The sequence below is a fragment of the Mauremys mutica genome, chromosome 1, assembly GCF_020497125.1.
Source record: "Mauremys mutica isolate MM-2020 ecotype Southern chromosome 1, ASM2049712v1, whole genome shotgun sequence".
NCBI lineage: Eukaryota > Metazoa > Chordata > Testudines > Geoemydidae > Mauremys > Mauremys mutica.
In genome coordinates this window covers 373,402,191-373,672,147 of record NC_059072.1, presented here as the reverse complement: position 1 = coordinate 373,672,147, position 269,957 = coordinate 373,402,191, and the positions used below count along the sequence as shown (strand labels likewise).

The following is a 269,957-nucleotide window of genomic DNA, read 5'->3' as shown; positions in this document are numbered from 1 at the left end:
CACCGGGCTGGAGCTCAAACCCCTCCTGCCCCCCGCCCCCCAACTTCCTGCCCTAAGCCCTCTGCCTGTACCTCGCACCCCTCCTGCACCCAGCTCCCTGCCCTGAGCCCCTTTCTGCACTCCTGTGCATTCCAACCACCTGCCCTGAGCTCCCTGCTGCACCCTGCACCCCTCCTGTACCCCAACCCCCTTCCCTGAGCCCCATCCTGCACTCCGCACCCCTCCTGTACCCCAACCCCCTTCCCTGAGCCCCCTCTTACACTCTGCACCCCTTCTCTGCCCCAATCCCTTGTCCTGAGCCCCTTCCTCCACATCCCGCACTCCACCCCCCGTGCCCCGGCCCTGCATACAATTTCCTCACCCAGATGTGGCCCTCGCCCCAAAAAGTTTGCCCACCCCTGCCCTAGACACTCCAGTTTCCCAGGATCGTCACCAGTGCCATTCATTATGGGGACAAATGGTTATGAAAACCAATACCCCAGTAAAAGAAAAAAGGTTCTCTCGATCCCAAAGGACCAAGCCCCAGACCCGGGTCAATATACACATCAGATCTTACCCACAAATCAGGCTAGGCAGAGCTAACACCAACCTGTCTGGGGTGTCACCCAGAAGAATAGCACAAGTTTGAAATACAGACAGTATAGAGCCAATACTTATATCTTTAAATACAAAAATGATACATGCATACAGATAGTATCATCATAACCAGCAAACTATAACTTTGTATAAAGGGGGTCAAATAAGGTGTCTAAGACAAGATTTGGTGCCACTACAGGGCCTTGGTTGCAACAACGTTCTATACGGTCCCAGTTCAAATCAATAACATCACACAATCCCAAAGGTTTGAACACATTACACCCCAGGTTAACGAATGTTTCAGATCTTACCCAAATACACGCTACTGCCAATTCTTATTAACTAAAATCTAAAAGGTTTATTTATAAAAAGAAAGGAAGGTGAGAGTTCACTGGGTCTTTCTAATGCAAAGTCAGTGGATTTATACGCCTTAGAAAGACTCTGGCAGTTAGGAACTGGAACAAGTCTCCCAAACAAACTGTTGCTTTCTCTATACAGTGATTCACCCTGAATTAACTCAATCAAATCACTTCCGCATCCATCAGTTGCAGCAAACTGCTTGCAAAAAAAACCCATTTTCCTCTTCAAGAATCTTTCTAAGCAGCAACCCATTTTTCACAGAAATTTTGCCCTTACCTTTTTCACCTAGGGCTTTCCCTAAAGGAACATTTTCCTGAGCAACAACAAACTCTTTCTGGGTTTTGCTTAAATCCAGAATCACTTCTGACCCATCAGGAGGATTTTCACAAAACCCCCTTTCAGGTAAACAGCTAGACTTCATAGTCACAAGATTAGAAGTATTCTCTTCCTTGTCACAAGTTTCCACACGGTCAGTGGGTATCCTAGTCAAATCACCTTCATGCTTTCTTTGTGCCCTGGCTGTGATATCACCCTGATCAGACAAGGTTGTCATATCTTTACCCAGCAACACAGAAGCAACAGGAAAAATAGAAGCACCAGAATCACTTGGTCTCTGGAAGCTATTTATGACATTAACTGGATGCAACCTAGTTACAATGTCATCATCCCTAGCAGACGCAAATTCAGGACCATTTCCTTCCTGGGCTTTAGTTGTATCCAGAATCAACTGATAAATTTTCAACCATCATAAGCTGACAGGCTTCTTCTGTCTAATCTACAAACAGAAAAAAGCTGGAGAAACATTCCCCTTTAACAGACAAAAACTTGGTATATCCTTTCCTTTGTCCCAGCGCACATGGCTATTCACAGACAATTGCTTGGAGCCTGGGGTACCTCCCTTCATGGGCAAGTCATTACCCCTAACAGTCACAGGACCATTTCCTTCACTGTCACAATTCTCCACCCTGGTAACAGGTAAGGTAGAGGGATACTCATGTTCCACTAATCTTGCCTTTGTAAGCGGGGGAATGGTCCCGCTATTGTGGGGAACTTTCCTGGCTTCTGCACTACCCCGGTGAAGTGGGCTAGCGAAAGGATCTGAGTCCTCGCTCCCACTTCCTTTACCCAGAGGCCTCCCTGCCCTTGAGGACTCCCCTTCCACTCTCCTGTCTGGCAGAGTCCTCGTAACCCCAACAAGGCTGGGCCCAGGATTCCTGGGGGGCTCGACCCCCAGCCTTGCTGTGCTCACCAGGGACAGGGGCTAGGGTGTCCCCACTCTCTTTGCACTCCGCACCTCTTTGACCCACTGATCACATCATACAATTTAAAGCAAATACAAGTTATTTAATTAACACTTAATTTTAAAAAAGAATAAGGAAAATGGGAAAGGTTACAGGAAAACACATTACGCTGCTCTGTGGCAGGGAACATCACAAACAGTGTCTCTGGAACGTCAGGGCAGTTCACCGTCTGTTCCTTGTAGGTCCCAGGCCTCCTTCTCAGGCCCTGGCTGTGCTGCAGGGACGCTGCGGGTTGGACACTTGCTCTGGCGGTGGCCACACACTCTCAGGCTCTGGGTGGCAGGACCCTTCTCCCCAGCGTCACCCCCGCCCTGTCAGGGTTATGATCCCCCTCCCAGTCTGACCTGCAGGGCCTCTTGGCTGAGGTGTCTCCCTGCGCTGGGCCCACTGCCCGGGGTCCCCCTCGCTCTCCCCAGCTGCTCACCGCACCCAGCTCCGGACTGCTCCAGCTCCAGCTCCAGCTCCACTCTGCCTCAGCACGGCTGCTGCTGCTCTGCCTCCAGCGCTGCCTCTCTGGCTCCTCTGGCTCCAGTTGCTACCGCTCTGCTCCCAGGGCAGGGCTGCTCTGCAGGCTGCTTCTGTGACTCTGCTCCCAGGGCAGGGCTGCTCTGCAGGCTGCTTCTGTGACTCAGCTCTCAACTGCTTCCTGGGCTGCTTGTCTGGCTCCTCTGGCTCTGGTTGCTGCAGCTCTGCTCCCAGGGCAGGGCTGCTCTTTCTGGGCTGTGCTCTGGCTTTTTGGGCTGCAGCTTTGCTCCCATCAGCTTAGCTTGGGCCCCTGCTCTCTCCTTAGCTCGGCCCCACTCCATCTGACTCAGACAAATCCAGCTCACACGGAGGACGGGACCCCCCTGGGCTCCTGACTCCTTGATTAGCCTGCCCGCCCTGTCAATCAGGCTGACCTGAAGCACTGGCCTCTCCACATTGTTCCTGGGGACTATCAGTCTCAGGCTCCTGATTTCCCATCAACCGCTCCCTTTTTAGTGCTGGGAGCTAGCAACCAAACACCCCCACTGAATGTTAGTAAGGGGGCAACAGTCCCCTTACATTTACAGTAAACTCCTAGAGGATTACAACATTCACACTCTGATCTGGTAAATAATCTTCCTCTTTCACAAGATCTGCTTTGACAAGAGTGAAGTTAGAAGCTGTAATTTGCCCTAAACAGTTTTCACCATTGACTTTTACATTCTTTGCACAAGTTATGGGGTTGCCTTCACCCAAACTCACAGTAAAAGCATTTACATAAAAGGTGGCAGCATTAGAAATAAATTTGGTTACACACAGTTAACTGCTTAAAGTCAAACAACAAACCAACATGGTTACAAACTGGATAGATTCTATCCCCATCTTTGCTGCTGAGAGGAGCTGGCTTTTCAAGATGATACAGTTCCTGTTGTTCCTTTATTCGCTTGAGTTGGAGCTTAAGTCTGTCCACTTTTGCCTGAGTTTCTAGTTCGAATATATGCCATTCTTTGTTCATGTTCAAACTGCTGCTGGTTTCTCACTCTAAGCTTTTTCGCTGGGTCTGCTTCCTTATCACTGGTAATTAACAGATTATTCAGTTCCTGCTCTGAGGCCTTTTTCTTAAAAGACAAACCTCTCTGTCAGCACAATTCTTCAAGGCTTTTTCTGCCAGGATCCTGATTATGGGTCACTCACTGTAACTGACTTTTAACCCTTAAACTCTCCAATATCAAAATTTAATGTTGACAAGCATGTGGTTCTGATCCAAAAACCCAATTAACCTGTGGTAATGTGCATCCAAGCATAACTATGCCACTGTGACCGGGGTCTTAGTGGGGCCAGCTATGGTCACTCAGTCAGGGTGAACTGCAAAGAACGGGACAGACAATCCCCATAAAGCTGGTGGATATTCCAATATTCCAAGCCAACATAAAACAGCTTCTTTATTTCCTCACTGGTTACTCAGAAGTCCAAACAACACAGTTCCCTTAAAGTGATCCAGCCTCAGGCCTCCATCCAGGTACCCACGTCAAATATGATGAAAATTTCTGTAAATCTTATTTCATCATATAAAGAAAACGGTTCTACCAATCCCAAACGATTGGACACATCACCTCCCAGGTTAACGAATGTTTCAGATCTTACCCAAATACACACTACAGCCAATTCTTTTTAACTAAAATCTAAAGGTTTATTTATAAAAAGAAAGAAAGGTGAGAGTTCAAACTGGTTAAATGGAATCAATTACATGCAGTAATGGCAAAGTTCTTGGCTCAGGCTTGTAGCAGCGATGGCATAAACTGCAGGTTCAAATCAAGTCTCTGGAACATCCCCCGCTGGGCTGGGTCAGTCAGTCCTTTGGGCAGAGCTTCAGCTTGTAGCACAGCCCCTCCAGAGGTAAGAAGCAGGATTGAGGACAAACTGGAGGAGCTGCAGCTGCCTTTTATATCCTCTTGCCATGCAGCCTGTGCTTCCTTTGTTTCAAACACAAGCTGCCCAGCACATGGCTTGGAAGCCGTAGAGTTCTCTCCATAGGCATGTCCCTGCCTGCCTTGCTGAGCCACAAGGTGTATCTGCCTTCTCTCAATGGGTCAATTGTATAGCCAGGGGCGGCTCTAGGCATTTTGCCGCCCCAAGCACGGCAGGCAGGCTGCCTTCCCGAAGCCGCAGGAGACAGTGGACCCTCCGCAGGCAAGCCGCCGAAGGCAGCCTGCCTGCCGCCCTCGCGGCACCGGCAGAGCGCCCCCCGCGGCATGCCGCCCCAAGCACGCGCTTGGCGTGCTGGGACCTGGAGCCGCCCCTGTGTATAGCTCAGGGGTAGGCAACCTATGGCACACGTGCCGAAGGCGGCACGTGAGCTGATTTTCAGTGGCACTCACACTGCCCGGGGGTCCTGGCCAGCAGTCTGGGGGGCTCTGCATTTTAATTTAATTTTAAATGAAGCTCCTTAAACATTTAAAAAACCTTATTTACTTTCCATACAACAATAGTTTTGTTATATATTATAGACTTATATAAAGAGACCTTCTAAAAACGTTCAAATGTATTACTGGCACGCGAAACCTTAAATTAGAGTGAATAAATGAAGACTCAGCACACCACTTCTGAAAGGTTGCCAACCCCTGGTATAGCTGATGGTCCTTAATGGGCCATCAAGCAGGCTTGTCAGGGCTGATGCCAAACTGTCTGGGGTGTCACCCAGAAGCAGGGCACAAGTTTGAAATACAGACATATCTATAACTCATAATACAAAGGTGATACAAACATATAAACAGGATTATCATATCTGGTAAATTATGACATCTTTGCAGATATCTTACTTGGCATATCTGGCTGATTACTTCATGGGCATTACCCCGGGAGCAAACATTTGAAATCCAGGTATAGAGCCAATACTCATAACTTTAAATACAAAAATGACACATGCATACAGACAGCATAATCACAACCAGCAAATCATAACCTTGCCATAGACACCTCACACAACAACCTTTGTACAATATTTGCTGCAAATCTATAACAGTAGTTGCAACAATGATCTACATGGTCCTATTTTAATCAGATAATGTCACCGCTACTTTCTTTGCTTTCCTGTCTTTACTGGGGTAGATGGCAATGGAGTCCCCGGCTTCCTGCTAAGCTAGGGAGGAAAAGAGGGTGGATAGTTTTCAATGGCTTAAGAAACGCACGCAGATGCTGGGGAGGAGGGATAAAGAAAAGGAGAGAGGGACCGATAGGGGACAGAGCCAGAGGCCCATGAAGCTGGACTCCAGTGTCTAAGCAGGGTAGTTTGTCGGTAGGACTCCAAAAGGGTCAGCGCTTCCCAGCTGGGTTTGGGAACTCACGTAACATTGGAGATTCAATCTGTTTTCCCTATAGCATTTCAGCTCAAACACGTTCTGCACACGCACAGCAAGGTACATACAATGGAATCCTGACTCGTGCCCATCTCTCCGCACAGAGCGGAGCAAGTCTCATGTGACCCGATGAGGTCGTCCCTACTATCTAATTCGTTATGCCGGGAGCACTGTGGTGGGTTTGCTTGTGAAGGGGCCCCTCCAGCATGGGTCTCGTGACAGGAGGAGGGATATGGGGAGGTGGCGAGTTGTAGATCAGACACCCCCCACTCCACCATCAGGGCATCTGAGCAATTTGATCATTTGTTCAAGCTGATGCTGCTGTAAATCCCCGTTCAGGCCTTTGCTGCCCGCTTAGATCCCAGAGTCCCCGCCGGCAGCGTCTCTTCTGTCTCACTGACGCAGCCCCCAGCTCATGCACCAGCAAAGTGAGGCCCAGAGACAGAGGCAATTGAACAGGGAGGGCGAGGCACGACTGGCTAGGTATAGTGAGGAGACGCCACCAGTTCCACTGGAGCATCTAGGGTGCGAATGAGCTGGTACCTCAGGTACCGCTAGGGGCACTGGAACAATTTGTATTGTGGGGTGCTGAGAGCCATTGAACCAAACGGTAAACCCAGTATGAGATGGAAACCACGTCAAGCCAGGGGGTGCGGCAGCCCCAGCACCCCTAATTCCAGCACCTCTGAGTACCTCTCCATAGAAAGAGAAGTAGCAAGCCAGAAGTGCTCCCTAATCCCCTTCATGGTACCCTTTGGTTTGCTTCCGACAGGATTTGGGGCACAAGGATATCAGGGAACCTGCTGCCACCCTTATGGAAGGGTCTGGCAGAATTTAACAGAGATGAAAGCTGCAAGACACCATAGAGAGTCTCTTAAAATGTATAGCGTTTAAGAGTGAATGCAACCCTTCCTGTAGGTTTTTGAGCCATCCTATAGAAAGAGATACTTCTCTACGAGGTTCTATAGGGTGATCCAAAAACCTATGGAAAAGCTACCATTTTCTAGTCATTTTTAATAGGGTTTTTCCAGAAGAACAGGCAGTCCCCACCCACCGAAACCTTGGGCTATTACATGCCTCTACGGGCAAGAAGGAACAGCAAGGTCTCAAAAAGCGTACGGAGAGTGCGTGGGATGGGAGAGAGCGCAGCAAAGGGGCCCCCGCCCCATTCTGCAGCTGCATTGGAAAGGTGCCCGATGCCCACTTCAGGCCATCTCCTAAGGCAAGCGGCACCAGCCAATGGTCTTGCTGGAACCTTATAAAAAGTTGCGACCTCTGCGGTGTCCCAGCGGCTCTCCCGTGGTCAGCTCACAGGGCCCAGGGCCGTAGTGCTTCGCCCTTCGCTAAGGCACATTGAGCACCACCCTGCTGGGGTGTTAAAATCCAAAATTAAAAGAACGCCCCAAACTCAAAGCAGAGTCACCTGCTGAGCCTTCAGCAAGACCCCACCTTGCTACTCAGGGCCTTGCGTCACGCAGCCTGGCCTTTAGCCCGGGGGGTCCCAAACATTTTTCCCTGAGACCCACCTGTGCTGCTGCAACAGGCACTGTGACCCACTGCTTTCTTGAGGAAAATTATTAATTTTAATGATTACGTACCTAGAAACTCTATGTACCTGCAGGAGGCCAGTACCCACAGAGTGCATCTTTACACTCCCCTCCCAACCCCGGCCCTGCCGTGCTGCGGCCTGAGGGCACCTGCCACCCCTCCTCCCCATGGATGCCCAGCACCCCTTCCCTTCCAGAGCCGGGGACAAAAGCCTTGACCCCACCCCCACATCGAGCCAAACCTCCATGCCCCCCCCACCACAAGGAAGGTGCCCCTGGCTCTGTCCCCCAGGGGCGCTGGTGGGAGGTGGCTGAGGTCCCTCAGTGTTGCCAATCACAGCGGCAGGCGCGGCACATTCCCCTCAGCCTGGGACTGCCACAGCGCCAGCTCAGCCCGCAGGGCCCGGTTCTCCTGCAGCAGGCAGGGGAGCGCCCCCCTCCTGCTGGGGAGAGACCGGGGGCGGGGGCCAGAGAAAGAAGACAGAACCTGATACCCCAGTCAGAACAGGGGTCCCGCCCCCGAGAACCACAGCCTGGCCCTGGGGCAGAGGGGGGGGGGTGGTTTCAGGTCCAAGGCCCAGATCTTCAAAAGTGTCTGAATGCACAACACCCACCCTGACCCGGGTGACTGACACAGCGACACTGCCTGAGTCTGCAGAGATCCTGGACCGATGGAGTAAGGCAACCTACACACCTTTGGGGATCCGGGCCTAAGAGACCGAGTCGTGAGAGAGACTATGGGCATCATGGGGCCATGCCCTCTGCAGCTGCACCCCCTTTCCAGTGCCCCACTGCTGTCGCCTCCTGTGCACGCCCCAGACGATAAATCAAGCAGGTTGTGGATGACGTCACATCAAGTAATGAGATAAAGTTAGCGGTAAGAATTTGTTTTCCTGTTTGAAGTAGTAAACGCTATTTAGTTCATTCAAAAAAACAAAACTAAGTTAAACCTTTTATTTTTACATATTACATTGGAGAACGATTTCATGTAGCACCTGGCGTCTGAACCATACAATAAGGCTACAAACAATACGGCTCCCAGACAACAGCACCAGCTAAGGCCGTGACACAACACACCGAGTTCCCTGAGGCCTCTAGTTCCTGGAGAGCTACAGAACCAAGACAGAAGTTACAGAACCAAGACACTCGTCTCTAGACAGTGAGCAGCTCTATATGGAAGTTTTACTGTGGTTGGAATGTGATTAGAGCTGGTCAATTAGTGCAAATCATTGTTCATAAACAATTAGCTGGTTTTCGAACCGCTGTAGGATTCATCCATGCTAGAGCCCCGGTGTTAATGACTGGGGATGAAACTCCCCTCCTCCACCCGTGTGCACAGAGACTGCCCCAGGCAGGGGCATCATTTCTGGTTTGTTTACGGGAGCAGCCCCAGTGCATTCGGTACTTCCCAGTTATTCAAAGGGATGGTCCCTGCCCTAACGTGATCACAAGCTCAGGGCGGACAGGGGGACAGAGATTATAGAAACTAAAACAACAAATAGGAAATTGTAACACCAGGTAACGGGATTCGCTGAAGACAGTGCAGCAGAGGAGGGTCTTTAGGGGTCTGTCCATACTGCACATTATGTCTGGGTCTGTGGGAGCTGGGCTTGTGGGCTCGGTGTCTCCAGGCCCACACTTGAGCACCCACCCGGCATCGTAAGTGGGCCTGCCCTCTCTCTCTACCTGTTTGTGCTGGATCTTCACTGACTCAGGCCTCCGGCCAAGTCATACACAGTCTGTCTGTGAGATAAAAGCAAAGCAAACCCCTTTGGGGTACAAGTTCACCTGGGGCCTCTCTTAGTGCCCTCTGCACCGTCTCTCTGTTTGTCTCTGCTGCGCAATAGGGTGGTGTCTCAAGGCTCTTTCCCTGGAGGCAACGTCTTCATCCTCTCAGGGCCTTTCTGGCGCCAGCTCTGGGGTGCCTCGAAGTCCAGGCCACTTTCCCAGTGGCTGGTGGGGGGGACCTGGGCCCACCCTCTACTCTGGGTCCCAACCCAGGGACCCTATAGATAGCAGCCATCTGCAATGTCCCTTTAAATACACTGCATTGCTGCTACAATTCCCTGGGCCACTTCCCTGTGGCTCCCACACATTCTTCTCCCTTAACTCAGAGCCTTGTCCTGGTGGCGTCCCAGCATCCTTCACTCTCCTCCAGCTCTAGCAAGGAACTGGTCTCATTCTGGCCCTGCAGCTCTTTTTATACTAGCCTTCTGGGCCCTGATTGGCTGCTTCCCACGCAGTCGCTCTAGGCAGCTCGGAGGACCTCTCTACTGCCCTTTTCTGGGGTGGGCTGTGGCAGGGCCACAAGGACTCCAGCAGGGGGCCTCAGGGCCTAATCCACCCCATCACAGAGAGATACTTGGATGGGATCAGCATTATTTAGGTGCCAACCTACTGAGGTGGACACTGGACCTATGTTTTTACAAATTGTACTTTTTCTAAGGCTGTAGAAAATTCTCAGAGTTTGACCTTATATACAGACACGCTTCCCAGCTGCCAGCAATTTCACTATTTTTAATACTGTTTACGACGCCCTCCAACACTGTCACAGGGGTGTGATGCTGGCAGACCCAAGTGCCTGCTCATGCCAAGGTCCCCATGTCTCAGCTGAACTCTGACACATACATGGCTGGGACCAATCTGACTCACCCGTGCGTTAGTGTTGTTAAAACAGGTATTAGAACTATAAGGATGTGTTGAGGGTTTACGCTTTATTAAATGCTTGTGAGCTGCTGTCAGCATTAATCTCACTTATGACATCTGTATCCTGTATTGTAAGGTAATATTTGAGCAGCTAACCCCGCCCGGGGAGACCCCCCCGCGGCAGCTAACCCTGCCCGGGGAGTCCGCCCCAGCTCACCTTGACTCCGCCTCCTCCACTGAGCCCGCCGGCGCTGCTCTAATTCTCCTCCCCGCCCAGGCTTGCGGCGCCCATTGGAGGAGACTTAGAGGGGGGCTGTGTGCTCGGCGGAGCAGGCAGAGTGGGAGTGAATGATGGGGGCAGGGAGCGATTCCCCTGCCCCCCCCCCCCGAGCTCGCCTCCACTCCACCTCCTGGCCTGAGCGGGCTTTTAGGCGCCTCCAACCACTAGGCAGCTGCCTAGTTTCCCTAAATGGTTGCACCGGCCCTGAATGGGGGCGAGGGGGACACCCTGACATCAGCACTCCTCTTCTTCCCCCCCCCCAGCAAGCAGGAGGAGTTAATAACCTGCTGGGCGGCTGCCGCACAGTGAACTTAGGGGAGCAGGGAGCTGATGGGGGGCTGCCAATCCACCCTGCTTCCAAGCCCCCACCAGCTAGCTCCAATGGGCTGCTCTTTGCAGGGGGTGGGACTAGATGACCTCCTGAGGTCCCTTCCAACCCTGAGATTCTATGATTCCATTGTAACCCCTCTGCCAGGCTGAAACGATAGCAGCAAGGGCCAGGTTCAATACCTAGGGGTCCCTTCCCCACAACGTAATGCAAAACCAGCTCGAGCCCCCACCCAGTGACCTGGGAAAATCTTACACACACCCCTGGGCGCCTCAAGGAGGCAATACTTCCCCTCTCGCAAGCACAGACTCTTGGTGTAGCAGAAAAGGTTTAATTACATAAGATAAACAACAACAAGCATGAAATTTGGAAAATACCTCAGCTAGAGTTCATAGATCAAACCGTGAGCAAAGACCCACCCCAGCAACTTGGGCCATGTCCTTCTCTCTGGGCCCTTGAGTCCAGCAACCCCCAAATCACCCACAGTCCCAAAAGTCCCACAATTCAAAAGTCTTTGTCCCGGGTCAGGCAGCCCAGAGTTCAAGAGTCTCTTTGCAGAGGTCCCCCTCCCCAGCCTAGGTAGAAAGGGGCACCTTACGTGGTTCGGGGCCAACTGCCCTGCCTCTTCGTGGGGTTCTGCTTCCACTAGTCGTCCCCGCAAACAGCTCAGCTCCACTTACTCTGTGGGCTGCTCCACTCTGCCAGCTGCTCTGGTCCACCAGCTGTCCTGGGAGCCACTCCAGCCATCCTCACGAGCTGCTCAGCTCCACTCACCCAGTGGCTGCACAAACTGCTCCACTCCGCTCTGCCAGTATTGCTTCAGGCTCCCCCACTCATCAGCACAGTGCTCTCAGCTCAGCAAGTCCAGCTCTTCAGTGATTTCAGCTCCACTCATTAGCACAGTGCTCTCAGCTCAGCAAGTCCAGCTCTTCAGTGATTTCAGCTCATAGTAGGGGAGCCCCAGTACCAGTGAATTCAGCTCAGTAACCTGCATCTAGATTTTTAAGGGAATCAAAAATTAACTGACATTCCACAGTGGAGAGAAGCATAGGTAGAACTGGTGCTTCTGGCTCACACAAGGAGCCTGCACCACCAAGTACAGATACCTGTCCTCAGTCTCTCTCCCCAATGGGTTTTGGAACCCATGTCCCCCGTCTAGCAAGCGCTATCCTGCTGACAATGAAACCCCCCATCACAAGACAATTTTGTAGTTCCCCATTTACCCAATCAGGGTGACAACATTTCATTGCTCCTGCCCCAATAACAACGAAATTGGGGGTCCCACAGCTGTGAAAATAATCATCCCATGCTGCTTTGCGGTATGCTAAGTGGGGTGGGCGTGCCCATGCAAATAACCAAAACTTCTTTCCGCACTCCCCATAATTTACCACCAGATGTCAGGGTGGGGCTCATCCTGACTCTGCTTACACTATGATTCTGCAAGCAGTGGACAAAGCAGGCGGCTGCCAAACAACGTCATAATGGAGCATTGGGCAACTTTAAACGAGCTCTTCTCTAATTGATCAGCGACATAACAACGAAACAACGTTAACCGGGATGACGTTAAGTGAGGAGTTACTGTACTTGACATCTGTTCCAGCCTGTCTCCTGAACGTAGGCCATACTGGTTCATCGTCCTGTCACGCTATTTCCTCCTATTTCTATGTCTGACTGACTGCTAGCAGTTGGGCAATGTTCTTTTTTAGTGTTATTATGTTTTCTTTCATTTGGTCACTTAAATTTTCTTCATCCTCGAGTTCATTCTGTAAATTCTGGAGAATATAAAGGACAAGCTTGGTGTCATATCTTTGCAATTCACCAGATAAACGCTGCAGTCTGTCGGCCACATAGCTGACCAGCCTTTCATCGTCTGTAATCTTCATCACAACCTTTAAGTCCTCTCGATGCTTCAAGAAGTTCGTAATGTTTTGGGTTTCCGCTTCGCCAATATAATTGTGACACAAACTGAAAAGGCAAACGAAACAATTATCAGGTCTCTGCTTATAACGTCATTCAGCCGCACAAAGAGCCATGTCATTGACCCTTTGGGTGATGATGGGGCATAAATCCACAAAAATGGCCATTTTTCCAGCCAGGTTCCTCCTTCAGGTTTGGGTTTACTTGTCCTGCGATCCCACAAGCAGGAAGTGCAGTGGGTTTCCTGCACCTGCTCCTGTGTTTCTGGCAAGCGCTCAGAAGTATTAATTGACTAACCTTCTACTTTAAAATGAACCTTAAGAAAGAACAAAAAATTAAAACAAGCATTTATATAGAAACCAAAACTGAGGGAATATACAAACCAAAGAATTAAAATCTATGTTTGCCACCTTTTGGGAAGCGAAATATTACAGTTTTTTATTTTTAGCACAACCTTTATTGATGAGGAGGAACGGGCTATGTAACAGGGTGCTGGCTTAAGAGGCACTGAACCAGCCCCTGTTAGCTCAGAACCTGCTAGCAGAGCTCCCATCAAGGGGAACTGGCTGGAGCTGGCAGGGTGTGGCTCATTAAAGGAGCCTGTGAGCAATCACCTGCGAGCCTGCTGCAAGGAAGGCCTATGAAGCTAGCAGGAAGGAAGTAGGAGGAGGGAACAGGAAAGTGAGGAGTGAGGGCTTGTTATGCCCAGCTGCTGTCAGAGCAAGCTGTTCCTTAAGGGGCTACCTGACTGATACTGAACTGTATATACGTGGTGGTGGGAAAATACTGGGAAATAAAAGGGCACTGGTGTGTGACAGAGTGGTCTCCAGCAAATTTGTACTGTGAGCAACCAAGAGCTCGTCTACATGTGGGGGCTTGTCCGGGATCCACTGAAACCAACGAGCATGGTTGGTGGCCCGGCAATGGAGGAGACCCTGAAATGGCTTGTAGAGCAACAGAAGCAGATCTAGCAAGCCCTGCAGACTTCCCAGCAGGCACACCAAGCAGAAAGACAGGCTGCTTTGGCCTGGCAGGCCGAGCAACAGAAAAGCCTGCAGGACTTCATCCGGGAGCAAAGCAATGTCCACGGGCAGCTCCTGCAGTGGCTGGTGAGTCCTGGGGCAGGGGAGGGCGCCTGGCCGCCAGGCTGGGGACTCTGCAAAATGAGCCCGGCGGATGACCTAGATGCCTTCCTGGGACCTTTCAAGAGGGTAGCCGCAGGGGCCGGATGGGACAGGACAACCTGGGCCCTCCAACTAACCCCTTATGTAGCGCCCCTCTCCACCTGATTACCTCCTTTAATGGCAATCCGCTTACATGTTCTGATGGACGGGTCTGGATTCTTTTGGATCCCGCCACCCACTCAGCAGGGTGAATCTTTTTTCTTTTTTTTGGTTATGAAATTAGTTGGCGGTGCCTCCACCCCCCTCGCTCCTTCCTGGCAGGGTCACCAGGGCAGCTTGGGCGGAAAATCCTAACTACAGAGGAATCCCCACTTATTTGACAGATAGTTGGAGACTTCCAAGAGATAACACAACACATAAAAATATATTCAACACAACAATTATATTAAACAGGCAACAAATACAACATAACAGGGGAAACACTATTTTTAGGGTCACCGGTACCCACATTTAAAATACCCGTGTCTGGATGTAACAAATGTAAAACTAGTGTCCTGTTGGTACGCGTACCTTGCTGGGGCCCTTGATGACCTATACAATTCTCTGCAGAGGTGTAGCAGTGTGGCTGACTGGGTTCAGTGTAGCCCAAAAGACCCACAAGTGGGAGGAGGTGGTGAATCCCTCCACAGGTGTAATAAGCGGTAGATTATAAAATCCTCAAACCCTCACTCCCTGACTTGAGGACACAGTTCAGGGAGTAGAGGGTCCCCAAAACAAATTCCCTGACTAACTAACTAAAGACAAGGCACTCACGAACTCCATAAATGATCTTCAGGGTTGAGGATGACGCTGGACGATTCCAGGGGCTGCTGTCTGCTGGCAGGGATCCTCCTCAGGCAGGAATCAGCCTTGGACTAGCAGCGCTGACCATGTGGGGACTGGTCTCACCAGGGGAGCTGGAGGCGAACCCAGCCTGGCTGGGGAAATTTCTCAGCAAATGTAACAATTGGGAATCATCCGTGGGGAAGGAAAACCCAGCTGGGGGATCTGGTGTCAGGTCCCTAGAGGCCAGTTCTCAGGGGGAACCCTGCTTGCAGGCCTGGGACTCACCAGCCTCTCCTCAAAATGGCTTCTCCCCTCACCTCAATTCCCTGGGAGGGGCATCTCCACTCCCTATTAGTTGCCGGGCAGACTCTGAGTTTGCCTTGGCTCCTCCTCTGAGCTGCCAGCAGACAGAGCTCCAGGACTCTAGGTAATCTGCTTGGGGGTTACACTTATTTGACTGGCGAGGCGCAAGCGGCCTATATGGCTTTGGGGGAGGAAGCTGCCCAGAACTATGAGGCTGTGAGAGCAGCCATTTTGGACCGAGTAGGCTTATCAGCAGAAAGGTACAGACAGAAGCTCCGGTCGGCCCGGTGGACGTCTGCTGTGCGACCACGGGCCTTCACCCAGAGGTTAAGGGACTGGGCCACACGCTGGTTGAGGCCTGACACGCGTACAGTGGAGGAGATAATGGACTCCCTGCTATTGGAGCAGTTCTTGCCAAGCCTCCCGGAGACGGTGCGCACCTGGGTGAGGAGACACCAGCCAGGCACCGTCGAAGAGGCGGTTCGGGTAACCGAGGAGTATATAGAGGCTGAGAGACCCCGGTGGGAGGACCGGCAATGGAAAGACAGGGAACTGGGGCGGAAGCCCATGGACTCCTTCCCGGGAGAGGCAAGGAGAAAAAGGGGGAGCCCCAAGGAGCACCGGAGAGGCCTGCCCGCCTAGCGTGCTGGCGGTGTGGGAAGCCGGGGCACGTTAAACAAGCCTGCCCGGACATGGAATGTGGCTGGGCGGACTTCTGTCCTTGGACTGAACGGGCGGGATGGAAGTGGGGGCTGGGGGTGTCCACTGTGCCTGTGAAAGTGGGGCGGAGACCCCAAACAGCTGCGGTCGACAGCGCCTTGAGTTGCACGCTGGTGCAAAAGGCGCTGGTTAAGCCACATTGGCTCATTCCGGGGGAAAGAATGGCCCTCGGGCGTGTACATTGGGACAGGAAGTCCTGCCCGGTAGCCCAGGTACCCCTGGAAGTGAAGGGTGGCTTCCGGTGGAAGCGGGTAGGGTCCTGGAGAAACTACTGTGTCCGGTACTGTTAGGCTGCGAATGGGCCTCACTACCAGGCGTGAAACAACGGGGTACCCCGAGAGGGGGGGTGGATCCCCAGAGAATGAGGACCCCAGGGCGGAAGGATGGACCCCGTCCTGGGAACCAAGACAAAACTCCTAGACAGCAAAGCCCAGAGCAGGGAGACCCGCGGGAAGCATATATGGGGGAGCTGGTGAGTCCGGACTCCCCCAGAGAAGGAAGGTGTATGTGGGAACACCCCCTGATCCCACTCTCTGCGGAAGAAGCCCCAGATGTACTGGGACAAATGGGGGAAACTGAGGCGTGGAGAGTCCCGCCCAGTGGTGGGATGAATGCCAACCCCCTCTCGGAGGGGCAGGAAAGCCCCGAGCCGCAAGGAGAGCCGGGGAAAACTGAGGTGCAGGAGATCCCACTAGAAGTGAAAACCACCCCTGAACCCTGGCTAGACACACAGGGGGAGCTGGGGAGAGGGGGCCTGCCCCACTGCGATTGGTGTGACGACCTGTGGGTGGAAGCAGAGATGGGGGGGGCCACCACTCCCGGAGAAATGCTCCTTCTGTGGGAGAGGGATGGAGAAACCATCCGGGGTGCTGGCTGAGCAGGGCCGAGCTGGGAGCGGGGAGGGCTCCCTGAAAGAGCCTCCTTCAGGGGAATGGCGGAAGGGCCAAGGGGGGCCTGGGGCTGCTGTTCTTAAGGGGGAGGGTGTGTAACAGGGTGCTGGCCTAAGAGGCACTGAACCAGCCCCCGTTAGCTCAGAACCTGCCAGCAGAGCTCCCATCAAGGGGAGCTGGCTGGAGCTGGCCGGGTGTGGCTCATTAAAGGAGCCTGAGAGCAATACCTGTGAGCCTGCTGCGAGGAAGGCCTATGAAGCTAGCAGGAAGGAGGTCGGGGGGAACAGGAAAGGGAGGAGTGAGGGCCTGTTGCTCCCAGAGGCTGTCAGAGCGAGCTGTTCCCTAAGGGGCTACCTGACTGGTAGTGAGCTGTATATAGGGGGTGGTGGGAAAATACTGGGAAATAAAAGGGCGCTGGTGTGTGACAGAGCGGTCTACAGTGAATTTGTACCGCAAGCAACCAAGAGCTCGTCTACAGGCTAATTTTACTTTTGGTTTTGATGTGCAAAGGGTATTTATCTTTTCTGTTTTTTAACAGACACACAAGCTATAGTGGAGGTGGGGGAAATACAGGTTTTGTTGAGGTCTTTGGAACACTGGATGCCTGGTTAGTCTCATATGGATGCTTTGGCTGGCAAGTTGGCCACAGCAACTGTTGCTTGGACTTTGCTTTCTATTTTGGTTAGGGACGTTATTTGGTGTTTGGACTGTGGTTATTTTAGGTTGCTGTGCTGATGTAATGTCGTTGATTTCAGGATTTCATGACAAGCCGAGAGAGAGCGAGATACAGGGCAGAAAGTATCACAACAGGGAAGGGCAGCAGAGCAGCAGCTCACGTGCCTTCACGCAAATTGCCTTTGTTGGCAATTAGGTATCTTTACTGATGGGCTGGGGACCGGATGTTGCGATGCTTTTTAGGACGTGCAGGTGAAAAACAAAGCTCTTAAACAGCAAGGGCGACTACCTTCCTCTTGGGAAGACAGTTTTTCAGTCTGTTTTTCCTTTTTTTTATTATTTTGGGGTGAGGGAAGATTTGCTGAGCTGACCTGGGATACAAGATGGGATGAGAGATTAAAGTAACCCCAAAAGGGGAAAAGTGAGGGGCATAGTTTTTCCTTATTATTCAGTTTAGTAATTAGGCCCAATATTTGCCACACCAATTTTGTTTATTAATTTTTGGCTTCACATTTTTCATTCTTCCAAAGCATGATTCCAACAGTCCTTGAATGATATTAGTGCAACCTTTTTGTTTGGACGACTTTGTTTTTTTTGTCTGAGGCTTTGTTTGTTTGTACTTGTTTATAACATTTATTATGGAAAGAAAATTAACTTACTTTTTATTAATATTTATTATACGCCATTGTCATATTTTATGGACTTATATATATATTTTTTATAATTTATAGTAATTTTGTTGGCCCAATTATTATACCATAATCCTTTTAAAAAAAAGAATGGCAGAATTGGTTCAATCTTCTGAAACGTGCACCTTTTGAAACAAAATTCTTCATGCTTTGCCCCGTGCCTAAAGAAGATAAACCTACCTACCAACCAACCATCTATCCTGAACAATCATTTTTTAGTTGAGTACTAGGCAAAAAAATGTGGCCCACTTTGAAAAGATATTTCTCGCTCATCTTGTTTTCCATGCAGATAAGTCAAAAACAGTTCAACTCTGAAACTTCAAAGTTGGTAGTTAAGGAGTCATTATAAGGAGTGCAGTTTTGCTATGTTTAAAGAAATCAGTTGCATTCTAAGTGACTGAAAAAACACTTCAAGCATTCTCAGTGGCATCTTAAACATCTTTAGAAGCAAAACACGGCACGGACTGTTTAAAGAAAAAAGCTGAGGTCACTCGTAAGGCTCTCACAATGCTAACTCAGCTATAATTCACAGGTTTGTCTGCTTAACTGTGCGACTAATCACAGAATCATAGAAATGTAGGACTGGAAGGGACCTTGATATATCATCTAGTCTAGACCCCCACACTGAGACAGGACTTGTGGTTCTCAACCAGGCGTACACCTACTCCTGGGGGTACTGAGAGTAGTTACTCAACTCCTCTAGATCAAGTGTTTCTCAACCTGGAGGCTGCAACCCCCAGAGGGGGCAATCAGGGGGTCCCATGCCACAAGGAGCCCCACAAAGCTAAGTTACATGCTTCAGCTCTGTGTGACGGGGCTCAGGCTTCAGACAAGGCTCACAGTCCAAAAACAGGCTCAAGTACAATATTTATATTCCGGTCAATGTATGTTATAATTATATGGTAACAATGAAAAAGTCAGCACTTTTTCAGTAAGTGTGCTGGGACACTTTTGTATTTTTGTGTCTGATTTTGTAAGCAAGTCGTTTTTGAGTGAGGTGAAACTTGTGGTGCACAAGACAAATCCGATTCCTGAAAGGGGGACATTAGCCTAGAAAGGTTGAAAACCTGATCTAGACCATCCCTGACAATTGTTTGTCTAACCGGCTCTTAACAACCTCCAATGACTGAGATTCCACAACCTCCCCAAGTAATTTATTCCAGTGTTTAACTACATAAGAACGGCCATATTGGGTCAGACCAATGGTCCATCTAGCCCAGTATCCCATCATCTGACAGTGGCCAATGCCAGGTGCCCCAGAGGGAACGAACAGAACAGGCAATCATCGAGTGATCCATCTACTGTCGACCATTCTGGCAATCAGAGGCTAGAGACACTCAGAGCATGGGGTTGCATCCCTGACTATCTTGGCTAATAGCCATTGATGGACCTATCCTCCAGGAACTTCTTAATTTCATTGGGTGATCCTTGATTTTTGTGTTACAAGAAGGAGTAAATAACACTTCCTTAGGCACTTCCTCCATACCAGTTGTGATTTTATAGACCTCTATCATATCCCCTCTTAGTCGTCTCTTTTCCAAGCTGAAAAGTCCCAGTCTTTCTAATCTGTCCTCATATAAAAACTGTTCCATACGCCTAATCATTTTTATTTCCCTTCTCTGTACCTTTTCCAATTCAATATATCTTTTTGAGATGAGGTCACCTGAACTGCACACAGGTCTAAACTTTCAGTTAGGAAATTTTTCCTAATATCTAAACTAAATCTCCCCTGCTGAAATTTAAGCCCATTTCTTCTTGTCCTGGCCTCGCTGGTTAAGGAAAACAATGTATCACCTCCTCCTTTATAACAATATTTTACAATCTTGAGGACTATTATCAGATCCCCCCCCCTCAGTCTTCTCTTCTCCAGACTAAACAAGCCCAATTTTTTCAATCTTCCCTCAGAGGTTGTGTTCTTCAGACCTTTAATGATTTCTGTTGCTCTTCTCTGGACTTTCTCCAATTTGTCCACATCTTTCCCAAAGTGTGGAGCCCAGAACTGGACACTGTTCTCCAGTTGAGGCCTTATCCATGCTGAGTAGCACAGAAGAATTACTTCTTGTGTCTTGCTTACAACACTCCCACTAGTACATCCCAGAATGTTTGTTTTTGCAACAATATTACCTCATTGGCCTGTATTTAATTTGTGATCCACTATCACCCTCAGATCTGTTTCTGCAGTGCTGCTTCCTACATCATGTTCTAGTAACATTTATTGTCTTTCTTCGCTTTCCCTTCCAATGCATCCTTGCTCCACTGCTACCCTAACAGTACCAGAGAACTCAGCGCAACATTCATTATGCAATCTCTGTTGCGCTCCATAGTGTAAATGACTGACTGCTGCAGAGTTCCAGGTGTGAAAACAAGAGAATCCAAGAGTGACCAGTGAGAGGGGCTGGATGGGAGAAGGAGCCAGCACGGGGAGGTGCAGTATATGAGGAACCCGGGGGCAAGGAGGGAGAGGGGAAGGGGAGCTGGGACAATAATGACTCCCAAGGAGGGTGAGAGATGGTGGGGTTTTGGGGAGAGGAGGCAGCTGCAGATGAGTGGCTGGGGAGATGCAGCTTGTGGCTAGCTAAGGGAAAAAGTTGGTGGCCAAAGAGGAGCTGTTGCTGGGACTCTAAACTCGCGCAGCAACACTGCGGCCAAGCTATAAAGCAGGATAGCAATGCTTCTGCTCGGCGGGTCCCTGAGCTGGGCAGAGCTCACAAGGGAGGGAGTCTCCCTGTCACTGTGTCTCTATTGTTATTGGCCAGACTCTGCCAGCTTAAACCACATCAGGCTCCCCATTAGCTGTCACTAACAGACTTTCCTTCCTCTGCGGCCCATCTGACACTAGAGGGACCTCCTATCACACACACATGTCCGGTTCCTTCCAACAGAAGGCAGCAGGATGTGTATACAGATGTGTGCGCACACACACACCCGTAAGCACGTTAAAGGTGAAAACCTACAGGGCCAGGGCCCTTATAATCCTATTAGCAAGCCCCTAACGAGTATTCAGAATGTGCAGCATTTAGGTACATTACCACCTCTGCTTCTTTTTGCCAGTAAGGAGATGGGTAAATCAACCTCTTTTGTCACATCTTGAGAATCTCCGTGTTACCTTGAGAGGATGTGCCCCTGTGGACATATTGTCTGATATACGTATCCTTACATACATGTAGTGTCCTGAAAGTAATTTTCAGGAACTGATCTTGGAACACAACTGGGGACTTTACAGTATTGGTAGTTAGTGTGTGCAGCTATCAGTATCTGAGAGGGTCTAGAAACCTCAAGAGCTTTGGGGAGGTCTCCCCCAATCAGGTGCTGAAGGCAGGAGCCTGGAAGTAAGAACCCAGTGAGATCGTCCCTTCTGGGAAGAATTAGAGATACATTTCCTGGCTGGATTTGGAGCTTCTGATGCATAGCGAGATATACTTTCTACTATTGAGTCCCTTGTCCTCCCTCAAAGAATATTTGTAGCAGCTGCTGTTGGGACGGCATTTGTAATACACTAAGTTCACACACAGGAAAACCTGTATTACCTGGGACCTTGGGATAGCAACCTAACACCGTTCTACAGATAGCAGACACGCAACAGAAAGGTGCTGCATGGGACACCCCTTGTCCGGTACATGTGACAATGCAGGTCCCAGCCTACCCAAATACATGCTATCTTCATTTCAGAAACTGTTTACACTCCTTATTGCACATACCTTGGGATTTACTGCTCCTGCGCCGCTTTATAGATTCATAGAGACACCATATCACTAACAGGAGCAATGGGAAACCAGTAAGACTGTAGTGATTTCGTCCACGTTTTAGCTGAACTCCTTCCTCTGCAAAAGGGTAAACATCTTCAGAGCAATGGAATAGCTTTCATTAGTTCAAGTATAACCCAATATTCTCCTGATGTTACATATAGCCAGAAACTTTGGTGTGGGATTAAACTTTTCAGAAGTGTAGAACAGACCATTGTCTGTCTTGGTTCTTTCCACCCGGACTCAAACACATTGCAAGGGATACGTAGGAAATCAGGAGGAAAACCACAGCGAGGTGATCAAGACCAAAGAAGGGCCATTGTTCTGGTGGGGGGAGAATCTTGGCATGGAGAACAGTAATTGAGAGAGGCTGGGGATTCAAGGGAGAAGCAGACTGCTGTGGGGGCAGGAATCTTCCCCCGGGGTAGGTACAGGCAGTTATTGTGTAGGATAAAGCAACTTTACTGTGGTGACTTGATCTCAAAGTACAGACATACCCCTCAGGCCAAGTCTATGCAACAAGGCTTTGTTGGTAAAGCTGTGTCGGTCGAGGGGGGTGGGCAAAGCCCCCGCATAGACACAGTGGTGCTGATAGAATAGTGCTTCTGTCCGCTTAACTCACGTTGTTTGGGGAGGGGGTGTAACTATGCCAACAGAAAAACATCCTCTGTCAGCCTATGCTGTGTCTACTCTACACGGAGGGGCTCCGTCGGTACAGCTAGACCGGCAAAGCATTGTAGCGTTGACACATCCTGAACTGGTGTCTGGGGGGATTGGGTGACCCAGGGCAATGCCACTGGAGGAAAAGAGAAAGGATTCACTTCAGTGGTGGGCAGCAGGAGCTGGACAGGTTGGAGAAAGATCCGATGGGCTGGTGTCAAACCTTTAGCAAAGGGCGAAAGTAGAAGAACTGAAGAAGACATAAAGGACCCTACATTTTAGCCTTCGATTCCCATGCTCAAATTAAGTCCTGTACCTGCGAGGTCTGGGGATGGGGCGGGAGCCGGGATACACTGGTTAATCAATCACACTTTTAAAAGGTCTGAATGTAGGATCTTCAAGCCTCATTATAAAGTGGCTAATAACGACCAGCCCAACTCTTACGCTTAGTATTCAGAGCTGAAACGACACCTCTTCACACAGCCAATGTCACTGGGAAAGCGACACTGAGGCTTGTTAGCTCTTTCACTCAGGATAACTGTAAGGGCAGGTTTCACAAGGGCGGATTCCAGTACGGCGTACCTGACACAGAAAGCTGCACCACGTGTTCACGAGGCAGCATCTCCTCATATAAGAATGCATGGCAGGAGTAGTTTCCTGTATCGTTCAGGGTCAGTCTTTTCAACAACAGAGATGCGTTGCCTTTGGAAAATTCCTGAGGGAAGAGCTGGGTTCTCCCCCAAAATCTTTCTCCTTGATGCTCCAGATGGTCTTTGCCGTCATAGAAGCTGTGGACGATTTCCTGAGTTTCTGAGTCCTGCCAGTTCACAGTCACTTCTGCAAGAAGCATGACACCTTCCTCTCCAACAATGCAGGGCAGGAGCACGTCTTTGTTTACAACCTCTTTAATAACAAAATTCAGAAAGCCTGGCAAAAGATGAGAAGAACATGGGATTGGTTACTCCAATTCGTCTTTTCATTTTCTTAAACTGTTTTTTGTTAACCTATGGAAGCGACTCACAACCTGCTGGTACGGGGCTGGGTTCTGCACCATTAAACTCAATGGGAAAATCACAGTGGAGGCAGGTTTAGTCCCATAATGACCTGTCAACATGATCCTGAATTCACTTGAATCTAGATTGTTCCCAGAATCAAGTCTAGGAGTGTCACGTTCAGTGAAACAAATGTCCAGATATATCTCCTGTTACGTTTGCTCTGACCAAAGAGTTTGCTGCTAAAGCCACTCTCCTTTCCCCTACTTCACAGCCAGTCATCTCCTTGTGCCTCAAACCTCATGGAACGCTGACAGACCCTGGTCGTCAGCAGCTGGGATCAAACCCGGGACTTCTGGAGTTTAAGGCATAAGCCGCTACTGCACAACCTGAAAGGCACCTCTCGCTCAGCTGTGACTGCAGCAGGCTCATCACTGGCTATCTGGCCTAGCTGCCACTAGATGGGGACGGAGCACCGCAGCGCACCACACAGGCAGGGAATACACTCAGAACACTATTAAAACACAATGTGGAAGACACTCCTATGTCTTCTAAAGTCTGAGGCCATTTCCCCAATGGGAACCGTCCCATTCGGATACACGCCAGCCCAAGAATCATTCCCTTTAAAAAGCTACGTGACTGAGCTGTGGCACATTGTGGACTCCTCTCACAAGCCTCCATCTGCACGCAGTTAGCCCCAGGAGGCAGCTGGTGGTTCCCCAGAAGTTTTGCCACAAGTTACTGTACCTGGCCCATGACATCCCTCCACAGGGCACCAGGGAATCTGGCGCACCAGGCAGAGGCTGCTACAGAACTTTTACTGGCCTGGGGTCTTTACCCATGTCCGACAGTACTGCCAATCCTGTGACCCCTGCCAGCGGGTGGGGAAGGCCTGGGACAAGGGGAAAGCGGCTTTGAGGCCTTTACCCATCATAGAAGAATCTTTCCAGAAGGTGGCCATGGACATAGTGGGACCTCTCAGCAAGACAACCCGGTCGGGGAAGAAATACATTCTGGTGGTGGTAGATTTCGCCACTCACTACCCCGAGGCAGTGGCCTTGTCCTCTATCGAAGCAGACACTGTGGCAGATGCGCTGCTGACCATTTTCAGCCGGGTGGGGTTCCCCAAGGAAGTCTTAATGGACCAGGGGTCCAACTTCATGTCGGCCCTGCTCCAGTGCTTGTGGGAGAAATGTGGGGTCCGGCACAACTGGGCCTCAGCGTATCACCCCCAGTCCAACGGGCTGGTGGAAAGGTTCAACGGGATGCTAAAGATGATGCTAAAAACATTTATGAACCAGCACCCACAGGACTGGGACAAGTACTTACCTCACCTGCTGTTCACGTACAGGGAGGTACCCCAGGAATCTACCGGGTTCTCGCCTTTCGAATTGTTGTATGGAAGGCGGGTAAGGGGACCCCTAGACCTGATGAGAGACGAATGGGAGGGGAAGGCCACTCCCAATGGAGAGTCAGTGGTGGAGTATGTCCTGACCTTCCGGGAAAGACTTGCCGAGCTCATGGGCCTGGCCAGGGAGAATCTGGCCCGAGCCCAGAGGAAGCAGAAGGTCTGGTATGACCACACGGCACGGGCCCGCGCCTTCGCCACCGGGGATCAGGTGATGGTTCTCATCCCCATGAGGAAAAACAAACTCCAGGCCACCTGGGAAGGGCCCTTCAAGGTTGTCAAGCAACTAAATGAGGTAAACTATGTGGTGGAGCTGTCGAACCGGGCGCGTCACCGCCGGGTATACCATGTGAATATGATGAAGCCGTACTATGACAGGGGAAATGTGGTGTTGGCCGTGTGTGGACATTGGGAGGAGCAGGGAGATGACCCTTTAGTGGATCTATTCCCTGGGACAAAAGCTGGTCCCCCCGCCCCCGGAAGCAATTCCCCTCTCTGATCAGCTGACCCCGGCCCAGCCCGCTGAGATCAGAGGGGTGCTGCATCTGTACCGACAGGTGTTTTCCAACCAGCCTGGATGCACTAATTTGACTGTCCACCAGGTGGAGACCGGGTCACACCTCCTATAAGATGCTCCCCTTTCCGAGTCACTGGGAAAACTGCCCAGGACCTAGAAAGAGAGGTCAGGGACATGCTAGCCTTGGGGGTGATCCAGCCGTCCGCCAGCCCTTGGGCCTCGCCGGTGGTGCTGGTCCCCGAGAAGGACGGGTCGATCCGGCTCTGTGTGGACTATCGAAAGCTCAATGCCATCACTGTATCTGATGCCTACCCCATGCCCAGGCCTGACGAGCTCCTGGACAAGCTGGGAGGCGCTCGGTACTTCACCACCATGGATCTTACCAAGGGCTACTGGCAAGTGCCGCTGGACACAGATGCCAGGCTGAAATCGGCCTTTATCACCCCTCTGAGGCTCTATGAGTTTCTGACCCTGCCCTTCGGCCTCAAGGGGGCGCCGGCCACCTTCCAGCGCCTGGTGGATCAGCTACTGAGGGGGATGGAGAGTTTTGCCGTGGCGTATATTGACGACATCTGTGTCTTTAGCCAGACCTGGGAGAACCACGTGTCCCAGGTTAAACAAGTGCTGGACTGACTCCAAGAGGCTGGGTTAACCGTAAAGGCTGAGAAGTGCAAGGTGGGGATGGCGGAAGTATCTTACCTGGGCCACCGGGTGGGGAGCGGCTGCCTAAAGCCGGAACCAGCCAAGGTGGAGGTGATCAGAGACTGGCCCGCTCCCCAAACCAAGAAGCAGGTCCAGGCCTTTATCGGGACGGCGGGGTACTATCGAAGGTTCGTGCCCCACTTTAGCGCCATAGCCGCCCCCATCACTGAGCTGTGCAAGAAAGGGAAGCCAGACAAGGTGGTCTGGACCGAGCAGTGCCAGGAGGCTCTCCGGGCGCTGAAGGAGGCTCTGGTTAGTGGCCCAGTTCTGGCAAACCCAGACTTTGACAAGCCCTTTATGGTGTTCACCGACACCTCAGACATGGGACTGGGGGCGGTGTTGATGCAGGAGGATAAAAAGGGAGAGAGACACCCCATCGTGTACCTGAGCAAGAAGTTGCTACCCCGGGAGCAGAACTACATCGAGAAGGAATGCCTGGCCATGGTGTGGGCCCTTAAGAAACTGGAGCCATATCTCTTTGGGCACCACTTCACCGTGTACACCGACCACCCCCGCCCCCCCCCCCCGACCTGGCTGCACCAGGTGAAAGGAGCCAACGCCAAGCTGCTGAGGTGGAGCCTGCTCCTGCAGGACTATGACATGGACGTGGTCCACGTGAAGGGAAGTGCCAACCTGATAGCGGACGTGTTGTCCCGGAGAGGGGGCCCTGAACTTCCCCGGGTCACTGGGCAGAGTGACCCCGCTCAGTTCAGTCTCGGAGGGGGGAGAGGTGTGGTGGAGCAGGGGCTGTCTGTGTGGGGGAGGGGAGAGCAGGGGGTGACTTTAGGTGAGAGACAGGACCTGAGCCTGTAACCTGAGCCAGGCAGGTTCAGGGGGAGAGGGAGTCAACACCTTTGCCCGGGAAGCTGGACAAAGGAGGGAGCCTGCTGGAGAGGGTTTGGGAGCTGGGTGGTGGAATTCAGGGAATCCCAAGCTGGGATCCAAGCACCCTGAACCCCCAGAAGGACCAGATTGAGGAGTCCTGGCTCTGCCCACAAGCTTGGCTGTAGCCTGCGTTCCTGTTGTCCAATCAACCTTCTGTCTTCCTGGCCGGCTGAGAGTCACTGTGAGTCCCAGGAGGAGGGGTGCAGGGCCTGACTCCCCCACACTCCGTGACACAAGCACACGCGCCGCAGTCCCGGCCCCGCAGCAGAGCTCTGCGGGGCTCGAACGCTCGTCTCTCACCAGTGCAAGTTGGTCCAATAAAAGCTATTCCCTCCCCCGCCTTGTCCCGCTAATATCCCGGGGCCAACACGGCTACCACACGCCGCAGACGCCCATCGACTGAGTTTGGATTCTCCCTCTGATCTGTACAATGGAAGAAACAAACTTACTGAGCTAATGTAAATATTCAGCTGCCCCGATGCAATGTTCAGTCCCTCTCGGCACGTCACCGGCTCCGTCTAACGTTCAGCCCGCTGGGCCCTGGCGGTTTTAGCCCATCTGACCTGGTTTGGGCACCAACGTTCCAGGAGCAGCTGCCAAAATAGTTTTGGTCTCCCTGTGTGATTACTTCCACTCCCTTTTTATCCGTGGGGAAGGGCAGGCCGGGGTTATGTCATGCACAGACATGTGCTACTTACATGGGGCGGGGGAATAGGCTGATCTGGGATATACCCAGAGCAAGACTCGTACCCCTAAAGCAACAAGCCAGCTGAGAGCAGGTTGTCCCTAGGGCCTTTGTAAGATGGTTTATAAGCAATGTTATTAATTGACACGGGTTTTAATAGTGTGATCACCAGTGTAGTCTGAGCACCTTGCGTCATGCTACACGTCTGTCACACTCTGGTTCCCTCATCCCCTCCCCAGGCCCAGAGGGAGACACATGTGGTGGGAGTGTCTTGTTTTGGTAGGGTTTCCTTTGTTTTGTTAACAGACCTATTGCCCTGTGTTTATGGTACAGAAGGGAAGGTGGTGAGGTCTGTGATGGTCCTTAGTGGACTTTGTTCTGTGGTCTGGGACTTCTGCCAGGGACGGTTCTGTCTGCCCCACAGACGTGCAGCACTCGTGTTGTTGAGAGCTCCACTGGGCCATGGTTTTCCTCCACGCCCTCCCAAAGCCTCTGTGCAGCGCTGATCCCTAGAGATCAATGGGTTGCTGTAGCTTATCCACTTCACCACAGGAGTCATGTGCCAACAGCTTCAGGCCAAGGCACAATCAAGGTAACACAAAGGGGTGAAGATTTCACTGGTGGCCAGAGAGCCCACAGCCTCCCCAGCAGGGCAGGGGCAGTTTTACACCTGGGGAGATGAAGTGGCAGAAGCTGGATTAGAACCCAGGTCCCCTGGTTCTTAGCCCTGCGCCTATGCCACTACACCACAGTGCAGGACTTGCACAGACCCCTCTGGCACCGCCTTAGTGCACCGTGCACTGCAGGGCGGTACCATGCCAAGGGCAGCCATAGGGGACGTGGGTTCTAGTCCTGACTCTGACGCGTGGCCAAGTCTCTTCCTGGGCCCTGGCTGGGGAGAATGGGGCTGCCCCTGGGCAAAGGCACTGAGCGGGGGGTGTGGGGATGCCAGGCGGGAGCTGTCTGCCAGCAGCACATGGGCTGATAACTTGACAGAGCCATGCTGGGGTCTGTGCTCTGGCCAGGAACAGGGCGGAGTTGTGGCCCACAAGCTGGGAATGCTGGGGGGTGTGGGGAGATTTTGGGGCTGGCAGGAGAACGCAGAGTGACCCCCCAAACGCCTCCTCAAGCCCCAGTGGCAGCGCCCCCCGGAGGGCGGTCCTAAAACTAGCCCCCGGCCTGAGACCTGCTGAGTGCTGTGGGGCTCGGTACAGCTGCTCCGCGGGGGATGGGGAGCAGCCCCTGCAGTGGGCACCCAAAGAGCTGGGCAGGGGAGCGCACACCGGGTGCTGCTCTCACTGCCTGCGAGCCAGGGACCAGCCCCTGGAAATGCACCTTCCTCCTCCGGGCCAGCGTGGCCTTTTACCAGCCCTCAGATTTGGCCTAAAGAACGAACGCAAAGGCAGAGAGGAGACAATAGTGACATTTCCCTTCACACAGACGTCCCCCCACTCCACAGCGACCTGCTCTGGAACTGGCCCGGCCTCGAGCCTAGATTTTAGAGGATGGAGACCTTTCCCCAGTAGCTGCAGTGGCTCAAAGCCGCAGTGTTGCCAGTTTTGTGAAGGGGCTAAACTGTAAACGGGCAAATCACACCTACAATGGAGTTTTCCATCCCGGCAGCTTCAATGGGGTGAAAATCCCAGTGTAGCGAAGGCCATAAATAGTTCTCTCAAGTGTGTCTAGGAGCCAGGGGAAAAAGTCTAGGAACATCCTGCTGCCAGATGTGTGTGGAAAGTAATATGATCCCTGAGTGCCAACCCAGCCAATGGCTCATCTCTAAAAATATCTGGAAGAAGAATTTTGCTCAACTGGCTCGTTGGTCTAGGGGTATGATTCTCGCTTAGGGTGCGAGAGGTCCCGGGTTCAAATCCCGGACGAGCCCATTTTTTTTTCAGCACATAGCAGCAGTGGGACAGAAGAAGATTTTGCAGAACAAACTGACTTTCCCCACATAAATAATGTACGGAAAGTAAGTGAGACTTTTTATCTACAATTCCCCAAGGACAGAAAAGTGGTGAAGCTGGACTAAAACACTCACCATTTTCCATTGCAACCGCACCCTGCAGCGCCGCCTGCTAGCTGCCCACGAGACTGGGTTTTCCACGCCATGCCCTGGGCGGGGGCCGAGCACCATTGGCTGGAGGGGAAGGGGCAGCAGTAAAAAAGTCAGGTCCATGACCAAACACTTGCCGATCAGCTGTAAAACTTTCCTCCCGGAGAGCAGCACGTGGCCAGGGAGAGCTCGGTTGTTTCTGATCTAGCCAGGTGGCTCCGTCTATTCGGCACAAGCAACAGAGACGCTTTGGGCCCAATGTTCCAGGATCTGAACACAAGATAGCGTTGGCCCCCAGCGGGATCTCGTTCAGAGGGGCGAGGGGCAGAGCATCACGCCTACCCAAAGGGAGCGACGCGTTGTTTAAACCGGGGAAGGAACAAAAGCTGTGGGCTCGGGTGGCACCGCCCAAACCCAGACACATATTTCTATCCAGGAAGACAGGGCGCTGGTGGCTTTTCTGAATGTCCCGCAAGCCGCGCAGAGACCGACGCTACGTATTAATGTGCTCAGTAGCGGCACAGGAGGGTTCCCCTGCATTGGCCCGACACCTGGAACCCAGTCAATATCCTCGCACCAAAGGCGTCATTTACATCAAAACCTGCAGCCGCGTGGGGAGAGGGAGACTAACTGGATGCTGAAAGCAACATTTCTCAGTAGACTTAATGGGCCTCTAACCCTGCCCCACTCCCTCCCCCTGCTCCCTCCCTGTGGGGAGCAGGGGCTTTAACTCAGCCTGTGAACTCCCAGGAAAGCTACAACTGCCTTTGCTGGAGCCGGAACGTGAGTTGCGTGAAGAACCCCGCGGTTTTCAGTCGTGAAGAGAAGGCCACCATGGAGGGTCCCCAGGAGAGATTCCAAGTCTAGGTTCAGCTTCCAGCCACTGGGTCGTGCCAGACCTTTCTCTGCTAGACTGAAGAGCTCGTTGTCAGGTATTTGTTCCCCATGTAGGTTCTTGTAACTGTAACCAAGTCACTCCTTGACCTGCTCCTTGTTAACGCTTTGAATCAATCACTATAAGGCGTCCAATCAAGACCAGACTGGTTTTTGAAAGAGACGCTCCATTTCCGACAGGAGGTGTAGCCACCCGTGGAAGAGGTGCCCCTGGAGATGGCCAGGGGACACATGCACCACTTGAGAATCCTGTTTCCAGCGGTGCAAAGACAAGGGCAGGCGAGGAGCACTCTCTGACGGGCCTTCACCCCCTCGCCCAATCATTTGCCTGACGCCTATGGGGGCCTCAAGTCTGCTTGAATCAGCCCCCCCCTTGGTAGATGGTAAAGGCTAAAGAGTAGATCTGAAGTGTCCCCGGCTCTGTACGTCGTAGCCCAGAGCTGGAGAAAGGAGACTCTTGTGCTGCTGGCAGACCAGGTTCCAGCTCCTGCCGACGTTCTCACGTGAACACGGACACATACATGGCTAGGATCAGTCTGGCTCAATGAGTGTTAGACTCATAGACTTTAAGGTCAGAAGGGATCATCACAGTCATAGTCAGAGCTCCTGCACCTCGCAGACCACAGAACCTCCCCAACGCACTCCTGTAACAGACCCCTCACCTCTGGCTGAGCTACTGACACCCTCAAATCATGGTTTCAAGGCTTCATGTTACAGGGAATCCACCGTTTACACTAGTTTAACCCTGCAGTGACCCGAGCCCCATGCTGCAGCGGTATTAGAGTTATGAGAATGTGCTGAGACGTTAGGGCAGGCCTGTGAGTTGCTGCCGGCATTAATCTCACCTGTAACATCTGTCTCCCGTATTGTCAGGTCATATCTGAGCGTTTGCATTGTGAGCCTGCGTGAGAGTGTAACTGACCAGACAGGAGAGAGGGGTTAACTCGTGTGAAATGCTGGTCTCCAGCAGAAGGTGTTCTGCCCTGCCCCACGAGGCGGCCCCGCGACGCCAGACAGATGATCGTGGAACGTTAAAGAGGATGAAAGGTTGTGTTGTTTCCTCTGCTCCCTCCCCCATGAAGATGAGCTGTAGAAGTGAATCCCTCCCCTCAGCGGAGTTTGCAACTGGAAGCAGAATGGGGGAAGGGAATAAAAACCCCTAACAAGGAGGAACCGGATCTCATGCTGCTTGGACTCCTCTGGGGCTAAGGTTTCTAGGCATAAGCAAGGGATCCCCAGCTGCTTAGCCTGGGTTTGCCCTAAAGGACGGACAGCGCTCGCTTATTACAGAAGCTTCTAGTACTTTGTGAAACTTCAGACTGGAACCCATGTGTGTATCTGCCTGCGTTAACCTTGTAAATCACTTTCCCATTTCCTTTCCCCAATGAATAAATCTCGAGATCATTTACTGTAGGATTGGCTACAAGCATTGCCTGTGGTGTGAGATCTAAGGTGCAGCTGGCCTGGGGCGAGTGACTGGGGAGTAACCCGAATATTGCTGTGATCTTTGACATAAGGGACCATCTGTCACCATGAGAAGCTCACTGGGGTGGCCAGACAGATCGGCGCACCCCCGGGGACTGTCTGTGACCCCACGTGAGGGAGTTTACACTTGATAATTGGTGAAACCGAAGTATAGAACTCAGCACCAGATTGGGGTTTGCAGTGACCGGGTTCCCCCTTCCCTACGGTGACCCAGCCCCCCTGCAGCCCCCTCACCCCTCTTCCCTGCAGCCCGTTCCCTTGCTCTCTGCACTGGCCTCCTCCGGACCCACACGCTGCAGGCTGAGGCAGGGGAAGGAAAGGAGGTGCTGGGGGTGCAGGGGATTCTGATGATGGGGCAGTCACAGGTCTCTAGGATCGGGCTCCACCCCCAGCCTTGGCACAGTCTCTTGGAGGAGTGGGCCAGCCCCCCAAGGGGTCTCACTCTTCCTCCAGGGTCAGCCACGCGGCCTCACCGCCTCCTAGACGGATCCTCTGGGGCTGCAGCCCGCCTGCCTCCCCCCGTGAGCTCTGCCCCGTGAGGCCGCCTGAGACAGAGACTTGGACACTGCCTGGACCGATGCATCTCGGCCAGCATTTGCAGTGACACTCACATGGTGACGCGTTGTCACAGCCGTCGGGTTTACTAGTCACCTGGCGCACCGCGCAGGGCGCCCTGAGGTTAGCCCAGAGATCTGGAGGTGAAAGCATCGTCCAAGCCCATTCTGGTCACAGTCTGAGCTTAGGTGAGTCCCACAGGACGTGCGTAGCGGTGCCTGGCATGGGAGCCCGTCTGTCTCCACCCCTGTGCCCGCGAGGAGCTGCCCGGGTGACAGCTTCCCTCCCAAAGTTCAGCCACATCGTTCGCTCCCGGAGCTCCGGGTTGCCTTGGCTGAGCAGCGGGTGAGTGAGCCACTCTGTGCTGGGCCACCCCTATTTCCTACAGCCTGGGGCACCACTGTCCCGGGCCCCAGGATCTGGACCGTGCGAAGCCGTGTGCAGGGTGTGAACACAGGGTGCATTCTGCTACAGCTCCCCCCTCGCAGCGCGGCCCATCGCAAACGCAGCATCGCTCCTAAAGAGAGACGCAAGCAGCGGGCCCCTTACACAGGCAGGGACTGGGTTTGTGGGGGCTCTGGTTTGCTTGAAGTGGCTTGATTCAGGGTCTAGTGGATGTTGTGTCTGAGCCACCCAAGGTGGAAAGTGCCGAGGCGCCGGGGGAAGAACTGTGCAGCTGCTTGAACCTCAGAGGCCACATGGTCTTGTGGTTTCCAGCACTGCCAAGGTCTCCTCTAAGACAACATCTGACAGAGACATTCCCCAGCTGGCTTGTTGGTCTAGGGGTATGATTCTCGCTTAGGGTGCGAGAGGTCCCGGGTTCAAATCCCGGACAAGCCCATTTTTAATGGTTGGGGGGATCTGCCAGAACAAAGCCACTTCCCCAAGAAGAGAAGCTCAGTGAAAAGGAGGAGGAATTTTATTGCCTCAAATCCACAGCAGTGCCCAGCCTGGCTGCCAAGGCCACATCCCAGCTGGATGGGGACGATTAACGTCCCCCACCGCAAATGTTTTCACAGTGAAACCCGGGGGTGCAGCTGCACCTGCCGCACCCCTAGTTCCTGCGCCTGTGCATTCGTGCGCATCCCAGCATCTCCTTTGCTTTTCCAGCCACGGCTGCCCACTGCTCAGTCTGCAACGACGCCACGGTCCCGTCCTTAATGGATACCGTTAATTTAGAGCCCTGTAAGGTGTACGAGTAATTCAATCTTTCCCCTCCAACGGGCAATGCTTTGTGGTTTTCAACACTGAATTTCATCTGCCATCGTGTTGCCCATTTCCTGGCTTGGTTAGGTCTCTCTGAAGTTCCTCACAGGGCTCTCTGGCCCTGGCTAATCTAACTCATTGTTTGACAATGTCGGTTACGCATCAAATTGAAGAATTAAAGTTAGCTTGGTTTGGTTTAGGAAATGTGTGTGTGTTGTAAAGAAAGCCCCTGACTAGCAAGCAGCAGGAAGGCCTTGAAAATGAAGAGTTACAAGGCCAGAAGGAACGAAGAGGGAGGACGTCTGGTTCCAAGAATAACTAACTAAATGAAGGGAGGTTTCTAAAAAGGCCTCTGACCGATAACGGTGACGGCAGATGGTTTTCAACAAGACAAAAAGAATCTCTCTTAAAAGGAGCCAACATGGACTTTCCCGCCCACCCACCAGAGTTCTCTCCTACGTGAGCCCAGGTGCAATGAAAAAAGCCGCCGGTCAGCCAGGAGAGGAGGAAAGGAGGTTGTGAATGGTCTCCAGTCGGTTTTTAGCGGATGTCAGTCATTGGCAATGACCTCACTTGTTTGTTAAAGGGTATAACAAGGAAAGTCTAAAGGGTTCATTGCCAATCCCTGCCTGCTCGTGCTGGAGCCGACCAATACGGCTGATCAAATGCTTGGCTTTTTAGTCTTGTTTAGAGCAATTCTGTAAGTCCCATTTGGCCGTTGGATTTAATAAAGGAATTTCTGGTTAGATCAGGGTTTGGGGGGTTCCCATATTAATCATTTCAAATATTATTAATAATTCCAACAGTCAGCTGGAAATTTGGCTACCTCACTCCTCACCCCCGTTTCCAGCTTGTTCATAAATACATTAAACCCCATGGGACCGAGTGCGGGATCTTACGCTGCCCCCGTTAACCTTCTGCCCGGACTGAAACCCACCGTTTAATGCTACTGCTCCCCTCCCCCACCCAGCCCCCAGAACCCCATTGTAGGTACGTGCAGAGCTGCCATGGGACGCCCACTCCAGGCGCCACCCAACACTACTCCTCGGATCTGGCCTCAAGGTGAGATGGCTGATTTGGGAGACCAGGCCCGCGTTCTGTGTTCAACCAGTCAGGCTGCTCATCCCCCTCCAGGGAGGTGAATCCTGCCGGAGAGCAGAGCCCTGTGACCCGAGCCAAACTCAGCAGGACCCGGCCACAAGTGCTGGGTTCAGGTCAGGTCTAAAAACCACCCGAAACTGTCGGGCGTGGGAGGGGTCAGCTCTGATCGCCCACCCCGGGCGGTGGAGTCAGGGTGGCGGTGACGGCTGCGTGCCCCGCTCCTGCCAGCTCAGCCTTGTGACGAGCGCCACCAGACTGCGCGAACGCCCAGAGAGATCGTGCAGCAGGGCGGGGGGTGGGTGCCAGTACAGAGGTGGAGTTCTGGGAGGGGGCACCAAGAACACACTGGTGTAAGGATCTAGGACCTGGGTCTCTGACGCTCCCTCGTCACCACCAAGGGAGCCAGGGGAAGCAGCATCTCGCTAGTCCCTGGGGGATCAGACCCAACGGAAAGTCCTATCAGAGCACCCAAGGCCTGTGGCCACCTGGCCCCTGCTCAGCTGGGGCCGGGACTGGCCCCAGCTGGGCCCAGAGACACATGCTCCCCGGTCCTGTGGCCCCAGCCTCCCAGGAGACAGCGGGATTGGCTGCCCTGGCCCAGGGAGGTGGGGCTGGGACTTCCTCCCAGGGAGACACGTGGGGCAGTCCCGGGTCCTCCCCTTGTGCCAGTATCAGGAGGCACGAGTCGTCTGTAAGGACAATCAAGTACTAGAATTGGGGGACCCACGGTGGTTGTGGAATCCCCGTCATTGGAGGTTTCTAAGAACAGGCTGGACAAACACCTGTCAGGTCGAGGTTTACTTGGTCCTGCCTCAGCGCAGGGGGCTGGACTTGGTTACCTCTTGAAGTCCCTTCCAGCCCGACATTCTAGAACAGGAAGTTGAACATGAGCCTGGGAAAATACCATGGCACCATATCGAACCAGCCCCATTGCAAGTATAGATCAGTTTCACATGTTACACAGAAAAATACACGTGACGCTCAGAGTTAGACCACACTGCAAATGCAATTCCTGGTCATTTTCATAAGGGCTGCGTCTGCCAGATATGACCAAGCAAACATTTCAGTTCCAATCCAGATGAAATGCAGTTTCACAGTGAACAATTTTTTGTTCTGCTTGCTTTACACCGCACCGATTTATTGTTTTTTTGAATTGCAGATAGGTGCATTCTGCTGCCAGAGGAACTAGACTGTTTCATTTACACTTCTTGATCTTTATATTAAAATAGAAACTGTTGAAAAGCAGATCTCTACCCTGTGGGCCAGTTACCAGTTTTGATTTTGGTTAGTTCCTTTGGTCCACCCACAAAGCTTGAATCGAGCAGTTGGAAACATGAGTCTGACAAGGCAGCTGGTGTGGAGAGACCACTGCCTATCACGTTGACTAGCATTGTCTCATTCTTCCCTTGTGCTCCACCATCTGTCTGTCTCCAGCTCCTGCCTATTGTCTTATACTTAGATCATAAGCTCTGTGCGGCAGGAACGGACTTTTTGTTCAGTTTTTGTACAGTACCTAGCACAACAAGTGGGGCTCTGAGCCACTCCAGTAATACAAATAAATAATAATAAAATGATATCCCACGTGTTTACATGCTTTAAAATCCTTAACTCAGTGGCAAAAATGTTGCCTCGATGCCTCCAGACCTTTCTACATGGAATGAGGTAGAAGTTTTTTCCCCTATCAAATTTAGTCCTAATTGGTATGAATCAACAGTCGAGCTTCAGAGAAATGTGGCGCCACTGACTGTCCACACGTGCTGCAAACTGAGCAGAAACCTGCTTCAGCTCCCTCATGAATAAGGCTGTGAGTTTGTCATGGAGATCACAGAAGTCACAGTCTCGCATATTACACAGAAAAATACACATGAAGCTCAGAGATAGACCACGCTGCAAATCCAATTCCTGGTCATTTTCATAAGGGCTGCGTCTGCCAGATATGGCCAAACAAACATTCCAGTTCCAATCCAGATGAAATGCAGTTTCACAGTTAACAATATTTTGTTCTACTTACTTTACACCGCACCAATTTGTTGGGTTTTTTTTGTTTCGTTTTGTTTTGAATTGCAGATAGGTGCATTCTGCTGCCAGAGGAACTAGACTGTTTCATTTACACTTCTTGATCTTTATATTAAAATAGAAACTGTTGAAAAGCAGATCTCTACCCTTGGGTTTAGGAGGGGGTGAGGGCTCTGGGCAGCACTTACCTTGTGGGGGGAGTCCCCGGAAGCGGACGGCATGTCCAGCTCCTAGCCAGAGGCATGGCCAGGTGGCTCCATGTGCTGCCTCCCCCTGCACGTGCCACCCCCGCAGCTCCCATTGGCCGTGGTTCCCAACCAATGGGAGCTATGGAGCAGGCACTCAGGGTCAGTGCCTCCGCCTAGGGGCCACAGAGATATTCTGGCTGATTCTGGGACCTGCACGGAGCCAGGTAGGGAGCCCGCCAGTCCCGCCAGCACACACACACACCAGCACTAGACAGGTTCCTGGGCCACGTGCCACCACTTGCCCCCCCAGCACCAATGGGGGTCTCAGGCCACCCCCTCCGAGCACCCTTGGTGCCCCTGGACCACCCCTTCTCCCAGAGCACCCAAGTTTTAGTCATGGATAGGTCACAGGCCGTGAAGTTTTGTTTACTGCCTGAGACCTTTCCAGACTTTTATTAAAAATACCCATGACTAAAACGTAGCTTTAGTCATGAATCTTTCAAGTTCTGTAGGGCTGGGGAGAGTATTCTGCCTGGCCTAGGGCCCGGGGAACACAAGGGTTAGAAGACAGAACACACAGCAAGAGAAGAATGGAGGAGGAGAGCATATGCTGGTGACGAGGTGTCTGGTTTTTTGGAAGTTATTATTTGTTATCTAGACCGTCATCTCAGACCAGACAAAACAGTTCCACCTGCTCATTTCCTACTCTACGCATCTCCTGCCCTCTTCTCCCTGCAATGTCATTTCCAAAAAACATTCTTATTTCTCTTAGGAACAGCATCAGCATATTCTGGGTTTGGGTTTCGGGTTTTCGCAGCTATTTTCGATTGGTTGCTGCTCCCTCCATTTCCACTAGGTGGCAAGACATACACAATTATGCAAAGTTTGATCTTCTCACCCTGAGCTAACTGTTCCTCTCCACTACGCAGCCCTGTCCCCTGAATTCTTCTGTCTCGGGGAATTGCTCTCTCCAATTAACAGTCAAGAGACTGCACCGGGCAGGTGTCACGACTCACTTTTTCCTCCAGCTTGTTTGCATCAGGCCTGATTTTGTTGGGGGCAGGAGGAGAAATGTGCAGGATCTCAGCCTGTTTCAAGAGGGTTTCAAGCAGTTTGCGAGGAGCGACCCATGGGCGTGGCTGCTCTTGGCTTGGAGAAGAGCTCAAGGACTGGTTACAGTTTCGGATGAGACATGGCGTGGTTGCCATTTTCTCTCTACCTCCTGGGGACCGGGCTGTGTAGAGGTAAGAACAGAAGGCTGAGGGGTGACTTTATCACAGTCTATAAGTATCTACATGGGGAACAGATATTTAATAACAGGTCCTTCAGCCTAGCAGAGAAAGATCTAACACGATCCCAGGGCTGGAAGGTGCAGCTAGACAAATTCAGACTGGATTAAGGTGTACATTTTGAGCGTAATTAACCAATGGAACAATTTACCAGGAGTCGTGGTGGATTCTCCACCACTGACAATTTTTAAATCAAGACTGGATTTTTTTTTAAAGCTCTGCTCTAGGAATTATTGTGGGCAGTTCCCTGGCTTGGGTTATACAAGAGGTTGGGCTAGATGATCCCAATGGTCCCTTCTGGGCTTGGAATCGCTGAATCTTAGTGTTTTCTCTTCCAGCGCAGCGTATCTGCGAGCGTACTCTTACCCTAGGAGAAGTTTTTGCATTTTTTTGCCAGCCCATGATCATTTGTTGGTCTTGTGCTTGGGCTGAAGCTGAAATCAAGCTGCGAATCAACTGCAAGCAATGTATCTTTGTGCAGAATTTCACTCTTTTATCTCTGAGCTGGAAAATCTGTCCTGTGTATGTAGAATTTGATGTAGCCCCGTGTTCTAAGTACCATACTATAAGCAGAAACAATCTTCAAACAGAGGCGCGTATTATAGCAAATGACAAGGTGTGACTACAACATTGCAAATGTTTTATCTTTTTCAGGTTGATTGTAACACACAGTTTATAGTACAGGCATTCACTTTTCACATGATGGGCATGGTATGTATGCACCCTGGTTCCAATCCTACACAGACTTTCCTATGGGCTTGACTTTACACACCATGAGAATTCAGTCCAGAGATTATTCGCAGTACATAAAGGCAAGCCTGCACCTAAATCTTTGCAGGAGCAGGGTCCTAGTTAGTTGCTTGCGTAGTTGTTCTCTGGAAGGTGTGTCTGTGTGTTACCGTTCGCAAGCAGTGGACAATCTATGAGGGGTTGAGAAGAGCTTTCTGTTCAAAGTCTCTCTTTTGATTAGCTCCTAACTCTCTGGAGGAAAAAATCCTTTTGGGATTAAATGTCATATGTTTGGTTTCCACTAGCACTGGCTTAAAACTGGGGGGGGGGGGGGGAAATCCTGAGGAATACGTGGAATTTCTTTTTGTCAGAATTTCCAAATGTGAGAGATTTTCTCAGCAGTATGAGGTGGATGGAACGCTTGAGCAAAATCCATTCAGCCGCCTGAGTCAGCTAAGTGAAGGGGGATAAAATAAACACAGACACACGTCTGAGTATTCTCTGTGTGTCTAATACCATTTCTTATATATTCCGTCTATATATTGCTCTATACTGTATGTGACAGTAAAGGGTGGCGTAGATTTTAATTTTGGATTGGAAGCTCCTTGAGGTACGGACCTGGGCTACTTGCATTTGACGGCAGAGCATCGTGCACATCTGTGGTGCATCAGAAATAAAAACATTGCACGGTGTCTGGTAGATGTATGGGCCAAATTCTGCTCGTATTGAAATCAGCAGGCTGCAGAAGCAGAATTTGGCCTGTGTTTTTATTCTAAGGAGATTTGTGAGAGTTGTTATGGAGTAACTTGTTAGACAAATGATGGATTTCATTCTGCTTTGGGTATTTATATGGGCCTCGTTACCCTAGTTTCTGGGCAGCTGATAATTAAGGCTATGATTATTCATGGGTATTTTAGTAAAAGTAATGGACAGGTCACGGGCAATAGACAAAAATTCACGGCCTGTAACCTGTCTGTGACTTATACTATAATACCCCTGACTAAATCTGGGTGGGGGGTCACTTCTGGGGGCACCCTGGGGGACTGCAGCTGGGGTGGTACCGGGGTGCTGCTCAGGGAACACCTTGGGGGGCTGGGCCAGGGCCAGCGGCACCAGCTGCCAAGGGTCGCCAAGCAGCAGCTACTCCAGCCGCCTCGGGACCACTGTTCAGGTAGTCCCCAGGGCCAGCCACACGGGCAACCCTGCTGTTTGGTCTGCCTCTTAGATCAGCCTTGAAAAGAACCCAGTTAATCTCTGCAACATATTACCTGTGAGTTTTCTTAAACACCACTTTTCCTTGAGTTAGCTTTATCTGGGGGGAGGGATAGCTCAGCCTACTAAGCCCAGGGTTGTGAGTTCAATCCTTGAGGGGGACACTTAGGGATCAGGGGCAAAAATCTGTCTGGGTATTGGTCCTGCTTTGAGCAGGGGGTTGGACTAGATACCTCCTGAAGTCCCTTCCAACCCTGATTGGCTATGACCTAGGATCTTCTTCTGCAACTTCCAAGCTACAAAGTAGCAACATATTTATCAACACAGGCAGCAGAGAAATTATTTTTTTTTAATGGTCACTTTTTAGAGCCTACTGCTTTGTGCCGTGGAAAAGCACCTTGGGTGGTGGGAAGATTCCCAGAGAACCAGCCCAGTGTGTGACGCTGAAAATCTGCCAAGGAGCCATGTTAATATCGGCAGGGCCAGCTCCAGGCACCAGCTTATCAAGCAGGTGCTTGGGGCGGCAACTCAGGAGCGGGGCAGCACTTTCGGCAGCAATTCGGCGGAGAGCCCCTCACTCCCGCTCGGAGCGAAGGACCTCCCGCTGAATTGCTGCAGATCGCGATCGCGGCTTTTTTTTTTTTTTTTTGGCTGCTTGGGGCGGCAAAACCTCTGGAGCCGGCCCTGAATATCAGGCAGCTCTGTCATGGAAGTGACACGGGGTTTACTAGGCAAGGAAATCTGCGTGAAGTTCTGCATGTGGTCAGCGTCACACCTACGCGGCAACTTGCAGCAATGCTTGCAACTGGATGGCGTGGGGTGGGGGCAGCTGTCGCGTAACCAGGTTCCCTGACATGGCTGCCTTTGCTGTGTAGACAGAGCCTCCTGGAGTTACTCCGGACCGAACGCTTGCGTCAGGACTTACTCCCCACTCTCCTTTTCCTTAGCTGCGTCCACTCAAGACCTGGGTCTGGATCAGCCTCCAGTTGTCAGAGCCCTCAGAGGGGAGTCTGTGACGCTGCCCTGCTCCTGCGACGTCTGTAACTACCCTGACTTCCACTCCGAATGGCATTTCGCCAGTGGGGACAGGGGCCCGGGCACCATCCTGACCGTGAAGACGGCCATCAGTTCCAAACACCTGGACCCACAGTGCAAGTTTTCTGTGACGCACCAGAGAAACTCAAGATCTTTGCTGCTCATTAAAAACCTGCAGATCAACGACCAGGGAACCTACGTGTGTACAATGATTAAAAACGTGCCGCCTCCTACGGTGATCTTGAAAGGGCCCGGGACTCAGCTTGAAGTCTATGGTAAGGATCATTTACACAAATAGCAGGGGCCAGACCCTCAGCAGTCATGGAACTAAGGCAATTGACGCCAGCTGAGGACCTGGCCTCCAGGACCTAAATCCAGTTTATGTGACACCTCTCCATTGAGGGGGAGAATTTGTCTTGCAGCTCAGATGAGGGACGAGAGAGAGCTGGTGTGTGTGTCGTATTCTGTATGGGTGAAATTCACCCCTGCACGTTGTACCGGCATAAAGTCACCGCTTAAATCCCACGTAAGAGCTCAGAGCACAGGCCCCGACTTTCTGCTTTCCCCAGGGGTGCTCTGCCCCGCCCCAAGGCCCCGCCCCCACTCTGCCCGACCCCAAGGCCCTGCCCCCACTCCGCCCCTTCCCCGAAGGCCCCGCCCGCACTCCGCCTCTCCCCAGCCCCTCCCCCGAGGCTCCACCCCCACCCTGCCTCTTTCTGCCCCCGCTCTCTCCTCTGCCCGAATGCACCCTGCCCTGGCTCCTCCTCTTCCCATCCCCGCTGCTCCCCCTTCCCTCCTCAGTGCCTCCCAAACAGCTGATCGGCAGTGGGCGGGAGGCACTGGGGGGGAAGGGGAGGAGCTGATTGGCAGCGTGCACTGAACAGCTGATCGGCGGGTGGCTGGTGAGTGCTCAGCACCCTTTTTTTTTTTTCTGTGGGTGCTCCAGCCCCGCAGCACCCACGGGGTCGGCGCCTCTGGCTCAGAATAGGGGTCTGCGAATCTCTGACACTCCAATGTACCTGAACAAATAAATAGCCACACAGATGCCTGTCGTCACAACGAGGCCCTCTAGATCTCCATTTCCCCCCCGATCTGTAATCTGATTTATCTGGTTCTCTTCTCTGCAGCTTTGCCCAAAGTCTGGCTCTTTGCTTCTCCCTCGGAAGCAGCTCTTCCCATGGCCCTAGTGACCTGTGCAGTGAGGGACTTTTATCCACAATCTCTGTACGCCACACTGAACGCAACGTGCGGGGGGTACGCGGCGCTGGCAGACAATGCTTCAACCGTCATGACTGGTGATGGGACCTTCAACACGACCCTACAGGCCTGGGTGAATGTGACCGACTGCCAGAATGGGACGGAAGTGACCTGTTTGGTTAGACAGCTCACAGCTGAGACACGCAGGATTCTCTGGATACCCAGGGCAAAAAATAAAGGTAGGAGGTCTGGCTATCTGAGAGGGTAATGGCCTTATGCATCAATTCAGAGAAGGCTTTCCAGGTGTAGGAGCACAGTGGGGGAATGTGCGACGACGGCTGGGATAGAAGCAGTCCTGGCTAGGAGGGTGGAAGGTGCAGGGGGACATAAAAGCAGCGAACAGAGGAAAAAGCTGTGTAGGGCAGGATGAGAAGCTTGAGCTTGATGCATCGAGGGAGGGGGGAGACAATGGAAGATTCCAAAGACTTTTAGAAAATGGTTTGACCATGTGCCCAGAGTGCGGGATGGAGGCATTCACGAAATCAAAAATAATAATAACCAAACTTGCCCCCATTGCATGTGCAAATTATGCACCTGTGCAGGCACTAGTGTCATCCAGGCTTTAATGGGATGTTGTGAACTTAAATATAGCGCTTCAGTCTGGAAACTTCCGACCTGCTGTCGTTGCAAGGAACAGCGGAGCATCCTGTAGCTGGAAACGGATTGCTGACTGGGCATTCAACAGCCCTTTATGTATGGCCAGTTTCACTGCTTCCTCTGTGGCGTTAATTAGACTGAGTTTAATTAGTCCATTTCCCTGTTCACAAAAGATTTAAGCACATGTTTAAATTCCGTTGAATTCACGTGCTTAAAACTAAGGATGTCCTGGAACACCACGGACTAACGGTGTTTAAGTATGTAGTTAAAATTAAGCACCGTCTTAAGTGAATGGGGCTGGATGCTGAAATGCTTTGCTTAACGGGGGATGTAGGCCCTGATCCTGCACACATAAGTAACTCATTTGCATGAGCATTTGTAGGTTTGACTCTTAGGGTTTGTCTACATGGGGAGTTATTCCTGATTCATTATTCCTGATTAACTCCATATGTGGATACTCTTATGCCAGAATTAGAGGGTTTTATTCTGAATTAGCTTAATCCAGTGAATTAAACTAATTTGGAATAAGGCACTGTTATTCTGGAATAAGAGTAACTCCATGAGTGGATAATCAGGAATAATCATCTTTAAATTCACTTCCAACTTTATTCTGGATTCATTTTCATGTGTAGACAAACCCTTCGTTTTCGGTGTCATTTTAGTGAGTCTTTCACTCAGCAACAGGGAAGAGAGAAGTATATTAATAAGGAGAACAATGGGACTCTCAAACTACACCTGAAACTGTAATTTACCCCTGACACTGCTCTTTCACTTGCTTTTTGTGAAACTGACTAGGTTTCAAATGGCCTTGTAAGCAAGTGGTTGTGCCAATGACAGCCGGCTGTGACTCCGTGTTTGGTCAAGAACGAACAACACCCCCGCCTTTGCCCAGTTCCACCGCTGGCCTCCAGCAGGGCCGCCCAGAGGATTCAGGGGGCCTGGGGCAAAGCAATTAATTGGCCCCTTCCATAAAAAAAAGTTGCAATCCTACTGAATACTGTATTCTCGTGGGGACCCCTGCAGGGCCTGGGGCATATTGCCCCACTTACCCCCCCGGGCGGCCCTGGCCTCCATTCTACTTTGCAGTCCCACTGACGTCCAGAGGAGGCTTTCCATTGATTTCAACTGGCTTTAAATAAGGCCTGACATTATTTTTAAAGCATATTTTGGCAACTGAGTTTTTTAGGGTTGTGGTTTGTTCACAAGTCTGGCACATTTCAAAACCCACGTTTCCATTTTCCTGTCTGCCCGGAAGCTGAACTGCAGCTTCAGTGTGGTCACTATTAATTCTGTTTTACCAGGGTGATGAGCCACAGCCCGAAGGGTCTGAAATGTACTTGCAGGCTCATCGATCGCTGTGTCAGAGCAGACCTCTGCCCAGTCAAATGTCCTGCTGTTCCCATTCATTTTAGGCTTCTGGTGAGAGCAGGAGCTGTCTGTACCTAGAGCTATTTTCTAACAAAACCAAATACATAAGTAACTTAACTGTACTCAAAAAGATTGGACATCAGAACCAGAGACCACGGCCCAGCATGCTGACCAATACTGGCAAATTGGGGTTTTTTGGGCTGCCTTGTCTGTCGTCTCTTGTCCTAGATCGTGAGCTCTTTGAGTCTGGCCCATCTTTTTCGGCTGTGTTTTGTACAGCCCCTAGCACAATGGGATCCAGGGCTGGACTTCTAGCCACTACCACTATGCTGATAATTGATGATGATTATTATTAAGAGTATGGCTTACATAAGTCCCTTACAAAGCTAATGGTTTACTCTTTATCTTCTCCTCCCAATCCCACGTCTCTCTTTTGTCCTGGTGGTGTTGTCTCGTGGGATGGATAGACTGCAAACGCATTGGGGCAGGGTCTCTCTTTAACAGCTGTAAACACTGCAGACTAGTGAGCATTCTCACCAGTCAGGGAAAGGAAATCACACCATCACTGGTTCATTCACCTGCACGTCCACCAATGTAATATATGCCATCATATGCCAGCAATGCCCCTCTGCTATGTACATCGGCCAAACTGGACAGTCTCTAAGGAAAAGGATAAATGGACACAAATCAGATATTAGGAATGGCAATATACAAAAACCTGTAGGAGAACACTTCAACCTCCCTGGTCACACAATAGCAGATCTTAAGGTGGCCATCCTGCAGCAAAAAAACTTTAGGACCAGACTTCAAAGAGAAACTGCTGAGCTCCAGTTCATTTGCAAATTTGACACCATCAGCTCAGGATTAAACAAAGACTGTGAATGGCTTGCCAATTACAGAACCAGTTTCTCCTCCCTTGGTTTTCACACCTCAACTGCTAGAACAGGGCCTCCTCCACCCTGATTGATCTAACCTCGTTATCTCTAGCTTGCTTCTTGCTTGCTTATATTTACCTGCCCCTGGAAATTTCCACTCTTGCATCCGAAGTGGGCATTCACCCACGAAAGCTCATGCTACAAAACGTCTGTTAGTCTATAAGGTGCCACAGGATTCTTTGCTGCTTTTACAGAACCAGACTAACACGGCTACCTCTCTGATACAAGCTCCACATGTAACCCACACACCTCCTGGGTGTGGTGTTTTGTCCCATCTAGTGGCACTGACACCACTTAGAGAGATTAATGAGTCTGCTCTACAGCCTGAGCTAACAGCCACGTGGCTTTTAGCTCATGCAGTAGAGGCTCATGCCCTGAGGTCCCAGGTTCGATCCATCCCACCGATGACTGGGGTCGGCCTGTGTTACATGTGCACTACTCCTCTCCTTGGGGCTTGTTTATTGACCACAATACAGCTACCAAATCAACTCAGCTGAAAACCCTGGCAGTCATCCCCAGCTGCTTTCTTGGAATTGGGAGTTTTGTTTCAAAAACGTCGCTAGATTTATCTTTCTAAAGGGTAAAAACACCTAAACATTAAACGAAAAGAACAAAACTAATTGTTTGGGATAAACTAAACATTTTGTTCCACCCGAAATGAAACATTTTTCATGTTTCGTTTCGGCTCCTGAACCGAAAAGCCAATGATCGCTCTGCTCTAACTGTGCGTACTCAGCCTGCTGGCTTGCCTTGTGCACAGTGTGCAGCCAGCCAGCCAGCGTGTGTTGCAGTGGGTTGATTTTGCTTCAGACACACACAGCCGTGCAGTGTACTGGGATTTCTACAGTGCTGTGAGACCACTCCCTGGCCTCCCCCCCCCCCCAGCCCATCTTTGTCATTTTCAAGATAACCTGCTCAGACACTGCAGCAGCTGAACACGGTCTGAGCAATGCCCCGGGCGTTATCTTCACACCTACTGCGTGACCAGAGAGCAGAAAAGAGTAAGGAGGAAGCAGTTTACGGCATGTGGTTAGGGGCCCAGGTTTGTACCAAACGGCTCATTCTCTGTTCCGCTGCAGAAGCAAACACTGAGTATTGGGTGGATATTCACCCTGCTCTGAATTCGTCTCCGTACATGTCTGTGTTCACTCTGAATGGTTTCTACTAAGGGAAGCAATCAAACAAGCTAGAAAGTAAGTGAAGTGTCTATGGCAGAGGGAAAGCGCAGCGTGTGTGTGTGTTTCTGTAATAAGCCGCACGCCCTCTGCCTTCCAAAATGGCAGCTGCCTATGCAGGCAGGCAGACGCCTTAGTAGTTTAAAGGCACAGTGAAGAGACAAGAGTCATAACAGCTATATGTCTACGTACGACACAAACCCTCTTGATGCATGCAGCATAATTCTCATGGAAGTTAAGATGTACACCCGGGATTTCCCATTGTGATGTATTAGGGATGAGCATGAGATGAAATTACTAAGTTTGAAAGTACCAGAAATGTGGAAATATCCATCTTTTACCTAGTGCAGTTTCTTAAGTGCTAGTTTATCTGCTCCACCCTGAATTGTAGCTCTGCCTCAGGGTTTATAACTTAATCCCCCACCTGCCCACTTCTTATCTTGCTTGTATTTTAGCATTGACTTAGGAAATATTTAGTACCGGTCTTTGCACTAGCCAGCGATGACTGACCCCACTCTGATCCTCAAGAGGCCTGATCCTGTATCAGCAGGTTTGGCGTATCTAGGCCAGTGGTCTGACCCTGCACCTATACCAGCGAATGTTCTTCCACGTGTGACGAGGTGTGCAAACCCCGCACTGGAAAGGAAGAGGTTAACGCAGCCCCACCCTGCTGTCCCAGAACAGAGCGGAGGGGAACTGACCTATGCCTCAGCTCCTCCTGCGAGAGGTTCAGCTGCCTGGGCCACTGGCTTTTGGGACCCTACCCGACCTGCTGTGGAAAAGGCCGCTCCACACTCAGAAGGGCTCTGACCTCTGATTTATTTTATTTCATGTCTTCAGTTTGTCCTTTTGGAGCAGGGGACTGGCAGGAGGCAATCCAGGGAAGGAGAAGCACAGCACCTTTGGGTGCAAACCTTGGCTGATTACCCCAGGGCCCTGGATTGGAACGCAGCGGAGAGGGTGGCCTTGAGTTCCCCTACTAGCCCCTAGGGGGTGCCGAGGGTCACAAGACTACCCTGGTATGAGAGAACCTGGATGGAATCAAAGCCCCAAAACCAAGAGAGCAGAGACCTCAAAACATAGACTCAGGGGAGGCCTATTGACCCTCTTGGCTGATCCTAGGATTATCAGCTGCTGGACTCTTTGCATATCCCAAGAGGAGCAAGGCACTAGCTAACTGTGGTCGAGCCTCAATAACTAGCATCCCATAAGCAGGGACTGAAGCCAGTGGAGGGCGAACAACTAGAGGCAGACTCGCCATGATGCCATGCCCAGACACAAGAGGGCATCCTGGTGGTGAACTGCCTACTACACCACACGACAGGTAATGAAGCTGTGGAACTCCTTGCCACAGGATGCTGTCAAGACTGAAAACATAGGAAGGTTCAAAAAGGGATTGGACATTTGTATGGCTAGCAAGACTGTCTGGAGTTGTTACAGTTAATGCTAACGTACATTTTGGGAGATTAAACCTCATGCTTCAGGGTTTAAGACCAACTCTAACTAAAGAGATTAGGAGAAGACCTAATATGGGGGGGCATATTGCCCCACATCTGCCCAATATGGGGTTCCATGGACCGTCCTCTGAAACATCTGGTGCTGGCCTCAGTCAGAGACAGGCTACTGGATGGGTCCCAGTCTGGCTGTTCCTCGGCTTTGCTGTGGTGTTGCCCTGACATGTGCTGATGTTGGCTCGTGGTGAGGGAACACCGCAATGCCAGCAGGGCCATAGGGAGTTGTTGCGCTGTGTTTACCGCATGACTCTTGGGGTTACCTTTCATTGAGAAGGTCTTTGCTCAGCAATGGGATTCCAGATGCTATTGTTTCTTACCTGCACCTGTTAAGGCTCTGGCATGTTAACTCCTTGCTTCCCGTCCAGTATAAGATGTTGATGATGATTACTCAGCAGGGATCAACAGTGATAAACAAATGCATTTCTCTTCTCTCCCCTGTCTCCAGCAGCGCTGTTACCTGTGCCAATCATCCTCATCAGATTTATTTTTGGAGGAGCTGTGGTTCTTTGGCTTATTTTCCTGCTAGGCTGCTTCATGAAAAGTAAGTATCCAGAAAATGGAGGCATTCGATGCTGATCAATGTAGCGTTCAACAAAGCATCTGAGGCTTGGCAAATGCCCTGACATTTCTCATGGTGGCATCCAGGCTGCCAGAGCTGGGTATAGGCGGACTCCTCTGTGCAGGGATCACTGGGTGGAACGTTCTGCGCGATGCAAAGCAGACTAGGGCCGGCTCAATGCTGCACAGTTTGATTGACATTGGGTGTACAGCTGCAGATTTTTGTATATTGCTTGGGCGCATGCACGCTTGGGTGCTTGCATCACCGCTGTGCTTACTCACCACATGTGGTTGCATCAATGGAAAATGCTGTGCACACCCGGTAGGTGTCCTGGTATATCCCACACTGCTGTCCGGCGCAGTGCCTTGTGGGACATTAGTGTACTTGTATATAGAGTTAGGTTAGTGGGTTGGAAGGGGATTTTCCCCTCCTCCCCGCCCGCCGCTTGGGCTCATGCCCAAGGCTCTGGGCTTTAAGCCTTGTTCGGCCTCCTCTAAGCCTATGCCAACGGGCGACCCCCACGACTCCTGCTTGAAGTGCCTGGGGCGTCTCAGCAGGCCGAAAAGTGGAAGACTTGTAAAGCTTTCCAACTCCGGACCAAGAAAGAGCGGGACTTTCCATTAAAGCAGCTCTCAATGGAGGTGGCTCTTAGCCCCGACCCTCCGGCGGCGCGCCGAGACCCGGCACCGGGCGCTTCGGTGCGCAGCACTACGGCGTCAGCAGCAAGTACTGCGCCATGGACAGACTCTATCAGAGACACGTGGCACCGGGCTTCCCTGGCACAATCAGTCCGGTGCCGATCTCTCTCGCCTGGCCAGAAGCGGCACCGCAGGCCAGAGACGACGGATCCACCTCAGCAGTTGGCGGCACCCCGGAGGCCAACCTTGGAGTTGTGTCCAGCTACGGAGCGACTGAGAGTACAAGCGCTGACACCAGCACCGTCGACTCCGGCACTGAGGGAAGAGCCGTTGAGTCTGGTGCGCACAGGCTCCCTGACACGTACTGTGGTTGAGCCCCAGCTTCCATCGATGCCGGAAACTTTTGCAGCAGCGTGAGACCTCATTGCCCTGATGAATCCGGCATCGCCGCAGACCGTGGTACCACCTCCAATTCATGTGGTACCATCTAGGGGGAAGCCGGCCCTGGTACGTCCAGTAACTCCTCCGGCAGAAGCATGGCACCAGTCCCGATTCCAGATTCTAGCGTGCTCCCGGCACTGTTCACAGTCCCAACGCCGGTTTCCCTCACGTCAGTCGAACTTGTATCCTCGGTTGTACATACAGCACCGCTCCAGCTGGAATGGATATGAGCAACACCTCTTGAAGAACAACAGTCACCAAATGAAATTAATAGGCAGCAGGTTTAAAACAAATAAAAGGAAGTTCTTCTTCACGCAGCGCACGGTCAACTTGTGGAACTCCTTACCTGTGAAGGCTGGACTATAACAATGTTTAAAAGGGGACTGGATAAATTCATGGTGGCTAAGTCCATGAATGGCTATTAGCCAGGATGGGTAAGGAATGGTGTCCCTAGCCTCTGTTTGTCAGAGGGTGGAGATGGATGGCAGGGGAGAGATCACTTGATCGTTGCCTGTTAGGTTCACTCCCTCTGCGGCACCTGGCATCGGCCACTGTCGGTAGACAGATACTGGGCTAGATGGACCTTTGGTCTGACCCGGTACGGCCGTTCTGATGTTCTTAGTTACAAAGGTGAGTAACTGTCTTTTTTTTCTGCATACAAAAGCCAGGGCCGGCGTTAAGGGGTAGCAAGCAGGGCAATTGCCCAGGTCCCCACACCACAGGGGGCCCTGCAAAGCTAAGTTGCTCAGGCTTCGGCTTCAGCCCCGGGTGGCGGGGTTTGGAGCCCTGTGCCCCAGTGAGTCTAAGGCCAGCCCTGCTTGGTGGACCCCCTAAAACCTGCTTCTGGCCCCCCAGAGCGCCCGGACCCCTGGTTGAGAACTGCTGATTTAAGCTAACCTCAGCCATACCTGGAAGAGCGTTAAAGGATTTTCTGATGAACACATCTGAGGTATATACAAGACATGGTGTCAGGAGTAAACTGAGAACAGAGACAAGAAGGAACAATGCACCAAAGGTTGCAGTATCTCATCAACACGCCTCTCTTCCATGCACCAGAGCACTTCAGCTTTGACAAACCTTTAGAACAGACAGACTGGAAGCAGTATTTTGCAAGGTTTTGCATTGCTATCAAGCTGCACGAAGAAACTGGAGCGATCTAGGTATTGTCTTTAAGTTATGCTATGGGAAAGCAAGTAAAGCATATCTTTAAATCTTTTGACTTTACTGAAGACAGTTGCAAAGATGGCTATGAAAGGGTTCTGGCTATGTTTGCTGCATACTTTACACCTCAGAGAAATGTGGTGTATGAAAGAGCATGTTTTCTCCAGAAAATTCAAGAACTGGGGTGGGAGTGGGGGGAATGTTGAATGTTTTATAAGAGTTCTGCATGTATTGGCTGAAAACTATGATTTTGGGGAATCCAAAAATGAAAATATCAGAGACAGGCTGGTTATTGGGTTAACAGATGAAACCCTTTCACAGCAGCTACAACTGTAGAGAGATTTAACTCTAGCCTCGGCTCTACAGAGAGCAGTCTGAGATGATGAGACTGCAAAACCTAGAGCAAACTTGACAAACATTGAAAAACCTGAAATTAGCTTAGAAACGGCAAACAGCCACTTGAGTGTTAAAAGTAATTATTATGAACTCCCTGAGGCAAGGAGGGAGCACTCCCGGGCTAAGAGGGACCAATTCCAGCCTGTGTGCACAAGGTGTGGAAAAAGCCATATCCCAAGAGATGACGCAGGTCCAGCCAGAGACGCAAGGCGTGATACATGCATGAAATATGGACATTTTGTAGCTGTTCGCTGCACCAAAGCAGTCAGGGAGTTGACTCATATTACGGACAACTAAGGGCCATTGTTTCTGGGATCTATCAGAGTCTGCCTAGAGAGTGAAACTGAATATTGCTGGCAAGACAATTGACTCAAGGGTTGATGTGACAGTCATCTCAGAAAGGACTGACAGTCACCTTCAACCCCCTCCCCGAGCTGAAGTCACCTGACACAGCTCTGACCAGCCCTGGAGGTAAACTGAACTGCCTGGGCCCATGCATCACAGAAATAACTTAGAAAGACAAAAGCTTTGCATTGTATGCGGGGTTGTTGTAGCCATGTCGGTCCCAGGATATTAGAGAGACAAGGTGGGTGGGGTAATAGCTTTTATCGGACCAACTTTTGCAGGTGAGCAAGACAAGGTTTCGAGCTTACACAGAGCTCCTCTTCAGGCCTGGGAAACATACTCAGGGCGTCTCAGCTAAATACAAGGTGGAACAGATTGTTTAGCATAAGTAGTTAACATATTTCAAGGGACCAGACAAGGTGAGGTGGCCTGTTAACACCCCTCCAGTCATGGGGGAAAGGAAGGGAGGGGGAGAACGGTAGCTGCCGGAGGTTGTTAGTGGGTTACAAATTGTTGTAATAAGCCATAAATTCAGTCCATGATTTTTAGTATCTGGCAAACTTATGAATTTAAGCTCCCGGGCTCGTCTTTTGAAAGTGTTGTGCAGGTTTCCTTCGAGGATGAGGACTGAGAGGTCAGATCTAGAGTGATGGCTTATAGGGTGATCAGATAAAGGGGTTTTTGACTTTTATCATTTTCCTGTGTGAGTTCATGCGAGAGCACAGTGATTGTCTGGCTTCACCCACATATCAGAGGGGTAGCCGTGTTAGTCTGGTTCTGTAGAAGCAGCAAAGAATCCTGTGGCACCTTATAGACTAACAGACGTTTTGCAGCATGAGCTTTCGTGGGTGAATACCCACTTCTTCAGATGCAAGTGAAGAATCCCTTGCATCTGAAGAAGTGGGTATTCACCCACGAAAGCTCATGCTGCAAAACGTCTGTTAGTCTATAAGGTGCCACAGGATTCTTTGCTGCTTCACCCACATAGTTGTCTTTATAGCAGGCCTGCCCGGACCAGCTGCGGCACTGAGTTCATTGCACACCGCTTCACACCTCGTCGACCCCCAGGCCGGAGGAGGCAGAGCAGATGTCCCAGAACTGGAGTAGGCAGCTGCACAGCTGAGCAGGAGCTCATGGAGCGGTTCTCTGAACTGGTAAAGCACAGCCACCACTGGGCTACCACTGCAACTCATTGGACCTGTGAGATGGGTAGTGCTCAGACTATGAGATCTGAGCCTCAAGAAGCCGGCCAGTTATTACTTGGAACTATGGGGTTGAGGACGGGACAGATTTTAAAGGTATTTAGGCACCTGACTGCCATTGAAATCAAATTCCTAATGCAGTGATCTGGCTCACTTGATTTCTTGTATGTAAAATATTTATTTGTGGGGATTCATGTTTCTTTTGACTTCCCTTTTCGCTAAAGCAAAAGATCCATCCAGTTCCATATTCCCAAGGCCCCTGAGTGCTGACGAGTGGAGAAGACCCACCTGCAACGGTGCCCTGCCAGGGTTTATTTTAATTTCCCCGAGCTAGAAATAGGAGCCGGGCATGAGCTGTCGTTCGGTGTATTTTAGAGAAGGGCCCTCGGACAGGCTGAACCCAGCCCTTGTTGTGGCCCTTGGTACCTGGCAGGTAGGTTGCACACAGGGCTGGCTCCAGGCACCAGCCAACCAAGCACATGCTTGGGGCGGCACCTTGTAATGGGCGACCAATCTTGGGGTGGCAGGGGGCACTCAGGAGTGGTTTTGCTGGGGGGGAGGGGTAGCTCAGTGGTTTGAGCACTGGCCTGCTAAACCCAGGGTTGTGAGTTCAATCCTTGAGGGGACTTAGGAATTTGGGGCAAAAATCAGTACTTGGTGCTGCTGTGAAAGCAGGGGGCTGGACTCAATGACCTTTCAAAGTCCCTTCTAGTTCTAGGAGATAGGTATATCTCCTATTATTATTTATTATTTTGGGGGGGCGTTGGTTTGGCAGAGCAGCGCTAAAGGGTTTTTTTTGTTGCTTTTGTTTTGGCGGCATGGCGCGGCACATGGGGGGTGTTTCAGTGGCGCAGCACTCAGGGGGGGTGTTTCGGCAGGGCAGCGCAGCACTCGGGGGGGTGTTTTAGCAGGGTGGCACAGCGCTCGGTGGGGTTGGTGGGACAGGGCGGGGCGGGGCGGCGCTCAGGGGGGTTGGCGGGGCAGCACGCTGCTCGGGGGGGTTTTTCGGTGGGGCGGCACGGCGCTCGGGGGGGTGTTTCGGCAGGGTGGCACGGCGCTCGGGGGGCTGTTTTGGCGGGGCAGCGCAGCACTCAGGGGGTGTTTTAGCGGGGTGGCACAGCGCTCGGGGGGGTTTGGCGGGGCAGGGCGGGGCGGGGTGGTGCTCGGGGGGGTTGGTGGGGCAGCGCGGCGCTCGGTGGGGTGTTTCGGCAGGGTGTCGTGGTGCTTCGGGGGGTGTTTCGGCAGGGCGATGCAGTGCTCATAGGGGGGTGTTTCGGCAGGGCGGCGCGGCGATTGGGGGGTGTTTCGGTGGGGCGGTGCAGCGCTCATAGGGGGGTGTTGCGGCGGGGTGGCGTGGCGCTCGGGGGGGTGTTTTAGCAGGGTGGCACAGCGCTCGGGGGGGTTGGTGGGACAGGGCGGGGCGGGGCGGCGGTGAGGGGGGTTGGCGGGGCAGCACGCGGCGCGGGGGGGGGTGTGGGTGGGGCAGCACGGCGCTCGGGGGGGTGTTTCGGCAGGGTGGCACGGCGCTCGGGGGGGTGTTTTGGCGGGGCAGCGCAGCACTCAGGGGGGTGTTTTAGCGGGGTGGCACAGCGCTCGGGGGGGTTTGGCGGGGCAGGGCGGGGCGGGGTGGTGCTCGGGGGGGTTGGTGGGGCAGCGCGGCGCTCGGTGGGGTGTTTCGGCAGGGTGTCGTGGTGCTTCGGGGGGTGTTTCGGCAGGGCGATGCAGTGCTCAAAGTGGGGTGTATCGGCAGGGCGGCGCGGCGATTGGGGGGTGTTTCGGTGGGGCGGTGCAGCGCTCATAGGGGGGTGTTGCGGCGGGGTGGCGTGGCGCTCGGGGGGGTGTTTTAGCAGGGTGGCACAGCGCTCGGTGGGGTTGGTGGGACAGGGCGGGGCGGGGCGGGGCGGCGCTCAGGGGGGTTGGCGGGGCAGCACGCTGCTCGGGGGGGTTTTTCGGTGGGGCGGCACGGCGCTCGGGGGGGTGTTTCGGCAGGGTGGCACGGCGCTCGGGGGGGTGTTTTGGCGGGGCAGCGCAGCACTCAGGGGGGTGTTTTAGCGGGGTGGCACAGCGCTCGGGGGGGTTTGGCGGGGCAGGGCAGGGCGGGGTGGTGCTCGGGGGGGTTGGTGGGGCAGCGCGGCGCTCGGTGGGGTGTTTCGGCAGGGTGTCGTGGTGCTTCGGGGGGTGTTTCGGCAGGGCGATGCAGTGCTCATAGGGGGGTGTTTCGGCAGGGCGGCGCGGCGATTGGGGGGTGTTTCGGTGGGGCGGTGCAGCGCTCATAGGGGGGTGTTGCGGCGGGGTGGCGTGGCGCTCGGGGGGGTGTTTCGGCAGGATGGCGCGGCGCTCGGGGGGGTGTTTCCGCGGGGTGGCACGGCGCTTGGGGGGGGTGTTTCCGCGGGGCGGTGCAGCGCTCATAGGGGGGTGTTGCGGCGGGGCGGCGGGGCAGGGTGGCGCTCGGAGGGGGGGTGTTACGGCGGGGCGGTGCTCTTTTTTTTTTGCTTGGGGTGGCAAAAAAGTTAGAGCCAGCCCTGGTTGCACCCAGGTTGGTTCTCCTGCCAGGTGTTAACGGCAAAGCATTTCATGCCGTGGTCCCTGTGCTTTGGTGGGTAGCTGGGAAAACTGCCTGATGGGGATTTCCCAGCTTATTTCTGAGATGCAAAGTGTGCCACACTAAAGGCCAAATGCAGGTCGGGGGTGAGAGGCCCAGGCAGCTCCCATGGGATTGCAACTATTGCTCCCTGAACATTGGCCTGCAAGCTTGGTTATTTAATCAGCTTTTGCATCTGGCTGTATTTGGAGCTGGTAAATGTCTGCGTTCTCTTTGCTTCTGTTGGCAGCATTTGTTTTGAGCTAATAAGCCCTTGCCTGGCTCTTCCTTCCGAGGATCTCACAGCACTTTACAAACGCAAATTTGATTTCCCTACGTGCCGGTGAGCTACAGATGGGGAAACTGAGGCCGTGCTCTTCGGTGTTGGCTAGTTTGTGGAACACCTGAACTTGATGAGCAGGGACGTCATCACTAACACAAAGGACTATTGCCATCTTCCGGCAGAAGGTAGCCCAGCCAAGCGCAAGCCGGTGTGTGGCAGTGCGAGCGTCTGAGCGTGATGCGAAAATGGGGGAGTCTTTCTAAGTAGACTCAAAGAGCTGCAGTGAACCAGAGGGCTGTTAACGCAGTCATCCAGTGAGACGGAGAATGAGCAGAGAACTCCGACCGGCAAGGTCTATGGGACGACTGGAACAGCCAGGAGAATCCAGCCTGGTTCCTGATGATACCCAAAGAGGAGACCTTGAGGGCGTCGGGGTCACCAGGCCTATTGAAGGTGGATTGAACCAACAAGGGAAAAGAGCATGCAGGGCCCGAGCCCCCAGGTGACCTGCCTCTAACTTCTCAAGAGAAAAATCTCATGAGAGCAAATCTTAGGACAAACTAAGTCCTTGCACCGTAGTGGTGCAGAGATCCACCCGGCGCAGCTGGGCAAGGCACCAGAGAGCTGGTTCCAGAGTCCTCAGGCTGGAGCCCAATCTGTGCAGGCCCTGGCATGTGTTGGAGTTGCCATGGGGTTCCTCAAACTTCTGAAGTCACGGGAGACCTGCGGATTTACACCGAGCTGAAATTCTGGCCTCCTGTTGTCCCTCCTTTGCCTAAACTGGGGCTGAATTCATCCGGCGGTTGAAATGGCTGTTCTGCCGCTAGCCAGACTCACTCCAGGATCCATAAGCACCCGTCCCAGGCTAATTAAGGATCATGTTTCGAACCGGCTCAGTCAGCTTTTGTGCACTAAAAACGTGTGTGTTTCTGAGGCTGTGGCTACACTATGCGGCTTTTAGCAGCATGGCGCTGCAAGGGTAACACTTCCACTAGGGCCACGGACGGGATGGAGGGAACATCGAGCCCCCAGGTGTGACCGTTCTTCCTCTTCCAGCGATAGCCACGGTCATGGGCAATCGTGTCACCGAACGACACGGAGAACAGCCATTTGTGGCTGCAGCATTTAATATCGCTTGGCAATTTGGCTGAAATACGGTCTCGCCATGATACATACGCAGCCAAGCCTCCAAATCGTCCACAGGTAGCCAAATGTAGTAGACGCTTGCCCCCGCTGGCCTGTCCATTACATTGTGTCCTTCATACTATTCCAGGGTCAGTAATTGCCAGCATGAAAATTCAAACATATCGACATTCAGCGCAGTACAGTATTTGCACTATGACAAGCATGCAGAAATCAGTTGTAAATTGGAACCTGCAGTACAGGATAGAGTTGATCCAATAAAAGATATGACCTCAGATTACCATGTGGGTTAGGGGAAACCAGAATTATACCTTGGATTAGTCCAACCAGGCGGCAGGTTTTCTTTTGTGATGATGACAAATCTGGACCAGGGACGGGAGATCAATTTTCACTGGAGATCATATTGCGTGATTGGATCATGGCGACCGGAGCGACTGGAATGTATGGTCCAAATCAATGACACCTGACCAAGGATGGACAAAGCAGAGCAGAAACCGGAGACGGATGGCAAGAACCAGGAAGAATGAAACCCTGTGGAACCTGAACCAAAGTGCTACGTGGAAACCGATGCCAGGCTCATAACAGGAGCGGGGAAGACGAATCCCCGTTGTTATGGAGTCATCACAGACGAATTACCTCAGCCATTTGGTTCTGCTTGTGTGAACTCCAGCACACGCTACTCGGAGTTATTTATAGATGGGGCTGGATTGGGGGATTTCTCCCTTCCCCCTCTGCACTGATTCTAAAGGAGACAGTGATGAAATGAGACCTGAGGCCAGGTCTACACTACAGACTTACCTCAGTATAACTACTTCCCTACCCCCGAGCGACAAAGTAATAGCAGCCTAAGCCAGGGTGTGGACAGTGCTGTCAATGGGAGAGCTTCTCCCCTCGACACAGCTACCGCCTCTCGGGGACAGCCCTCTCCCATCGGCGTAGGAGCCACTATCTGACCAACCAACCCCCGCGTGAGGCCCATCAGACCCCTACATATACACCTATTGCATGACGCTGGGCCGGGGGTGGAGGGAACTGAACAGGCCCGTTGTTAAAATCTGATACATTTAAAACACCAGAACAGGTGCACAAAATGTTAGAAACCACCACAGGGGCTGAAGGGCCGGCTGCGGTCAGGACTCAACACCGCTAATGGCGTGAGTGGGTCACTTTGCCAAAGTTTGTTTTGCTCCCTGTAAAGGTGCTTTCGCCACCAGAGCGGCACAGAACAGCTGTACCAGGGCTGAGCATGCGGCCCATCATCTCTGCTGTTAGCACTAGATGGGGATTTTGCATGTGTCCAGCTTCTGTTGATGGTCGCTCACCATTTCAACCATCAACAGCAGCCATCCTCCTGAACGACACGGCAACTCCTTCAGGGCCTGATCCAAGCCCAGTGAAGTCAATAGGAGTCTTTCCATTTCTAGAAAGCCATAAAGCAAATGGCATTAGCTGCCCCCCCGGGGATCAGTTCCTGGGCCTGTGTTATTTAACATCTTTATCAGTGACCTGGAAGAAAACATAAAATCATCACTGAAGTTGATCCAATAAAAGATGTTACCTCACTCACCATGTGTCCCTAATATCCTGGGCCCGACCCAGCTACGACTACTCTGCATACTGATCCATTGGCAGATGCCACAGACGCCGGGGGAGTGGGAAATAACGAAGAGGACAGGTCACCGATACAGAGCGATGTGGATGGCTAGGTAAACTGGGCCCAAGCAAACAAATGTCTAGCCTATGAAATTAGGTCTATTTAATAGAAGTCGATTTTTTAGAAATCGATTTGATACAGTCGATTGTGTGTGTCCCCACTAAGCGCAGTAAGTCGGCGGAGTGTGTCCACAATACCGAGGCTAGAGTGGACTTCCGGAGCGGTGCACTGTGGGTAGCTGTCCCACAGTTCCCGCAGTCTCCGCCGCCCATTGGAATTCTGGGTTGAGCTCCCACTGCCTGATGGGGCAAAAACAGTGTCATGGGTGGTTCTGGGTACATGTCATCAGGCCTCCCTCCCTCCCTCCGTGAAAGCAACAGCAACAAATCTTTTCTCGCCTTTTTTCCTGGGTTACCCCTGCGGATGACTTGATTACAGTCTAAAAGTGCCTACCTGAGGAACAAATATTTAATAATGGGCTGTGCACGCTAGCAGAGAAAGGTCAAACGTGAACCAATGGCTGGAAGTTGAAGCTGGACACTCAAACAGGAAATAAGGTGTAAATTTTTAATAGTGAGAGTAATTAACCACTGGAACAATTTACCAAGGGTCGTGGTGGATTCTCCATCACTGACCATTTTAAAATCCCGACTGGACATTTCTCTAGAAGATCTGCTCTAGGAATTATTTTGGGGAAGTTCTATGGCCCGTATCATGCAGGAGGTCAGAAGAGGATCACAATTATCTCTTCTGCCTTAGAATAGATGAATCTCTGAAATATGACAGACATAGGCTGTGATCCTGGGTCTGACTGTACACGGGTTTGGGACAGTAGTCTGGAAATCTCAGCCCGAATAAGGAAAGTTATGTTTTAAATGTGGCATAGAAAGAACTTTCTCCCAGCAGGCAGCTGACTCACCAGGCAATGTCTGTACCTACTGTGGGTGGATCTGTGGTTCCAGGATCAGAATCCTGAGTCATCTCAGGGCCCATATGTAAATCCGTGGTAGAGATCACCCTTGAATCAAGGCATTGCCGATGATGATGATGATGATTTTTCTAAGAGACAGTCAGTAAATGTAGTTATGGTTGATGCCTCATCCTCTGTAAGTTTCTAGCCTGTGATACAGTTACTATCGAGTTAGTAGAAAGCAACCTTGGGAGTGTAGCTATGTAACTGCTCCTTTAAATTTCAAATATCTGCCATTTTGTGTTCTGTTCCCATGCAGCCTGTTGTCCAGAGGATAATAAACACACTGTGCTCTCTCTCACAGAGGCTGTGCATTTGGTCTTTCTTCTTTTGTTGTTTCCCCCTTTAATCTAAAGTAAAGCATGCAGGCCTGTTCTCCCATTTCCAGCCTGGATTTTCCACTGCCTTACGCCGTGTGTCGTCAACCCCACCATTGTAAACTATGGGCCCAGTGACTATGAAGTGCTGTAAAATCCGCACTCGCCATTCGTGCACAGGTATAAATGACAACACAAGATGCAGGACAATGAAGACTCAGGCCCCCTAGCACTAAGTGGCTGACCTGACCCAAGCCATGAGTCCAATGTTGTGTGTTTCTCTGGAAATAATTGTTGCTGTCACTATAACATAACTCAATGTAAGGAATTTAGCTCTGGCCCTGCTCTGTGTGTCAGTTGTGTTGTCATTAGTGAATGTATGGGAAACCCAGAATCCTGAAATCGGGCCTCGGTTAGCAGGAAGCTTTCAGTTCTTATAGCCCTTTGATCTTTTGGAGCAGGGGGTAATTCTGGGGTGGACAGTCTAGCCTGATGGAGACGAGCTGGTTCTCTCCCACTGGAATCTGTAAGGATTTGCTGGGTTAACAGTCCCAAGTGACAGCGGACAAGAGGCTGAAATATGGATGATCTGCAGCCTTTAGTCATGGATTTATGGCCCAAAATGTGAAACAAAAGATCAAACCAGGAGTTATCGTTTTGCACCAGAGCAAAGCCATAAACCATCCTCGGAGACTTTCTTTTGCTGACTCAGGTTTGTTCAACTTCATGCATCATCCTTCCCTCCCCAAGAAACTGTCGAATCAACGGCGCCCGGATTCACTTGGCCGTGTGCGAAAATGCACCAGCCTGGTGTCGTGCTGACAGCAATGGAGAAATTCTTAGCTCTAAGCACTTAGAAAGGTAATTAAAGCAAACCATTCATGCAGCTCTGTGCAAGGTTTAATTTTACTCCAGGTACAGTAATGGGAATGACTCAGCCATGTATAGCCTGGCACAGCGTTTTCAGGTGGTGAGGTAACCAGTCTGTGTCATCAGGAGAAGTTGGAGTGAGAGCCTGTTTGATACGCACTGAGCCAGAGTTCCTAGATTTAATCCCCAACTGACCTTACCCCAACCCTCCACCCATCTTTTTAAAGCGATCCTCACAAGGTAAAAATTATAGCCTAAAACCTCCACATTCCTTGTCGGTTACTAATAACACCCCAGATTGTTCAAACTGAGTGGTTTTTAAAACCTAATTTACTTTGCAGCAGGCCTCTGCGGTATTGCTAACTCCAAATCATCTGTCAGACCCCGGACAGCTTCAGATGGGCTCAAAAATCCTGAGATTTCGAAAAATAATAAATGTGGGGTTCTTCTTATTTTGTCTTCTGATGTCGGAGACTTCAGGGTTCACCCCCTCTGTGGTTTTTCTCTGCAGCCAGGAGGGCTGGAAATTTACTTTTTTTGTTTAATGAAAGCTGAGATTTTCAGATAGCAACATGATTCCAGCAATCGAAGGCTTTAAGAAACACACACACACACCCCTGAGCTCCCACCCTAATTGCAAGACTCTTGATAACACTGCAAGAGTTGGCAATGCTGCATCTGCAGTTTCTTTACTCTTTTGCTTTTTCTCAGCTGGGATACTGAGTCCGGAATGGTACATTTCATGTTCTTTCTCAGACCAGTTTCACATCCTGATTCTCAGGCACTGACATAATACTGATCCATTTCAGTGCCCAGCCCCGCCGGGGACGATTGACGTATAAATGTACTTTACATTCAAAGGAAAATAAAAACATCTCTCTTCACAATGAGCTTTGTGCCAGTTGGACAACATCTCTGCTTAGGCTACTTCTCCTTTATTAAAGAAAAGGCTAAACAGGATTTCAGATTACAACAAAGCAGAAGTCATCCCAGCCAAATGCAGCCCTGATACAGCAAAACTCCCTGTCATAAAAATGCCTCCCAAAAATCTCTGCAGCAGGGACTTTTGGTAAAAAATTCTCACTGGCGCAGCTGACCTGGTGATAACATCATCGGGTCTATTTTGCTAAAATCCCCATGACTGTACAGTGTCCCCAAAAGGAGACTCTCCTTTAGCTCAGGCCAAGGGCACCTGAACAGAGGGACCAGGGGGCCATGCTGGCCATGAGTGTGAGTGATGGGGAGTGAGGGGGCAGAGAGGAGCCAATGGAGGTGAGGCCTCAGACGGTGGGGCCACAGTTTGGGTGCCTGTGCGTCCCCCCTATACCTTTAGGGCACTTCTGCCACTCCTGGCTCGGGTGCCAGGGCCCTGAGATTTTGGAGCAGGACAGTCTGTGGCCAGCATTGGGGCATCTGTGAAGCCCCAGACAGCAATGGACGTGTCTGAGCCCAACTACATTCATTATAAAGAATGACGGGAGAGAAATACAGAGAGATGGAATTACATTTATTTTAAAAGTTTCCTAACTCTTAAAAAATCCCCTTGGGCTGCTTTGTCTTAGGCTCTCAGTGGCTCGAGCCCCAGAATTTCTGAAGTCAGCAGCCTCCTAGCCCTGTAGTGATTCTCTCATTAACACAGTTCAATTCCAAAATAAAGTTCTACGTCTCCGATCGCTTTCCAGGCCCGGCGTGAAGCGATGGCCTTTGCAGCGAAATGAAGATCTGAAACTTATTTGTACTCGTTTTGTATGAAATATCCTTCTGCTACATCCTAAATGCGGCTGTGTCTTAGACACGGGAATGTACACATCACAACGTGCAGCATGTCGCATCAGGTTTTCTTAAGATTCTTTACTGATTTTCTAACCCGTTTCAAGGTGCGGTGTCCAGCGTCTGTCTTTATCCTGTTGCAGAAACTCTTCCCCTGTTTTTGGAAAGTTCAGAGGTACAGTTTGCCAAGAAATGCTCACATGTCCCACTCCCTTATCCCAGTTTTACACCCGTGTAACCCCATTGAGTTCCTCTGCTGTAGACTGGTCTATACTGAGAGGAGACTCAGGCTCTGTTTGTGGGTTTTCTCCAGGGCTAAATGCAGAAGTGACGGGCAGGGACATGTAGGTTAGAGGAGTTGTAATAATCTGTGGCCACAACAGACCTCATGGCTGTCAGGTTTCGTGCACACCACCACCATGTGGACTTTGCAGTTGTCGGCAGGCATGAAACTCAAGTTATTCTGCTCCATTAACAAGGGAGGCTAATCGTTAGCAGCCATATGCACAGCAAACATGCCTAAATTGGAGCAGAATCATCACCTGCGATGTAGTGATGCAGGTGGCAGAGACAGCAGGGTGAGAACACCAGACTGGGACCTGTATTCTTTGCACACTGTTACTCCACATTTAAGATGATGGTAGCTTTGGTCCCCATGTAAAACTTCCAGGAGAGGAAATTGGCTCACGGGTCTCCCAGTGGCCAATCTCTTGTGTAGAAGAGCACTCAAATTATCCTGGGGATGGCCGGTGGCGCTCTGGCGGCTGAAATGAATGGGGAATCTGTGGAAGCACGTGAGGATCAAAAGGGGGTAATCTCTTACTCCGGGCATCCCAGGGCACTGCCAGGAGTTGCCATTTTTTGCCAGTCATGGTGACGTTTGATGTTCTTAAAGCTCTAGCTCCTAGAGGCCTGTGATTAAGTGAGAATCGCATCTGTTCTTCTTCTTTCTTTTAAGTACATTTCTCACCTTGGTCATGGTTGGAGAGCAAAACTTGCAGACATGATCCCCAGAAGCTCAGAAATCAGAAGAATAAAGACTCAAACCTGTATTATTTTTAATGATTTTTAAGCCAACCTCGTGACTTTTTGGAGCCTGAGGGATGATTTTTTGAACATTTAGGATTGGGGATACCAAGGCAATTCCATAGCCCCCTCACTGTATCGGGGTGACCACTGCTTCTGTTAGACTGTAAGTGTCGCAGCCCAGGGATGGTCTCTGCCTGTGTCCTGTACACCCAGGGCCGGTGCAACCATTTAGGCGACCGCGCGCTAGGACTTGGGGGGCGCCATTTGCTTCGGCAGCGACTGCAGCGGCTGGATCTTTGGCCTCCCCGCTCGCTGCCGGCATTTAGGCAGGAAGCACGTGAGGCAGGAGAGCGCGGGGAGGGCCGCCTGCAGCAAGTAAGCGGGGGGGCGGCACGCAGGGGAACTCCCCACCCCAGCTCACCCCTGCCCCGCCTCCTCCCTGAGCACGCCGTGGCTGCTTCACTTCTCCCACCTCCCAGGCTTGCAACGCCAATCAGCTTAGGCGCTGCAAGCCTGGGAGGCGGGAGAAGTGAAGCAGCCGTGGTGTGCTCAGGGTGCTCATGCTCGTGCACGGAGCAGGGCTGAGCTGGGGTGGGGGGGGTGCCTCAGGGCAGAGGGTGAGGGGTGGGGAGCTGCCGCAAGGGGGGCGCCTCAGGGCGGGGGGGGGGGCTGCCGCGAGGGGTGGGTGCCGGGGGGGGGGAGGGCGCAGGTGGAAGTTTTGCCTCGGGCGCGAAACATCCTTGCACCAGCCCTGTGTACAGCCATGGTTCTCAACCAGGGGTACACGTAGTGACTGGCAGGGACACGTAGGGCAGAAGAGGAGAAGCAAAAAGAGGGGAGAAGGAGGGGGAGAGATCTTCCAGTGGGTACATCAGCTCATCCAGATATTTGCCTAGTTTTACAACGGGCTACATAAAATGCACTAGCGAAGTCAGTGCAGACTAACATTTCATACAGACAGTGACTCATTTCTCCTGCTCTATCTACCATGCACTGAAATATAAGTACAGTATTTATATTCAAATCCATTTATTTTACAACAGGGTGGATTTGATTTAAATCACTAGTCAGGAAGACTAGATTTAATCATGGTTTTCTACACAGAAGTGCATTCTTGTTGGTTGTTATAACCTTAATACATATTCTTCACAACTCAGAGGTAGATGTAGGTTTCATTTTTAGAAGGTACACACAATATATTTTTAAACAGTGATTTATTTTGAAAACTTTTCAGATTAGTTTTACAGCTATATCAGAAAATGAACGATTGTTTGGTTATTTCATTTACCAAAGAAGCAAAGTGTCCTGTGGCATCTTATAGACTAACAGAGGTTTTGGAGCATGAGCTTTCGTGGGTCAATACCCACTCCGACAAAGTGGGTATTCACCCACGAAAGCTCATGCACCAAAATGTCTGTTAGTCTATAAGGTGCCACAGGACTCTTTGCTGCTTTTACAGATCCAGACTAACACGGTAGTTAGGCTAGTTAACACGGTAGTTAGGCTACCCCTCTGACCATTTACCAAAGGTATTTGAAGCAGATATTTATGAAGTCATTGGAAGGTGAACTATCTCCAATTCAACGGGTTAATTATCAATATTTGGAGGATTTTCCTGCCATGCTGCATTAGGAGGAGAACATCACCAGACAGACATTTAAATTGTTTTATTTAACTAAAACAACAACGTTAAGTATTCTGGATTTTTTCTACAACAGCAAACATATGCTTGTTTTGTTAAAATATTATATGTCCCTCGCTTCTCATATTTATCTCCAGACTTCTCCTTGTCCAGATCTATTCCGCCCCCAACAATCTTCTATTCATTGAACTTTTTGAAACTTTGCACTTTTAAGGGATTGACTCTGTGTACACAGATTTTCTGAGGGACAATAGGGTTGAGGTCTGTTATTTCTCACCTCTGTATATTATTTATTTTAAAAGATTTTTGCTGTTAACAAGCATGTTACCTCTGGAGACACAAATGCACAGTCTGAGAACTGCAAAACTAAGCATCTCTGATGGTCTCTTCTAGACTGAGCACTGAGTCCCATTGGGTAGATAGAAAGATTAACCTAAATAATCTATACAGAAGCCCCTGGAACCCCATAAAATTGGGTCCCTAATCCATGAAGTATTGAAACTCATTTACAAAACTTTTCTTAAACATGACATGAATATATTGTCTCATACTACAGAATTAGAATTTATAATCCCTATTCCATGATGAGAGATCTTTGAGCTATAACGTATCTTAATTAAAACTATCTTTAGCTAGGTTTTTTCCTTAAAAAGCATTTTATCAAAAAAATCCGATTTAAATAAAAAAATCCGCGACACCTTTGTATTTTGTGTCTGATTTTGAAAGCAAGTCATTTTTAAGTGAGGTGAAACTTGGGGTACACAGAACTCCTGAAAGGTTGAGAACCACTGCTGTCCAGCTGCCCCGGGATCCCAGTGCACATAGGCCGTCGGAGTTCTGGGCAAAGGGGATTCACAGACTCCAGTGGGGTTCCCCTTTTCCAGCTGAGCTGGTCTGGCACAGGGAACCCCGTCTCCTGGGCCTGCAGAGCCGGGACACGTTGCTTCTTTAAGAACTTCTCCTTCTCCACCCTTCTGGGTCCATGCCCGTCCCCTGCCCTCCCCCACCCGGGAAGCAGACGCTGCCCCTTTAAGACCTGCCCCTCCCCGGGGCTCGCCTCGCAGGTGTTGCCAGACGTGATTGATACAGAGCGTTCTGAGCGGGAGTGGAGTGACGGGGGAGAGCGACCAATAGAGAGGCAGGCGGCGGGGTCGCCGGGCCAATGGGCGGGCGAGGTGGGCGGGGCAAGGCTGGGGTCTGCCAGCTGGAGCTGGCGCTCGCGGACGAGCGGTGGCTGCGGCTGGCCAGGGCGGCCCCGGCTCCCATGGGCCGGCGGTGAGCGAGCGGGCCCGGGGCCATGCCCAGGCGGCTGGCGGGGCCCCCCGCGGGCCCCTACGGGGAGGATTTCTCCTTCGTGAGCCCGCTGGTGAAGTACCTGCTCTTCTTCTTCAACCTGCTCTTCTGGGTGCGTGGGGGCGAGAGCCGGGGGGGCAGGGGGCGAGAGCCGGGGGGGCGGGGGGCACCTGGGGGGGGGCGAGAGCCGGGGGGGCAGCCGGGGCGGGGGGCGGGCACCTGAGGGGGCAGCCGGGGGGCACCTTGAGGCAGAGGGCGGGCAGCCGGGGGGCACAGGGACAGCCAGTCCCATCCCTTGGCAGAGTAGGGGGGGGGATGGGGGGCGATTCCCCTGTCTGGTGCATGGGGGGCCGGCAGGGCATGGGGCTCCCAGCAGGGTATTGCCTGGGGAGCCTGGCAGGGATGAACCTTCAGGGCAGAGGTGTGGGGGGATCTGGAGGGGAGACGGTCCATGGGTGGAGAAAAATTCCTAACAAAACCAGGAGCTGAGATGCTGTCCAGACCAAAATTGTACATGTAAAAAACCCTTCCCTGGGCTTCTGAAAGGAAAACCGAAAGAAGGGGAAAACTCTCATTTACTTCACCTGCACCTGAAAGGGGACTGGCTTCACTTTTGTGGTTGTGTTCAAATGTTAAAATCCAGGAAACCAGAAACAAAATGCATTGCTAGTCTCAGTAGGTTTTGTAAAGCTGTCCGGCTCCCCCACTCCCTCCAACCCAGGTGCAGTATGGTAAAGGTTGTGAGATGTATCTCTTTAAGAAGGGAGTGGTGCTTAGAATATCCGAAAGGTCACTGGATCGTGATCACAGTTCATTCAGCCCGGATAGAGTTATAAAGACAGCAACTCTGACCTGGTATGAACTTGGCTGAGAATTGGGGAACAGCAGATAATGCTACACTTAAAGGGGCCTATTTGTATTTTTGGTGGTTGTTTAGACTTTGATTATTGTGTGAAATCACTCAAAAGTGGTGGTGGGGGGGGAGACATGCAAAGGAAATGTCTCACTGGCTCTGAGTAGTTGGGAAGAACCGTGCTTCATGGACCCTCGGCCACTATCAGCAGCGGTGTCATGTCAGGATATGCCGTCCCTTTGCATAACCAGCTGAACGTAAATTCGGACACGTTTTGTCTCTGTTGGTGTTTGTTGCTCTATTCATTTCTATTACACAGGGACCTGTGCGGTGCTGCATTGCTTGAGACTGTGGAATGGGGTTGCCAGTCAGCTATTGGGTGACTTCTTCCCATATCTCATATACTTGTCTGGTTTCTTTTTTTTCCTTCAAAAAAGATCTTTTAATTAAGGGCGGTAAGAGGGGAAAAAAAGTAAGTATCCCTGTTCTCCTTGCCCTTCAAAGCCTGTAGAATTTACTGGAATATTGTCTTTAAAAATCACACATCCCTTTGGCTTTTTTTAAACCCACTATGGAGCTTTGTTCCTGTCTTACACCGTCAGTTTCCACTTCTGCTTTGTGTGGGTTTTCTTGAGACTGGCAGGCCAGAGACAGAGAGAGAGTCTTTATTTTTAAAAGAAAATGCGATTGCTGCGTGGCAACATTGGGGACACTCCTTTGCATATTTTTAAATCGACTGTATTTCCAGCTGATGTTGCCTATTTGATAGTAGTAGTAACTTCACTTCACTGTACTAACTGGAGTAATGTCTTGGGGTAAAAAGAAGGTGCTTTTAGAGCTTAGAATGGCTACACATTAGGCCTGTATGCCCAGACCTACCCTGTAGGCACCGTCAGGTTGGCTGGCTGGTTCCAGTGCTGCTGAGTGAATTTGTTGCCATGTAGAACATCCTTTGCAGTTCAGCTGCTTTGCTCTCTTTTTCCCAGGTTCGTGTAGTTCAGACAAGTGTTCAGAGCTTACTGGAGTTGCCATAGTCAGACTATCTTTGCTCGGGAAGCACAGTGTCCGAGAAGGGATAGACGCAGGCCAGAGAACAGAAAGATCTGCTCTGATTTATCTGGTCAGCCCTGTAATCAGCTCCCTGGTCAGATGTGCCTTCCCCAATGAACTTACGAACCTTACAGCTGTGCCCAGCATACGTGGGGGGCGGTTGCTGGTTGTCTCCAGCACTGTCCTTCGTCTTAACTGGCAAGTCTTTGTTCCCTGAACTGAACATCAGGTTGTCAGTCTCCGCAGGTAGCGTTGTGTAGAGAAGACTTGGAGATAAAAGAATTGCTGTGAACTGGCGGAGGCTTCAGAGGAACGCTCTTGATCTGCATGCCAGTGGGGGGGGGAGGGGCTTGTGCTAGCAATGCACGCGCGTGCACGTACTGCGGTGCTAGTGAAAAGGGTTTGCGTAGCTGCCGAACAGGGACCGCGTGGACAATGGCAGCCTTCCCACAGCCTCCTGCCCATGTTCTCAACCATGTCCAGGGCCACCTTGGAGTAAAAGCAGTTCAGTCTCCGTGGCACGTTCATTCCTTGTCGCCTCTGCTGAGATTGTTGGTTAGGAAGGAGACTTTTTGTGGGGTGGCCGCCTGCCCCCTGGAAATGGGGCTCAGATCCCATCTCCTTTCCCAGTGGCCTCCCAGATCCATTGGTGATTGGCTTTCTCTGCCTGTCTTCCGTCTGCAGTCCTGGTGCAGCGCCTGTCCCCGTTGAACACTATGGTGTTATCATCTCCCTGTAAAATCCCAAGAAGAGGAGGAAGCATCAAATATGGTAGTTTCACAAGTTGATCTCATCCATCTGAATGGACTTGGGCCAGCTCAGTGTAAAAGTGAAATTGACTTCGAACCTAGAATAAACGTACAGCTGGGTCACCCATTTCTCTCTCCTGACGCACTTTGAACCCTCCCTTGGCCAATGATGTTTCCTTTAATAGCTGAGATCCTTAGAGTGGTCCTCTGACTGGGAAGCAGGACCTCACAGGGTTGTCACTTGTAGCTTGCCAGGAACTGCCCCAAAGACCCCTGTACTTCCGGTCTAGCAGAATCCTCTGTTTCTAGCTTTCTTGCCTTGATCTGTTTGTATTGGCATCTACATCGCTGTCTAGTGGTCAGAGCTGGGGGGCCTGGGAGTCGGGTGATATTCCTGGCTTTGCTGCTGGACTCCCAGGCCTTGCCTACACAAGAAGGAGTTTGCTGGTATACCAGCAAAAGGGCTTGCACCCCCCAGTATAACTGCATCTACACTGGGGTTTGCCAGCATGACTGTATTCTGTAGAGGTGTATTGATTATTTTCTTCACACTCCGAACCAACATAGCTATTCCAGCTCTAAATACACCTGACGCAGGCCACAGTAGGTCACTTTCCCTGCCTGTAAAACAGGGATTTGACTCCGAGGAGTTGAGGATTAACTAATTGTCCCTTGCAAAGAACACAGAGTTCTTCTGCCAGGAGGTGCAACGAGGTCAAATGAGGCTCACTCTGATAAAGGCTCCAGACCCAGCCTAGCCAGGGGGACATCTGTCACCCTTGTGGGTGCAGCTTTGGCGTGATCGGGGCCAGAGGGAACCTGCCGCCCGAGAGAAGAGCGCATGGAGGAGGCAGTTTCTTGCCTCTTCTTGTTATAAGGCACATCCCTGTGCGGTGCTTGCTGCTTTGTCCTTCGTCTGATCTGGTGGGCTTTCACCCCGACGCTTCTCTCCGGCCTGATCGCGCTGGATCTAGAGACAGGGACGGTGGCGGCAAAGCGCCCAGGCTCAGTATTGTAGTGGGAGGAGGGAGCCAGCAACGTGGTTGCCCTTCCCCTTCGCAAAGGGGAACTAGTGTCCCTCAGAACAGCCTTGGGCTCAGGGGGCTCCTTTCAGAGCCCACCAGCCCTGCCCCTTGGTTAGCTGGCACTGCTGCTGTAAATGGGTGCAGCAATTCCTGGTCAGAAGTGCAAACGCATTCCAAATGCATGTGCAGGAGTCCCCCTCCGTCTGCCCTCTTGCAATGCTGCAGAAATGCTGGGGGCTGGAGTGGTGCAGCCAGGATGAGCATTGCAGACCTCGCCACCGGCCTTCCGAATTCATGCAGCCCTGTGGAGTCTGTCCTCGCTGCGTGCCCCAAGAGAATGATGGGAATTCGGGGGCTGTTGGCCGGTGGGGATGGAAAACGTGTGATTTGGGGGATGGCAAAAACCAGAGCGCAAAGGAGGGGGGGCTGCTTCAAAAGCCCCACCCCAAAAGAAATGCTGTCAGCATGTTTCTAAGCAGAGACCTGCCAGGCTGGGCCAGCCATGCCCGGGCTTCCCGTGCCGCTTGCACGCACCGTAATTACGGCTGCCTGTGTTATCCAATTACCTGCCTGGCACTTTCCTTTGCAGCTCATCTAATCCGGTCAGTCGTCGCGTGATTGTTTTTATTTGGCTTGCCTGGGCGGGAGGGGGAGCAGACGCATCCCCCACTCCCCCGCACGCCCATTGCAAATAGCACAGGTGGGAAGTAAAGAGTTAAATCAGGCTGGGTGGGTTTAGAGGTTAAGCCAAGGAGCAGGCAGGGGGATACATTCATTGGGGGAAGCCGTCCCATACCGGCTGAACTGCCCCATGGAACAGGGCTCTGGCGTGTAACGACTCCTTGGTTCTCAGCAGGGGCGGGCAGAGCCCTGTCCTTGAGCGAAACCCCAGCTTGTGTTCCCTGCTGGGCCACTAATTGAATTATAATCCCTCTGGCCACCCAACGGAGAGGGCGCACCCCAGCCTCGGGATGCAGATTACAGCACTTTATATAGCTAACGAGCAGCGCTGGCAGCTGAACAGAGGCGCGTAATGAGCTCGGGGAAGAGCCAGGGTCCCTGGAGGAACGTGCTGGGGATGGGGTGATTCCCACGCGTGTGACTTGCTTTCCCCTGACTTTGTAATGAGATGCACTGACTGGGTGGCTTTGATTATTTTAACTTCCACGGGAAGGAGCTTTGCTTGTGGTGCAGGGAATATTAATGCAGCTGAGTTCTGGTATTTCCCCCACCACCCAATTCCTGCCCAATCCTGGGCCCTCTACCCCCAGTGGCGCCCATCCAGGCACTGCTGGCAGTTTGAGGAAGAGGGACCCACTGTCCTGTGACCAGGCTCCTTTGGGGAAGTGCTGCCACCTGAACGCAGTTAAAGAAATGCAGAAGCAGGAGAGGGAAGCATCTGTATAGAATTCCCCTTGCAGAATCTGGCTGTAGAATCTTCCGTATATTGGGGGGAGGTGCGGGGACTTAAGGGCCTGTATTAAATAGGAAAAATTCCCAGTTTCTTTCGCCCCAACCCACGCCAAGCCCTGTGTGTGGAGATGTGGCTCTGCTCTCAGCAGAGTATCGGGGTAGCTGTGTTAGTCTGTATCCCCCAAAACAACGAGGAGTCCGGTGGCACCTTAAAGACTAACCGATTTATTTGGGCGTAAGCTTTCATGGGTAAAAAACCACTTCTTCAGATGCATGGAGTGAAAATTACAGATGCAGCATTGTATACTGACACATGAAGAGAAGGGAGTTTCCTCACAAGTGGAGAACCAGTGACAGGGCCAATTCGGTCAGGGTGGCCGTAGTCCACTCCCAATAATAGATGAGGAGGTGTCAGTTCCAGGAGAGGCAAAGCTGCTTTTGTAATGGGCCAGCCACTCCCAGTCCCTATTCAAGCCCAAATTAATGGTGTTAAATTTGCAAATGAATTTTAGTTCTGCTGTTTCTCTGATGTCTGTTTCTGAAGGTTTTTTTTGTTCAAGAATAGTGACTTTGAAATCTGTTTATAGAATGTCCAGGGAGGTTGAAGTGTTCACCTGCTGGCTTTTGTATGTTACCAGTCCTGATGTCCGATTTGTGTAGCTAATCAGTCACCATCTGCCTTGCAGATTTAGGTGCTTGGAAGAGCAAACCCAGGCGAGAGAATTGCATGCAAAGGACTGACCCTGACTTAGCGCCGAGTTACAGCAGTAAGGGGGGAAGTTAGGGACTGATTCCCAGACGGTGCCCCCAGCTCCTGTGACCTGCCTTTGGGCATTGCTTTCTGAGCGGGTCACAGTGGGTCTGTCTGTCTACACCGCAGTAAAAGATCAGCGAAAGCAAATCTCCTGACTTGGCCTCAGGCTTCAGGGCTCAAACAGCAATGTCGAAGTTGGGGCTTGCGCTGGAGCCCGGGCCGAGAAACCCTGCGAGGCTGGAGGGTTTCGGATCCTGGGCTCCGGCCTGAGCCCAAATCTCTACTCTGCCTTTTTAGCCCTGCAAACCTGAGTCAGTTGACCCAGGGTCTGAGTCGCCATGGGGGGGTTTTCTTTGCAGTGTAGACATACCCTGTGGTCCAGGCATCCCCGTGTGGGCGGGCGGGAGATGGAGAAGTGTGTGAAATTATCTCATCCAGCGGCTGAGGCTTCGTATAAAAGAGAGAACCACCCGAACTCTACAGAGGGGCTGTATTTTGTATATTGCAGCCAACAAAAACTTTCTTGCCGAATGCTCTGAATGTTTAATTGTCTATTGTTTCCCGCGATCCTAGATGTCCGCCTTGGGATTGTATTTTTCCAGTGCGTTAGCACATCAGAGTCCCTGAGGTTGTACAGACACCTAGGAAGACACCGTACTTGCCCCCAGGAGCTTACCAGCTTAACTAGACAAAACAGACTTGCAGAAATAGGCAGGCACCGTACACACACGTTGTCTGAGGGGGTGTTGAGGCACATCTAAACCTGTGGGGTTTGGTTTTTGTGTGTCTCACTTCCCTGCCCCCTTTACCAGCCATTAACGTCCACAGTTTTGGGGGGGAGCGGGGCGGGGAGGAGGAGCAAAATCATACAAGTCACTTTTGAAAACGTTGGCCTGGGTGTCCTCGATGTCTGTCTGCATGGCCAACTCCTAACTTCCTAAAGGGGCTTGATTTTTCTGAGCACTTTCCGCTGAAAATCAGACCCTGTAAAGGGATGTTTATGCTGCAGTTCGCCGCGAGCTACCTGGCCCAGCTAAACAGACTCACGTTTCTGGGGTTCGAAATAGCCGTGTGGATGTTGGAGCTCCAGCAGAGACCCCTGAGCTGCCAGAGTTCAAGCCCACCCAACCCCTTAGGCTTCACTCAGTGCCTAACCTTAGTCTCCGCTGGAGCTGCAGCATCCACGCAGCTAATTTTTAGTGTGTTAACATAAGTGGGGCTGAGGTTACAGACGTGTCCTCAGGTGTCTGAAACTGCCCAATCCTCCACAGTCACTAGCTCGCTTGAAAATCTCGGCCACTGTCTTATTTTTCTTTAAACTTCCCCATGACACGCTGTCAGAAGGTGGCTTTTTAGAATTTTAAACCCCAGGTCAGCTGACAGTACCACGGCTCTCCTGATTGCAGGTGGGGGCAGCGGGCCATGCCTGTCCCCTAAAAATAATTACAAATAGAGCCGTGTTGCTGAAGAGCCCACGTTCAGCACTGGCTTTACCGAAGCGGCTGCTCCCAAATGATAACAAGTCCCCCCGGCTCTTTTGGGACAACTTTAAGCACCAGAAAGAGGCTGTGTGTGTAACTTGCATTACTGCCTCCCTGGAAGACGGCTTTGTAACCCCTGTAATTTCAGCCTGTTCAAAATATTGGAAAAGAAAACGAATCCTCTAAGGCAGCGGTTCTCAAACTTTACCAACCTGAGGACCCCCATTTTGATTTAAACTTTTTCATGGATCCCCCCCAACCCGACTTCTAATTTTCCCTGGGGGTGCTCAACCCCCACTCGGCTCCAGAACCTGCCCCCAAAGCCCCTCCCCCACCCCACCTCTTCCTGCACCCGCTTCACCCCCAACCCTCCTCTTCCCGCCTCCTCCCTCAAGCATGCCCCAACCCGCTCCTCCCACTCCTTCCCAGCACCGCTGTTCTGCGGCATGCAGGAGGCACTGGGAGGGAGGGGAAGGAGTGGATCAGTGGGGCCGGCGACCTCGGACTTGACTCACGGCCCCCTTGGAGCTGGATGTGGCTCACAGACCCCTTGGTGTACCCCGTGGACCCCAGTTTGAGAACCACTGTGCTAAGGAGGCGCTTTAGAAAATAGAACAGTGGTTTTGTGGGGGAGATGGCGAAGGGGGCTGTCAGTAGCATAATGCCCAGCACGTTAAAATCTTGTAAAGGATTTTACCAAAAAATGCTGGGTGAATTTCAGTCCCTGCAGAAGACCAGCATATGGTGTCTATATATCCCTTAAGCCCGTTATTGTTTGCAAAAAGAACTGGTGTAATTGTGGCACCTTAGAGACTAATAAATTTATTGGGGCATAAGCTTTTGTGGGCTCAAACCCACTTCATCGGATGCTTGCAGTGTTCTGTAAGCACGAAAGCTTGTCTGTTTCACTGGCAAAAGTTGGTGCAGTAAAAGATGTGTTTACCTCATCCGCCTTGTCTCTCTCTTGAGCATAGTGGAGGTAAAGTGACACCCAGGAGACCGTGCATTAGGTATCCATGGGGATGGATTTGATTCTTTATAAGTGTAAAAGCTCTCATGAAATGAGGAGGAAATGCATGAGAGAGTTAAAGACGTGCACCCGTACGAGAGCGGGCAGCTAGTGAATGCAGCCTATACCATGAAACTGACTAGTTTGGTCTAGTTTAATGCTAAATATGGCATGAAACGCCCCTAGTAAAGTAAATCAGGCTTTGCTAAAATGTTGTTTTAATAATCTAACCAAGGGAAGGACACCCTGTGAAAGGACTCGTATTTAGGCGGTGTCGCTTTAAAATCGAAAGGGTGGACTGCCCCGAGCGCTCAGGCCACAATGTTCTCTTTCTCCTGCTGTGCGAAGGCTGCTGCTGGACGCCTCTCCCCCAGCACAGATCTTTCCTCTTGTGAGAGCCATTGTGCTGGCTGAATCGCTCCGGCTGCCTTCTGAAAAGCCCTGACGTGCGCATTTGCCTGCTGCTCCCCCTCCACCACCTCCAGACTAGTGCCTTGTGTTTTCGTCTTGTCTCTGGCTTATAAACGCTCTCCGTGTTGGGGCTGCCTGATGTTCCCCGGCAGCTGCAGTGGCCTGCACCCGGGTTCTGGAGCTGGGTTGTGGTGTTCACAGGTGCGGTGCCCCACAGAGGTGCTGGGCCCTCGGGGTGCCAGGGTTCCTTTGGTCCGAGAGCATTGCATCCTGGGCGTGCTCTGAGCGTGAAGCGGGCGTGCAGCGTGCCAGCACTAGTGAGCCAGGGAGCATGTAGTGCAAAACACAACGGCCTGGGGGGCTAAAATTGGTCTGAATGGGACGAAGAGAGATTGCCACCGGAAAAAGAAAATCTTGGTTCATACGGGATGAACTGAAACTGTCTGCTCCTCTCTGGCCGAGAGACTCCAGCCTGGGGCTGCTGTGCCTTGGGGGGCAGACTGTGCCCCTTTGGAGGTCTCCCAAGGGGAGCAGGGCCCCGTCCCATGGTCTCCAAGGATGCAGTCGGGCCATCGCTGCTTCTGATCTGGGAGCTTTCTGGTGTGTGCCAGGCACCTGGGCGTCAGCCCCTGCTGACCCTTCAGGGGAGGCAGGGCCGCCCAGAGGATTCAGGGCGCCTGGCGCAAAGCGAGGGAGCTGCGGTGCTTGTACTCACCCAGTGGTGGTCCGGGTCTTCGGCAGGGGGGGCCCTTCAGTCGTTCTGCATCTTCGGCAGCACTGAAGGGCCCCCCACTGCCAGAATGCTGCCGAAGACCTGGACTGCCGCCGGGCCAGGGCTCGCGGGGGGCCTGGGGCAAATTGCCCCACTTGCCCCCCCGGGCGGAAGCGGAGGGGACTGTGCCACTAGCTGCCTACGCGTCCCACCTCGCTTGTCTCCCCGGGAGAGTTCGTGAAGTGCCTCCGAGTTGCTGCCGCAAGCTCCATCCACTTCACTGGCCCTGGGTGTGATCTGCCCGATGACTCCTGTGCCAGCACCTGGGGTCTCGTGGCTTATCCCTCCCGTGGCCTGTCGGCCCATCTGGGGCTGGAAACGTCCGTGGGTTCCTGCACCGAGGTCAGCAAGGGCCATCGGGGGCTCCGAGCCGTGTTGCTTTGTCAGCGGGTTTGGCTGGAGGTGGCCGGCGAGGAAAGAGAACGGCAGGTAAAGGGCACCCGGGCGCGGTTGCACCGCAGCAGGCTGGCAGGGCAGACGCATCTGCCGTTCAGGCTGGGTAGCTGAGCCCGTGATCCGTCACTCAGCCATGGCTGGATGGAGCGTTACAGCAGGCACCGTGTGCCGTTATCCAGAACTCGGTGCGTGAATGGCTGGGGGGGGGCGGAGTCGTTTACATACATTTAAATGTTGTCACTTGTCCCGGGCGTAACTTTGCATCACTCCAGTGGAGTTGAGATTTCTTCTGACCTGGGTTTGGATAGCTCCACTGCTGCGGGGGGCGTCTGGCGCGGGGCAGCCTTCCCCGGCGTTTTAACCCCCATGGGCCCCAGGCCTGCTCTGTGCAGGGTTGGCTGCTGAAGCGCCGGTGGATGCCGATGCAGATGAAGGCAGTCGGGGATTTCTAGGGAGGGGAACGGCCTGGCGCAGATACGGCCCACAGGGTGACTTGCGTGTGAAATGACTGGCAGTCTGGAGGCACGGGGAGCTCTCGGCATCTGTGGGTCTGTGTAAAGGGCTCTAAGGATCAAGAAAAGATGGCACGGTGGGGCTGCTTCCTCTTGGAGGTCTCCAACTGATTCTTTTCCCCCCCGTTGCCTCCCCTGTCGTGTGAAAACCCAGCCGTTCTCTTTGCCTCGCACACGATCCCAAGTAACCTGCCGTCTGAACCTAGCTAACGCTTCCATTGATTTGATTATTCACTTCTATTTAATAGCCCCACGTTCTGCGTTGCGTCCTAGTGCTGTACGAACATGTGCTGTTAGAAAGCCAGCTCTGGCTGCTGTCCTGGCTACGCCACTGCTGGGTAGGTCACTGGCAGCAGAGATCAGACCAAAGACCTCTGGATCTAAAAGCCTGGGCCTTTCTAAGGGACCTCAGGTCTGTAAGCTAAGGCTGTGACAAGCTCGTCAGTGTCTATATATGGCCCAGCCACCAGCAGAGGGGAGCAGACCACCGCACTAAGTAGGTGTGGATAACGCTAACACTAATTCAGGTGGAGCTGAACCAGTGGGAGCAATGCTGAGAAAGCCGTGCAAAAATCTCTCTAGTGTAGCACAGACTCCGGTGCCGCCGTACCGAGCAGGTGGGGTTTGCGTGGCAATCGCAAGGAGCAGAGAGCTTGATCTAAACTGTGTGTGTTCCGGGTGTACAGGCAAGGGCCGGCTCCAGAGCCCAGCGGGGCAAGCACCCGCGTGGGGCGGCCCTTTCCCGGGGGGGCGGCAGGCTGGGCCGGCGGACCTGCCGCAGTCATGCCTGCAGGAGGTCCACCGGAGCCCCGGGAGCAGCGGACCTGCCGCAGGCATGACTGCGGAGGGGACGCTCGGCCGGCGGCTCCAGTGGACCTCCCGCAGGCATGACTGCGGACGGTTCGCAGGTCCCGCGGCTTGGCTGGACCTCCCGCAGGCATGCCTGCGGCAGCTCAACCGGAGCCGCCGGACCTGCGAACCGCCCGCAGCTGCGGGAGGTCCAGCCGAGCCGCGCGACCAGTGGACCCTCTGCAGTCATGCCCGCGGGAGGTCCGCTGCTCCCGCGGCTCGGGGGCGCCTCCCGGGCATGACTGCTTGGGGCGGCCAAAAACCTAGAGCCGCCCCTGGTACAGGCCATAGGGGTGCAAGTGGGGAAAACCTGCTGGAGTAGGAGGCAGAGCAGATTTCCTCCTCTAGCTGTCTGGGTTCTGCAGGGCTGACAGGGATAAACCTGTGTATGAGAACCAGTACAGCTGAGAGAGGCTGTGTGAAAAAGGTCCCTTTTCTCTTCCGCCTGTAGCTGCACTTCAGATCAGACGTAAGCCAAAATTTAGACTCTGTAAAAGTGCATGTGTGTGTATTTCTTATTTTCCTAATTGCCTAGTGGCCCCAGCCAAGACTGAGGCTACGTTATGGTAGGCAACAGCCTTCGTGCTGAAGCGCTTGCGAGCTAAATGGACAGGACAGGTGAAGGGTGGGAGGGGAAATGGAGGCACGGGGCGGGGTTGTGTTACACCTGTGGTTGCACAGAGGCTCTATGGCAGAGCTGGGGGTGGTAGGATTTTGTTTAGAGTCTGTGCTCCTCCGGGCAGCGACCCTGCCCGTCTTGGTACGGGGCTGAGTGCTTAGATGGTGCTCAGGTAACAAAGGGTGTTTAAAACACCGAGATTGAGGTTTAACATGGGGCTGTCCTGTTTGAAATGTAAATGCTGGAGGCTGTTTTTACTTCGCTGTTGCTCTCAGAAGCAGCTGCAAAGCATAGCCCCTGGAGCGAGGGGGGGTTCCTTCTAGGGTGCTCTAAGCCCCCAGAACCTGTTAGCCTCCGAACTCCACCTTCGGCTTCCCAGGAAAGCCGTCCCGCTCGCATGCAGCTGCCCAAGGGTCTCTGTGCTTGGCTCCTGCCCGCTCAGCCGGGCCGCCTGGCGTTGGTGCTGGTGTCAGCACAAGGCCGGTCAGTGAGCTCTCAGGCCTCGTCTAGCCTCCTGTTCCGTGTGCCCGAGGGCTGGGTCGGCTATTTCTCAGGGCTCAGGCGGCCGGGAGGTGTGTCTGAGCCTTGGTCTACACTACGAGTTTAGGTCAAATTTAGCAGCGTTAGATCGATTTAACCCTGCACCCGTCCACACGACGAAGCCGTTATTTTTTACTTAAAGGGCTGTTAAAATCGATTTCTGTACTCCTCCCCCGACGAGGGGATTGGCGCTGAAATCAACCTTGCCGGGTCGAATTTGGGGTAGTGTGGACACAATTTGACAGTATTGGCCTCCGGGAGCTATCCCAGAGTGCTCCATTGTGACCACTCTGGACAGAGCTCTCAACTCCGATGCACTGGCCAGGTAGACAGCAAAAGGCCCGCGAACTTTTGAATCTCATTTCCTGTTTGGCCAGCACGGCAAGGTGCAGGTGAGTGCAGATCTCCTCAGCAGAGGAGTCCCAGGATCACAGAAGAGCCCCAGCATGGACTGTACGGGAGGTACGGGATCTGCTCCCCATATGGGGAGACAAATCCGTGCTAGCTGAACTCCGTTCCAAAAGATGAAATGCCCAAACATTTGAAAAAATCTCCAAGGGCATGAAGGACAGAAGCTGTAACAGGGACTAGCAGCAGTGCTGCGTGAAACTTAAGGAGCTGAGGCGAACCTACTAAAAAACCAGAGAGGCAAATGGCCGCTCCAGGTCAGAGCCCCAGACATGCCGCTTCTATGCTGAGCTGCATGTCATGCTAGGAGGTGCAGCCACCCCTGTGCTTTGACTCCATCAATGGAGTAGCACGCAACAGGGAAGCGGGTTTTGGGTACGAGGAAGATGATAGCTCATAGCAAGGAAGTGGAGAAACCATTTTCCCCGACAGCCAGGAACTGTTTCTCATCCTGGACCTGGAGTCATTACCCCCCGAACCCAGCCAAGGCTGCATTCCGGACCTGCCAGGTGGAGAAGGGACCTCTGGTGAGTGTACCTTTGTAAATATTATACATGGTTTAAAAGCAGGCGTGTTTAATGATTAATTTGCCCTGGCATTCACGGCCAGTACAGCTACTGGAAAAATCTGCTAATGTGTCTGGGGATGGAGCGGAAATCCTCCAGGGACATCTCCATAAAGCTCTCCTGGATGTACTCCCAAAGCCTTCGCAAAAGGTTTCTGGGGAGGGCTGCTTTATTCCGTCCTCCATGGTAGGATACTTTGCCACGCCAAGCCAGTAGCACGTAGTCTGGAATCACTGAATAATAAAGCATGGCAGCGTATGGTCCCGGTGTTTGCTGGCATTCAAACAGCATCTGTTCTTTATCTCAGGAGAGTGATATCATTCCTGGTCACCTGGTTGAAACAGGGTGATTTTATTAAGGGGACATTCAGAGGTGCCCGTTCCTGCTGGGCTGTTTGCCTCTGGCTGAACAGAAACGTTCCCCGCTGTTAGCCACGCGGTGGGGGGAGGAGTGAAGCGATCATCCCGGAGAATTGGGCGTGGGGGGGAGGGGGTTAGGTGGGTTTGTGCTGCACATTAACCCGAAAACCACAGCCCCTCCTCCTTTTAAATGGCCAACCCAATGGCTGCTTGGTATGGGAAATGAGGGCGCTGCTGTTTAAAACCATTCCCACATGTTATGAAGGTTAAAAGAGCCAAAAGACTGTCTTACCATGGCTGCCTGCAAGCCGAATTCTGTTGCCTGGACCTGCGTGAGTGACCTCTCACACCAAACCAACATACCCTCAATAAGAGGCAAAACGCGACCTTATACTGAAAGCACGTGTGCTATGTAATGTTAACAGCAAGGTTTACTGTGGAAGAGTTACCCATTGTTCTCTCAAATGTCTTTTTAACTACCACTCTCCCTTTTTTCCCTCCACCAGCTGCAAATGTTTCAACGCTCACACGATCTTCTGCTTCCCAGAGGCTAGCGACGATTAGAAGGTGAAAAAAACGCACTCATGATGAAATGTGTTCTGAGCTCGTGCAGTCCTCCCACACTGAAAGAGCCCAGCAGAATGCGTGGCGGCAGACAGCGTCAGAGTCCAGGAAAGCACAATATGAACGCAAGGACCAGTGGTGGGCTGAAGATAATAGGTAGCGTAAGCTTGGTGACAGAAGGCAAGAGACAATGCTGAGGCTACTGGAGCATCAAACTCGTATGCTCCAGCGTATGGTTGAGGTTCAGGAGAGGCAGCTTGAGCACAGACTGCCGCTGTGACAGCCCCTGTGTAGCCAACAGCCCGCCTCCTCACCCAGACACCCAAGATCGCGGTGGGGGGGCCTCCAGCCACTCCACCCCAGAGGACTGCCCAAGCAACAGAAAGCTGGCATTCAATACGTTTTAAAGTGCAGTGTGGCCTTGTCCTTCCCTCCACCCCCACCCCTCCCTGGCTACCTTGGCAGTCATCCCCCTATTTGTGTGATGAATTAATAAAGAATGCATGAATGTGAAGCAACAATGACTTCATTGTCTCTGCAAGCAGTGATCAAAGGGGGGAGGGGAGGGTGTTTAGCTTACAGGGAAGTAGAGTGAACCAAGGGGGAGTGGGGGGTGGGGGCTCATCAAGGATAAACAAACAGAACTGTCACACGGTAGCCTGGCCAGTCATGAAACTGGTTTTCAAAGCTGCTCTGATGTGCACTGCGCCTCCTGTGCTCTAACCACCCTGGTGTCTGGCTGCGTGTAATCAGCATCCAGGCAATTTGCCTTAACCTCCCACCCCACCATAAACGTCTCCCCCTTACTCTCACAGATATTGTGGAGTGCACAGCAAGTGGTAACAATGAGAATATTGGTTTCGCTGAAGTCTATCCGAGTCAGTAAACTGCACCAGCGTGCTTTTAAACGTCCAAAAGCACACGCTACCACCATTCTGCACTTGCTCAGCCTGTAGTTGAACAGTTCCTGACGACTGTCCAGGCTGCTTGTGTACGGCTTCATGAGCCATGGCATTAAAGGGTAGGCTGGGTCCCCAAGGATAACTAGGCATTTCAACATCCCCAAAGGTTATTTTCTGGTCTGGGAAGAAAGTCCCTTCCTGCAGCTTTTGAAACAGACCGGAGTTCCTGAAGATGTGAGTGTCATGTACCTTTCCCAGCCATCCCACATTGGTGTTGGTGAAATGTCCCTTGTGATGCACCAGTGCTTTCAGCACCATTGAAAAGTACCCCTTGCGGTTTATGTACTCGCTGGCGTGGTGCTCCGGTGCCAAGATAGGGATATGGGTTCCATCTATCGCCCCACCACAGTTAGGGAATCCCATTGCAGCAAAGCCATCCACTGTGGCCTGCACGTTTCCCAGAGTCACTACCCTTGATAGCAGCAGCTCTTTGATTGCGTTGGCTACTTGGATCACAGCAGCCCCCACAGTTGATTTGCCCACTCCAAATTGATTCCTGACTGACCGGTAGCTGTCTGGCGTTGCAGGCTTCCAGAGGGCTATCGCCACTCACTTGTGAACTGTGAGGGCTGCTCTCATCTTGGTATTCTGGCGCTTCAGGGCAGGGGAAAGCAAGTCACAAAGTTTCATGAAAGTGGCCCTTATGCAAACAAAAGTTTTGCAGCCACTGGGAATTGTCCCAGACCTACAACACTATGCAGTCCCACCAGTCTGTGCTTGTTTCCTGGGCCCAGAATTGGCGTTCCACGGCATGAACCTGCCCCATTAACACCATGATGTCCACATTGCCGGGGCCCGTACTTTGAGAGAAGTCAATGTCCATGTCTATGTCCTCATCACTGCGCTGCCTCTCCTGGTTTTGCTTTTGCAGGTTCTGGTTCTGCATATACTGCAGGATAAGGTGCGTGGTGTTCACAGTGCTCATAATTGCGACGGTGACCTGAGCAGGCTCCATGCTTGCTGTGGTATGGCGTCTGTGCTGAAAAAAGACGCAAAATGATTGTCTGCTGTTGCTCTGATGGAGGGAGGGGCGACTGATGACATGGCCTACAGGGTTGTCACACAGAATGGCCCCCTCAAGGATTGAACTCACAACCCTGGGTTTAGCAGGCCAATGCTCAAACCACTGAGCTATCCCTCCCCTGCCCACTATTCACTGGGGGGAGGGAAGAATACAAATGAATACAAAACAAATCTGGTCTTTATTGTTTTGATCCACTCCATCTCTCCTATACATCTTAGGCTGGCAGCAGACGGTGCAGTGCGACTGCTGGCCATCGTCGTCTCCTGGCTGCTTGCCAGAAGATGGTGAAGTACGACTGCTGGCCATTGTTGTCTCCCATTGTGTCCAGGCGCCCCGACCGACCTCACCGAAGTCGGCTAAAAGAGCACCCAGGAGACGCCGACGATGGCTACCAGTTGTAATGCACCGTCTGCTGCCAAAAGGCAATGAGCTGCTGCTGTGTAGCAACGCAGTCCCACAGCTGCCAGCACAGGAGACATATGGTGACGGTGAGCTGAGCAGGATCCATGCTTGCCGTGGTATGGTGTCTGCACAGGTAACCCAGGAAAAAAGGCAAGAAATGATTTATTGTCATTGCTTTCATGGGGCGGGGGGCTGACATTTACCCAGAACTACCTGCGACACTGTTTTTGCCCCATCAGGCATTGGGAGCTCAACCCAGAATTCCAATGGGCGGCGGAGACTGCGGGACCTGTGGGACAGCTACCCACAGTGCAATGCTCCGGAAGTCGACGCTAGCCTGGGTGCTGTGGACGCACACCGCCGACTTAATGGTCTTAAGTGGGGATACACACAATCGACTGTACAAAATCGATTTCTGAAAAATCGACTTCTATAAATTCGACCTAAGCTGCTTTCTGCCTGGGAGAACGGGCAGGAGGGGACGTGCGTAAGCTGCTGTGCGAAGGGGGAAGGCTGGAAGCCAAAGTGGGGAGAGCCTCTGGCTTGACTCTCCTTCCCCAGCCAGGGCCGCCTTTGTGGTCCTGATAGACGTGCCTGTAAGCCACCCCGCTCCCGGTCCCTGGGTTCAGAGCTGCCGGGGAGCAGCGAGCGGCATGTCTTATCGGGGCAGAGATGCAGGGCCCACAAACGCAAGAGAAACTGCCTGAATTCACCGGCCTCCGTCTGCCTTCACCCTCCGGGCTCCGGGAGAGGACAGCCGCAGGCCCTGCAGCGACGCGTGGCTCTTGGGAGCAGTGCAAAAGGCCCTGGAGGGGTGTTGTATTAATGTAGAGGGACTAAAGGGGTTATCCTCACCCAGTCGCTGGCCATCACCGAACAGCGTTAAACAAGGCTCGCTGTGCTGAGCCCTCAGCCGGCCGCTCGCCATGGCAAACGCACCATGTAAAAACCATTGGATTTAGTAAAGGTAAAGAAAAGAAGGAAAACCAACTAAAGCATTTGAAATGTAAAGTATTGAGTCAGGCTTCGTTTTAACAGCCTCCCTTGTTCCCTTGCCCTTGAGCTGCAGAGAGTTTTAGACGGAAGCCTTCCTTGTTAGACGGTTTCTTTGATGGTGTCTCAGATGGTGATAACCGTCCTTTTGGAAGACAGAGACGAAGTCAGTCGAGATGCTGCTGTTAAAGTCCGATCCCGTTTCATCCCAGCGGGTGTTCGGGATTCAGCTGTAGCCAGCAGAGGTGGCAATGCCCTTTAGGGGGGGGTCCCTCTCCTTGGTCTGGTCAGGATGTCCCTCAAGGTTAGGAAAGAAGGAATCTGACCCTGGAACTCGGCCCTGTCATTGGTGCCTCCTGTAATGGGAGACCAATACAGAGAATCCAGCCCGAGAGGAAGCCTGGAGGGACTCTGTTACCTTCCAGCCAGCAGCGGGTAGGTCTACCCTGCAGTTAGATGCCCGCGGCTGGCCTGTCCCAGCTGATCCAGGCTAAGGGGCAGTTGAGTTGCTGTGTGGAGGCTCAACCCTTCTACCTTGCAGGGTCCTAGAGCCCAGACTCCGGACCAAACCCAAATGGCTAAACAGCCCCTTAGCCCTAGCCCAAGCCAGCTGGCCACGGGTTTTTAACGGCAGTGTGGACGTACCATGCGAGGCCCAAGTGAAGGAAGTGGCTAGCAGAGGCTGGTGGACTGAGCACTGGGCAGGGACTCCTGGGCTCTATTTGCAGCTGTTCCTCAGGCACCGGCCGCGGGCCAGCGGCTTCACCTCTGGGCCTCAGTTTCCTCCATCGACAGAAAGCGGGCTAGGGTTTGCGCAGCGCCGTATAAGTGAAGGCCTCTTGGTAACAGGTTTTAACAAGGCTCTTCCCCCCAGGGGCTGGAGGCCAGGCTTGGTTCTAAGCCTCCTTTTGCAGAGGCATTTAGTGATGGAGCTCAGCGGCAAGGCACCTGCCTGCTGCCCGCTTCCCCTTTACCTCCTGTGGCTGGCGCCAGCTTCCCCGCTGGGTGTGCTCCTGCCTCACTAGGTTAGACGCAGGAATCAGACAGCCTCATCCCCTGGGCATTGATACTCATCTGCCAGTGCAAAGCACCAGGAGCCTTTTACACAGCAGTAGGCAAGGGGGCTGTAGGGTCTGCGGATCGGCCTGCCTGTGGAACAGAAAAAATCCACTTCCACTCCTACCGCCTAGCTCCTGGCTCTGGCGATTGGCTGTTCCAGGATGAACAGAGCTGTGGCAGAGCAGCGTTGCTTGAAATGCTGCTGCTTTATTCAGCCAGCCAGGCGCGGCGTCCCTGAGTGGGAGGGGGAAGGTGTGTGCGGCTGTGTATGTGAACCTGGAAAGTATACGGCATGCACCCCCCCCCCCCCCCGCCACACACACACGGCTTGGCTGCAAAGCATCACTCCAGGCGCTGATTCCGTGGGTGGGTGGGAATCCAGAGCTGGTGAAAGGAGCTGGCTGACGGCCCTGCAGAGTGAAGTCCCTTCCCCGGTGTACTGCCCCCAGCCCTGCTTGGATCGACCATCAGGGCGAGAGGGGAGTTTAGGGTCCATCCAGTCCTTGCCGTCCACCTACCGTGGGGGGATGTTCTGTGGATACTTGTCCCCTAGGGACTGGGCACCGTGATACTCGGCATTCTGAGCCCTGTGGCTGATGGGTGTTTTACGAAGCTCGGTCAATACCTGCTGACAAAGGGAAACTGAGGCACAAAGTGACTCATTCAAGGACACACAGCAATAGTGGCTGTGGGTAGAGGGCCCATGGGCCCTATCCATACTGCTTAGTGTTAGAGGGCTTTCCCGTCACCCTCTCCCCCGGTTCTTGTCACGCACACAGCAAGCATGATCCCAATTTCCTCTTCTTCCATTTCCTATAATATTTGTTGTCAGTAGCTACCGGTGTGGTGCTCTGCTCTTGTTTGATGATGATAACAGTCGGCTGCATGCGTGATCCCTCTGTGTGCTGCCCCGGCTCTGCGCAGGTCGCTGACACAGCAAACCCCGAGAGAATCCCCCAAAGACCACAGACTCTAGTAAGCTACGAAGGAACCCGAGCCAGGTTTATTGTCAAACGAAGCACAGTAATAGTTTCCCGTAGACTCTACAGGACATGCTATGAATTTGTGCCCCCCTGGCAATGGACCAGCTCAGTCAGTGGCAGGACTTTCCATTGCCCCCTAGGCTGGCCAAAGATGCGCCCCTTGGCTCATTGGGGGCTGTCTCCCCTTTGATCATGTTGTTTCAAACAGATCTCTCCATCATGTTGTCCTTTTGACCCTGCCTTTAAGACGCACCTGCCGGTTCCTTGTTATCTCTGTGGAGTGTTCTGATGCCATCTTGGCACAAGTTCTTATTAGCACTTACGTGTGGATGCACCTGCTTCTAGCAACCCTCTTCTGGCCTACTTCTGTGAGTGGGGCCTGCCTCATTGCTTTTGCTTAGCAATGCCTGGAAGTACTTTGGTTCAGGCTTCAGGCCTCAGACTGGGCCTCTGACACAAGAGTTAATGTTTCAGGGCTTCATCTTACTATATTCCCTCATTTTGTCTTTTTATGGGGAGGATGTTTACCCATCGTCCTGGAAAAGCATAATGCATGGACTGAAGATAACCCAGTGGGCTAAACACTGTTATGTGGTTACCTCCTTTTACTATCCATACACCCATGCCCCACCTGTCGTTCACTCTGCACGTTCCCTCGTACGACTGGTAGACAGATTTTATTATTCCATTAATTTTAGTCCCTTATTGTGGGCCTGGGAATGTTAGGCCCGGGACCTCGACTAAGGAATGCCGTTTTATAATTGAGTCTTAGGGGCACTCCCAAATCATTAATATATATTAGCAATATGGATATGGTGTATATGGGCATACATGTATAGTATGTATGTGTACATACAGCAACGCTTCCTATCCAAGCATAACAATTCTTTTCCAATCTGTTGTTGTAGTTTGGCCCTTGTGAGACTGCAGATAGCAACCCACTTTTCTTAGGGCAATGACAGTTACCATCTGTCTCAGTAGTAGTAGTAGTAGGCTGAGTGTTTTGAAATACTGGGATAGGGATTGTGATAATGTGTCCTCATATGTGAGAAGTAAAACAGAAATTTGGAGCAGTGACACTACCACTGAGGCCTTTTTATATATAAATATGTTGTGATTAGTTACTACACGGTACGGCCCGTCCATGTTATAAATTACCCGTACTGCTGGTTGTCACCCTCTGGTAAGCGTCGCTGGGCAGGAAACAGGAGTGGCACTTCTCTGTTCCATTGGTTGAACTGCTCTGTGATACACCAGTGATTGATGCAGATCCGGTTGTTTATTATGGATGCTATCATCCAGATAACCTAGTGACTGGACAGTAACCAATTTATCAAATACAGCTGCGTCAGGATTTAATATTGGCACCCAGACGCTGAACAAGATCAGGGCTGCCCGGGGGGGGCAAGTGGGGCAATTTGCCCCAGGCCCCGCAGGGGCCCCCACGAGAATACAGTATTCTATAGTATTGCAACTTTTTTTTATGGAAGGGGCCCCCGAAATTGCTTTGCCCCAGACCCCCTGAATCCTGTGGGCAGCCCTGAACAAGAGTGTTTTGAATAACATGTGCCTCTGTTAGGATGCATTGTCACCGACCCGAATTATGACTGGTACTAACAGGCAATGTGTTTACCCATTTTGTAGTTACTATGTAACTTTTTGTTTTTGTTTTTTCCTTGCCTTCATGTTGTTTGCTGTCATTTGTTTGTTAATTTTTACCTGTGTGTTGGTTAAACAGTTTAGCAAAGTTATGCACATTGTAAATGGTGTACAGCAATAATACAATACAGCAGTAATACAACAGTACAATGATAATACAGTAACACAGCAATAATACAGTTGTTTTTACACCGTAATCAAGTTGAAATTAAATGACAGTTTTCCTGGTCCAGCTAGTGGTTTTTAGCTGATGGTTAACTCAATTGTCCATATATGGTAGGTAGAGGTGTGTTTTGACCAGTCTCTCATTTATAAAGCACTTCATTTTTCTTTTCTTGATGCTGGGGGTTTCTTCACTGTGTCCTGATATCAACTGGTGTCTTTCAGGGTGTGATATTTTCTGGTGTCTGTGGGATCCAGCTTAAACAGCTAGTTAGTTAACATAATAAAGGGGTTTTTTTTGTTTGGTTTTTTGTTGTTGGTTGTTTTCAGTAACCCAAACTTAATACACAGTTTAACTTCGTTTGTTTACAATGTAATAAGAACAATGTAGTAGGGACCGAGTCTTTTATAACACAAGCTATACTTTTTCAATTGTTGTATAGACATTCATTTTCATTTGAGGTGCATTACTAATATTTCACAGTAAACATTATGCTTAACGGCTAAAATAGATGCTCACGATGTTCCATGCGAAGGTGTCAAGTATCAAAGGGGTAGCCGTGTTAGTCTGGATCTGTAAAAGCAGCAAAGAATCCTGTGGCACCTTATAGACTAACAGACGTTTTGCAGCATGAGCTTTCGTGGGTGAATACCCACTTCGTTGGATGCAAGTAGTGGAAATTTCCAGGGGCAGGTAAATATAAGCAAGCAAGAAGCAAGCTGGAGATAACAAGGTTAGTTCAATCAGGGAGGATGAGGCCCTGTTCTAGCAGTTGAGGTGTGAAAACCAAGGGAGGAGAAACTGGTTCTGTAGTTGGCAAGCCATTCACAGGCTTTGTTTAATCCTGAGCTGATGGTGTCAAATTTGCAGATGAACTGAAGCTCAGCAGGTTTCAGAGTAGCAGCCGTGTTAGTCTGTATCCGCAAAAAAAACAGGAGTACTTGTGGCACCTTAAAGACTAACAAATTTATTTTAGCATGAGCTTTCGAAGAAGTGAGCTTTAGCTCACGAAAGCTCATGCTAAAATAAATTTGTTAGTCTTTAAGGTGCCACAAGTACTCCTGTTTTTTTTGAAGCTCAGCAGTTTCTCTTTGAAGTCTGGTCCTGACGTTTTTTTTGCTGTAGGATGGCCACCTTAAGATCTGCTATTGTGTGGCCAGGGAGGTTGAAGTGTTCTCCTACATGCGAAGGTGTAATCCTTTCCTTTGCTGAACACTTTGTTTCAGCAAAAGAGTTAGTAACATAATTTTAACAAGCTTTTTAAAGTTAATTTGCTTGTGATACCAACTTCACTCTTGTTAACTGTTTAGAAGCACAAACTTTAACAACCATTCCTTCCCATTAACATAGCATAGCAGAAGAAAAGCATATACAATTAAACCAACTATAAAAATTAAACCAAAATAGATTTTCAATACAGGTCCATGCAAATACTTTGAGGATATTAAACTTTCATGATGCTTTGTTGTGTTTGGGAGCCAAAGGTGGAAACCTGTTGAAAACCTGTTGACGTTTGGTTAGCTTATGAATAAATTGTTAGCTTTATAAATACATTTTTTGCTGTCACATTCTTATAGCTGTATTTAAAAGTACAAACAAGTGTATAAAAAGCCCAAACAAGAAATCGACATTTTGTTAATATTATCTTTACCTTAATGTTACCTTTTTTCTTTGAATAACAATAAAAATACTTAAAAAAACAAAACTGTTTTCAAAAAGAGAGTTCTTTTTGTTGACAATTGCATTATTTGTTGAGGCATAAATATATGGACATATATTTGTAACTGAAACCTTTTTGATCTTTGCACAAAAAATAGGTGGTGTTAATACTATGATTATATCCCAACCACGATTTTAAAATATCGTGGTACCACATATACGTATATTTTTTTAAAAGGGTATAAAATTGACTTTTGTTGCAACAAAATAAAAATAAGAAAAAATAGTCCCGTGACACACACAACATAGAACACAAGACAACACACATGACATACAGGACAACCTTACAATTAAACACAAATGGTGCCAGAATTCTATTCATAACTATTACAAAATAAGGCAAACAATAAAAAATAAAATAAAAAGGGTTAAACATTTGAATAAACAAATTATGACCTTCTTTAAAATTTGTAACATAAATTGATTAAGAAAAAATCATATTTGCCAAATGTATTAATTTGGTAACAAGGAAGTTTGCATTTCTTTATATTTAACATTATTTTAAAACTCTGCTATATGGAAATAAGAAAAGTTCATGTTTTAAATATTAGTTAGTGGTTAGGATTAGAAGCAGTGTGTGCATTTCGGTTGCTTGGCAACCATATCTTCTAGAAAGTTAGGAATAATTCCAGCTGTTGCATTCCTGAAGGGTTAAAATAATTAATTTACTGGATTTATTTAAAGTAAAGTTTTTACCGTTTTCTTTTTGTGTCTTGTTTTGTTCTGTTTTCAATTGCTTTATCCTCTGAAGGTTTCTGTAAAAACTATAACTTTTAAAACAAAGTGAGAGAGCCGAAGTGAGGAGAGGCGGGGGAAAGGAAAGGTGAAAAGCAACCTAGGAAGCAGGGCCGGCTCCAGAGCCCAGCGCGCCAAGCAGGTGCGTGGGGCAGCATTGTCCCGGCAGGGCAGCATTTGGCTCCGGCGGACCTTCCGCAGTCATGCCTGCGGGAGCTCCACCGGAGCCCCGGGACGAGCGGACCTGCCGCAGGCATGACTACGGAGGGTCCCCTCTTCCCGCGGCTCCGCTTGAGCTCCCGCAGGCATGACTGCGGCGGGCGCGCTGGTCCCGCGGCTCGGACGGAGCTCCCGCAGGCATGCCTGTGGATGCTCCACCGGAGCCGCGGGACCAGCGCACCCGCCGCAGACACTTCTGCCCCGGCCGCGGGACCGGGGAAGGGCGGCGAGCGCGCCGCCCTGCTTGGGGCGGCGTAATTTCTAGAGCCGCCCCTGCTAGGAAGGTAGCGAGACCTGTGCCAAGAGAGATTAACTCTATCAAGGTGTTTGAAAGTACAGGCAGCAGCAAGTTTAGCAAACTGAGAAGCATAGAAAGGACAAAACGTAACCAGTATGTAATATTTGAGAAAGCAGGTTCTATTTTCAGAGATGAGCGCAGAGTGTGGTTCCGTGGGTCAAAGCATTTGGGAACCTGCACAGTTGGGAACCGCGCCCCTGGTTTTTATCCTGGCTTTGAGAGGAGAGGGGGGGTAGTTACCTGCTCTTGTAAAACCTGAATTTGTTCCCCCGGTGTCTGTTGCTTTTGTGTGCATGCCAGATGGATGGCGGGAGTGCCCTTTTGTGCTGCAGTTCACTCTTTTGGGGCAACTCCATGTGTTAATGCATCAATTCTAGGTGTTAACCCACTTAATTTGGGGTATTTACTTTGAAATTCTTTTTTATTCACTCCCCTGCGATCAAGTCGCAGCTCCTGTCTCCTAATGTGCTCTGTGAACTGTTCCATTTTTTCCTTCATTTGATTTACCAATTCAGTGTCAGTGCTGTGTGCTCCTCTCTCCTTCTGTGCACTTACCGGTACTTCTCCCGTTCTGACGGGCACCCATCAGGGCCCGGTTTAGGTTGTACCAGAACCTGGCTTTTATCCTAAGGTGGTGGTTGCACTGCAGTGGACCCCATTTCATGTTTTAATTTTACTAGGGCACCTTTTTCCACTTCTGTCCCCGTTCTTCAGGCACAGGGGAGCTCCCTGAAGCCTGGTGTTTACCACCAATATTCATAGCAGGGGACGGCACATGTATTTTTTTTTTTTTTTTGGTCGGTTCCTTGCAGTTGTTTCCAGTGTTTCACTCTGTTCCTGTGCTGGCTGTCTCCGGGCTGCTCGCCACCCTGCAAGGGGGGTGGGAGCATTCCAGGGCTGTGTAACTTCTTTTGATTCTTCTAACTCTTTCTTTGTTACTGTTACTTGCCCCACCAATTTTGTGTCTGGAAGTACTTTGGTTCAGGCTTCAGGCCTCAGACTGGGCCTCTGACACAAGAGTTTGTTTCAGGGCCTCATCTTACTACAATATTCTCAGCTAGACCTTAACCCATCATTTTACTGAAATTTAACTAACTAATCCCAACATATTGTAACACAATTCTCAAACCAATTATATCCCACTCCCCTAATTAACTTACACCTACCAGTCTTAATTGTACAGCCGGCAGAAACAATCAGAGAACCAGACAGATTAACAATAGGAAAGTGGGGGCCATAAAGATAAAACATACAGAAATGAGGGTTTCCCAACCACAACCACTGAGAAGTGATTTCTTGCCAGACAGGATGCTGTCGAACTAGCTACGTTTTCTTTAACCATCTTAAGATCTGTTTCTTTATCTGGTGGTGATGGGCACTATCAGGACAGGATCATCTTCCTAACAGCCCAACACCACCTTATTTCAGTGTGACGGGTTTGGGACGGGAGGATGTGACCGTTTGCTTCCCAGCTTATGGCTGCCTCTCCTGCTTAGCCGAAGGCCTCAGCCTAAGAACCAGGCCTCAGACTCTCCTAGTGAGAGAAGGCCCAGACACAGGCGGACTGAGATTCTGATTCTTTGTTTTTATGCCTCTGTAACTTGCTAAGTGATAAAAATACACCTAAGTTCTTAAAGTCTAGGCCTATGCAGGCCTACAGATCTATATTCTAACACTTAGCAAGGCCCCAAGCACCCCTCAGATGATGGTAACTTTCAACCTTGGCTGGGCTGACCGGGATTTGATCTCGTGCCTATGGGGCGGGCTCCTTATCCTATTGCCGATCCCCTGAGCCCTCTGGAGGCCCCCAGTACCCTCTCCTCATTTAGGGACACTGCATGTGTGGGTTGAAGTGCCGAGCAGGTGGCTGGCTCTGAATCTCCATGTCCTGCCTCTACAGATGATCTCGATGGTGATGGTGGCCGTAGGCATCTACGCCAGGCTGATGAAGCACGCAGGTGAGCGACTGGCGCCTTCCCCTTGCCCCGGGTCTGTGCTGGGGCTCTGGGATCTCTCCTTCCGGTGGGAGGCAGGCGAGGGCCCCGGAGACTGGCTGCCCTGGAAGCAGACGGGTTTGAGGAGGCGAGCGGAGCCGTTCCCTGGGTCTGAGACTGGAACGCGGCTCAGGGGGGGTGAGGTCTCCGTGTGGGGAGCACAGCCCGCTGTGTGCGGCAGACGTCGTCTGCGGCGAGAGGGGAGAAGCTGCCGCTCTTGTCCAGTGAAACGGGGCTTGGACGCGGCCCCCCCCCACCCCTGCTCGTCACAGGCCTGCTCAGATCTGGGGCCGTTGTCCATTGCCAAATAACCCTCTGGTCTCGGGGCCGCGTGGAGTTACAGCAGCCTGGGTCTGGACTTGTTCCTTCTTGCCCCGGGGCCAGAAGCACTGGAGAGCCCTGGGGAAAGGCGTCTCTAGTGGCTGGCTGGCTCTGGAGGGGCCTGTTGCAGTAGAGGGTAGAAAGGGGAGGGGGTGATAATGGGAGAGGCTGGGGCCCAAAGGATCCTTCCCTGAGCCCCACCCCATAGAGCCGTCGTCTTTGGGTTCCTTTAGCGGGCAGGGTGGTGCCGCTGGACTAACGGCTCTCGCGTCCTCTCTCCCCCAACCTCTCTGCTCCCGTCTGGCAGAGGCGGCCATGGCCTGCCTCGCGGTGGATCCCGCCATCCTGCTCATCGTGGTCGGCATCCTGATGTTCCTGATCACCTTCTGCGGCTGCATCGGCTCCCTGCGTGAGAACATCTGCCTGCTGCAGACGGTGAGCGGACGGGAGGCTGCGGGATCCACGCCTGGGCCAGGGGGGAGAAGGGGACAGTCGTATGGGGGTTATAGCCAGGGCTGGGGATGGGAAGCCTCATGGGGACCCCGCTGTCTACCTGGCTCTGCAGAAACCGCCAGGAGTGGGTTTGGGGTTCCCCCCCCCCCAATGACTGGCACCTCAGGCAGCCGTCAGGACTGATGGGACCCAGGGTCTCTCTGCTCTGTCTCCGATTTCCTTCCCCCACCCATTGGTGTGAAATCTCTGCTGGTGCCCAGCCATGCTGATGATGGGAAAGCTTGTGGTTCCCTCTAGTGGCCAGAGCTGGGGAACTCCTGCACCCCAAGAGATACCCAGGGAAACTGACCCTTTCCAAAGTGCCTTTAATGGCACTGAGCCGGGTGTCTCGGCTAAAGAGGGTTTCTCGTTCCTTCAGACATCCAGTCAGTTGTTGGTAGGAGCTGCTTGCATAGCCGGGGGGGAACAGACGCTGGAGTCTGTACAGATCCCCTGTAGTTACATACAGCTCTCAGCCCTCAGTGTTTGCTAGCACAGACATGGACAATGCTTTAGAGCAGTGTGGCAAATCCATAGGAGGTGGGTTCTGTCTGATTCAGCCCTGAACCAGTGACCCAGCAAGGTCCTACCGGAGCGCTGTGCTCCAAGAGGTGCCATCTGCCAGAAGAGATGTAAAACCCAGGCTCTGAGCACTTTGGGATGATCCCAGAGCATATTTTGCAAAAATGAGGTATTAACTCCTCTCTGCCTCTCTGACGTCCCCTGCAGTTTCAAAAAGTGACTGTTTCTCTCTTCCTGTCCCAATCCTCTGTGCAGTGTTAAGCAGCTGCTCTGTTCCACCCCAGAGGTGGCTGCATTTCAGTGCTGGGTGAAGTGGTCAGTAGATAGGAATCAGTAAAAAAGGCACTCCAGAAATATAAGGTGATGGGCCTGGAGTCCTGCTGCCCTGGGACCTTGCAGCTTCAAGCGTCCCTGCTTGGGTCATGGTGGCGCAACTCCGGCTCCGTAAAAGATGGTGCATTGTTGCCTCTTCCGTGGCAATTTGCTGATGGCAGTTTTCTCTCTCCTGCAGTTCTCAATCTGCCTGACCATAGTCTTCCTGCTGCAGCTGGCAGCTGGAGTGCTGGGCTTTGTCTTCTCTGACAAGGTAAATACACCAGAGAGCTGGGGTGAACATTGTTCTTTTGGGGGGGCGGGGAGAAGGATGCTCCAGCGTAACTGGAGGACCCAGTCCTGGATTGGCCGGGAGCTGCCCGGGAGCACAGAATAGATTTCTTCCCTCACTAAGCTGCGATTCTCCGGGGAAAGGTGGTTCTACGTGGGGACGGAGGGCCAAAGAGGCCGAACCGCACATGGGGGGCGAGGTGTCTGGGCATGAACAGAGACTGTTCTCTCTTTTTAAAATCTTATTTAAAGGAAAAAGTTTGTTTTGATCCAAGGCTTCCCCAGCAGACTTGGAGACCCAAACGCATCAGCCTTCAGCTGGGGCGTGGGCACCAGAGTGCAGCTGGCTGGGTGGATCTGCCCCAGGGTTTGGTCCCTGACCTCCTTGTCTGTGTCAGTGGCCAGCGTTTTGGTTTCCAGTATGTCCCCGCCTCATCCCAAACAAGTGGAGAGGGCAGGGCAGGGCAGGGCAGGATGGGCTGGGGTGAGGCCACTGGCCTGCAATTCAGGGAACATGGGTTCAGGTCTCTGGCTCCTCATGTGATCTAGAAACTGGGGGTGACACCTGCCCATCAGGCAGCTGTGAGGTTAAATCGTAGGAGAGGAGGCGCTCGGACGCTGCCATGGTGAGGGGCGTGCAAGCACCTAGGTCGGAGGGAAATCTCCCTGGTGACCTCTCGGCGTTCCTCCCGCAGGCACGCGGGAAGGTGAGCGAGATCATCAACAATGCCGTCGTGCATTACCGGGACGACCTGGACCTGCAGAACCTCATCGACTATGGGCAGAAGGAGGTGGGTCCCGTTAAAGAGCCCTCGGCCGGGTCTCCTGCCTCCTATGGGGTGACTGGCCCTGGGCGAGCTCTCTGGCCGCCTCCGTGATGGGGATGGATGGGTCTCCCAGCCCTGTAGCGGGAATGGCTGGTCCTCGGCCAGGCCTAGGGTATGGTCCGGGCCCTCCAAACTCTCACGGGCGCTGTTCCCCTCTCTTTAAAGCACCCCTGAAATCGTCTCTCCGGCCTTGACCCAAGATCCCTTTCAAAGCACGTAGCACGGTCTCTCTCCTCGCCGAGGCTGCAGGGCCAGGATCTGCTTCCCTCCTCGGAGCAGTGGGCATGGTTGTCCACGGGTCTCTGGTTCCCTTCCATTGTCCATCAGACCCCATTCCACTAGTCCCACCTCCTTCTGCTTCTTTGTGGGCCTCCGTCGGGAGGGCGGTGCCATCGCAGACCACACCCCTCCCAGTTTGAATCCAGTCGTGCTAGTCACAAGTACCTGCCGAGCTCTCTCGTGTACGCACACGTGAGTCTGTGTTCTCCTGCCGCGGGCTTGGTCCCAGGACGGTCGTGCAGCTGGCGTTGCACATCTGGAGTCTAAATATACTCCCACCCCTCTGCTCAGAGACCCTTATTAACCCTTTGTCCCCCGAGTCCTGTTCTCCCATTTCCATTGCTGTCTGTAGGCCATGATTGGGGATGGAGGCTGGAGGGAATGGGAATGGGACTAGCGCTAGACAAATACAATCATGCTTCCTGTAGAGTTCCCTGTCTTTTGCTTTCGCCCATGGTCTCACCCTGGCAAAGCATGAAGCCACGTTACAAACAAGTTTAAATTTGACCCAACCTGACAGTCTCTCTGGTTCTTAAGGATTCTTCTCCATGGGGAGTAATGTATTTATTTAAGTCTTTCATTCCCCTGCTACATCTGTTTTTAAACTGTTGTTTATGTAGGACCTACTAAAACATTAAAAACCCATTCAAATTGACCTGGCCTCTCTTTAAAGAGACGCCCTCTGAGATCTGCCCCGTTTCCCCTTCCCTGGCCCTCTTTGACCTGTGCTGTCTCGTTACAGTTCAGTTGCTGTGGGGGTGTCTCCTACAAGGACTGGTCCCAAAACATGTATTTCAACTGCACTGCTGACAACCCCAGCAGGGAGCGCTGTTCTGTGCCTTATTCGTGCTGCCTGCGTGCAGCTGACCAGGTAAGAGCAGCCGCACTGTTCTGCTGGGAACAGGACTTCTCCTCGCCACCCTCCAATTCTGGTGACCGCCCTGCACCCAGGGCCAAGGAAGTCTCTAAGCCGGGTAGCTGAGTAGCATTGGACTCCTCCATGTGCCCTCTGCCATTCATAAAAAGGAGAATAAGGACAACCTGGGGAATTACAGACCAGTCACCTTAACTTCAGTACCCAGAAAGATAATGGAGCAAATAATTAAGCAATCAGTTTGCAAACGTCTAGAAGATAATAAGGTGATAAGTAACAGTCAGCATGGATTGGTCAAGAACAAATCATCTCAAACCAACCTGATAGCTTTCTCTGACAAGATAACAAGCCTTGTGGATAGGCAGGAAGCGGTAGATGTGGTATATCTTGACTTTAGTAAAGCTTTTGATACTGTCTCACATGACCATCTCATAAACAAACTAGGGAAATGCAACCTAGATGGAGCTACTATAAAGTGGGTGCAGAACTGGTTGGAAAACCGTTCCCAGAGAGTAGTTATCAGTGGTTCACAGTCAAGCTGGAAGGACATAACAAGTGGGGTCCCACAGGGATCGGTTCTGGGTCCGGTTCTGTTCAGTATCTTCATCAGTGGTTTAGATAATGGCATTGAGAGTACACTTACAGAGTTTGCGGACGATACCAAGCTAGGAGGGGTTGCAAGTGCTTTGGAGAATAAGATTAAAATTCAAAATGATCTGCACAAACTGGAGAAATGGTCTGAAGTAAATAGGATGGAATTCAATAAGGGCAAATGCAAAGTACTCCACTTAGGAAGGAACAATCAGGTGCACACACACAAAATGGGAAATGACTGCCTAGGAAGGAGAACTGCGAGAAGGGATCTGGGGGTCATAGTGGATCACAAGCTAAATAGGAGTCAACAGTGTAACGCTGGTGCAAAGAAAGCAAACCTCATTCTGGGCTGTATTAGCAGAAGTGTTGTAAGCAAGACACGAGAAGTCATTCTTCTGCTCTACTCCGCGCTGATACAACCTCAGCTGGAGCATTGTGTCCAGTTCTGGGCACCACATTTCAGGAAGGATGTGGACAAATTGGAGAAAGTCCAGAGAAGAGCCACAAAAATGATTAAAAGTCTAGAAAACGTGAGCTACGAGGGAAGATGGAAAAAATTGGGTTTGTTTAAACTGGAGAAGAGAAGCCTGAGAAACTGATATAAAAGTTTTCAAGTACGTAAAATGTTGGTACAAGGAGGAGGGAGAAAAATTTGTTCTCCTTAACTTCTGCGGCTAGAACAAGAGGCGATGGGCTTAAATTGCAGCAAGGGAGGTTTAGGTTGGAGATTAGGAAAAACTTCCTAACTGTCAGGGTGGTTAAACACTGGTATAAATTGCCCAGGGAGGTTGTGGAATCTCCATCATTGGCGGTTTAAGAGTGGGTTAGACAAACCCCTGTCAGGGATGGTCTAGTTATTACATAGTCCTGCCCTGAGTGCAGGGGACTGGACAAGATGACCTCTCGAGGTCCCTTCCAGTCCTGCGATTCTGAGATTCATGTCCCCCATGTGATCCCTGTGCCAGCTCCTCTTTAGTGACCTTTGCAGCTGGACAAACCCTCATGCCACTAGGGGGCGCTCATAGCCCAGTGGCGCCTACAGCTCCAGCTGACCAGGCTGGTCCATGCCATGGCCTGGCTGAGTGTGGAAGAAACTCCCTCAGCTGAGTGTAGGGTGACCAGATGTCCCGATTTTATAGGAACAATCCCGATTTTTGGGTTTTTTTCTTATATAGGCTCCTATTACCCCCACCCCCTGTCCGATTTTTCACACTTGCTGTCTGGTCACCCTAGCTGAGTGACAAGGCCAGGGTAGGAGGAGAGGGCTGGGGACGCTGTATAGGAATCGGTGCAGGCCCTGCTAATTCTTCTCCCTCTGGAGGCAGGGTGTCTGGGAGAGCCGTTGAGATGGCCGGTGCTGCCCTGCCCCAATCACGGCTGGGAAGGGCTATTGTTTCTGAGCCCTGAAAAAGGGGGAGCCGATCACTGATCCTGGGTGACAAACAAGGGGCCTGATTCTGGGGTTTCCCAGGCTCTCACCAGGCACAGGCAGGTACTGGCCCCGTGGTCCCCGAGTGGGTCAGGGAGACAGAGGCGGTGCGAGGGATGCATACCCTCCCCCCTCTCCCATCCCTAGCCCCAGCAGCTCCTACGAGGGGGAGACCCTCGCTGTAGATGCTGGGTGGAAAAGGAGTCCCGTGAAACTTGCCTGGCTTGTGTCGGTAAATGCCCCACGGACGTGCCACGGGATGGCAAAGCAGCTCACGTGGGTTCCCGTACGTCATGGCGCTTCTTGGCCGCCTCGTCCGTAAGGGATGGGATCCCCTCTAGTCCGCCCGTCCCACAGCCAGACAAGGTGATGCCCTGCAGCCTAATCTCCCGAAAAGTCACAAGCAAGGGAGCGTCTGCCCTTTTCCCTAGGAAGCAGCACTGCCGCTCTCCCAGCTAGGAGCATGCTGCGGAGCCCAGACCCTCCCGCGAGGGGGGAACTCGGGAGGGCTGGGGGTTGGGCTTGCAGGAGAGAGCGCGCACAGGGAAACCGGACGTTAACAAGGACGTGTTGGCTAAGGAAGCCGGAACCTGTCCCTGGGTCTGTCCCACGTGCCATTAGGCAGCAGCTCGAGAAAGCCCGACCCCTTCCCCCCATCCCCCAGGCCTGAGAGGGAGCTGGAGCGACTTGCATGGCCCGTGGCGGTGTGTGAGGCATGGCCGCACCAGGCTAGCCGTCCCCTGGCACCCCCGGCTCGCCGTCACCTGCCCCGGTGCTTCCCCGCAGGCTGTCATCAACACCATGTGTGGCCAGGGGATGCAGGCCATGAACTACCTGGAGGCCAGCGAGTTCATCTACACCAACGGCTGCATCGACAAGCTGGTGAACTGGATCCACAGCAACCTCTTCCTGCTGGGGGGCATCGCGCTGGGCTTGGCCATCCCACAGGTAGCCCCCACCTCCCCGGGCTGCACTCTGCTGGGGCCGGAGGGGCTGGTGTTTGCACTCAAACTTGGGGGGGGGGGGGAGTTTCTGCCCCCCATTAGCTCTGGCAGAAGGGAGCAAGGGACAGGCCCAGCCTGCTCGGCATAGCCCCCACGCCCCTGCAGGAGAGTGAGCACCACCGTGTATGGAGCAGGGGTCGTCATCTGGATGAAAAGGGAATGGCCCCTTAGATCTGAAGCCAGGGGATTGGGCACCCCTAGATCTGAGGGGTGTAGCCGGTAATTTGTGCGTCCGCGTGAATTCACGCCCCCCGCGTCAGTGGGTCTGGGGGTGCTAGAAGCATTCAGACTGCAAAGGGCTGGTTCTCCCGCCCCCCCGGTCACGTTTTGACTTTGGGCGTGTAACCAGGGGGAATCCTAAGGTCCTCGAATCGCACTGGTGCCCTGGGCTGAGGAGCGTGGCAGAGCTGTGGCGGGGAGCCTGGGGCTGGAACAGGCTGTGGGTCGGGATCGGCAGAGTTACTGGGGGTGGAGGGAGCCCTCGCCAGGCCCGCTCACCCCTTTACCGGCTCCAGCCTGGGCCATGGCTCTCTCCCCCGAGCACCAGACATAAACGCCGGATATTCTCGTCAATAGCCGTGCGTTTGTCCCATGGCGAGACTCTCTGACGGGCTCAGCCTCGGGAGGGGAGCGCACCGATTGGCCAGCGAGGATGCCGGCCGAGCTCGCCTGTGCCTGAGCTCTCCCCGGCGCGTTCAGCCTGTGGTGCTCTCCTCTCCTTGCAGCTGGTGGGAATCCTGCTCTCCCAGATCCTCATCAACCAGATCAAAGACCAGATCAAGCTGCAGCTCTACAACCAGCAGCACCGAGCAGATCCTTGGTTCTGAAACCCCACCCAGAAGAGCGAGCGCCTCTCGTGCCGTGGCAGGGAGCGGCGTGGGGAGGGACACGCACCCCAGGAGGAAGAAACCACCTGCGTTTTTCCCTGCTATTGCTCACTCTGCCCTGCAGGGGACTGGACAAGGGGGTAGCCCCCAGGAGAGACCCCCAGGCAGCCAGCGAGAGGCTGCTGCGTCTCCGGCATCATCCGTAGCATCCCCGCCCAAGTGACTCACATCTTGGTCCTTTTTGTGGCAGCTTTTTTTTTTTTTAAATAGGGAAAAGAGCAAAAGATTTCCCAGCTGCCCCAGCCCTCTCTGGGAATTGCCTTGAGAGCTGCCTTGGCTGCATCTTCCCCTGGAAGGCTGGTGCATTGGACCCGGGCTGGGCTGGCTGGTACGGAAGGGAGGTAAAGGGGGGGGTTGGCGGTATAATGCGGGTACAAGTGTCTTTCCTCCTGTGTGGCCTTGGAGCATGGGGACGGGGGGCCTAGCCAGCTTCCTGCCCCCCAGGCCTGGACCAGCTGGGAGTGACGCCAGACAGCAGAATGATCAGCCCCTGACCCTGCACTGATCTTTACTGATGCACTGAATCCAGAGAAGCATCAGGAGGGGGCTGCTAAGGGGGGAGGGCTAGAGGATGTAACTAGTGGCCAAAAACCACACGGGGGGGTGGGGGGGGGCTGGGAATGGGATCTGGAGCCCAGCCCTCCAGGGCGCTGACTCCAGTCTGGGGGCACCATCTGACTCTGACGTGGGTCCTGGGCATGGGATGTGAAGCCTCCAGGCTGACGTGACAGCCGCGCCGGGGCTGGTACCCCACGGCACACAGCTGGGTCACCTCGGGGAGGATGTTTTGGGCTCTTGAAAGCTCCCGAGAGGCTGAGTTTCACCCAGCTGATCCCTGTGGCAGGCAGCAGCTCTGGGAAGCCCTGTCTGTGGGGTTGTAGTCTAGCCGGAGGCCCGCGTGGGTCTTGGGTCTGGACTCTTGAGTTCAGTGGACACGGCCAAAGATCGGCGGGGCGCTGGCTACCCCGGGTCCGGCCGCTGTGCCCGCAGCCCCAGGTGCTTGGCTGTGGGAAGGGGCCGAAGCGGCAGATCCTCAAGCAGAGAGCAGAGACAGCGGTGGAGTAGCGTGTCCCGTTCTGGGCACGGAAGAGTCCAGTTGTCAGGGCCATTAATGTAACAGCTTCTACCAGTCTGACTACACCGAAGTCAGTTCCCCCAAGCCTTGAATTTAGGGGTGTTTAAACCCTCAGAGCAGCTGCTCTCTTGCTGAGCTCTCGCTAAGCCGTATGTATAACAATGCTCCTGAATGGGTCCATCTGCAGGGATTGAACCTGCGATCTCTGGCTCTAGAAACGTGGCTGTGGCTGTTTGAGCTGACGGACCAAGTCTGTTAGCTCAGCCACTAACACCCGTAAACCCGTGTAAGCGGCGTCACCCCTAAGGGGGACGAAATCGCACCATTAGCCCAGGTTACACGTGGCAGGAGGAGGTAAGCAGTTTTGTATCCCAACGCTCTATGTCTATCCAACGTTGTTTGCGAGAGAGGCTCGCCCCGTTGTGTAAGGCAGCGATGAGGGGCCATGTGGCAGGAAGCGAGCGGGGTAACAGGCGTTTGCAGTCACCAGCCTGGCGTGGGTGAACCAGGCAGGGTCTGACTGAGAGAACATGAATGAAAAGCAGCACAGCGTCTCTCCCCAGAGGGTTTGCTGCATCCGAACCCGTGGCTGATCCATCTAATTAGTTACCGGCACAGGCAGAAGATACTTGATACTGGAGGGCTCCTGAGCCTAGCAGGCAAAGGTGGAACACAATCCCAGGGCTGGGAATTGGCAAAGTTAAAACTGGAAATATGGTGCAAATTGTTACCGGTGCTGGTAATGGACCATTGGAACAGCTTTCCCAGGGATGGGGCGGCTTCTCCATCTGGTGGGCTCTTTGCTTCGAGGCGGGGTGGCTTTCTAGAAGATGCCCCAATTCAACCACACGTTATGGGCCTGATGCAGGTGTCACTTGGTGGATTTCTCTGGCCCGTGCTGTGCAGGAAGTCAGACAAGATGTCTGTAACAGTCCCTTGCAGCCCTAATGCCTGTGGGTAGTTTATCTTGGCCAGGGGCTGGTGCCAGGTGGGTCAGAGGAAGGAATAACCATCCTTCCCCTCCGCCAGTAACGCTCAGTCAGCGCGCACCCTGCAACCGCCATCAGCTGCACCAAGGTGGAAGGTGAGACCACATGATCTGTGTGTTACCTCTGTGGATGGACATCTGCCCATGTGCTCTCCTGCCCCCAAGAGGCAGCAACAGTCTTCTTGGAACATGCACAGATATATATTTTGAACACTGTACAAAGGGAGGGATCGGCAGAGACTTCTCTCTTTTGGGATGTTTGTAAGTAACACGTGGGTTCTATATTTATCTGTGAAATTAGCTCCTCTGTGATGTGTTCCCTTTGCTTCCGTGGAGAATAAAATCAAATCGGGTTCTGGCTGAAGTTATTTGGTTTTCTCTGTACTGCACCTGCTCTGAAATAAAATGTGTGCCTCTGTTTGCACACACCACTGCCCCCTGCTGGGTGGAATCCTAACAGCTCAGCTGGGTCATACGCACTATATTGCTCACGCAGATTCTCCTTCAGTTCAAGGAGCAGAGGGCTCTGCGTTTTGGAGCAGGAGCATCCGAGGTCTTCGTAGTCGACGGGAGCCTGCTACGCTCCTTGGGTCAGTGCCTAGAACAGAACCACTGTCTGTCAAGCTGGTGGGGTGGCGCTTGTCCCAAGCGTGTGCTGCCCCCGTGGGTAGGGACATGGTGTGGAAGCTGTTCAGCCCCCCGGCCTGACTGAACAGTACTCTGGGAAGGGGAATTGGTTGCTAGCCTGGGGCTGTGCATGTTGGGGAATCTCTCCTAACACATCTGTCTGTTCTGTTTGTCGGCCCCAAATACAGCAGGGGCCTGGCTGGTGACTGGGGCTCGTAGGGGCCTGGTTGGTGACTGGGGCTCCTAGGTGCTATGGGAACGCAACTTGGTAACAGTGCTGGGGACAAGACAGCAGCTCCGGCCCTGCTTTGAGGCCGAGCTGCTGGTCTCGGTGCAGCAATGGCTGGGTGAAATTCGAGGCCAGTGTGATGCACGTCGCGCTGAATCTGCGTGATGATCCCTTTCCAAGCTATGAATCCATCCTGCCGTGCTCCTTGACCTGTGCACCTACGTGCTGGAACCAGGGGTGCTACTCGCTCCTCACCCCTATGCTTGAAGTGGTTTCCATTATATTATATGCAGGGTTTACAGGTTGGTTCAGTGGCGCTTAGCACAGATTGTTCCAGCACGCCTGCCAGGGCAGGGTTGGGCCATTTACGAGGCTGTCCTGTCTACTCATAAGTGCCCCCAGCCCAGCAGACCCCGCGCTGTCAGGAAACTCTTCCTTCTGGTCAGCCAAGCTCTTCCTTCTAATTGTGGCCCATTCCTGCCCTGCCCTGCCCTGCCGAGCTGCAGTGGGCCCTTGTCACGGAGTGTGGGGGAGTCAGGGCCCTGCACCCCCCACTTCCTGTGATTCACTGTGACTCCCAGCCAGCCAGTAAAGCAGAAGGCTTATTAGACAACAGGAACACAGTCAAAACAGAGCTTGTAGGTACAGAAAACAGGACCCCTCAGTCAGGTCCATCTTGGGGGGCAGGGAGCTCAGACTCCGGTGCAGGGCCTCCCGCCGTTTTCCTAGCCAGCTCCAAACTGAACCCCCCTCCAGCCGTCTCCCCCCAGCCACACACCCTGGCTCCTCCTCCAGCCTTTGTCCAGATTCCTGGGCTCAGGTTGCGTGCTCAAGTATCGTCCCTCAAGTGGTCACACCCTGATATCCCACCACCATCAGTATTGATGCAGACAGTAAACTAGTAAAACTCCCACGCAACATTACCAGTTTAATACTCCCTACTCCGTCGCATCTCTTTCCCCCCTTCGAGACTGAACTGAGCGGGGTCAGTCTAACCAGTGAGCTGGCGGAGTTCAAGGTCCCCTCTCCGGGGCAATGCATCTGCTATCACATTGGCACTCCTCTTCACATGGACCATGTCCCTATCGTAATCCTGCAGGAGCAGGCTCCACCTCAGGAGCTTGGCGTTGGCTCCTTTCATCTAGTGGAGCCAGAGTGGGGAGAGTGGTCGGTGTACACGGTGAGGTGTCGCCCAAAGAGATATGGTGCTAGCTTCACCATGGCCAGGCATTCCTTCTCGATGGCCGCATGGTTTTGCTCCCGAGGTAACTTCTTGCTCAAGTACATGATGAGATGTCTCCTCCTTTTCATCAGCCTGCATTGACACCGCCCCCAGTCCCGTGTCTGAGGCGTCGGTGAACACCATAAAGGCTTGTCAAAGTCGGGTTACCAGAACTGGGCCACTGACCAGAGCCTCCTTCAGCGCACAGAGAGCCCTCTGGCACTGCTCAGTCCAGACCACCTTGTCTGGCTTCTCCTTCTTGCACAGCTCAGTGATGAGGGCGGCTATGGAGCTAAAGTGGGGCAGGCACAAATCTTTGATAATATCCTGCCATCCCAATAAAGGCTTGGACCTGCCTTTTGGTTTGGGGAGCGGGACAGTCTCTGATCACCTCCACCTTGACTAGTTCTGGCTTTAGGCAGCCGCTCCCCACCCAATGGCCCAGGTAAGATACTTCAGCCATCCCCACCTTGCACTTCTCAGCCTTTACCGTCAGCCCAGTCTCCTAGAGTCAGTCCAGCACTTGTTTAACCTGGAAACGGTCCTCCCAGGTCTGGCTAAAGACACAGATGTCATCAATGTACCCCAGGCAAAACTCTCCATCCCTCTCAGTAACTGATGCACCAGGCGCTGGAAGGTGGCCGGCGCTCCCTTGAGGCCGAAAGGCAGGGCCAGGAACTCAGAGCCCTAGAGGGGTGATAAAGGCAGATTTCAGCCTGGCATCTGTGTCCAGTGGCACTTGCCAGTAGCCCTTTGTAAGATCCATGGTGGTGAGGTACCGAGCGCCTCCCAGCTTGTCCAGGAGCTCGTCAGGCCTGGGCATGGGGTAGGCATCAGACACAGTGATGGCACTGAGCTTCCGATAGTCCACACAGAGCCGGATCGACCCGTCCTTCTTGGAGACCAGCACCACAGGTGAGGCCCAAGGGCTGGAAGACGGCTGGATCACCCCCAGAGCCAGCATGTCCCTGACCTCTCTTTCCAGGTCCTGAGCAGTTTTCCCTGTGACTCGGAATGGGGAGCATCTTGTAGGCAGGTGCGATCCTGTCTCCACCCGGTGGACAGTCAGATTAGCGAGTGGAAAACAGCTGTGGGTACAGATGCAGCACCCCTCTGATCTCAGCTTGCTGGGCAGGGGTCAGCTGATCAGAGAGGGGGATTGTTTCCAGGGGGGAGCCAGCTCCTGTCCCAGGAAATAGATCTACTAAAGGATCATCTCCCTGCTCCTCCCAATGTCCACACACGGCCAACACCACATTCCCCCTGTCATAACCCCCTTCCACTTAGGAAGGAACAATCAGTTTCACACATACAGAATGGGAAGAGACTGTCTAGGAAGGAGTGCGGCAGAAAGGGATCTAGGGGTCATAGTGGACCACAAGCTAAATATGAGTCAACAGTGTGATGCTGTTGCAAAAAAAGCAAACATGATTCTGGGATGTATTAACAGGTGTGTTGTGAGCAAGACATGAGAAGCTCTACTCGGCGCTGGTTAGGCCTCAGCTGGAGTATTGTGTCCAGTTCTGGGCACCGCATTTCAAGAAAGATGTGGAGAAATTGGAGAGAGTCCAGAGAAGAGCAACAAGAATGATTAAAGGTCTTGAGAACATGACCTATGAAGGGAGGCTGAAAGAACTGGGTTTGTTTAGTTTGGAAAAGAGAAGACTGAGAGGGGACATGAGAGCAGTTTTCAGGTGTCTAAAAGGGTTTCATAAGGATGAGGGAGAAAACTTGTTCACCTTAGCCTCTAAGGATAGAACAAGAAGCAATGGGCTTAAACTGCAGCAAGGGAGGTTTAGGTTGGACATTAGGAAAAAGTTCCTGTCAGGGTGGTTAAACACTGGAATAAACTGCCTAGGGAGGTTGTGGAATCTCCATCTCTGGAGATATTTAAGAGTAGGTTAGATAAATGTCTATCAGGGATGGTCTAGACAGTATTTGGTCCTGCCATGAGGGCAGGGGACTGGACTCGATGACCTCTCGAGGTCCCTTCCAGTCCTAGAGTCTATGAATCTATGAATCTATAATATGGCTTCATCATATTGACATGGTACACCTGGTGGTGGTGTGCCCGGTTCGACAGCTCCACCACATCGTTTACCTCATTTAGTTGCTTGACAGCCTTGAAAGGGCCTTCCCAGGCGGCCTGGAGTTTTTCTTCTCACAGGGATGAGAACCATCACCCGGTGGCGAAGGCGCGGGCCCGCGCCATGCGGTCATACCGGACCTTCTGTTTCCTCTGGGCTCTGGCCAGATTCTGCTTGGCCAGGCCCATGAGCTCAGCCAGTCTTTCTCGGAAGGTCAGGCCATACTCCACCACTGACTCTCCATCGGGAGTGGCCTTCCCCTCCATTCGTCTCTCATCAGGTCCAGGGGCCCCCTTGTCCTTCCATATAACAGTTCAAAAGGCGAAAACCTGGTAGACTCCTGGGGCACTTCCCTGTAAGCGAGCAGCAGGTGAGGTAGGTACCAAGTTCATACTCCTTACCCCGTCACAGCCCTCTCCTCCCTTGCGGGTTACATGACGGCAAAGTGAGCTCACAGAAGTACGACTCTCTCTTCCCACACGCCCCTTCTCCCACCCCATCCTCTGTGAAAGGGGCTCAGGGTCTTGAGCTGAGATTGCTCCTTGGCATCCCAACAAACTGGGTCCTGGGCTGTTTGGAAGAGGGCCAGCAGCTGCATAGGCTCCACCTCAGCTGCTTCCGACCCCCCCACCCGCACCCCTTGCGAGTCCAGAAGCTGGAGCTGGCCCCAGGCCCCCTCCCTGGAAACAGGCCCCTTGATGCCTTCCCTGGCTCTGACGGCTCCAGCCCTGCTGCAGCGCTCGCTCGCTGTGAAGGTGGGTGGGTTTTCCTGCGGCTGGCTCCATTCAGCTTGCAGGGAAAGGCAGGGAGGGCTCAGCCCTGGCTGGAGCTGCCAGCATTGGGCTCGGTGTGTGGTCCCCCTGCGTGTCTCCTCTTCCCCCTCCCCCCACCCCAGCTCCTTGGCCAGGTTTCAGCTCCACGGGCTGGGAGGGACAGTCAGGGAATCGGCGCTGGTGTCTCCCGGGGGCGAGGGAGACTGGGACGAGTGTAAAAGAGCAGCGTCCAGTCCGGCCCTGCGGCTGGAGGACCCAGCTGCGAGCAGATTTTCTTGCTGGAGAAAGCTAGATCGTCTCTGTGCAAAGGACTGTGGGGGTGGCCTGGGGAGTGCAGCCCAAACGCCCTGTGTGTGAGTAAGGCAAGGCATGGCCGAGTTGCACTGCACACACCTATCCCGGTGTGCTAATGCAGGGGCCTCTGTTCAGGGCTAGGAGGAAGGCTGGACTGAAGAAACAGCCCTGCTTCTCAACGCCTTTGGAGCCGACAAATTGTCCTGCAAGCCTCCATAGTCCCACAATCCTTTGCAGCAGGGATTTGCATCCTGGCCGTCTCTTTTCTTCCACTTTGGGGTGTGGGCGTTGTGCCTGGGGAGTATCCCCCCTGCATCACAGCTGGGTCCTGTCCCACCAGCTGAGCGGCCCCTGGGTAGAGAATACGGCAGCCTGCATTTCCGAGTTCTGCTGGGGTGAGCCCTGGCTCAGAAGCCAACACCGGAGACCGGGGCTGGTTAAAGGACTGTCCTCGATCAGGGCTGAGCCCCAGGGGGAGCAGCTCTGGCCGATAGCACTGGACAGTCTCCTATAAGGAGGAAAACTTCCTTTGATGGACTTTCTTGTGTTCCCTCAGGGGAGCAGCTGTGTGTCTGTGTCCCCACATCATAGGCCTTGGCCCTCCAACCGAGCCGGACAGGCGTGGGACTTCAGGCACGGCCTCTGAAGGAACGGCTGGAGCCAGGGCCGTCAAATGAGATAAGGGAGGCCTAGTTCAGTGTTACAAGGGGGACAGCAATTCCCGCCCCTGAGGCCTGCCCATCTCTCTCTTGTTAATGTCTCTGTAACACACACGGGACAGGCAGGAGATGAGATCTCTGCTGAAGCTGTTCCATTGCTGTCCTGTCAATTAAAGGCAGAGAAAGAGCCTGCTCCGCATATCTGGTTCTCCAAAGAGACCTCCAGAAAAACGGGGGAAAGCCAGACTGGAGGTTTCTAAGACAAGCACCAAGCAGGGGGAAAAAAATAATCTTCCACACCCTCCTTAGACCTCCCAAAAGCCACAACCCAGCTCTTGCTCTTTACTAATCACCTAGAAGGAGCAGCTTGATCTGCTGTTTGTATGAATAGTGCCTGGAGAGGCCAACTGTGCTCAGAGCCCCATTGTGCTAGGAGCTGTATAAACACACAGTAAGACCCCCTTCCACTCCCAAAGAGTTTGTCAAGCTCCTTGGAGTGACTCGGGGGTACCAACCTCAGGGCAGCCTGTTAAGTAGTAAGTTACACCCCCCAAATTGGCTGTGAGTTCTATAGATAGATAGATTTCACCCTGTATTTGGTGTGAACTCTGGCACTACACCAGCCTTAACATGGTGTCACAGTCCCCATGGGGGCTCGGTGCCTGGCACTGTAGATTAGCAGGTTGTTGGAGCGCCAGCATGTGTAACCCACACCTCTGGGGGTGGTGTTCTGTCCCATCGAGTGGCACCGAGACCACGTAGAGAGAGATTAATGAGTCTACGCTACAGCCTGAGCGAACAGGCAGTTGGCTTTTAGCTCATGTGGCAGAGGCTCATGCACTAAGTCAGGGGTCTCAAACACGCGGCCCGCGGGCCGCATGCGGCCCGCGGAGCTCTTCCCTGCGGCCCGCGGAGCTCCCCAGGGCCGCCCAGAGGGGGGGGCAAAGGGGGCAATTTGCCCCGGGCCCCAGGCTCCGCAGGGGCCCCCAAGAGAAAAGCGGAGGCTCCCACCTCCGCCCCTCTCCTGGAGCCTTGGCGCATAGAGCGCCGAGTCTCCGTCCGAGCGCCTGAGCCCCGCCCCGATCCGAGCCGCGTGGGGAGGGGGCGGGGCTGGGAGCTCTGGGCTGAGTGCTGCGCTCGGCGTGGAGCTCACAGCCCCGCCCCCTCACCACGCGGCTCTGAGCGGGACGAAGCTCAGGCCTCGCCGGAGACGCGCTCGGGTAAAGGGGGGGGAAGCGGGACCCGCCGGGGCCGGGGCCGGGCCGTGGGGGGGGAAGGGAAGCGAGACCCGCCGGGCCGGGCCGGGGGGGGGGGGCGGGAAGCGAGACCCGCCGGGGCCGGGCCGGGCCAGGCCGGGCCGGGGGTGTGTGAAGGGAAGCGAGACCCGCCGGGCCGGGCCGGGCGGTGGGGGAGGGAAGCGAGACCCGCCGGGGCCGGGCCGGGCCGGGCCGGGGGGGGGGTGGGGAAGCGAGTCCCGCCCGGGCCGGGCCGGGGGGGGGGAAGGGAAGCGAGACCCGCCGGGCCGGGCCGGGGGTGGGGAAGGGAAGCGAGACCCGCCGGGGCCGGGCCGGGGCGGGGGTGGGGAAGGGAAGCGAGACCCGCCGGGGCCGGGCCGGGGGGTGGGGGAGGGAAGCGGGACCGGCCGGGGCCGGGGTGGGAAGCGGGACCGGCCGGGGTGGGGAAAAGAGGGACCCGCCGCCGCCGAAGCGCAGCCCGGTCTTCGGCGGTGGGGGGCCCCTTCTGTTCCGGGACCCGCCACCTAAGTGCCCCACCGCCAAGCCACCAAACAGCTGTTGGTGGCGCTTAGCACTTTCCAGGAGGGAGGGGGGAGGAGCGGGGAGCCGCGCGCTTAGGGGAGGAGGTGGAGAAGAGACAGGGCAGGGGCGGGGCCTCATGGAAGGGGTGGATTGGGGGTGGGGCCAGGGGCAGCAAGGGGGCGTGTCAGTGATGCGGCCCTCGGGCCAATGCACTAGTCCTCATGCGGCCCTCGGGGTCATTTGAGTTTGAGACCCCTGCACTAAGTTCCAGAGGTCCCAGGTTTGATCCCGACGACCAGCATCTGCATTGTCGGCGTTACACATGCAGCTTGTTTCAGGGGTGATACATTTGGGTCCCACCTCCCTCCCCCCACCTCTAGGTTTTGTGGGTTGCTGAAGGCCCCCCCCCCCGGCATTTGTCTACCCTTTCCATGAATGGTGCTCCATGGGCAGCACCCAGGGGAACTAGTGGGGACCAGACCCTGCCGGTTTTTATCCTCACGTTGTTGCTCTGAATTGGCGGCAGTGGTAAAAACATCCATGCTGCCTTCAGCATGAGTGCACCACAAGCGGGTCTGCACCACGGGCAGGGCGCTGGTGGGCACGTAGCACAAAACCTGGGGCAACGGCAGCCTGGAACCAGAGGGGAAATTCTAGTGCAAAGGGACTGTTGGTTTTTTATGTCTAGTCTGTCCAGCATCTAGCACACTGGGGCTTAAAAGTGGCTTGGACAATCTACAGGCGTATGAATGAGCTAATACATCGCTCTTCTATAGGCAGTTACCTAATAATCGATCGCATTAATATGTAATAGATATTTAAATACATTCTGGAGTGATACAAAATCCACTTACAGGATTTACTGGACATGAACGATCACAGATCTGGGCCGGAGACGGGGAACTTCCAAAAACCTTAGGTTGATGGGGGAGGGGCATTAGCAGCCCCAAACTACTGCCCTAGATCAGTGGTTCTCAGCTGGGGTATATGTATCATTGGGGGTGCACAGGGGTCTTCCAGGGAGTACTCAGCTCATCTAGATATTTGCCTAGTTTTACAACAGGCTACGCTAAAAGCATTAGCGAAGTTAGTATGAACTAAAATTTCATGCAATGACTTGTTTATACTGTTCTACCTATGATAGACTGAAATGTAAGTACAGGATTTATATTCCAATTGATTTATTTTATAGTCATATGGTGGTAATGAGAAACTCAGCACTTTTTTCAGTACTAGTGCGCTGGGGCACTTTTGTATTCTTAGGTCTGATTTTGAAAGCAAGTAGTGTTTAAGTGAGAGGAAACGCAAGACAAATCAGACTCCTGAAAGAGGTACAGGAGTCTGGGAAGGTTGAGAACCACGGCCCTAGATTGGGGGGGGGGGTTAACCTTTTTTCATTTGTGGACCCCTAAAAATTTTCAAATGGAGGAGTGGCCCCCTTTGGAAATCTTAGACAGTCTGGGGACCCCCAGGGGTTCACAGCCCACCACTTGAAAACCATGGCCTGGGAGGGTTTGGACTCTGATCCAAAAACAGGGCTGCAGAGAGAGACTTTGAATGGAAGACAGATTTGGAGCAAGGATTCAGATGGAGGTTGTGGCTCTTTACATCACAGACTATCAGGGTTGGAAGGGCCCCCAGGAGGTATCTAGTCCAACCCCCTGCTCACCACAGGACCAATCCCCAGACAGATTTTTGCCCTAGAGATCCCTAAATGGCTCCCTTAAGGATTGAGCTCACAACCCTGGATTTAGCAGGCCAGTGCTCAAACCCCTGAGCTCTCCCTCATGAACGCCAGGTCGTTTTCAAGCCCAGGGCACTTCCAGACCTGGCCTAGATGACCTCCGGAGGTCTCCTCCCCCCCTAAGAGTCTATGATCGTGTGAACGTGGCTTCCCTGGCAGAGGGCAGGGCCCAGAATCCGGCTCGGCTGCCGAAGGGCCGTGGAACCAACTGGAGTTGGACCAAGACACACACATCCCCCTCCCCCGGGGGCACCCTGCCGTCCCTTTGTCCTGCCCAAAATGTGCCCTAAGCGCTCCAGCCACAGGGTCTCCCTCCGGCTCGCGTCTCCCTGCCTGCGGAGCGCTCCCCGGTGCGGGGGGGGGGCTCCGGGGCTCCCCGTTACTTGCAGCCAGAGCCCCCGGCTGGGAAGCCAGGCGAGGGGCGTCCCTTCGCCCGCCGCGCGGAGCAGGGGGCGGGCCCCGCTCGCTCTTTCTGGCTCCCTCCAGCCGGCCCATTCCTGAGCCCGGATCCGGGACAACAAAGGAGGCAGGGAAGGAGAAGGCGCAAGACCCGTTTCTAGCGGGAGGAGGCGGCGGCGGATCCCGGAGGGGGGGGGCGGGGCTGTTTCCCAACTTTCCCTGGCAAACTTTTTGGCAAACTTTTCGGGCTGTTGCGCGCAAGAAAGGGATCGGGGGGGGGGGGCGTTTCCAGGCCCGTCCCACCCACCGGCGGGCCCGTGGGGGGCGGGGGGAGCGAAGGGGGCCGGCGGGGGGGTGGGCATTGGGGGGGGGTCGCTAGGATGAGCCTGGCGGCGGGGGGGCCGCGGGGCGAGGCTGCCCAAGATGGCTGGGAGTTTGCAGAGTGGCCCGCGGCCCCGGGGCCCGGCTCGCCCTAGGGGAGGCGAGGGGGCGCTGGGGATGGGCCCGGCGCGGGGCCCCCTGCTCTGGGGGCTGCTGCTGCTGCTGCTGAGCCCGGGCCCGGGGCCGCCCGCCTGCCGCGGGGCGCAGCCCAACGCCTCGGCCGCCCGGGACCGCTGCAAGCGAGCGGCGCCCTGCGAGCGCCTCCGCTCCACCGCCTGCCTGGGCTCGGCGCTGCCCTACGCCGCCACCTCCACGCTGCTGGCCGCCGACTCGGGCTCCCAGGAGGAGGCGCACGACAAGCTGCTGCTCTGGTCCGGTACGAGGGCGGGGGGCCGGGGCAGGGGGGGCAGGGCACAGGGGGCTGAGGGTTAATGTGGGGGGCACAGAACATGGGGGCAGGGCATGGGGTGCTGGGGGTTAATGTGGGGGGCACAGAACATGGGGGCAGGGCACGGGGGGCTGAGGGTTAATGTGGGGGGCACAGAACATGGGGGCAGGGCACGGGGGGCTGAGGGTTAATGTGGGGGGCACAGAACATGGGGGCAGGGGGAGTGGGCAGGGCATGGGGTGCTGGGGGTTAATGAGGGGGGCACAGAACATGGGGGCAGGGGGAGTGGGCAGGGCACAGGGTGCTGGGGGTTAATGCCAGGGAGGGGGCAGGATATAGGGGGTGGGGGGCTAATGCAAGAGGGTGGGCTACGGGGCCAGGGGGCAAATGCACAGGGTACAGCATGGGGTCTGGGGCCAGTGCAGGGGGAGGGGGCAGGGCTTGGGGTGCTGGGGACCAATGCAGGGGGGTAGGCGATGGGGCCAGGGGGCAAATGCATGGGGCAGGGCATGGGGGCAAATTCAGGGGGAGCGGGCAGGTCATGTAGGGAGCCTGGGGGGATGGGGCAGGGCATGGGGGAAGGGCTGTGGGCAAATGCAGGGGGAGGGGTGGGCCATGCAGGAGGCTTAGGGGAGGGGGCGCATCATGGGGCGCTGGGGGCAAATGCAGGAGGTATTGGGGGGGAAGTGCTGGGGGGGCACAGGATGGGTTCAGAGGGAGCCTGGAGGAGCCTGGGGACAGGCCATACAGGCGTGTTATGGGGCCATTGGGTCTAAAAGGAGGGGGTATTTTAGGGCACACCATACGGGGGTAGATCACTGGGCATTGGGTGGGCAAGTACAGGCGGCAGCAGGGAGAGAAGCAGAGCTCACAGGGGGCTTGGGGAATTGGGGGGCAGGTCACAGGGGAGTGTAGTTCTCCCTACAGATGTATCCTGGACTCCCTTTATTCCTTTTGCTGTAATGCACCAGCTTAAAGTGGCTGGGTCGAAGTGGTGAGAGCCTTCTCCAGGCACCAGCTGGCAGCCGGGTTCCTTTAGCTCAAGCATCACAGGTCTGTACTTTTGGTACTGACGATCCAGGGTTCGGTCCCCACTGACAGCGCACAGTGCGTCGTCACACCAGCCCTACAGTGACCCTAGGTTCATACAGTGCCAAGCTACGTGGGACCGGGGATGGCACGCTGGGTGCGGCGCTCGGAGGTGCAGGTGTGGCCAGGAAAGCGACTGGTCATTCCCACCGGTGGCTTCCCTGAGCAGCTCTGCACTTGGAAATGCGAAGGGGAACGTGACTCTTTGTCTGCTGGTGCGGCGCGCTCCGGCCAGGTTCGGAGTCCCAGGCTGGGTTTTTTCCTGCGGTTTGTCTGCCCTCAGGACTGAGCTGGGGGCAGTTTCACCGCTGAGCCGCGAGGCAGAATGGAGGGTGGCTTTGCTTGGCCCCCGTAAATCAGTGTTCTTCCCTGCAGCCAGGAGGGCGAGGACCAACCCTCCATTGCTGTCTGTGATCTAAACAGGCAGGAGCCAGCAGTTACCAGGGACGATTCCACAGCCTGGCTTCAATGAAGCCTGGTCGCAGCAGCAGCTGATTCCCAGCCCTGGAGGGGGAACCCTCCGAAGGCTGCTGTCCCTGGAGGATGAGGGTGGAAAGTCGGGGAGGGAATTGGTCAGGTGCAAATGAAGGAGCTGGGGGAATTGGGTGGCTTAGGACAGTGGTTCTCAACCAGGGGTACACGTACCCCTGGGGGTACGCAAGGGTCTTCCAGAGGGTACATTGACTCATCTAGATATTGGCCTACTTTTACCACAGGCTGCAAACAAAGCACCAGCAAAGTCAGTACAAACTACAGTTTCATACAGACCATGACTTGTTTAGCCTGCTCGATATACGCTACACTGAAACATGAGTACAATATTTATAGTCCAATTGATTTATTTTACAGTGATAGGGGAAATGAGAAAGGCAGCAATTTGTCAGTAATAGTGCGCTGGGACACTTGTCTTTTTGTCTGATTTTGTAAGTCGTTTTTAAGTGAGATGAAACTTGGGGTGCGCAAGACAGAACAGACTCCTGGAAGGGGTCTGGAAAGGTGGAGAGTCGCTGGCTTAGGGCCATTGTCTCTTTCCTGGATCTCTAGTGTGCCAGTTCTGACCTGGCCTGTGTCAGGAGGAGCTGTAAGTTATTGCCTGGTACACCGCTACCTCACTAGAACACCACCCGATACAACGGGGGAGGGATAGCTCAGTGGTTTGAGCATTGGCCTGCTAAACCCAGGGTTGAGAGTTCAATCCTTGTGGGGGCCACTTAGGGATCTGGAGCAAAAATTGGTCCTGCTAGTGAAGGCAGGGGGCTGGACTCAATGACCTTTCAAGGTCCCTTCCAGTTCTAGGAGATAGGTAATAATAATTGGAGATATACCAAACATGGGTTCAGATATAACATGGGAAAGCAGTGCTCCAGGGGGGCTGAACACTCCAGTGGATCAAAGCAAGTTCAGTATAACACAGTAAGATTTTTTGGCTCCCAAGGACAGTGTTAGATCGAGGTAGAGGTGTATATGACACTGGTCTCAGCCCAACTCCCAAAACCAGGGTTGGCCCCCTCATTAGAACTCCCAAGAGAGTGGGCTGTGAAAGCCGCCCAGGGGCGAGTGTTGGGCGTCAGACGTACTGGTTTTGGGCTGTGAACGCTGCTGTTGCCGTGGCTGGTGGACGGCTGAATGGAGAACTTCGCTCTCCGAGTGCGTCTGGCGGGTTTCACCATGATAAAATCACGGCTCAGCGAACGAAATGAGCTTTTGCTGCCCCGGTGGTCTGGTGCGCCCCGTTCGTTCTGAGCATTCATCAGCACACCCTGCGGCACGTGGCGGTAGCCAGCCTTTCCCCGGCTGACGCTTGCACTAGCAATCTGCCAGGATCCCACGCGCCAAATCTAATTTGCATTAGCTGGTGCGCACTGAAGCTGTCCCCAGCTTTAGTATCTGTGTGCATACTGTTGAAACTACAGAGAACTGCATGCAACGGCACCAGGCGCTGGACGCGGGGCAAGCAGTGTCCATAGGATGCACCTCCTTGTTAAAGATGGAAGACGTCCACGTTTCGACGGAGGAAACCAACAGCACCAACTGGCTTGCAGTGTATGAGGGTCATACATGGCTAATATTGTCTCTGCCTGAACTCGTGTTGTGCTGTTACTATTAGTATATTCTCCTTTTTGGACTGTTTGCCTGTAGACAAAACTACCAGGAATCAGATTTAGATTAAATCTCAGGAGACTCTTGCTAACTGTAAGGCCAGGAGGACAATGGAACAGACGCCTAGGGAGGTCAGGGAATCTCCTTCACTGGAGGTTTTCAAAAAGAGGCTGGGTAGCCGTCTGTCTTGGGTGGTTTCTCTTGCCTCTTGGCAGAGAGTTAGACCGGATGACCCTAGCGGATTCTGTGCTGGAGGCCTGGTTAGTGTGATTGGATGCTTCTTTAGATGTGCCCACTCAACATGGTATCCCAAATTAGCCTGAGTTGTAGCTTTCGTCGGCTCTCTCTCAACACGAGGATGATAGCTGCGGGGGACGGGGTGAGTTATAACTCTAGGAAGGTAGAGATGCCGGTATTTGAGTCATAGAATCATAGAATTCAAGATCAGAAGGGACCATTATGATCATCTAGTCTGACCTCCTGCAAGATGCAGGCCACATTAGCCGATCTACCCACTCTTTTAGCAAGCGACCCCTGCCCCATGCTTCGGAGGAAGGCGAAAAACCTCCAGGGACACTGCCAATCTGCCCTGGAGGAAAATTCCTTCCCGACCCCAAATATGGCGGTCAGCTGAACCCCGAGCATGCGGGCAAGACTCTCCAGCCACACCCTCTGAAAGAGGTTAAGAATATCATATTATTGACCCAATTTGACCCAATTAAGTACCAGTTTGGCACTTAATTGACCTATTGACTAAGCCCGTTATCCTATTATACCATCTCCTCCATAAACATCCAGTGGTTCGTCTGGGATGCCGTGTGCTTTAGCGGAAGACAAAAAGGACCATATGATGTATTTCTGGCGCTCCGATACCATGGTGATGGGTGCAGCAGGAGAACCCAACTCTGAATATGTGTTTTGATACAGACCAATGCAAAGTCCTACACCTAGAAACAAAGAGTGTGGCACCTAGGCACAGAATGGGGGACTGCATCCTGGAAAGCAGCGACCGTGGAAGTGGGTAAGCTCCCAGTGCCATCCTGTGACAAAAGGGCTGTATAAAGGCCAGGAGAAAGGAGGTGTTTTGACCTCTGTCAGTGGCAAAATACTGGAATACCACGTCCAGGCCTAGCGTCTGCGTTTTAAAAAGAATGTTGTAAAATTGCAGCGGGTGCAGAGAAGAGCCGCAGAAATGGTTCAAGGGCTGGAGAAAATGCCTCGCGGTGAGACCGAAAGAGCTCAGTCCGTTTAGCTCGTCCAAAAGAAGATAAAGAGGTGACTTGATTACAGCGGATAAGGGTGTCCGTGGGGAGGAAATACGGGGTCCTAACGTCGTCTTTAATAAATGGTGAATTCTCCAGCTCTTGCTGTCTTCAGATCAAACCTGGAGGGAGGCCTTTCGGGGAGATACACTTAAGTCAAATGCAAGTGACTTGCTCAGCCCAGGGGAAACGTCGTGGCCTGGGTTACACAGGAGGGCAGGATGATCTAATGACCCCTTCGGGCCTTGAACTCTGTGAATATAGAGCAACACTGTATCATGGGAAGAGATTTATTCCTGATTCCCTCAATTCCTGGCTTGAAGCACTGACAGCCCCGGTCACGGTTTTCCCTTAGCTGCAGTGATCTGCAGATGCTAGCGAAGTAGCAAGACCCATTCCGCTCCCAGCCCTGTTTGGATCCTCTTCTAACGTGTCTTTAAGTTTCAAGGCACAGTAATGCAAAAGCTTAATTTGATTTTTTTTTTTAAATCTAAATACAAAAAGCATTAACGGTTTCATTGGAAGCCGGCCGGAGCTGGGTCGTTGGGGCAGTGGGGGTGAGTCTCCTTAGCTAATGTCACGACTTCTTTGCGGGCAGCGGGGTTTTCTGCAGCTTGCGCTTCTTGAAGAAGCTGTCAGGTTGCGCTTTTCAAAACCCCTCCACGTTAGCCTCACCCAGCTCCCGTAGTCGCCAATGGGGGAGTCTCATTGACTTCAGGGAGAGCAGAATTAGGCCAGCGCTGAGCCCTTTGGAAAACCTTGCATGCGGTTGCCGCAGCAAACTCCTTCCGGCAATGCCAGCCTTTCTCAGAGGCTTGATATCCTCCAGGGACTGTGACGTTCTGCGGAGGGGTCGGGCGGCTGCAGCAGATTGGGGCCTGCAGCATCAGCTGACGCAGATTCCAACAGGCGCAGGCAAACGGTGCACTCGCAGCTGTCTGGAAAGGAGCCAGCCCTGCCTCCTGGCTGGCAGCGGTTCTTGGATCCTTTCCCCAGCCCTCGGTGCCCGCTGGGAGGGGAAGGTTCCCCCCGTCCTCTCTTCTGAGCCTGTGTGGAGGGAGGAGAGGCGCCCCTGTTGGGAAGCAAAGGGGTGCTGGGGCCCCTGCGTTCCCCTGCTCGCACAGTGTGTGTTGGACTGGCGGACGAAGTGAGGAGTGGCTCGGTGCACCAGGGCATTCTCCAGACGGCTCCTACTCCAGGCAGACGTTATACTAAAAAGCTCCCGAGTGCGGAGAGGGAAGACGTGCTCTTTCCCAGGAGCTGCCTTTTCTTTCCTCGTGGAGCTAGTGGGGTGCCCCGGCTGTACCCCCAGCCCTGTGATCACGGCCCTGCAGGAGAGGGAAAGCTGGGGGTGAATGCAGGGAGGGTAGAAGATCTCTCCACCCTGGAGGCAGCCCAGTGGCCAGCCTGTAAGATGAGCCCCACTCCCCAAGATCAATATCGGACGTTGGTGTATTTCACCCTGGTGGGTATACTGCTTGGGCCTGCTCTAGTGACTTCCGACCGAGGGCCTCAGTGCGTGTTACAGGCATGTCGGTGAGCTGGGGAAGTGTTATCCCTGTTTGGCAGGTGGAGAAACCGAGTTGCAGGGCGGGTGATGTGACCAGCAGAGTCACACAGAGAATCAGTGGCAGAGCTACATTGATGACATCTTCATCATCTGGAGCCATGGGAAGGAGACTCTGGAAAAATTCCACCATGATTTCAACAGCTTCCACCCCTCCATCAACCTCAGCCTGGACCAATCTACACGGGAGGTCCACTTCCTAGACACCACGGTGCAAATAAGTGATGGTCACATTAACACCACCCTATACCGAAAACCTACCGACCGCTATGCCTACCTTCATGCCTCCAGCTTCCATCCCGGACACACCACAAGATCCATTGTCTACAGCCAAGCACTGAGGTACAACCGCATCTGCTCTAACCCCGCAGACAGAGACCAACACCTAGAAAATCTCCACCAAGCATTCTCAAGACTACAGTACCCACACGAGGAAATAAAGAAACAGATCAACAGAGCCAGACGTGTACCCAGAAGCCTCCTACTGCAAGACAAGCCCAAGAAAGAAACCAACAGGACTCTACTAGCCATCACATACAGTCCCCAGCTCAAACCCCTCCAACGCATCATCAGGGATCTACAGCCCATCCTGGACAATGATCCCACACTTTCACAGGCCTTGGGTGGCAGGCCAGTCCTCGCCCACAGACAACCTGCCAACCTGAAGCATATTCTCACCAGCAACTGCACACCGCACCATAGTAACTCTAGCTCAGGAACCAATCCATGCAACAAACCTCAATGCCAACTCTGCCCACATATCTACACCAGCAACACCATCACAGGACCTAACCAGATCAGCCACACCATCACCGGTTCATTCACCTGCACATCCACCAATGTAATATATGCCATCATATGCCAGCAATGCCCCTCTGCTATGTACATCGGCCAAACTGGACAGTCTCTAAGGAAAAGGATAAATGGACACAAATCAGACATTAGGAATGGCAATATACAAAAACCTGTAGGAGAACACTTCAACCTCCCTGGCCACACAATAGCAGACCTTAAGGTGGCCATCTTGCAGCAAAAAAACTTTAGAACCAGACTTCAAAGAGAAACTGCTGAGCTCCAGTTCATCTGCAAATTTGACACCATCAGCTCAGGACTAAACAAAGACTGTGAATGGCTTGCCAATTACAGAACCAGTTTCTCCTCCCTTGGTTTTCACACCTCAACTGCTAGAACAGGGCCTCATCCTCCCTGATTGATCTAACCTCGTTATCTCTAGCTTGCTTCTTGCTTGCTTATATATACCTGCCCCTGGAAATTTCCATTACTTGCATCCGAAGAAGTGGGTATTCACCCACGAAAGCTCATGCTGCAAAAACATCTGTTAGTCTATAAGGTGCCACAGGATTCTTTGCTGCTTCTACAGAACCAGACTAACACGGCTACCCCTCTGATAAGTGGCAGAGCTGGGAGTGGAACCAGGTCTGCTCCTAGAGGTGGGGATAGAACCCAGGAGTCCTGGCACCCAGGTCCATGCTCTGACCATTGGACCAGACTCCCCTTGGCGCAGAGAATGCGTGGTCTGCTTGTTGCTAGGAGTGAGAGGACAGAGGCTTTGGGTGTCTGAGAGATGGGCTCTCAGGTGTGTCTTGTATGGGTGTGTTTGTGTCTCATTTAGCACAGACAGTAAGTAGAAGAGCCTAAGCATCTGTGGCTGGTGCGTGGTTAATGTAGGCTGCAGCGTCAAGGCCTGCTTGACAGCTGAGCCCTCTGCTAGCAAATGTCTTCCCCCTACCATCATGGTCACCTCCTCGCCTTATCTTGGGTGAATGAAATAGACTGAGCGTCTCTAGCCTCTCGCTGTAAGACTGGTGTCCCAGACCTCAGATCATTCTTGTTTGAACAGCAGGATTCAGCAGTTCAGCCCCAAATAAGCGTCTTCCCATTCCAGTCTGTGCTCACGCGCCTCTCATCCCCCTCCAGGATGTCCCCCGTCACATTTCAGGTGGGGACGCCTGATCTGAATTTTCCTCTAAACCTTCCCCTCTGCCTCCTCGCCCAGTTACTGCTGAAAAGCTCCCTGCGCCCAGCCTGGATACCTCCTCCACTCCCATCACGTGAGCCGCACCCCTCGTCCGCTATGTTCACTTCGCCGTCTGCTTCAGCGGCTGCCTCCCCTCCGAGTCCCCACACGGCAACACCCTCTCCTCCCTCCGTCCTTGTTCTCAGCTCCTGCCCGCCCATCTCTCTTCCCACCTTCTTCCAGGCTGCTCCCCCTTGGATCGCCTCCTCCTCCTGCGGGACTCACCGGGCCGCTTCCGTCTCCATGTCCAAACCTTCCGCCCAAGTTGGGTCTGGTGTACGAGTCCATGAGGCCAGCACCCGTCAGGACTTGTTCACTCTTGCTGTTAATCAGCCAGACGCAGGCATGCTCCTCAGCCAGTGTGCAGCCTTCTGCCTGCTTGCACATACCAGACTGTCTGTGCCTCACTTACACTGCAGCTCCTTGGGAACCACGCCCACTCCTCTCTGAGCTCAGGAACCACGCTCACTAAATACCCGTGAAACCCAGGCCCCTTAAAAGCTCCACTTGCTCTGAAACGACACCTGAGGCTTCATGCAAAAGATTTTGTGGTCCTTAGAAATGCAAGGGGACCTTAATCTAAATCTAGTGGGATGCAGAGCCAGCAATGTTCATGCAGGTGTAGTTCCCAGATTAACCTTAACTCTGCCCCCTGTGCTGCTGTCCTGTAACCATCCACTCTCTTGAAGTAGCCAGAGACAGACACCCCCCTCCCCCCCGCAACCCTTTTCAGACATAACTTTCCAGGAGAGTTCATAGACCCACATGTCCCCTACCAACCCTTCACATACAGACAGGAAATTCTCGCTTCTCCAGGGACTAACTTTGCTTCCATGCCAATACACATGAATATAGCCCCATCTTGTCACATGGTGATATAATCCACTGACCTTCCAGGCTCGCTGCGAGATGGTTGGGGGGGGGCGTTTCTGCTGGTATAAGCCGTTGGGTGAAGTTGTGAGGGAGTCTCTGACCCATATTTAGAAGTGAGCGGGGTCTGGGAAGGACTCGGCCCTGTAAGAGGGGGGTGGGTGAGGACACCAGGGCCGTGCGGGATATGTACCCTGTGCCAGCATTGGCAGGGGCACCAATGGCGGAGTTAAAACTGATGCTGAAATGCTGGTCAGGACAAAAATCCAATTGTTGTTAATAAACAAACGGCCTTTCCTGTTCTCCTAACAACAGGTGAGATAATGAACCTGGAAACGATTTAAAATTTGAATTTGCTTCTCTGACGCCAGCTGCTCACACTTGGCATTTCTCATTGGTTTGATTAGCAAAACGGGATTGTCCGTTTCACTTCCACCTCCCCCTTTCTCATCACTTCCGAGCCCCAAGGCGCCTGCATGACGCCGCGGTGTTACTTTGCCAATGCCGAAAAGGAGTTTTGCTCGTCGGTTGTCTCGCTTTTACTTTATTTTTACGTTTAATAAAAAATACTTTGGCATTTGAGAGTGTGGTATCCCTTCAGCTTAGAATTGCCTAATAATTTATGTTTAAAGTCTCAACTCGAGCGTTCTCTTAAGTAAGGGCTTTGCTAGCATGACAAGGTTAAAGTGTTAATCGGGCCCTACTGATTTTTTGTTCGGTCAGATGCGTGTCTAATTGTTATTTTGAATCTTACTATTTGTCTCTGTCCTGAAGCAGTGAGTTCCACGGGTGAACGATGTGTGGCGTGTTTCAAAGATCTATATTTCTGGAGGACTGGCTGGCTCAGGGGCAAACTGGTGCCACCCCTGGCGCTCACGCACTAGCCTGTTTGCAGTCGCAGCAGGGAGGCTCCCAAGGTGTAGTGCTATCTCTGAGAGGTGGCAGTATTATCCCCATACATGTAGGGGGGAGCGGAGAACCAAGAGGTTTAAATCAGTGATTCTCCACCTTTCCAGACGACTGACCCCCCCTTTCAGGAGTCCGATTTGTCTTGCGTGCCCCCAAGCGTCACCTCACTTAAACACGACTTGCTTACACAATCAGAGCCTTCAAAGGGCAGGTCTTCCACCGTTGACTGGACTTCCCTGGGGAACCCGGAGATGCACGGTGCATGACCACCGATGTTGCAATGGGTCTTCCAGCCGGGTCTGTTGAGTCAAGTGACGGTGTAGCGCCGTGCTGGCGATGAGGTGGCCTTCGGCAGTGTTGGCTTTACACTGGTCTTTTTTGTCATCTGGCAATTATGGTAATTTTCTGGTAATATTTCTGGTAATATGGTAATTTTATAGTAGTAATTATGGCAATTTTCACTCCGTGCATGTGAAGAAGGGTTTTTTTACCCACAAAAGCTTATGCTGAAATAAATCTGTTAGTCTCTAAGGTGCCACAGGTACTCCTGTTCTTTTTACAAATACCAGTGTGTCACAGCGCACTGTTACTGAAAACGTGCTGACCGTCTCCTTTCTGCTGTAGAATTATAAAGTAAATCAATTGGACTATAAATATTGTACTTACGTTTCAGTGTAGCGTATATCGAGCAGGCTAAACAAGTCATTGTCTGTATGAAGTTTTAGTTTGTACTGACTTCGCTAGTGCTTCTTTTTGCAGCCTGTTGTCACATGTGACAGAGCGATTCTGGCGGGACCCAACTGAGAGTGCCAAATCAGGACCAATTGCTCAAACAGGGCAGTCACAGCCCTAGGCTGGGGTTTTTCCACCTCTAAGGCCAACCAAACCAGCCAGACAAAAAGGACTTTGGTCTCACCCCACTGGCTAACCACAAGTCACACAAGCAATTTCCTTAGACACTCCAGTCTCCCAGCATCACCACCAGTGCACTCGTCCTGGGGATGAATGGTTATGAAAACCAACACCCCAATAAAAGAAAACGGTTCCCTCGATCCCAAAGGACCAAGCCCCAGACCCAGGTCAATATACACATCAGATCTTACCCACAAATCACGCTGTTGCCAATCCTTTAGAATCTAAAATCTAAAGGTTTATTTACAAAGGGAAAAAGGTGGAAATGAGAGGTAGAATTGGTTAAATGGAATCAATTACATACAGTAATGGCAAAGTTCTTAGTTCAGGCTTGCAGCAGTGATGGAGTAAACTGCAGGTTCAAATTGAGTCTCTGGAACATCCCCCGCTGGGATGGGTCATTCAGTCCCTTGTGTAGAGCTTCAGTTTGTAGCAAAATCCCTCCAGAGGTCAGAAGCAGGATTGAAGACAAGATGGAGATGAAGCATCAGCCTTATATAGACTTTTCCAGGTGTAAGAATCTCTTTGTCTTCACTGTGGAAATTTACAGCAAAATGGAGCCTGGAGTCACATGGGCCAGTCCCTGCATACTTTGCTGAGTCACAAGGCGTGTCTGCCTTCTCTCCATGGGTCCATTGTGTCCTTAATGGTCCTTAATGGGCCATCAAACAGGCTAGGCAGAGCTAACACCAGCTTGTCTGGGAGGCTTCCCCCAGAAGCACAGCACAAACTTGAAATACAGACAGCATAAAGCCAACATTCATAACTTCAACTAAAAATGATACACAGACATACAGACAGCATAATCCTAACCAGCAACCCAGAACCTGGTCTTAGACACCTTAGATGACCCCCTTTACCTAAGGTTTGGTGCCACTACAGGACCTTGGTTGCACCCCATGTTCTATATGGTCCCCATTTATATCAATAACGTCACACCCCCAACGCAAAATTGATGCAGGAAGGGATGACAAAACATCGCTGACTGCATCCCAAGAGCCCCCTTTCCTTGGGTCTGTCTCACTACAGCTAGTGTTGGGCTAGAGGCCGTACCAGTGTATAACCGAAATGGTTTATCAAAGTCATGTTCAATAACATGAATGGATCTCTTTACAAACTCAAGGTATAACTTGGTTAGCTTTTGCAGCATGGTTCCTGTATGTTTCATGTGATCTTGCCAAGAGCTAAAGAAAATAGCTACTTTATCCATACCAGTTCTGGCCAATGTTTTGAACCCAAATAACATTAAACCAATGTAGATATTGAGGTTGTTCATAGTACAGGAATCTTGGCATTTAGCCATGAAAGCAATATGGTAGTGTGCCTCAGTTTCCCCTTTCATACAGCACATCAGGTCTGGAATGTATTTTCCCCTGTGAAAAGTTCCAACACTGTTTACATGCATTAACTGTGAAACATCAGTATAGCAAGGCCCTTTAACATAAAGTGTGTTTTCATGTATTCCTTTCAACATGTTTAAGGGATTTTCCAAAAGATTAGGCACATTGTACATTGTTACAGTTCTTGGCCATAGCAACACATTAGTTACAAAAATTAGCATTAGCAATAACAACAAATTCATTGCAAGTGTCCATTTACAATCATGTTTGTCATGCCACACCCTTGGCTCAATACCATTGGAGTTTGGGCATTTTAGGGTTAACCTGTGGCTTCCCTTTGCAAAATTCAGTCTTCTCTTTCCTTCTGGATTAAACCCTGATTTCTCTTGCTTAACAGAATTCACTGGCTGATGGGGCGGGCCCTCTGTGCTAACAGCTATTAGCAATTCTGTCTTCTCCCTGCCAGCCAAGTAATTCGCATCAACCCAGACACTAGCTTTTAACTCTTCAGCTGCTATGGATTCCAAGGCTGGACTTTGTCTCACCGAGGTACCACACAAATCCAAAGAGTCTGAGGGTGAGAGCTGGCTTGCTCTCCCCTGCCTCCTCAAGCATTTAGCCATACAACTGTTCTGCTCTGAAACACCAGTAACTGAATCTGTCCTCAGATCCTGAAGCACAGACTGCTCACTTACAGATTCAGCATGGAGACATTCCTGTCCCAACAGCATTGTCTCCCCACCAACAAGCTGGCCACACACAGCCAGGTGGTTATAGGGCTGCTCAACTTCCTTAACAGCTTCTACTCCACCTGAGACCTTTTCAAAGCTGCCCACACTGGATCTCTCAAAAGGAAAGTCAGTGGATCCATTCACAACAGAAAATTTCTGGCTGTTAGGAACTGAAACTTTCTTGATTAAATCACTTTTACACCCTTCAGTTGCAGTAAACTGCTTGCACAGGCTACCATGGGGATTCCTTTCCCTAGGAGCTTCTCTAAGCAGCAATTCACCCCTCTCAGAAATTCTGCCCTTCCCCTCTTCACCTAGGGCTTGCTCTAAAGGAACACTTCCCTGAGCAACCACAGATGCTACAGACTTTCTAGATAACAGGTCAGAAGCAGTCTCCTTCCCTTGGCCATGAACAAGTTCAGGAATCTTTTCCTTCTTGCTACAAGTTGTCAAACTGTCAGTCGGTAACACAATTAAATCACCTTTATGCTCTCCTTGTGCCCTGGCTAGGGTATCACCCTGATCAGACAGAGTTGCTACACCCTTTTCCAACCACACATTAGCAACTGGCAAACTACAAGCACCAGAACTGTCTGGTCTTTGGGACCTTGCTAAGACACTAACTGGATGCAACCTAGTCACAGTGCCATTCTCCCCAGCAGACACAAACTCCGGACTATTCCCTTCCTGGGCTTTAGCTGTATTTACAACCAACTCCGAGACAACTGAATCACCCTCAACCATCACAGGCTGAAAGGCCCCTTCTGTTTGCTCCACAGACACAGAAGAGTCGGAGACACATTCTCCTTTACCAGACACACAGCTTGGGATCTCATTTCCCTTGTCCCAGCACACAGGGCTGTTCACAGACAACTGCTTGGAGACCGAGGTAGCTCCCTTCATAGGCAAGTCAATACCCCTGACAGAGACAGGCACATTCCCTTCACTGTCACATTTCTCCACACAGGAAACAGGTAAGGGATATGGACACTCATCTTCCACTATCCCTCCCTTCCCAAACTGCTGATTAGACAAAGCCATCAGCTCACAAGGCTGCCTAGGCTCCTCCAAACTTTCCCTACCAGGCACATTGCCTCTCCCAATAGAGAAGCTGCTGCTTTTTTCACTACACTGAGCTACTTTTAGCAAATCACAGTTACCCATTTCAGGTTTACTTCTACAAGCTGCACTAGCCACCAATGCATTACCCATTACAAATTTACCCTCTCCTTCCTCAGTTAGGGCTTTAACCTGACCATCTACTTTAATCTGCTCCTGAGAAACATTTTCCTCATCCATGAGATCTTTCTGCTCTTGATCTAACTTCAGATTGACTTCTGAGACATGAGACAGACATTCAGAAACTTCATTCCCAGACAAGCTGCTTTTTTGCACAGACAAACCTTTGGAGCAACCCACCTCAGGCAAATCATTGCTCACAATAGACACAGGTTTAAGATTATTCCTCTCCTGTGACTGGCTACCTGGATTGAACAAAGCTTCAACATTTTCCCCAATTAAAAGATCTTTAGGCAATAACTTCCTGACGCCAGCTATCACTTCATGCTGAGCCCCATTCCACTCAAGGTGGATTCTGGCTAAAGGCACATGGACAGTAAACTCACAGAGGATCACAACATTCACACTCTGATTCGGTAAATAATCTTCCTCTTTGACCAGATCTGCTTTAACAAGAGTGATGTTAGAAGCCATAATTTGCCCTAAACAGCTTTTACCATTGACTTTTACACACTCTATGAATTTTCCATTACCATTCCCATCCATAGCACTGGCACAATTTATGGGGCCACCCCCTACTGAACACACAGTAACAGCATTGACATAAAAGGTGGCATTGTTGGGGTACATTTGGTTACCCCCAGACAACTGCTCAGATTTATACAACATACCAACATTGTTACAAACTGGACTTTCAAGAGGATACAGTCTCTGCTGTTCTTCCATTGCTTTTTTGACTTGGATTTGGAGTCTAGCTATCTCCTGTTGCATCTGTTGAGTTTTCTCCTCAGCAGCCAGCAGCTCCAGACGCCTCTTACGAGCTTTTTCTTCTCTCTTAGCAACTTCTTTCTTTCTCTCATCAGCCTCTTTCTCCATTCGAATTTCTGCCAGTTCTTGCTCATAATCAAACTGCAGGCTGTCTCTCAAGGCTTGCAGTTTCCTTGCTTTTCCTGATGCTTTCTGCCTCATGGTCACTGATCTTTAACCAACCAAACTCTCAATCCCAAAGTTAAAATTTGGATAGCGTGGGGCTCTGACCCAAAGCTTAATTGACCTGGTTCTGTGGATCCAAGCACGACTACGCCACTGTGACGGAGCGATTCTGGCGGGACCCAACTGAGAGTGCCAAATCAGGACCAATTGCTCAAACAGGGCAGTCACAGCCCTAGGCTGGGGTTTTTCCACCTCTAAGGCCAACCAAACCAGCCAGACAAAAAGGACTTTGGTCTCACCCCACTGGCTAACCACAAGTCACACAAGCAATTTCCTTAGACACTCCAGTCTCCCAGCATCACCACCAGTGCACTCGTCCTGGGGATGAATGGTTATGAAAACCAACACCCCAATAAAAGAAAACGGTTCCCTCGATCCCAAAGGACCAAGCCCCAGACCCAGGTCAATATACACATCAGATCTTACCCACAAATCACGCTGTTGCCAATCCTTTAGAATCTAAAATCTAAAGGTTTATTTACAAAGGGAAAAAGGTGGAAATGAGAGGTAGAATTGGTTAAATGGAATCAATTACATACAGTAATGGCAAAGTTCTTAGTTCAGGCTTGCAGCAGTGATGGAGTAAACTGCAGGTTCAAATTGAGTCTCTGGAACATCCCCCGCTGGGATGGGTCATTCAGTCCCTTGTGTAGAGCTTCAGTTTGTAGCAAAATCCCTCCAGAGGTCAGAAGCAGGATTGAAGACAAGATGGAGATGAAGCATCAGCCTTATATAGACTTTTCCAGGTGTAAGAATCTCTTTGTCTTCACTGTGGAAATTTACAGCAAAATGGAGCCTGGAGTCACATGGGCCAGTCCCTGCATACTTTGCTGAGTCACAAGGCGTGTCTGCCTTCTCTCCATGGGTCCATTGTGTCCTTAATGGTCCTTAATGGGCCATCAAACAGGCTAGGCAGAGCTAACACCAGCTTGTCTGGGAGGCTTCCCCCAGAAGCACAGCACAAACTTGAAATACAGACAGCATAAAGCCAACATTCATAACTTCAACTAAAAATGATACACAGACATACAGACAGCATAATCCTAACCAGCAACCCAGAACCTGGTCTTAGACACCTTAGATGACCCCCTTTACCTAAGGTTTGGTGCCACTACAGGACCTTGGTTGCACCCCATGTTCTATATGGTCCCCATTTATATCAATAACGTCACATCACACTAGGCCAATATCGAGATGAGTTGATGTGTATGTAGCCCTGGTCGAGAACCACTGGCTTAAATGACTTGCTGAGATCACACAGTCCGTCAATGACGGGGCTGGGACGCGAACCCAGGAGCCAGGACTAAAGGTACATTTTAGTCACGGGTAATTTCAGTAAAAGTCATGGACAGGTCACGGGCAGTAAACAAAAATTCACGGCCTGTGACCTGCCCGTGACTTTTACTATATACCCCCTGACTAAAACTTGGGGGAGGGCGCAGCCTGGGGGGTGCTGGGGAGGGAGTCTCAGCCTGGGGGCCTTGCAGGTGCTTGGGGGGCAGTGAGGGGGGAAGTCGTGGCCTAGGGGTGCACCGCAGGTGCTGAGGGGGGGGTTGTGGCCTTGGGTGCTGCGGATGCTGGGAGGGGGGGTTGCTGGGGCTGGGGCAGGCTCCATACCTGGCTCCTGGGAAGTGGGGACCCCAGCTCCTAGTTCCATGTGCTGCCTCCGCTCCGTCCCAAGCCCTGGTTCTGCAGCTCCCATTGGCTGGGAACCACGGCCAATGGGAGCTGCGGAGGCGGTGCCTGCAGGCGGAGGCAGCCCATGGAGCTAGGCACTGAGGGAGAGGAGCTCCTGCCTCCCTTCTGAGGAGCCCCCCCCCAGGTAAGCACCACCCCACCCCTGAGCCCCCCACGCCCAAACTCCTGCTGCGACTTCCGTGACAAACATGGAGCCTTAGTCCTGCCACTTGCGCCCGTGCTCTAAGCACTAGACCAGACTGCCTTCTCCATAAGGAGCAATAATTCGCTACAGAGAGAGACGGGGAAGTCAAAGCTAATTAAAGTTGCAGAGAGGCCAGGCAAAGAGAAGACGCTGCCGAGGGAACGTGTGTTTAGATGTCGTAGTGTTCTGGATACGTCGGTATCCCGTGTGTTTTTGCAATGAGCTCATCTCTATGATCCTTCACCTGCTTTGCCAGCGTCCGTGCAAATCGCTCACTTGTTGATCTCAAAAAGTCCCATTAGCAGGAGGGCTGCGGAGCCGGGATAATCACAGGGCCTGCTTGCAAGCCGGCCACCGATTACCGAACCCTTGCAAACAACCGCGGCAGGAGGAGACGTGTCCCTGCAGGGGCTGCCATCGATGACTCAGCAGCCTGGCCGGTTGGGACGTTCAGGTCGTCAGAGCTGAAGAGACAGGGAAGGAGATACAGTAACGTTCAGGGCGTCAGTCACCGAGCTGAAGAGACAGGGAAGGAGATACAGTATCTTCCACCCGCCTCACCAGCCCAGAGGTGCCTAGGCCGGCAATGACCGCACGCTGCTCCCATCAGAGGGGCGAGTGGGCATTGAGGCAGCAGGGAACGGCCTTGTGGTCGGAGATGATCCCGAGTGTCCTGCCGGCTCAGGACCGCTGCCTCGATGCTGCTTTGATCACTACGGGGGGCCGGTTTCCACACCACAGTGTTGGTACAATTGTCCTGGTGCATTGTGGGGTATTTGTTTGGCCTTTCACGGGAGAGTCAGTCATTGGTCACTGAGGGACGATGGATTTCAAAGAAGAAGGACCAATGGGCCGACCCGCTGTGGCAGACGGTCCTGATAGGAGGCGACAGGGAGCCGGAGGTTTGAGGAGCTGTTCCTGGGGAGAGGAATCGGGGCCGCTGCCCTCCCAGCCTAGGCTTGGGCCCAGGTTAGGGGAGGAGCCGTTTGGCCACTCACTACGTTTCATCTTTGGTAGGGCTTTCGTTGGCAACTAAGGGTTAATGACGTTCATAACCGGCTCCGCGCTCTGCCCATTTCCCCGCCTTCCCTGGAGCTGGCGGTTCAAATCCCAGCGGAGTCACCTTAGCCTGTTGTCCTCCTTGGCTAGATAAAGGGAACCCCAGGCCAGGCGCGGCCGAACCCCGCGGGGCTCGTGAGTCTCTTGCGGCTCTTCTGCAGTTAAAGTGCGGCTTGCGGAGCCCCCCGTGTCCCCCCCCGTTTTCCACTGGTGGGGGGAGGCTCAGGGCTGCTGCCAGAGCCGACTGGTGCCTCCTGAGAGTGGGGGAGCACGATTGAAATGTTCACCCTCCCCAACAGCGTGAGTCACATTCCCCAGGCATGTCCCGTCCCCCCCACCCCGGGTGACCAGGTGTCCGGACTTTAGAGGGACAGTCCTGGTTTTGGGGCTTTTTCTTATATAGGCTCTGCCTCCCCAAACAGCCAGGTGTGGCCCGGCCCCCGACCCTTATACGACCCCCCCGCTTCTTGCCCCCTGACGGCCCCCCAGGACTCCTGCCCCATCCAACCCCCCGTTCCCCCCCCGGCTCAGAGCATTGCGCCGGTGGTGGGGTGAGCTGAGGCTGCGGGGAGGGGGATCAGTGGGGGAGGGGCTGGGGACTAGCCTCCTGGGCCAGGAGCTCGGGGGCTGGGCAGGAGGGTCCCACGGGCCGGATGTGGCCCGCGGGCCATAGTTTGGCCACCTCTGCCCTAGTCCCTGCATCTCCCAGCGTTAGCGCGGCGTGGAGAGGCTGCGGCACACAGCTGGGAGCTGCAGGGCGGCTGCTGCTTTAGCTCCACAGGGAGAGGTAGCCGCAAAAAGCAGCGGCCGCCCTGCAGCTCCCAGCTGTGTGCCGCTGCCTCTCCCCACGGCCGCGGGGAGGGGGCCGGGTGGCACCGTGTGACCCTGGCAAAAATCTGGGGGGGGGGCACGTGACCCCACATGCCCATCCCCCCGTGTCACCTCATCTCCAGCTTCTGCCCAGCGGGGGGGGGGGGGGGGTCTAGGGGCTTGAGCCCCACGGGCCTCCTGACTCTCAAACGTCTGACGATTGTCGTACGCGGCTCCGACAGTCAGGCAGTTTGCCCCCCCCCCCCCGCTCTGTGTAACCAGCTGGGCCTGGCTTTGTAGCAGGAGGGGTCGGTTCAGTAGCCCTGTCTGTGCGGCGGGGAGGCTGACCATCCCATGGCGCTTGCCCTGAGAAGGGAGGGTTACCCCCGTGATCTCAGCCCAAAATACCCTTCTCCTCCACCCCCGAGGCGGCTGCCTTCCACCGGTGCGTTATGTCGGTGCCTTGTAAAGCAGGTGGAGATCGTTCACAGAGGTGCTCTGAAAGGCAACGTAGTGGCGGGATGCTAAAAATCATAAGCGGAGGACTCGCCGTACGGTGGATTTGTGACACAGGAAACAGCTGGAATATCTGAGAACTGAGGGTCTGTTAGTGCCGGGGTGTGCAGCCAGCCCAGCCCAGCCCACCCCGACAGCTATTAATGGATTAAGGGAGATAGAAGAAGGATGGAGGAGTGTTGTGTGGACTTGCTTGCTGGGAGTTTGATCTTTTCCCTGCACCATTTAACAGAGCAGGTCCAAAAATAACCCCGGTTTTGTTGACTGGGAGGGTAAGAAACTGGCTGTGTGTGCGCCGTTATCCAGCGCTGGATGGAGCACGTCAGACCTGCCTGGTTCCGTTACACGTCCTAGTAGTGGCAGCTGTACAGACGCTGTGGTGGCCATCGGGGATTGAACCGGGAGTTTCAGCACCAGAAACACAGGCCTGTCCGGCTTGAGCTAACGGAGTAACTCCTTGAGCAGTAGGTGGGTGGCGGCTGTTGTCAGTGGGCCCAGCCACTAGAGGGCGGTGCCGAGCCAGTGTGTTACACCCGTGCCAAGTTCCCCCTGCTGCTTTCTCCTTCGGCCAGGTTTGCGGAACGCCCCTCGCTGCTGGGACGCGATCCAGCCCTTGCTCTGCGCCGTGTACATGCCCAAGTGCGAGGACGGCCAGGTGGAGCTGCCCAGCCAGACCTTGTGCCAGGCCACGCGGGGCCCGTGCACCATCGTGGAGCGGGAGCGGGGCTGGCCTGACTTCCTCCAGTGCACCACAGACCGCTTTCCCGAGGGCTGCCCGGTAAGCAGGCGTCTTACAGCTCGCCGGTGTGCCCGGGTGAGGGTTATCGACAGGCAGTTTTCAAGCGTCCTGTGACTGGCACAGAACCGCGGCGAGACTGGCTTTCTTCTAACCCTGACTGGGGGAGAGGGGGAGATTCCCACGGCTATCTGCCCCTGGCCCCTTCCTGGCAGAGCCTCTGTGTCGACCCCTCTCCAGCCCGCCTCCCACGTCCCTTCCCCTCGCAGTTAAAGGAAGAGGACTCTGTCCTCGCACTGGGAGAACTGAAATGCTTCCACGCCACGCTGGCTTAGTGCAGGATGCCACAAGAAGGACTTTGGCTGGAAGGGGCTTTACGGACTCTGGGCTGGAATCCCAATCCCATGGAAATGGATGGCAAAACTGCCGTTGATTTCAGCGAGGCCGGGGTTTCACCCAATGGGTTCAGTGTCACCACCTCCCTGGGTGTGTGGAGTAATCCCTGTCAGAGGCAGGCCTGGTAAGCGGGTCCCCCAGAGGCAGGGAAGCTCTCAGTGGCAGATCTTGGACTCAGAACTCAGGAGTCCTGGTTCCCAGCCCTCAGCGTGGGTCGTCCTCGCATGACAGCGTCCCTCCGACCCCTAACGATCCCTTTCCTTCCCTCTCTGACCCCGCCCCCGTCCCCAGAACGAGGTGCAGAACCTCAAGTTCAACAGCTCAGGCCACTGCGAGGCCCCGCTGGTGCAGACGGACAACCCCAAGAGCTGGTACGAGGACGTGGAGGGCTGCGGCATCCAGTGCCAGAACCCGCTCTTCACGGAGCACGAGCACCGCGACATGCACCTGTACATCGCCGCCTTCAGCTCCGTCACCATCTTCTGCACCTTCTTCACCCTGGTGAGCGGGGCGGGCCGGGGGGCTGCGGGAAATCTGCATGGGCTCAGAGCACCCCCTGGTGGCTGGCGTGACCCTGTGCTGCCCCCGGCTGCGGGGCTGAGCAGTAGGGGTCTGGAGCAAGGGCAGGAATGGGTGACGCACAGCCATAGACCCCGGCCCATCTGCCGGCTCTTCTCTCCCACCCCCCACCCCGCCCCAGGCCACGTTTGTTGCCGACTGGAAGAACTCGAACCGTTACCCGGCCGTCATCCTCTTCTACGTCAACGCCTGCTTCTTCGTGGGCAGCATCGGCTGGCTGGCGCAGTTCATGGACGGGGCCCGCGGCGAGATCGTGTGCCGAGCCGACGGCACCATGCGGCTGGGAGAGCCGACGTAGGTACCTCCGCCCCACCCCCGTCTGTTTGCCTTCGCCCGCCCTGGGAGGGGCGGTGCTGCAGGCCCCAGGCCCAGCGGATGTGGTCAGGGAACCGGTGGGATTGGGGACAGGGCTGGCGATCTGGGCAAAACTCCCGCTGACTCCCACAGGATCAGGGTTTGGCTCAGAGCCCCTTACGGTGACGGGCCCTGCAGACTGCAAGGCCCTATCAGGGGGGCGTGGGCGCACTCTGGGTGCTGAGCCAGGCTAGCACGGGTCTGTCTGTCAGGAACAAGCCGGAGCGGAGTGGGGGATGGGGGAGAGACCCCCCTCCCGCCCCCCAGTCCTATCCCGTCCTGCCTCCCCAGCTCCAACGAGACCCTCTCCTGCGTGATCATCTTCGTCATCGTCTACTACTCGCTGATGTCGGGGGTGATCTGGTTCGTCATGCTGACCTACGCCTGGCACACCTCCTTCAAAGCGCTGGGCACCACCTACCAGCCGCTGCTCGGCAAGACCTCCTACTTCCACCTGGTCACCTGGTCCATCCCCTTCGTCCTCACCGTCGCCATCCTGGCCGTCGCCCAGGTACGGAGCACCCGGCACGGAGACCTCTGTGCCCACCCCACCCTGGGGACCCTCAGCGATGCTCCCCTCTCAGTGGAAGGGGGAAAGTCCTGCCACTCTCCCCTGGGGGTGATGAGTTTCTTGGTGAGCAGGAACCACCCCAGGGTCTCATCTCATTCCTGCTCCATTTGTTGACCCCGCTGCCTGTGGCCCTCCTGTAGGCGCCCTGTATCTGAACATCAGCTGTGTCCCCCAGTGAGGTTCAGCATTTCCCAGCCTCCCCACGTCGTGCCTTCCCTGCACTGACAGACTGCATGGGGCCTGCTTTTCTCCAGCCCATGCTCCCAAAGGCCATACCCAGGCTGCTCTAACCGACCCAGAGGGGGCACCAGCTTCCATCCCCATCCCACTCCCTCCCCAGTTTGCACCCGACGCCAGGGTCCTCTACAAAACCCGGGTCTACCAAATGGCAGAGCCAGAGGCTGCCACATCACCGGATGGGCACCAGCTTCACCCTGTAAAGGGACGGCACAGTCCCTGGTTGGCCAGCCCGTTCTCGTGAGATTTCCAGCCCAATCTCCAGGCTGGGGAAGGACGGACACTGATGGCTCTGCCCCGACCAGGTGGACGGAGACTCGGTCAGCGGCATCTGCTTTGTGGGCTACAAGAACTATCGGTACCGCGCTGGCTTCGTCCTGGCTCCCATCGGCCTGGTGCTGATCGTGGGAGGCTATTTCCTGATCCGAGGTGGGTGCTAACAACCCAGCGGGGTTTGGGCTGGGAACCTTCCGCGCTAAGGCAGGAAACGCTGTCCCCCGAGCCAAAGGAGTCAGTCCCTTAGCTGGGTGAAGCCTTATCTGTTATGAGACCAGCTTCTCCTGGGGAGAGAGAGACGAGCTTTTGAGCTACCCAGAGCTCTTTGGTCTGGGAAAGGTACTGAGAGCGTCACAGCTACATACCAGAGAAACAGAGAGTCTAGCATAAGTAGTTAGCACGTATCTAAGGGACCATTCAAGGGGAAGTGGCCCATTAACACCCCTCCAGTCATGGTGGGGGAAGGAAGGCAGTGGGGTCGGGGATTGTTAGTAGGTTACAAATTGTTGTAATAAGCCACAAATCCAGTGTCTCTGGTCAGTCCATGATTTTTAGTGTCGAGCAGAGTTAGGAATTTAAGCACCTGGCCCCATCTTTTGAAGGTGTTGTGCAGGTTTCCGTTGTGGATGAGGACGGAGAGCTCAGCTATGGAGTGATCGCGCTGCGAAAAGTGTTTGCCCACACGTGATAGGGCGGTTTTGTCTTTTACCCTTTTCCTGTGCAAATTCATTTGAGAGCATTGTGATTGTCTGGTTTCACTCCCATGGTTGTTCTTGGGGCATTAAACATGGGCGAAACCAGCCAATCCTGTATTTAGCTGTGACAAGGTCCCTCACCAAAGGCTCTGTAGCAAAGCAAGCTGTCCTGGGATAAGAGGGGAGGTTCTCTGATGGATCAGTGACTGGTTAGATGATAGGAAACAAAGGACAGGAATAACTGGTCAGTTTTCAGAATGGAGAGAGGTAAATAGTGGGGTCCCCCAGGGGTCTGTACTGGGCCCAGTCCTGTTCAACATATTCATAAATGATCTGGAAAAAGGGATAAACAGGTGGTAAAATTTGCAGATGATAGAAAACTACTCAAGATAGGTAAGTCCCAGGCAGACTGCGAAGAGCTACAAGAGGATCTCTCAAAACTGGGTGACTTGGCAACAAAATGGCAGATGAAATTCACTGTTGATAAATGCAAAGTACTGCACATTGGAAAACATGATCCCGACTGTACATATAAAACGGTGGGGTCTAAATGAGCTGTTGCCACTCAAGGAAGATCTTGGAGTCATGGTGCAGAGTTCTCTGAAAACATCCACTCACTGTGCAGCGGCAGCCAGACAGCGAACAGAATGTTGGGAATAATCAAGAAAGGGATAGATAATAAGACAGACAATATCATATTGCTGCTATATAAATCCATGGTACGCCCACACCTTGAATACTGCGTGCAGATGTGGTCGCCCCATCTCAAAAAAGATATATTGGAATTGGAAAAGGTTCAGAAAAGGGCAACAAAAATGATTAGGGGTCTGGAACGGCTTCCGTATGAGGAGATTAATAAAACTGGGACTTTTCAGCTTGGAAAAGAGACAACTAAGAGGGGATATGATTGAGGTCCATAAAATTATGACTGGTGGAGAAAGTAAACAAGGAAATGTTATTTACTCCTTCCCATAAGACACATACTAGGGGGTCACCAAATGAAAACAATAGGCAGCAGGTTTAAAACAAACAAAAGGAAGTATTTTTTCACACAATGCGCAGTCAATCTGTGGAACTCCTTGCCAGAGGATGTTATGAAGGCCAAGACTAGAACAGGGTTTAAAAAGGAACTAGATAAGTTCAAGACCTATTCATGGAGGACAGGTCCATCGATGGCTGTTAGCCAGGATGGGCAGGGATGGTGTCCCTAGCCTCAGAAGCTGGGAATGGGCGACAGGGGATGGATCATTTGATGATTATTTGTTCTGTTCATTCCCTCTGGGGCACCTGGCATTGGCCACTGTCAGAAGACAGGATACGGGGCTGGATGGACCTTTGGTCTGACTCAGTCTGGCCGTTCTTATGTGATGCTCTACGCACCATAGCCACCGAGTCTGTGGGTGCTCCAGGCTGCTCCCTAGCTGCTTGATCTGGCAGCCCTGGTCCCGGCTGATGCGCCTGTCCTGCTCTCTGTCTGTCCTAGGTGTCATGACTCTGTTCTCCATCAAAAGCAACCACCCCGGCCTGCTGAGCGAGAAAGCTGCCAGCAAAATCAACGAGACCATGTTACGGCTGGGTAAGCCGGGCGGGTTTGGGCTCGGCTCGTGCCTCGCTGCCGGCGTTGTACCCCGGGCCATGATCTCGCCCGTCCCAAAGGGCCAGCCTTGGGTAGGGGCCTCCCGGGGAAACCCAGGGCCTGCACAAAGCGGTGGCACTGGCCCAGTAGAAGACGCAGGGAGGGGTATGAGTGACTCACCGAGGGTGCTCTCGCCTTTAGATAAGGCATCAGAGCCAGGTCCCGACCACTCCCGGAGCCTCTCTGCCAAGTTAACACAGGCCTTCTGGCCAGACTCCAGCTGAGTGAGTGCCTTTTCCCTCCCTCGGATTCCCTGGGAAGGTTGGATATATTATTCCTTTTCTGGTCCGAACCTGTGGTGGTGTGCTGCTGTTACGCAGCTGCCACGGTCCTCCCCAGAGGCAGGGGCGGCTCTAGGCACCAGCTAAACAAGCAGGTGCCTAGGGCGGCGAAATTTAGGGGGCGGCGAAATGACGGGCGTTTATGTGCCCGCTTACCGGCAGAGCGGCGGGAGCTCTTCCCCGGCTGCAGAGGACAGGCCGCTCCTCGGCTTGTCCCCGCGGGTGCACTCCGAGAAGCGGCCCCTCCTCTGCAGCCGGGGAAGGGCCGCGCTACCAGCTCCGCCTGGGGTGGGGAGGGGAGGGGGTTGCTTACCGCGGAAAGGCGGGAGCCGGTAGCGCAGCCCTGCCCGGGCTGCAGAGGAGGGGCCGCTTCTCCTCCGCTTGTCCCCGCCGGTGCACTCCGAGAAGCGGCCCCTCCTCTGCCGCGGGGGACGGGCCGCGCTACCAGCTCCGCCTGGGGTGGGGTGGGGAGGGGGGGGTGGGGGTTGCTTACCGCGGAAAGGCGGGAGCTGGTAGCGCAGCCCTGCCCGGGCTGCAGAGGAGGGGCCGCTTCTCCTCCGCTTGTCCCCGCCGGTGCACTCCGAGAAGCCGCCCCTCCTCTGCAGCTGGGGCAGGGCCGCGCTACCAGCTCCCGCCGCTCTTCCGCCGTAAGGGCCCCCCCCCCAGGCGGAGCTGGTAGCGCGGCCCTGCCCCAGCTGCAGAGGAGGGGCCGCTCCTCAGCTTGTTCGCGCTGCTCTCCTGCGGGCAGCGGCCACCCCCCACCCTCCAGACCAACCGGTAGCCACCTGCGGGCCGCCTCCCTGGGGGGAGGGTGCTAGGGCGGCGCTGCGCTGCTCGGGGGGCGGGGGCTCGGGCTGCGCTCGGCGCTGCTCGGGGGGGGGCTCGGGCGGCGCTGCACTGCTCGGGGGGCGGGGGCCCGGGCTGCGCTCGGTGCTGCTCGGGGGGGGGCTCGGGCTGCGGTCGGCGCCGCTCGGGGGGGGGCAGCAGGAAAGCTAGAGCCGGCCCTGCCCAGAGGTGGCTGCGTTTCACTGCCGGGTAACGTGGCCTCCGTGTGGACGGTGCGTAAAGCTCTTCGGGCCGGAAGACGCGCTGGAAGCGGGTGCAGCTGATACTGACGAGGACCCCACCCAGGGCCGGCTTTATGAAGGGCGGGGCCCGATTCGAATACCCGGCGGTGGTCCGGGGCTCTGGCGGCACTTCGGTGGCGGGGGTCCGCTCCGGGTCTTCTGCGGCACCAAAGGACCCCCTGCTACCAAAGACCTGGAGCAGACCTCCCCCCCCCCCCCGCTGCCGAAATGCCGCCGAAGACCCGGAGCGGAACACCCCCCCTGCGCCGGGTGAGTAGAAAAAAGATAAAAAATTAAAAAGACGCCTAAGGCGCGGGGCCCGATTCCTAAAGCCGGCCCTGACCCCATCAGAGGCGCGGGAGGAGCCCGGGTTTGACCCCCTCCCTTCACTTTTCCTGGATCGTGTTTCCATCGGGGCTTCCTCGGGCCGGCAACATGCCGCGTCCTGGCCCTGAGGCTGTGGGAATAACCCCTGGGCCCTTCTGTGCTTCCTTACAGGCATCTTTGGCTTCCTGGCCTTCGGCTTCGTCCTCATCACCTTCGCCTGCCACTTCTACGACTTCTTCAACCAGGCTGAGTGGGAGCGGAGCTTCCGGGAGTACGTCCTGTAAGTGGGGACAGGCCGTGCCCCCCCCGGTCCCTTTAACAGGCTCCCCCAGCCCCCGGAGGGGCGGCAAGAGTCCAGTAGAGCTCCTTGCTCCGTGTTGGAGGAAGGTGACGCTTTCCGTGACCTCCCCTCCGCCGCCAGGTCCCGGGACGACACTCTTCCCATTCCCCACGCGGAAGCCTGGCTGCTCGTGTGGATTCCCACTCTGGCGTCGCCTGATGCCGTGGGAGCGGCAGTCCCTGGGGGATGCCACGGCTGGTCCCCGTGTCACCCCTCACGGGCACGTTGGGGCGTGACTGCCCCGGCCGGCCGTGGCCCCGGGCCTGTTCCCGTTTCAGCGGGGAGCAGAGCCGAGCGGCACGGGGACCGGGGGCACCCTGACGTGCCTGATCCCGGGGAGACGCAGCAGGAGGAACTCGAGATGGGCCCGTTAGCCCGTCGCTGTGCTCAGTGCTGGGTCGTTCCCTGCCCGGCTGGTCCCGAGGCTCAGACCGTGGGGCTTCCTGCGGAGGGCCGGTCACGTGGCGCGGCTGCGGCTGCCCTGCCCTCGCACGGCCCCCATCACCGCGGTGTCCTGGCAGCTGTTGGGGGCCGTCGAGCTGTGGGAAGGGGCCTCGGCCCCTGAATCTAATCAGCGGATGCTGCTTGCAGGGGGTGTGTGTCATTGCCCTGTATCTGGCTGCGCTAAGGGGAGGGCAGGTTGTCACTGGGGGTGGGGGATGGGAGGGGGCTTTCCGGGTGCCCCTGGCTCCCCATTGCCCCGGGCAGGGGGGGTTTAGCCCCTGCTCTCCGTGCCGCCGTCACGCCCCGTGTTCCTGGCGCAGGTGCGAAGCGAACGTGACGATCGCCATCCAGACCAACAAGCCGATCCCAGACTGCGAGATCAAGAACCGGCCCAGCCTGCTGGTGGAGAAGATCAACCTCTTTGCCATGTTCGGCACCGGCATTTCCATGAGCACCTGGGTGTGGACCAAAGCCACCCTCCTCATCTGGAAGCGCACCTGGTGCAGGTGGGAGCAGCCCTCCCCCAGCCCGGAGTACTGGGGTCTCCTCTGAGCCCCAGCAGCTGAGGTTCAGCGGGGGGCACCGCATGCCCAAGGCCCCCAGACACAGTCCAGCCCAGGTCCGTCGCTGTCCTTATCCGGCAGCTGCCTGGTGGCCCCGGGGCGAGGAATTCAGTGGGTCTCGGCTGGTTCCTAGGGGGCGGGGGGCTTCCCAGCAGAGAGGCACAGAGTGGCATGGATCAGAAGCTGAGCTGGGCAGGGTCAGGCCTAGTGACAGGAGCAGTGGTAGCTGGGCCTAGTGGTCGGGGCGGTGGCAACCGGGCCAGGCACTGGAGACAAAGGTTGGAGTCACGAGTCAAGAGCAGCTTTGGAACAAAGCAGGGGCGGGGCCGGGAAGGAGGCTGGTGTCAGAGCAGGGCTGGAGCAGGCCGGGAAGGAGGCTGGAGTCGTGGCAGGGACAGGAACGGGGCTGGAGTCGGGGCCGGGAACTGGGCTGGAGTTGGGGCAGGGGCAGGGCCAGGAACGGGGCTGGAGTCGGGGCGGGGCTGGATCGAGGGTCCCCAGACCTGCTCCTGGCTCGTGGATTGGCTGGAGCCAAGCGCAGGACGGACCCATCGCCAGCTGTGGCTTCCCCAGGCTGGTTCAGGGATGGCTCCTCGGCTCCTCGCCTGGAGGCTGAATTCCCTGGGCCCCCCCGGCTCGGGAGCGACACACGTCTGGGGGGTGGGGGAGCTGCAGCCGGCGCCGCCTGCCCCGTACCCGGCTGTGGCTCCGTCGGGGCGTCGGTCTCAGGCTGCCCCTCCAGCCCCGGATGCCCATGACAGAGGTGGGGGAGGGGAAGGGATTCCTCCCTCCGGAGCAGGGGGCTGAGACCCCCGCCTGGCTGCGTGGGGAGCCGTGTGGCGCCGCCAAGAAGGGGCAGATCCCGGAGTTAGGGGGTGCGGGGGGGGGGGCTGGTGTGAGTTCAGCCCACAGCTGCAGGGGGGCTGCCGCCGAGGGGGGGGCGCCTGGAGGGGTGATCCCGGGGGTGGGGCCCGGGGCCCGAGTCTCCTTGACACTGACGCCCCCGGCCACCGTGGTGGGAAGGGCCCTGGTGCCCGCGTGTTACCGTCCGTGTGTCCGTGCCCCGGCCGTGGTGCAGGGAGGGGGAATCGGGGGAAGGAGCGGGACACCCCGTCCTTGGGGCTGGGAGGATGGAGGGTTCCCTCGGTAACCAACAAACTGGCTTCCTGGCTCAGCGGGAGAGGGGTGGAGGGGGCAGCCCAGGAGCGCTCCTCAGCCCCACTGGAGAGGGTCCGTGCCCTGCCCCCCCCCCGGCCGAGCCAGCCCCCCCCCCGGCCGAGCCAGCCCCCCGACCCCGTTCCCTCCCCCCAGGCTGACCGGCCAGAGCGACGACGAGCCCAAGAGGATCAGGAAAAGCAGGATGATCGCCAAGGCCTTCTCCAAGCGGAAGGAGCTGCTGCGCAACCCGGAGCAGGAGGTGTCCTTCAGCATGCGCACCGTCTCGCACGACGGGCCCGTGGGTACGGCCGGGGGGGAGGGGACCCTGGGGGCTTCGCACGACGGGCCCGTGGGTACGGCCGGGGGGGGAACCCTGGGGGCTTCGCACGACGGGCCCGTGGGTACGGCCGGGGGGGAGGGGACCCTGGGGGCTTCGCACGACGGGCCCGTGGGTACGTCCGGGGGGGGAACCCTGGGGGCGTCGCACGACGGGCCCGTGGGTACGGCCGGGGGGGAGGGGACCCTGGGGGCTTCGCACGACGGGCCCGTGGGTACGGCCGGGGGGGAGGGACCCCTGGGGGCTTCGCACGACGGGCCCGTGGGTACGTCCGGGGGGGGGGGAACCATGGGGGCTTCGCACGACGGGCCCGTGGGTACGGCCGGGGGGGAACCCTGGGGGCTTCGCACGACGGGCCCGTGGGTACGGCCGGGGGCGGGGGAACCATGGGGGCTTCGCACGACGGGCCCGTGGGTACGTCCAGGGGCGGGGGAACCATGGGGGCTTCGCACGACGGGCCCGTGGGTACGTCCAGGGGCGGGGGAACCATGGGGGCTTCGCACGACGGGCCCGTGGGTACGGCCGGGGGGGAACCCTGGGGGCTTCGCACGACGGGCCCGTGGGTACGGCCGGGGGCGGGGGAACCATGGGGGCTTCGCACGACGGGCCCGTGGGTACGTCCAGGGGCGGGGGAACCATGGGGGCTTCGCACGACGGGCCCGTGGGTACGTCCCGGGGGGGAGGGAACCATGGGGGCTTCGCACGACGGGCCCGTGGGTACGGCCGGGGGGGAGGGGACCCTGGGGGCTTCGCACGACGGGCCCGTGGGTACGTCCGGGGGGGGGGGAACCATGGGGGCTTCGCACGACGGGCCCGTGGGTACGGCGGGGGGGGAACCCTGGGGGCTTCGCACGACGGGCCCGTGGGTACGGCCGGGGGGGGGGGAACCATGGGGGCTTCGCACGACGGGCCCGTGGGTACGTCCAGGGGCGGGGGAACCATGGGGGCTTCGCACGACGGGCCCGTGGGTACGTCCAGGGGCGGGGGAACCATGGGGGCTTCGCACGACGGGCCCGTGGGTACGGCCGGGGGGGAACCCTGGGGGCTTCGCACGACGGGCCCGTGGGTACGGCCGGGGGCGGGGGAACCATGGGGGCTTCGCACGACGGGCCCGTGGGTACGTCCAGGGGCGGGGGAACCATGGGGGCTTCGCACGACGGGCCCGTGGGTACGTCCCGGGGGGGAGGGAACCATGGGGGCTTCGCACGACGGGCCCGTGGGTACGTTGTGGGGGGGAACCATGGGGGCTTCGCACGACAGGCCTGTGGGTACGTCCGGGGGCGGGGGAACCATGGGGCTTCGCACGACGGGCCCGTGGGTACGTTGTGGGGGGGAACCATGGGGGCTTCGCACGACAGGCCTGAGGGTACGTCCGGGGGCGGGGGAACCATGGGCGATTCGCACGACGGGCCCGTGGGTACGTTGTGGGGGGGAACCATGGGGGCTTCGCACGACAGGCCTGTGGGTACGTCCGGGGGCGGGGGACCCATGGGGCTTCGCACGACGGGCCCGTGGGTACGTCCAGGGGCGGGGGAACCATGGGGGCTTCGCACGACGGGCCCGTGGGTACGTCCGGGGGCGGGGGAACCATGGGGGCTTCGCACGACGGGCCCGTGGGTACGTCCGGGGGCGGGGGAACCATGGGGGCTTCGCACGACGGGCCCGTGGGTACGTCCAGGGGCGGGGGAACCATGGGGGCTTCGCACGACGGGCCCGTGGGTACGTCCGGGGGCGGGGGAACCATGGGGGCTTCGCACGACGGGCCCGTGGGTACGTCCCGGGGGGGAGGGAACCATGGGGGCTTCGCACGACGGGCCCGTGGGTACGTCCCGGGGGGGAGGGAACCATGGGGGCTTCGCACACCACTACCCTGGTGCTAGGCCCCCTCTTCGGTGGCAGGTTTGCGGCCCCCACTTGGGCGGGGGGGGGGGGGAAACGCTTCTGTGGTCCGAGGTTTGTTGTGGGGCACGTGGGCCATGGCTCTCAGCAAGGCACCTCCCTCCGCCCTCACTAGGGGGCGCTGCTGAGAGCAGCTGCCGCAGGGTCAGACCGGCCCGTAACGCCCCCACTGACCGCGCCCATCGCGCCGCCTTGTTGTGAAGTGTTTGGCTGCATCCCTGCGCTCCTGAAAGGGGCCAGCAACGAGCCCATCAGAACGGCCGGACTGGCCCAGACCAATGGTCCATCTAGCCCAGTATCGTGTCGTCCGACGGTGGCTGGTCCCAGGCGCTGGGAGGCAACCACTGAGTGGTCCGTCCCCTCTCGTCCGGTCCCAGCGTCTGGCAGACAGAGGCCCGGGACGCCCAGAGCCTGGGGTTGCATCCCTGACCGCTCGGCTAAAAGCCATTGATGGCCCTCGCCCTAGAGCCTAGAGCGTCTCTCAAACTGGGGGCCAGGAGCTCCACGGGCCCCACTGATCGACTCCTCCTGCTCCCTCCGGCGCGCCGGGGAACAGCTGTTCAGCAGCGGGCGGCAGGCCCGGGGGGAGGCAGGGACAGGGTGCGCTCGGGGGAGGGGCAGGAGGAGGAGGGGCAGGGGTGGACTGGGGGCAGGGCCTGGGGCTGAGCCTTGGGGTCCACGTCCGCAGGTGGTTACCGTTTGAGAACCGCTGTCCTGGAGCAGCATCCCGCCCCCAGGCCAGGGAGCCGGCAAGCGGCAGGATTTACTTACGCATTAAAAGCGTCGTCAGAAAAGTGACCGACGTAGAAATGGCCCCGCCCTGCCCCACGGATCTGCTCCTTGGACCCAGTTCCCTCCTGGCGTAACTCCGTGACTCCAAGGAAGTTACCGCAGGGGGCGAACGTCTCTGCCTAGCTAACGTGTGCGGCCCACGTTGCTGTAGGCTCGGACGCGCCTCCGAGTCTTTAGTGGAATTACCCTCGCTCGTCCCTGAGAGGGCAGGGCTCCTACCCCCTTCGGGCAGAAGGGAAACTGAGGCAGCAGGAGGTGAAGTGACTTGCCCGTGGTCACTGTAGAAGTCTGTGGCAGAGCAGGGACTTGGACCCAGATGTGCCCTAACCACTGGCTCATCCTGCCTGTCTGTGTACAGCAGGGGTGTTGCGAAACTGTCTGGAGGGCCGGGTAGGGAGGCCGTGCAGACGCATCTCAGGCCGACTTCTGGCCCGTTTGGCCCCCGCTTAGTGATGTAAAAGCCGGCCAAAGACCCTCTGGGCTCTCAGGCCCTAGGCAGCTGGAAAACGCATCCTCACTGCTCTGCGGGGCCATTCGCACAGGCTCCAGCCTCGGGGTGGGAATGGGAGGGCGTCCTGGTCGCCCCAGGAACGCAGGGCGTTGGCTCCGGAACAGGCTGCTGGTGGGGTCAGCCAGGGAGGGAGATTGGGGTGAATCAGTGAAGATCCCCCCCCGTACCCCACTCAGGCTGCGGGATTCCCCCCTCTGCTGAGCGGGCGGTAAGGATCTTCTCTGTGGCTTCCGTCCCAGCTGGCCTGGCGTTCGACATCAACGAGCCCTCAGCTGACGTCTCCTCGGCCTGGGCCCAGCACGTCACCAAGATGGTGGCCAGGAGAGGGGCCATCCTGCCGCAGGACGTCTCCGTCACGCCCGTGGCGACACCCGGTGAGTCCCGGGGAAAGCGAGGGGTGGTGCGGGAGACGGGCAGGCCATGAGGTCATGACACCGCGCGCGTCTGCACAAGGTCATGTGTGTCCCAGGAGCACCTAGCGGTTTCCGTTGAGATCAGGGCCCCTGGGTGGCGGGTGCTGCTCAGCCCCACAGCGAGAGACCAGGCCTGCAATCTAGCTTCTGGCAGTTGGGAAACGGAGGCCGAAAGATGAAGGTCCACAGAGCCAGCAATCAAATGCAGGACCCCTGCGTCCCAGTGCCTCAGCCACAAGGCCAGCTTGGCTCGCCCCTTCTCGACGGGAAGCACTGGACTGGGAATCAGGAGACTTTGGTTTTCCTCCTCGCCCTGATGCTAACCTGGTGCATGACCTGGGGCAAGTCACTTCTCCACGCTGGGCCTGCATTTCCCCACCTGTAAAACGAGGGCGGTGATATCCGCCCCCCCCTCTGGGGGCTGTGAGACCGGGGATGCAAGGGATACGAGAGGGATTGCACCACAGCCATGGAAATGCAGCCACTTCTGGGGTGGAAGGTGGCACCCGTTCAGCAGGCTCACAGTGCAGCGAAGGCGATTGCTGTGTGGATCCAGGGGAGATGTAATTCTGTGAATTGGAATTTGGCAGAGACGCTAGGAATTGTAATAACCCAGGGTTAAAAATCCCACCTGACGTCCCAAACAACCTCTGCTCAGGGGAGGGGCAGGGCTGGCAGCGCAGGGAAGGGAGGCGAGTCAGGACTGAGGGGTACCGGCAGAGCTGTGTGTGGTGGGAAGCCCAGGGCTGGGTCGGGGGGGCTGCGGGTCGGGATTGAGGAGCGTGGGGAGAAGCCCAGGGCTGGGGCAGCGGGGGCTGCGGGTCGGGATTGAGGAGCGTGGGGAGAAGCCCAGGGCTGGGGGAGCCGGGGGCTGCGGGTCAGGAGTGAGGAGCACGGGGAGAAGCCCAGGGCTGGGGCAGCGGGGGCTGCGGGTCGGGAGTGAGGAGCGTGGGGAGAAGCCCAGGGCGGGGGCTGCGGGTCGGGAGTGAGGAGCGTGGGGAGAAGCCCAGGGCTGGGGCAGCGGGGGCTGCGGGTCGGGATTGAGGAGCGCGGGGAGAAGCCCAGGGCTGGGGTAGCCGGGGGCTGCAGGTCGGGAGTGAGGAGCGTGGGGAGAAGCCCAGGGCTGGGGTAGCCGGGGGCTGCGGGTCGGGATTGAGGAGCGTGGGGAGAGGCCCAGGGCTGGGGTAGCCGGGGGCTGCAGGTCGGGAGTGAGGAGCGTGGGGAGAAGCCCAGGGCTGGGGCAGCGGGGGCTGCGGGTCGGGAGTGAGGAGCGTGGGGAGAAGCCCAGGGCTGGGGCAGCGGGGGCTGCGGGTCGGGAGTGAGGAGCGCGGGGAGAAGCCCAGGGCTGGGGCAGCGGGGGCTGCGGGTCGGGATTGAGGAGCGTGGGGAGAAGCCCAGGGCTGGGGGAGCGGGGGCTGCGGGTCGGGATTGAGGAGCGTGAGGAGAAGCCCAGGGCTGGGGCAGCGGGGGCTGCGGGTCGGGATTGAGGAGCCTGGGGAGAAGCCCACGGCTGGGGCAGCGGGGGCTGCGGGTCGGGAGTGAGGAGCGTGGGGAGAAGCCCAGGGCTGGGGCAGCGGGGGCTGCGGGTCGGGATTGAGGAGCGTGGGGAGAAGCCCAGGGCTGGGGTAGCCGGGGGCTGCGGGTCAGGAGTGAGGAGCGCGGGGTGAAGCCCAGGGCTGGAGCAGCGGGGGCTGCGGGTCGGGATTGAGGAGCGTGGGGAGAAGCCCAGGGCTGGGGCAGCGGGGGCTGCGGGTCTGGATTGAGGAGCGTGGGGAGAGGCCCAGGGCTGGGGTAGCCGGGGCTGCGGGTCGGGATTGAGGAGCGCGGGGAGAAGCCCAGGGCTGGGGTAGCCGGGGGCTGCGGGTCGGGAGTGAGGAGCGTGGGGAGAAGCCCAGGGCTGGGGCAGCGGGGGCTGCGGGTCGGGATTGAGGAGCGTGGGGAGAGGCCCAGGGCTGGGGCAGCCGGGGGCTGCGGGTCCGGATTGAGGAGCGCGGGGAGAAGCCCAGGGCTGGGGCAGCGGGGGCTGCAGGTCGGGAGTGAGGAGTGCAGGGAGAAGCCCAGGGCTGGGGTAGCCGGGGGCTGCGGCTCGGGAGTGAGGAGCGTGGGGAGAGGCCCAGGGCTGGGGCAGCGGGGGCTGCGGGTCGGGAGTGAGGAGCGTGGGGAGAAGCCCAGGGCCTGGGCAGCGGGGGCTGCGGGTCGGGATTGAGGAGCGTGGGAAGAGGCCCAGGGATGGGGGAGCCGGGGGCTGCGGGTCGGGAGTGAGGAGCGTGGGGAGAAGCCCAGGGCTGGGGCAGCGGGGGCTGCGGGTCGGGAGTGAGGAGCGTGGGGAGAAGCCCAGGGCCTGGGCAGCGGGGGCTGCGGGTCGGGATTGAGGAGCGTGGGAAGAGGCCCAGGGATGGGGGAGCCGGGGGCTGCGGGTCGGGAGTGAGGAGCGTGGGGAGAAGCCCAGGGCCTGGGCAGCGGGGGCTGCGGGTCGGGATTGAGGGCATGGGCAGACGGGACCAGTAAGGAGCAGGGGTTGGGGTTTAGGGCCGTTGGCAGGCCTGGGGCAGCCGGGAATCTCTGGGCTGGGACGGGTGCAGCGGCAGAGCTGGGTGAGGACACGGATCCATCACACTTGCTCACGCTGTGCCCGCACTCGGGTCTGTCTCCTGCCGTCCCGGTCGCTGAGTTTCCCGCAGGGGGTTTAACAGCGAACCCGCCTGGGAAGGCCCCGCTCACCCCGTCTCCCCTCTCTCGCGCCCGCAGTGCCGCCGGACGAAAGGGCGAACCTGTGGGTGGTGGACGCCGAGATCTCGCCCGAGCTGGAGAAGAGAGCCAGCCGCAAGAAGAGGAGGAGGAGGAAGAAGAAGGAGGTCTGCCCCCTGGGGCCTGCGCTCTGCGACGTGGGCTCCTTCCCCCCGCCGGCCCGCAGCGCCGTCCCTCGCCTGCCCAAGCTGCCACGGCAGAAGTGCCTGGTCGCCAACCCCAGGGAGTCTCAGCTTGGGGAAGAGGTGCCGCCCCCAGGCTCCTACCCCGGCCTGAGGTTCAGCTTCTCCCAGCACGAAGGCCTCTTCCCCCAGGAGAACCCTGCCAGGTCCAGGAAACACGCCGCCTTCCATCTGGTCAGCAACCCCTTCTGCCCCGAGACCGGGCCCCAGGAAGAGCTGGCCCTCGAGGGCAGCGTGAGGGGCTTCCTGGCCCGCCAGCAGCACAACGGCTCGTTCCGGCTCCCCGCCGCGGGCCTGGATCCCGGCGCCCTGCCCGGCGGGAGCGTCCCCTGCGGGCCGAGGACTCATGGCAGGAGGGCAGGCTTCACCCCCATCCACTCCCAGACAAACCTCATGGATGCCGAGCTGCTGGAGGCCGATTCAGACTTTTAGGCCAGGAGGGACCCAGACCCTTTCGGTGCCTGGATAAGCCCTGGAGATCACCTCGTCGGGGACAGGCTGTGGAGGAGCCTGCAGATCCCCCCGCGTACAGACGTGGGTTTAAAGCTCCACTCCAGGTTCCGGCCAGGGATGGTTTTCGCTCAGAGGCAGGTTCTTCTCTGCTGCAAACCTTGATGCTTCCTCAGCAGCTTGTGGCAGCTTTTGAACTCCTGGGTATCCTGGGCCCCTCCCTGCCAATCTTCCCACCCGAGACGTTCGGCCTCGTCCTGCCCGCAGGAGGGAGCCAGCCCTCGTCTCGGCTGGTTGAACGGCAGCTGGACGGGGCCTGCCAGGGATTATTTATTGCTCCGCGGGTGACGGAAACAAAACCGAACGGACGTTTGCTGGTGATGCCCCCAGAGGCCGGGCTCCTGCGGGGCTTGTGGGATGGAGCCAGGATGTCCCAGATGGCGTCGTGGATTGTTCCCTTCTTCACTCCGCTGCATGGAGCTTTTTGAGGACTCCTCCACCGGCAGCTCTGCCCCAGCTGGGTGCAGCGTTCGCTCCCCGATCTTTGGCCTGGGGGTGGGGATGAGCCTTGGAGAAGGTGAGAAACGTCCCTTGATGGCCTGGTGTCAGGGAGGCTGGGGGGGTCTATACGGAGAGGAGCCTCTCCGAGAGCAGAGAGAAGATCCCGGTGGATTCCTTATCCCAGGAGCGTCCAGCTGTCCCGTGAACCACACCAGGGGCTGCAAGGAAGGGGCTGGCGGCTCTGAGCCATGGCAGCCGTAATAGACGGCCGGAGGGTTTAGTTAGGGGTCTGTTTATTAACTTCTCGGAAGCACTGGGGCCGCGTCGCTCCCGGATCTTCGCCCATTGCCAGGAGAGGTGGAGACTTTGTACAGAGAGGGGCGGCGTGTGTAACACGTTGTCACCAGGATCAACCTCAGTGACTCAGCCAATCAGCACAACCCTCCTTGGGCCGCATCCCTGGGGCCGGGGACACGTTACCCAGAACCAGAGGCCTGGGCCAGACTTGTGCTGAACGGGAGCTGCTGGAGGGCAAGGAGTCCAGCTTGTAGGGCTCCATGTGGCTCTCACGAAGCATTGCATGCTGGGATTTGTAGTCCCCGTTTGCTCTCTCTCTATTGACACCCCTGTTGGGGATCCTCCTGACTTACTAGACGGGGACCAGTTCAAAACAAGCCCACGCTCGGCCTTCCCCTTTGAAGGCTCCATCCCCGTGTGCGGAGGAAGCTAACTGGGCCCCTAGATGCTACATAGTGGGTTTACATATTTCCGTTGTGTTACTGGTTTTTTAATGTATCTGTCTAATACACAGAGACGTTTACTAGGGCTGAGGGCCGTAACAGGGATGTCCCAGCTGGAAATCCCTGACAGCAGCGCGTCATGTCGCCTGCCTTCGGCCCGGAGCTTGTTTACTGTGCTTTTCGCTGTGGAATATAAAACATTAATGCTCTTCCCACACCCAAAATGTGCCTCGTTCTAAGCCGGGGCTCCCCGTTCTGCCAGTGGAGTCACTCCGGATTGAAAAGGACGTAACCGAGAACCGCAGGAGGCCCCTCATCTGTATCAGAGCCGCGCGCTCGGGTTCCCTTTCACAAAGGCGCAGTCTCAGAGGATGTATTCTTGCTGGAGGGGAGGCGTTATTCCTCCTGTGTCCCAGCATCCCAAGTGGTAGGGAAGTGGCTTTCGATTGGCTGACGGTGATAGCCGAGAGCAGCCGTGTTGGCGTTTCCCGTTCAGCGCTGAAGCGAGAAGGGCTGTGTGGGAGGGGGCGTGTTCCCCACACTGGGGCCGTGTAAAGGGCAAATAAAACTTCTTTTCTGGTGCACTTGCGCCCTCAGAATCTGCCAGGTGGTTGGAATCCCCTTTTGCTCAAGAGTTGGTGGTTAAATGGGTCGTGTGTCATGGCTTTTTTCGCTTAAGGGGCGGAGTCTTTCATGTGCAAGCCCCGCCCCATCTGACTGTTTTGTGTAAGGGGCGGAGACTCAAGGGCTAACCCCGCCCCTCAGGTGAAGGGGTGGAGACTTGCTGGTACTAGCCCCTCCCCTTGGTTGTTGATCTCCTGGGGTCAGGGGAGCTATTCCAGCCACAGCTAAAAAAGCAGCTCGACCTTTGACCCAGAACTCAAAGCTGGAACTTCCCAGGGGTTTAAAAAGTCCGGCTGCCACGACCAGCTCATTTTCCATGTTCACGAGCAGCCGGGTTCCAGCTGGCAACGCCCCAGGCCCAGGCGGAAGTCTCTCCTCATGGCATTTCTAGGCGTGCAGGGAGCCTCTTCCCACGGGAGGGGCTGAGCTGAAACGTTGGGCTGAAGATGTAGTTTGCAGGGGCGGGTCTGGACCCAGGGTTCCAGTTTGGCCCATTGTAGGGAGAGGGCCAGCCAAGCCCATTCTAGCCAGATCTGAACTCCCGCAAAGTTCAGGGGGGGATTGGGGCTGGCGTGTTCTCATTCAGTCCTGACAAGACTCCCAGCCTGGCTCTGCCGGTGCAAGAGGCTTGGAGAAGCATCGAAGTGTCGTTGGTTTCTCCTGACACTAATTATCTCACTGAGGGCTCCGCACTGCAAAGGGCCCAGTATACAGAGGCTGGCGCATGCTGCTGAGTGGGTCCCTCCAAATAATATAATGCCCAGGAAAAATGCTGCGGCTTTAAGCTGGAATTAAGGTGGTAAATGATTCCATAAGAACGTAGGAATTCTGGATCCTAGGACGACCGGTTCAGACCGCAGGTGTCTCTAGTTCGGTATCTTGTCTCCCACGGTGGCCCATACCAAATGCTTTGGAAGAAGGTGTAAGACTCCTCCTAGTGTCAATTATAGAATAATGCGGTTTCTTCCCAGACCCTGGCAGTGTTAAGCCGACTAAACCCTAAGGCATGAGGTTTCATACCCTCTCTAACATGTTTTATATCTGTCGGTGTTTCTTATTCATGTAAATGTCTAAACTTTTGTTGAATCCTGCTAACTCCTGGTCTCAGTGATATCCAATGGCAGCAAGTTCCACAGTTTAACTTTTCTGTCTAAAAGAAAAAAACTGCTTTTATCAGTATTAAATTTGCTATGTTTCAATTTAATTGTCTGTTCCCTTATTGGTACATAATGAAAAATAACCCAGCACCGCCAGCTGGATAGAAGCTTGGTAGCTTTTGCTTAAAAGACCCCAAAGTTATAAAGCCCAGAAATCCAATCCAGAATTGCATGTGAATGGGCATTCCCATTTTAAATCAGGCAACATTTCAATGGTGTAAAAATGAGCTTTTCTAAAGCCTAAGGCCAGTAGACTGTCTGCCCAATTTAAAAAAAAAAACTTCAGTGAAAACAATTGGTTTTTTTAATGCACAAACATTCACCTGTAGCATTTGGGAACCCAAAGCACAGAAAATCTCTGAGTGAAACTGCCTCCTACCAAAATGAAACTGACCTCAGGAATTTTTCATCATCTGAATCACGAGTCATGCAAAAATAAAATGAAGATCAAGAAGAGTGACAAACTGGATTTAAAGCGGGAGTTAATATCCGAGGTGGAGAGAGAACGTTGACAGAGTTAAACATTGGCACTGCACAGGTGAGATCACCCAAACAGCCTCTACATCACTGACCCCAGAACACCCTGAAACCAGGAGACAGGCCTATCTCCTAGCAATGCACATCAGTCAGTGTAAATGGATCTAAGTGGATTATTTTACTCCTGTTCATAAGCCAATTGGGCACTCTACTTAAAGTCCTGGTGTTAATTCAGATTATTTTTTACATTAATTTTTTTAACTCCCCTTCAACATTATGTCCTGATTTCATAAAACTTCTAAAAATATTTATAAGGGATTTTTCTGCTCCCTTGTTGAAATTTACAAAGGCGGTTACTGCAAGGGAAAAATTGGCCAGCCGACTAGCCAGGGAAATTGACCCTAAATCAAATGCTGCTGAATACACAAAGGAAACCAGATTGGAAAAAGAGAATTTTCTTTGCTACTTTCTGCTCCTGCAAGCTCAGGTATTTCTTATAACTCATTGTTATTTGTATTATGATAATGCCCAGGACGCTGATCCCATCTCTCTAGGTACTGCACAAACCCAGAACAAAAAGACGGTTCCCGCCGCAAAGAATTTACTTTAAACAAGAGACGACAGATGGATACAGAGAGGTGTGAGAGGACAAGGAAGCCATGAGACAATATTGATCAGCAGCGGTCTCCACACGTCAGCTGCCTAATCATTGTCGCGTTTCTGTGTAGGCATCATGGCAAAGGAGAGTTTTAAGGGATTTGAAGGAGGACGATGAATAACAGGGACGAAGTATTTTCAGGCGGACGGTGTCCCTTTTAAACTGGCTTCATCAAACTCCACCTGCCTCTAGAACGCAGGGAAAAAACCGGTTGTTACCCTCCCGTTTCTCCAGGCCAGGACCTGTCAGCCTGATGCATATAGACTAGAGAGGTGCATGGGGAATCCCCAGTTCTGTTAGCTCGTTTGCAGGAGCGCAGCAAATCTGTCTCGGGGGAGCTGATTGCTTCCTTCACTTTCAATAGTTCATTCAAGAGCGTTTTTCTCCAAGCGGTGGGGGGAGCGCAGCGCAAGCCTGAGTGTACGGGCTGGGCCTGGGATGAAGAATTGTCCCCCTTGGCAAGAACCAGGGATCCTTGCAGCCTCGGCTGCCTGGAGGAGTCAGTGCTGCAGCAGAGGAGGGACGGGGACCATGCGTTGCAATGGCAACATGCCTGAGGGTAGAGCAGATGCCCTGGCCAGCCCTGCTGCTGTGTTACTGCTACGCAGCAGGGTTGGCTGGTGCCTGAGTTTGCGGGAGCTGGTTGGGGGCATCCAGGCTCGAACCCTGCTGAATATTCACCCCTCTGAGTTTGCCCATTGCTCTGCCTGCTCCCTGATGAGCTGCAGGGCGGCTCTGTCCTGTCCTGTGTACCAATGGGCCAGGTGATCCAGCATCTTGTCTCTGACTGGCCAGATGCTCCGGGGAAGGTGGGAAAATGCTCTTCTCTGAGGTGGTTTCGGGAGGCGGCGCCTTACTGGGGTCAGGGGGGAGAAGGGGGCACTGAAGAGAGATGGGATGAGAAGAAGCAGCGTTTTCCCTCCACCTGCCTTACCCCACCTGCGGCTCCAGCTGAGCTGGGTGGGTGGGGGAGAGCGCAGGGCTGGAATGGGGGGGCACAGATCAGAACTGAGGAGCAGCAGCAGAGTTGGGGGCAGGGCTGGGCTAGCAGGGGGCTGTGGGTCGGGATTGAGGGGCACCGGCAGAGCTGGGGGGGGGGCGGGGCAGGGCTGGGCTAGCAGGGGGCGGTGGGTCGGGATTGAGGGGCACCGGCAGAGCTGTGGGGGGCAGGGCAGGGCTGGGCTAGCAGGGGGCTGCGGGTCGGGAGTGAGGGGCACCGGCAGAGCTGGGGGGGGGCGGGGCAGGGCAGGGCTGGGCTAGCAGGGGGCTGTGGGTCGGAATTGAGGGGCACCGGCAGAGCTGAGTGCAGGGCTGGGCTAGCAGGGGGCTGCAGGTCGGGATTGAGGGGCACCGGCAGAGCTGTGGGGGGCGGGGCAGGGCTGGGCTAGCAGGGGGCTGCGGGTCGGGACTGAGGGGCACCGGCAGAGCTGAGTGCAGGGCTGGGCTAGCAGGGGGCTGCGGGTCGGGATTGAGGGGCACCGGCAGAGCTGAGTGCAGGGCTGGGCTAGCAGGGGGCTGCGGGTCGGGATTGAGGAGCACCGGCAGAGCTGAGTGCAGGGCTGGGCTAGCAGGGGGCTGTGGGTCAGGATTGAGGGGCACCGGCAGAGCTGTGGGGGGCAGGGCTGGGCTAGCAGGGGGCTGTGGGTCAGGATTGAGGGGCACCGGCAGAGCTGGGGGGGGCGGGGCAGGGCAGGGCTGGGCTAGCAGGGGGCTGTGGGTCAGGATTGAGGGGTATTACCGGAGCTGAGTGCACCTCCCTTCCTGTAACACTCAAGCCAGTAGCATCAACCCTTTAATTTTTGCTAAATTCACCCCATTTTTAAGTTAGGTCTTTCTGAAAGAGAGAGCAAAGACCCCCCCCCTCGCCTGCGCTCATTTGCAAGGGTGTCAGTGCCGCGGTCCAGCACCCGGTCTCCTGCATGGGGGTGCACAGCAGCCAGCGGGGCCAGCTCATGCTAAATATTCCCCAGGGGTTTATACAGCCGGGAGAGGGGAACAGCTGGGGCAGCCCTTTGCCACGAGATGGCGCCATGGGCCTGGCTGTCACCGATGACCATTGCAGCTCCCAGGTGGGCCCGGCGTAGGGCCTGTTCCCAGGGCAGCTTTGGGCACTGTGCTAGGCCGTGGGGTTTAGCAGAACAGTCTGTCCTGAGCTTGCTGGCTTGGCTCGAAGTGCCGGCCTGGTTATTACGGTCCTGCCAGGCAGGAGCAAATCTGCATTCCCATCACTGCAGCCATTGGCCCAGGGAGCCGACGGGGGAGACGCGTGTATTTTGGCAACTGCTGCAAAGTGCCTCTTTGTTTAGCTTGGGAGCGAGGCCGGCAGCTCCCGTCCCACCCCACAGCAGGCCCTCCAGGCCGGAGAAAACTTGTCAATATTTCCTGCTGCAAGCTGTGGCGTGGTGGCCTCTCTAGGCATGTTGGATGAATAGCAGCAGCCCGAGGGGCAGGGACAGTCCATTTAATTCCTGCTCGATCCCTGCTTCAAACCCAGGCTTGATGGAGGGAGGCTGATCGTTGTTCCCGCCGATAGTTGTTGGCCTTTGTGACAGGAGTTGCAGACCAGTTCCTAGGCAGACGGGTGTTTGCCGCTGAAACCCGCTGGCACCGATTATGCCTCGTTATTGGCAGCCTCCGCAGAGGGGCTAGGCACAGCTGGGGCTCTGGAGCCTGAATTCCCCTCTCACCCAACGGGCGAGTGTCTCCAGATCAGGGCTGAGGCACACGGTGGAAGCTGTCCCTGAGACACCAAGTGCGGTGCTGGTTTTGAATCCAGGACTTTGAGTTCCAGAGCTCCTCCCCTTTCCCAGTATTTCAGGAGTTCTCCTGAGTCTCTCCTTGCGGAATGATAAAATTCTAGCGAATCTGCCCCTGGAGGAGTGTCCTGTGTGTTACCTGCATCAGTGAGCTTTAGTATCTTGTGATATCAAGCACACGGGGGAGGTCGAGTTCAAGACCTTGTTAGCAGCAGTAGTTGGTGAACATTTATATTGAGGTAGCGCCTAGAAGATTCCAGCAGGTTGAGCCGCACTCTGCTGGGAGCTGTACAAGCATCTAACACATTTCAACACCTGCCCCAAAGAGCTCACATTCTGAAAGCCAAGATACAACAGGTGCATGAGACAAATACGTCTTCGGATTCCCATTCCAGTGGCCTTTCCCTGGGGACCGGCAGCCTGTCTTCTCTCTCCCAGTGAGCATTGTTTTAAATGCTGCCCTCTGCCACAGTATCCAGCCAAGACCTTCAACTTGATGCACTGCCTTTACTCCGCTCTTTGCTCCTGCTGCTGCTATTTAAATTGCTGTTCCTGTTGTCCTCTGAAACGGTCCTCGGAGTCTTCAGCCTTTGTTAGCAGGGGAAAGGCCCATGCAGATAGGGCAGAGTTTGCATCATGCTCTGAATTCGCTCAGGTTTGGTGTCTCATCCTAAGGAGCAATCAAGTGGAGAGTCCAGCCCTGAGAGCACACACCCCAGAGCCGTTTCTATGCCATGTTTTCCAGTCTGATTGTGAACGGTTTAGGGTGTTGGTGGATTTTCATGGCCATCTCAAGGGTGTTTGCTTAGGAAAAGGACATAAGAACGGCCACATTGGGTCAGACCAATGGTCCATCCAGCCCCGTATCCTGTCTTCCGACAGTGGCCAGTGCCAGATGCCCCAGAGGGAATGAACAGAACAGGGAATCAAGTGATCCCTCCCCTGTCGCCCATTCCCAGCTTCTGGCAAACAGAGGCCAGGGACACCATCCCTGCCCATCCTGGTTAATAGCCATTAATGGACCTGTCCTCCAGGAACTGATCTAGTTCTGGCATGTAGTAAGAAAGACCTTGGCGTAAACCAGATGAGGGATATTAATAGGCTGACCAGATGTCCCGTTTTGGGGGACTCTCTCTTATATAGGTGCCTATTACCCCTCCGCCCCCTGTCCCGTTGTTTCACAGTTGCTATGTGGTCACCCTGTATTAACCACTGGAACAATTTACTGGGTCGTGGTGGATTCTCCATCACTCAATACTTTCAAGTCCAGAGTGGCTGCTTTTCTAAACGCTCTGTTCTAGTTCCAACAGGAATTATTATTGGCCTGTGTTATGCATTAGGTCAGTCTCGTCCCTTCCGGCCTTAGAGTCTGTGGAAACCACAGATCGGGACGTGTTTGTGTGTCCCCAGTCCCTGGAGAAATGTGAGTCTGTTCCAGCCCTCAGCGGCAGGGCCTAACTTTTTAGCTTAAGCTACAGAGATTCGTGCTCCTAGCTCTGGAGATCTGTGGTGCTGGCCAAGATGGCGACCGTCACGTTGACACCTGGCGTTTGGTTCCTCGAGAACTAGTTGGATTTGGGTCTGGCAGGTGGGTTGCCTGCTCTGAAAGAAGCTTGAATGGTCTCATCCAGTGATGTGTGTGGGTGTCCTTGCCAGGCATTCACCAGCCAGGAGGCGCAGGGGTCAGGCTCACAGAGCAGCCCAGACATTGCCCTGGGCTTTTGTATGATCCAACCGAACTCCAGGAAGGCCGGTGGGATGAGTCCTTCTCTCTGCTCTCCGGTGTCTTCCTCGGTCTTCAGTGGAACTTTTCGGTGAAGCACAATTTGGGTGGGGGGAGCAGAAGGGAGGAGAGATGCTTGTGTCTGAGGTTGAGTCTGCAGCTCCGCTTTGCCCATCCTGTGCTGCAAAGGTTATTTTGGCTCCCTCCGCAACTGGGCTGTGTTCTCACAGGAAGCTTTGTACTGCTGGCGATCGCATTCCCAGCAACCCGGGGCTGAAAAATGGCAGAGCCTGCAGAGAAGATGAGTCCACAAAAATGATTCCAGGGCTGGAGAAAACGTCTCATCGTGAGCTCGATCTGTTTAATTCAGGGGTTCTCCAACTTCGCTGCCCTGCGACCCCCCTTCCGACAACAAAAATTACTACACAACCCTGGAGGCGGGAGGGAGACTGAAGCCTGAGCCCGCCCTAGTCCCACTGCCCTGGGGTGGGGCCAAACCCGAGCCCCACTGCCCTGGGGTGGGGCCAAACCCGAGCCCCACTGCCCTGGGGTGGGGCCAAACCCGAGCCCCACTGCCCTGGGGTGGGGCCAAACCCGAGCCCCACTGCCCTGGATGGGTGGGAGGGCCAAAGCCGAACCCCAGGGCTTCAGCCAGAGGCAGGAGGCCTGTAACCTGAGCCCCGCCGCCCAGGGCTGAAGCCCTCGGACTTTGGCCCTGGGCGGTGAGGCTCGGACTTTGGCCCCGGGCGGTGAGGCTCGGACTTTGGCCCCGGGCCTTAGCAAGTTTAAGACAACCCTGGCGACCCCATTAAAATGGGAGCCCGACCCACAGTTTGAGAACGGCTGGTTTCATTTAACAAAAAGAAGATGGAGAGATGATCTGATCCCTGTGTATCAGGACCTTCACGGGGAGAAATACCAGGTACTAAAAGGCTCTTCCATCTAGCGGAGAAAGAGAGAAGAAGAACCAATGGCTGGACACTGAAGCCACGCAAATTGCAGTTGGAAATCAGGCCCACGTTTTTAACAGCGAAGGCGATTAGCCATTGGAACAAACTACCCAGGGAAGCGGTGGATTCTCTTGATGTCTTCAGTTCAAGACTCGCTGCCTTTCTGGAAGACGTTTTATTCAAACACAAGTCATTGAGCTCAGTACGGGGGTGGGGGGAGAGGGGGATGACCGGGTGAAAGTCAATGGCCCATGTTACCACAGGAGGTCAGACTCGATGAGCGAATGTTCCCTTCTGGCCGTAGGAATCTGTGAACTTCCTGTCTTTAGATGCTGTCTGCCATCGTTTGCTGGCGAATGGCAATGACAATGACCTGTGGGTTTGGCATGCAGTGGGGAATGTGCCATGGTCTCTCTTTCTTAGGGTCTGCGGTGGTGTGTACAAACCCCACACAGAAGGGGTTAAGGAGCCTTTCTGGGACCGGCCGACACTGCCTCACCGCACCTGCTGTAGACCCTTCTCCAACGCTTGGACAAGGAGCTTAACAGGGAGCCAGATGGCAGAGAATGGGGAGACATGACCTATTCTACCCAATCCACTCTGCTCCTGACGGCAGAGTGTTTGCAATCACTGCCTCTCAAAGGCCCTGGGTTGGAACCTGATGGGGACAGAGGAGAGGACCTGGGTTCCACTGCCACCCACCGTTTTTGTGGAAGGGGCATAAACCTCTTTCCCCCCGCCCCCCCCCTTGGAGAGAAGGAGAGGTTGGAAACATTGTAAAGCCTGAGTCAAGGACCTGGAACCCCCAGAGGCAGCCCCATAGACAACAAAGGCCAAATAAGAGTGCATAGCTTTGCACATACAAATATTTGCATGCACGTTTCAAAACCTTAGCTCTGGCATGCAATAGTCAGACCGACACTGAAGAAACCCACATGTGGGATTAGATAGAGACAAAGGGTTAAATTAGCTTGGCTAAAAGATATATATGTGTTGCAGTCTGTGCAAAGTGCAGGTTCTTAGTGGTGGTGGGAAGGCCTTGAAAGATAGTCTGCTTGATTGGAAATACTGGACCTGGAAAGTGGTGGTAAGATTGGAAGGAAGTCTTGGAAGAAGAGGCCTCAATTATCAAGAATGGTTCTGACCAGTTTTAGCAAAGAAAAGGATTCAAGAAGTAGTGACCATGCTCATGTAGGTCCCGATGAATGAGGTACAAAAGGGTGGACTCTTAGAGGCTTCGTTACTAGTGGCTGCTGGTCCTGTTGGAGCTGCCCAACATGGGTTTGAGCATCCTGGGACTAGGCCTGTTATAATTACCTACAACTGCATGTTATTGGATGGATGTAATAATTGCATAGGCATTCAGGGCACATTTGCGGTGGCTGTATAAATACCATTCGGCCTTCGAATTTAATAAAGGAATTTACAGTTAAATTGGTGTTGTGATGGTACCCTATAATTCCAGCACCATCCTGGATACGTCAGTCCTGGCCAGTTGGTCCAGTATCAGACTTCCCGTTCCTGGGCAAGCTCAGAAAGAAGCCAGCCTATGGCCAACCACAAGCTCATCTAACTTTCAAGACCCGGCACCACCTGGCTTCAGGCCAGGACACGGAACAGGAGCTGGTTTCATGTCCCTGATGGCTGAGCTCCTGTCGGTGGGGAGAGGGGCAGCCGTCCGGTCTCAGCCCCCTGGGCCCCTGCACGTTCCACACTGCGGGCCAGGAGCTTCCACTGGCTCCCCCAGGAGGTGGCAGGGTCCAGGGGAAGGCGCTGAAACGGTTTGAGTCCTTCCGGGAGGGACGCCCCCAAAGAGCAGTGATGGGAAACTGCCCCTCCCCCCCCGGCCCCTCGCTCGTGGGGCTCCACCAGGGTCAGTTCCTGCTCCGGCCCTTTTCAACATCTACCACATCTGCCATTCACCACCGGGCCAAAGGGGCCAGACGACATGGACTCCAGTGCCAGCAACATGCCGAGGACACACAGCCCTGCCTGTGCTTCACCGCATCCGACCGCACCACGGCCACCAGGTCGGCCCAGTGCTTGGATGAGATCAGCTCTTGGATGAAGCTGAACCCGAGCACAGCAGAGGTGATCCTGGTGGACAGGGAAAGTATTTTTAAGAAGTTGCAGCTGTGGCACAACCTTTGTTGTTGAAGATACACACCCACAGCCGGTGAATTCAGTGTGTAGTCTAGGCGTACTCTTGGATTCCCCACTGATGCTGAGCTCTCACGTCACAGCATCTGTGAGGAACCCTTTCTGCCATCTCCACTTGGCTGGGAGCCTCCATCCCATCCTGGCAGATAAAGACCTGGCCTCAGTTATTCCTGCCTTTGTCACTTCTCAGCTGGACGACAGCAATGCGATTTACCTGGGGATGAAAACCTTCCGCACTTAGGAAAGTCCAGCTGGTACAAAACACGGCCATGAGTCTCCTCGGTAAAAAAGGCGACTGCAACACATCTCACCTGTGGAAGCAGGGAAAGTTTTAATAAGAATTTGAAGGGAATTTTAATGCGTGTTAGTTAGTTAGCAAAAGTTAGGCCATACTGTAACCCTAATGACGTAAAACTTGTAAAAGCAAAGATAGTGCAAGGCAACAGAACAAAAACTGTGTACAAAGTTATTACGACCTTGCAATTACTAACCAAAATGCAGGCTTGCTTTTCTTAAAAGTAAAACAAATAAAATAAGCCTTTATGCTATTGTAGTGGGCCGGTGTGGCTCCCCTCCTCCCCTCAGAGGGTTGAGCCCCGGACACAGGAAGGGGCGGGGCTACAGCAGGGTGAGCCCGCCCCTCAGAGGGTCAGGCGGCGACCCGGAAGAATAAAAGCCGGGCCTCCCAGCTCAGTCAGCTCTCAGCCACCGGGGAGAGCAGACCTGCCTGAGGGAGCTCCTACCGGAGGAACCACTGGAGCCCCGAGCGACTGCCTGGACTGGACGGAGAGCACCCTACCTCGCTCCTGGGAAGACCAGCCGGAACTCCCCCGCGCCACCTACGACGAGGAGCCCGGGGGAACGCCCCAGCTGCCATGCTGTTACCCCGAGGAGCCCCCGGGGCAGGATTGGCTGGACTTCCCTAAGGACCTACCAGACCTACCCCCCAGCCCGGGTTGGGACGAGCCCATGCAGTGGGACTTCCCGGGGCGAGACGCCGTGGACCAGGTAGGCCAAGAGGGGGATAGTGGAAGTGGCCCGGGGGCAGCTGACCTCAGTCAGGCTGCTGACCAGACTGAACCCATGTCAGTGTGTTGCGGTCAGGATCCCCACTGACCGGCAGCGGTGAGGACCGCTGCCTAGGGCCCCGGGCCGGGACACAGTGGAGTGGGTGGGCCTGTGTCCCCCCCTGCCACCCCACTCACGGGTGGCAGTCGTCCCCCTCTACCTACTGGCTCAGCCTGCCGCAAAAGGCCTGAGCCCCTGTACTGCTTGCTACTGGCTCAGCCTGCTACCAAAGGCCTGAGCCCCTGTACTGCTTGCTACTGGCTCAGCCTGCCACAAGAGGCCTGAGCCCCTGTACTGCTTGCTACTGGCTCAGCCTGCCACAAGAGGCCTGAGCCCCTGTACTGCTTGCTACTGGCTCAGCCTGCCACAAGAGGCCTGAGCCCCTGTACTGTTGTTACTGGCTCAGCCTGCCACAAAAGGCCTGAGCCCCTGTACTGTTTGCTACTGGCTCAGCCTGCCACAAGAGGCCTGAGCCCCTGTACTGTTTGCTACTGGCTCAGCCTGCCACAAGAGGCCTGAGCCCCTGTACTGCTTGCTACTGGCTCAGCCTGCCACAAGAGGCCTGAGCCCCTGTACTGCTTGCTACTGGCTCAGCCTGCTACCCAAGGCCTGAGCCCCTGTACTGTTTGCTACTGGCTCAGCCTGCCACAAGAGGCCTGAGCCCCTGTACTGCTTGCTACTGGCTCAGCCTGCTACCCAAGGCCTGAGCCCCTGTACTGTTTGTTACTGGCTCAGCCTGCCACAAGAGGCCTGAGCCCCTGTACTGTTTGCTACTGGCTCAGCCTGCTACCCAAGGCCTGAGCCCCTGTACTGTTTGTTACTGGCTCAGCCTGCTACCCAAGGCCTGAGCCCCTGTACTGTTTGTTACTGGCTCAGCCTGCTACCAAAGGCCTGAGACCTATTTAGACTGTTTGTCGCCCAGCCCCTGCACCAGGGGGCCTGGGCCTGTCCTAGCCTTAAAGAGACAGGACAGAACCCCCGTGAGACAAGCAGGCCGGTGTGGCTCCCCTCCTCCCCTCAGAGGGTTGAGCCCCGGACCCGCCTGTTACAAGTGGTACCTGACCAAGGACCGTGATCCCTTGCCCCTGTGAGAAGGGGCCGGTGAGAGGGCGGCGGACCGCCCCTCTTAGCCAGGAAGATGGAGACTGACCGGCTGTTCCAGCTGCTGGTGGAAAGCCAGGAGCGGCAACAGACGGCTCAGCTCCTACAGCAGCAGCAACAGCATGCCGCCCTGCTGGAACAGCAGCGGCAGCGAGACGCAGCCCAGCTCCAGCAGCAGCAACAGCAACAGGTAGCTCAGCTAGAGCAGCAACAGCAGCTGGTGCAGCAGCTTGGGACCCAGCTGCAGCACCTCCTCGGGCCCGCCCCCCGCCCCGCTGAATGGCCCGCGGGGGAGGGCACGGGGGGGGGTCCGCGTCTGGCGACCGCCCTGCGTCTGACCAAGATGGGCCCAGATGACGACCCGGAAGCCTTTTTGGTCACTTTTGAGCGGGTGGCCCTCGTGGCGGGATGGGCAAGAGACCTTGCTGGCCCCCTATTTGACCGGGACGGCCCAAGCAGCCTACCGGGGGCTGGCGACCGAAGAAGCCCGCGACTACGACCGCGTGAAGGCTGCAGTCCTAGACGCTTTGGACATTAGCCCGGAGACGTTTAGGCAGCGATTCAGGCGACATACCTACCCGGCGGGAGCCCGTCCCCGGATGGTGGCCCAGACCCTGAAGGAGGCCTGCCGTAGGTGGCTGCAGCCAGACGTCAGGACGGCGGAGGAGGTCACCGAGCAGGTGGTGTTGGAGCAGTTTGTTCACACCCTGCCGGCCAAAGGCAGGGCCTGGGTACTCCGCCACCGACCGAAGACCTTAGCGGACGCCGTCGCGCTCATGGAGGGCTTCCTGGCTGCTGAAGCCTCGATAGGGCCCACCTTCCGGCCACCTACCTCGGGGCCCGAACGACCCCGGGACGAGAAGAGGGCGTCGAACATGCCCCACCCACGAGGCCCAGATCACGGGCCGGGACCCCGACAGGGAACCCCGACTCCACGCTGGGAAGCAGCCCCCCGGCTGACTACCCCGGCCTTCACCCAGGGAGCGCCCAAGGTCCGGCGGAGCCCCCCCCGAAGTACCAGAACAAGCCTTCCCCGGAGTGGACGCCCTGAGCTCGGTCCCTGCTTTAGATGTGGGAAAGCAGGACATGTACAACGAGACTGTCCTGAGATGGATTGCAGTTTCGGGCAGGTTTACGTAGGGGCCGGCCGGGCCCGCCGGGCGGAGGCCCCCAAGCTGATAATCCCGGTGACGGTTGAGAACCAGACCACACAGGCCCTGATCGATTCAGGGTGCGGCCAGACCCTGGTCCGCCAAACTCTGGGACCACCGGCCGACCCCCGTCTGACGCCGATACAATTACAGTGCATCCATGGAGATGTCCGACCTTACCCAAGTGCCTGGGCCCAGCTAACGGTGGGAGGCATTACCCGGTGGGTAGTCGTCGGTCTGGCGCCCGGCCTGGCCTATCCTGTGATTCTGGGGCGAGATTGGCCCTCATTTGAAGAGGTCCTCAGGGCAATGCCGGGGTTGGCTGCTGAACCCCGGGGACCTCCACCAGAGGCGGGGCAGGCGGGTGAGGAGAGTGAGGGAGGAGACCAAGAAGGTCAGGGGCCGCCGGGACCAACTCCCTCAGCACCTCGCTTCGATACGGACTTTTGCCGCGACCAGCGGTCGGACCCAACGCTTAGCCGGGCCTACCAACAACTTGCGGCCGTCGACGGCTCCGTAGTGGATTCTCATCGGGCCACGCAGTGGCCTCATTTCGAGCTGCGGCGAGATCGGCTCTACCGCATCGATCGAGACCCACGCACCCGGGAACCCTTGACGCAGTTGCTGGTACCCCGTTGTCACCGCAGGGCCGTGATGCAGTTGGCCCACGATGTGCCTGCCGCCGGGCATCTGGGGCAAGAAAAGACCCTCGCCCGAATCCTGGCGCAGTTCTTTTGGCCCGGTATCCATCAAGAGGTGAAGCAATATTGTACCTCCTGTCCCGAGTGCCAGCTGGCCGCACCGCCTCGGGTATCCAAGGCCCCCTTAGTCCCTATGCCAGTCATCGAGACCCCCTTTGAGCGGGTCGCCATGGACCTGATAGGTCCGCTTCCCCGAAGCGCGGCCGGCTTCCAGTATGTTCTCGTCCTCGTGGACTACGCCTCCCGCTTCCCCGAGGCCGTTCCCCTGCGGAGCATCACCGCCCGGACCATTGCGGGGGAACTGATGAAGATTTTTGCCCGAATAGGGTTGCCTAGGGAGATCCTAACGGATCAGGGCACTAACTTCACGTCCCGGTTGCTCCAACAGGTCTGCAAGCTCCTGGGGGTGAAACAGCTGCATACGTCGGTATACCACCCGCAGACCGACGGGTTGGTAGAGCGGTTTAACCGCACCCTTAAGGACATGCTAAAAAAATTTCCCCCCGAGGAATTGCGGCACTGGGACCAGTTCCTACCGCCCCTGCTGCTGGCCATCCGGGAGGTTCCGCAAGCCTCGACCAAGTTCTCCCCCTTTGAACTGTTGTACGGGCGGAGACCCCGCGGACTTCTAGATTTGATGCGGGAAACATGGGAGGAGTCGGTCTCCCCAACCCAGGGCCTCCTCCAGTACGTCCACCAGTTACGGGAATACCTAACTCAGGCCGGGACAGTAGCCCGGGAGAATTTGCGGGCAGCCCAGGCGAAGCAGGAGCGGAACTATAACCAGGAGGCACGGGCCCGGAGGTTTGCTCCTGGGGACCGGGTCCTACTGCTTCTACCCTCCAGCGAGTCGAAGCTGTTGGCCCGTTGGCAGGGGCCCTATGAGGTGGTGCGGCAAGTGGGACCCGTGACATACGAAATCCGCCAACCCGACCGACGGAAGAAGCTCCAGGTCTACCACATCAACCTGCTAAAGCCATGGTGTGACCGAGAGGGCCTACTGATCGACCCTTGCCCGCCTGAGCCCGAACTGGGCCCGGACACGGCCGAGACAAGGGGTGTGGAGGAACCCCCGATAGGCCCCTCGCTCACGGCAGAGCAGCGTAAGCAGCCTACCTGTCTCCTGCAGGCTTTCCAAAAAACCTTCACGGCAGTCCCGGGGTATACAACCCGGGCCTGTCACACGATTCTGACCGAGCCAGGGAAAACGATCAGGGAAACCACCCGGCCTTTGCCATACCGGATGCGGCAGGAGGTAGAAGAAGAGGTCCGAACCATGTTGGCCTTGGGGGTCATCGAGCCTTCCTGCAGTGAATGGCGCAGTCCGGTGGTGCTGGTCCCCAAACCGGACGGTACGCGCCGATTTTGTATAGACTTCCGTCGGGTGAACGCCATCTCGCGGTTTGACGCCTATCCAATGCCCAGGGTGGACGAACTCCTGGGCCGCCTGGGAGAAGCCCAATTTATTACCACCCTGGACCTGAGCAAAGGATATTGGCAGATCCCACTCGACGAAGCATCCAAAGAGAAAACGGCCTTTGCTACCCCCTCAGGCCTTTATCAATTTAATCGAATGCCGTTCGGCCTCCATGGGGCCCCTGCGACCTTCCAGCGGTTGATGGACCACCTCTTGCGGCCCCATCAGGAGTATGCGGCCGCCTACTTGGATGACGTGGTAATCTACAGCCGCCACTGGGAAGATCACCTCAACCGGGTCGCCGCGGTCCTACGAACCTTGCGAGAGGCAGGGTTGACCGCCAACCCTAAGAAATGTAGGATCGCATGGCAGGAGACCACTTATCTGTGCTACACGGTGGGAGGAGGACGAATCAGACCCCTGGTAGGCAAGGTACAGGCCCTTGCGGACTGTCCCACACCCACGACGAAACGCCAAGTGCGGCAGTTCCTGGGGCTCGCCGGGTATTATCGGCGGTTTATTCCGCAATTCGCATCAATTGCCGCACCCCTAACTGAGCTCCTCACGAAAAATAGTCCCCGACAGGTGCGCTGGACGGCCGAGTGCGAGGTGGCCTTCCAGACCCTGAAGGACCGCCTTTGCCAGGAACCAGTCCTGTACAGCCCGGACTTCGACAAGCCGTTTATTCTACAGACAGACGCGTCTAAGACCGGCGTGGGGGCGGTCCTGTCGCAAGAAGCGGATGGGGGGGACCATCCAGTAATATACCTCAGCCGGAAGCTATTCCCCCGCGAGCGCAACTATTCCGTGATCGAGAAAGAAGCCCTAGCGGTGAAGTGGGCCTGTGACGCCCTCCGATTCTTCCTCCTAGGTGCCCCCTTCACCCTCGTCACGGACCATGCACCCCTCCAATGGTTGATGAGGATGAAGGATAACAACCCCCGGATCATGCGGTGGTACCTAGCCCTACAGCCCTATGCCTTTACCATCCGGCATCGGGCGGGCAAGGACCACGCGAATGCCGACTTCCTGTCCCGCCTTGAGGAGATGGAAGGACCTGGCCCCAAGGTATGGGAGCCAGGCTTGAGGGGGGGGGAATGTAGCGGGCCGGTGTGGCTCCCCTCCTCCCCTCAGAGGGTTGAGCCCCGGACACAGGAAGGGGCGGGGCTACAGCAGGGTGAGCCCGCCCCTCAGAGGGTCAGGCGGCGACCCGGAAGAATAAAAGCCGGGCCTCCCAGCTCAGTCAGCTCTCAGCCACCGGGGAGAGCAGACCTGCCTGAGGGAGCTCCTACCGGAGGAACCACTGGAGCCCCGAGCGACTGCCTGGACTGGACGGAGAGCACCCTACCTCGCTCCTGGGAAGACCAGCCGGAACTCCCCCGCGCCACCTACGACGAGGAGCCCGGGGGAACGCCCCAGCTGCCATGCTGTTACCCCGAGGAGCCCCCGTGGCAGGATTGGCTGGACTTCCCTAAGGACCTACCAGACCTACCCCCCAGCCCGGGTTGGGACGAGCCCATGCAGTGGGACTTCCCGGGGCGAGACGCCGTGGACCAGGTAGGCCAAGAGGGGGATAGTGGAAGTGGCCCGGGGGCAGCTGACCTCAGTCAGGCTGCTGACCAGACTGAACCCATGTCAGTGTGTTGCGGTCAGGATCCCCACTGACCGGCAGCGGTGAGGACCGCTGCCTAGGGCCCCGGGCCGGGACACAGTGGAGTGGGTGGGCCTGTGTCCCCCCCTGCCACCCCACTCACGGGTGGCAGTCGTCCCCCTCTACCTACTGGCTCAGCCTGCCACAAGAGGCCTGAGCCCCTGTACTGCTTGCTACTGGCTCAGCCTGCCACAAGAGGCCTGAGCCCCTGTACTGCTTGCTACTGGCTCAGCCTGCCACAAGAGGCCTGAGCCCCTGTACTGTTTGCTACTGGCTCAGCCTGCCACAAGAGGCCTGAGCCCCTGTACTGCTTGCTACTGGCTCAGCCTGCTACCCAAGGCCTGAGCCCCTGTACTGCTTGCTACTGGCTCAGCCTGCTACCCAAGGCCTGAGACCTATTTAGACTGTTTGTCGCCCAGCCCCTGCACCAGGGGGCCTGGGCCTGTCCTAGCCTTAAAGAGACAGGACAGAACCCCCGTGAGACAAGCGGGCCGGTGTGGCTCCCCTCCTCCCCTCAGAGGGTTGAGCCCCGGACCCACCTGTTACAGCTATGTATAAACAAAATGTATTTGTTGCTTTTTACTGTCTCCATAATTGCTATAAATTGTCTGTAACAAAGGTATAAAGGCTTAATGTAATTGTTTACCAGTTAAAAGACCTGTCCAGGACTGGGGCGACCCTGTGTCCTATGGCACTCTCTCCCTCCATTGTAATTACTAAAAAAATAATAAAGTATTTAATTTTGCTGCACCCAAACAAAAAGCAAAAACTAAGTTTTTCTTCGACACACCTGTCCTCCTCTTGGCACTGGCTTCCTACAGAATGTTCAAATCAAGTTCAAGGTCTCAGTCCTTGTCTTCCAAGCACTCCATGGCCTGGGCCCAGGGTATCTAACTAAAGGACCGTTTAACGCTCTGGGTTGAAGACCGTGACCCAGTGGAACTCTCAACAATAGGAGCAAAGCTAGTCTGTGCAGGAGACAGAACCTTCTCTGGGGAGGGAGAAGGGGCCAAGGCTGCAGAATGAACTCCCCCAGGGTTGCCAGGTGGCGTCATCTTGTGTCTCTTCAGAACACAACTCGCCCAGCTGCAGGTCTCTGTCCCAGTAAGGTGCCTCTGGCCAGAGCAACCTTCAGTCCTACCCCTTTCAGGGCAGTTCAGGTTCAATGTTAATCAGGAACAAAAATAAATGTAACTCAAAACGGGGATCGTCCCACAAACCTTCAGTAAGGCTGCGGAATTGGCAGACCAGGTGCCAGCTCATGCCAAAAGCCAGGGCCTCGCTGAACTCTGACAAATGCATAGCTGGAAACGAATCACCTATAGATTAGTGTAGTTAAAACAGATATTCGTGGTATAAGAATGTTTTTAGTGTTTAGACTTTATGAACTGCTTGTAGGATGCTGCATGTATTAATCCTATTTATAACATCTGTAGTCCATGTTATATGGAGTGTTTGCATTGTAAACCTCTGACTGTGTCACTCACCAACCAGGAAAAGAAGCATTAAATAAGGTAAAGTGCTCTGTAAACGGGTCGGACTCACCCCTGAGGTGCCTCCTGCTGGTGACTCCGGGAATTAGCTCTGTTCCAGCATTCGGAGCGCCCTCTGCAGGCTGGTGATCCACCTGTCTTCAGGCCCCCGTGTCCCTCCCTGGACCTGGTGCCCTTTTACATGGGGGTGCTGCCCCCTGGCAGTAACCCCTTTCTCTCAGGGTCTCCCCTCCTCAGGGAACCCCCACCCTCTATCCCCACCTTGCCTCAGTATTGGCTACTGTCAGTCATTGTCTAGCCCCACGCTCTGGGGCAGGCTGCAGTATCAGCCTACTCATCACAGGCAAAGGGGTTTGGACCTGCTGCCTTGGCCTACCCCTGGGCTGCCCTCTGCAACCCCCAGTACCTATTGGCCCACTGCTAGGCCGCAGCCTGGGGCTTTCTAGGCTGGAGCTCCCCAGCTCCTCAGCCTTCCCCAGCCCTGCTGCACTCAGGTATCCAGTCTCCAGCTCCTAAGTAGCCAGGCCCATCTCTCTCTCTAGCCAGAGAGAGACTGTCTGGCTTCTGGCTTCCCTGGCCTTTTTATAAGGCCTGTGGCTCAGTTTGGGGCGTGGCCTCACCTGCAGCCACTTCCCCAATCAGCCCAGGCTAAAGGCTGTCTTCTCAAGCCCTGCCAGGCCACTTTTTAAACCCCTCCGGGCCGGAGCGGGGTCCACCCCACTACATGCTCGTCCTGCACACTATATGGTCCATTGAACGCAGATGAGGCATTGTGTAGCATCAAAGGACAGAGACCCTGTTGAGTGCATTCCTCACTCCCTCCAGGAAGGGGAGACCTGTGCATGAACTCATCCCACCACCTTGGATGCTGGGGTGAAGGGGATAAAATCCCTGGTAAGGAGAAACTGGGATCTTTCTACTGTCTGGACTCTGAGGGGCAAAGATTCCTAAACATAAGCAAGAGATCCCCATGCTGCTTGGCCTGAGCTGCTTATTAGAGATGCTTCTATTCCCTTTTCAACTTTAAGACTGTAACTCATTTGTGTGTGTGTGTGTTTCCTGGTTTAGCAAAGCAATTATATATTCACTTGTAAATCACTCTAATTTCTTTCCCCCCCCCCCTTAATAAGCCATTAGTTAGTTTGTTACAGGATTGGCTACAAGCGTTTGTCTTCAGTGTGAGATCTGAGTACAGCTGACCTGGGGTAAGTGACCGGTCCTTTGGGACTGAGAGTAACCTGAATATTGCTGTGATTCTGGGTGTAAGGGACCGTCTGTCACTAAGACCAACTAGCTGGGGTGGCAAGACACACTAGAGTGCCCAAAGGGACCGTCTGTGACTCCATGGTAAGACTCTTCTAGTGCTTTAGGAGTTGACACTTAGTACTGGGTTGGTGAAATCTCATTACAGAACATACCACCCGTTCGGGGTGTCTGCCCTGCTTTTTGATAGTCTGTCCTGAGGTTGGCACTCATGGTCGTGAGCCACTCCAAACAGCTGGAAGGGTATATCGAGTGGGGTCCTGTGGGGATCTGTCCTGAGTCTGGTTCTATTCAATATCTTCATAAATGATTTGGATCATGGTGTAGGTAGTAGGCTTATCAAGTTTGCAGATGATACCAAGCTGGGAGGGGTTGCAAGTGTTTTGGAGCCAGGATTAGAATTCAAAATGATCTTGGCAAACTGGAGAAGTGGTCTGAAATAAATAGGATGAAATTGAATAAGGACAAGTGTAAAGTACTCCACTTTGGAAGGTATAAGCAATTGCACAAATACAAAATGAGAAATGACTGCCTAGGAAGGAGTCTGCAGAAAAGCTTCTAGGGGTTACAGTGGATCACAAATTAAATCTGAGTCAACAAGGTAATAAACACTGTTCCAAAACAAAAAGCAAACATCATTCTGGGCTGTATTAGCAGGCGTGTTGTAAGCAAGACGCAAGAAGTAATTCTTCCGCTCTACTCAGCGCTGATGAGTCCAGCAGAGGGCAACAAAAAAAGATTAGGGGGCTGGAGCACATGATTTATGAGGAGAGGCTGAGGGAACTGGGATTGTTTAGTCTGCAGAAGAGAAGAATGAGGGGGATTTGATAGCTGCTTTCAACTACCTGAAAGGGGGTTCCAAAGAGGATGGATCTAGACTGTTCTCAGTGGTACCAGATGACAGAACAAGGAGAAGTGGTCTCAGGTTGCAATGGGGGAGGTCTAGGTTGGATATCATGAAACACTATTTCACTAGTAGGGTGGTGAAGAACTGGAATGGGTTCCCTAGGGAGGTGGTGGAATCTCCATCCTTAGAGGTTTTTAAGGTCAGGCTTGACAAAGCCCTGGCTGGGATGATTTAGTTGGGGATTGGTCCTGCTTTGAGCAGGGGGTTGGACTAGATACCTCCTGAGGTCCCTTCCAACCCTGAGATTCTATGATTCTATGATAAGGCCTCAGATGGAGTATTGTGTCCGGGTCTGGGCATCACACTCTGGGAAAGATGTGGGTAAACTGGAGAAAGTCCAGAGGAGAGCAATGGAAATGATTAAAGGTCTAGAAACTGTGACCTACAAGGAAAGATTTTAAAAAATGGGTTTGCTTAGTCCGGAGAAGAGAAGACTGGGGGGACCTGAAAACAGTCTTCAAGTACGTACAAAGTTGTTATAAAGAGGAAGGTGATAAATTGTTGTTCACATCTCATGCGAACTAGTCAAACCTCCTTAGTTTGCAAATACTGGGCCTGATCCTCAGAGGTCCTGAGCACCCTCCATGCCCGCTCACTGCAAATCCGATGTGCTCTGTGGGCAGCTTGAAAGATGCATTGTTCTAACCGCTAATCCTGCACAGTTGCCCTGGGATCTGAGTCAGACTGTGAGGGATCAGGCCTGGCTGCAACAGTCACTCTCCTGCCAACCCAACAGGCGCAGCTGGGCTACAGCAGGCTCCTAATTGATTGCACCACCTGATTGTTAGGGAGGGCAGCAGCTCTCTCTGGCTGCTCAACGTGTTCACCCCCACAGCTGCGACCCTCCCTGTGCCGGCTGCTCCTCACCTGGCTCCAGCCCTGCTCCTAGTCCGGTCCCCACCTTCCTCGGCCCGGGGCTTTGCTACCTCAACTTGCTCCTGGCTCTGGCTTCCTCTCCCCGACTCTGATTCTTGACTCCAGGCCGGACCTTTGGTGTGCCTTCTGGTTTCTAATCCTTGGCTACTGATTCCTGGGCCCAGCTCTGACTCCTGGTTGTGGCTACTGCTTCTTGACTTCGGCCCTGGCCCTGAGATTGGATCCCCTGCCCAGCTCCTGCTTTGACCATTAGGCCTGATTACCCATGGCCCAGTCTCTAACACAAACTGGGTTCATCCTGGTGTCTGCAGCTTCACCAAGAACAGAGAACCTGCTGGCCATACTCTGTCCTTGGTTATACCTATACCAACGTAGGGACACATTTCCAAAAGGGACCCTACCTGCCCTTCAGTTGTGTACCTGCAACTCTGAGCACACAAAAACGTACACGTGCACTGTTGAGCACTATTTCTATTCTATTCTATATAGGTTTTTATACCACACTCATCACCAAAGTACCTGAGCGCCTACCAGTTGTGTATTAAGGACCATGACTACACATCTGTCTGTCATACGCTGTTTGTTCTCTCATCCTCCCCCCAGAGGGAGGATCACAGAATGTAGAACTGGAAAGGACCTCGAGAGGTCATCTAGCCCAGTCCCCTGCACTCAAGGCAGCACTAAGTTTTATCTAGACCAGTCTAGATTTCTATCTAGTATTGTCCAACCTGCTCTTAAAAATCCCCAGTGATGGAGATTCCACAACCTCCCTACGTAATTTGTTTCAGTGCTTAACTACCCTGACAGTGAGGAAGTTTTTCTTAATGTCTAACCGATGTCTCCCTTGCTGCAATTTCAGCCCATTGCTTCTTGTCCTGTCCTCAGTGGCTAAGGAGAACTGCCCATACTTGGGGTGCTGCATCTGAGGCTATGTCTACACTACACAGTCTATACCAGAAAAGCGATGTCACCGTTGCTATGCCAGCATAACTCCCTAGTGTAGACGCAGCCTACGCCAATGAAAGCATCCTTCCATCAACATAGTTGCATCCACACTGGAGGATAGGTTAGCATAGCTATGGATTTTTCACAGCCCTGGCCAATGTAGCTATGTCAACCTAATTTTTAAGGCTCCTGGGTGGATTTCCTATGCCTAGTCACAGTCAGAGCCTGTGGTCTCCTGGAATTGAGCTATTTCATGCCCTCCCACTTGAGTAATAATCTCCTGTATGTGACATCTCACGCCCAGAACTAAGGGCCTATAATTTTCCACAGCCCATTTTCTTATTTCCCCTTTTATTTGGCTTCCTTTCCACTACATTCCATAGATTCATAGATTCCAAGCCCAGAAGGGACCATTGTGATCATCTGATCTGACTTCCTGTGTACCACAGACCAGAGAACTTCCCTAAAACAATCCCTAGAGCAGAGCTTTTAGAAAAACATCCCGTCTTGATTTAAAAATGGTCAGTGCTGGAGAATCCACCACGACTCTAGGTAAACTGTTCCAATGGTCAATTACCCTCCCTGTCAAAAGCGTGCACCTTATTTCCAGTCTGAATTTCTCTCGCTTCAGCTTCCCGCCACTGGTTCGTGTCAGACCTCTGTCTGCCAGACTGAAGAGCCCATTGATAAATATTTGTTCCCCGTCTGGATTCTTATCGATTCGGTTCTCTCACTAGCATTCCTTGGCCAGAGCAGTGGCTCATGAGTTTTGTGCTCATTGCCAGTTTCAATGACCCCAGAATTATGCTGCCTTTTGGTTCTGCTAGTTGTTCTGAACCTGAACTGCACCTTGGCGTGAACTGTAGGATGTGAGTGATAATTGGGCCCAAATGTAGCTTACTTTTCTTTGGCACCTAGTGCTATGGTGATGAGAGTCACATAAGTAGGCAAACTGGCCATGTCTCACTAGAAAAGGTTTCTCAGTAGAGCTACACTGGCAAACCCTCCTAGTGTAGATGCAGCTTATACCGGCAAAAGAGCTTTTGGCAGTGTAGCTTGAATTGGTTCCCTGAGCAAAATAAGCTATAGTGCGAAGAGTACGTTTATTGCAGATACAACTGTGTCAGCGCTAGGGCTGTTGCCAGTATCGAAATGTTTAAAACAAAAAAAAAAAATCACACCACTAACTAACATTACTGCACTGGCAAAAGATTCCAGTGCAGACCTGACCATAGTATCTTCCCCACCAGAGTCCTAAAGTACTTTACAGAAAACATTGAAATGCAGTTACTTGTCGTCATTGAAGAATCAAATACTTTGCACTTGTAGGGACACATTCTCCCTTCCAATCGGATCCTTTTGTTCCATTCTGGTTGCAAATGTCCAGTGGATACTTCCCTAGTGGAAGGGAACTCTCTAGTCATGCAAAGCCAGCAGAGCTGGCTCCTTTGCTAGCTGCCTTCCTGCCCCAGCTCTGCTCCACTAGTGGAAGGTCTTTTAGGGACCCTAGACCAGTGGTCTAGGCTTCTCTAATTTGTGTTAACTGGTTTTTCTGATGTGCCCCTCCTGCCACTCTGTTATGCCAAGCAGCACTCAGCTGCAGGGGATAATCATTCTCCCATGATGGTGAGGTGAGATGCCTTGCAAACATTAGCTAAGGCAGCCTCCTTACATCTCTCTCTCTCATTTTTTTTCTCCATTTAAAAGACGAGAAACTGAGGTAGAGAGAGATTACAGTGCTGTTGTGGTCAAAAAAGTGTGCAAAACTACGACCTCCCTTCTGAGGGGAGCTGCCCCCATGCATACACAGATTCATGGGTATTGCCTGGAGTGTCAAAAATACCTTTTTACTACTTGGCTGAGTCAGCCCAGCTCTGGGGGAAGGAGCTGGACTCCATCCCGCCTCCCACCTGTGTAACTTGCAGTATGGTTTACTAGGCTCCGATGGCAGTGTCTTTATAGCTAGCAAAACCCAGCTTGACTTCCAGATCCCAGGTTGAATTTGCAGGGCATGCAACTAGAAAAAGAAATTGAGGGTATGTCTACACTTGCAGCTGTACCGTGCTGGGAGTTAAACCTGTCTTTGTACAGCTGAGCAGGGAAAGCGCTGCAGTCTGTCCACACTGATAGCTACCAGCGCACTGTCGTGGCCACATTTGCAGCATCTGCAGCGGCATTGGGAGCGGTGCATTATGGGCAGCTATCCCAGCGTTCAAGTGGCTGCAACGTGCTTTTCAAAAGGGGGGAGTGGTGTGGAGTGAGATAGGGAGCGTGGGGGAGAGAGAGAGTGGATTTTTGGAGCCGACACTGTGTCAGCAGCTGCCTTGCAAGTTCTGACCCCCTCCCCCACCCCTCTCTCACTCACTGAAAGCAAACACAGCTGATAAGCAGCCTCCCCGAAATGGACCCCCCACTCCCTCCCTCCCACGCGCCGTGCTGCTTCTCTCCTCAAGCGCCCTCCCTCCCCCTCTCTTCAAGCAAACTCTAACTGTGGGCGTTCCAAAGGGAGCCCCCTGCCTGCCTCTGCTCATTCACAGCAAACAGTAGCTGTGTTTGTTTTTTTGATAAGCAGCTCCGGGAGCCCAGAGTTCACAACAAAATAAAGAGAGGCATCACAACAAAACAAAGAGAGTAATCTTTACTTAAAAGGATTATGGGAAGCTTCCGGAGGTCAGTTACAGCGTACTAAGATTATTCCCTGTTTACACTGGCACCCCAGCGCTGCAGCAGCAACGCTATACTCTTTATTCCTCTCGTGGAGGTGGAGTACAAGCAGCGCTGTAGCCAGGGAGATACAGCGCTGTATGTGCCTTGCCAGTGTGGACGGGAAGTGAGTTACAGCGCTATAAAGCCACCAACAGCGCTGTAACTCTCAAGTGTAGCCAAGGCCTGAGAAACTGTTATCTGGAGTCACTGAACAAGGATAAACAAGGAGTCCCTGTGCAGAGTGTACAAGCACTTCTGGGACATTTACTGCACTTCTGACCACCGTCTGACCCTAAGTGATTTAGCTAAGGTTACAAAGCAAGCCTTGGGAGAAACTGGAATAGGAATAAGGAGTCCTAGCTACCCAGCTTGTCCTCTAACCAGTACACACAACACGTCCTCCCTTCGCTAATGTAAATGGGAGCATTCAGTTTCCTCTGGCCTATGCTGCTATTAAACCGCAACCTAGGAAACCGCTGACTGTATTGTGAACACATGGGGCCACTCTCAGCATCATTATAATAGGCTCCCCACCCTTTCACTGGGAGGGTTACAAGGGGTTCGCAGTGACACCCTTGAATAAAATGGGGGTAATTTCTAGCAATGCTCAGGATTGTTCAGCTAAAATAACATTCTTCTCCCCCTTCTCAAACATGGTCTTCACTTTCAGGCTGAATCTTTTCTTGTATTGATTGATTTGTAGTCTGAAGATATTTGGTTAAAGGTGACTTGCAAGACGGAAATGAGCAGCGGAAATGAATTTGTGCCCTATTGTTTGTTTCCTTATGATCATAGAATCATGGAATAGCAGGGTTGGAAGGGAACTCAGGAGGTCACCTAGTCCAGTCCCTGCATGTATCATGAAGGCCTGGAAAGCAGTTTCGGTTTGTTTTTAATTGTTTGGATTTACCTTTTGAAATATCAAGGAGTGTTACATTTTGTTGGTTCTGGCTTTGGTGAAGGACTCATTGGAGGTTTCAGGGATGTGAGCTGTCAGATTACCAAGCATGTCACTGGGATTGTTGCATTTTAACAAAGAGTGTTTTTTTTGTATCCTAAGATTTGAGTTAATTAAGTGTCAACTAAAACAAGAGCTGTAAACAGCCTGAATCAAAAATCACTTCTGCTCAATTAATCAGGGTTCACCCACAGTTTCTTGCATGTCAACTCCAATTACATTTTCTAGTTGCAGATAGAGTCTTCCTGGAAAAGAAAGGGAGGAGACCAAAGTTGCTAAGGTAAACAACACCCTCTTATGTATTTGCAATTTTCCTTTCAGTTAAAATCAATTCCCTGGCCTCCTTTTTACATCCTAAAGAAGCAAACAAAGAACGTAACCCCTTTGTGATCCACTCTGTGGATCAACCACCTTTAACCGCTTCGAATTATTTTTTCATCTTTGTGTGCCTTGCTGCTGCTTCTAGGCCAGCTGAGCTAAGGATTACAACAGCACAAAGGGCCTGCCCTATGGGGTTTCTTCTGCACATGGAACACTCAATGAAGCTGCAAGTCACACACAGAGGGGTTGCACAGCTGGGCCCCGGGGCAAACGTCCTCTTGACCTTGTGGGCCCCATCAGATCAGCAACCTCACCAAGCAACAAGACCTTCCCTTGTACTTACCAACACAATTTTGCAGATTGACTAGCTCCAAGCAAACGTCAGAAAGTTGTGGTGCTTATTAGACCTGGGCCCAGTTTATCATTTGAAACGTGCTCATTGCTAGTTACTCCAAGTAAGTAAGAACGGCCATACTGGGTCAGACCAACGGACCATCTAGCCCAGTATCCTGTCTTCTCACAGTGCCCAAGGCCAGATGCTTCAGAGGGAATGAACAGAACAGGGCAATTATTGAGTGATCCATCCAGTCCCAGCTTACGGCAGTCAGAGACTTAGGGACATCCAGAGCATGAGGTTACATCCCTGAGCATCTTGGCTAAAAGCCATTGATGGACCTGTCCTCCCTGAACTTATCTAAATCTTTTTGAACCCAGTTCTAGTTTTGGCCTTCACAACATCCCCTGGCAACAAGTTCCACAGGCTGACAGTGCATTGTGTGAAGAAGCGTACTCTCTTTTGTTTGTGTTAAACCTGCTGCCTATAAACTGGTCCTTCTGTTATGTGAAGGAGTAAATAACATTTTCTCATTCATTTTTTCCATACCATTCATGATTTTATAGACCTCTGTTATATCCTCCCTCCTTAGTCATCTCTTTTCCAAGATGAAAAGTCCCAATCTTTTTAATCTCGCCTTTTATGGAAGCTGTTCCATGCCCCAAATCATTTTTTGTTGAAATTCCCTTTACTTTTTTCCATTTCTAATATAGCCTTTTTTTAGCTAGAACAACCAGAACTGCACACAGTATTCCATGAGTGGGCGTACCATGAATGTATATAGTGGCATTATATTTACTGTCTTATTATCCATTCTTTTCTTAGTGGTTTCTAACATGCTGTTAGTGTTTTTTTGAGTGCTGCTGCACATTGAGGGGATGTTTTCAGAGAACTATCGACAATGACTCCAAGCTCTTTCTTGAGTGGTAACAGCTAATTGAGACCCCATCATTTTGTATGTATAGGTGGGATTATCTTTTCCAGTGTGCAATACTTTGCATTTATCAACATTAAATTTCATCTGCCATTTTGTTGCCCAGTCACCCAGTTTTGTGAGATCCCTTGTAACTCTTCGCATTCTGTTTTGGACTTAACTATTAAGCAGAAAGGTACTTGTGAAAGGAAAGGACGGGATACAGGACTGGCCTTACCACTTACAAGGCCTGGTTAGGAATGTTTGTCCACACAAGACCATAATGATGTAGGGATTTGTACTGGTGGAACGACATCTGTGGAAGGCCATCAAGGCATGATATTGGAATAAATCCCCAAACGTAGGATTTATCTCTGTCACACCTATGCTAGAAGGTTTTACAGGTAACATTTTTGCTGGCATACGGCCGCCCATGTTTCAGTGTCACTGGAACGTATGCGCACTCATCTGCCTTTGCCAGTGCCACCTCCTCACTGCAAGAGGCTATATCAGCAAAAGACAGGCTGCACTATGGGTAAGCATCCCAGTGTGCCCCATTCAACTGTCCAGCACACAGAGGCAGCTCCAGGCACCAGTGCACCAAGTGCATACCTGGGGCAGCAAGCCACGGGGGGCGGTCTGCCGGTAGCCGTGAGGGTGGCAGTCAGGCTGCCTTTGGCAGCGTTTCTGCGGGAGGTCCACCAGTCCCACGGTTTTGGTGGCAATTCGGCAGCAGGTACGCTGAAGGTGCGGGACCGGCGGACCTCCCGCAGGTGCGCTGCCGAAAGCTGCCTGACTGCCGTGCTTGGGGTGGCAAAATACATAGAGTCAAGTATCAGAGGGGTAGCCGTGTTAGTCTGGATCTGTAAAAGCAGCAAAGAGTCCCGTGGCACCTTATAGACTAACAGACGTATTGGAGCATGAGCTTTCGTGGGTGAATACCCACTTTGTCGGATGCATGTACATGTATTCACCCACGAAAGCTCATGCTCCAAAACATCTGTTAGTCTATAAGGTGCCACAGGACTCTTTGCTGCTTTTGCAAAATACATAGAGCCGCCCCTGCCAGCACACTGCCTCGTGGGATGTTTTCATAGCGCCTTGGGGAATTATGGGAACTCAAGTTCCCACAATTCCCTTTGGTTCCTCCTGTAAACTGCTATTTTCATGCTTTTTTGAAAAATTCCCCCGTTCCTCTGTTACATCCTATAACCTGCTCTCCCTCACACTGGTTTCTAAGCTCTCCCTCTGACATCTTGCTTTCAGAAGCATGGAGGATGCTAAACCGCTCAGTGGCATTCTCATGTCTATTTTAGAGACGAGGCCTACAAGAAAACATTACATGGGTGAAGGGCAGGGAGAAACCTAAACTCCTCGCGGCTGAGGCTGGGGGCCAGGAATCGGGCTCATTGTGGAGAACACAACGGGAAGAGAGGTGGGGAAGAACATAGAGATAATGGGCCCAATTCTTCCTCGAAGTGGCAGCCCGGGCACCCCAATGGCATAAACAAGAGCAGAACCTGGCACATTGTATCTAGTACTTTCCAAAAAGTGCTTTGACTCCATCAAGTATTTGCTCCTGAGATCCCCCATTCTCAAAAATGTTTGCATTTAAATGGCTCATCTAGGTATCCATACCTCATTGAAGAGAATGGCTGAGGGAGAAGTTGGATACACCTTTGCCGCTAGCTATGTGTTTGAGAGAGCGTTTTTCTGCAAGGCTGGCTTTAGAGGGCAGCTAATGGAGTCATTTACAGGACAGAGAGAAACATTCTTTTAATGATGGAGGCTTAGAATTTGTAGGAAATTGCAAAAGGGAGGAAATGCCACCCTTGATTGTTACTACACAAGATACCCCATAGCCATGAAGTGCCCCAGAGTCTCCTTGGTCTATGGACTTGTGGGAGTTCTCAAGCTAAACAGGTCATGGTAGATCACTATCTAAGGCCTTGTCTATGCTAGAATATGTAGATATACTGGCAAACCTTCCTAGCAGAGAATCAGGTTATATATGTCCCCTGAATGAAACAAACTATACCCTCAAAGGGACTTTTTCGGTGGTATAATAACATATATACTACAGCTTTTTCCTGGTATAGCTATGCCAGTTGTGTGTGTGTGTGGGGGGGGGGGCTCATGCTCCTAACCAACATAGCTATGGCAGCAAAACCTTTAAGCCTAGATCAGACCTAAATGAGAGATGTCCAAGAAAATTTAAACGAGGGTGCGTTTCCAATCTGCAGATATTTACCCTCCATGAGGTGGTTGTGATATTTTCTGGAGGATGAGCTGACTGATCCATAATTACTAGTGATTTTTAATCTTGCGAGCGGAGTGTGCATTATATTCCTACTTTACTGAGGCACAGAGCAGAAGGAAGGGTGGCCAGGGACTAGAGTTCTAGACTGGGCTGAGGAAACTCAGGTCCAATTCTTTGCTATGCCACAGACTGCTTGTGTGTGACCTTGGGCCAGTCACTTCATCCTCTGTCCTTAGTTCCCCATCTGTAAAATGGGGATAATACTTCCCTATCTCACAGGTGTGCTGTGAGTATCGATACATTAAAGACTGAGAGAGGCTCAGATGCCGTGGTATTGGGGACAATATAAGGACCTTAGATGGATGGAATTGGGCTCAAGAAGGGATGGGTGTTCTCATCAAAAGCATTTTTGAATGTAGGTGTTTTTGGAAGGGATAAGGAGATAAATATGCAGAGAATTCCCAAGCTACCTGAATAACCAAATGAGTATTTTGTTGGTCACGGAAGAGAGGTTTCAAGGAATTTGAGAAATATTGGCAGTGAATATATTTAACCATACCCACACCCAGGGACAAATGTCAGAGTTATCTGGCCATCTGGTCTCCTTTTCTTTAATTAAATGAATGAAACCTATGATCACACAGGCCGGCCCAGAGACATTGCCAGAACAAATCAATAGCTGTAGGAAAATCAGATTGCTCATCTCAAATGCACAAATGCTATTAAGCAGAGACAGTCTGAATCATCTTGAGTTCATGTCTATAGTGCACTGGGTGCCATAAAAAAGCAAATACTGTAGGAGGGTATTGACTTTTCCTGTGTTTAGAATATATATAGTATATATCAGTAAGATGACTACAGCATCTATATCCATCAGCTGACTTATGCAGCATTCATCCCCATGGTATCTGAGTGTGTCACGACATTATAAATTGTATACACCCTCTCTTTTTTTCCTACCACAAATCTGCAGGAACTTGACTTAGGGCATGTCCATGATAGATATGATAGAGGTCTATGATATCATGACAGGTGTGGAGGAAGTGTTATTTACTCCTTCTCATAACACAAGAACTAGGGGTCACCAAATTAAATTAATAGGCAGGAGGTTTAAAACAAAGAAAAGGAAGTATTTTTTTCACACAACGCAGTCATCTCATGGAACTCTTTGCCAGAGGATGTTGTGAAGGCCAAGACTATAACAGGGTTAAAAAAAGAACTAGATAAATTAATGGAGGATAGGTCCATCAATGGCTATTAGCCAAGATGAGCAGGGATGGCGTCCTTAGCCTCTGCTTGCCAGAAGCTGGGAAGGGGCGACGGGATGGATCACCTGTTCTCTTCTTTCCCTCTGGGGCACCTGGCATTGTCCACTGTCAGAAGACAGGATACTGGTCTAGATGGACCTTTGGTCTGACCCAGTATGGCCGCTCTTATGTTCTATACCTAGCATAGCATGGGGTCCTGGTCCATGACTCTGGGCCCTAGGGCTGTGGAAATACAAACAAATAAATAATCGTAATAAAACTATGGCTTTGAAAACCCAGTTCAATGACTACAGCTTTGACAAAGAACTGGGTCTCCAAAAGAGTAGTTTTTTTTTTTTTTCTTTAAGCATCCTCAAAGAGACACTTGCTCTCTGGGAGCAAAGAAGCAATGACAGAGCAGGGGTAGCATGTATTTTAACTTTGTATTTTGTGGTTTTAGAAGTTTAAGTTTGCGTTACCTTAATGCTTCATTTCCTAGTTTTCAAAGGTTTGGAATGTAGCTGACATTCTGGAAAGGCACGAGGCCACCCTGACTCTCCGTTAATGGAACTTTTGGCTATCTAATATTTTATAAAGCCAATAAAATTGTTTTGAAAGAAAAAAAAAGTTTAAGTGCTGCTAACTGTATCCTTGTAGACATATGAAGGTCACCAGGGTCTCCCTCAAAACAGATGTTCCTGCCTCTGTACAAAACACCAACAGATGTTGATGTATTGTTGCAGGCGAGGAGGCTCTAAGTCTGTAGAACTGCTAAGGTAGCAGAGTAGATTATGTGATGGGTTCTAGGAGTTAGAAGCGGTAGCTTCTATTCCTCCCGCTGCTGCGTGACCTTGGGGAAGTCTTTGCATACCTCAAGTTTCCCCTCCTATACTTTGACTGTTATCTATTTAGCCTGTAAGCTGCTTGGGGCAGGAACTATTTGTACTGTGCTTCACGCGGTTGTGGTTGAGGCCTCTAAGCACGATTGCAACACAAATAATGGTGTTTTTTAAAACAAATATATTGTTTGTAATGTAGGGCCCCATTCTGCAAATATTCAAGCTTTACTCACTTGAACAGTTGGACTTTAGCGGGACTGCGCGGATGGGCTTTGTGTTTGCAAGATCTGGGCCTTACAGGCACATGTAGTTCTGGCCCTGAAGAGTTTGCAAGCTGCTCAACAGACAAACAAATCCCCCCCTCCCCATGAAAAAAAACCCCACCCCACCACGAAGATGGGGTGTGAAAGAGGTACAAGCCAAGGGGCTGGTGGGAATTCTTGCAGCTGCAGACTTGGGGAAGGAGGGACCCAGAAGCCAGGCCTAGGGAATGGCTCAGTGGCTGCACCTGGGGCTTGGGGAAACAGGCGAGCAATGGGATCTGCGCCAGCCGCCCACGTTCCTGCTGTGCCGGAACCCCCAGCCGCAGCGCCGGGCAGGTGAGGACTACACCTCCCATGGCACCCCGCGCTCCCCGCCGCCATGAGGGGGAGCGCTCGGCGCGCAGCACGCCGGGAGCTGTAGTCCTGGCGGGCCCGGCCGGCGCTCCGCAGGCCCGGCGGCGAACTCCATGTCCCGTGGTGCCCCGCGCAGCGCGGCCGCTGAGGGGAGGGGGCGGCCGGGTCTGAGGGAGCCGGAGGACGGGGAGCAGCGGCAGCGGCGATGTCGGTGCAGGTGGCGGCCCCCGCCGTGGAGCTGAAGGAGCTGGGCGGCCCCAGGGACAAGGGGGCGGCCGCCCCGTCCCGCCCGGCCGAGCCGGGGCCTCTCCCCCCGCCGGGGCTCGGCGTGGCCGGGGCGCCCTGCCCGCTGCCGGCCCCGGCCGGGGAGCGTGAGGCGGCGGCGGCCCCCGGCGCGGGGTGCGGGGCCGAGCGGCCTCCCGTGAGCGGCTGCCCCGGGCTCCCCGCGGCCGGGCTCCCCCCCGGGGCCGCCAAGGTGCCGCAGGCTTCGGCCATGAAGAGGAGCGACCCGCACCACCCGCAGCACCGGCACCGGGACGGCGGGGACGGCGGCGCCGGGCGGGAGGCGATGGTCAGCCCCGACGGCACCGTCACCGAGGCGCCCCGCACCGTCAAGAAGGTACCGTGGGGGCGGGGGGACATTCCCCTCTGGGAGGGGGACCCCTAATGCAGGACCCCGCTAGGGAAGGGGGTTCCCCATGACTGAGACCCACATTCCCTTATTGCAGAGCCGCCTTCGTACAAGAATCCCCGTTTGCTTCAGGTGGGACCCCTGGGAGAAGCACCCCTGTCCCCCTGACAGGCAGGCTACGGGACAGGGACTCTCCTCCCTTGAGAGGGAAACTCTCCTTACCCCATAGGTATCTCTTTGCCCCTACGAAGGGGCTCCCACACAAGCCTCTCAGGTAGGAGAGCCCAGTTCTCTGTGGCCATCCTCCCGTACCAGCTTGCTGGGGTTGGCTGGGGGGCTTTGTTTCTCCAAGAAAGACTGGGGCTCATCTCTTTGTCTGTGAGCGAGAGCTCCCATTCTTCTGGAGAGACCTTCCTTGTGATCCCTTGACAGCATACCCTGTGTTTGGGGGACCTGACCCACCTGATCTCTCCCTCGAGAGGCCAAAAGCACTAGAACCTGAGACACTGAACTCCCTGAAGAGAGCTACTCCAGATAAACCCACTAATCCAGCCCTGGAGAGACCCCTGAGTACCCAGGTGGAGACTCTGCCATGTGCTAGCACTATAGGCACCCTCTCTTGGAGAAAGAGTGGAGCACCCATAATCTGATGCTTGCCTCCCTCCCATCTTCTTCCTTGGTCATCTTTGTTCATAGGTAACCTCACATTATTTGTAGCCCCCCGTGTGGTATCACCTTATTCCTTCATCCCCTTTTTGGAGTCTGCCATCCTTGAGAAGGACACCTGTTTTCCTTCATATTTCCTCTAAAGGACCAGTGCTTGCTTGACAAGACAAAAAACATGGTGATGGATCTTCTGTGTCAAGGATCATGACATATTTGACCTTCTAAATCTCCCAGGTGGAGGGGGAGTATTGATGTGGGTGGTGAGAGTTTCTGCCTGGGAAGAATTCTGCATCTCTGTCTCCAGGTACTTCTAAACTCAGCAGAGGCAAGGTCTGATAGAAGGGAAACAAACAATACCCAACCAGAGGGAGCTGGTCCTCCATGCAGTAGGAGCAGAGTATTCATGAAGGAGCAAAACCACCACCACCTCCATTGCCTAGCACGGTGGGATTGTTTATGGGCTGTGAATCTGTGCGGTTGCTATAGGAAGTGATCTGTTGAATGAGGATGTCTGGGAGTACATGCTGTTCCTTCTCCTTCTGCAGTGCTACTGATTTCCAGTCACTTCAGTGCGTGGGTTTGTTCCAGTGACTGAAGGGTTGTCTTTGCATTTATTAAACTAGGTTTACACATCCACAGTCCTTTTGGTACAGTCGTAAGTTTAAAGCAAATGTATGCAACTTTTAAGGCAATATACAGTAGTAAAACATATATTTGCTTGGCTTTAAGAATTTCAGGCCTTGTCTTCACTAGGGAAAAAGCATATTTTGAACATGTTAACTAATCATTAATGCATGTTAAAATCCTGGTGTAGACAGGATAAGTTATAGTTTGAACGTGTTGGCTGGAAAAGTATGCTCTCTGTTAGGATTTATCTTGACTGGCTAATCTGTTAAACCTACAATTTACCTTGTCTACACTAGGATTTTAACGTGTGTTAACACATTATGTAATGTGCTTAAAATACTTTTTGTAGTGTAGGTATGACCTCTGAGGGTTAATAGCCAATACTTCCCCCCCTTTCCATTATTTTCTCTTTCTAGAAGTGTTAGTAGTAGATATTAATTTGGTTTTGCAAAAGTCTAGTTGCATAGGCAAATACTTTTTCTTTGTATGAAGATATAATTATTAACACATCACCATGGTAAAGGGTGGGTGGGTAAAAGTGCCTAAATTGGTAGATTTCAGTGATTTTGCAATGCTGTTTTAGTTTTAATGATGGAATCATAATATCTGATCAGTAGCAAAATGACAAAAACATTTAGGACCTGATCCTACAAAGATATATGCACATGCTTAATTTTAATCACATTAACTTTACTTACTCTTGTCTCAGTTAAGTTAAGAACCTTTTCTTAAGCCTGGTGCTTTAATGTTTGTCCTCATTTTCACTATACTGAGTTCCTGCGGCCACCAAATCCATGCTAACATTTTTGTAGCTACTTCTGACATCTTAGAATTCTGTATGTAGGCCCAAATTTTCAAAAGTGGCTATCGATAATGGGGATCTCAGTTTTTAAGATACCTTGGACCGGACTTTCAGAGGTTAAAGTCATTTAGACAAGTCACATCAGTCATTTAGTCTTAACAAATTAAAATTTCCAATTGCAGCTTACTGATTAGGTGAGCTCCCCTTGACTTCAGTTGGAAGTGAGTGAGAGCTTTTAAAAATCAGGCTTAAGGTAATTGGTATTGGACATCCATGAAATGAGGTATCCAAAATCAGAAAACTTTGGAAATGTTGGCATTAGTGATTGTGGTGTGGTAAATTGGTAAGAGTAGGGGTGTGAGAATGAGTGTACACTTACACGGGTGTGCATAGCAATTTAATACTCACCTGTCATACATTTGTTTATGAAGCATATTGAAATCTTCTGAGGAAAGGTACTATACAGTTGCAAAATTTTATATTAATATAAATGCTCATTTTACAAATGGAAAGTGAACTTTTTTTTCTAGCTTTCAGTACTGAAAGCAGAGCTTGCTTTCTGAATGTCAAGCTGTGTTCTTTCTGCTTCTTAACATTATCAACATAAAGGTTCTGGAATCGGAACTGAGCTGGCAATCCTGTTGATTCATGAAGCAAAATAGAACACAGCTTGCTCCTCCGTAGCTAGACCGCCTCTGCAGTACTGATGGCAGTAAAAGCTGCAGGTTTTGTCTGTAAACTAAGTGGGTTTAAAACTGAAAACAGAGAGTACAGACGCATAGGGTAACAAGGTGCATCTTATTACAGTGTCACTTGTCTGAGTAACTTCGCTGTAACTATAAAATTCCTCAGTAAAATGATTAAGTCAAAATAGGTGCCTGATGCTCACCAGACTGGCATATTAGTGAGCTGTAGTTGGGTATTTTACTTTGCAAAGAGTATACATGACTCTCATGTGGCTTGTCTAAATGATGATTTTGACCTTGACTCCTAGCTAATTTGATTGCATCAGGGAGCATAAAGGTTGAAATTGTTGCTTTTCCATAATAAATCCAATTGTTTGAGGTGAGGTTCTCACAGCATTTTATTCACTTGCTGTATAGGAGGATTTTTAGATAGTCTGTGTTCCATTCAGATTATTTTACTTATGTGTTAGTTTGCCATTTACTCAATTTCATTCTAATCTATAGTGATCAGTTATACCAGGGTAATAAATGTTTCTCCTAAGGCTGAATTCCCAACTGCTGCTTGTAATGAGAGTGGTTTATATGCCAGTTAGTAAAATCTTACCAGTGTTATAATATATAATACACTTGGGCCCTCTCCCTCAGCATGTATTCAATTTATTTTTAGATAGCACCTTCTGTATGATATTCAGACCTTTGTTGAAAGACCAATACCTTAAGTTCGATACAGAGACTCTTGCAGGTAGAAAGGGAAAAGTGGCATGTAGAGAGAAAAACAATAGTAGAAATATACAAGCAGTAAAGATTAGTAAATGTTAACTCAGTGAGAGGCATAGAAAGTGCAGAGATGAGGAAAGGCAGTATAATTAAGGGTACCTAAACTCTGATGAATGAGTGAAATATTAGCACTTGGCAAGCAGTCTGAAGCCTACACCCAATTTGTATTAAAATTGACATAAATGCTAAGTACAGGTGACTGTGATATTTGTACTTCCTTGACAAAGGAATAGACACTTCATGTTTTGAATTTTCCAGTGATTTAAAAACCTATAGCTGATCAGCTTTGATCTGCACCAAGCAGTTGAGAAATGGGCCAGAGGCAGTATTTAAGACTTTGAAAAGTGTATTTGGCCTCTTGGGGTGTGTTTTGAGCATCTGAGCTCCAGCATCTGTAAAACAATGTTCTATGTCAAACAGGAAGTGATGAAGGCAAGATAAAAAAAAAAAGGCTGAGGTGTTGTAAAGGGAAAACAAGGTCAACTTGAGTGAGAGTCACTTGCACTGTTGGGAAGTTTTAAAGAGAGGACTGAGGGTACGTCTACACTACGGGATTATTCCGAATTTGCATAAACCGGTTTTGTAAAACAGAATTTATAAAATCGGGTGGAGCGCGGCCATACTAAGCACTTTAAATCGGTGGTGTGCGTCCATGGTCCGTGGCTAGCGTCGATTTCTGGAGCGTTGCACTGTGGGTAGCTATTCCCTAGCTATCCCATAGTTCCCGCAGCCTCCCCCGCCCCTTGGAACTTCCGGGTTGAGATCCCAGTGCCTGATGGGGCAAAAATCATTGTCGCGGGTGGTTCTGGGTAAATGTCGTCAGTCACTCCTTCGTCTGGGAAAGCAACGGCAGACAAGCATTTCGTGCCTTTTTCCCCTGGATTGCCCTGGCAGATGCCATAGCATGGCAATCATGGAGCTTTTTTTGCCGTTTGTGACTCTCACCGTATGTGTACTAGATGCCGCTCACAGAGGCGATTCAGCAGCGCTACACAGAAGCATGCTTTTGCTTTTGCATGACAGCAGAGATGGTTACTAGCCATATTGCACCATCCAAACCCTTCCATAAATTGGAACTGAGGATGATCATGGCTACCAGTCCTTTTGTACCATTTGCTGCTAGTGCCCCTGGTCAATCAGCCAGGGGCGCAAAAGCCAAGAGTGGTTACTAGCCATATTGCACTTTCCATCGTTTTGTACCATTGGCTACTGTCATAAGTGCCCCTGGCCGATCAGCCAGGGGCGCAAAAGCAAAAATTGGGAATGACTCCCTGAGTCAATCCCTCCTTTTTGGTATCTAAAAATAGAATCAGTGCTGCCTAATATAGGCAAGTGTGCTAGAGAACCACCTGCTCTGTGTCAGAGCCCGCAGAAATTATTATCTGTATGCTATTCACAGGGGGTGCTCCTGTAACAACCCCACCTGTTGATTCCGTTCTTCCCCCAGCCTTTCTTGGCTACCGTAGCATTGTCCCCCCACTTGTGTGATGAATTAATAAAGAATGCAGGAATAAGACACACTGACTTGTTAGTGAGAAATGAGTGGAAGGCAGCCTCCAGCTGCTATGATAGTCCAGACAGGACATTAAGCAGTGTGTAGGAGAGAAGCCCAGCATCCCACTGCTAGTCCAGGGGCAACAATCTTTTCTTTACACATGAAGGGTGGGGGCTGATGGAGCTCAGCCCCCTGTTGCTATGATTAGGATGGTTACCAGCCATATTGCACCATCCATCCACCAGAAAAAATTAGGGCCAATAGGCTGATGACGAGGACGGTTACCAGTCCTTTTGTACCATCAGCTGAGGCTGATGATGAGGATGGATTTCCATCTTTTTGTACGATCAGCTTATGCTGATGATGAGGATGGATTTCCATCCTTTCGTACCATCAGCCGCCCATGGCGGGGGGCGGAGCAAGGATGTTGGTGTTGAGTGCTGCACTATCGCGTCTATCTGCAGCATTCAGTAAAGATAGGGTGACATGTAAAAGAGTCAGAGGATTGTTTTACCTTTCGCTTCTGGGGGTGGGTGAGTAGATTGCCAAGCTATGCCCTGACCCGCGGACACTGTGTTTGACCCTAGAAGCATTTGGAGCTCAGCCAAGAATGCAAATAATTTTAGGAGGCTGCAGGAACTGTGGGATAGCTTCAGTCCTCCAGTCCATGCGCATCCATTTGATTCTTTGGCTTTCCGTTACGCTTGTCACGCTGCAGTGCGCTGAGTCCCTGCTATGGCGTCTGTCTGGAGATTTTTAAAAAAGGATTCTGAATTTCATCTTCTGTAACGGAGCGCTGATAGAACGGATAGAACGGATTTGCCTGCCCTTACAGCGATCACATCCGCATGGTCCATGCGGGAGCTCTTTTTTTTATTTTGATTTCGGACTGCATCGCCACCCGTGCTGATCGGAGCTCCACGCTGGGCAAACAGGAAATATTCAAAAGTTCGCGGGGCTTTTCCTGTTTACCTGACCACTGCATCCGAGTTCAGATTGCGGTCCAGAGCGGTCACTGGTGCACTGTGGGATAGCTCCCGGAGGCCAATACCGTCGATCAGCGTCCACACTAACCCTAATCCGATATGTTAATACCGATACTAGCGTTACTCCTCTCGTTAGGGAGGAGTACAGAAACCGGTTTAAAGAGCCATTAAAATCGATATAAGGTGCCTCCTAGTGTGGACGGTTTTGGCGTTAAATCGGTTTTACGCTCCTAAAACCGATTTAAACGCCTAGTGTAGACCAGGCCTGAAAGGTAGCAAAGACTGGAGGAGCGGAATTATTTTAAGTGGTTATGACAGTGATTGGGTGCAACAAGTCCCTAGTTATGAAAGCTAGGAGGGGAGTTTTCAGTTGGTGATAGATTTGAAACCAGTAACCATAGTGAAAGATGGGGTAATATAGTCATGCTTCCTGAAAGGAGAGAATAGTCTGGATGCAACATTCTGAACCCCTGAAGTTGAGTGTAAGCCTTCAGAAAGACTGCAAAAAGACATTGATAAATATTGAGACAAGAATTGATGAAAGCATAAATAAAGATTTCAGCTTTGAGTGTATTCTGAGGATGGTATTGGATGACTTGCAGATGAGAGGAAAAAGGCTAATGGTCCAGATGTCTCCAAATTTTGTGGTTTTGGGGGCGTAAGTTAAGGTGATGAATAGCCTCAGAGAGACATAAGGTTGATTTGTGTATGTATAAAGGAGGAAGAGGGTAATAAATGCATGGCATGAGATTAGAGGCAATTCTACCCACAAGGAAGAAGTTAGTTTTGAAAACATTTAATAGGAAATTATGAGATCTTGAAGTCATGGATAGTTCTCTGGGAAAAAAGAACCTCAATGTGCAGCAGCAATCAAAAAAGCTAACAATATTGGGAAGCATTAAAAAAGGGATAGATGATAAGACAGAAAATATATTACTTCTATATAAATCCACGGTACGCCCACACCTTGAATACTGCATGCAGATGTGGTCGCCTACCTCAAAAAAAAAAATTGGAATTGGAAAAGGGCAACAAAGATGATTAGAGGTATGGAATGGCTTCCATATGAGGAGAGATTAATAAGACTGAGAGACGAGTAAGGGCTGGGGGGAAATATGCTAGAGGTCTATAAAATCCATGATTGGTGTGGAGAAAGTAAATAAGTGTTATTTACTCCTTCCCATAACACACGTACTAGTGGTCACCAAATGAAAATAATAGGCAGCAGGTTTAAAACAAACAAAAGGACAATTTTTTCCACACAATGCACAGTCAACCCGTGGAACTCCTTGCCAGAGGATGTTGTGAAGGCAAAGACTATAGGGTTCAAAAAAACCCTAGATAAATTCATGGAGGATAGGTCCATCAATGGCTATTTGCCAGGGATGTTGTCCCTAGCCTCTGTTTGCCAGAAGCTGGAAATGGGCGACAGGGGATGGATCACTTGATGATTACCTGTTCTGTTCATTCCCTCTGGGGCACCTGACATTGGTCACTGTCAGAGGACAGGATACTGGGCTAGATGGACCTTTGGTCTGAACCAGCGTGGCCGTTCTTATGCTGTAGATTTGAGCTGACAGACCAAGAAATAAGGTAAATGAAGAGAATGAACTGAGGGAGATGTAAAGTTAGATGTCTATATCTTATCTCGCTATGGGAGAACTCAATGCTAGATCAGAAATCACTTTTCAGAGAGGACAAGTGGTTCAAGATTGGGAACCTGAGGCAGTTTGTATTAGGATGAAGGGGAGATGTAAAGCCTTGACTAGGCATGGAAGAGAAGTAAGATCCAGTCCCACAGTGAGTGCTGGAGGCTGTTTGAGACACCCACAGAATTTAGACCAAGGTATCCAAAGCACAGTAGACCAAATAAGAGAATAAAGAAGAATCTAAGATAAGAGGTAATGTGAGCTTTAAATCTTTTATGTGAAGTCCTCTGTGGGGAGGCATAGCATAGGCATTTGCAGAATAAGCATCTCCTTAATGCCTCAACCTTGACTTAGAGGAACCATCTCTAGTGGGGAGAATGGAGCTCACTCGCTACGGCCCATTCAGGTTTCCCCCTCTCCTGCGATTTCTGCCACAAAACTGTCACTAAATGACAGCGTTGGTGGCTAAATTTTTGTGATGAGTTCTCAACCCAAGTGCCCCTAAACTAATTTCCATAATTCGTTAAACATTTGTCAGATGGTACAAATCTAGCTCAAATCAGTAGTGACTAGCAGCTCAGACTAGCAGCCTAGAGGTGAAAAATTGTGTCCCATTAATAGTGTGAGCCATCCAGCCCCCTGTTCGCAGTAATTTTTTTTGGTAAGATAAAGACAGAGTGGTTGATGGCAGTGCTATATAAAGGAAAAAGGGTTTAGTAAACTCTAATTTTTACCGATTTGTACCCTAAAGCATGATAGAAATGCTGTACAGTCTGTGTAACAGGTGTTATTATACAGACAGTGAAGGAAGCCAAAATCAAATTCACCAAATGCTTAACTCAATATAAATGTATTGAATTTCAGTGAAGCCTTTCTGGGCTCTCGGAAGTCACTCTGGTGCTCTGAAATGGTGAGACTTGGCAAGTGTAGAAATGAGGTTGAAGAACTTGAGATTTGATTTCCTTAAGCAATTCTCATGATGTGTAAAGTTTTTCAGATTAAAGACTTCCAAACCCAAATCTCTTTTGGGAACACTTGCTGTAGCAACTCCATTGGCCATCTCCTTGCCTAAAACTTTGAAGCAACAGCTTGCAGCTTTGCTTTTCTCTTAGTAAATTGCCATAATTCTTGTGCCCTGTGGATCTGAGAGCAGAAGGAAAAAGTGTAATTGTTTAGTCCTTTGGATGCATATTGGGGTATCCAAACTTTATCCAGTCAAAGGCTGCATTGGCAAGAACTCAAAGGTCACGTGCATAAAATAACAGGTTGCAGCTGCCCTCTGTTAAGGTGGAAGTGCAGCCTGTGGAAACTACAGATCTCAACATGCAAGAAGTCTTGGTTGCGCATCTCAAGATTGGGCACTGCATGCAGACATCTAGTCTTGGAGCCTTCTCATCTCAGTATTAAACATGAGGGCAGCTGTTGGCCGTGTGATTGATGTTGAATGCTGTAGGCCGGGGCAGTCAGTTATTTTTTTGTCAAGGTTCGTATTTCTTGGTCAAGGTATAGTCAAGGCCCAGACTTCAGAGAAAATAATTTAAAAAACCCCAATAATAAGTAAGTAAAAAGATTTTGGTGTCTTCAATCTGGATTTAGCCTGTGGTCTGCCTATTGACTACCCCTGCTGTAGGCTGTGGTCTGACATCCCATATATCAAAAGCGGTGCTGCTTCACTTATCTAACTAGAGTGGTCACATGTCAGGGAGATATGGTATGCAAGTGGTTAAAAGAAAATACTGGCCCTTTATCTCCAGATAAGTTGATATAATGACGATATGGTCATGCTAGGCATGATTTTGAGTCTTTTCTGATTTTGCAGCAGACACTCGCTTATTCTGCAGTCCTGCTCAAACACATGTGCATCATATCACGTATTCAGTTCTTGTAAATGAAGATGAACATTGATCAGAAAGTCATGTAGAAGTTTGTAGGAGACAGGATGAACCAGTGTCCATGTAGGTGGTCGTGGCCATCCCTCCACACCTACCTCTGAGGGGGGCCATGCCTCCTCGGAGTCTGGTCTGCTAGAGTACACTCAAAACAAAGAAAGAGGGCATTAGCAGTGCTCGATGGGCCCTGGTCTTCAAACAGGGAAGGACCACAAACAGTCTGGGCTCTGGCTGGCTGTCAGGACAGAGCGGTACTAGGTTTACTGTCCTGCCCTGCTTGAGGGCCGGACTTCTAACAGTCAGGCAGGCCTGTCACAAGTATAAGCCCAGCCCTCAAGCAGGGTGAGGCTGTAAACAATCAGGGCTCCAGCCTTCAGTCAGGCAGAGCTGTAGTCCAGATACCCTCTGTGAGGCTCTGGCAGAGGTGAGCACCACGCACAGGCTCCAGCAGAGATGTCCAAGGAGTGCAGGCCTCCTGGCTTAAGCAGAGGGAGTGGCAGGGGGGACGCGAGCCCACCCAATTCCATTGTGTCTCAGCCCAGGGGGCTAACAGTGGTGGAGTGGTCTACCATTGGGTCAGCAGGGATCCACCTGCAACACACTGACCTTGTATGAGGCCAGCTCTCAACCAGACTGTTGTCTGGTTTCCCTGGGCTGCTTCCTACTCTCCCCCTCAGGTGTACCTGTGTCCAGGGGTCATCCTCAGTCTCCTTGGGATATACCGCCAAGGGTGGCGGTAGCAGCTCCTTGGAGTTGGGAGTGGCCAGGGTCTTGGGAAGCTTGTGGAGACCCTCAGGTCAGCCACGGTTCTCCTCGGGATCCCCCTCCAGCAGTAGGGAAGATGTGTCTGTCTCCCTTGGCAGCTCCCTTCCGGCTGGGCTGGGCTGGGCTGGCCTTTTATACTTCCTCTTCCTGTCCCGCTCATCTGCTTCCAGTGTGCGGGATGTTGTCCTCCTGGCTCTGCCCACCAGGTTACTTGCTACATTCCAAATCAGAGAGCAGTCACCAAAGTATAAAGGAAGATTGCTCCAGGCAGCTGGATTTGCATACGAAAAAGCCCTTCACCAACAACAGTAAAATTAAGAGGTGAATCAGGTGTTATAAGAAAGTGAGCAGAAGTTGATGTAACTCCATAGAAGGATTTACAACAAAGATTAATTGAGTTGTATCCTAAAATGATTGGGGAACCAATGGACTTGTTTGAGGATGGAATGACATGGTCATGCTTATATGTACATATGAGAAGGAGGGCATTCTGCTGCATATGCTTGGGTTTAGAGGGTTGACACTTGAAGGAGGCCATAGAATAAGTGAGAGGAGATAAAGGCCTAGAAGTGGAGTCAAGGCAGTAGCGTAGCTAGGTAATATGGAACCGGTGATGCAGGAAGAGATTCTCTCTCTTTGAGTAGGGAATGTCTTTTTGGTCTGTATTTGTACAGCACCTTGCACAGTGGGCTCCTGCTGCAGGATTAGGTCTCCTAGGTGCTCCAGTCAGATGAATAATAAGAGGAAAGTTCGGGGTCAGGAAGATACCATGATTATATCCAAAGGCAGCAAGTGGAAGGTGTGAGTTGATAGGATGACTGGAGAGAGAGGGTTATGTTTGAGGATTCTCTTCTTGCCCAAGAGAACTGCTTGTCTGAGGCAGTTAACTGAAAAGTTTAGGGGTAACCACAAGTTTTCCTTGGTCAAGAGGCAGAGAGGATGAAGAAAGATGAGTAATCAGTTTTTCAAGAAATGTTACTGTTTAGTATTATCAGCATAAAAGTAATGGTTAAGGTTTAAGGGATGTATGAAAGAAATTGGGGTTAGGTAGGAAATGATTAGATACAAGTGTGGAACCATGGCTGGATGGAACCTAAGTTGGATGTTCAGGAGCCTGGAATTATCCAGTGTCAGAGGCTGTACTGAACCTGGAGAGGAGTCTTCAGTGAAAAGTTGGAAGTTCAGTGACAGAATGGGAATTCTGTGCTATACCCAGGCCAAACCTCAGGAGGATATTGTGAGGAAGGGTACTTGTGAAGGTGATGGTCTCAAGCTCTTTATTGAGAAAGGAAAGGCTACAGGCAGGACAGTGGTTAGGGCAGGGTCAAGGGATGCCTTTTAAGTAGGGAGAGGAAAAATTTTAAGCGCTGTAAGGCAGAGCTTAAAAAACCCACTCACCTGTTGTGACCCTAAGAGCCTCTTTTATACCAACTGGCAAAAGGCTCATCCTGTACATTGTTGTCAGAATATTTAGCCAGACAGTGTCTTGTAAGGTATCATATGAAAACTGGTGACATGCTGGTCATGGATATCATTGTGTGATGTATGTAGGGGTTGTGTATACAGAGTTATATGTGCACTTGAAATATGTTCTAAAACGTGTTTTGGAGGCAGTTGATAAACACGCTTGCCCTAGATAAAGGAATGTGGATTTACCTGTCAGCATGGACCAAGTTAACAGAGGGATGAGAAAACGGCATGGCTTGATTATGAGCAAAGGTCAATGGAAGTACATTTGCCTCTAAAGTAAACAAAGTGATCAAGCCAATCAAAAAAACAAATAAAGCACAGGATGAAGAACAGGCTTAGTACCTGCACCCCAGAGAACAAACAGCAGGGGAGAGGAACTTTATCTGGGTTATTTTCAAAGAATACATTTTAAAGGCTTTCTGGGCTATAAGAGGGATGAAAAAGGACCTCTCTTGTTATCCCTCACGTAGGGGTAAAAGAAACAGCATCCTCTGATTCTGAGAATGGTAGGCCCTCCTGTCTGAAGGACTGGGGATGCTAATAACTTGATGTAAACTGTTTAGACAAGGGTTGTAGCTTGCTAAAGTTAAGTTTTAGTCACTAAAAAGTATGTTTGGCATCCGACGAAGTGGGCATTCACCCACGAAAGCTCATGCTGCAAAACGTCTGTTAGTCTATAAGGTGCCACAGGATTCTTTGCTGCTTATGTTGTTTTTGTTTGTAACTGTACCTGTCTCTTTCTATTGTTTAGTATCACATACATTTGTATTCTTTATTAATAAACATATGCGTAGTTTTACTATAAATTGTCTCAGTATTGTGTATTAAGGTAAAGAGAGTGCCCTCAGCTGAGCCAAAAGGCTAGTGTATATTTTGCCTCTTTGGAGGCAGCAAGCTTGGTAATTTCTGTGAGTGTCCAGTGAGAGGGGCTGGATTCTGAAGAGAAACGCTCTTCCAGGGAGTTCAGGAACTGGGGTTAACTGAACGTTACCTGGACGGTGAAGTTAAGACTGGCAGGTTCTTGAGGAGTTTGCTGGTCAGGCGGACAGACCGGTGTGGCAGGGAGCTGACATACACAGATTAAGCTCCAGCAAAGCGCTCTCTTGCTAAGGCAGAGTAACAACAATGGCTTACAGTCCTGAGCACCCTGAGAAAGTGTCATGCCCGTGGTCGATAGGATGCTTTTTTGGATGATGCCCACATTTCATTTCAAAGAGACTATGTGAACGCTAACCAAGGGTAAGGCTGCAGAGACACTTCAGTTTTGCTAAGCTGCAGCAGATCAAAAACTAATTAGTCTTGTCAGTTGTCTTTCTGCTACTGGGAGATCTGTGGGCAGTAATGAAATTTATAAGAATCATACTGATGCTGTTTGGGTGGTAGCAGCAGAGTTGGGCATTGAAGCTGGGGATGAAGTTTCAAAAAAATCCCATGTGGGAGGACCAGGGTAGCAGAGACAACCCCATTCTCGCCCAAGTGGGAGTGAATATCAAAGAGCAGCAGCCATAAAAGGGTTGAGGGAGGCTTCAGATTTTCAGACACCTTGTAACTAGAGGCTGATATAAAGGGTGAAGCCTCCGTAAAGTCCAGAGACAGAACCCTTGAAGGGATCCCAGCTGCTGGAGGAGTAGTTGAGGGTGTTATCTTCTCACTTGGGGTTTGCCTTTGGACACTGGAGCTCTCTATCTTTCAAATCAGTCTTTGGCTAATAGGCTTAGGTGTCTGCTGAATAAATTGAAATGGGAGGGGGAAGGGTGATAAGAAGTTAGCAACAAATCTTGAGAGAGGTTTTTTTGAGGAGAGTCAAGAAACAGAGAGAAAGAGAGGCAGAGAACGTTTGGGCAAAGAAAATGTCTTGGGGTGGAGGGGGGGAGGAAATGGATAGCAAAGACAACGCAGAAAAAGATGCACCATCATCTGTTATAGGAAAGTGATGTGAAACTCAGAAGGAAAAGAAGAAATCAGAAAAGAAAGAGATGTAGTACTTTTGTTGTTATTTTAATGTATTATAGGTGGAGCTGGTAGCGCCACCTCTGATTAAGGTTACCTGAGATCCAACTGAGAACAGTGTTTATAACTTTCCCAGATTTTAACCATTTGAGCTGAAATTTTCCATACTGGGTGTTTACCTTGGGATGATGATGGGTTTTTTTTTGTTTTTTTTTAAGTTTCAGGGAAAATGGTTCAGCTATTTCCAAGACCAAGATTAGGGGAATATATTCTGGGGAAAAACACCAGAGCGCATGCGTTTCCAGAACCTGGAAGGAGAACCCAAGATTCCTCAGTCTCAATATTCCTCTGTCAGCAAATATATGTGTTGGGAAGACACACTGGCACATTGTGTGTGTCTTCCCAATTAATGACTTTAACCTCTTCTGTTACCAGTTATTCCATTAGGTAAGATGACAGAGGTCTGTTGTGAATCTAACCCTCCTGATGGATCTGTTTGGATATGAATTCCATGATGGAATTTTTTTTTTCTTTCCAGTTTGCTTTTTTAAAAACCTAGCGAATTGCATACAGGGAAAACTACATTTAAGGAACATTATGAAGGTTGCAAAGTCAGGCACTTAAGTTAGTAAATGCCAGAATTAAAGTTGCAGTTCACCCTCCTTAGTCCTTAATTGCATGATCACATGCTATTTTTTTTCCACAGGGTCCCTGCAACATTCAGTGCACAAGATGGAATGGTACGCACTGGAGTGAGCAGCTATTCAATATTTTGTTTTATCCTCATTGTTCAATGTTTGACTCCATGCTCTGGCACACTTTTCAAACCTTGCTCTGAAGACAGAATTAATTTCCTTATGGGCTTTTCTGTGGTCCACTATAGAACTTGTGTTCTTCACAAATATTAATTTTACGTTTACAATACCCCTGTGAGATGAGGTGTGGTATCCTCATTTTACAGATTAGGCACAGAGGCACACAAAGATTAAGGTCAAATGTCAGCTAATTTTGGGTGCTGATTTTGAGATGCCTGAGGCTTGATTTTTTTTTTCCCCAGAGTATTTTAAATAGTCAAAGCATGGCTCTCATTGACTTCAGTTGCTGCTGAGAGTCCTCAGCACTTCTGCAAATCAGACTTCAGGGTTTCAAGTTGGGCACCCAGAAATTGAGGATCACATGATAGTTTGGTCCAAGTGACTTGCCCAGAATCACATAGAAAGTCTGTGATAGAGGCAAGGATTGAATTTATTTCCCAAGGGAAGCCTTGAACTGCCTTAACCATAAAACCATCCTTTCTCTTCCAGCAACCCTGCTTTATTCACTACATACTTTTCAGCTTCTGCAACAAGTGAAGCAGGGATCCTACTAGACAACACCCTCCTTCATTAGTCAACCCTAATACATTCTCAGAGCATAGTCTGTCCTGTGCACTGAATGAGGAAAGGGTTTTTGGGAAAAAATAGTATATCATCAAAGACTGTATCATAATGCACAGTGGGGGGCCTAGATTTCCTAACTTTGGAGTGCTTGTCTTGCAACCTGAACATTCTTTTAATGTAGCTTTTTATGTGCAATTAAATAGAAAGTTTATGGTAATATGTACTGTTTATTATGTGCAAAAGTTTTATGATGTTAAATTGAAGAGGGAGTGGCTTTAGGGGCTTGGGTTGTTGGTATTTTCCATCCAGAGTAGATGGCCTCATATTTGGGTTTGTAGGTGTCCATTGTGTTTTTCATGCCATGCATAAGGTACCATAGGAAAAGTAGGTGTTGACAAGGTAAGAGAACTTTCAGTCTCCTGGGCTGTCATCTTTTCCATGTTCGTTCAAAAAAGCAAATATGTGAAAACAAATAGCAAAAGGGGGAGCATGGATTTGTCTTATCCGAATACACTTATTTTTTACTCCTGTCACAAGGTAGGATGTGAGCAGCACTTTATCGCTCATAAAACTGTAGGATTCATGAAATAGGCTGTTGCTATGAGACTTAAAACTCAAGGGCCATTTATTTTGGGAAAACTTCCTATAGCAGATCATGTTAGTGCCTGTTTTGTTCAGTGAACTTTTCCACTGGTCTGTCAAGGTAACATGACCTAGAAACTTGCTGTCTGAGGTTTGATATTCTTTTTCCTTGCTGGGGTGAGGACATCTGCTCAGGTTCTCTTCAAGACAGGCTGGGTGGGCCAGGACTGCCCGGGGGGGCATGTGTGGCAATTTGCCCCGGGCCCCACAGGGGCCCCCATGAGAATATAGTATTCTATAGTATTGCAACTTTTTTTTTTGGAGAGGGCCCCCAAAATTGCTTTTCCCCAGGCCCCCTGAATCCTCTGGGCAGCCCTGGGGTGGGCATCAGTTTTCCCATTTGTAAAGGGGGGAGGAATAGCTCAGTGGTTTGAGCATTGGCCTGCTAAACCCAGGGTTGTGAGTTCAATCCTTGAGGGGGCCATTTAGGGATCTGGGGCAAAAATCTGTCAGGGATGGTACTTGGTCCTGCTAGTGAAGGCAGGGGACTGGACTCAATGACCTTCCAAGGTCCTTTCCAGTTCTATGAGATAGGTATATCTCCATATAATAATAGTAAAATGGAATAATACCTATTTTAGAGGGATGTTGTCAGGATTAATATTTGCAAAGAGCTTCAACATCCTTGGAAGAAATGCATATTACCGTATTACTATCGTAGTTCAAAAATCTCCTCAGTTTCAATCAGTACTGGGCTGCTCTGTTTTTGGTATCATAGCTTTCTGTTTTTGCATTTTAGAGTACATGTTGTATGTGGTGTTCATCTGTAATGGGTTTCCATGAAAGTCTTGGAACCCATTGTTGGTATTTTGAGTTTTTCAGATTGAGGTAACAAACTGTATTTTACTTCTTTCTAGAAACACAGAATCCTGTTGTTGGGATGTGGGTACAGGGATATTTAGTAAAAGGCTACATTTGTACTGCAGTGTAATGGTTGTGAGGGCTTTGAGTTTCTCTGGCCAAAAGTGCTGTGTAAGTGCAAAGTATTTTTACGTGGTTTCTTTACTTGCTCATATTTCCTCTGAGACTCTTATGGGGCAGTAATTTTGTAAAATCAGTTTTTGGTCTATGCTAAGCTACCTGGCAAGGTCAAGCAAACAGACTGAGAAGCAGTAAGTGTTTAGCAAGCAAACTGCAGCTTATTTCACGCTCTGTAGTCTACAAGGTGGATACTTGTGCTTGCCATGTATTATGCATACTGAGAAAATGAGACGTTCACAAGACTTCAGTGACATAAGAGAAACTGCCTTTTGAATTTTCCTTCTACTCAACTGATTTTAAAGCCCAGATATTACAGTGATGCTTCTGCCGTGGTGGTAGGTTTTAAATGAGCCAGGAGTTAAGTGAAGAATCCAGCAAATCAGTCCAACAGACAGATTTAATAGCGTCCACTGTCTGGCACTTAGGGTTTTAGAACTGCTGGCTCCTGGGCATAACTTCTAACCCTAATGGTGCTTTTAGTTTTCTTTTTGGAGCTGATTTCTAAGTCCCTGGTTACTTACTTTGCCTGATTCAGCTATGACGATCTGTGAGCCACAGACCCTTAATGCTGGGTTACATACACTTTTGAACCAGGCATTTACTGTCTGAGTCACTGTCACACTGACCTGAAAATGAAGGGAATTTAATACTGTGTATTGTAACTGGTATATAATCCCACTGCCTATTCCTGGTTTTTTGCTTCTGCACATAAGGACGTGTTGAATCCTGAAAATCTGAGTGAGGAATGGAGTGAAAATGTCAAGAAGCAGAGACTCATGGTGGATCTGTGTTTTTCCTTTGTGTGTTTGTATGCCATGGTGGCTGGATTCTTTATGGTGTGATATTTTCAGGTCACTTGGAGGAGTAGTGAGGAGTCCAGTGACTAACCTGTCTGTCAAAGCTCTAGAGTGAACTGATTGAGTATTGTTGTGTGGCACACTGGCAGCAATGGGAAGAAAGAAATGCTTGCCTTTTACGTGTTGTCGTGGCCACTCTTATTTGATGTTATTTTAATTGTAGGCATCGCTTTGTCAGTCTTGTCAAATAGTTTGAAGGGAAGCAGATAAAACAGAGATGCGTGTAGCCTGGTGTACTAAGGATTAGCAGGTGAATTTTTTTTTCTCTGTGGAAGTATGGTAAAAAAAAAAAAGTGTGTCTGACAAGTGGGTCCATGAAAACTTATGCTCCAATACGTCTGTTAGTCTATAAGGTGCCACAGAACCCTTTGTTGCTTTTTAAGTGTGTCATTTGCATAGTCATGAAACCTATAGCTTTGGATCAGTGCCAAAAGAGCAAAACTATTCCAATGAATGTGTATAAAACAAAATAAATAATGACTTGTGTTAAAGTCCCTATATATTTTGAACTAGTAGGGTTAGAAAAAAATGCTGAGAATTCCAGTCATCAAGTGGTGTCCATTTGTTTTTATCATTGGATCAGAAGATCTAGAACAGTAAAATCACATTATTCTGATTACCATCCTGCTTTCCACTTTTAAATTATAATCTGATGTTAGTGGTTGCTAATATCTCAAACTGTTAGAACCAAGACCAATTCTGTACAGCACCTGGAAGCTTGGAATCCCTGATATCAAATGACATTAAAGTCTTAATCTGATTCTAGGGGTTTGTGAACAAACTGCTTCCATGATCTTTTCCTTAGGCTCTAATGGATGATGTGATCAAACTTTCTGCCACTAAGACTAATGCCATGAGAATTGCAGCTCAGAATCAGGATTTTTCACAGGGTGGGTTTCAAGTCACTTACGTTAAGTAATGTTACAATACTCTGAGATAATGAATCTTTCTAGTTCAGGCTGAAAGAAAAGACTCATTGCTTCACCTTAGCATTTTTTACATTAACCACAGCCTCCTATTAGAGTAACAGAATCAGCAAATGATGAGTGAGATGAATAAGAGACCAAAAAAACCCCACAAAAACTCAAGTATAGTGGAAAAAAAAGTGGGTATAATGCCACACCACACCAGATTTTTGATGACTATGTAATTTTGTAAGGTATTTAGATACCACAGAGATGAGCATAGTAGGAATAGAATAAATTAGGCTTCTGCATTGGAATGATAGCACCTAGGGTGAGGGGGAGAAGCCTGTTGGGACACTAGCTTATCTTTCAGCCAGAACAGGGTCATTCCCTGTTATGTAACTCCTCTGGCCTTGTTGGAGTTTGTAATGCCTCCCAAATTAGTGTTATCTGTGTAGTCCATTTATATGGTATTTTTATTCTTCTAAATCCATTCATTGAAGGTGTTAAATGAGATCAGATCTGTTCAACACACACTCTTGTGGCTCTCCCATCACCACTTCAGTGTTTTGTCATAACCTTTCACTTAGTTCTTCATCCAACTGTTGATCCATGTGATGAGGTTCTATATGTGAGCCAATTAAAAATGTAGTTTTGAGAGGCTGTAGAAAATTGGCTTAATATTACTGAAAATCATTCAGGTTTGGTGCTCAAGGGTTACAAGTGAAACGAGTTCCTTGGAAATGCAGAGTAATACAGGATAGGTTAAGGGTGCCCAACTTTAAGTCAGTTGAGGGCCATGCTGGTAATTTCAGGATCCGGAGGACTCTATATACTGTGCGTAAAATGGATATTGCAGCTACTCTTATCTTTAAGTGAGCATTTACAAACAATAGAAAACTTTTTAAAAATGTGAATTAAATATGATGCAGGATCATACCACAGTTACCAAGATGCTTTCTGCAGGAGCAAGTGTGGCAAAGGGGATGCCATCAGGATCAGTTTCTGCTGATTCTTTTGGGGCATTGGAAAAATGTTTTATATAGAAACATCACAGAAATGATCCTGTGCTGCCACTGGGGCATTCAGAGTTTGGAAGAGAAATTTGACCTCTTCTGCACCGACATGGGAGAGGACTTCAGGGTCATGTCAGTTCCATTTTGATGCTCCTGAAGAAAGGAGCTACTTCTGTATCGTGCTGGGTGAGGGAGGAATGGAGAAGCTATCATGTCCTACTTCCCTTTTGTTTGTGATGCATATCTCGTGGCAGCATTAGTGCCAAACCAAGTCCGGTCCTTTATGTTAAATGCCAGCAAAGGATAGCGATTCTTCAGAGGCAGCTCTCTCGTCCTTCAGTCATGGTTTCGGGCTGGTTGAAGAAGCAGCATTATAGGCTCAGTCAGAGGAATGTGGACTTCTGAGTGAGTCAGGGAGAGACAGGAGTAAAGGTTGAGGTAGGGAATCTAAGAAAGGGAGGGTGGCAATGATATGAAAAAGGAGGCAGAAAGCTAACATCTTAATTTTAGTAGGGGCAAGATTGTATTTGGTTTTTGGCTTCTGAACCAGTAATGGACTGGATTAGTAGCTGAAATAAACCAAGAGATAAACCCCATCTTCCTGTGCACCCCACTTCTAAAATGTTATTCCCGCTATTTGAAAGAGAGTAGAGAGGGGAATTTCTCCTTAATCCTCCTCCACCCATGACATGCAAATACCCTAACTTATAGAATATATAGGACAAATAACTTGTCCTAAACTTAATTGTTGTCATAAACTTAAGTTTTGCATTTGGATCCTAGGAGGAATATAGACTGAGCTAGTTAGATTACTACTGTTTTCTGGTTTTGTAGAACAGTGAGGCTAAGATGCAGACTGCTGCAGATCTCAGGGAGTCTCCTTGGCCCTGTCTTCTTGGATCATAACTTTACAAACTACAACTGTTTTTAGAGGATAATGTTAAGAATATTTTTCCTAGAACTTGGCTAATTAAACTGTGCAATAGACATTCCCCTTGGCAGCCTTTAGTGTCATGCCTATTAAACTGTGAAGAAAGGAAACCATGCTAAAACAATCCCTAAATTCTCTTTTACCTAACTTGGGTCTGACCTAGTTTGGACTGGGTCTAGCTGGATACTTTTGTATGGGTAAGAGTAAAGCAAAACTGATGGGGGAAACATGCAACAGTAGCAATCCCCAGAGCAAAACAGTATCCTTAATTTGCCTCAACATTCTCTGTAATAACCAAGGATTTAAAGTTTGTTTAAATTGGGTTATTCAGTGCTAATATTATGCAAGATTCCTGATCAGTGGTGTGGAGGTTTGAACTGAGACACTACTTGGAGCTATGATGGAATTAAAGTAACCTTGGCAACCATTATAAATAAAATAGGCCTCCTTGAGAAGTAAGACTGTGCCTATGTTTGCTGCATTCATTCATATCCTTCACTTACATAACATCATGCTGCTGCAGCAATTTAATACCCAGCACCAAGGGCAACTGCTAGTTTTGAGAGTGTCGTGAGCTTTTGCTTTGCCAACTGGTTCTTGCGTCTATTTCCTATGGAGTTGAAATGATGGCAATACTGTTTTTCTCTGAATAACGTGCAGCTGTTCTCTCCCATCACAGTTTCCTTGGACTCTGATATTTTGTTCTCTCTGACAGTCCTGTTCTTGAGATCTGATGCTGTTGCAGCGCAGTACCGAATCCATCTCTCTCCATTACGCGCCAGCCTCCTAAGCTTTTCTGAGAAATCATGACTTCTTATATGCACATGTGCATATCTTCAGTGTACTTTAGTGGAATACAGCTGTACATTGTTGTAGTTAATGGCGGTCCAAGCTCTGAACTAATTCCCATGTTTCAGTCTAATTCTCCTAATCTTGCCCCTATTATGGAAGGAAGGGCATACAATTTTGAAGCTTTCTGTTAATTCTGTAACTCTGTGGGGGGTGGGTGGCAATTGTTTCTTCTGTATGTATGTCACTGGGAGGTGGGGAAGCAGAACAGAAGAGTAGAGTTGGAATAACCTTAACACCGAAGTTATGACACACAACTAGTAGGAGTCTGAACTGCATTGCACATGGTTGAAGTAGTGCTATATTTTAAGATCACACTTCTGTCTGAATTTTTTACCTGTTGATGGTGTTACAAGTAACACCTTAATTGCTTATAACTACTATGAAAGATCGGAAAGATCTTTTTTCGTTTACTTTGTGCACATGACCATTGTTTGTGTAGTCAGTTGGCTGTTTCCCCCGCATTGTCAGCCAGTCTTCCCTATTTGTGTGGATCCTTCACACAGCCACAGGGGAGAGAACAACATTTTAAAAATAGAGAAATCTGAGTTTTAAAACCACAAAAATTAGTGCATTATCTGAACTGACTAGATTTCAAATTTAGAAGTCCTGGTTCTAGGTCTGTGGGGACACTGTTGGGGTGTGTGGTCCTTGCTGGGTCTTATCTTTCACCAACCACCCCAATTCTTCAGTACTTTTCCTGCTGGCTTGAGTTTCTCTGGCACTCAGGATAAGATGACATTTTTTAGCATGGATCCTATTTAGAGGACCTGTATGTTGGTCTTCTAAATCTTTGTAGTGAAAAATTTGTTTTGAGCAAACTTCTGGAAGGGTAATATTGTCAATGGAATTCAGGTAGCCAGGTCTATTTGATCTATTAAATAGGGTGTATCTACACTACAAAATTAAGTTGACATACAGTCACCGCAGTAACTAAGTCTGTTGTGTATGTCTACTCTACGCTCCTTGTGTTGGCAGAGCATGTTCACAGTAGCAGCACTTATATTGACACAGAGCAGTGCACCATGGGTAGCTATCCCACTGTGCAACTCTAGCACAGGGTTTCTTGAGAAGGTGTTGCAAAGTTCAAAGCACAGGGGAAAAGTGGGGGGGAATATCATTTTGAGATCATAGCAAGAGGCACACTTGCAGAAGATAACATGCAGCTCCGTGTAAAAGCGACATGTCTGCGGCTCTGCCCCAGAGCGACTGATCTGGGCAGTGAAGTTGAAAACAGTGACCAGAGCAGTCACAATGGGCATTGTGGGACAGCTCCTGGGGCTGGTAAAGTCAACGTACGTAATGCAGTGTCTGTGCTGCCACTATGTCAACCTAGCTGTGTTGACTTAAACTCTACACCTCTCGCGGAGGTGGAGTTAAGTCGACGTAGCAGGCAAGTTATGTTGGTGTTGGGAACTTTGTAGTGTAGACACTGACATTATTATGTTGACGTAAGCTGCCTTACATTGACATAACTCTGTAGTGTGTACCAGGACATAAAGTGCAAGGACGATTACCCTGAATAGTACATGTAGATGTTTTAACACACAATCACAATTACTTTTCTCTGTTAATTTTGTCTTTAACCTTCCACTGAGAACATGATCTCTGGCGACCAGACAGAGTGAAGGTCAGTAATGAAACTTTATCAGAAAAAACTTCACATAATAGAACTTTGTATGAAAGATGCTTCACAAAATAAACTGTAGCCCTAACTGCTTTTAAGTTAAATAGTCACAAACTTAAATAGCAGGGGAAGTGAAATTAAGGCCATGTCTACACTAGCGAACTTACACCAGCACAGCTCTTCCGATGCTAACAGGGAGTTTTGCAAGGGAGTTCTCCAGGTGAAGGAGGAGCAAATACAGCACCCTTGGGGTAAGTGGCTGTCTGTAGTGCATATTTATGTTTGGGGGTTACTTGCTGTGTGCTGAGCTTGTGTTTGTCTGTTTGGTTGTTTGAAGGACTGTGTGCTGGCAGTTGGAAGCTGTGAGCTTCAAAGTAAGGTTTGAAAGCTAAAAGCCTCTGTTAATTGGCTGAGCCTTAGTCAGTGGGTGGAGCTATCAAGAAGGCCAGGGCTTTATAAAGCAGTGAGCAAGTCACCAGGGAGCTTTGTGACCAGGGGCTGCTAACAGGAAGTTTTGCCAGGGAGTTCGGAAGGGGAGTGGGAAGGGGGCAAGGTTCACTTGCTGTTCTTTAAACCTGTAAACTAAACTACATTCAAAACTTCTTGATTTAAACAAAACCCTTTCATTTACTAGGTAGCTGCAGGAGACAATGAACGCAGAAGCCCAGCAGCAGAGTGGGGGCTATCGAGTTTATTGCACCGAGTGCAGCATGTATGATTACCTGCCCTGTGGGCGGTAGCGTATGTGTGCATTTGGTGCAAGGAGCTCCTGGCCCTCAGAGACTGCGTACGGGCTTTGGACGCCAGGGTGGTGGAACTGGAGGAGCTAAGGGAGGCAGAGAGGTATATTGATGAGGCTTTCCGGGACACTGTAGAATTGTCCCACCTCCGATCAGACAGTCCCTGCACTGTTGAGGAGGATGAAAGGCCCAGGGAAGCAGAGCAGTCAATGGGAGCAGAGGGAAACGGTCCCATAGTTGGGACTCTTCTTCCAGATGGCGTTAGGATATCCTCTTGCACTGAGGTTACCTCTCCGGGGGAGGGAACTCCAGTCACTAGGAAAAGGCAGGTGTTAGTAATGGGAGATTCGATCATCACAAACATAGATAGCTGGGTTTATGATGACCGGGAGAACCATATGGTGACTTGCCTGCCTGGTGCGAAGGTTGCGGATTTCTTGAGGCATCTGGATAGACTTATGTGTAATGCTGGGGAGAAGCCAGTGGGCATCACAGAGACCTGGTGGACCAAGGACAATCAATGGGACGCAATCATTCTAGGGTACAAAATATATCGGAAGGACAGAACAGGTTATGCGGTGGGGGGAGTGGCACTATATGTGAAAGAAAATGTAGAATCAAATGAAGTAAAAATCTTAAGTGAATCCACATGTTCCATAGAATCTCCATGGATAGTAATTTCGTGCTCCAATAAGAATAACAGATCCCTAATGTTATATCGACCACCTGACCAGGCCAGTGATAGTGATGATGAAATGCTAAGGGAAATTAGAGAGGCTATCAAAATAAAGAACTCAATAATAGTGGGGGATTTCAGTTATCCCCATGTTGACTGGGAACATGTCACCTCAGGACGAAATGCGGAGACAAAATTTCTTGATACTTTAAATGACTGCTTCTTGGAGCAGCTGGTATGGGAACCCACAAGGGGAGAGGTAACTCTCGATTTAGTCCTGAGTGGAGCGCAGGAGCTGATCCAAGAGGTAACTATAATAGGACTGCTTGGAAATAGTGACCATAATATAATAACAGTTAACATCCCTTTAGTGGGAAGAATGTTTCAACAGCCCAACACTGTGGCATTTAATTTCAAAAAGGGGAACTATGCAAAAATGAGGGGGTTAGTTAAACAGAAATTAAAAGGTACAGTGACTAAAGTGAAATCCCTGCAAGCTGCATGGGTGCTTTTAAAGGCACCATAATAGAGGCCTAACTTAAATGTATACCCCCAAATTAAGAAACACCGTAAAAGAACTAAAAAAGAGCCACCGTGGCTTAACAACCATGTAAAAGAAGCAGTGAGAGATAAAAAGGCATCTTTTTAAAAGTGGAAGTCAAATCCTAGTGAGGCAAATAGAAAGGAGCATAAACACTGCCAAATTAAGTGTAAAAATGTAATAAGAAAAGCCAAAGAGGAGTTTGAAGCACGGCTAGCCAAAAACTCAAAAAACATTGTTATTACCTTTTAAGTACGTCAGAAGCAGGAAGCCTGCTAAACAACCAGTGGGGCCCCTGGATGATCGAGATACAAAAGGAGCAGTTAAAGATGATAAAGTCTTGCGGGGAAACTAAATGGATTCTTTGCTTCAGTCTTCATGGCTGAGGATGTTAGGGAGATTCCCAAACCTGAGCCGGCTTTTGTAGGTGACAAATCTGAGGAACTGTCACAGATTGAAATGTCACTAGAGGAGGTTTTGGAATTAATTGATAAACTTAACATTAACAAGTCACCAGGACCAGATGGCATTCACCCAAGAGTTCTGAAAGAACTCAAATGTGAAGTTGTGGAACTATTAACTATGGTTTGTAACCTGTCCTTTAAATCGGCTTCTGTATCCAATGACTGGAAGATAGCTAATGTAATGCAAATATTTAAAAAGGGCTCTAGAGGTGATCCTGGCAATTACAGACTGGTAAGTCTAACATCGGTTCTGGGCAAATTAATGGAAACAATAGTAAAGAATAAAATTGTCAGACACATAGAAGAACGTAAATTGTTGGGCAAAAGTCAACATGGTTTCTGTAAAGGAAATCGTGTCTTACTAATCTATTAGAGTTCTTTGATGGGGTCAACAAACATGTGGACAAGGGGGATCCAGTGGACATAGTATACTTGGATTTCCAGAAAGCCTTTGACAAGGTCCCTCACCAAAGGCTCTTGCGTAAATTAAGTTGTCATGGGATAAAAGGGAAGGTCCTTTCATGGATTGAGAACTGGTTAAAAGACCGGAGACAAAGGGTAGGAATTAATGGTAAATTCTCAGAATGGAGAGGGGTAACTAGTGGTATTCCCCAAGGGTCAGTCCTAGGACCAATCCTATTCAACTTATTCATAAATGATCTGGAGAAAGGGGTAAACAGTGAGGTGGCAAAGTTTACAAATGACACTAAACTGCTCAAGATAGTTAAGACTAAAGCAAACTGTGAAGAACTTCAAAAAGATCTCGCAAAACTAAGTGATTGGGCAACAAAATGGCAAATGAAATTTAATGTGGATAAACGTAAAGTAATGCACATGGGAAAAATAACCCCAATTATACATACAATATGATGGGGGCTAATTTAGCTACAACAAATCAGGAAAAAGATCTTGGAGTCATCCTGGATAGTTTTCTGAAGACGTCCACGCAGTGTGCAGAGGCGGTCAAAAAAGCAAACAGGATGTTAGGAATCATTAAAAAGGGGATAGAGAATAAGATGGAGAATATCTTATTGCCCTTATATAAATAGATGGTACACCCACATCTTGAATACTGTGTACAGATGTGGTCTCATCTCAAAAAAGATATACTGGCATTAGAAAAGGTTCAGAGATGGGCAACTAAAATGATTAGGGGTTTGGAATGGGTCCCATATGAGGAGAGATTAAAGAGGCTAGGACTTTTCAGCTTGGAAAAGAGGAGACTAAGGGGGCATATGATAGAGGGAGCATATGATGAGTGATGTGGAGAAAGTAGCTAAGGAAAAGTTATTTACTTATTCCCATAATACAAGAACTAGGCCCACCAAATGAAATTAATGGGCAGCAGGTTTAAAACAAATAAAAGGAAGTTCTTCACTCAGCGCACAGTCAACTTGTGGAACTCTTTGCCTGAGGAGGTTGTGAAGGCTAGGACTATAACAGGGTTTAAGAGAGAACTGGATAAATTCATGGAGGTTAAGTCCATGAATGGCTGTTAACCAGGATGGGTAAGGAATGGTGTCCCTAGCCTCTGTTTGTCAGAGGGTGTAGATGGATGGCAGGAGAGAGATCACTTGATCATTACCTGTCACTCCCTTTGGGGCACCTGACTTTGGCCACTGTTGGTAGACAGGCTACTGGGCTAGACGGACTTTTGGTCTGACCCAGTACAGCCGTTCTTATGTTCTTATAATGCAGCTGCACCGCTATGAAATCACTCATGTAGATGTTTTGTGCCAACAGGAGTGCTCTTTCCCGTTGACATAATAAAACCAGCTAAATGAGTGGTGGTAGCTATGTCGGCGGGAGAAGCTCTGCCACCGAGATAGCGCTGTGCACATGAGCTCTTATGCCGGCCAAAATTATGTCACTCAGGGTTTTTGTTTTTGTTTTTGTTTGTGTTTTTTCACACCCCTGAGCAACCTAAGTGGTAGTGTAGACTTGGCCTAAAAGATATGAGCAAGGGAATTTTTAAGATGAGACTTTTAAAATAAAAGAGACTTCATGTGCTGGGGAAATCCAAAAAAGTGGTTTTATATCGCGGAGGAGCAGAGAAGACAATTGTAACAATAGTTGCCTGGTTGTGTGAAGGACAACAAGAAGGCCACTAAGCTAGTGGGGAGTCGATGGAGGCTGGAGTCTGTCTATGGTGAGTCTTATAGAATCTATCTGGCAGTTTTGAGCTGGCTCCTGAAAGAAGTGAGAAACTGGTGATGTTTTGAGGATGAAGGTTAGTAAGATGGCAGAGAGCAGCATTTTGCAAATGTTGATGTCCAGAGCTGGGACTTAGGGAAATTCATAGGAGTCAGTCAAAAAGTAGCCCCACTTTAACTCTGCAGTTCTAATGCATCCATTACTGTAATGTGAGGGACCAGAGGCAGTTATTGTATTGACTCTTATTCAGATACTTTTAATAAATGCTGTTATAAAATATCAGTTAGGATATGTTCTGAAGCTGTTGTAATTGAGAGAAGTTGAAGTATAGTGATTTCTAGTAGCCCAGGCAGCTTTCAAAGAGGCTAAGTAGCAATCACATCAGAGTCCAAAAAGCAATTTGCCTTTAAGCACAAGTAGATCTGGTGACTGTATACAAGGGGTTCAAAAGAAGTGTCTGGAAGGCAAGTCTGTACTTTCCAGGCCAATGTTGATGGAGGAAAAAAGCAGATGAACATGTACAAATGTCAGTCTAAATGGAAACAAAATGTGATACTTCGGTCTCTGAAGGTCCTGGCTTTGCCAGTCTAGTTTTTAACACTGTTTGTGTACTAGAGCAAACAAGATCAGACAAAGATCTTGCAATCACATATAGAGAATAGAACCCGGAAGGCCTTTTGGTGATTAGCCTATGTGCACGTAGGCTGTAATAGAGCTGTTTCCCCTGCTAATGTGCTTAAAGGATACTTTTTTTTTTTAAAAAAAAACTTCTTTCAGGTGTGAGAGCCTATTCCAGGGGTCGGCAGCCTTTCAGAAGTGGTGCGCCGAGTCTTCATTTATTCACTCTAATTTAAGGTTTTGCATGCCAGTAATATTTTTTAACGTTTTTAGGTCTCTTTCTATAAGTCTGTAATATATAACCAAACTATTGTTGTATATAAAGTAAATAAGGTTTTTAAAATGTTTAAGAAGCTTCATTTAAAAGTAAATTAAAATGCAGAGCCCCCCAGACCAGTGGCCAGGACCCAGGCAGTGTGAGTGCCACCGAAAATCAGCTCATGTGCCGCTTTTGGCATGTGTGCCATAGGTTGCATACCCCTGGCCTATTCTGTCTTATCTAGATTTTTATACTGTGCTCATTACCATAGTATTTGAGCACCTTCCAGTAGTGCATTAAATAATGGGTTGTTTGTTCTCTCATCCTCTCCCCAGATGGAGAAGTGTGTGCAGTGGCTTGTTTTGGTAGGGGGGTGGTTGTTGGTTGTTAAATATACCTTTTGCTGTGTGTTTATATTGGAGAAGGCTGGTCAAAGGAGTGCACCTTCCACTTGGAGCAGAAAGTAGTGACATTTGTGGCAGTCTTTATTTCCCGGGGGAGTTGAAGCCACAGTCTCAAACCACCCTCAGGGAAGGTTCTGTCTCCTGCACAGACTGGCTTTGCTCCTATTGTTGAGAGTTCATTGTGTCATAGAAATGAAGATTCCCACTATTCCCACTCTGAGCCATTGAGTACTCTTTGCCACGATGTACTCAATCAATAACCAGCCTTCCTACTGTGAGTGAAACGCTGCTTCACTTTGTCCCCACACTGTAGTAGACATGGTTCTCACGAGATCCAGGCTTGACTCCCCTGCCTTTCCATTTCCCCCCAGTCTGGTATGGTGTGGCACATTCAGGGGATGCTACTGCTCTTTGTTATGAGAAAGCCGGATAAACTGTGCCTTGGATGCTTAGGCAGCTTAGTCCAATGTTGTGTCTTTTCAAAAGGACACCATTTTGAAGTGGATAAAGACCCACCTGCAAACTTCTGCAGAATAGGTGTGAAACTCTTGGGAGGAATTACAGAGGCATAGAGTTGAGAGGAGAATAATCTTGGCACAAAGCATTCTGAAGAAGGATGAAGTAAGTGAGCTGCAGTGTGTGTGTGTGGGACAAGATTAGAAAGGACAGAAACATGCTTATGCAATATGGAAAGATGAGATCTTGCCAGCTTCCTCATTTGACCCTTGTGATTTTAGTGCCAGTTTTGGGGTGGTTTTTTTTTTTCCCCAGAGTGATCATCATCAAGATGATCCTACTGACTTTCCCCACGGTGCTGCATGTGTTCCCTTTTAGCTTCTCCAGTTACATCCATTGCTGGATGGCTGAGGTCAGTTTATGACTTTTGAATCACCCATGCATGTAGACTTTATAGGTTTCGTATTCAGAGTTTGTAAATTAACTGTCCCTTCCTGTTTTTGTTGGAAGAGCTAAAGGGCTGACGGTATTGTTTTCAAGTTTTCATTAAGTTGCCCAGTCATTCCATGTTTGAAATAAATAAATAAAAATACCAGAAATAGAAGGGGAACCAGAAGTGGGCAACAAAAAATAAGTGGCCTGGAATATTTCCATTAAATGAGAAATTAAAAAGATTGAGACTCCTCTGGTTAGAAAGAAGGCTGATGGGATGTGATAAAGGTATACAAAATAATATAAACGGTGCACAGAAGATAAATTGAGGGCTCCTATTTATCTTTTCTCATAGCATAAGAACAAAGGGACATCGATGACACACAAGGGCAAATTAAAAAGTGTTGAAAGGAAATATTTTACACAGTTATTTGTATTACTGGAGTGCTTAGGAGCCCTTGTCATGGACCAGGATCCCATCGTGCTAGGTGCTGTACAAACAGAACAACAAAAGTCCCTGCTCCAAGGAGCTTACTCTGTGGAATTCAGTGCCAGAAATCTCTGGTCTATTATCTATAGAGTATATTTCAGTTATAGGTAATTGATCTATGGACTGCAGTGCCAGAAATCACTCAGTCTGGGAGTTTAGTAAGATTTAAAGGATTAGACGACATATACGTGGATAATGAGACCATCCACGCTTACATGCAACAGGGGAAAAATAAGTAATAGAACCCTCTTACAGTTTGGGGCATTAACCAACCACTAACTGACTGAGGTTAGGAAGGAACATCTTTATGGGCAGATTATGGGGATTCTGTTTTAGGTACTTTATATAGCCCCATCCTTGTAGTATCTCAGCACCCGTAATCTTTGTAGTTATCCTCGCCCAACACCTCTGAGGTGGGGAAGTGTTATGTGTCCCCATTTTACAGATGGCAAACTGAGGCACAGAGAGCCTAAGTGGCTTGTCCGTGGTCACACAAGAAGCCGGTGGCAGAGCAGGGGATTGAATTTAAGTCTCCCAAGTCTGAGGCTAGCACCTTAACTCCCTGTTCAGTCCATCCTCTCTCCTAGTACCTTTCTCTGAATTATCTTGTACTGGCCACTGGAGACAGGATGCCAGCCTGGTCTGATCTGCGGTGGCAGGTTCTCTGTTCTGATATAATATGGTACTGTTGCTGGATATTGTTGTACCTATGCATCTCTTAGCTAAGTAAACTCAGGGTTTGATAGTATAGGTGTCTGGAGTTCTCCCAGCTCTGAGACACTCTGTGTTCTTGGGCCATTCATTCACCCCCTCTGTACCTTTTCCTTGTATGTAAAATGAAAAATAATACCTGCCTATACAAGATGGCTGTTAGGGTGAATTAATGTTTGTAAAGCACTTTATTGATGAAAAGCAGATGTTAATGGGAGCAGTGCCAATTTACTCAAGCATGAGAACTATTGTAAACCTCTGATAGCTCTGAAGTTCCAATTTCATTGCTTTTGTAATTTTTCTGATGCTACTTTAAAATGGAACCAATTTATTTGAGGCAGCTTAGATCTTCTAAAAATGAAATTTGCTATGTGATAAACTTCTTTGCTCAACTGATTTAAGATTTATTATGGGTTTCACGGGCTGTCTGATGACTACAGCAGGATGGTGCCTGTACATTGACCACAGGAGGCTTACGGGTTTGGAAGTTAGTTATCTGGTTACTACAGTATAGATTCTGGTGAGTAACCATAAATACCAGGAACATACTGTACTTTCCTTTTCATTTAGTGGGCCTTCTTACTTGACTAATGTTTTTAATATGAATAAGTTGAAATGTCTTTCTGGTTTCTCTGCAGCAAATGTTAGCTTTAGATGACCATAAATGAATCATTGGGCATCCTGAGCATGTGAATTTCCTGCTAAGAGCTATTGCAGTGTTTCTCAAGGGCTGATTCGTGGACCGGCGCTGGTCCCTGAGGTCTCCCTGACACAGTTGAGGAAGCCAGCAAGCCTGTCCCTATATCAAAAACGTTGAGAAACACTGAACTATTGCACAGTGTGGCTCCTTGATGGTGATATATTTCTCTTCTCTGTTTTCTCTCTCTTCCCTTCTGTCTAAAACCCATGAAGTAGCTTGCTGCCACTGCATTGGTTCAGAAATGATCAGATCTGGTTTATGTCCTATTGCATGGACAAATATAACAAGGCTGTATGGTTTAAGAACTTGCATGGGGAAGACTTGGGACACTAATCTTAGCTGTGTCACTGTGATATTGTACAAATCATATGGTCTCATGCTTCAGATAATATAAATGCAAAACTGAGCAGAAAGCAGAAATCTCCCTTCAAACCAGGTGCTACATCTGAGCTGAGCTTTCTGGGAAAAACAGATCTGAGACAAATAGATGTTACTTCTTCCAGTAGTCTATGGGAGCAGATGGAACGATGATAGTACTGGCAGAGGGCATTCACGGGCATTTGCTCTTTCAGTCTCCAGTCTTTCTAGAGAACCCTTCCCTGCTCACGTTAGTGTGGGTTTATTATATTCTAAACCAGTTTACTACCCATGCCACAAAATACATTAAAGGCCACTTCTCAGCAAGGACAACAAAACAGGACACTTTGTTTTAGGCAAAGTCACTTTGGCATTAAGAGCCGAAAATGTTAGTGTGAATGCCTGTTTTGAAATACCACAATTAAAACTCCATATTTGACAACCACCACTGCCCTCCCCTTCCCCTTAAAAAAAAATAAAAATCCCAGATGCATTCTACTTTAGTTAATTTTGACCTAGTGTTCTAGATGTGAAAGACTTCATATTGCATTCCCAGCCCCCTGAGTCATCCACTCTCTTTATGTCTTTAATCAATTTTAAAAGATATTCAAGCAGAGAAAAATCAATGTTATAAGTGGAACACATTTCAGATATGTGAGACGGAGAAAGCAAGAGCAAAAAAGCATTAAAATGGTTACTTTTAAAACAGTTATCCTGTAATGCAGAGTGAAAATTGCATTAGTCATAGTAAAGATCTTGGCTACCTGTTTTTCGTTGAAGCTCTTATCACTCAAACATCCTTTGTTTGTTTTCTTCTTGAGAAATGCATTGAAATTGTCAAATATCCACCTCTGCAAGAGAATGCCGAATACTGAAATTGTATCTAATAGCACTACTCTTATCCTCTTAAATCAGACAAAACCAAGTTCGCTAATTTAAATTTATAAAATGTAAGCTTACTTAGTCCCAGGTTGTAAGGTTTTTCAGGGCAATCTTTTTATTTTTTGTACAGTACCTGCTACAATGGATCCCTGATCAATGTCAGGGGACCCAGGCCACCACCGTAATAAAATCTGTAATGTTTCCAGTATCTGAGACTTAAACTCGTGTACTGCCTCTTTAAAGAAAGGGGCATGGGAGACTTATCCTAATTTTTTTCAAGGCATGCTAGAGGTGAGGACTGAGGTGCATTGGCAGAGCTGTGGGGAGCCCAGCTCTAGAATAGCGGGTGGGGCGGGGGAGGAGAGGGGTGTCGTGTCTTGCAGAGCATGGATTGAGATCCATTGCCAGAATTTTGGAGGTGTTCCAGGATAGCATGGGATGTTGCCATTCAGGAATTATTTAAACTGGTAGGACTGTATCAGGTAGCATGAATAGACCAGCCAGCTCTAGCTAGAGCCATGTGCTAAAGGCATATTCATTCCCTTCCTGTGGTCATGAACATGAGGGTGGGGGGGAAATGCAGCCGACTGCTGTGACCAGAAGCATATATATAATTAGATATCATTGCTCTGGGCTTCTGAAAAGTTAGTTAATGCCAGAATACAAAAATCTCTCCACAGCTAACTAGCAAGAGGTGTTCATGTATGGGAACTGGAGAGAAACTACTTTTTATAGACTCTGATAGGTAGAATGTTGCATGTGATGACAGCACAAGTAGAACTAAGGTCACCTTTCCCCAGTTTCCCCCTTTTCCTCTGTCTTTCCAAATGTGGTCTATTCAGAAGGCCAAATGGGAACAATGCTTTTAAGCAGCACTGTCTGGGTTTGTTTTTTTTCCCATGCAATCGCTGTATTTCACCCTACTTAACTTTTAACTTAGAAAATGAGCTACCAGAGCTGGCCTGTGCAAAGCACAGATGGGATCAGTGGGTGTTTCATGGACCAATTGCATCAATTTACCTCTTTTGATGATTTATACTCATTTTCTTGTCTTAACTGCACCTTAAATTAAGAATCTGTCCACTCATGTTTTGCTCACACACAGCTCTTTGCTGGTTTTAATCTGCAGAAATGTAAAAGCTGTTAAGGGCATGGAGGGACTTGAAATAATTGTAACCCCTGCTTGAAGGTGGGGGGTTGCAGTGTAGGAGATTTATTCAGTAACTGATTTAATGCTAGTGTTTGTTTCCCCTTTTTCTCTTAATTCTCTGCATCTTTCCCTTTGTCCTTCATCCCTTATCTTCCCACCCCCCAGCTTTTTGGGGCAGGGAGACTCATATGTTGGTACGCTTCTTGGCACAAAGGGGCCCCAATCTGATTGGGACTACCTACGCTACCATAACACACATACTTTCTGCTGTCTTTCCTTGCTCTTAAAGCTAGCAGAGAGGAGCTGAACTGTTCTTTCCCTTGAAGGTGCATCCACTACAATGAACTTGCACTTCATCCAGAGCTGACAGTTGAAATTTTGTTACCCTGGGACACCCTGTCAGCCTTCTGCTCCACTGTGACCTAGGGGTGTCTGGGTACCGTGCTTTTTTCCACTCTGGGTCTAGCCTGCTAGATCGTTGCCCCCAGGCTAATCCTACTGATTAAAGCAAATGTCAGTATTTTCATGGTGCCTCTTCTCTAGAAATGTCTGGGCCTGAGTTTGTAGACAAGCTATGCAGCTTGTTAGCTGTGAAAGGACAATTTCAACTTCTAGTGCTCCAGCTTTACCACAAGTGACTGCTGATATGCCCTTGAACTTTGTGCCAAATTGCATGTGGTGGTTTTGTGGTATGCACTCAGTTATAAGGAGAAAACTGAAATGACTAAAGTCGCTTAAGATGACAGCAACATCTAAACTCTAAAGGACTGTCTGTTTCCCATCACCTGACATAGCTATCCAAAAGTTTTAGAACTCCTTAGTCATCTGTAATGACTTCTTTGCCTCAGGCCTACTGAGTAGGGGCATCTGAAGTTCATTCTTAATGTTAGGAGGTTTTATTTTGCTCTGGGTTCCTGTCAAGCTTATGCCACATATAAATGGAATTTAATGCAGCATTTGACATCCTTGCAGGCAGAAATTTGTCCTCAGAACAGGGTGGTAGCGGTAGTACAAGCTTCCCTCACACTATCTCAACCTCAGCATGGTGAACCTAGTGGGACAGAGGAGTTCATTTCCAGGCCCAGTTAGTCTTCAGCCTCTCCAAGGCTACCAACAAGTGTGCCAATTAATGGTACTTGAGGTCTTATTATGTGAATGCCTCACTGAGACCTGGTCCTAAATCATTTGACATGTTTACTGTTCAGTTATCAAATGGTAGCCACTTTCACATGCTACAAACCTGAGCTAGAGTGAAACTGGCAGAGAAAACCTTTAAAGAGTCCATATCACCAGGCCATTGAACAATCAAATTCTTTCCCTACTTCCAAAGTTCTTTACCTAATTAGATTATCCTCCAACCTTTGATCATTAATAATCTTAACAATTGTTTTGTTGTAGGTAAGGTCCAAAGGTATAAATGGCTCTTACATAGCTACTGTTCTGCAGTCCTCATGGAAGAGCAGCCATCCAGGATTCTTCCATCTCTGGGTAATCTGTGTGCAGGTACAAATGTAGCCTGATGTAAATAAATTTTTAATTAGAAGAGAACTCTGCACTAGAATCAGGTGGGATTCTACTGGGGTGGGGGTAGGGGGGGAAAGACATCTCATTTTCTGCCACTTGTAGCGATATTTTGTATTCCCACTAAAACAGTTATCATGGTTGCCAGAACATATTGCCCAATAGAATCTTTTCAGATGCACAAAATGCTGCCAGACAGTACTGACATCAACTATGAGGCATCCATCTTTGTGTGCAGCCCTGCCTTCAGGGTAGCTAAAATTTTATTAAACTGGGAAGAGTAAAGGGAATATTTCATTTGGAGCTGGGGCAGCACTGATTTCCAGGATACTAGGGAGCACTTGGCTTGCTACATTTTACTCGCTCTAGCTGACTTAGCTTGATATCACAGACACCACACTTCGTTTCTCTTCTCCTCTCCTGTTCCTTTCCTTTTATTTTGGAACTCATAAAAGTCTGAGCAAGACAAATTACAATATAAGGCAGAGATGCTTGGAAAGAGAATCATGTTGTGACTTGCCAAGGAAATCAGCCTTTACCAGTGTCCTGAAATGACCAGCTTCCTCTGGCAAAGACCCATCTCAAAGGATGCCTATTTCCAAAACTATTGCAGGGTTAGATGCATTTGGACTGTGGAATTAGAGATAAAGTGTACACTCCTGTGATATCTATGTAGCAGGATTTCACAAGCTTTGGCACTGTGACAGACTCACACCAGTGGGTACAGGAGTCTGGTAGAAGGCAAATATACTGGTCACTGGATGAGTAGTTTTCTGTTCCCTGAGTGACCAGAGCAGGGGCTTCACTAGAGTAATCAGGAACCTGCTAGAACCAGTTAAGGCAGAGAGGCTGATTAGATCACCTGCAGCCAATCAAGGCAGGCTAATCAGGGCACCTGGGTTTAAAAAGGAGCTCACTCCAGTTAGGCAGGGAGGAGCCAGAGGAGAGGAAGTGTGTGTGAGGAGCTGGGAGCAAGAGGTGCAAGGAGCTGAGAGGGTGTGTGCTGCTGGAGGACTGAGGAGTACAAGCGTTATCAGACACCAGGAGGAAGGTCCTGTGGTGAGGATAAAGAAGGTGTTTGGAGGAGGCCATGGGGAAGTAGCCCAGGGAGTTGTCGCTGTCATACAGCTGTTACAGGAGGCACTATAGACAGCTGCAATCCACAGGGCCCTGGGCTGGAACCCGGAGTAGAGGGCGGGCCTGGGTTCCCCCCAAACCTCCCAACTCCTGATCAGACACAGGAGGAACTGACCCAGACTGTGGGTTCCACCAGAGGGGAAGATCACTGAGGTGAGCAAATCTGCCAATAAGCGCAGGACCCACCAAGGTAGAGGAGGAACTTTGTCACAGCACATAGAATTCTTTCCCTGAACTGAGGAAAAGTACTTGGCCCTCCCCTAATGGAAATATTTTATTTAAGGAACAATTTGATGTTTGGGTGGGAGGCATGTGTCTTTAGGGTGTATTTTGTAGTATTGTGAACCAGGAGTACACTACATGATTTTCGTTCTTCATGGATTGTTTTCACTTTGTACTCTCAGAACCATTTTGGGGGTTCTTCTTCGACTGATTGCTCCTATGCATTCCAGTTAGGTGTGCGCGCCGCGCGTGCACGGCATCTCGGAACTTTTTTACCCTAGCAACTCAGGCGGGCCGGCTGGGCGCCCCCTGGAGTGGCGCCGCTATGGCGCTAAATATATACCCCAGCCGGCCCGTCCGCTCCTCAGTTCCTTCTTACCGCCCGTGACGGCCAGTTGGAACTGTGGAGTGCTCCGTCCTCCACAACCCTAGCTCTCGGTTCTTGTTTGTATATAGTTAGTTTAGTGATTAGTTTTTACAGTTTGTTAGTTAGATAGTTAGTGTAAGATAAGGTAAAAGGGGGGGTTTCCCCCTTTGCCTCCCCCGGTGCGGGCTCATGCCCAAAGCACCGGGCTTTAAGCCCTGCGCATCGTGCCAGAAGCCGATGCCTGTCGGAGACCCGCACGATGCCTGTCTCCGTTGCCTGGGCGAAGGACATAGAACAGATAAGTGTTCGCTCTGTTCCACCTTCAAACCGCGAACTCGGAAAGAGCGGGATATCCGCTTAAAGCAGCTCCTGATGGAAGCGTCGCTCCAGCCCCCGGCGTCCCTGGCGAAATTTACTGAGCTCCTGCCAACAGCCTCCCGACAAGAGTTCGCGGCGATGTTGGACGAGGGGAGGAGATCATCTAGGTCCTCCATCACGGCCGCCCTCGATGCTGCGGACTCCGGAGCTCAGACCTTAGCCTCCGGCGTGACGATGAGGCGCATCGCCTGGCTGCAGTCCTCCACCCTGCCGCCGGAGGTCCAATACACGCTGCAGGACCTGCCCTTTGACACGAAGGGTCTTTTTTCCGAGAAGACGGATTCTCGGATCCAGACCATGAAGGACGGCCGTATTGCAATCCGTACTCTTGGCATGCACACGCCGGCGACGCAGCGCAGGTCCTTCCGGCAGCAGCCCTCCCGGCCTGTCTATCAGCAACGATATCGGCCATACAATAGCCGGCGACCGACCCAAAATCGCTGTCGTCCTTCCGGCAACCGCCGCAACCAGGGCCAGGCCGCTTCCAAGGCCCCTCAGGGGGCCAAGCAGGCCTTTTGATGGGACGCTCGAGGACGGCCCATCACTCTCCCTACCGGATCCTTCCCCGTTATTTTACAACCGCCTTTCCCATTTCCTTTCGGCGTGGTCCCAATTAACAACAGACAACTGGGTGCTTCAAACGGTCCAGTCGGGATACCGCCTGCAATTTGTTTCGCCCCCACCTTCCCACCCACCCTCCCTGTCCCTCTTCAGGGACCCCTCTCACGAGCAAGTCCTCTTACAAGAGGTTCAGACTCTGTTGAGCGTGGGTGCCATAGAAGCAGTGCCTCAAGACAGGCGGGGCAGGGGATTCTATTCCCGTTATTTTCTCATCCCCAAAGCGAAAGGAGGGCTACGTCCTATCCTGGACCTCCGCGAGCTGAACAAGTACCTGCTCAAGCCCAAGTTTCGCATGGTCACCTTGGGGACCATCATTCCCTCTCTGGATCCGGGAGATTGGTTTGCCGCCCTCGACATGAAGGACGCCTACTTCCATGTCGCAATCTATCCTCCCCATCGTCGGTACCTCCGGTTTGTGGTCAACAGCACCCACTACCAGTTCGTCGTGTTGCCGTTTGGACTCTCCACCGCCCCGAGGGTATTTACCAAATGCATGGCGGTAGTTGCCGCAGCCCTCCGACGTCGTCAGATACACGTCTACCCGTATCTCGACGACTGGCTGGTTCGAGGTCAGTCTCGACAACTCGTGATGGACCAGATGACAGAAATCCTGTCTCTATTTCAGCGGCTCGGTCTTCTCATCAACGCCGAGAAGTCCACTTTGATTCCGACACAGCGAGTGGAGTTCATCGGAGCGGTCTTCGACTCCACGGTGGCCAGGGCCTGTCTCCCTCGCGCTCGACACCAGACGATGGTCTCCATCATCCGGGACCTCGTCACCTTCCCGACCACGACAGTGCGCTCCTGCCTCCGCCTCCTGGGCCACATGGTTTCATGCACATATGTCACCGCGTACGCGCGGCTCCACCTCCGCCCCGTTCCAGTCTTGGCTCGCGTCGGTGTACCGGCCACATCGGGACCCCATCGACATGGTGGTCACGGTCACCAGGACGACCCTCGAGTCCCTCAGCTGGTGGCTCGACCCGGAGGTTGTGTGTGCCGGAGTCCCGTTCCACCCTCCTCGCCCGTCCGTCACTCTGACCACGGATGCCTCAGCGCTCGGTTGGGGAGCTCACCTAGGCGATGTTCATACCCAAGGCCTGTGGTTGCCCCAGGAGCTCGCCCTGCACATCAATGTCCGCGAGCTTCGAGCGATCCGTCTGGCCTGTCGCACCTTCTGCACGCACCTGCAAGGCCGCTGTGTAACAGTGTTCACGGACAATACAACAGCAATGTTCTACGTGAACAAGCAGGGTGGGGCCCGATCCTCCCTCCTCTGCAAGGAGGTGATGCTCCTGTGGGACTTCTGCGTGACCCACTCCATTCACCTGGAAGCGTCCTTTCTTCCGGGAGTGCAGAACACGCTGGCCGACCATCTCAGCAGGTCATTCCTCTCCCACGAGTGGTCCCTCCGTCCAGATGTCGTCCACACAATCTTCCGGAGGTGGGGGTTTCCCCAAATAGACCTATTTGCCTCCAGGGGGAACAGGAAGTGCCACCTATTTTGCTCATATCAGGGTCACTCGCCGGGCTCCCTATCGGACGCCTTCCTTTACCCCTGGACGGATCGCCTCCTCTACGCCTTCCCTCCGTTCCCGCTCGTGCACCGAGTGCTCCTGAAGCTTCGGAGGGACAGAGCCCATATCATACTCGTAGCGCCGGGCTGGCCGAGACAGCACTGGTACACCCTGCTGCTCGAGCTCTCCGTTCGGGAACCCATCCCCCTTCCGTTGTGGCCGGACCTCATCACTCAGGACTTCGGCAGACTCCGCCATCCGAGCCTACAGTCCCTCCATCTTACAGCTTGGTACCTGAATGGTTGACCCACGCGGAGAGGGGCTGTTCTGCAGCAGTTCAGCAAGTCCTGCTTGAGAGCAGAAAGCCTTCCACTCGCTCCACTTACCTAGCGAAATGGAAGAGATTCGCTCTCTGGTGTGATCAACGAGGTCTCAATCCGTTCGTAGTCCCAGTCCCTACCATCCTGGACTACCTCTGGTACCTTAAGGGGCAAGGTCTTGCGGTCTCCTCCTTGAGAGGCCACCTAGCGGCAGTGTCCGCCTTCCGTCCATCCGTGGAAGGTCGGTCCATCTTCTCGAACCAGATGGTTTCCCGCTTCCTCAAGGGCCTGGACCGCTTGTACCCGCCGGTGCGGCGTCCTGCCCCGACCTGGGATTTAAATCTCGTGTTGGCCAAGCTGATGGGTCCTCCGTTCGAGCCCTTAGCCACGTGCTCCCTGCTCTACCTCTCCTGGAAGACGGCCTTTCTTGTCGCCATTACATCAGTGAGACGAGTTTCTGAGCTCCGCGCTCTGACGGTTTGCCCACCATACACCGTCTTCCATGGGGACAAGGTGCAGCTTCGCCCTCATCCGGCCTTCCTCCCGAAGGTAGTGTCAGCTTTCCACCTCAACCAGGAGATCTTCCTCCCGGTGTTCTTCCCGAAGCCGCATGCTTCGCCTCGGGAGCAACAGCTGCACACCCTCGACGTCCGCAGAACGCTTGCTTTCTACATCGAGCGGACGAAGCCCTTCCGGCGTTCGCCCCAGCTGTTCGTAGCGGTTGCTGACCGCATGAAAGGCGAGCTGATATCCTCCCAACGGATTTCCTCCTGGGTCACTGCATGTATCCGGACCTGCTACAAGCTTGCTCGCGTGCCACCATGCCGCCTCACCGCCCACTCGACGAGGGCGCACGCCTCGTCGGCTGCCTTCCTGGCCCACGTTCCCATCCAGGACATCTGTCGAGCGGCAACCTGGTCTTTGGTCCACACCTTCGCCTCCCACTACGCGTTGGTGCAACAGTCTCGAGACGACGCAGCCTTCGGCTCCGCGGTATTACACTCCGCCACGTCTCACTCCGACCCCACCACCTAGGTAAGGCTTGGGAATCACCTAACTGGAATGCATAGGAGCAATCACTCGAAGAAGAAAAGACGGTTACTCACCGTAGTAACTGTTGTTCTTCGAGATGTGTTGCTCCTATCCATTCCAGACCCGCCCTCCTTCCCCACTGTCGGAGTAGCCGGCAAGAAGGAACTGAGGAGCGGACGGGCCGGCTGGGGTATATATTTAGCGCCATAGCGGCGCCACTCCAGGGGGCGCCCAGCCGGCCCGCCGGAGTTGCTAGGGTAAAAAAGTTCCGAGATGCTGTGCACGCGCGGCGCGCACACCTAACTGGAATGGATAGGAGCAACACATCTCGAAGAACAACAGTTACTACGGTGAGTAACCGTCTTTTATGTTGGTACACAATAGTGAATAGTCAATTTGGGTTTGGTGAGGCCTGAGCACAAAGAGAATTTATCTGGGTTTAATTGAGTTTCGCAGGCAGTTGTCTGAGCCTCCTCATGGAGGCTGGAAACACTGGCTTAGATCAGGAATACACAACTCTTATGGACTTCAACCCCAAGAGACATGGAAAAAAAAAAGCCAGCTAAAGTTCTATCACTAATTTAATTAAGCAGGAGGTATGAAGGTCTATGATACTATGTTTATCTACCAATATTAGAACTATGAAATTCAGAACAGATTAACAGGAACTATAAAGTGTAAAATTAGAGCAAAATTAAGTAGTACTACATATTTCAATCCTTTCAGTTGTAGAGGTTTCCTTTCCTGCTTGGCACTTTGTCCCATCTGATGACTTGGGCAAGTTGATGTCCTTTGCATTCTTTTAAAATCAGTTTTATTAGTTGGGAACTGAGAGACTTCAGGAAAAATTGTGTGAAGATGCCAGCCTCTCATGTAGGCAGTTACATTGGTGCTATATAGATGTATACCATTCCACCTCATTACTTTCAGCAGGATGGATTAAGGAATTAAAAAGGAAAATATGCCTCCCTCTGTAGGTGTGGCAACTTCTGTCCAAAGACTTCTCTCTGCGGATGTGGGCATCAGAGGAGTATTTTGAAGAGATTTATGGTTTCATTACAGCAGTGTTTTCAGCTTTGATCTTGTCTGTGATAGTGTCAGCATTTCCACAATAAACCCCCTAGCTTCAGGAGTTCGTTTGACTGAGTTACAATCTCCCTAGACTGAAGGTTTGTTTGTTTGTTTTTTAAAAAGGAGCAATTGAGCTTTTCTTTCCACTAAAAGACCACTTAGAGAGGTCACTCTAGCTATAGGGAAGCTAGGCAGCCACCTAGTGCAGCAGATTTCTGAGCAAAACAAAATTTCCAATAAGTTCTTAAGTGTATTGCGAAGAACATCTTGTTTCAGAAAGTGGAGGAAGTAATCGGGGGGACAGCCGTTTTGGACTTGATTCTGACCAACAGGGAGGAATTGGGAGTGAATCTGAATATGGAAGGCAGTTTGCGTGAAAGTGATCATGAAGTGATGTCATAGTTCTAAGGAAAGGAAGGAGAGAGAGCAGCAGAATAAGGCCAATGTACTTCTAAAATAGCAGACTTTAACAAATTCAGAGAACTGGTTAAGGTCCCATGGGAAGAAAATGATAAAAGGAGTAGAGGAGAGCTGGCAGTTTCTCAGAGATTATTATTACAGGCACAAATGCAAACTCTCTCAATGCAAGGAAAGAATAGTAAGAGGCCAATATGGCTCCATTAGAAGCTCGTTAACGACCTGAAAGTCAAAAAGGAATCCTACAAAAAGTGGAAACATGGACACATTGCTAAGGAGGAGTACAAAAGAAGAGCACAAACATGTAGGGACAAAATCAGAAAGGCTAAGGCACAAAATGAGTTACACCTAGCAAGGGGCGTCAAATGCAATAAGAAGTAGTAGTTGAAATATACTAGGAGCAAGACAAAGGAAAGTGTAGGTCCTCTGCTTAGCAGGGAAGGAGAGCTGATAACTGATGACATCAAGAAGCCTGAAGTGTTTAATGCCTATTTTGTTTTAGTCTTCCCTAAAAAGGATAATGGTGACCAGTTACTCCTCACAATTTATATTAACAATAAGAGGGAAGAAATGCAAGCCAAAATAAGGAAAGAACAGGTTAAAGAAAATATTTAAATAAGTTAGCGGTATTCAAATCAGCAAGGCCTGATGAAATTCATTCTGGGATACTTAAAGAAACTAGCTGAACCAATCTTGGAACCATTAGAAATTCTCTTTAAGAATTTATGGAGGACGGGTGAAGTCCGAGAGGACTGGAGAAGGGCAAACATAGTACCTATTTTTAAAAAGGAGAAACAAAGAGGACTCAAGGAATTATAGATCCGTAAGCCTAACTTCAATGCCTGGGAAGGTGCTGGGACCAATCAGTTTGTAAGAACCTAGAGCAGTGTTTCTCAACCTTTTTGATACCAGGGACTGTCTTGCTGCCTTCCTAAACTGTGCCAAGGAGAGCTCAGGGAACAACACTGGTCCATTGACTGGTTATTGAGGAGCAGTGTTTCCCAAACTTACAACAGTTGCGTACCCCTTTTGAGACATTTGTCTTACTGGCGTACCCCTTCTCCGGTGAAGATAATTTGGGGCGAGGAGGGGAGCCACATTTTTATAACACACTCCTAATTAGTTTAATTCTGGATTAAATGTTTATTAGAAATAAATACAAAATTATATTACATACAGTTGAAACAAAACTTAGTAGAAATAATAGTTACATATAGAAATAATACTAGAAATAATTAAAATAGAAGCAAATCAACAGTCTGGCAGAACAGCGTGTGTGTGTGTGTACATACACACACACACACATAATATAGTGAATTTGTATCATTCTGAAATTAAAATATGCTGGTTTGGTTAGGTTAGTGAAGAAAGCATTAATTTTAATACTTACTATTTCAATATTGAAAAATTTTCAGTACAAACCAAACTATTCAGTGCGAGAGATGGAACTGCTTTTGACCAGACACTATCGCGGGAATATCTGGCTCAATGTTTGTGATCTTAAGATGAAGATGGGGCTCCACGTCAATAAGACAATTTCGTTTTTTGTTTTGAGAATCTGATCTCGCACAAATACGAGGTGGGAAAAAGGCAGAAGATACTTGACAGCTTTGTCCGATAGAGCTGGATATTCAGAGCTAACCCCCAACCAAAATGAAGTCAGTGTATTTTGCTCAAATTTTGTTTTCAGGAAGCTATGTGAAGCCAGCTCCAAGAGCTGTTGTTCTTCTGAAGCATAGAGGTTATTTGGCAATGTTTGAACATTGATGATAAAAGGGTTCCTTATCCATTCAAAGGTGCCATCCGGTTCAGGGAAATACTTACCAAGATCTTTCTGCAAGCTTTCCAAATGCTGCTTCATGGTTTGCAATACATCACTATCAAGTTCGTTAGTCGAGTTTATTACTAAGTCATGAAGAGATGGAAAGGAATCCAGTTCACGACAACTAAGACATTTATGCCACAGTTTCAATTTTGCGACCATGGCACTCACTTTGTCTTGAACATGGAATAGGAATATGAGTTTCCCTTGCAAGGATGGATAGATGTTGTTTAAATGAGCAAAGAGGGGGAGGGATAGCTCAGTGGTTGAGCATTGGCCTGCTAAACCCAGGGTTGTGAGTTCAATAGTTGAGGGGGCCACTTAGGGATCTTGGGCAAAATCAGTACTTGATCCTGCTAGTGAAGGCAGGGGGCTGGACTTAATGACCTTTCAGGACCCTTCCAGTTCTATGAGAGAGGTATATCTCCATATATTATCATCTGCAATATATGTTAGTTTGCATAGCCATTTCCAGTCATGTATACAGTCTCACAGGTTAAAAGTTTCATCTAAAAATATGTGCAGTTCTTCTCGCAGCTCAAACAGGCGATTCAGAACTTTTCCATGCGAAAGCCACCGCGCTTCAGCGTGAAATAGGAGTTGCGTGTAATCACTGCCCATCTCATCACAAAGCTGAGAAAACAGCCAGGCGTTCAGATGGCGGCCTTTCACAAAATGGATTATTTTCACAGCTTCATCCAGTACTTGCTTTAGATCTGCCTGCATGTTCTGGGTGGCGTGTGCTTCCCTGTGTATGCAACAATGAGTCGATTTTACTTCTGGTGCAACAGCTTGAATACATGCAACAGCTCCTTTCTTTGAACCAATCATGGCTCTGGCGCCATCCGTGCTTATTCCAACACGACTCCAATTCAAGTCATTGTTTTTGATAAAGTCATTAATAACTTTAAAAATAGCTTCTCCAGTTGTATGTGTTGGCATAGGTTGGCAGAACAAAATTTCATCGTAGACTTAATTATTCAGCTCATATCTGACAAACAACAAAAGATTAGCTAAATTCACAATATCAGTGGATTCATCCGCTTGCAGTACATAGTAGCGACACTCTTCTGTATGTTTGATAATAATTGCTGCTTTACGTTTTTGGCCATATTTTGATCCTATGATGAACAGTGTTATGTGAGAGGGGGACACAATCTATAGCTTTGCTAGCCTTGTCTCCAATCATCACTTGCACCATTACTTTGGCTGCAGGTTTTACTAATGTCTCGCCAATCACTTCAGCAGCTCTGGACTTTGCAATTGAATACGCTACACTGTATGAAGCTTCCAAAGCTTTCATATTTTCACCTCCCATCACATTGCGAATTGTTTTCTGGGACTTTTGGAGATCTTTGCGCCTATTTTCAAAGAATTCTACAGGTTTTTCCCTTATATTCTTTGTTTGCTATCGAAATGGCATTTTAGGTTGGATGGTTTCATACTTTCATTTGTGAGATTCTCGTAACAAATCACACATAGTGGAACAGGCTCCACCTCATCACCAGTCCACGAAAATTGCAGTTTCAGATATTCTTCAACATATTTGTGGGCTTTTTTCATTTTCTTTGCAGCTGATACGTTCAATAAACTTACAGATGGTTCACACGGTTCACTAATTTTGTTGTCACAGTTGTCTGATGTAGCCATATCACTGCATTTTTCGACATAATTATCACTGACGTTAGTATTTCCTTCATAATTTTCTTTTGTATGTTTCAAACTTCCCGTTTTTAGCCAGTGATCCATTGTAAATGGATTTAACAAAAACAAAGAGAAATTTTGTATATTAATACACACCAAGTATGTACTTGCTATGATCTTTAGATTACTACGAGTAGTTATTCACTTTTATCTTTTATCCGTCAGTATGACTTCTGCATATGCCACAAAGGCAAGTGTATTGCCTGAGCTGCGGTAACGCGCACACATGGTTTGTGTTGGCTCTGCTGTGCTATTAGATGTTACTGAACGCGTTATCATATTAGTTACAATGTAAACCTGTGTGTATTTCTACTGTACAAGTGAACACCATTCTTATATATTAAATTTTAGTCAATTTCTTACAGACTGAATTATGAAGGCCTATAGCTAGAGCCCTACTTACATATGCAGTTTACAGAAAACTTTCTACCATGGTAGATAGTTACAGTCAAAAATCCATTCTTTTAAAAGGGCCTAAGTACAGGGCTACAAAATAGATTGACTGCTTGGACTCATGGGCTAAGCATGCATATATTTTCAGAGCCAAATTCTCTGAGCTACACATGAGTAATTTCTTATGCCGTCAGTGGCAATTTGCATGCAAGTGGATGATTTGGCCCAAAATTATGTCTTAATCTTAAAGGATCAGGACATTAGCAAACATAGTCAAATATTTACATACATAATAGACCACACTTAATCTGGTGATTAAGAAAGAATATAGTTTGAGGATTTTGTGCTTATATTTTCCATTTTGAAGCATAAATCCCTATTTAAACAATAAATACTGTCTTTTGCCAGGTCTTATACAATTCTATGACCTTAACTTTTTTTTTTTAATGAGACATTATACACACATCACCTCAGACTTTAACATTAGGTAAAGTGAGGCCCCACTCCATCCTCCAACTACACATGGTACTTCTTCTTCTATCCAATTCTCCCCTGCAGCCTCTTCTCTTCAGCATTAGGTTTGTGCTGATAGCAAGGGATGATGAAATACACAGTTGGGTGCAAATTAGTCATGTCTTCCTCAGTGTCTTCTGCTGAGCAGATTTTTTTTAAACATCACTTTCTGCTTACTGACGACTCTTAAAAGCTTAACTTTACAGTCAGAATGACTGTACTAAAAATCTTGAAGGCGTATTACATAAAGGGTTCTGCATGCTGAATTTTCTAACAAGGGAAACTGAGCGTGACAGAAGATCTCAGCAGTGGTTCAGTAAAGCATTAGTACCGGGACACTTGTGTGGTTGGCGCTTAATCATTCTAATAAGAATTTCACAAAACCTTGCTAATAGCATGGTTAATTCTATGCACTTCTAGCTAGAAGGGAAAGGTCAGTTCATGAGAGGCTAGTGTAGATGGCTCTTACTTGCTGTTCCTAGTTAGAATTTATGTTTGGTCATGGTGTGTTCACCTGCTTCTTTAAAAGAGTAAGTTCTCATTTTATTGTATTCAATTACTTGCAATAGCATCTTGAGATTTGAGAAGGTTGCAGAAGTCCTCCACTAATTATTTTCCTTTCCCTTGTTGGAATGCATTTCCCTTGTTTCTACCATTGCACCACAACCTATATCTTTTGTTTACTTTTGTGATGTGTCAGCAAGGAGGCACACAGCTTTAAGAATACCGTTTTACCTATTTTATGCATAACAGCAGAGGTACCTTAGAGGTGCTTAGACCAGAATAAGCAGTACATAGATAGAACTTGTGTATAATAACAAAATGGTGGCTCTTTCTGAATGCTGTTCTCTTCTATTTAGTCTTTCTTAGAAGCCATCAAATATTTGCCATGCTGTTTGTCTATCAAATATTTATGGGGCACCAAACATGATAATATTATAAGAGCTAACACTTCTCCATATTCTCCTTTAGTGAAAATCTTGGAATATAGTATAGTAATCTTGGTTTGCTTCTTTATCAATTGTTTACCCCCAACAGAATTTTTGAGAAGAACCACTTCAAATGTTCCTGATTTGGGTCTATTTTCAGTTAAAACAACTGTGCAACTGGAGGCAGAAATTTATAATTTTCCCATTTCCCCCGTCAGCCTTCTCAAAGCTAGCCAAACATTAAAATTCCACTTAACATATATATTGTTGAGCTTGTTCTTCCAAGGGCTAGATTAGTTTTATTATCAAATACTTTTTTGCAGCCACGGAGGAGGGCATACAAATTTCCTGAAGTCCTGAGGAAATTTCCATAGTCAGTGGAATGTTTGAGCACAAGTTCCCTCTTCCCTTTCCCATACCCTCTAAAACAAGTGGCTCTGCATAGTTTTTAGCCATAAAAATCTAGGGCCCAATTTCTGGTTGTCCTATAGTCCTTTTACACTGGCTCTTTGACCATAAAGGGGCCTAAAACTGCTGTAACAGATCAACAGGGAATTCCCCTAGGTACAGGGAGCATTTTGTGTGTGTATGTGTAGTGGGAGGCAGAGTAGTGGGAGCAGTTCCAAGCATAGGTAATATCAGAGTTTTCCTGGAGCGATATGGGGAGGGGAGGGTGCAGAATGGCCAGAGCAAGCTATCCCTGCCTTTTGGACCAGCCCTTTTGGAGCTATAGGCAGCTGGACACAAATTAGGGCAGCTGCTGGGATTGCGCTGACTATTCTAGAGCCAAACTGAGCCCCGAATAAGGAAGGTAAAAAGGTGATACAAACCCCCCTCACGTCCAGGTCAGAGTTCAGCCCCTGAATTTTAGTTAAAAAACAACTTTCTTTCCCAGAACTCTTTTGATGTGGAGGCAGGATTCCTCAGGTTTGTGCCATTAAACCATTGGGATACCTTTCCAATTCTACCTCTTAATGTTAGTTAAAGAACATGATCTCAGTCGTGAACACATTTTACATCAAATCTGTAAGTAGAATGATAACCATATTCTTCACAATTGATTTCTGTGGCAAGACTTTAGCAGCAGCCATCCTGAGCCCCAAGTGCTAAAATCTAGCATGATACAACAAACAGAACAGGAGTACTTGTGGCACCTTAGAGACTAGCAAATTTATTTGAGCAAAGCTTTCCTGGGCTACACGAAAGCTTTGCTCAAATAAATTTGTTAGTCTCTAAGGTGCCACAAATACTCCTGTTCTTTTTGTGGATACAGACTAACATGGCTGCTACTCTGAAACATGATACAACAGTCAGTCTTGTAAAGTTGGTGAGTTTTTTTTCTTGTTGTTGAAGTGCAGAGCTACAAAATAATTAGTACTCCCTATTCTGACTCTGGATTGCAGTTTGCCATGACATTATGGTATTGTAGTAGATCGTTTCACACGGATACTTTGTAATGTCCTGACACTATCACAATACAAAATTGTGGTCCTCTATTTGATGCTCTCCTTTTCCACCCTCTTCTTAAGTTCTTACTCCTCCATTCCTACCTTTATAGGAGAAGTTACATTGTGAAAATCATTTGGGAAAGACTTACAGATTTGGTTTGTTGGACCAGTTCAGATAATTTTTTGATCACTGGCTCCAGACCAATTATCAGAGAACTTCCGTCCCTGCGAACAAATATATGGGACTGTCTTGCGTCTCCAATTAACTCTTGGCAATGAGTGTTGTCCATAAATACCTGGCAAAGTAAATGGTTATATGTTTCCAGTGTTGTGGCTGTGTTGGTCCCAGGATATTAGAGAGACAAGGTGGGTGAGGTAATATCTTTTATTGGACCAAGTTCTGTTGGTGAAAGAGACAAGCTTCAGGTCTGGGAAAGATACTCAGAGTATCACAGCTAAATACAAGGTGGAACAGATGGTTTAGCATAAGTGGTGAACACACATTGAAGATTCAGCACAGAATCTGCTGAGCGAGCCTTGCCTTTGGCAGACTGTCTCGCTGGGCGTTCAACAATCACAACATCAGAACACACATTAGACTTTTAGTTTATAAAGTGGTGGTAATCCCAACTCTCCTCTGTGGCTGTGAGATTTGGGTTACACCTGAAAAACCTGGAATGCCAGAACCAGCACTTTCTTCGGAAGATCCTCAACATAAAGTGGGAGGATCACCGCACTAATGTTGGACTCTGTGAGGACACTGACATCTTCAGTGTTGCGGCCCTGATTATCCAAGGTGGAGTGGGCACTTTGTGCGCATGCCTGATGTATGTTTACCAAAACAATTGCTGTACGCCCAACTCACCAAAGGAGAAAGGAAATGGGGAGGCCAAAAGAAACACTTTAAAGACATCCTCAAGATAAACATCAAGAGATGTGGCATCGACATCACACACTGGGAGACAGTAGCCCAGGATAGAGACAACTGGTGAAGACATGTCAGAGAAGGGACTTCCACTTTCGAGGAAAATTGCTTTGTCCTGGTTGCAGAAAAATGCCAGAAAAGAGAGGACAGATGATTGTCACACAGCAATCGTGGCCCAACCCTAACTTCCAATACTGCCTGCAATGTCTGCCAATGAGCCTGCAGCTCAAGGATTGGACCTCTGTCACCACAAGACCCATAAAAAAATAAAACCTGTGAAAGAGATCATCCTCGACCTTGAGGGATTGCCACCGATCACACATTGTAAGAGAGCAAGGTGAAGTGGCACCTCTGTAGTCATAGGACAAAAAAATGGAGTGAGTGGATTACAGATTGTTGTTATAAGCCATAAATCTAGTATCTTTATTAAGACCATGATTTATAGTGTCTAGCAAAGTTATTAATTTAAGCTCCCAGGCTCATCTTTTGAAGGTTTCCTGTGAGGATGAGGACTGAGAGGTTAGATATGAAGTGATTGTTCTGTGAAAAGTGTTTGTCCACGGATGATATGGTGTTTTTTAGGGATGTCAAGTGATTAAAAAAATTCATTGCAATTAATCACAGTTTTAATTGCACTGTTAAACAATAATAGAATACCATTTATTTAAATATTTTGGTAGGTTTTTTTATATTTTCATATATGGACTTGGGGCTCCAGCCCTCCTCAGAGTGCAGGGTTCCCTCCCAGCTCAGACATATATGCTTAATGTGTTTTAAAAAATTAATACGTTAATTTTGTTTTCAGTTAATCACAGGTGTTAGTGGTGGTTAATTGACAACCCTGGTGTTTTGACTTTTATAATTTTTCTGTGCAAGTTCATTTGAGAGTATAGTGATTGTATGGTTTCATCCACATAGTTCTTGGGGCATTTAGTGTGTTAGATGAGGTACATCACATGTTGTGATAGGCATGTGTAGGACCCAGGGATCTTGAAAGGTCTGTTCCGTGGGGGGTATATGTCTGCAGGTTTTGATTGTATGTGAGACTGAGATAGTAAAGTGTAATGAAAAGCTAGTACCATCCCATTAAACAAGAATGCCACCATCTGTCTTGTTGACATCTGGCAGGCTGCCAGCAAATATCAAATAATTTAGTTACTGTCAATTGCTGCTTTCCCTTGGAATGAAGAACTTGTATCTTCATATTCATTTCCTGTCGTGACCTTCTTCAGTCACCTTGACTCCAAAATTAATTGGAACGCTGAAAATAAAACTGAAATTGCAATCTACAAACAGCTCTGCAGCCCAAAGCCAGGCTTCAGACTTCCCTCTCCCTGTGAGGATGACATGAGTTGCCAAATCTTGCTTGTTCACCCATTCCTTGGATCCAAGAACTCTGGTTTTAACTGGGCTTAATCCAAATTTTTTGCGATTAAAATCTGATTTCACATTTCATAGCAGTTATCTTTTAAAATGTGTGTCTCTGGGGAAGAGCGGGGTGACTGCAGTGCATATTACTTAATAAATCTTCATGAGGAGCTAACAGCCTCGGATATAAATACATAGAATTCAAAAGCAAGAGTGTAAATTAATATAAAACATAATGGGCACTTGAAGGGTTTTTCATCCCGTGATCTCAAAAATCTTTAAAATGTATTTATATGCCTCACCCTGGAGTGGTGACTTGTTTACAATCACATGGATTCAGTGGTAGAAGTGAGGATTTGAACCCTGTTCAGTGTTGATAAATGGAAAGTAATGCACATTGGAAAACATAATCCCAACTATACATATAAAATGATGGGGTCTAAATTAACTTGTACCACTCAAGAAAGAGATCTTGGAGTCATGGTGGATAGTTCTCTGAAAATGTCCACTCAGTGTGCAGCGGCAGTCAAAAAAGTGAACAGAATGTGGGAATCATTAAGAAAGGGATAGATAATAAGACAGAAAATATCATATTGCCTCTATATAAATCTATGGTACGCCCACACCTTGAATACTGCGTGCAGATGTGGTTGCCCCATCTCAAAAAATATATATTGGAAAAGGTTCAGAAAAGGGCAAGAAAAATGACTATGGGTATGGAACGGCTGCCATATGAAGAGAGGTTAATAAGATTGGGACTTTTCAGCTTGGAAAACAGATGACTAAGAGGATGATTGAGGTCTATAAAATCATGACTGGTGTGGAGAAAGTAAATAAGGAAGAGTTCTTCTTCGAGTGATTGCTCCTATGCATTCCAGTTAGGTGTGCGCACCGTGCGTGCACGGCTCTTCGGAACATTTTTACCCTAGCAACTCCGGCGGGCCGGCTGGGCGCCCCCTGGAGTGGCGCCGCTATGGCGCTGGATATATACCCCAGCCGGCCCGTCCGCTCCTCAGTTCCTTCTTACCGCCCGTGACGGCCAGTTGGAACAGTGGAGTGCTCTCTGTCCTCCACAACCCTAGCGTTCGCTACCTTTGTATGTATATAGTTGTTGAGTACTTAGTGTTAGATAGTTGAATAAGTTAGTATAGTTTAGGATAAGGGATTAAGGGGGGTTTACCCCTCTTTTTCCGCAACCGGTGCGGGCTCATGCCCAAGGCACCGGGCTTTAAGCCCTGCGCGTCTTGCCAGCGGCACATGCCGGTCGGGGATCCGCACGACTCCTGCCTGCGCTGCCTCGGGGAGACTCACCGTACAGATAAGTGCCCTATTTGCACGGCCTTTAAGCCCCGAACACGAAAGGAGCGGGACAGTCGCTTAAAACAGCTCCTCATGGAGGCAACGCTCCAGCCCCTGGCACCGACCGTGCCGGCGCCGAAGTCTTCATTGGCGCGCAGCGCACCGGCGGCCCCGAGCCACTCCGGCACCGAGGCTCCTCGTCCTCCGCAAGCGGCACCGGTGACCCGGCACCGTTCCCTCTCACCATCGAGGAAGCGTAAGCCAGCGAAGGCAGCTGGAAAGACCCATGCTGAGGGTCATGTCGCCCAGCCACCACCACCACCTCCGGTACCGGCTGTGGCCGTGCACCGTGCCGTTGACTCCGGCGCCGCAAGGGCCGTCGAGTCCAGTACCACCCTGCTCCCCGGTGCCGACCGCGGTTGAGCTGCAGCTGCCATCCACGCCCGAGACATTCTCGACGGCGAGGGAGCTCATCAAGCTCACGGAGGCACCGAGCCTCCGGCCCCCGGCACCGCCGGTGCGGGCTGTCGTGTCAGCGGGTAAGCCGGCTATGATGCGGCCCCCTGCCCCGGACGGACGGAATAGACGGCACTCCAGGTCCCGGTCTCGCTCCCGGTCCCGAAGACGGTCACCGTCGCGCCGCTCGAGGTCCCGGCACCGCTCAACATCGCGGTACCGGTCGCACTCCCGGAGACGCTTCCGGTCCCGATCGCCTTCCCGTTGGCACCGACGAAGGTCCGATTCCCGGCACCGTTCCCGGCACCGTGACTCCCGGAGCCGCTCCCGGCACCGCCGGTCGAGATCCCGGTCGAGCTCCCGGCACCGGTCGAGCTCCCGGCACCGCGGCGGTCGATGGTCTCGTTCGCCATCTCGGCACCGCAACGACCGGCACCGATCCTCGGCACCGTCCGCGGACAAATGGCCGACCTCGACGGCGCAGTCCATCAGCGCCTCCGCACCCCCGTTGCCATCTCGACGCTCGTCGGTCGCTTCAGGGGCTGGCAGCGATGGTCATCTTCCGGCTGCCCCGCAAGGTCAAGCCCAGGGTGCGCAGCAGTGGGGCTTCTGGGTCCCCTGGGCCCAGTACGAGACTCAAGGGATGTCTTTCCCTCCAAGGGCCCCCGCCTCCGAACACAGGGTACCGGAGGCCACAATAAGCAGACCGCCCCCTTCACCACCAGGTTCGGCTCAGTTACCACCTGATCCCCAGAGGCATCCTCGGGCCGAGTCAGCCGCCCACCCCTTAGAGGAACCACCCGTGGAGGCCGTGGTTCAAGGCCTATCCTCGTCGTCTTCACCAGACGAGGCGGTGGCCGGGACTTCTACAACTGACCCTCCACCGATTGACTTGCGGGCCCATCAGGACCTTCTTCGCCGGGTGGCGAAGGCTATCGACCTCCCCGTGGCGGAGGTCACGGAGGACGAAGACCCGGTGACGAATGTGATTGGAGCGGAGGCTCCAGTGCAGGTGGCCTTGCCGTTCATCCGCACCATTCAGAAAAACGCCACTACCATCTGGCAGTCACCGGCGTCCGTCCCTCCCACCGCCCGCGGGGTCGAAAGGAAGTACTCCGTCCCCCCCCACGTGGTATGAGTACTTGTATACTCATCCTGCCCCAGACTCATTGGTCGTCCAGTTGGTCAACGACAGGGAGAGGCATGGCCAGCCCGCCCCAGCGCCGAAGTCCAGGGAGGCGAGGCGTATGGATTTGTTGGGCCGCAAGGTCTATTCTGCAGGCGTCTCCAGCTTCAGATCGCCAACCAGATGGCCCTCCTCGCCAGGTACACCTTTGACATCATGGTGTCCCTGGCGAAATTCGCAGAGCTGATCCCAACAGCCTCCCGCCAGGAGTTCTCGGCGTTGTTGGAAGAGGGAAAAAAGTCTTCCAGGTCCTCCATCCAGGCCGCTCTCGACTCGGCGGACTCGGGTGCAAGAACCTTGGCCTCAGGAGTGACCATGAGGCGCATCTCCTGGTTACAGTCTTCCACACTGCCGCCGGAGGTGCAGTACACCCTGCAGGACCTGCCCTTCGATACTCAGGGTCTGTTTTCTGAAAAGACTGATTCCAGAATCCAGACCCTCAAGGACGGTCGCATAGCCATCCGCACTCTGGGGATGCATACACCTGCAACCCAGCGCAGGTCATTCAGGCAACAACCCTACCGGCCTTTTAATCAGCCCAGGTCCCGTCCCTATAACAGCCGACGGCCAGGCCTGAATCGCCGTAGACCATTGGGCAACCGGCGTAACCAAACCCATCCGTCTTCCAAGGCCCCCCAGGGCCCCAAGCAGGCGTTTTGATGGGACGCCCGAGGACGGCCCATCAGTCTCTGTACCGGATCCTACCCTTTTATTTTACAACCGCCTTTCCCATTTCTTTTTGGCGTGGTCCCAAATAACAACGGACAACTGGGTGCTTCAAACAATCCAGTCTGGTTACCGCCTTCAATTTGTTTCGCCACCCCCCTTTGCACCCACCTACCCCGTCCCTCTTCAGGGACCCCTCTCACGAGCAATTCCTCCTACAAGAGGTCAGGACTCTGTTGAGCTTGGGAGCCATAGAGGAGGTGCCGAACGACATGCGGGGCAGGGGATTCTATTCCCGATACTTTCTCATCCCCAAGGCGAAAGGAGGTCTACGTCCAATACTGGACCTCCGGGAGCTCAACAAGTACCTGCTCAAGCTCAAGTTTCGCATGGTCACCCTGGGGACCATCATTCCCTCCCTGGATCCGGGAGACTGGTTTGCCGCCCTCGACATGAAGGACGCGTACTTCCATGTCGCGATTTACCCTCCCCATCGACGCTACCTGCGTTTTGTAGTCAACAACGCACACTACCAGTTCGCAGTGCTGCCATTCGGCCTATCCACCGCGCCGAGGGTTTTTACCAAGTGCATGGCAGTGGTTGCCGCAGCCCTCCGCCGTCGTCATATACACGTTTACCCGTATCTCGATGATTGGCTGGTTCGCGGAGCGTCCCAGCAGCTGGTAACGGACCAGATGACAGAAATCCTGTCTCTATTTCGACACCTCGGTCTTCTCATCAATGCCGAGAAGTCCACCTTAACTCCGTCGCAGCGGGTGGAGTTCATTGGAGCGGTTCTCGACTCCAATTTGGCCAGGGCCTGCCTCCCGCGATCTCGGCACCAGACGATGGTCTCCATCATCCGAGACCTCCTCACCTTTCCCACGACAACGGTTCGGTCCTGCCTCCGCCTCCTGGGCCACATGGCGTCCTGTACGTTTGTCACCGCGTACACGAGACTCCACCTTCGCCCGTTCCAGTCCTGGCTAGCGTCGGTGTACCGCCCACATCGTGACCCCATCGACATGGTGGTCACGGTCACGAAGCCCACCCTCGAGTCACTCAGCTGGTGGCTGGACCCAGAGGTAGTGTGTGCAGGAGTCCCGTTCCACCCTCCTCGCCCATCCGTCACGCTGACCACGGATGCCTCAGCGCTGGGGTGGGGGGCTCACCTGGGCGACCTTCACACCCAAGGTCTTTGGTCACCCCAAGAGCTCGCTCTTCACATCAACATCCGGGAGCTGCGAGCGATCCATCTGGCGTGTCACACCTTCCGCACCCGCCTGCAAGGCCGCTGCGTCGCAGTGTTCACGGACAACACGACGGCAATGTTCTACGTGAACAAGCAGGGCGGAGCCCGCTCCTCCCTCCTCTGCAAGGAAGCGATGCTCCTGTGGGACTTCTGCGTGACCCACTCGATTCACCTAGAAGCGTCCTTTCTCCCAGGAGTGCAGAACACGCTAGCGGACCGCCTCAGCAGGTCGTTCCTCGCCCACGAGTGGTCCCTTCGACCGGACGTGGTGCACATGATTTTCCAACAGTGAGGCTTTCCCCAGGTAGACCTGTTTGCCTCCAAGGAGAACAGGAAGTGCCACCAGTTCTGATCCTACCAGGGTCGCTCTCCAGGCTCCCTGTCGGACGCCTTCCTGTACTCCTGGACAGATCACCTCCTTTACGCCTTCCCTCCGTTCCCGCTCGTCCACCGAGTGCTGTTCAAACTTCGGAGGGACCGAGCCCGCCTAATACTCGTCGCTCCGGCCTGGCCGAGGCAGCATTGGTACACCCTGCTGCTCGAGCTCTCCGTTCGGGAGCCCATTCCCCTCCCAGTGTGGCCGGACCTCATCACACAGGACTTCGGCAGACTCTGCCACCCGGACCTGCAGTCCCTCCATCTCACAGCTTGGTACCTACGTGGCTGACCCAGGCGGAGAGAGACTGTTCCACGGCAGTACAGCGAGTCCTGCTTGAAAGCAGAAAGCCTTCCACCCGCTCCACTTACCTCGCGAAGTGGAAGCGCTTTGTCCTCTGGTGTGATCAACGAGGCCTCAATCCCTTCGTAGTCCCTCTTTCTACAATCCTGGACTACCTCTGGTACCTTAAGGAGCAGGGTCTCGCGGTCTCCTCCTTGAAGGTACACCTGGCAGCCGTGTCCGCCTTTCGCCCATCCATAGACGGCCGATCCATCTTCTCCAGCCAGATCGTTTCCCGCTTCCTAAAGGGCCTGGACCGGTTGTACCCGCCCATAAGGCGTCCTACCCCGGCCTGGGATTTAAACCTGGTTCTGGCCAAGCTTATGGGAGCCCCCTTCGAGCCTTTGGCCACGTGCTCCCTCCTCTACCTGTCATGGAAGACGGCCTTCCTCGTCGCTATAACTTCAGCGAGACGAGTGTCCGAGCTTCGTGCCCTAACGGTTGGTCCACCTTACACCGTCTTCCATGCAGACAAGGTACAGCTTCGCCCGCACCCGGCCTTCCTCCCGAAAGTCGTCTCGGCCTTCCATGTCAATCAAGAGATCTTCCTCCCGGTCTTCTGCCCGAAGCCGCACGCCTCACCTCGGGAGCAACAGCTTCACACCCTGGACGTCCGCAGGGCCCTCGCTTTTTATATCGAGCGGACGTCCGAACCCAGCTGTTTGGTAGCGGTTGCCGATCGCATGAGAGGCGAGCCGGTCTCCTCGCAGCGGATTTCCTCCTGGGTAACGGCGTGTATCCGGACATGCTACGAGCTTGCTCGCGTGCCACAATGCCGCCTCACCGCTCACTCGACGAGGGTGCAAGCCTCGTTGACCGCCTTCCTGGCCCATGTCCCCATCCAGGACATCTGTAGAGCGGCCACCTGGTCTTCTGTCCCACACCTTCACTTCCCACTACGCGTTGGTGCAGCAATCCAGAGATGATGCAGCCTTCGGCGCCGCAGTCTTGCACTCTGCCACGTCTCACTCTGACTCCACCACCGCCTAGGTAAGGCTTGGGAATCACCTAACTGGAATGCATAGGAGCAATCACTCGAAGAAGAAGACGGTTACTCACCGTAGTAACTGTTGTTCTTCGAGATGTGTTGCTCCTATCCATTACAGACCCGCCCTCCTTCCCCACTGTCGGAGTAGCCGGCAAGAAGGAACTGAGGAGCGGACGGGCCAGCTGGGGTATATATCCAGCGCCATAACGGCGCCACTCCAGGGGGCGCCCAGCCGGCCCGCCGGAGTTGCTAGGGTAAAAATGTTCCGAAGAGCCGTGCACGCGCGGCGCGCACACCTAACTGGAATGGATAGGAGCAACACATCTCGAAGAACAACAGTTACTACGGTGAGTAACCGTCTCTTATTTACTCCTTGTCATAACACACGAACTGGGGGTCACTAAATGAAATTAATAGGCAGCAGGTTTAAAACAAACAAAAGGAAGTATTTTTTCACACAAGGCACAGTCAACCTGTGGAACTCCTTGCCAGAGGAAGTTGTGAAGGCCAAGACTATAATAGGGTTCAAAAAAGAACTAGATAAGTTCATGGAGGATAGGTCCATCAATGGCTATTAGCCAGGATGGGCAGGAATGGTGTCCCTGGCCTCTGTTTGCCAGAAGCTCTGATTGGGCGACAGGATGGATCACTTGATGATTTTTCCTATCGTGTTCATTCCCTCTGGGACACCTGGCATTGGCCACTATCAGAAGACAGGATACGGGGCTAGATGGACCTTTGGTCTGACCCAATAGGGCCCTTTTTATGTTTAGTTGTCCTGTGTCCCATACTCTTTCACATACTGCTAGGATAGGAGTGCTCTTTCATGAAAACAGGACCCTGTGTACTCCGATTCCTTGGCCATAAAATTTGCCCCTTGCTAAAAGAATCTAAGCTTTCATTAAAAACCCAATCTCCATGATTTCAGCCCATATGATTTCAAAGAGCATCTTCAAAAGGTGAACTGAGCTGAAACAATACAGTAAGATCAGAATCTGCAAACAGTCTGAAAAAAATGGCTGTGGCAGATATTCACATGTTCATTAGTTTAAAACTCAGTTATGGCACTCTAAATGATGGCACTTAACTATTTCACTACTGATCTATAACAGAAACACCACAATCCGCATATTCCCCAACAGGTTGCCTTCCACACCTTCCCAAGTGCCAACAATTGAAAATTAAATTTTGGGCGAGGGGCAGTGTAAAGTTGAATTTAATAGCGCATTAAATAACACACACAATTCTATACTGATTGTATTATATACTTTCAGTAGAGTTGATTAAAAATAATTTTTTGAAAAGTTTTCCACAAATGTTTCTTTTTCTGATCAGCTATAAAGCTGGTAAAAAACCTTTAAAATTTAAAATTTCAACAACGTTCTTCATAAAAATTTCTATGAAAACAGGGCCTAATTTTCACAAAGAAATGGAGCCATTTTCCAACCAGCTCTAATTTTCATGTTTAAATCAATAAAACTATATAATTTTTTAAATCTGAGGGTCCTATCCACACTTGAAAGTTAAATCAGATTAAGGTAGGGAGTGAATTTGAAGTGCAGTAGCTGCTCCTGAGTGTGTCAACACATGGAGGATTCCAGAATAGTTAATCTGGAATAACTTCACGTGTAGACAAGCCCTGAGTGAAGCAGCTTCAGAATCTGCAGTGGCCTGGAGTGTTATAGAATCTAGTTCTAGCTATAGAATTTAGGGCAACCTTACCATGAATATGAGCATAGGTGCTCCAAAAGTGGGATGACAATCATACCACAAGATACCAGTTGGCGTTTCTTTAATATAAATCAGGTGCTGGTTTCATTTGCAGTTGGTATTCAGAATCGTTTTTTCTTGAAATTATGACATACTCTTTTGTTGGAAGGAGCTTTGCAGTTTTGAGAAGTTTTACTCATTAGGAAGACGGCTTTCTGAAATACCTAATCAGGTCTGAGGAAGCAAGGAAAAGGGAAGCGAAGGATGAGGCTGGGAAAAGAGATGGCTAAATGGAACAGGAAAATGTAAATTGTGGGTGGAGTTAGAGTACAGAAGGGAATTTGGTGCTACTGCAGTTTGTCAGTTTGACAATGTAAACAACTAATATATCTAATCTTCCCTTAGTTATCAAATAATGTTACACGTATTGTGCAATAGAAAAGTTATGTCATGTTTAAGTATAAAGGTGACACTGTTATTTAAATAAAATTGTAATGATCTATGATGCTAAGACCTTTGATTATTAAAAAATGTTCCCTTCTCTAGTGCCTTCTATAGAAAATTGACAGTCTCCCTCCCAATCATGAGATAGATATTATCTCCTTGTCTACAGAATGATGAATTTAAACATTTTGTTAAACTTACCCAAGCTCAGACAGGAGACCTGTTGCAGAACTGTAAGTAGAATTTGTTCCCTAACTTAGTCTTGTGACCCTGATACTTTAACTCTTAGACCAGTGGTTTTCAACCTGTGTGGTCCATCGACTTCTGGGAGTCTGCAGACTGTCTAAGATTTCCAAAGATTTCCACCTCCATTTGAAAAATTTTAGGCATCAACCAATGAAAAAAGATTGAAAATCACTGTATTAGACCATCCTCCTCTCCACTTAGTTCCTGTTAGCTCTTTATAACCAAGTACGGTACAAATTTTTAATCATCACAACAAGCTTGAAAAGTATTTTTTAAAACCTAATGGTCTTTGCACCTATTTACTTTTCACCATGAAACTAGACTGGTTGTAATCAGGTTCACTCCCACATTCTGCACTAGCACAAAGCTGTTGGGTTCAAACACATTGTATCCAGGGAATATTTAAATTAAAATTGTTTGCAGGAAATTAGAAAAAATCACAACCTTAACAGCCCCTTTTAAAATACAATCTAAGTAGGGGGCCTAACCTAGATTGATAGTGAGACACTCGTTTTTACTTTGTTTTTTAAACTATTGTCTATTACACTCAGGGTACAAGAAAATAATCCATTATATAGAGCACTGTTCCCTCAGTCATTGACTTCTGTAATTTTTGTCTGAAAGTCAGTGCTCTTAGATTCTTTGGTTTCCATTTCCTTTGTGGCCAGGCTGTTTCATCTGTTTATCCAAGGATCAATTAGATTTCCCCGGTGAGAAGGCTGAGCCTTGATTAGAGGAAAAGGCCATTTATGGTGCAGTTGATGCATGTTGTAGTATGGTGCTGACAATCTCTCTCCTTGTGACTTTTAATAAGTGCCTCATCTCTTATTAGTGTGGTGCTTGTTTTCTTTGCTTCTTTGGGATTACAGTACTGCATTTTCACATTGCTTCTTTCCATTTCCTTTAGTTTTCATCATTACAGAAACACCAGAAAAGGCCATAGATGATTTATTGGAGGATGGAAATATGAGTTTGGAAAAGAATATCTGGATCTGGAATTGTGCGGGTTTTTTTAATGGTCAGTTCTGCACAACTGCTTTCTTCTTGGAGATGAATTTATTTGCACTGGATTGGATTTTAATGCTGCATGTATTGATGTTTAACTGAAAATTGACATTTTCTTCTGTTCATGTTGCAACAATTGCTGTTCTCTGCTCCTTTGCTGCATGGTGGATTTTTGCCTCAAGACTGAGATACTTGTGAGCAGGTTAATGATGATGCTAATTGTTGGGGAACCCAACAGGGACTTTACTTGCATACTTGGCCTGTTAACTGAGCTCACAGGCTGATCATGGGTCACACACACGTGCTCCTGTTTTTTTTCTAAGCCACTTGGGACAGTATGGGTTGGCTGGTTGTGGTGTAATCCTTTTCAGAAGTTCAGCTATGATGCCAATTTTAAAAGGGCTCTGGTGGGCTGATACTGTGCACAGTTTCAGTAGAGTATGGGGGAAGTTTAAGTCCAACATGTTGTTGCTTAGCAACTAAAATCCTGGCTTCAACATCTGGGGATATGTGTTGTTTTAGCGGTTTCTAATTGTTTGTGGCCTGAACACTGCAATGCAATCCATGTACATAAAGTGCAGTGCTGTTAACAAGATAGATCTGATGGCACTGAGTTGCCCCCTTGATGGATTGGGGTAAGAACCTAGAGAGATGACTCTAAATTGTGGATTGCGGCTGCTTCGTTCATAGTGTTAATTAAAAAAAACAAAATACTTGGAGGAAGAAGAGGGATATGGTTGTGTACAGATGGAATGAAGCTGCCTTCAGAATTGTACTTTTAAAAAAGGTGTTACGTGAGCATCCTGTCATGCAGCAGTGAGGTGGTAATCCTTCTCAATATGGCTCTGAGATCTCGCATGGAATAGTGCATTAAAATGTGAGCATCTTCATACCAGAAAGATATAAATCTATTTTGAGGAAGCTCAGAAAAGAGAACAAATGAGGGAGCAGTAGGGGCTAATTTGTAAGGGAACACTAAGTTAAATGTGAATATTGGCTAGATGATGACTCAAAAGGGAACACAACTGTCAGTATAAGATGTAAACACCAAGGAGGGAGAGAATCAGGAGAGGAGTCTACAAGTAATGGGATGAATATCTCGTCTTTGTAGCGGTGAATAACCTCCTGACTGAGAGTTGTTGCACTGTGGACTAAATCTCTCAAGGGAAGTGGGAGAGAGACCTATTGGTTTAGGCACCTAAATACAGAAGACAAATCACTAGAAAATGTATCATCAAGGAGATGAGCTAGGTGACACTTACAATATACTCCCCATTATCCATATAGCACGGGGACATGGGTTTTATTTGGATAATTGGGACTTCAGTTAATCAAGAGGGAGGGCAGAAGCCATTCAGCTGCGGGCCTGTTGTCGTCATCCTCACAGTCCTGGCTGGGGGTCTCTACTCTGCCCCGGTCACTCACCGTAGGGCCAGTAGCACCCGATCCCTGTAGATGCAAAGTGTGGGGCAGAGCAAAGACTCCTGGTCAGGATTCTGCTCTGTCCTGCCAAGACCGCAGACTTCTCTGTGCTTTGTGCCTACAGGGATCAGGTTTCACCAGCCCTGCAGCAGTGCAGGGATCCCCTCTGCAGCTTCGCTGTCATGGGCCTGCTCACTCCTGTGACAATGGGGTTGGAGAAGGCTCCCTGTGCTGCCCCAGGAGCCATTCAGCAACAGGGTGGCCTCCTACATGGCCGGGGGCTCCTCCTCCTCCTCTTTGCTGACCTGTTTGGAGGTCTCTGTTCAAACTGTCACATTATCCGAATCCCTGCCTTGTCACCCACCATGAAATACAAGGAAGAGATTTGGATAATAGGGTTTTGAATCAACAGGAGTACACTGTATATCTTTTTATGACCTTATTTCCTTCATCTGCTATGCCTGTTGGTCAGATCAGAAATTGCATTTGTAGCTACCAAACTGCATCGTCTGGCACCATAATCCCAGGCAAAGTTGCTATTCTTGACCAGCTGCTACTGCTGAGGAGGAGGAAGTCAGGCTTTGAGATTTGGAAAATGAATATACTCTTTGGACTGGCTTCCAGTGCTGGACAAAGCTTTGCTGAGCTTGCTTGGTGGCAGCATTTCACAGATTTTTACAAACAGCAGTCTGAAAGATAATTTTCAGGTTTGGATTTTGATCCAGGAAACAGCAGAGTGAGCAATTAATATCTTCAGAGTGCCAGCAGAGCTCTGGTGAAACACGTGTGTGTGTGTGTGTGTGTGTGTGTGTGTGTGTGTGTGTGTGAGACTTGTTTGGTGCTTTGTAGAGATAAAGTTGTTTGCAGTGCTGTTGTAGCCACGTTGGTCCCAGGATATTAGAGAGAGAAGCTTTTGTGTAAGCTTGAAAGCTCGTCTCTTTCGCTAACAGAAGTTGGTCCAATAAAAGAGATAAAAAGGACATTTTTCTTTCTGTCATTATTTGCCATTAAGCTGCCAGATGACGACAGACCATGGCAGGTGGGAATGTGGGTGGAAAAGAGGGAAATAATGCTACTCTTGGAAAATCGTCCTTTTCGTGTATTTCTTGTAGTTTTATTAATTTAATTGAATGTTAGGGAGCTGATAATACTGAAGTGAAGAGCAGTGGTGAAAAGCTTGTCAAAAGTGCATTTTAAGGGTGGATTTGGAGGAGGATGACTGTGACTGCATGGTACCCTGGAAGAGGGAAAATATAGCCATACCTAATGGACATCAGTATAGCAGACTAAGCTGCGGTAACAAGGTTTATTTTCTTGCAACCTTACGGAGATTTCTGGTCCAGACACACTTGTAAAATCCTTTGAGAGTCTCAGATAAATTACTGTATAAATGTAGTCTTGCTAATTTTTCTGCTAGTCATAAAGGATTGTTAACACCAATTTGTGTTGCTTCCAATATAATACTAATAGTAAATATTTGTATAATGGTAGCTTCTAAGGGCCCAAGCTGGAATTTTGGCCTTAATTGTGCTTTGTACTATATAGACACAAAAAAGAAACTGTCCCTGCTCTTAAGGGCTTACAGTGCCAATCCCGCAAGTAACCCAGGGTTATTTTCTTGTCCCTGGTCTCCATGGATGTGGGTGGACAGGCCCAGTCTGTTTGCTTTTTAAGGTGGACTGTAAAGTTTTGCTGCAGTTCAAACCTTCTTTATAAGATTATGGCTGTTGTTCAGAAATGTAATTTATTGCAGTATTTTAGCAAAATGACCTCCCTAAGATCCTGAGAAATTTGAGCTATAGACATTGTGGGTTCCTTTCCAGAGCCAGTGACCATGCAAGTACCATAAACAATGCATGGGAATATAGGGAATTTAGAATGACATGTTTTTTCAGAGAAACTATGGAGTCTGCAGCTCAGTCCCTCCTGAAGTTCTTAGGAAAGTAGTGACAATTTCAAATGTTAAATTTATTACATCTTAATTACTATAACTTTTCTTTTCAACACTTAGCAAAGAGTTATGGAAACACCTTTAATATTGGGCTTTTGTTAATATGGGTTGAATTAAGTATCTGTGTCGTATAGTGAATTGGTGTGAATATTGCCATGCAGTTAACTATTGCTATCTGGCTTCTTTCAAAACTGAGACCATCTCATCATATTCGTCCTCCATCTAAGTTGCGTATCTGTCCAAACCCCCCCCCCCCCCCCCCTGTTTCTGGGCTTCTATGGTGTTGACCCTTATATTGGCCCCCTTACCCAGACCCATTCTAATATGTATCCATCTTTCAAGTCTCTTCTGAAAACATGCTCATAGACCCTATTCTTCTTTGAGTTATTGTCCCTATGGATGTTCCACATCAGGATGTGCATGCACCTGAGCACTCTTGATTGGAGATTTTTGTCACCAGTGTCCATGGTTCTGTGCCCATGCCCTATTTATCTGTGCTCTGGTGTGAGGGATTATAGGGAGGGGCAGACCTGCCACTGCTTCAGTTCATTCTCAGTTGTCTGTGGCTTGAGACAAAGCATCGCAGTATCTGCTAGCTAAGTGTGCTTGCTTGCTGACTTTTTTTCTTCTTGTTTACTTTTGTTTTTGTTTGTTTCATTTCATTTTCTTCTTTAATGTAGCACAGCTTTGTTTTTGGGGGTGTTCCTACTCCTTATTTTCACCTGGTCAGTGCCTGTGTTCCACTCAGCCCCTCTCCATCTGTGGCCTTTCCTCGTGGGTTATGTCAAAGACCCTGGGCTTCAAACCCTGCTAGACCTGCCACAGGTCATTTCCCCCCTCAGCCACAGGCATTCCAGCTGCCTCAGACAGTCCCACGTCCCTTCCAAATGTGAGGGCTGCTCCAGTTTCAAATGCAGAGCCAGAAAGCTGAGAGAGGATAGATTGAAACTCGCTTCTTATGGAGTGTTTCCTGAGACCTGTAAAGTCAAAGCTTATTCCCCCCACCCAAAAAAAACAAAAACAAAAAAGTATATTGGCCTCAACTGCTCAGCTTGCTCTGGTGACTGCACAAGCCTTGGTTCCAGTAAGCAAAGACCCAGGAGTCCTTCAGTGTGTACAGTGACCCTGGAATAAAAGACCTGTGGTACAGCTGTGACTGGTCCAGGTCAGCTGACTCAGGCTCGCAGCAAGCAAGCAGCAAGCAACAGTCTCACATGTCACCAGCAGCAGTACCAGAACTGGAGCCTTTGAAACTAAAGGACTCCTTGAAGAACAAGGACTCAAAGTCAGCATCTGTGGTGTAGTTTTCCATGGGCCATGATAAAGAGCTCATGGACCACCCTTCAGTACTGTCCCAGTATCTCTTGATGTGGTGACTCCCAAGTAAGAGTACCCAGATTCTCCATTACCATCCACGTTCCTCTCTCATGAGGACCTTCAAATCTTGGAAGAGGCTGAGTCCCTCTGCTGAAGGATCCCAAGAGGGATTTCCTGCCAATACTGATATACCCTCAGGTACTACTGCACCCTTCCATGAAGATGCAGCCGCCAGTATTGGTGCAATTGCTGGTCCCTCCCCAGCTTCTGGTAACAGTGTGAGCACCGATACCAAAACCTGTTGATCTTCTGCTGGACAAAGATGCTTCCTCAGACTCAGATGTGTCTGTTCATGATTCCACCACCTTCCTCTTCCAACCTTCCTTGAGGTGCATCCTGAGGAGGAGGACCCCAGTAGAGGTCTGATCCATCAACCCTGGCAAGGGCACCCCATGGGGTTGACTCCTTTATGTTCCACCACAGTGGTCTTTTTTGGAACCTTGGGCCCCCTTGGAACCCTTGGGCAAGAAGCCCCTCCAAGAACAGCTGTCACTGGCACCTCTGTGTCCTCTTCCTCAGGTAGAACCCCCAGAAGAGCAGGAGCTAGGTAGAGAGGAGGAGACACCACTTTCTCAGAAATTCTCCTCCTCAGTAGATGAAGCTGTTATCTCCCCTCTACCCCCCTTGCCATCTAGTGTGGATGACTTTATGGTCTTTCAGGACCTCATGAAAAGGATTGCAAAGACCTTACAGATTCTGCTACAGGAGATACAAGAACCCCAGATTTCCCTGCTGGGCATCTTGCATTCTACTTCCTAAGGCAAGATTGCCTTGCCCATCAGTGACTGTTGTCACCAGCCTGTACGATGTGGCAAGCACCACTGACCATACCACCTGCTTGTAAGTGGGCTGATAAAAAGCATGATATTCCTGCCAAAAGTTTGGAGTATCTTTTTCTCCCACCCCTCTCCTAACTCTATTGTTGATGGTGCTGTCAACAAAAGAAATAGATGGAATCAATCTAGAACAACCCCTTCTGACAAGGAGTTTTAAGTGCCTGGACCTTCTTGGCTGCAAAAGCTATTCCTCAACCACTCTGCAATTAAAAGTTGCCAACTATCAGGCCTTGATGGCAAAATGCGACTTTACAAATTGCTCCAAATTTTCTCATTTTATGGAATATCTGCCACAAGACCAGAGGGAGCAGTTTCAGGCTTCTAGAGATGGTTTTGATAGGCTGTTTCATCCAGTTCAGCTTCACCCCACCCCCATCCTCCTTCCCTGTTTCTTTTCAGGGACCCTTCTCATGGGTGTCTCAGACAGGAGGTACAATCTGTCTTACCCAAAGGGTGATCAAACCCATTTCCACTGCACTTTGTTGGGGGAAAGGGTTCTATTTTAGGTACTTCCTGGTTTCCAAGAAAAGAGGATGGTGGAGACTGATTCAGGACCTCAGGAACATCTTTGCTCTCTCTCAGCAGTTCAGAATGGTAACCCTGGCAGAGACAATTCTCTCTTGGTTAGTCTCCCTTGACCTCCAGGATGCATACTTCCATATAATACACCCTTTCTATGACGTTTCCTATGATTTGTCATGGGCAAGGACCACTACCAATACTATTTCATATCCTTCGGCCTTTCAACTGCCCTAAGAATCTTTACAAAACTGCACTCGCCCATCACAGCATATCTTTGTCTGATGGGAATAATAGTTTTTCCTCACCTGAGTGACTGGCTCCTCAAGGGTTGTCCCTTTCTTGAGAAGCAATCAGCAACTATCAAGGCCCTATCCCTCTGCCCGCCTGCTTAACCAATATACTTCACCAGAGCCATGCTAAATGCCACTACAGCCAGAATATAGCTGCCCATGACAAGTTCACTACAATGTCCAGCTTCATTTCCATGCTGCAACAGAGACCACAAACCACAGGGTGTTTTCTCAACTCGGCCTTTTGGCAGCCTGTATGTTCGTAACACCCCTAACGAGACTACATTTCCGATTGTCTTCAAGCCTGGCTTAAGTCTCTCTACACGCCCAACAAACAGTTCAAGTGAGGGTCAATACCTCAGAGACCTCAAATCCCTCAGCATGGGGAAGGATCCTCTAAAGTTTGGTGCACAAGTCCATTCTCATGTTTTATCCCCACAAAGATCATCATGACACATGCTTCTTTGCTAGACTGGGGTGCCTGTTTCCAGGTCTTCACAGCCCAAGGAAAATGGACTCCCCAGGGGAGATCTCCTCATATCAACATTCTCAAACTCAGAGCAATCAGATAGGTTTGCCCCTTACTTCCTGTCCAACATCAAGAGCCACTCTTGATATGTAATGCTGGATAACAGGGCTGCAATGTATCATATAAATCGCCAAGGAGGAGCAAGATCCCAGTCCTTTTGCACAAAGTACATAAAATTAGGGAATTGGTGTATATCCCACCACATAGAGATCTTAGTAGTTTATCTACCAGGGCTACAGAATGCCTATAGTAGACTCCCTGAGCAGGCATTTTCATCAAGACACAAGTGAGAGCTGAACGACATATATTTCAGCAAATTTGCCTCTGATCTGGGGCTTTTGCTCGTGGGGAGGGCATGGTCAGAACTCATTAGAGGCACACTCTGTACCCCTTTGCCTTGCATCCTGCTGTGCACTGAGCCCCCTTCACCTCCCAGTGCTGCTTCTCAAAGCTTTGAACAAGTTGAAATGAGAGATTGGTGGCCATCCTTACACCTCCATCCTGGCCAAGATAGGTATGGTTCCCAGATCTTCTCCGTCTATCTCTACAGCCGCTTTTTTTCCTTCATCCAACAGTGGACCTCCTGACCCAGGAATCTGGCACCATGACCTACCCCAGCCTCTGATTGCTTCATCTTAAGGCTTGGCTCCTCAGTGGCTCTCTGGCATAGAACAGGATTTCTCTCCCGAGGTTCAAGCAGTACTGCTGAGTAGTAGAAAACTTACCACAAGGATAACAACTGCAGAAGTGGAAGCATTTCCGTGCGGTGTGCCCAATGATCAATACCTCCTCTTGAGCCTCTCCTCATGCACGTTCTTGATTACCTGCTAAATTTAAAAACTGTATGGGTTTATGGCTGAGCTCAGTTAAGGTTCATCTGGTTGCCATCACAGCCCTTGTTCCCAGCCCCGCCCAGTTGAGGGGTTTTCAGCCTTCACTCACCCAGTCATTGCAAGATTTATTAATGATCTGTTTTAACGATTTTCCTCCTGTCACATATCTTGCTCCATTGTGGGACCTCAACTTAATCCTCAGTGCCCTGGGAAAACCCTATTTATAACAATGGAAAGCTGTTTCTTCTTCATTTGTCTTTTAAGATCTCGTTCCTCATAGTCATCACCTTGGCTAGAAGGGTACAGGAACTAGGAGCTCATATGGCTGATTGACAATAAGGTGACATTAATCCCATCCTCACTTTCTATCTAAAGTTTCATCAGAATTGTACATTAATCAGGCCATTCATTTACTGGTCTTTTTTCCCGAGCCTCACTCCTTGAGAGAGGGAGCCAGTTTCCACGCGCTGGCTGTAAAAAGAAGCTTTGTCTTTTATCTCAATAGGACTAAGTCTTTCAGGACTTCTCCCAGACTCTCTTTCCCTCACAGAGAGAATGAAAGGGCACCCGATTTCTACCCAAAGACTGTCAAAATGGGTTTCTTTGGGATGTATCTTGACCTGTTACGAAGTTTCGGGGGTGCATCCTGCACCTAGTGTGAGTGCCCATTCCACAGGGCTTAGTCTACTTCTATGGCCTTACTGAAGAATATATCCATCTCAGACATTTGCAAAGCCACCCTTGGTGCACACATTTTCCCAACACCATGCTCTTGTGGATGCTTCTAGAGCTGACACGGCCTTTGGTGTGACTGTTGTACAGTCTGCAGTGAATCCACTTCCTCGGCACTCTCCTCGGTAATTGAGGTAATGCTTGGAAACAGGGCCGGCTCTGGCTTTTTTGCTGCCCCAAGCAAGCAAGCAAAAAAAAAAAAGGGGGGGGGAACAAAAAAAGGCGTGGCTGGAACAGCAAAGCAGGGGGGAAAAAAACCCTGCAGCACAGCCGGAGTGGTAAAGCAGGGGGGAGAAAAAACAAACAAAAAAAACCACAGCTGGAGCGGCAAAGGGGGGGATGGGGGGGGGGCAACGGCGCGGCTGGCAAAGCAGGGGAAAAAACAAAACAAAAAACTTTACAGGGCGGCCGGACCCAGGGTGCAGGGGGACTCCCTGTGCTACAGAGTGCGCGCCTGGTCTAGTGGGGGGGAGGGAGAGGGAGCGGGGGGGGGGGGGAGAGAGAAGGGGGGCGGCCAGCGCTTCAGCGGGGAGCTCACCCTGCGGCCCCAATTGCCGCGCCGTCTGCCGGGAGAGCTCCGCGTTGCTCCGGTCGGCAGGGAGGGAAGGACGCGGGCTGCCCTGCCAAGTTTGCTGCAGGGCGCTCCCCTCCTCCACGCCCTACAGGGCGGCCAGAGCAGCAAACAAAACCAAAAAAAAAGCGTCAGTGCCGCCCTAGGATTGAGCGGCATGCCGCCCCCTAGAATCTGCTGCCCCAAGCACCAGCTTGCTCAGCTGGTGCCTGGAGCCGGCCCTGCTCGAAAATCTCCTGACATGCAGCACCCATAGGGCAGTATCTCAAAGGAGACATACTATATACACAAGTATATAGCACAGTGGAGTTGCTACCATAGTACAAATAAAACATCACCGCTTCAATGGTTTGTGTTGTCACTGCTCCCCTTTCCTTACAGATTGTCTGTTTAAACTGTGCAGGTCTGGGACTTCTGCAAGTGCCTCTTGCAATGTTGGCATTGTACAAAAATGATCATTCACTGCTCTTGCCCAGCCTATTATTGAACAGTCCTTGTAGATGAATTTTTTGCTGTCCTTTTTCACGGCTGAGCCCTACATAGAGAGTAACCGAGTCACTAATAGAGGTGGGCAGGAAATGGCTTTCCCATCCTATGAAAACTTCCAAGACTTCAAAATATCTCGTTCCTCATCAGACGAAAAATTTCAGAATTTTTCAATGAAAACAGAGATGTACCCAGTTAGCCACCCCTCTCCCCCACCATGGCCAATAATCCAGCAATTTGGGCACTCATGTGAAAGACCCAGTTTCAAGTCCTATATCAGCCATAGTAGGGACTTGAACCACTGGACAGTTGGCTATTTTGTGTCCATGCATCTGTGTGTTCCATCCTGGACCTAAGGAAACCATTTCTCAAACTGGTACATTCCTGCTACAAGTTTTGGTTTCATCAAATCAACATTTTCTGATGGAAAAACTTATTTTGAGACATTCCAACCAGCTCTAGTCACCAAGGCCTTGTCTGTACTAGCAAGGGGTTTATGATATAGCTGTATGGGTGCACCTTCCTAGTGGGGACACAGCTTATACCAGCAAAAGACCTTTTTTGCTGGTATAACTGTATCTACATTAATGCTTTTGCTGGCATAGGGATGTTTAGGGGTGAGGAGTTTTTGGTCCATCCTCTTCCCCCCCCCCCCCCCAACATAACTATGCCAACAAAACTTATAAGCATAGATCAGGCCTCACTCTCTGATCTGACTGGTGTATATGGGAAGTTATCTGGACAATTTTTAGTGCCTCCATCTTTCAGAGTTTGGCCAACTGTCTTGCCAGCCAGCATTTGTATTGTTCTAATTATAAGGTACATTATTGCACAAGTCTCATGTGCTGCTTGTTGTTTTAATAAGTAGTTTCAAGTAAAATGTTTTCCCTCTTGCTCTACTTTTATGGTTTTTCTCAGCTGCTAATTTCTCTGATTTGTTGTTGGCCTTGGCAACTGCCAGCTATTTTGCTGCATCCATAAATAAAATTATCACTTTTAAATGCAAATTGTTGGTTTTAAAGCATATTTGTGTGACTTTAAGCTGCATTTAAAGGAGCCAGATCAATATTGCTGGGGACTGAATCCTCTGTTCCCCCACAGAGCAGATACGAGTGGGCAGCTACACCTCAAGCTTCCCCTGTACTGTCCTATGAATATGCCTCAACACTGTTCCATAAGGACCGTCTCTAAGGGCTTGTCTGCATGAGAAAGTTTTATACTGGCATAAGGTAGGATGGGAATTTAATTTATTATAGTAAAATCAGTGTAACTTTCTGTGTATTCACCCACGAAAGCTTATACTCCAATACATCTGTTAGTCTATAAGGTGCCACAGGACTCTTTGTTGCTTTGTGTAGACATTCTTCTTCTGGCATGATTGCCTGTACTGATTCAGATTATGTTGCTTTGGAAGCAGCTTAAACTAAGGGCAGGTCTACACTTAAAATGCTGCATTGGCACCGCAGTAGTGCTTTAGTGAAGATGCTCCTACACCAATGGGAGAGCTTCTCTTGTCAGTGTAGTTAATCCACCTCTGTGAGAGGCGGTAGCTATGTGACAGGAGAAACTCTTCAGCTGACACAGTGCTTTCTACACTGGGGGTTAGATTGGTATAATTACGTCTCCTGGAGTGTAGATTTTTCACACGCTTGAGTGACGTAGTTATACTGATATAAGTCTGTAGTGTAGACATGGTCTAAGATGAGCAAGTGTCTACACTGGGAGTTCTACTGGTATAACTATACCGATTTAACTATATGCTGGTATAACTGGTGAAACTTTCCCATGTAGACACTCCCTAAGGGGAGTAATGGGGAGCCAAGCAAAGTCGTCGTCTCTCTGACCCATCAGTCCTTGTTGCAGTTGTTGAGACTGCAAAGAGGCCACTTGTAGTGGCATTTGAGATGTAAACTGTTGTACACTGGACTGAACTGCCAGCTTGTTTCATACAGGTTGCTGAATAATCCCCCGAGATGGTAATAACTTTTGGTCAATAGTTACCTGAGCTGTAGTCTAGCATAGAGATGAGATTTTGTATCATTACCAGTCTCTGGAGCTATTGAATCCCCACTAAAGACTGATTTTTACTGTTTTATGGTCACTGAACATATATACAGTGAAAGGTTTTTTGCTTTTTGTTTTTTAATAAGTGTAGCTTGGCTTAATTTAAGAACATGTTTTTTTTCTTAGTGAAGACAGTGCCTGGCCTGGTTCCCAAAAAGTGGTCTGTGGAGCACTTGCTGATAGTCAGCAAAGAGCTGACTAGTTGCCACATGATACTTCCATACTTAGTTTCTACAGCTTCTTTGTAAAGCGGAGCCTTCAAGCACATACAAGCAGCAGGAAGTAAGGGCGGCGGGGGGGGGGGGGGGGGCAGCCTAGTCACATCTATTAGGGGCTAACTGCTCTCACAGGTCCGAGCTACCACCGGAACTGGAGGTAGCACTACCAGCCACCAGTGAGGGAGGAATATCTAAGAGAGCATGCAGAGAAGAGGACCAGGGGGCTGAGCAGCTCATACAGTGGATCAAGGAACAGGGCAGCATGTGCTGGAGAAGAGAAGGAAACCTGCAAGGGAAGAAGGGGACCAGGCTGCAAAGAAGCAAGGTCAGATAGGAATGGGAGACAAAATGAAGTGTAAAGAGGATCATCTTTAAAGGAGTAAAGTTAAAACACACAGCGCAGAATACATAATGGTTTTCTAACATTGCTTTTCCATGTATGTAATTTCTGTATCTCTCTCTGATTGTAAAGGGAGGGGGGTACACTATGAGAAAATGTAGACAGCACGGGTTCAGCCACATTTGCTTCCAGATGCTGCAGCCTGGAATGCTTGTTTTTGAGACCGCGCACACGGGGTAAATGTTGCAAGGTAAAGGAGTTGCAAGCAATGGTTTCTTGCAGTGATTTTTGCTTGGTTTATGCAATCTTCGCACACTTGATTTGCATTGTGGATCAGCTGCTGTTCAGAGGGCCAAATGTGAAATTGCTTTGTGGTCCCATTTCTTTGACCCACCCCCCCTTGACATATTAAAAAGTTGGCTTCTGTAACTGTGGCTATCAAATGAACTTCACCTAAGGGTAAATTTAGAAACCTGTCAGCTTTTATTCAAAGGGTGCCCAGTAATAGCCTAGCCTAACCCCTACTTAATAAGACCTGTGTCCCCTGCAGAGCACAAGAATCAGTGACATACTCTGCAAAGAGACTCCACAACAAGCCGTGCTAGGTTTGAGGTGAATGCCATGTGTCTGGCTTGCTTCCATTCCTTAGTTACATGGAGCCAAGTGGTAACTGACCTGTAACTCCCAGCATAAGGCAAGATGTTGGGGGTGATGAGTTGGGCTTTTGTTTGTAGACAGCAACATTAGTTCTAGCTTCACAGAAGAAAAACTTGGGATTTAAAAAAATAACGGTTTACAAAATTAAATTAAACCACCTTAAATATGCTGGATATTTAAGAAAATATAATTTTATCAAAATTTTAAAATGCTGGTTTGTGCCTTTTTAATTGGGTTCTAATTTACACCTAAATGCAGCTTGACACAAATCACAAGTAAAATTAATCTAGTAAATAAAAAATGCATCATTCACCATTTTCTAACAAAATACAAAATATAAAATTAAGAATCTGAACAAATGTATGTTAAACTTTTTATAGTTGTTTAGATAAATGTGTATAGATATAGGGTATCCTCCTGATTAGCAAAAACATGTACCAAATTTAACGTAAAGACTATATTTAGTTGTAAATCAACATGAATGGTTACCAATAAGAATCAAACTTTTGTTAGGAAAATAACCAAAAAGTACAAATGCAAAACAAGATTAAAATTGATTCTCTAAATCAAGGTTTCCTGCTTCCTCATTTAAATTCTTACTTAACATCGTGATTTAAATAATTTTGGTTTAAATCAATCTATCCTGCCTCTTTTGGGGAGTTCATGCAGAAACCAGATTTTCAGCAAGCTAGCAGAAGTTGCATTTTACTCCCTCCTGTGCTTGGAGTTGGAATTTCCAACTCCTATCCTGTCCTGCTGTTGGTGACTGGAGCTATTCAAACTGATGGCATCAGTCTGAAGTTTGCGTGGAGTCAGAGAATAATGTATACATCAGTGATTTAGTATGTAATTTGTCTAGTTTTAGCGTGGGTTTTGGCAAATCTATTTAGATACTGTTGAGCTCCGTTACACCTTTTATTACACTTATTGTTCCGGTGGAATGGAAGAAGCAAGTAGGTAGGACCTGGAAAAAGCCTCCTTAAAACTTACCTGCCTAAGGATTAAAGGTAGGCTGCAGTGTAAGCACAGGGTTAGTGCAACTTGAGTCTGTGGGCCCTGGGTTTGCAGGCCCAGAGCTTGAGCATCCATGCTGCATATTGACTCTAGGTTTAGAATTTCTGGACCCAGGCCTTCCCCATCTATGGCTGCTCTAGCTCCTGGTTTGTGGTTCACTGTGTGGGAAACTTGACTGTTTATCCCGCTCAATAACAGAAGTTGTTGCACCCTGCCAAGTTCTGAACAGATCCTGCTAAGCAGCCATCTTTTGGGTTTGCATGCTCCCGGCAACTAGCCCAGCAACATGGAGGAGTCACCATTTGAAGAGTTTCTCTCCCTTGCTCTTTCACTCCTGTTTCAGCAAATGGGCAGAGAATCCATGAGATGCTGGTGGATGTTGCGGCAGTGGTTTCTGGCCCACCAAAGGTGCCTGATGGAAAAGTAGGAAGACTATACAGACATGGAAGAATGGAACTAAGTGATGCTACTCGCGACTCTTGGTGTAGTTGTGATGCCTCCTGCATAGGTAGTCTACTGTCCCTTGTTAAAACTGCCTGCTTTGCCATGCTCACTTCTTACCACAAAACTCTGTGTATTTTACTTCACATTTTTTGAAAAATGAGTGAAATTTTGCCTCTAAATAAAGCAATTCTGCCCCTATTAATTCCACCACTTATCAAATCTAGTTTTGCAAACTTAATGAATGCTGGGCCTAATAAATGAATACGTAGATTCCCAGACCAATAAATATTTTGCACTTATCATTCATGAATCTGAGCAGGTACAGTTAAGAAGTGGGTGAATATTGCATCAAGTGCAGAGAGGAAATGCAACGTGACCAAGGTGTGCTGAGACCACTGCTGATCATGCTGACCAATATTGTCTCCTCATCTCCTTGTACTCTCCCAGTTCTCTGTATCCATCTGTTGTCTCTTGTCTCATACTTACATTGTATCTCTTTGGGGCAGAGGATGTCTTTGCTCTGTTTGTGTATTGCGTAGCACAGGGGTTCTTCTTCGAGTGATTGCTCCTATGTAGGTGTGCGCGCGCTGCGCGTGCACGGCTCTCCGGAACTTTTTTACCCCAGCAACTCCGGCCTGGAGTGGCGCCGCTATGGCGTCTGTCATATACCCCAGCCGGCCCGTCCGCTCCTCAGTTCCTTCTTCCCGCCCGTGACGGCAGTTGGAACTGTGGAGTGCTCCCTTAGTCCTCCACACCCCTAGCGTTTTTCTCCGATTTTGTGTATATAGTTAGTGAGTTTAGTCATAGTTTAGATAGTTAGTTAGTGTTTAAGGAATTAGGGGGGTTCGCCCCTCCTTTTTCCTCACCCGGTGTGGGCTCATGCCCCAGACACCGGGATTCAAGCCGTGCTCGGCTTGTCAGCGGCTGATGCCCGTTGGGGACGCTCACGATTCCTGCCTTCGCTGTCTTGGGGAATCTCATCGCACAGATAAGTGCCCCATTTGTGCGGCATTTAAGCCGCGGACTCGGAAGGAGCGGGACTCTAGGCTAAAGCAGCTCCTGATGGAGTCGGCGCTTCGCCCACCGGCACCGATCCCAGCGGCGCCGAAATCATCCTCGGTCCGCAGCACATCGGGACCGGTCACCCAGCCACTGCCAACACCTTCGGCACCGGCTGTGGTAGTGCACTCGCAGTGCACGGGTCCGGCAGCTCCGGCACCTGAAGAGCTGTTGAGCCCGGTCCCCCCCTGCTCCCCGGCACCGCCCGAGGTCGAGCTTGGTCTCCCAACTACGCCCGAGACGTACTCGCAGGCGAGGGAGCTTATCTCTATGACAGAGGCACCGAGCCTCCGGCCCCCGGCACCGCCGGTGCGGGCTGTACCCTCTGCGGGGAAGCCGGCCATGATGAGGCGCCCAGGCGCCGATGATCAGCGTGCAAGGGACTTCAGCTCTCGGTCCCGTTCTCGCAGCCGGTCACCGTCCCGCCGACCCAGATCCCGACGCCAATCAACGCCTCGGGACCGTTCACCGTCTCGGCGCCGGTCTCACAGTACCGCTCGGTATCGCGGTACCGATCCCGAAGCCCCAGTCGACGGTACCGGCGGAGGTCCGCCTCTCGAGACCGCTCAAGGCACCGTGGCGACCGCAGCCTCTCCCGGCACCGTGACCGCAGCCTCTCCCGGCACCGTGACCGCAGCCGCTCCAGGCGCCGTGACCGCAGCGGTTCCCGGCACCGAAGCCACAGTCGGTCGTCTCCCCGGCACCGATGCGACCGATGGTCCCGGTCGTGCTCCTGGTACCACGACGACCGGCATCGACCGACGGCGCCGCCAGCGGACAAGCATCGGCCGTCGACAGGGCACTCTTTAAGCGCCTCTGCCCCCCAGTGGTCACGCCAGCCCTCCGTCGCTTCTCAGGTCTGCAGCGGAGCGGGTCTCAGGACGGACACCCCGGGACAAACCTATGGTCCACAACAGTGGGGATTCTGGGTTCCGTGGGTGCAGCACGAGGCTCAGGGCCCGCCCTTGCCCGCGCGGCCACCGGGCTCTGAGCGTCGCGTGCCAGAAGTGACTACCAGTAGACCCCCGCCATTGCCAACGCCTGGGGCTACTCTACCGCTCGCTGCAGAACAGCCGGACTCTAACGCGGCTGCTCCACCGCTGGACGAGCCACCACCGGAACCAGCGGTCCCAGGTTTCTCTTCATCCTCATCGCCTGACGAGGCTGTCGCAGGGTTGTCGACGGCAGACCCCCCGCCGATCGACTTGAGAGCGCATCAGGACCTGCTCCGTCGGATCGCGCAGGCCATAGACCTCCCGGTGGCAGAGGTCGTGGAAAATGATGACCCAGTCACCAATGTCATCGGGTCAGAGGCCCCCGTGCGAGTGGCCCTGCCGTTCATTCGCACGATCCAGCGTAACACCACTACCATCTGGCAAACGCCGGCGTCCATCCCGCCCACTGCCCGAGGCGTAGAGCGCAAGTACTCGGTCCCCCCCACGGGATACGAGTACTTGTATACTCATCCGGCTCCGGACTCCCTAGTCGTCCAGTCAGTGAACGACCGAGAGCGCCACGGTCAACCTGCGGCGGCTCCCAAGTCCAAGGATGCAAAGCGCATGGACCTCTTGGGCCGCAAAGTCTATTCGGCGGGTGGCCTGCAGCTCCGCATTGCCAATCAGTCGGCATTGCTTGCCAGGTACACTTACGAGATGCTGCTCTCGCTCTCTAAATTTACTGAACTCGTCCCATCGGCCTCCCGCCAAGAGTTCAGCGCCCTCCTCGAGGACGGTAAAAAGTCCGCGCGCTCCTCCATCCAGGCCGCGCTGGACTCGGCGGACTCTGTAGCCCACACTATTGCCTCCGGGGTGACTATGCGGCGCATTTCCTGGCTGCAGTCCTCCACCTTGGCCCCGGAAGTGCAGTACACCATCCAGGATCTGCCCTTTGAGACACTCGGGCTGTTTTCCGAGAAGACTGACTCCCGGATACAGACCCTCAAGGACGGTCGCGTTGCTATCCGAACCCTGGGAATGCACACGCCGGCGACCCAGAGGCAGTCGTTCCGCAGACAGCCGTCCCGGCCGTTTACTCAGGCCAGGTCCCGGGCCTATAATAGCCGCCGGAACAACCTGACTCGCCGCCGACCATCAGGCAGCAGGCGCAACCAGTCCCAGGCGTCCTCTAAGGCCCCTCAAGGGCCTAAGCAGGCGTTTTGATGGGACGCCCGAGGACGGCTCATCAGTCTCTCCAATGGATCCTTCCCCGTTGTTTTCCAACCGCCTCTCCCATTTCCTGCCGGCATGGTCTCGCTTAACGTCGGACAGCTGGGTCCTGCGTACGGTCCAATCCGGGTACCGCCTTCAGTTTGTTTCGCCCCCTCCCTCCCATCCACCCTCCCTGTCCCTCTTCAGGGACCCCTCTCACGAGCAGTTCCTCCTACAAGAGGTCGAGACTCTGCTGAGTTTGGGTGCCATAGAGAGGTACCGCCCGACCGGCGGGGCAGGGGTTTTTATTCCCGATATTTCCTCATCCCCAAGGCAAAAGGAGGTCTTCGTCCAATCCTAGACCTCCGGAAGCTCAACCGGTACCTGCTAAAACTCAAGTTCCGCATGGTAACCCTGGGGACCATCATTCCCTCCTTGGATCCAGGAGACTGGTTTGCCGCCCTCGACATGAAGGACGCATATTTCCATGTCGCGATCTATCCTCCCCATCATCGGTATCTCCGCTTCATGGTCAACAACATGCACTACCAGTTTGCGGTGCTTCCCTTCGGCCTCTCCACCGCCCCGAGGGTCTTCACCAAATGCATGGCAGTTGTTGCCGCAGCCCTCCGTCGTCGTCGGGTGCACGTTTATCCATACCTCGACGACTGGTTGATTCGCGGCCCATCACATCAGCTGGTAGCAGAACAAGTGACCGATATGTTGGCCCTTTTTCGAGAACTGGGCCTTCTCATGAACTTCGAGAAGTCCATTTTTACTCCAGCTCAAAGGGTGGAGTTCATTGGAGCAGTCCTGGATTCTCAATTGGCCAGGGCCTGCCTTCCCCACACTCGGCACCAGGCGCGCTGGTGGCCTGCATCCGGGATCTCCAATCCTTTCCCACGACGACGGCGCGGTCCTGCCTCGGCTCCTGGGCCACATGGCGTCTTGCACTTTCGTGACCGCTTACGCCAGGCTACACCTTCGCCCATTCCAGACTTGGCTGGCCTCCGTGTACCGCCCGCATCGCGACCCCATGGACTTGATCGTCACTGTCCCGAGGCCTACCCTCGATACACTCAGTTGGTGGCTAGTCCCTCAGGTCGTCTGTGCAGGAGTCCCATTTCGCCCGCCGTGCCCCTCTGTCACCTTGACCACGGATGCCTCGGACATGGGATGGGGGGCACACCTTGGCGACCTTCACACCCAAGGCCTCTAGTCGCCTCCGGAGCTCTCCCTGCACATCAACGTCCGGGAGCTCCGGGCGATTCGGTTAGCGTGCCAAGCTTTTCAGACCCACCTCCGCGGGCGCTGTGTCGCGGTGCTGACGGGACAATACGACGGCGATGTTCTACGTTCAACAAGCAGGGTGGCGCACGTTCCTCCCTGCTTTGCACGGGAAGCGCTACGCCTGTGGGACTTTTGTGTAGCCCACTCAATTCACCTGGCAGCGTCGTTTCTACCGGGCATACAGAACACGCTAGGCCGACCGCCTCAGCAGGTCCTTCCTTACCCACGAGTGGTCCCTTCGCCCAGACGTGGTGCATACGATCTTCTGGAGGTGGGGATTTCCCCAACTAGACCTATTTGCCTCGCGGACAACAGGAAGTGCAGCCAGTTCTGCTCCTACCAGGGACGCTCCCGCGGCTCCCTGTCGGACGCGTTCCTCTGCTCCTGGAAGGATCACCTCCTCTACGCCTTCCCTCCGTTCCCACTCGTTCATCGGGTGCTACTCAAGCTTCGGAGGGACAAGGCCCGCCTCCTCCTGATCGCTCCGGCCTGGCCGAGACAGCATTGGTACACCCTGCTGCTCGAGCTCTCCGTCCGAGAACCCATTCCTCTTCCATTGTGGGCCGGATCTTATCACGCAGGACTTCGGCCGTCTTCGCCACCCGGACCTCCGCTCCCTACATCTTACAGCCTTGGTACCTGACTGGTTAACTCACGCGGAGCGTGACTGTTCGCAGGCGGTGCAGCGAGTCCTAACTGAAAGCAGGAAGCCTTCAACGCGCTCCACCTACCTCGCGAAATGGAAGCGTTTCGCTATCTGGTGCGGACCAGAAAGGCCTTAATCCCTTTCTCGTCCCTATTCCGATTATCCTGGACTACCTCTGGTCCCTTAAGGAGCAAGGCCTCGCAGTCTCCTCCTTGAGGGTGCACCTGGCAGCCGTATCTGCGTTTCGTCCACCGGTTGAAGGCCGCTCCATCTTCTCCACCCAGATGGTCTCTCGCTTCCTTCAAGGGGCCTGGACCGTTTGTACCCGCCAATACGGCGCCCTACACCGGTCTGGGATTTGAACCTGGTTCTGGCCAGGCTTATGGGTCCGCCGTTTGAGCCTCTGGCGACCTGCTCCCTGCTCTACCTATCGTGGAAGACGGCCTTCCTCGTCGCTATAACATCTGCGAGACGAGTATCCGAACTCAGTGCCTTAACCGTTGGCCCCCCGTATACCGTCTTCCACACAGACAAGGTACAGCTTCGACCGCACCCGGCCTTCCTCCCTAAGGTCGTTTCGGCCTTCCATATTAACCAGGACATCTTCCTCCCGGTCTTCTACCCAAGGCCGCACGCCTCGCCTCGGGAGCAGCAGCTTCACACCCTGGACGTCCGCAGGGCCCTCGCCTTTTATATAGAGCGCACGAAGCCCTTTCGGCGTTCCACCCAGCTCTTCGTCGCGATTGCGGAGCGTATGGGGGCAAGCCGGTCTCCTCGCAAAGGATTTCCTCTTGGGTGACGGCATGTATTCGAACATGCTACGAGCTTGCTCGTGTACCACCTAGCCGCCTGACGGCCCACTCTACAAGAGCGCAAGCCTCGTCTGCCGCCTTCCTGGCCCATGTCCCCATCCAGGACATCTGTAGAGCGGCCACCTGGTCCTCTGTCCACACCTTCGCTTCCCACTATGCGTTGGTGCAGCAATCAAGAGACGATGCAGCCTTCGGCTCAGCAGTCTTACACTCTGCCACGTCTCACTCCGACCCCACCGCCTAGGTAAGGCTTGGGAATCACCTACATGGAATGCATAGGAGCAATCACTCGAAGAAGAAAAGACGGTTACTCACCGTAGTAACTGGTGTTCTTCGAGTTGTGTTGGGCCTATGCATTACAGACCCACCCGCCTTCCCCACTGTCGGGGTGGCGGGCGAGAAGGAACGGAGGAGCGGGCGGGCCGGCTGGGGTATATGACTGACGCCATAGCGGCGCCACTCCAGGGGGCGCCCAGCCGGACCGCTGGAGTTGCTGGGGTAAAAAAGTTCCGGAGAGCCGTGCACGCGCGGCGCGCACACCTACATGGAATGGATAGGGAGCAACACATTCTCGAACACCAGTTACTACGGTGAGTAACCGTCTTTTCTCAAACTGGGGGTAGGGACCCATCAGAGGGTCGTGAGCTGTCAGCCTCCACGCCAAACCCTGCTTGCCTCCAGCATTAATAATGTTAAATATATTTAAGTGTTTTTAATTTATAAGGGGGGTCGCACTCAGAGGCTTGCTGTGTGAAAGGGGTTACCAGTACAAAAATTTGAGGATCACTGGCATAGCACAACAGGGTCCTGGTCCATGACTAGGGCTCCATATGCACTGCAATAATATAAATGATAAATAATTTGCATAGGCCATGGAACAGCTTTCAGGTAACTATTTTTTGCTACTGACCTGAGTCAGATTTGAACAGGTGATCTTACTGTTTCAATCCTCTTCATTTCCCTGGACTGCTCAGCCCTTCCCAGGAATAGTTTGCAAATTTATTTATACAGTTCCCCAAATGTGCATGGCACTTTGGAGAAGTAAGACAGTTTCCCTGCCCTAAAGAGCTTACTGTCTAAATTGACAAGAAGAAATCGAGACATTTTGGTAAACATTGTGGTGGGGAGGAGAAGGGAATACAGGGCTTGTAGCATGCTGATCATGTGGCTGCTTTGGTTAATGAAGCACCTCTCTTGTTGGATTCAATTTTTAGTGTTTTTAGGCTTATCCTTAACCACAACTTGAAGGTGTTAAGTAGTGATCTGGGATAGAAGAGATGAATAGTCAGTTAAAATGAAGAGCAAAAAATATGGGTACAGATTTAGAATGTACATGTCCATTATTTATTCTAATATTGTGTTTGCTGTTTAAATCAGTGAGTCTCTTCCTGTTTCAAGTACTGATTCAGCAAAGGGCTGAAGCCTACTCCTACTTAGGACATCACTTAAGCAAGTTAAACATGTACTTAAGTGCTGTCCTGAACAGGAACGTTTTCCTGAATCAGAGCCTTAATTAATAGTACTGCTTTCCTTCATTTGCTGCAGTTGTCAGAGATTTGTGGTCAGTACACTGGATTTTAATTTCTATTTTTGTTCTTGCTGACTGTTTTCAGACTCCTTGGGAGATTGTGTATCTGTTAGCAGGGGTCAGAAGCTAACCTTTTCACTTGTCCCAAGAGAGTAAGTGCTGTTGTGTCCAGAGCTTTCAAGCTTTCCATTGATCATGTCAGAAGGAAGCTGCAATAGCATTTGGCTAATCTCAGGAGTCGTGGTATTTATAATAATTTTTTCCACAGGAACACACCAGCTTGTAGGGCCCTAACTGGTGTCAGTTTGGTTAAGCTTTATGAATCAAATTAAAAGTAGGATTACTTTGTTCAGTTTAAACCTTAGGTAGATTAACTGTTTTTATCAATGCCCTGTGTATGTATTAAGTATTTTATATACCTGTCTTTTATAAAGCACCTTATTGTGAGATATAAACAGGGGTTCTCAAACGTTCAATATGGATCACGTTTTATTACAAAGGGTATCTTCCCCTCTCCCCGTTTGCAATCTTCCTAACATCTCTGTGGCAACTACATTGGATAAGTAATACTAGGGGAGCATTTAATTCATGTTTAGCTGTCTTTTAATGCAGTGCAACAGCTGGAAATGAGAAGAGCCTGCACCATGTGGCCAGCAAGTAATTTATCTAAGGCCTTGGCTACGCACAAAAGTTTTTTTTTTTTTACAGCTTTACGGGTATCATGAAAGCAGTACCACCCCCCTAGTATGGATATAGTTGCACTGGTATAAAGGTGCTTATACTAGTATAGCGCTTTTTGTTTAAATATGGGAAGGAGAATAGAGCTGTATCTGTATAAGACAACTTTATACATACTCATAGACTTTCAGGTCAGAAGGGACCAACATGATCATCTCGTCTGACCTCCTGTACATTGCAGGCCACAGAACCTCACTCACCCACTCCTGTAATAGACCCCTAGCCTCTGGCTGAGTTACACAAGTTCCCAAATCTTGATTTAAAGACAGATGTATAACTGTGTCCACACTAGGTGGGTTGTACTGGTGTAATTATATTGATTAAAAAAAAAAAGCCAGCTCTCCTAACCAACATGGACTGGTACAGAAATGGTGTGCATACTGGGCCTAAAAGTCTTCGTATAACCAGTAACCTCTGTCTTACTTTTATCCCTTAGAACTTTGTCTGGAACTTCTCGGAGGCTTCCACCATCCCTTACTTCAACAAACTCAGCATGCATTTGAGCTCTGGTTGTGAATAGGATAAATCTGGCTAGCAACTTCCTGGGTGACTTGCAGTGGTTGAAGGCAAATGGCCTTACCTCCTTCCTTAGATTAATGCCCAACTTGAGTGTAGCATTGGTAACTTAGCAGGAGTCCTCCCCATTTCAATAAAAGTCACATGCACAGCTGTTCTTCTGTTTAATATGTTGGTATAACTGTGTGGAGACTAAAAGCGTGCAGTCTCTTCAAGGTGGAGCTCTGTGTATGCTGGGATTTGTGGGTGTTGCAGCTCCAGAATAAAGATGGAGGCACATGTTTTAAAACTCTATGAGCCGCACTTAATCAATGCCTGGTTTAAATCC

General features: G+C 51.3%; 4 protein-coding genes and 2 non-coding genes across 11 annotated transcripts; all 6 read left to right on the top strand.

Moving 5' to 3' along the window:
- Positions 1 to 29,407: 29,407 nt before the first annotated feature.
- On the top strand, positions 29,408 to 29,479 carry TRNAP-AGG. The gene has a single exon. It is a non-coding gene; the product is annotated as a tRNA-Pro (tRNA).
- A 3,873-nt stretch (positions 29,480 to 33,352) lies between these two features.
- Positions 33,353 to 33,424, top strand: TRNAP-AGG. The gene has a single exon. It is a non-coding gene; the product is annotated as a tRNA-Pro (tRNA).
- Positions 33,425 to 38,170: 4,746 nt separating this feature from the next.
- On the top strand, positions 38,171 to 52,989 carry LOC123362062 (immunoglobulin lambda-1 light chain-like). Of its 5 annotated transcripts, none has more exons than XM_045002344.1 (5): positions 38,171 to 38,339; positions 41,273 to 41,635; positions 42,488 to 42,796; positions 48,655 to 48,747; positions 52,747 to 52,989. In XM_045002344.1, the coding sequence occupies exons 1-5, from the start codon at positions 38,288 to 38,290 to the stop codon at positions 52,851 to 52,853; spliced, it is 924 nt and encodes a 307-aa protein (XP_044858279.1). In that variant the 5' UTR covers positions 38,171 to 38,287; the 3' UTR covers positions 52,854 to 52,989. The 5 variants fall into 5 exon arrangements, with proteins under 5 accessions (XP_044858279.1, XP_044858280.1, XP_044858278.1 ...); XM_045002345.1 differs by having other exon boundaries at positions 48,652 to 48,747; positions 52,750 to 52,989; XM_045002343.1 differs by having other exon boundaries at positions 48,652 to 48,747.
- A 13,450-nt stretch (positions 52,990 to 66,439) lies between these two features.
- On the top strand, positions 66,440 to 101,473 carry LOC123375078 (tetraspanin-33). 2 transcript variants are annotated; one of them, XM_045025685.1, is made up of 8 exons: positions 66,440 to 66,612; positions 92,947 to 93,004; positions 93,669 to 93,796; positions 94,887 to 94,961; positions 95,674 to 95,769; positions 96,827 to 96,955; positions 99,768 to 99,929; positions 100,711 to 101,473. In XM_045025685.1, the coding sequence occupies exons 1-8, from the start codon at positions 66,505 to 66,507 to the stop codon at positions 100,810 to 100,812; spliced, it is 858 nt and encodes a 285-aa protein (XP_044881620.1). In that variant the 5' UTR covers positions 66,440 to 66,504; the 3' UTR covers positions 100,813 to 101,473. The 2 variants fall into 2 exon arrangements, with proteins under 2 accessions (XP_044881620.1, XP_044881628.1); XM_045025693.1 differs by having other exon boundaries at positions 66,490 to 66,573.
- Positions 101,474 to 113,114: 11,641 nt separating this feature from the next.
- LOC123375072 (smoothened homolog) lies at positions 113,115 to 152,798 on the top strand. Its single transcript, XM_045025674.1, has 12 exons — positions 113,115 to 113,483; positions 133,385 to 133,590; positions 134,236 to 134,445; positions 134,645 to 134,817; positions 135,169 to 135,388; positions 135,991 to 136,114; positions 138,140 to 138,232; positions 140,139 to 140,247; positions 141,072 to 141,257; positions 142,626 to 142,774; positions 146,251 to 146,385; positions 149,173 to 152,798. The coding sequence occupies exons 1-12, from the start codon at positions 113,150 to 113,152 to the stop codon at positions 149,784 to 149,786; spliced, it is 2,553 nt and encodes an 850-aa protein (XP_044881609.1). The 5' UTR covers positions 113,115 to 113,149; the 3' UTR covers positions 149,787 to 152,798.
- A 31,677-nt stretch (positions 152,799 to 184,475) lies between these two features.
- LOC123354184 (putative adenosylhomocysteinase 3) lies at positions 184,476 to 246,559 on the top strand. The gene is made up of 2 exons (XM_044995944.1): positions 184,476 to 184,937; positions 246,510 to 246,559. The coding sequence occupies exons 1-2, from the start codon at positions 184,524 to 184,526 to the stop codon at positions 246,543 to 246,545; spliced, it is 450 nt and encodes a 149-aa protein (XP_044851879.1). The 5' UTR covers positions 184,476 to 184,523; the 3' UTR covers positions 246,546 to 246,559.
- The last annotated feature ends 23,398 nt before the right edge of the window (positions 246,560 to 269,957 follow it).

Bases quoted from the DNA above. Each gene is read 5' to 3' on its own strand.
- LOC123362062 (XM_045002343.1), top strand. From the start codon at position 38,288: ATGGCGTGGTTGCCATTTTCTCTCTACCTCCTGGGGACCGGGCTGTGT. The intron at 38,340-41,272 runs GTAAGAACAGAA...CCTTTTCCTTAG, and splicing joins GGGGACCGGGCTGTGTAGAG to CTGCGTCCACTCAAGACCTG. The intron at 48,748-52,746 runs GTAAGTATCCAG...TTGTCTTTATAG, and splicing joins GCTAGGCTGCTTCATGAAAA to CAGGCCTGCCCGGACCAGCT.
- LOC123375078 (XM_045025685.1), top strand. From the start codon at position 66,505: ATGCCCAGGCGGCTGGCGGGGCCCCCCGCGGGCCCCTACGGGGAGGAT. The intron at 66,613-92,946 runs GTGCGTGGGGGC...CTGCCTCTACAG, and splicing joins TCTTCAACCTGCTCTTCTGG to ATGATCTCGATGGTGATGGT. The intron at 94,962-95,673 runs GTAAATACACCA...TTCCTCCCGCAG, and splicing joins GCTTTGTCTTCTCTGACAAG to GCACGCGGGAAGGTGAGCGA.
- LOC123375072 (XM_045025674.1), top strand. From the start codon at position 113,150: ATGGCTGGGAGTTTGCAGAGTGGCCCGCGGCCCCGGGGCCCGGCTCGC. The intron at 113,484-133,384 runs GTACGAGGGCGG...TCCTTCGGCCAG, and splicing joins CAAGCTGCTGCTCTGGTCCG to GTTTGCGGAACGCCCCTCGC. The intron at 140,248-141,071 runs GTAAGTGGGGAC...TTCCTGGCGCAG, and splicing joins AGCTTCCGGGAGTACGTCCT to GTGCGAAGCGAACGTGACGA.
- LOC123354184 (XM_044995944.1), top strand. From the start codon at position 184,524: ATGTCGGTGCAGGTGGCGGCCCCCGCCGTGGAGCTGAAGGAGCTGGGC. The intron at 184,938-246,509 runs GTACCGTGGGGG...CATTTCCTTTAG, and splicing joins CGCCCCGCACCGTCAAGAAG to TTTTCATCATTACAGAAACA.